Here is a 288,358-nt window from a genome sequence, read left to right as displayed (position 1 = left end):
CCTAATCAGGAATCTAATCTGCAACCTTGGGTATCAGGACAATGCTCTAACCACCTGACTACCTGGCCATAGCCCAATGTGATTTTTAAAAAATATCATATAATGAAATATATCAACATGTGGGATATCTGCATAATTCAGTGAGCCAATATTTTCCAAATGACCACATAACATGTTATAAAACCATGCACAGGTTAAAGACCCAAAGTACAAGAAAACTAATTACTTTTAATTTAACAAATTCCTAAAGTTCATTCACATTGTTTCATATTCCACATTGCAATTTACTTTTAAGAAACTACCACTTGTCAAAGACTACCATCCACAATTCTTTAAAAGCACTATAAAAACTCCTGCCATTTCCCCACTTCATATTCAAGTGAAGCCTAATTTTCTTCACATACTTCACCATCGTAACATTGAAACAAAGTGAATGCAGGCCCGGATGGCATGACTCAGTGGATGAGCATCTGGATAAGAACCAGGAGGTCATGGTTCGATTCCTGGTCAGTGCATATGCCCAGGTTGCAAACTCTATCCCGGGCAGGGGACGTGCAGGAAGCAGCCAATCAATGATTCTCTCTCTCTGACCATTGATGTTTCTATTTCTCTCTCCCTCTCCCTTCCTCTCTGAAATCAATAAAAATGTATTTTTTTAAAAAGTGAATGCAGAAAAAATGATAATCTAGCTGTCTTCTATTAATCCAGAGAAGAGATTTACAAAACTGTAAAGCAATGCCATTCTTTTATTAACTTTTTAAATACAGGGCTTCTTTTTTCATAAAAATATGTCATTTGTGCTAACGCATAGTGGGTTTATTAGTTGTTTTTAAACTGAATTAAATAGTATTTCTTAGTTTTAATTTTTAATATGGTAAAAACAGATATAACCCACAAGAACAAAAGTTATTTAGAATTCTATAAATTTAAGAGTGTAATGAGGTCCTGAAACCAAAAAGTTTGAGAAACACTGCTTTAAAGGATTGCTAAAGGTAAGAAAAAGAATTTAACAGCTGGAGAGGCATGGAAGCGAAGAGTAGTTGTTTGGACAATAACAGTTATTCTAACTTTCATCCCCACAATAAAAATAGGTATTTAGAAAAATGACACAATATTATGATTTTCTACTGCTTTAAGCACATCACTTAAAATACTCGCATTTTTTTAACTACTACCGTGGTTGGCAAACTGCGGCTCGTGAGCCACATGCGGCTCTTTGGCCCCCTGAGTGTGGCTCTTCCACAAAATACCACGGCCTGGGCGAGTCTATTTTGAAGAAGTGGCGTTAGAAGAAGTTTAAGTTTAAAAAATTTGGCTCTCAAAAGAAATTTCAATCGTTGTACTGTTGATATTTGGCTCTGCTGACTAATGAGTGTGCCGACCACTGAACTAGTACAATTGAAAATATACAAAATTCTGGTGTGTACAATTCCTTTACAGCATTAAATCAACACAAAAAGTTTTTTTAAGTAAAAATAAAGATTAAGAAAAATAAAATAAAGTTTACTTATAAAATAAGAAATTATTGAATAAAAATATTTTAAGTACTTTATGCTACAGTTTGTTAATTTTACTTGTAGGACAAGTAATGCCACACTGAGCTCTATCCTAAAAAAAAAAAAAAAAAAATCAATTAGCCATTATTACTTACTGTCCTTCAATGAGCCATGTGCACTTCGTTTTATATTTATAATTTCCAGGTCCATCTGTTACAAACCCAGAAGATCCAGTTAATCTGTAATTTAAAGAAAAAAACTTAAGTCCATCAAGATTTTATATATTAATAATATATTTTTTAATTCTCAATACAATCCAAATCAAGCAAAGTGAGATGCATACTATATAACAAGAAGAAAATAACTGCATAGTTATATTCAGATTACACAAATATAGATAAAACAAATATATACACTTAAGAAGATACAAATATACTAAAATCAACACAAATAAACAAAAAACATATCTAAATCTTTCCAGATAAGATGGGGAAAATCATACATTATACCATAAAAATGGACACAAAAACTTATTTATAAATATGAGTTGGTATTTTAAAAAATAAGATCACACAGAACTGGCTGGTGTGCTCAATGGTTAGAGTGTTGGCCAGTGCACAAAGGTTCGATTCCCAGCCCTGATAGGGGTACATGAGGGAGGCAACCAATCAATGTATCTCTCTCAAATCAGTGTTCCTCTCTCTATTTCTCTCTCACACTCCTCCCTCCACTTTTTCTAGAAAAAAAAAAAATCAATGGAAAAAATATCCTCAGGTAAGGATTGACCAAAAAAAATTTCACAGTAAGTTATATGTATTTAATACAATAACACTATAGACAGCATAACCGTAATGGGCAAACACATCAAGCCACAACTCACAACAGATCCACCATAGCCATTTAAGCTGCTGCTTCTGAAGTGGAAATCTATAACCAACCCTCTTTGAACAGTGTACATCAGCACCTGTCTTCCCACACTCGTGCCAAAGCCAGAAGTTTGGCAATATTTTGAGATCTTGCCAATATGATAGGCATATCCTACTATTTAATGTTTTGACTGGTACTAGCCCTAATGTTTGAATCTTCTCATTGCTTGTTCATTTGAGTTTCTCCCTTTGTGAATTTAGATTCCATATTCTTTTTTTTTTTAATATATTTTATTGATTTTTTTACAGAGAGGAAGAGAGAGGGATAGAGAGTTAGAAACATCGATGAGAGAGACATCGATCAGCTGCCTCCTGCACGCCCCCTACTGGGGATGTGCCTGCAACCCAGGTACATGCCCTTGACCGGAATCGAACCTGGGACCCTTCAGTCCGCAGGCTGACGCTCTATCCACTGAGCCAAACCGGTTAGGGCTAGATTCCATATTCTTTGCCTACTTTGCGACCAAATGGTCTTTTCAAATTAATATTTAGGAGCTCTTTTTATATTAAGGAGCTCCCATTTGTATGTTATATATACTATAAATATATTTTCTCACTCTCCTTTTTTCTATATACTTTGTTTCTAGTATATTGTGTTATATAGAAATTTTTATTATTTAAGAAGGATGCTATTTCCTTTCTCACTGCTGTTTCCAGGTCATTTTTCCTCCAACTTCCACCAACAATGTCAGTCTCTCTGAAACAGACACTCTTTTGGATCAGTCTCCCTCACTTCTTTAGATATCTACTGAGATCCCAATTACATCTCACCCAGTGAAGACATTAGTATCTAGTTCACTGCCTTTCACTCAACTACTTCAACATCCGAGATGTTCCATCCAAAACCCAGACTTTCCATTTCATAATTTCAACATTAAAATCTTTCTCCATCCCACTTTACTCAGTCTTCTAGGTCTTGTCATTACCAGTAATAGCAGAACCACCAAAATGTTCATTTTAGGTGTCCTGTACTCCTATACTATTACCATATGTTCTCTCTCCAGTTCATTTAGCTTTCTTCTCCCTTCCCAGTGAGTCATCAGCCCCATTGGGACCTCCAATCCACTAAACCAACTCTCCTCCATATTCATCCCCATTATCCACACATTTCATTTTCCCACTTCCCTAGTTAAGATCCCATAATCTATCACAATTATAATGCCCTGAAAATCTCTTGACTTCTTTGCCCTTCTTTCCTTTTACTACTGACACAAATGTCTCCATGTTTTACTCCCCAATATCTATTCACCCCCAAAATGTTAGTCTGAGCCAATCATGGTTTCCTGTGCCCTCTGCCAATAATTGATTGCCAAAGGGAAGCAATCCAGAGCATATAAGGCATTTCCATGATCATCAAGAACCTAATATTCTGGAGAAACCAAGATGGCGGCATAGGTAAGCACCTAAACTGCTGCCCCGCACAAAAATTTCAAAACTACAACTAAAAGACAGAACGGACACCATCCAGAACCACAGGAAAGCTGGCTGAGTGGAAATTCTAAAACTAGAAGGAAAGAGAAAAGCTCACAGAGAATTGGAGGTACGGCAAAGGGTCTTTGTGCACGCAGAGAGGAAGGGCGGCGGAGAGCCTGGCTGACTTTCTCTGGTGGGAGGGGGAAGGAAGGCCCCGACTGCACTAACCCCAGTTCCGACTGCACTGAACCCCAGTTCCGGGCGAAACCCCATGGACCCAGGCTCATACAGGGGGAGTCTGGACTGTCAGATAGAGAGAAAGGCAGGGGGAGACCAGGGGAGCCCCGGCAGGCAGGGGTCTAGAGGCACGCGCACCAGTGTGCGCAAAGACTGCGGAGGTTGCCACAGGCTTTCCCTAGCAGAAGGGAGTCGGAAACTCCTGACTGCACTGAACCCCAGTTCCAGGCGAGACCCTGGGGACCCACGCTCTTACGGGGGGTAATCTGGACTCTTGGGCGGAGGCTCGGGAGCCGGGGAAGACAGAGGTCTTAAAGGGCAGATAAAGAGCTTCACAGATAAGAAAAAGCTAAAGGAGTTCATCACCACCAAACCAGTATTATATGAAATGCTGAAAGGTATTCTTAAAGAAGAGGAAGAAGAAGAAAAGGTAAAGATAAAAATTATGAACAACAAATACATATCTATCAACAAGTGAACCTAAAAATCAAGTGAATTAAAAACCTGAGGAACAGAATAATCTGGTGAATATAACAGAATCAGGGGCATAGAAAGGGAGTGGACTGATAATTCTCATGGGGAAAGGGGTATGGGGGGGCTTCAGGAAGAGACTGGACAAAAATCATATACTTATGGATGAGTACAGTGGGTGGGAGGTAAGGGGAGAAGGTGGGGTGGGAACCGGGTGGAGGGGAGCTATGGGGGGGGGAAAAGGAGAAACAATTGTAATAATCTGAAAAAAGATTTAAAAAAAAAAAAGAACCTAATATTCTTCTATCTTGTTTTGTCATCTTCAATATGTGGCTTCCACCTCATAATCTAAGATGTTGCTCAAACTCCAGTTATTATTCCCACAGTCTACCCAGCAAGAAGGAGGAAAAGAAAACAAGGCACATATCGCCTCCAAGTCAAACATGACAATGCAACTTTACCATCAGCCAAAAGTTAGACAAATCTAAATGTAGAGGCTGAGGTATGTAGCCATGACCCCAGATTACCATGCATCCAATGAAAATCAGGACTTTCTTTACTAGAGAAATGGAGAAAGATTAGGAACGATCATTATTAGTCTTTGTCACAACATGCAACCTAATATTTAAATGTGAGGGGATGTCTGATGAAGGACTTCTGGAAAATATTTTCTGATTCTTAAAGACAGTGTGGTAGACAGAGAGATGTGCCACCTAGATCTCCCCTTCAAGGAAGACTTGTTGCCAGCTGCAGCAGGGAGTCTGGTCATCAGACAGCCTCCAGCTGCCAGTCCTTCAGGAGCTACCTTCCCAGAGCAGGTATAAAGGCTGAGCATTTCAATCCAACATGGAACTCTGACAAGCGATCCTTGCTCCAGAGCTTCCCTTGGGCAGGTTTGCATTAAAGCTCTTCTTTTGCCCAGTTCTGCTTTCAGCTCCTTCTTCTCACAGTTGTTATAACCAACTTTTACCCCAAACTCCATCTCAGCAAACGTTTCCAAGAAACCCTACAACAGACATCCAGAGACCACACTTCTCCCTCTGGACTCTGCTACAGTGGATTTTACAGCTAGAAGTACTGCAGCCTGAACACAAAGCCAACACCAAGGATGAAAAATCAAAGGAAGGCAAAGGTCCCTGAAGAGCAATACCAACCAACCACAGAGTCCACCCCAGTTTTATTGGTAATTAAATTTCCCACTGGTTACTGTTTTAGAGAGAGATCTCAGGAGAGAGAGCACACCCATTCATGCACTACCTTAATTCTTTGTTTTAGGCTCTCCTACCTCCAAAAGTTTATGGCTTTCTACTATGCTTGTTTTACTCCTAAGAGTTTCTACGGCCTTCACATGGACATGCTCAGGTGTTTGTAAATCAGCATCACTTTTAGAAAAGAAATAGGCCATTTTTATTTTAAATATTTACTTAGTATCTTTAAACATGCACATTTACATAATTTTACAGATAATCCTAATATATAAAAAGCCAGGGGCCATCACAACCGAAACAACTGGATGGACAACCGAACACAGGCCGAGTGGGGCAACAAGGCTAGCAGAGGGATTAGTAAGGGACGACCAAACAAATGAACAAGCAGGCTGTGTGGGGTGACCAGGCCGGCGGGGGGGGGGGCAGTTGGGGGTGACCAGGCCGGTGGGGGGACCTTGAGGGGCGACCAGGCTGGCAGGGTGAAGGGGGCAGCTGGGGGCGACCAGGCTGGCAGAGGGGGGAAGTTGGGGGAGACCAAGCCAGCAGAGGAGGGCAGTTGGGGGCGACCAGGCCGGTGGGGGGGTGGGGGGCAGTTAGAGGCAATCAGGCAGGCAGGTGCGCAGTTAGGAGCCAGCGGTCCCGGATTGTGAGAGGGATCCCGGATTGGAGTGGGTGCAGGGTAGGATGAGGGGGACCCCCCGCCCTGTGCACGAATTTCATGCACCGGGCCTCTAGTGAATAGATATAATCACAGGCTTTTTGGGGCAACTAAAACAATTCTTCCCTGGTTCTCCCACCTACCCCCCCACCAAGATAAACATTTAACCACTAGCAAGCATTCTTAACTATTTTTCTTCGTGCTCATGAGCCCATGATGTATGCATGGTTCTCTTACATAATTTTTTATTACAGAAATTAATTATTACAAACTTTTGTGCATCTTCGTTCTCTCACTCAACAAAACTTTGTGGGACTCTCTCCAACTATCAGGTCTAATTCATTCTTTTTCATGTAGCATAATATTCCAACCTATAGAGATATCATTTTTTTCTGCCCTTTTCCTACTAACATTCATTCTGTTTTCAATTGCTTGGCATTATATACATGCTGCAATAAATATCCCTATACATATGGCCTTTCTTGTGCTTTTATTTCTAAGAATAGAATCTTAGGAGGTTTACTGGGCCAAAAGGAATATGAATTTTAATTGTTAACCAGGCTGCCAAATTATTTTCCCAAAGGCTGTAACAATTCATATTTTCACCTGCAATATGTGAAAATATTCTATTCTCCACATTTCCTCTGTATTAGGTATTGTTTCTTTTAAATTTTACCAGTTTTTAATTTGAAATTCCCTGTGTTCTAGTGAATGACCAACAAGTGGTTATTGAAAATTTAGAAAGAGTTGAAAGGGGAAGGCCAGGAATAGCAACCTAAAATTTCAGGTCAAGTTTTATAGTATAATTAGAGTACCAGGACACTGGTACTACCTGTACCCACTTCAGCAGTAGTCACACAAAGGCATCAAATTGAAACATAAAGACATTTTGACAATATAAAAACAGAAATATAAAGAATTAATGCCTTGCTACTACCAATTTCCCAATTTGAATATATGCTGAGGGTAATTCTACAGTGAAAATGAATACAGAGAAAATAGGGAAATCCTCCATAGAAGGCAGGTTTCAAAGGAGTCATCTTATTAACTATTTCTTTCTAATTTATTTGTATTATTTCCAGACAATATGATCTGTAAAATCTCAACTTTTCTCATCTGTTCAGACTTTCTATATGACCTTGGACACTGATAAACTTTGACCAAAGTTCCATGGATATTAAAAAAAAAAAAAAAAAAAAACCAGCCCTAACCGGTTTGGCTCAGTGGATAGATCGTCGGCCTTCCGACTGAAGGGTCCCAGATTCGATTCCAGTCAAGGGCATGTACCTTGGTTGCGGGCACATCCCCAGTAGGGGGTGTGCAGGAGGCAGCTGATCAATGTTTCTCTCTCATCGATGTTTCTAACTCTCTATCCCTCTCCCTTCCTCTCTGTAAAAAATCAATAAAATACTTTTTTAAAAAAACAATAGCCTATTGTAGGAATGTGAAATACTATTTATATATGCACATATAATTAAGTTTATTGAATGCACTATTCAATTCCTTTATATTCTTAATTTTATCTACATTTAAATCTAACTCTGAGACATGTATGTTGAAATCCCATACCACAACTGCTTAACTGATGACATTTCTCCGATTAATTTTGCTTTATATATTTAGCTATTAAGCCAAACCAGCTTATGACAGTAAGATCTTCATAAATTATGCCTTTTAAAAAAATGTTTTTATTGATTTCAGAGAGAGGAAGGGAGAGGGAGAAGGGGAGGAAGATAGAAACATCAATGATGACAGAGAATCATTAATTGACACTCCCCCCATCCCCCCACTGGGGATCCAGCCAGCAACTCGGACATGTGCCCTGACCAGGAATCGAACTGTGACCTCCTGGTTCATGGGTCAACGCTCAACGACTGAGCCACACCAGCTGGGCAAATTATGCCTTTTATGATAACAATCCATTAACCTAGTTTGATGCTCAAATTCCACCTTGTCTATTATTATAATTATTAGAGTAAACATATCTTCCTGTGATTTTTCCTATGTCTGCAGGATCTATACTGATACCACCCCCCTTTGTCATTGATATAGGTAATTTTTTCTCTTTATCAATCTCTCCATCAGCTTATCAATATTAATCTTTTCTAACTATTATCTTTATCAATCCTCTATAACAGCTCACTGCTAAACAAATGCTAAACACTGGTTTTCACTTTTCACCTTTTTTCATAAAACCAAAAATCCTCTTTGGATTTCTTTGGTTAGCAAAAACAAGCACAAATGTAAGTCTTTTGTAAAATGAAATGGCAAAACATGAACTTTTGAAAAGTGGGGCATACCTATATCATTGTTAAATTTACTGAAGAAAATTGTCCCTAAGATTTAAGTCTCTTAAAACGATCACTATTCTTAAAAAAACACATGCTAAAGTATTTTTAAGGGTCAAGGGTCATGATATACTGTATATATAGCTTACTCTCAAATGGATCAAGTAAAAAAAAACTATAGGGGAGGAGGCAAGGAGAACTTGCAAATGACATTTTCATCTCTTCCTCTCTGTACTTTGTCCAACATATCTTACAGTTCACTGATTTTTCTCTTCATCTGTGTCTGAAGTTCTCAAAATCAGTTACTGTTTTTTAAATTTCCATTAATTCTTTTTTTAAATTTTCTAATTCTCTGCTGAAGTGAAATTCATCTTGTCATTTGAATTCTTAAAGATATTACTCATTTATTTCAGTCTGTTTCTAATCATTCTAATTGCTGACTCTCCTGGTGCATGTGTCTTCACTAATGTCCTTTTTCTGTTCCAAGATCCAATCCAGAATTACACTGCATTGATTTGTCATATCTTCTTAATCTCCCTGACCCTTTTTAATAACTTAAATTTTAGTTGAGATAACAGACTCACATGTAGTTATAAGAAAGTATACAGAGTGATTCCTTGTACATATTGACTAGTTTCATCAAATGGTAACATTTTTCAAAATTACAATACTCACACTGATAAATCAATCTTACTGAGATTTCACAATTTTATTTATACTCGTGTGTGTGTGTGTGTGTGTGTGTGTGTGTGTGTGTGTGTAAGTTTATACAATTTGGTTCATGTATCCACCACCACAATCAATATACTGAACAGTTTCAACAAGGATTTCTTATATTGCCCCTTTATAACCACTCAGACCTCTCTGCCACATTTCCCCTAAGCACTCCCCATCCATAACCCCTGGCAATATTTAATCTGTCAATTTTATCTTTAGCAATGTCCCTCTTTGTGACTGGTTATTTTCTCTGCTCTAAAGTCCAATTTATCAAATACTAATATAGCCAATTCCTTTTTTTTTTTTTTTAAATGTATGCATGGTATAGTTTTTCCATTCTTTTACTTTCTACCTACCTACATTGTGGAATCTGAAGTGACTTTCCTATAAACTGCATATAGTTGGGTCACATTTTTTTATCCATTCTACATTTAGATTAAAGTAATTATTATTTCATTTATGGTAATTATTGATATGTTAAGGCTTAAATCTGCTGCTCTATTACTTCTTTTATGTTTCTATGGTTCTCATTCTTCTGTTTCTCTCTTTTTGCCTTCCTATGGGGGGAGGGTATTTGAACATTTTTAAAGATTCCATCTTATTTATATTGTTTTTATCTTTTGTATAGTTTTCTTAATGGTTACCCTAGGTATCAGAATATACCTATGTAACTTATAACAACCTACTAGAATTGGTATGTTACCACTTTAAGTGGAGTGTGGAAACCTCATTTCCATTTAGGTGCTTTATCTTCACTATTTTCTAATTTTTTTTTAATTTGTTGATTTAAAGAGAAAAAGGAAGGGAAAGAGGGAAACATGGATTTTTGCTGTTCTACCCATTTATGCATTCATTGGTTGATTCTTATATGTATCCTGACCAGGATTGAACCTACAAACTTGCCCTATTGGGATTCGATAACCAACTGAGCTACCCAACCAAGGCTATCTTCACTATTTTAAATATCATATTTAGTATTAGATGGTTTTATATTTTTTTATTCAATCATCATAATCTGGAGAAACCAAGATGGCGGCATAGGTAAGCACCTAAACTGCTGCCCCGCACAAAAATTTCAAAACTACAACTAAAAGACAGAACGGACACCATCCAGAACCACAGGAAAGCTGGTTGAGTGGAAATTCTACAACTAGAAAGAAAGAGGAAAGTTGACGGAGAAGGAGCAGCAAAGAGCTGAGGTACGGAGACACGCGTGCGCAGAGAGGAAGGGCAGCGGAGTGCCTGGCTGGCTTTCTCTGGCAGGAGGGGGAGGGAAGCCCCTGACCACTGAACCCCAGTTCCGACTGCACTGAACCTCAGTTCGGGGCGAAACCCCGTGGACCCAGGCTCATACAGGGGGAGTTTGGACTGTCAGATAGAGAGAAAGGCACACAGAGACTTGGAGACGCAGGGGAGCCGCAGCGGCAGGGGTCTGGAGGCGCGAGTCCACACAAAGACTGACTGCAGAGGTTACCACAGGCTATTCCTAGCAGAAGGGAGTCGGAAGCTCCTGACTGCACTGAACCCCAGTTCCAACTGCACTGAACCGCAGTTCCAGGTGAGCCCCTGGGGACCCACGCTCTTACAGGGGAAAGCTGAACTGTAAGGCGGAAACTCGGGAACCGCGGAAGGCAGAGGTCTGGAGACTCGCGCACAAGGGCAGGGCTGACGGAAAGCCAAGACTGTCTACTCCGCCCCGAGACTCCACCCCTTCCAAGCTGAGCACAGAGGCTTTTGCAATCTGGCAAGTCTAATCCTATAAGGCTGTCTCCAGCACCGAACTTCTCCCAGCATAGACACAGCTGATCCTCACAGCCAACTGGCCTGCAGGTCAATTCCTCCCAGTGATACCACAACAATCAAGACTTAACTACAACAAGGCTGTACACACAGTCCACAAAGGGGTGCACCAAGAGTATCCACCTCAGGTTAACTGGTGAGGCCGACCCACTGGGCCATATAGGAAACCCAGCACACAAAGCTACCCTACCAACTCAGGGAAGCAGTGAAAATGCGGCGACAAAGAAACAGATCACAAACGAAAGAAATGGAGTAAAACAAATGACTGGATATAGAATTCAAAACCACGGTTATAAGGCTTTTCAAGACTATCCTAGAAAAGGCCGATAAATATAACAAGACCCTCGAAGATATAAAAAAGGACCAACTAGAAATTAAACATACACTGACTGAAATAAAAAATATTATACAGAGACCCAACAGCGGACTAGAGGAACACAAGAATCAAGTCAAAGATCTGAAATACAAAGAAGCAAAAAACACTCAACCGGAAAAGCAAAAAAAAGAAAAAGGAATCCAAAAAGTTGAAGATAGTGTAAGAAGCCTCTGGGACAACTTCAAGTGTACCAACATCAGAATTATGGGGGTGCCAGAAGAAGAGAGAGAGCAAGATACTGAAAACCTATTTGAAGAAATAATGACTGAAAACATCCCCCACCTGGTGAAAGAAATAGACTTACAAGTCCAGGAAGCGCACAGAACCCCAAACAAAAGGAATCCAAAGAGGACCACACCAAGACACATCATAATTAAAATGCCAAGAGCAAAAGACAAAGAGAGAATATGAAAAGCAGCAAGAGAAAAAAGTTAGTTACCTACAAGGGAGAATCCATACGATTGTCAGCTGATTTCTCAACAGAAACTATGCAGGCCAGACGGGAGTGGCAAGAAATTTTCAAAGTGATGAATAACAAGAACCTACAACCAAGATTACTCTACCCAGCAAAGCTATCATTCAGAATTGAAGGGCAGATAAAGAGCTTCACAGATAAGAAAAAGCTGAAGGAGTTCATCACCACCAAACCAGTATTATATGAAATGCTGAAAGGTATTCTTAAAGAAGAGGAAGAAGAAAAAGGTAAAGATAAAAATTATGAACAACAAATACATATCTATCAACAAGTGAACCTAAAAATCAAGTGAATTAAAAACCTGAGGAACAGAATAATCTGGTGAATATAATAGAAAGGGAGTGGACTGATAATTCTCAGAAAGAAAGGGGTAGGGGGTGGGTTCAGGAAGAGACTGGACAAAAATCATATACCTATGGATGAGGACAGTGGAGGGGAGGTAAGGGGAGAAGGTGGGGTGGGAACCGGGTGGAGGGGAGCTATGGGGGGAAAAAAGAGAAACAATTGTAATAATCTGAACAATAAAGATTTATTAAATTTAAAAAAAACAAAAACAAAACAAAGGTAAAAAAAAATCATCATAATCTGATTGCTAAAACTCAGGAGGAAAAAGATACCATTATTGTATGTATCGATATATCTGTTCTCTCCATTATTCCTTCTTTTCTGATGCTCCAAGATGCATTCCTTTATCATTTCTTATCTGTTTAAAGAACTTCCATTAACCATTCTTTAAGGTTAGATCTACTAGCAACAAATTTTTAGTTTTCCATCATCTGAGAATGTTTTTATTTCCTTTTAATACCTGAGGGGCAGTTTTGCTGGATACAGAATTAAAAATTGATAATTCTTTTATTTCAGCATATAGAAAATATTGTGCCACTTCCTCTGGTCCCCTGGTTTCAGATAAGGTATTTGTTATTTGAATTGACATTCCCTATAGGTAATGCACCATTTCTCTCTGGCTGCTTTCAAGACTCTCTTTGCCTTTAGTTTCTGGGCTCTGTTTTGTTCCACTGATCTATTTGTTTATTATTTCACCAGTACCATACATCCTGATCACTATACATCTATAGTAAGTGTTGAAGTCATGTCAGTCCTCCAACTTTGTTCTTCATCTTCAATATTGTGTTTCCTATTCTGGGTTTTTGCCTCTCCATATAATCTTTAGAATCAATTTATCAATATCCACAAAACAAGTTGCTGGGATTATGTTTAATTTATAGATCAAGTTGGGAAGAAACGACATCTTGACAATATTGGGTTTTCCCATCCATGAACAGGGAATATCCATTTATTCAGTTCTTTGATTTTGTTCATCAGTTTTGTTACTGTTTTTAACTATATTTGTGTTGATTTGAAAGAGGAAGGGAGAGGGAAAGAGAGATAGAAACATCAATGATGAGAATCACTGATTGACTGCCTCCTGCATGCCCCCTACTGGGGAGCCAGCCTACAACCCGGGCATGTGTCCTGATGGGAATCAAACCCGGGACCCTTCAGTCCGCAGGTCGACGCTCTCTCTATCCACTAAGCCAAACCGGTTTTAGTTTTCCGCATATAGATCTTGTTCATATTTTGTTAGACCTATACCTACGTATTTCATTTTTGGGGATGCTAATGTAAATGGTACTGTGTTTTTAATTTCAAATTCTACTTCTTCATTGCTTGTTTATAGGAATGCAATGAATTTATATATATTAACCTTGTATCTGTGCCTTGTATCTGTATTGTAGCTTGTTCTTTTGCAAATTTGGTAAATTTTCAGGCACAGTTTCTTTGAAATACTCAATTTCTCCTTTCCTTCTGGGACTGCAATTATATAAATTTTAGAACTTTTGTTCTAAAATAGAATTGAACTTCCTGGTTCATAGGTTGATACTCAACCACTGAGCCACACTGGCCGGGCCTCAGATATTATTTTTCTATTGTTTTTTCTCTGTTGTTTATATTGGGTAAATTCTATTGTTCTGTTCTCAAATTTACTGATTCTATCCTCTGTTATCCTCTATTATTGAACCCATATAGTGAGACTGATTGTGGTTTTCAATTTTAAAATTTCCATTTGGTTCTTTCTAATTTCATTACTAACAGGGTTCTAAATAATTTTATTTCATTCTCTGCTGAAATTTTTTATTTTTATTTGTTTTAAGATAATTTGTAATTGATTTTGAAGCATTTTTATGATACCTGCTTTAAAATTCTTGTCAGAAAAATTCCAATATCTAATTCATCTTGTGTTGGTTTCATTTGATTTTTTTTTCTTATTCAAGTTGCAGTTTCCTTTGCTATTGTTATGACAAGTGATTTTCTACCTCTTAAACATTTTTCTGCCCTAACCGGTTTGGCTCAGTGGATAGAGCGTCGGCCTGCGGACTGAAGGGTCCCAGGTTCGATTCCTGGGTTGCAGGCACATCCCCAGTAGGGGGCGTGCAGGAGGCAGCTGATCGATGTCTCTCTCTCATCGATGTTTCTAGCTCTCTGTCCCTCTCCCTCTCTGTAAAAAATCAATAAAATATATTTAAAAAAAAAAAAAAAAACATTTTTCTACTCTGTTAGAAGTTCCTAACATAGGGTCTTATTTAGTTTTTTATTTTAATAGGTAGTCTCCTGTTTAGTTTCAGCATGTGGATCTTGGGCTCCTTTTATGGTCTATTCATGGCAGATTAATTTCAGAGCCTTTGTGGCATTACCTGGCCTGCTTTGTTTATCCGGGTGCCACTGGGCTCCCAATGGTCCCTGCTGCTTGAGGAAGTAAAAGAAGTTTCCCCAAGTCAGGCTGCCAGGTATCTCTTGGTGGGGAAGCGGTGTGATAGCCCCAGTGTCTCTAAGTGGGAAAGGCAAGTCTTGAGCACACAGAGACAAAGAAGCTTCCCAGAACGTATTACTTACTATAGCTGAGTCCCTCTTGTCTGCCCCTGTGTCTCTGGGTACCTTCTCTGAGATGATGATCAGGCCCACAAGGCCAAAGACACTTTCCAAGACTAGGCCACTTGTAGCCGTATCCTTTTTGCAGGTAGTGCCGCCTAGTATCTTTGGGAGGGGGAGGAGAGTTGCAAGTCCTCAAGTACAAAAACACTTCTCACACTGGAATGCTTGCTGTAGCTCTTGAGTCAGTTCTGCCTGCTTGCCTTGATACCTCTCAGTGGAAAAGAGAAGTCTCAAGACCAGGGGACTTCTTCTTGGAACATATTCAGTGGGACTTCCATTTGATTCAGGGGAGGAATGAGCCCACCTGGATGCTAGTTCGGAAGGTCAGGAACTGGTTTAGGTGGCCTTCTTCTGTTCAGTGGGGGGATGCAAGATGTCCTATGACTATGTTGTACTTCCAGTTCTATGATCCCAAACCAGCTTACTTTCTTCTTACAACCTTTCAGAGTTCTCCTTTGGTTGTCTTCTGCACCAATTCCAGGATTTACACTTTTTAGACTTAATAGGAAAAATGGATCTATACCATCTCATCTGTACTGGAAGTCTCCTTATGAATCTATTTTGATTATCTGTTTTCTCTCATGATTTTCAATCAATTATTTTATCTTTATACTAGAGGCCTGGTGCACAAAATGTGTGCACAGGGGGAGAGGGGTATCCTCAGCCCAGCCTGCACCCTCTCTAATCTGGGACCCCTCAAGAGATGTCCGACTGCCCGTTTAGGCCCGATCCCACTGTTGGCTCCCAACTGCTCGCCTGCCTGCCTGCCTGATTGCCCCTAACTGCTTCTGCCTGCCAGCCTGATCACCCCCTAACCACTCCCCTGCCAGCCTGATCGATGCCTAACTGCTCCCCTGCCGGCCCGATTGCCCCTAAATGCCCTCCCCTGTCGGTCTGGTCACCCCTAACTGACCTCCCCTGCCAGCCTGGTCGCCCCCAACTGCCCTCCCCTGCTGGCCTGGTCACCCCTAACTTCCCTCCCTTGCCAGCCTGGTCGTCCCTAACTGCCCTCCCCTACCAGCCCAATTCCCCCTAACTGCCTTTCCTGCTGGCCTGGTCACCTCTAACTGCCCTCCCTTGCCAGCCTGGTCCCCCCCAACTGCCCTCCCCTGCAGGCCTGATCCCCCCCAACTGCACTCCTCTGCTGGCCTGGTTACCCCTAACTGCCCTCCCCTGCTGGCCTGAGAGCCCACAACTGCCCTCCCTTGCAGGACTGGTCCCTCTCAACTGCCCTCCCCTGCTGGCCTGATCACCCACAACTGCCCTCCCCTGCCGGCCATCTTGTGGCGGCCATCTTTTGTCCACATGGGGGCGGCCATCTTTGACTACATGGGGTTGGCCATCGTGTGTGTTGGAGTGATGGTCAATTTGCATATTACCTCTTATTGTATAGGATATCTGGTTATTTTATTGAATGCAAACTAAGTTTTATAAATATTTATTATATGTTATAAATATATACAGTGTAATTATATATGTAATATATTATCAGTGAATACATAAAAACTGTCAGATAACTTGAAATAATGGTTGATGGTGTCTTCCTCCAGAGAAGATTTATATTTGCTTCTAGCATGCAATAAATAACCTTGATCCAATCAAGGATTATGGTGATTTGGAAGCTAGGCTTTAGCCTTTGTGAGAGCTGACCTATTTTCAGTTCAGCCTTAAGCATAGGGTGTAGCCTATCCTTCAGGTTTCTCAACTAAAAGCCTGGGGTGTTTTCCAGTGCCCCTCTTTCTTTGCAGGTCCTGACTTCCAATTTTGTCCCCCAAGTCTACATGATTACCAGAAACTCTGCTCAGAATCTCAGCCTCTCTGCCACAATTTTCTGCTCAACCTCCTAGCTGCACATTTCAAACCAGCCAATCACTCCATGAGAAAAGCTGTACCAAACGTTGATCGTACCACTCTGAGCTTTCCTTCTCGCCAAAATTTTGATCTCTCAAGTCCTTGCTGTCTATCTTGCTCACTTGCCAAAGCTTTCCAACAGATTTAAAAATAAAAATATAAAACTTCCCAGATTTTCTAGTTACTTTCAACTAAAGTGTTGGCTTAAAAAAAAAAAAAAAGCTATTCTACCACTGATAGAAACAAAAATTTCCCCAGTAGCTTGTTTTATGATATGAAATATTATTGGGAATTATTATTTAGAGAACAGAATCAGGCACTAAAAGTGCTTAATGCTACCTAGGTTAGTTTCTAGAATTTTTCAGTAGAGAGAACTAGGAAACACATTTTTAAAAAAGAAAATACATCGCGAGTTCACACTTACATTTCCAACTCAAAGTTAGGATCCCAGAACTCTTACTCAACTTCTATGATTGTATCTCTTTATCACACCAAACTCTAGTGCCCCAGTCTATATATATAAAAGGCTAAGTGACCGACTGTCCATCCATCCGTCTGACCAACCAACCGGTACATATGACACGCACTGGCAATTTAAAAATAAATGCTGACTCGTACGTGCATGATACAATAAAGTTCTCACTGGCGCCAATCACACACGTGTTTTAATTTTATAATACTATGTTATATATATTATTTTGACATGTAATTTTTTGCAGTAACGTAATTACCGCACAAGTCTTTCTTCTAATTAATTTCCTTTCAATGTGCACGAATCTGTGTACCGGGCCACTAGTCCTATCTAATAAAAGAGTAATATGCAGATTGACCATCACTCCAACACACAAGATGGCTGCCCCCATGTGGACACAAGATGGCCACCACAAGATTGCAACCACAAGATGGCCAGCAGGGGAGGGCAGTTGGGAAGAACCAGGCCTGCAAGGGAGGGCAGTTGGGGGCGATCAAGCCTGCTGGGGAGGGCAGTTAGGGGTGACACGGCCGGCAGAGGAGGGAAGTTGGGGGGCGACTGGGTTTGCAGGGAAGGGCAGTTGGGGGTGACACAGGCCTGCAGGGGAGAGCAGTTGGGGGGTACCAGGCCTGCAGGGGAGGGCAGTTAGGGGTGACCAGGCCTGCAGGGGAGGGTAGTTAGGGGCAAACAGGCTGGCAGGGGAGCAGTTAGGCATCAATCAGGCTGGCAGGGGAGTGGTTAGGGGGTGATCAGGTTGGCAGGCAGAAGCGGTTAGGGGCAATCAGGCAGGCAAGCAGGCGAGCAGTTGGGAACCAGCAGTCCTGGTTTGTGAGAGGGATGTCTGACTGCCCGTTTAGGCCCGATCCCAGTGGGATCGGGCCTAAATGGGCAGTCGGACATCCCTCGAGGGTCCCAGATTGGAAAGGGTGCAGGCTGGGCTGAGGGACACCACCCCCATGCACGAATTTCATGCACCGGGCCTCTAGTCTAATATAATTATCCACTTGCTTTACCTTACACACCTCCAGAATAATAACACCAATATTACTAACAACTATATGATTACTAAAGAGTATATGGTGTCTTTTTTTTGCAGTTCTTTGTTCTTAGTGATATATCCCACTAGACATGGATAGTCAAATTACTATGTTTCAAAGTCACCTGAAATACTCTCTCTGTGCTTCAACCTCAAGCTTGATCATTTAGGTTCACTTGTTTCATTTTGCTTTTGATATTTAGACATTGCCCTTTTCTCTCATTTTAATTGATTTTTGTTTCATAATATGGTAAAGCATTTGCATGATTCTAAAACTCAATCCAGCCCTACCTGGTTTGGCTCAGTGGATAGAACATCAGCCTGCAGACTGATAGGTCCAAGGTTTGATTCCCGTCAAAGACACATGCCCAGGTTGCGGGCTTGATCCCCAGTAGGGGGCGTGCAGGAGGCAGCCAATCAGTGATTCTCTCTCATCACTGGTGCTTCTATCTCTCTCTCTCCCTCTATGAAATCAATAAAAATATATTTAATAAAAAAAAACAAATCCACAAAACAAAGTATATTAATAAGTCTAGGTTCCATCCCTGCTTCTTCCACCCCATTCCTTTCCTTAGAGAAACCATTTCTATTAGTTTTTGGGTCTATGCATATACTATACAACAATATTTGTGTATATATTTGTAGACATTATTTCTTTGAAAAATGGTAGCATACAATATCACTGTTCTGCTCCTTGATTTTTCATTCAACAACATATTCTCGAGATGACCACACAGCATATATATATAGTCCTTGTTCCTTTTTACAGCTACTCCATTTACAATACTTCATTGTGTGGACATACTATATTTTGTTTAACCAATCCTCTAGTGCTCCGGGCCTAGACTAACCTGCAAATGAATTTTTTAAAAAATAATTTAAATTCACATAAGATTTTAAATGGTCTCACTGTGATGGCCGGAAAAATAAAATGGATGGTATTCTGTCTGGCCTTTGCTATCACAGCTTAAAGCAAAGAAGTTAACTATATAAGCAAGAAACAAAATATACTAAGAAAGCCCCTACACAAACTACTGATACAGGGTGCTCAACAGGAGTAGACATTAACATCAGCCACAGAGCTTTAAAAAACACAAATGACAAATAATGGGCCCCCAATGCAAACCACTCTCTAGTGGAACTCAGCATTGCACTAGTGTCTTTAAAAGCTCATCAAATGATTCTAATACATACTCCAAATTAAGAACAAATCATCCATAACAATCTTGGAATTTCTAGGTATTAAAGTAAGTGGCTAAATTTTTGGCAAAAATACTAAAAATAATTCCACATTCCAAAGTCTCACCTTTAGTCAGAAAATTTTAATTCTAATTCCTTAAAATCAAAACCTAATGAAAAACAGTTCCCCCTGGCCGGTGGTTCAGTTGTTAGAGCGCCAGCCCACACACCGAAGGTCTCGGGTTTGATTCCCAGTCAGGGCACATACCTGGGTTGCAGTTTGATCCCCAGCTCAGTCGGGGCACCTCCTGGAGGCAACCAGTCAATGTGTCTCTCTCACATCAATGTTTCGCCCTCCATCCCTCCCTCTCTCTCTAAAAAAGCAATGGGGGGAAAAATCCTCAGGTGAGTATTAATAACAATTTTTAAAAGTTCATGGAAATTTATTCATGCTAATAAGCCCTAAAATGTAACAGATTAAGCATATTTCCTAATTATTTTTAAAATAATAAATCTATAACTATTATAAATGATACAAAATTACAACTGAGTGCTGTGCACTTTAATGTTTAGGATATCCTACTATACCCATCCATGATAATAATTAAAAATAGAAAATACACTTCCTCATTTAAAAAAAGAAAGCATCTACCTTGAAAGAGTCAATAAAGGGGACAATTCCTATGCTCAAACTCTGGGCTCTGTCCTTGGAGTTGGCCTGGATCCAGTTCTCTATGATCCCTCTATAAGTAATCCTTATCTGCATTCATGACTTCATCTATCATCTATATGCTGATAACTGCCCATGCTATATTTCCAGCACAAAGCGAGACCCATGTTTCAGATTCATATTTCCTATGCCATAAATTTAAGTCATTAGTCCCCTTCTTTTACCTCTTGCTGTTTTCACCATTTTGTCATCATCCACCCTAACTTTCAAAACTTATCAACTCTTCCTTTGCCTCACCCATTTATTCAGCCAACAAAACCACTCATTTCCCCCCTTCTTCTATCCCCTTTGCCAATGCCAATGCCTACTTAAAATTCTCCTCATCCAAGTTTGGTCTCCTGCAACAACTAAGCCCAGCTCTATGATCTGGCCAGTTCTCTACGGAGCCACCTGTCATCTTCCTCAAAGGCTAATTTGATCACATCAAAACCTTCTTGGAAACCTTTTCTTGCCTTAACACTGCATGAAAGGTCCATCACAATCCAACCCCAACTTATTTCTCCTTATTCATCTCTAGCCACTGCTCCCCAGACAAAGTAGCCCATATTGCAGCAATATCAAATGTCACTCTTCCCTCAACTCACCTGCCTGGAAGTCCCCAAGCATTAGCATATCCGGATTTCTGTTTAGACTTAACTTCCCTTCGTCCCTTCACCCTCCTTCTTATTTCCTTACCTAGTAAACTCCTAACCACTCTTTCAGATCTCAGTTCAAATTTACTTTGTAACCCTGGGAACTGTGCCCATTGTCTTTTGTACTGAGCTGAGTGTTGCTTTCTGTGTTGACTTACCATGTGGTCTGATTATCACTGACAGAGAGGAATATTTCTGCCCACTAGTCTGCCATGGTTTTCTAAAGGACATACCGCATGTACTTTTTTCTCCACTGCCTAAAACATCATGGATGCCCACGAAATATTTGCTGCCTAATGAAGTTCCAACAAAGTTTTACAGCAACAAAAAATTTTGAGCTCTTATTATAAACAAAATTTACTACAAAAAAGTCCAGAATAGCCGAAACCGGTTTGGCTCAGTGGATAGAGCGTCGGCCTGCGGACTGAGGGGTCCCGGGTTCGATTCCGGTCAAGGGCACGTACATTGGTTGCGGGCACATCCCCAGCGGGAGGTGTGCAGGAGGCAGCTGATCGATGTTTCTCTCTCGTCGATGTTTCTAGCTCTCTATCCCTCTCCCTTCCTCTCTGTAAAATATCAATAAAATATATTTTAAAAAAAAAAAGTCCAGAATAAATTCCTATAATGCATCCATGACAGTCTGGAGAGAAGGGCATTTCGGAAGCTAAAGAACTGGAGGAGGAGCCTTTGTTCAAAACACCTGAACACTGACTCTACCCTATCACCTCAGTTGCAAAGGTACCTTGTGAATGCCTAGTCTGGTTCAAGAAACAGGAGAGTTCAATAATTTAAATAAAGCCTTACTTTAAGCAGCCATATAATGATAGTTTGTATTACGTTTTTCTAAATAGCAATGAAAACTCAGAGCATAAAAGGGCAATACAGAACAAAAACTGGGAGTTCCAGAACCAACACAACTCAACCTGCAAAGAAACCAGGAGCCAAAAACCTGGCTCGGACACAAGCTATATCTGACTCTGCTCTGTGTGGTCTCTCATTTCTTCTAGGTTTCTAGACACATCCTTAGCAAATAATTTGAGATACTAAATTAATCTTATGGGGGAATACATCTTCCCATCAACTACAGCCCACCTGAAATAATAAAATAGCCCTGTTCTCCCAGGCTTAAAATGTTGGTGTAACATTAGCTTCTTCCTCTATTTTATTTCCTTCATCAAATGTATAACCAATTTATGATACAATTGCCATCAAAGACTTCCTTATATTCATTCCTTCATCTCTAATTCCACTGCTACACTCTACTCCAAGTTCAAACAATTCATAGTAGCCTTACTGCCAAAGATTTTGGCTACCTTTACAGCTTCCGTGAACTGCCCACAAAGTCTGCTTAGCATCCCACAGCCAGAACAACATTCCTAAAGGACCAATGTCACCATGTTACTACCCTTGTCAAGCGTTTACAATGACTCTGCACAGACTATGGAATGAAGTTCAAACTCCTGATCCTGACATTCTGACTACTAAGAATGTCAATCCTCCCTCTTTGACAAATCAGTTCCCATCACTGTCCCCCAAACACTCTCTGCCCATTCTCATCTCAATTGTGCTTTTACTCATACCATATTCCCCATCTCTTCCTGGAAAGCAAACCCAGCCACCCACACACATTTTCCCCTACATAATATATGCTTTTGATCTTTCTTGTGTATCCAATAACCAAAATCTCTCCTAGGCCCCTGAATATTAGACCCAAAACAGCACGAAATAGGATTCCATTCAACCAAAGACCAATCCTGTTGGCAATCAACTCATTATAACTACATTCCTTTCAAAGAATCCCTATAAATATATAGTAATGAAAGGAAAGAAAAAGCAATTAGTAAGGATAAAGAAACAGAAGCTTAAGGAAACTGACATTTAACTCCAACTCCTGCTAGCCATCTAACACCTTTTTTTTTTTTAAATATATTTTATTGATTTTTTACAGAGAGGAAGGGAGAGGGATAGAGAGTTAGAAACATCGATGAGAGAGAAACATCGATCAGCTGCCTCCTGCACACCCCCCACTGGGTATGTGCCCGCAACCACGGTACATGCCCTTGACCGGAATCGAACCTGGGACCCTTGAGTTTGCAGGCTGACGCTCTATCCACTGAGCCAAACCGGTTAGGGCCTAACACCTTTTAATTGTATATCACCTTATTAAACTTTTCAGAATTTTTTATGTTTATTTAAGAACTAGAGGCCCAGTGCCCAAAATTTGTGCGGGGGGGGTGGGGGAGGGAGCATTCCTCAGCCCACTCAGCCCAACCTGCACCCTCTCGCAATCCGGGACTGTTGGCTCCTAACCGCTTGCCTGCCTGCCTGCCTACCTGATTGCCCCTAACCCCTCTGCATGCCTGCTGATCACCCCTAACTGCTTGCTTGCCTGCTTGATTGCCCCAACCACTCGCATGCCTGCGAGATCACTCCTAACTACTCTGCCTGCCTGCCTGCCTCATCGCCCCTAACCACTCACCTGCCTGCCTCATCGCCCCTAACTGTCTCTGCCTTGGCCCCTCTGCAGCAGCTTTGTCCAGAAGGACATCTGGAATAACATCCAGAAGGTCGTTTGGCTGTCTGGTCTAATTAGCATATTATGCTTTTATTATTATAGATTTAAAGACATACACAAACTGGCTCCTACCTACAAATGGGGTGGCGGGGGGGTGGGGGGAAGAAAGAATACCAGCAGATTCTTAGCTAATATTTAGTGGTTAAATAGTCGAGATTTGATGATAGTTTGGAGGTAAAGAAAAAAGAATATGTAAGGAAAACTGCCGGAAACCGATCATTGTCCCACTAATAGATGTGGAAATGCTCAGTTATCAAGACTGCATTATAAAATTTCCAAAAGCCTCCATTAATCAAAAAAAGGGGGGATAGTGGAAAAATAGCATGTAAGGAAAAATATTCTGCAAGAAAATTACATCTAGAAAATTTTTACTTTAAAAAATTTTCATTTTCATTTATAATGCTAACAGCAAGACACCAATGAAAAACATACATGGTATCAAAATAGGCCAAAGGAAAATCTTTTGGGCAAAAAAAATAAAAAGGATCCCAAGTAAAATTTATAGAAAAGATTCCTTTATTAACTTTTGGTCCAGAATATGTTTGTATATTTTCAGAAAACAACTCCAAGACCATGTGGACTCCTGCAACAGAGAGGAATTGTGACAGGTCTGCTCCAGCCATGAAGACAAGAGGAGAAACAGTCTAGAGATGGAAGACGCTGCAGTCAGCAGCTGTGCGTCGCTGCAGGTTGCCTAGGACCAAACCAGAGAGGGTCGGACCTGCACTGCCACCATCCAGATATCATTGCTGACGTATACACATAAGGAACTGTTTGACACTGAAAGGGACTCACAACTGTTTGACATTGAAATTGGGACTCAGAACTGTTGGACATTGAAATTGGGACTCAAACATTTTTTTTTCTCTCATACGTTTATTTCTAGTCTGCAGATGCAAGATTTTCTTTTAAGGAAAGAAACGGGGGAGATGCCGGAAACCGATCATTGTCCCACTAATAGATGTGGAAATGCTCTGAAAGGTTGGAGCTAATCACTCATTGTTTAGTTGAGACATTGGTAGTTGAAGCAGCCTCCACCTGTTACTCCTATGTAAATTGCTGTTATTGGAATTTCCTGCCTAAAGGTTATGGGCGTATCCCATAGTCTCAATAAAAGGGATTGCAAGGCCAGAGCAAAAGGTAGTCCTCCCACTAGAGGTGGGCTCCTGCCTGGCCCCCCAATATTTCCAAATTAACTCTTTTCTAGTCTCTCTCTTCATTTGTGTGCGGCCTTCTCCAGAAACTGGACCCTGAGTGGGCCCTGAACCACGCGGGACGTGAAAGGGGTTCCCACAGAAAACACCCTGATTTTTGGCCTATGCTGACAAGAATGAGAATTGAACATGCTTGGAGTAAAAATCAAGAGTTCTAGTTCATAGTGTTTAGAGTCCTGGGACTAAGAACATCCTAACTAATAAAGAGGGAATATGCTAATTAACCATCACTCCGTCACAAAGATGGCTGCACCCACAGCTGAGGCCAAGTTCCCATAAGGAGCCTTAACAAGCAATCAGCAGGGACCTGAGGCTATGCCCTCCCCAGCCCCTGTGGGGCTTGACAGGGGACCTCAAGGTGAGCTTCCTGTCCTGGTGCTGGGCTAGGGGACCTCAGGCTGCTCCCCCCGTCCCAGCGCCAGGCCGGGGGACCTCAGGCCGCGCCCCCCCCAACCAGTAGGGCTTGATGGGGAACCTCAAGGTGCGCTTCCCATCCTGGTACTGGGCTAAGGGACCTCAGGCCGCGCCCCCCACCTGGTGGGGCTTGACAGGGGACCTCAAGGTGCGCTTCCCATCCTGGTGCTGGGCTAGGGGACCTCAGGCCACACCCCCCGCCCCAGCACCAAGCCAGGGGACCTGAGGCTGCGCCCCCCTGCCTGGCGGGGCTTGACAGGGGACCTCAATGTTGCACCCCCAGTGCTTGGTCAGGGGAACTCAGGCCACGCCCCCCGCCCAGGGGGGACCTGAGGCTGCACCCCCCTGCTGATGGGGCTTGACAGGGAACCTGAGGCTGTTCCCCCCTCCTGGTGCCCGGCCGGGAGGCCTGAGGCTGTCCCCCCCCCCACCTGGCGGGGCTTGATGGGGGACCTCAAGGCACGCCCCCCCACCCCAGTCTGGGATGGGGGACCTCAGGCCATGCCCCCCGTCCTGGCGCCGGGCCAGGGGACCTGAGGCTACGTTCCCTGCCCAGTGGGGCTTGACAAGGGTGGGACTAGCCAGGTCTGGATCTATCCCAATGGGGGGGGGGGGTGGCCGGGTCTGGGTCTCATGCAATTTTGAGGCGCATGTGGGTGGGCGGGGACTTAACTCTGGGTCCCGTGGTGTGCCCCAGACTCTGACAGGAGAAAGGTTTTCATATACATTTTACTAATTTTCTTTCATCTCTGACACTTCTATTATAGAGAAAGGGCAAATAGCAATATTAAATTATTTCCTCTAATTAATCCCCTTTTAATGTGCACGAATTTCGTGCACCGGGCCACTAGTCTGAATATAAAGTGTAGATAAGAAGAGGATTGGGTACAGATACACAGACAGTATGTCTTTAAGTACTCTAATTTCTAGAGGTCAGAAGAAGAAAGAGTTTGCAAATGAGCAGTCAAGTATGGAGATAAAATAGATAAGAAAAAGGAGCATGGAGTATGCAGATCAGAAATAAAGAAACAGTCACAATTTATTGGCAGCATGATTATCAATATAAAAAACAGGAGAATCCAGTTTTGTATTGATAGTCAAGCTTTCAATATCACAAAAATGTAGGACAGTTTCCTAGACAAGTTCAATATAGGAGAAAATCAATTCTGCTTTCACACCTCTGCCATCACCATGATTTTAAAGCCCAGCTAGTCACTGATCCTAAGACGATTAGACAGTTGTGATACCCTATCTCCACCAAGTGAGTCCAGCCAAGCTCTAGCCTAGACCCAGATAGGTGATTTCAGCAGAAATCAACCAAGTTGCCCAGACAACCACAGAGATTCATGAGCTAAGTATTACTTAATGTTATAATGATAACACTAATAAAAATGATAACAATAAAAATTCCATTCCTATGCATCAATTAGATTATAGTAATAGGAACAAAATTATGTGTCTAGGGTAAATCCAATAAAATTATATCAAACCATTTTGAAAAAAAGTTACAAGAATTTACTTAAAGACATAAAAGATTCTATGGCCATACCACCCTGAATGCACCCGATTGCATCTGAAGACAAAAAAGAAACCTAAATAAATGGAAATACAAAGCATGTCTGGATGGAAAGACTCTATATCACAAAAATGACAAATTTCCTCAGGCTAATCTCAATATTCCAAACAAAATCTCAACAAGGACTTTTACTGAAATTAGAGAAGCAAAGGCCTAAAAACAACTAAGACAAATTTGATGTCTTCTATGGCTACGGTGTACTTCAAATCTATAGGGGGAAAACATATTCTAATTCAGTCTCTTTTTAAAAAAATCCTCACCCAAGGACATGCTTTTATTGATTTCAGAGAGTGTAGAGAGGGAAAGAGAGGGAGAGGAAGAGAGAGAGAGAGAGAGAGAGAGTCAAACAGACAGAAACATCGATGTGAGAGTGAAACATCAATCAGTTGCCTCTTGTACACACTCAGACCAGAGATCAAACCCACAACCTGGATATGTGCCCTGACCAGAAATCGAACCTGTGAACTTTCAGTGTATGGGAGGACACTCCAATCAACTGAACCACAACGGCCAAGGCAAAAAACATATTATTCTATAAATGGGACTGGGACAACTGCTTACCAAATAAAAATAATTAAATTAGATCATTACAACAAACTATAAATTACAAGTAGATAAAAGATCAAAATGTGAAAAAGTAACAAATTTAAACATTGAGGAAGTAAGATAGAAGGATATCTTTACAACATCGGTATAGGGAGAAAAAATTTTAAATATAACACAAAAAGCACAAACCATAAAGAGTGATAAAACTGATTATATTACAATTTGAAATTCCTGTTAAAAAAACACCACAAAGAAAGTTAAAGACAAGCCATAACATATTACTGCTGGTAATGTAAACTAGTTAAATCTCTATGGAAAGTTACTTGACAATACTTAACAACATTTAAAATACACATATCCCTCTGGTAAAGCAATTTTACTTCTGAGAATTAATCCTAAAGGCAGACCCACCAGTGTGTGAAATGACATGTATATAAGATCATTCAACTCTTTTATCTAAATTAAGGCACATTCATACAATGGAATATCAAACTTCTTTTTAAAAAAAGAATATACTGGTATGAAACTATCTCCAACATAACAGTATTCAGTGAGGATGAAGAAGGTAAAACAAAATACAGGTAGTGATCAGAGTAAAAGGAAGGATAGGATACAACAAATATAATTGCTTATACTAGTATATGCAGCTAACACATTTGCAAGGCTACACAAGAACCTGGTAACAACTGACTACTCCCGGGGGAGGGAAGGAAAACTTTCCACCATATATCCTTTTGTAGCTTTTGAATGTATTACCTATTTTTTTAAAAAAGACCATATTCTACCTAATCTAATACATGCCCTTTTTTTCTGATTTAATATCTCTGAAACCAAGGTGCTTCTTAAAGAATCACTAAACCCAGGCTATTCTCAAGGGGAGCAATGAAAAGAAATTGAGCTCCACATTTTGGAAGGGGAAATATCTACTTATATTACTCAGAATTCTTCTGTAAGATTTGTCCCTTCTCATTATTTATTTATCCAATCATTTATAGGTAATTTTTCTGTTGTTGTTAACCCTCACCCAAGAATATTTTTCCCATTAATTTTTTAAAATATATTTTTATTGATTTCAGAGAGGAAGGGAGATGGAGCGAGAGACAGAAACATCAATGATGAGAGAGAATCATTGATCGGCTGCCTCCTACATGCCCCCTACTGGGGATCGAGCCTGCAACCTGTCATGTGTCCTTGACTGGAATCCAACCTGGGACCCTTCAGTCAATGCTCTATCCACTGAGCAAAACCAGCTAGGGCCCATTAATTTTTAGAAAGAGTAGAAAGAAGGGGGAGGGGAGGCAGGAGAGAGAGAAACATCAATGTGAAAGAAACATCAATGTGAAACATTGATTGGTTGCCTCCTGCATGCACTATGATCCGGAGCCAGGGATCAAACCTGCAACCCAGGTACATGCCCTTGACAGGAATCAAACCCCTGAACCTTTGGTGCATGTGCCAACACTCTAACCACTGAACAACACTGGTCAGGGCTATAGGTAAAAATGTTAAATTGTGAAATAAAATGTAAAAAGTCAATCACTAGGAGATCACTGCTGCATATATAATCCCAGAATGAATATCCAGAATATATTAAGAACTCCTATCCTAACTAATAAAGAGGGAATATGCTAATTAACCATCACTCCATCACAAAGATGGCTGCGCCCACAGCTGAGGCCAAGTTCCCATAAGGAGCCTTAACAAGCAATCAGCAGGGACCTGAGGCTACGCCCTCCCCTGCCCCTGTGGGGCTTGACAGAGGACCTCAAGGTGAGCTTCCTGTCCTGGTGCTGGGCTAGGGGACCTCAGGCTGCTCCCCCCGCCCCAGCGCCAGGCTAGGGGACCTCAGGCCGCACCCCCCGCCCCAGCACCAAGCCAGGGGACCTGAGGCTGCGCCCCCCTGCCTGGCGGGGCTTGACAGGGGACCTCAATGTTGCACCCCCATTGCTGGGTCGGGGGAACTCAGGCTGCGCCCCCCGCCCAGGGGGGACCTGAGGCTGCACCCCCCTGCTGATGGGGCTTGACAGGGGACCTGAGGCTGTTCCCCCCTCCTGGTGCCGGGCCGGGGGACTGGAGGCTGTGCCCCCCCACCTGGCGGGGCTTGATGGGGGACCTCAAGGCACGCCCCCCCACCCCAGTCTGGGATGGGGGGCCTCAAGCCATGCCCCCCGTCCTGGCGCCGGGCCAGGGGACCTGAGGCTACGTTCCCTGCCCAGTGGGGCTTGACAAGGGTGGGACTAGCCAGGTCTGGATCTATAAATGAGGGGGGGGTGGCCGGGTCTGGGTCTCACGCAATTTTGAGGCACATGTGGGTGGGCGGGGACTTAACTCTGGGTCCCGTGGTGTGCCCCAGACTCTGACAGGAGGAAGGTTTTCATATATATTTTACTAATTTTCTTTCATCTCTGACACTTCTATTATAGAGAAAGGGCAAATAGCAATATTAAATTATTTCCTCTAATTAATCCCCTTTTAATGTGCACGAATTTCGTGCACCGGGCCACTAGTAAATTAATAAAAAGGAACAAAAAATACTAATAAGCAAAGGCAAGAAAAAGCAAATAAATGTAACATCCAGATCACTGGACAGAATTCATAATCCAGGGGGGGAAATTATTACATGAGTGAATTAGAATAAAAATAAGAATTTAACCAAAAAAAGAACAACATAAAGAAGACAAAACATCTTTTTTAAATGAATGAGAATGGTTACCAAACTACTATGGAATTTGAATTCTACTCATTAAATTTTTTAAAGTAATATAATGGGCCTTTTTCAATAACTCTACACTATACCAAGAATGATATTCTTTGCAACTATGTAAATACATTTTTATAATTGTATAAATTAACTGCATGTCAACCTAAATGTATGCAAGGAAGTACATAAAATTTTTAAATTATTTGGAGGTGCTTCAAAAGTTTAAAAATCACTACTCTAGAGAAAAACCATACATGCATCCACAAATAGATATGTAAACTGTAAATTACAGCAATTTGTAACAGCACACATTAGAAAAATCTAAATGACCATCAGCAGGACAATGAATGAATTGGAATTCTGTAATGAATATAGCTAGAATCTAGTAAAACTACATTTATGAACATAAATATTAATCTTAAAAGCATTAAAAATGTATTTTGTGGTAAGAAAAGCATGCTTACTTTTTACAAAGTTTGAAAAACATGACCTGTTTTTTGGAAACAACAGTGTACTGGTATGTGTGTGTCTGCAGTAAAACTAGAAACATGCATGCAAGGGAAACAATACACATCAACTTCATCATACTACCTATCTCTGGGGAGAGGGGAAGGTAAACAGGATTAGGGAGGGGTAACACAGGAACTTTGGTTGGTATCCACAATATTCTATATTACATAATTTATATTTATATTATTATGGAGTAATAATATTACTTTGAAGAAAATTCAGCAAAGCTAGGTTGCAGGTACAAAGATATTCATTTTATTATTTTTTTATTTCTTCCACAGGCTTGATATATTTTCTATTAAAAGGAAGTTGAAGTCAGTCTACAGAGACTGAACCAGCAAATCCCTGATTGCTTTAAAGCAACCAATTACTTGGCCAGGGTTGCTCAATGTTGTTCAACCAGTGGTCCAAAAGATGTTCCAAAAGAAAAGCATAAGACACAATGTTTAAATATGAGTCATGGAAGGGCAAAAGATTAATCTCTATCTATAAATTTACCTCAATTTCAATATAACTTGTCAAATCTAATCAAAATCCAGCTTTGCAAGATTCCCTTTGCACTTCAAAAAACCCATTGTTAAAAGGGGAAAATATAGTGATAATTACAGCCAGTGTGGTCTTTTTATTCAATTTGGCGGGGGGGGGGGGGGGGGGGGGGAAACATCCACACAGGAACCATGCTATTTGCAGAGAAATGCCTACAAATTGTTGAAAACCACTATTATTTTATCATGTAGAAACAAAATACAAAAAAATTCTAAGAAATAATTTTTAAAGCACAAATGCATGAATATCAAACAAAAGGAGAGGAAATTTGTCTAATTTTATAGTAGAGTCAAATTAAATCCCTATTTTAACATACATTGATCCCAAAATTAAATGCCATTTTTTTAAATATATTTTTTATTGATTTTTTATAGAGAGGAAGGGAGAAGGATAGAGAGTTAGAAACATCGATGAGAGAGAAACATTGATCAGCCACCTCCTGCACACCTCCTACTGGGGATGTGCCCGCAACCAAGGTACATGCCCTTGACCGGAATCGAACCTGGGACCTTTCAGTCCGCAGGCTCCACTGAGCCAAACCAGTTAGGGCAAAATGCCATTTTTCATTTGTGTATAAATCATGCTTTTTCTTACACATTAATTTAAAATACATTAAACATGTACCACATTAAACAGGGAAAAGGGTAAATTTTTTATATTGTGAATGCCATTACAAATTATATTTAAAATCTATGTTATGATCTTTAAAAAATTACTTTTTTCTCTATTTAAAAGTATCTTATAAAAAACAGGATGCAGCCCTAGTTGGTGTGCTCAATGGTCAGAGTATCAGCCCATGCACCAAAGGGTCTTGGGTTCGATTCCCAGTCAAGGGCATGCATCTCGGTTGTAGATTCAATCCCTGGCCCTGATCAGGGCACCGGCAGGAGACAACCAATCGATGTGTCTCTTTCACATTGATGTTTCTTTCTCTTTCTCTTTCTCTCTTTCCCTCTCTCTCTCTCTCTCTCTCTCTCTCTCTCTCTCTCTCTCTCTCTCCCACCCACCCACCCTTTTCTACCTCCATTTCACTTTCTCTAAAAATCAATGGAGCCCTAGCTGGTGGTTTGGCTCAGTGGATAGAGCATCGGCCTGTGGACTGAAGGGTCCCAGGTTGGATTCCAGTCAAGGTCACATGCCTGGGTTGCAGGCTCGATACCCAGTAGGGGGCGTGCAGGAGGCAACCAGTCAATGATTTTCTCTCCTCTCTCTCCCTCTCCCTTCCTCTCTGAAATCAATAAAAATAAAAATAATAAAAATCAATGGAAAAAATATCCTCAGGTGAGGATTAACAACAATAAGAAAAAACACAGGATGCATTTTTTAGCCCTGGCTGGGTGGCTCAGCTGGTTGGAGCATTGCCCTATACACTGAAAGGTTTCAGGTTCCATTCCTGGTCAGGGCACATACCTAGGTTGAGGGTTTGATACCATCAGTGAGGCAACCAATCACTGTTTCTTTCTCTCACTGATGTTTCTCTTTCTCACTCTTTCCCTTCCTCTCTTTCTAAAAATCAATTAAAAATGAAAAAGAAAACATATCCTGAAAAAGAAAACATATCCTTGAGTAAGGATTAAAAAAAAAAAAAAAAAAACAGGATTCATTTTTAAAGATTACCTTTTAATTTATGAGAGTCCATAAGAGCATACATTTTTCCGAAAGAATCTATGAATCAAAAATATAGGAAACACCGGTGAAGAGAGGTGACTTTTGTGTTTCTTAACAGCATCTGATAAAATTTCAGCCCCTAATGGTTAGAAATTTATTAATAAACAAATTAGAAAATTCTTAATTAGAATGTAAAAAGGACCAAGAGGAATTAATTTTAAAATTCATTCAACTTAATGACTGTACAATGTTAATCTCAAATTCTAAAAGAATAAATTCAGCCATCACAAATTCAACCATGACTAAAATTAACTTCTATAAGTGAAAGATAGGATTCTAGGTGAGAAAACACGTAAATAAATAGAGTTGGCCCGACAGGTGTGGCTCAGCAGTAGGGCATCGACCCAGGAACCAAGAGGTTGCCAGATTTCTGGTCAAGGCACATGCCCAGATTGCGGGCTCGACCCCCCAGTAGGGGGTGTGCTGATAGATGATGTTCCTCTCTTATCAATGTTTCTATCTCTCTATCCCTCTCCCTTTCTCTCTCTCAAAAAAAAAAAAATCAATAAAAATGTATTTTAAAAAATAAATAAACAGCTAGAGTTAAAGTTCACTCAAAATATAACTTGGAAAAACAAAAAACTTAAAGAATTAAAAATTGAAAAGATAAAAATGAAAGCAGACTTTCAAGTGCTAAAAGAAAAGCAGTTAAAGGGATATGACGTCACTAAAACAAGGAGAAAGAAAAAAACAAGGCATATATAAGAAAGTCACCCTAAGGAGAAAAAATTAGAAAAAGGCTAATAGTAAAGGGCTAGTTTGAGAGAATAGGGAGAAAAAGGAAAAATGGAAGGAAGAAAGTAATAAAATGAAGGATTAGAGTAGTACATAATATACTAGTAGGAATGTGAGTCACTTTTGCCACAATGCATTTGGGAAATCACAGAAATAGGAAACAAGTTTCACAAAGGTTAGTGGCTGACAAATTTTCAGATACAATTATTCTGAAAAGTACTACAGTTTCATTTCCGTTTTAGAAACAAGATTGTGTGAAAGAGAAAACAGTATGATTTCATATTGTTCAGCCACAGTTCCAGGTAACTACTTTTATATTTAATTCTCAAGATAAAGATAACCTACAAATTTATTGAATCAGTTAATCATAGTTAGAAAAAAATGTTTACACCATAAACATACTCTGCTTTTCTCCTATATATTTCTCTGTCCTCTATACTGTAGTAAATAAAAAAAAAATATTTGCTCATCTTGGGAACCTTTTGCAGAGATAAAGTTTAAATGTCAGATATCTGCTTTTAGGCATATATTAAGATATTCATGCTCAACTTTTCTTTTTACTCAATAACCATATTTTTACCTTTTCAGATAAGTAAACTCTATCTTTCAGGAATCAACCAAAAACTTTAAATGTCTATTATGTAAGTATTTTATATAAAGTTAAGGATGCTCCCAATATAGCATAATTTCACACAATGAGCACATATTTGTTTGCTTCCTCCCATCATCCTCTCTGTTCCCCCATTACAAAATCAGGAAATGAATAACTGCCATTCAATGACTTGGCTCTACTAGACTGAAACTCAACATAGGACAATCCTCACTGTAGTAATCTCAAAGAGCCATTATATATAATGCATCCCACCTAATGGGTCCCTCACAAATCCTTGTAATGATTGAGTGAATTCCTAATAAACTGGGGATCAGCATTTTGTTACTTGATATATTTTCTAGAACATTCCCAATTTTCATCATCAATACTTAGTATTCACCAAATGGCAGGTTCTAAGAATACACAGCAATGTCACTGTTTTCACCTGCCTAGCACTGGCCCCACTTTCTGGTAATATAACATGTATTTTCCTTTCTCCTTCCTTGCTCCCCTTTCTCAGTTCATGCCATCTAATGAAGCTGAACTTCATCCTCCACTCCCAGAGCAGGTACTCAACTCAGAAGGATGCTAAGCCAGTTTGATTTAGCCTTCCTGAGAGTGAGGCTGGTAAAGAGCAGAGCAAAGTAAAGGGATGGAGAGAGTGAGACCAACCGGTCTCCTGGATCCAGCCACACATGAAGCCAACAATATCCCCATTGACTTTTCTGTCACATAAACCTGTAAATCTCACCTGACCAGCGTGGATCGGTGGGTGAGCATCGACCTATGAACCAGGAGGATGCCCAGGTTGCAGGGTCAATCCCCAGTGTACAGGAGACAGCCAATCAATGATTCCCTCACATCACCAATATTTCTATCTCTCCCTTTCCCTTCCTCTCTGAAATCCATAAAAACATATTAAAAACAAATAAACAAAAAAAAAACAGTAAATCTCTCATCTTTTTCTCTTAAGTTTGTATAAGATGGGTGTCTGTCACTAAAAGAACTTTGACAAAAATCATACCCAATACAATTTACAAACAGAATGACAACTAATGAGCCCTCAACTATAAAACTTGCTTAACAGGGCTGAGGTACAGGGCAGTGAGAACAGTCTCATCTCCAGCTGGTAGTTGGCAATCCCAGTTAAGCAGTATCAAAAAAAAACAAGCTACAACTATTGGCTATGATAACTTACGGTTCAGATCATATGCCAATCAAAATTGGAACATTGAGAGACTTGGTAGGAAAATATCAGGAATTTAGACCATGTTATCAACAGCAAAAGCATAAGGCCCAAAGTCCTTGGTATGGAAAATACAGACTTTCATGATCTGGCCCTACGTCCCTCTGCATGTTAGAAATTATTCTATATTGTAAGGGACAGGAAATTCAACACTACCTGGCATAAGAAATGTAGTACTTCACAAAACTGAAAAGTACATCTTCAGACAAGTCTTGATCCAGAGATTCAGAAAGTCGTCAGGTCTCCAACTCCACTTCTCTGACATCCTCCCTCCTCTAGGAGTTGCTCAGACCTCAGGTGGGCTCCTATCACAACAGCAATGCTACTAGCTGTAATTGTTCTGGGTTCCACATCCTCATCACATAGAGGGCAGATGACAAAGCATCTGCTTCATAAACACCCACAGAGAAGCCTCTTATTCATTCTGATTGAGTCAGCTTAGATTACTGACTACCTCAAAACAATCACTGCAGCCAGAGACTGGAATGAACTGATGGCTTAGCGAGGTCAAGGATGCACCCTGAAGCTGAAGGTTTTAGGAAAGGCAGAGGGAAAGCCATTAAAACTTTCCAGTGCATCCCTCACAAGCTATACTCTAACAACTACCTATGTTGAATTCTCTAAGTGTTGTGGTTTGAACTATGTCTCCCCACAAAAAAAAAAATATTTTGAAGTCCTAACCCTGACTACCTGTGAATGTGACCTTATGTACAAACGGTCTTTGCAGATATACTCAAGTTACTAGTAAAATGTACTCAAGCCATATATCCAATAAGACTGGAATCCTTATAAGAAGAGAAGACACACAGAGAGAATGTCATGAGAATGAAATGATAAAAGTAGACACTGAAATGATGTACCTACATGCCAAGGAATGCGCAGGATTGCTGGCAATTCCAGAAACTAAGGAAGGCAAGGAACAGATTCTCCCTTATTCAGTGAGAGTATGGCCCCGCCAAGACTTCCATTTCTGATTTCTAACCTCCAGAACTGTGCAATTAAATTTCTGTTGTTTGAAGCCACCCATTTTGTAATACTTTGTTACCACAAACCTAGGAAACTAATACCCTAATAAGTGTTTGACAGTTCATGATTCTGTCTTTGCACAAGCTCTTTGCTCCTTCTGAAATGCCCTTCTCCCCCACTATTCATGTTTCACTATTCACACTAAACTTCTCAGATCTGTCCAAAATGTCTTCTTCTCTGTATACCTTCCACCAGAGCCCTCAAAAAGTTAGTCTCTCCACCACATATTAACCCTGCACCACATCCTGCCTGTATTTTTATTATTAATTTCTGATTGCCTGTGCGCTTAGCTGTCTTTTCAGAATTATGAGCTCTCCAATGGGAAAGCAGGGCCTGATTCTTACCCACATTCATATGCTCAAGGCATGCTATCCATGAATTAAATGGGTTGATAACTCATCTCAAAAGAAGATAAACAGGTATGATTTTGGAGAATTTGCTATTATAGATTATAGAGAACTGAAGATGGGCCTTGGGGTAGAATCTACATAAGTAGAGAAGAATGCGGGGGCAAGGAGGTAGAATAGTGCTGAATTAACAAATATGCAGGAAAACTATAAAGTGGAAGAATTTGTTTAGGAAAAAAAGAAGTATATAGGGCAGTGGGAGCCTTCTGTTGACAGTCAATTTACAGTTAAGAGGAGTGAAAAAAAAAAAGAGGTTTAGATAGTGACACATATTTTCAGGGGATTATGTGACAAAGTGTAGAATGGACTCTGGAGGTGCAAGAGACCAGTCAGGGTGTAACAGAGGCAGGTTAGCAATGAGGTGAAGGACCATGCAGATGTACTCAAGTTACTAGTTACACTAGAATGGCAACAGGAGAAATGGAAAGGAACAAATTTCTAAGACTTTAGAAAAGAGAGACTAAACAGAAAGAGCAATGAATTACTTCTAAATATTGACTGTTGTTTATCTAAAGTCAGATTTGCTACTGATATAAGAAAGTGCAAAGGAAAAGACTATTATTTCAATGAGGATAAGAAGATTGGTCTTAAAAAGATTTTGACTCAGGCCGAAACCGGTTTGGCTCAGTGGATAGAGCGTCGGCCTGCGGACTGAAAGGTCCCGGGTTCGATTCCGGTCAAGGGCATGTACCTTGGTTGCGGGCACATCCTCAGTGGGAGGTGTGCAGGAGGCAGCTGATCGATGTTTCTCTCTCATCGATGTTTCTAGCTTTCTATCCCTCTCCCTTCCTTTCTGTGAAATATCAATAAAATATATTTTTTAAAAAAAAGATTTTGACTCAGGCAGGGAGGGAGAGAAAATAACAGGGACTCTTATCCAGAGATGCAGCCCAAGGACCAGGACAGTCTGTCACAATCCTGGAAACTGTGAGGAAGGTGACAAGACAGAGATTCTCACCTCCAGTTAACAGTCATCAGGTGGGACAGACAGGAGGAGGGGCAAGACGGGGAAGGGTCAAGAGCCTCTTTCCAGTGGACACTCAGGAGTCAAGGAATGTGGTCCTGGACAGCAGGACCCCTGCTGGGGACAAACCTGGATGCTCAGAGAGGAGGCATGAAAAGAATAAAGTCCCCCTTCTTTTATTTTATTGCATTTTTAAATAAAAATTGTATATATTTAAAAATAAATAATCTAAAAAAAAAAAAAGAAGATTGGTCTTACACATGGCTCATTCTGAGGTGACATTAAAACATCCCAGTAAAGATGCCCAGCAAATAGTAGAAAATAAGACAATGAAGTTTAGGAGAAACAGAAGGACAAAAGATATATGGCAGTCATATAGGCAAAAATGACTTTTGGGGGGGGCAATTTTATAACTTTATTCTAAAATCAGCAGTTAGTTCTCAACCATATTAACTGCAGATTTTTTAAAGTGGTGATGGGTACTTAGGTAACCAACATATAGAGCTTGTTTGGTGAATCTTCATCCTCATTATATTTTCTGGACAACCACACCTGAGTACAGTATGGGACATTTCTTATTCCTTTGGCCCAAACAGCTTTGTTGAGCCTGGTGTCAATGTGTACATCTAGAGTCCCGATCTCCTTCATGGTAAATTTCCCAATCTCTTTAAGCCTGAGGGGAACACTTCTTAAAACCCACTCCATGGGTGGGCTTGTGAATATTGATAGTATATTCTCTGATCACTATGTTCTACCTTGTTGATGGCAGAACGGTCCTTCTTCTACTCTCCACCCTTCTTCATGGGAGCCATTCTGCCAGGCCCAAGTTGGAAAAGAAGCTCAAGGTGTTTCTCAAAGGATTTAGGTCAGCCCTTCCAAAGAATGTTCATAAGAGGTGACTGGACTCAGAAAAAATGAGAGGCCAAATGGTACAATGGAAAACATGGGTTTGGGAATTAGACAAGGCCTGAGTTCAAACCACAATTGTTTATAAGTTGGGCAAGTAATTTCAATATAGACTCATCTATGAAATGGGAATACCTTCAATCTAAGGATTACAAGGAATAATTCCTAAAAGGTACTTAATACAACACCTGGAAAAAATGGATGCTAGACAAATGGTAACAGCTGCTGCTGTGACTACTACTAGTAGTTACTGTATATGCCAGGCACAAAACAGATCTATCTATCTATACCAGGGGTCCTCAAACTTTTTAAACAGGGGGCCAGTTCACTGTCCCTCAGACCGTTGGAGGGCCGGACTATAGTTTAAAAAAAAAACTATGAACAAATTCCTATGCACACTGTGGGTCCGGGACGAGTCGGCTGCTAAGCAGAACAGGCAGCGGCACCCGGAGGGCCGGATAAATGTCCTCGGCGGGCCGCATGTGGCCCACGGGCCGTAGTTTGAGGACCCCTGATTCTATACTAATAAAAGGGTAATATGCTAATTAAACCGGGAGACCTTCCGGAAGTACTTCTGGACAAAGCCATGGTGGCGGGGCTGAGGCAGAGGCAGTTAGGGGCAATCAGGCCAGGAGGGGAGGGCAGTCGGGGCCGAGCAGGCCGGCAGTGGGGGGCAGTTGGGGGCAAGCAGGCTGGCAGTGGGGGGCAGTTGGGGACAAGCAGGCTGGCAGGGGTGGCAGTTGGGGGCGAGCAGGCCAGCAGGGGAGGCAGTTGGGGGCGAGCAGGCCAGTAGGGTGGGGGCAGTTGGGGGCAAGCAGGCTGGCAGGGTGGGGGCAGTTGGGAGCCAGCAGGCCGGCAGAGTGGTTAGGGGTGATCAGGCAGGTGAGCGGTTAGGAGCCAGCGGTCCCGGATTACAAGAGCCCGTGGGATCGGGCCTAAACCAGCAATCAGACATCCTCCGAGGGGTCCCAGATTGGAGAGGGTGCAGGTTGGGCTGAGGGACACCCCCCGCCCCGTGCACAAATTTCATGCACCGGGCCACTAGTATCCCATATAATAAAGATGTAATATGCAAATGGTCATTACGCCGTGAAACGTAACGACTGACTGCATAGTAACCACTGGATCACGGGTCAGCAGGAGGGTGGGGCAGTGAGCTACAAGTGGGCAGCGGAGAGCTACCGGAGGGGGCAGGGCAGCAAGCTATGAGGGGGGCCGGGGGGAGCTACAGGAGGGCGGGGCAGGGGGCAGAGAGCTACTGGAGGGCGGCAGTGAGCTACTGGCGAGCTACTGGCTCACGGATTCGTGCACAGGGCTACCAATATATATATGAGACTAAGCGACCGAACAACCGGTTGATCGGTTGCTATGATGTACACTGACCACCAGGGGGCAAATGCTCAACACAGGAGCTACCCCTGGTGGTCAGTGCACTCCCATAGTGGGAGCACCACTCAGCTGACTGATGGGCACCAGACGCAGGGCTCACAGCTGGCCGCTGCAGCCTGGAGACCGCAGCAGAGCGGCAGGGAGCCTACCAACCAGCGGCAGCAGGTGGAGCAGGGCTGGGATGAGCAGGAGCAGCAGACAGCATTGGACTGCCGGTTTCAGCCTGATCCCCACAGGCCACGCCAAGGGACCTCACCAGTGCACGAATCTGTGCACCAGGCCTCTAGTATTAAATAACTGCCTACTTCTTTTCTTTTTCTTCTATAGAAGGTAACTCAACATCATGGGTAACTACAAGGCTCCAATTCACTACGTTATTTTATACTATCCTCCCAAAAGTTTTGTAGAGCAAGAACTTTAAAAAATTAAATGCATATTAATTTCATAAATGGACTTAATAGCTTTATTCTCTAACTTGATATTTATCCTCCAAAGAAATATTTCTATGGTGATGACACAAGTAGAAAAAAAAAGATCACTGAATTATACAGATTCACATAAAAATGAATGAAAGTGGTACTGCTTTAGAAATCATCCACCAAAGATTCCATAGTTATTTTTATTACAATGGCACCATTAACTTTATTCTCTGCAATTAATCATTTTTGTAGTATCTTTCATTTGGAAAAAAATATCAAGTGATATTCTAACTACAACCACACAAAAATCAAATTTTATACAACACTGTCAGAGTTGTCCTGAAGATTAAATGAAACAATGTATACGAAAATGCTTGATCAGGTCCCTGGCATTTAATATGCACTCACTGATAACTTCAGTAAAATCTAATCCTCTTATTATCCTACATTCCTTTCAATTAATGAAAGAGTCCTTATAATAGCAATTATAACATGGGATTTATAGAACTAAAAAGCTTTAAAAAAACACACCAACTTGATGCCAATACAAACCAGAAAGGTGTCCATTTTAATGTCTCTTAGTTTAACAACAAGGAGGTTTATCAGTTAAATCAAGATACATACCACTATAATCAAAACCAGTACTTCACTCTTCCCCCTAAAAATAATCCTTCAACTAAAACTTAAAAAGTTTTTTTAAAGGTCAGAGACATAAATTCCTCTACTTTCATTTCTAAAGATGCAAATGCCATAAGCCCACAAAATATAATAAAATTATCAAGACCAATGTCAAAGGAAAGGACACTGACACCAGCTCAAACTGGCTCAAATGGAGTGTCCACAATAACCAGGGGAGCTGCTTCACTCAAGTGTGACACCATCCGAGACAAGCAGTGTCAGGACTGCCTATTCCCCATAACAAGTGATTCTTCTCTAATCCTCTGGACTATGTGAACACTCAGATCTGCTCTATCTCCCTGGCAATCTCCTGCATCTATACTAATAAAAGGGTAATATGCTAATTAGACTGGGAGACCTTCTGGGAGACCAGCCAGGGAGGGCAGTTGGGGGCCATGAGGCTGGCTGAGGAGGGCAGTTGGGGGCCATGAGGCTGGCTGGGGAGGGCAGTTGGGGGCCATGAGGGTGGCAGGGGAGGGCAGTTGGGGGCGATCAGGCCAGCGGGGGGGGGGGGGGGGTTGTTGGGGGCGAGAAGGCCAGCAGGCAGAGGCGTTAGGGGCAATCAGGCAGGCAGGCAAGTGAGCGGTTAGGAGCCAGCAGTCCCGGATTGCTGGGATCGGGCCTAAACCAGCAGTCGGACATCCCCCGAGGGGTCCCAGATTGGAGGCCGGGCTGAGGGACACCCCCCCCCCCCCCGCCGCACGAATTTCGTGCACTGGCCTACTAGTATATAGATAACGCCAATGCTTACACCTGTCCTACCAGTCAGATACCCTGAAAGCATCTCAGTTTGTGCAAAATTAAACATTTCAGATCCGTTCCTCCTGTGACCCTGTGTTTCTTAATGGTATCACTATCTTCTCAATAGCCCAAGATAGAATCTAGTTTTCTTCCCCTCAGCATCCCCCCTCTTCCCAAAAGCAAATCAGTTTCAAAGAAAGACCTGTCACTTACCTCTACAATACCACTTAGGACCTATCTCATATCCTATCTCTGGTTACTGCTGTCCTGACCCACACTAACTGTTTCCACCTGGTTGTCCACCATCGCTCATGCTTAAAGTGAGTCCATCTACTCTGTACAGACTGATCTTGCTATGCATCTCCTTCCCCACACTACAGTCCCCCGCTGCCTACCATGGCATGCCAGATTTTCAGAACTTGAAAGATCTTTCCTCTGATCCAACCATTCATTCACTTGATCTTGGAAGCTCCCCAAATTCAAAATGCTCTAGCCTGGCCTTCAAGGCCATTCCTGCTTAAGGCCATTACAATTTTAAAAGCCTGTAATGTCATGAAAACAAGACCATTCCACTCTTCACAGGCTAAAAGTCAAAATTCTCAACCTAACCAACAGGGATCCACATGGCCTGGCCCCTGCCTCTCTCCCCAGTCTTGCCAGATTCCAACTCAAAGTCACTTATTCAATCGCTAAACTTACCATTCCTAACTAAGTCAGGTCCTCTCTTTGTCCCCTGCTCTTCATTTCCATGGCCTTAAGCAAAATACTAAATTGATTATTGGATAAGTCTTTTCTTTCAATTATACATTTACTTGTTAACAGCCTGTTTCCTGACTAGAATGTAAGATCCATGAAAGCAGTGACCCTGTCTACCTTGTTTTTCGTACTTCCTCACTCCTCCACATCTGAGATCAAAAGTGTTCAATAAAGCCCTGGCCAGGTGGCTCCACTGGTTGGAGCGTCGTCCCATACACCAAATGTTTCGGGTTGGATTCCAAGTCAGGGCACATACCTAGGCTGTGGGTTCCATCTCTAGTTGGGATGCATACAGGAGGCAACCGATCGATGTTGCTCACATTGATGTTTCTCTCTCTCTCACCCTTCCTCTCTCTCTCTAAAATCAATAAAAACATATCCTCCCGCCAGGATTTTTTTTTTTAAGTGTTCAGTAAACCCCTACCAACGGCATGCGGGACTCTGTAGCTCCCCTATAACTAGGGTTATTTGTGTACATATCTTTTTCTTGCTATATTCCAAACTCCTTGTGAATTAGGCCAAAGTTTGGCTAATCTATTTGTGTGCATTATCTGGAAATCCTTGCACAACTGAAGCAAATAATAGATAACTACTAATTAATTAATGAGTGATCTCTCCAAGAGGTACTGCCCTGAACCAGGCCAACTCAGAACTCCATATTCCCCAGAAATCAGGGCAAACAGGAACCTCCTTCAATGCCCTCACCGACAGACCCTCTTTCAATCTGCGGCTTCCAGGGAGCTTCAAAGGGCTCATTTCCTCACTTTCCTTTAGCCAACAATCATTGATTCTTCTATCCCAATCCTACCCTTTCCACCTCCAGCCAACAAATCACTTCCAAGGCCCTCTTTTTTCAGAGTGCCTCATCTATCCAGCAGTCGGGGAACTCATCAGGCCCTAGGGAACAAGGGCATGTTAAAACCAAGTGTTTAAGTAAGACTGGCTCTCCTTTTCACCTTTTCTTTCACACCTCGTTTATCCGAAAGAGGCCCAGTTTCAGAGACGAGCTGTGATGCATTTTGGGACCCTAAGCTTTTTTCCCAGGTGGCTCGCCGCACCCAAACCCCTTTGGGGGTACCCCCACCTCTGCCTCGAACCTTGTCATCGCCCAGTACAGGAAAACCCCAGGCCACAGACGACGATCTCCCCGGAAGCAAATGGTCCTCAAATACCGTGGGGCAGCCCTACCTCCCCATTTTCTGTCTGGCATCCACCTCGGGCCTGCAGCCGTCTCGAGCACCCCTTAGCCTCCACCTCTGGCTGGGCCCGGCCCTCCAACACCGCCTTCCACTCACCTGAAGCGGCCCCCGCAATGCTGGCACTGCTCGCCCACCCAGCCGGCGGGGCAGATGCACTGGCCGGTGCCAGGGTTGCAGCGGCCGCCGTTGACACACGGCCGGTCACACTCCTTGGCCTCGGTGGCGACCGAGCCCGAAACCACGGCCGCTGCCGCCGCGGCCTCAGCAGCCCAGGGCAACAGCAGCAGGGGCGGGAGCAGCAGCAGCAGCAGGCGCGGGAGGCGCAGCCCGGCCCCCAGCCCCGGTCCCCCAGCCCCGGTTGCGACCCGCTCGCGGAGCCGCCCGCCGTTCCTGCCCGCGAGCGCTGTCGTCGCTGCCGTCCGCCTCCTCAGCCTCGCCTCAGTCGCCGCCGCTGCCGCCACCATCTTCCCGGGGCTGAGACGGCGCCCCGAGAACACATACACACGGCTCGGCCGGCTCCGCTGCGCCTGGCCTTGCGGGGCGGGGCTGTGCGGACGGTGGCTCCGGCGGCCCATCCTGAGGGCGGAGCCAGAGCCGCGCGGCCGGCGGGGCCGGCGCGAGCACGCGTGCGTGAGTGGGCGCCCAGCCGCGGGCGGTCGGCTCCCGAGATCCTGTCCGCGCGCCTCCTACCCTGACTCTGCGGCTCCCTGAGACCCCCGCGCCCACCCCGGGCCCGGGTACGAAGGCCCCCTAGCGGGCTGGTTTCTGCGTTTCGCCCAGGAAGGCGGCCGCGGGGTAGCAGCCCTGAAGCGCCCCCTTCCCTGGCTGCCTGGGAGCCGGCCGATCTGCTGGCCAAGCCGAGCCGGGTGGAGCGCGACCCTCCCGGAGACCACGGCGCCCGTCATCGCTCTGTCCCAATTCTAACTGCGGAGTAAAAAGGGCTTAGGAGGCTGCGTCGTGGTGTGGGGCTAGGTGCTGCATTCGAGCCTCTGCTTTCTCCTCTGTAAAATAGGGATAACGAAATAACACGTGTGTTAGGAACCTAGCGCATAGACTGTGCTCAATACACGCTTAATAGACTAAACGAGTACACACACAGCCTAACCTCCTTTGATTCAGGCTGATCCAGTAGCAAACCAGACCACCCTCTGTGGAGGAAGATTGGGATTATCTTATTTCCCATTATTTGCCCTCCAATCATCCCTGAAGAGGGGGCAGCATAAAATTAGATAGGAGCACCCTCAGCCAGCGCAAGTCTGCCTGTAGACCCCTTCTTGTCAGTTTATTATTTTGATGGTCCCCCTATGAAACATGCTTCCTGGCAGTATAAACTGTGTTGTCCCTGACCTTGGAATCTGGACGACCTTTGTCTCAACCAATAGAAGAAGGTGGCAGAAGTGACCATGTGCCGGTTACAGATCTGAGCTTTAAGAGCACCTGACAATCTTGATGATGAGCTCTTGATAATTCTGAGCTGCTCCCCCTCCCCCTCTTCTACCTTGCTATAGAGAGATGATATTGAGGAAAAGTAGGGACCCAGTTATCACCAAGAACTGAGACCCCAGACAGATGAACCTGCCAGATCCATCCCAACTGAGTGACCAGCCATTGAGGGAAGAAGCCAACTGGGTTGTTCCAGGTAGCTGGGCAATTCCTCATAACCTAGGACAGATCAAGTCCTTCCTCCTTTGCCTTATCCAAAATCCTAAGAAATGATAAAGTGGCTGCTGTTTTAAGCCTCTGTGTTTTAGAGAGGTTTGTTACTCAGCAATAGATAACCAGAAGTGGAATCAGACTTTGCCTTCACTCCCCACAGCAAAACTGAACCCAGGCTGTGAACTTCCACATTATTTTACCAAACACTCATGGATAACCAAATGGTTTGCCTACACAGAAGAGCAATACAGCTGCCCTTGAGCCTTGCTTGATGCAACAAACGTTCTCTTTCTTGCTTCCTTAATCTACTCCCTCCTTTTGTTCTTTTTCCTTAGCCTCCAAATGTGCTCAAATTATCTTTTCCTTAAACAAAACAAACGAAATCTAACCTTGACCTATGAAGGGAAGTATTACTATCTTCTTTATTATTGCTGTCAAAGAGTTTCCTACATTTCCTATCTGTGTGGTATATTAAAGATAGTTGCAAATTCTTTAACACTCCTTCCATGGAGAAATGGGAACTAATCACCTCCCCCACCCCCCCCACCCCCCCCCCGCAATTCCTTGAATCTGGACTGGCCTTAGTGTTTGCTTAACCAATAGACTATGGTGGAAGTGCTGGGACTTCTGAGTCGAGGTCATACAAAGTTTTGCAGCTTCCTTCTCAGTGTCTTGGAACACTTGCTCTAGGGAAATCCAGCTGCCAGAAAAGAAGCTCAGCTACTTATTCTGAGATGCCATATTATGAGGAAGCCAACCCCAGCCTCCCAACTATTTGAGTCTTCCTAGTTGAGGCCCCAGACACTTATGAAACAGAGAAGTATCATCTCTGCTGAACCCACCACAAATTACAGATTTGAGCAAAATAAATAAGTGTACTTGTTTCAGCCACTAAGTTTTGGGACAGTTTGAGACAGCAATAGATTACTAAAATACTCTGTAACTTGCTTCCTGCAAAGACAGGAATAAGTCTTATGAGGTAAACTTAGATTAAGAATGGTGATATAATTATGTTTACATTTTTAACGTACAACTAGTCATATATATATATATATATATATATATATATATATATATATATATATAATACAAAATGGGTTCTGATCTTATTGGCCAGTTGCTCCTCATGGAAGAAGTCGCTGCAGCTCCAGAAGTATTTCTGTTGGACTCCTCATGCTTTATCACTAAGGTTTTATGGCTTTTCTACCTGAAATTCCACGCCACCTTCTTCTCTACTAGTCCTTATCAGGGTGGCCACTTCAGGTCCTAGAAACTTTAATGCCAATGGCAAAGAATTCCTAGCCTTCTATCTGGAACTGCTCTAAGTCCAGACTCTAAATAAGAGTCCTCACCAACTGCTTGGCCAACGAGGTTTGCATGCACTATGATAGTTTGAAAGTACCTCTGCCAGTTTGTGTGTGTGTGTGTGTGTGTGTGTGTGTGTGTGTGTTTTAATCCTCAAGGATATGTCTTTATTGATTTTACATACATAGAAACATTGATCAGTTTCCTCCCATACGTGCCCCAACTGGGAATTGAACCTGAACCTAGGTATGTCCCCTGACTGGAAATTCAACCCACAACCTTTTTGGTGTACAGGATGATGTTCCAACCAACTGAGTCACAGGGCTCTGTGTGTGTGTGTGCATGTGTATGTGTGTGTGTTTACTCAAGAAAAACATTCTCTCTGTTTGTGAGGCCCTTTTGCTCTCTCTGATTCTATGTAATCATTTTTTATCTCTTTGCTTGCATCGTCTCAAGGTCATGGATATGGATGGGTTTTATAATCCTTGGTTTTTACTCAGGTAGTGTCTTAGGTCAGTTTCTCTAGAAGCAGAGCCTGACACAGGGTTTGGGTGCATACTTTATTGGGAGTGCTCTCAGGAGACAGGCAATGAAGAAAGCAGGACAGAGCAGGAAAGGAAACTAAGCAAGGATGTGGCCTTATCTGGAGTTTACCTTCAGCCTGATCCTATGGAGAGCCCTGGATCATGAATGGTACCATGGAATTGATCTCACCTTGAGGAAAAAAGGCCAGCATTTTGTACACATATATCATTAGTAGCCAACACTCACAGCAGTAAAAAGGATTCGGTAAAAGAAATTTAGGAGAGGAACCAGTAGTCTACTATACAACAAATATTTATTGAGCAATAGAGAGCACAGATCAATACTGCCCTGGTAAAAACCTATCTGATCAGCTGTCTAACCTTTCCTAACCATCAACAGATCTTATACTTTTAGTCTACGCAGAACAAAGCAATTTCCTGATTATAGCGAAAGGTTCTCACGTACCGGGGAAGGCTCTATATTGTCTGTGAAAAACGCTGATCCTGAAAGTTTGAAACAAACACAACTGAGAGGATTCTAGATAGAAATGGAGCTCCACTGGGTAGCAGCTCCTATGTGAGGTGTAAGTCAACTTACAAACGTAAGATCCTAATAGTTCTTGGCAGGTTCTACAGGAAAGTGCTTAGGGATCCTTGCCCTGGGAGCACAGGGTTAGTCCCCTGAGTTGGCAGAGCTCCTGGTGACCTCCATAGACAAGCCCCACAAAAACAGGAAATAGCCTTTATAACAGCTCAAGGGACAAGACCTTGGGAAGAGATCACCAATTTAAAGGCAGAGCACTTGCTCTAACCGGTTTGACCCAGTGGATAGAATGTTGGCCTGTGGACTGAAGGGTCCTAGGTTCAATTCAGGTCAAGGGCATGTACCTGGGTTGCAGGCCCTTGTTGGGGTGCATACGTGTGGGAGGCAGCCAATATTAGACATACAAGAGACTTATGGGGGAAATGTCTATGAATGATAAAGGGGAAGGAAGCAGAAAAAGGCAGGGAGAAGATAGAGACTGGAATAAAAATTGACAGCTATGAAGAAAAGGGGGAGGAAGGATTGGTTAAGAAGAGTCTCAGACTACAGTATAGCTCTAAGAAAGGCTTGTCCAGGCCAATGAGGAGGGCTGGAACCAGAGTTGCCAGTTGGAGTAGCCTTTCATCTCACAGGAATAAGCCTGCATTAGCGGAAATGTGGTGGTAGAGTCACAGGGCTAGCAGATCATCTGCCAGTCAGTTCAACGCCCCACAGCAAGAGACCAGAACAATGCATTTTCATGGCTACTATACCTGGCAATATTCCTTTCCACCACCTCCCTGGAGATGGATGGGATGGCTTCTTAGTCGGTGTCCCCTCTAGACATCTTACCTTTCACAAGTTAGATGCACAGCCCTGGCTTGGCTGATTTGTTTGGAAGCTAGACTGGCAACTTTATACTGAATAAGCCCCAGGTTTCTTGGGTAATTCACTGGAAAAGAAAGAGGGATTCAAGGGGAAAACACTGGATTTCCTCCTATTGAGGACAGATCAGTATTCTAATTTTTGTTGTTGTTGTTAATCCTCACCAGAGGATATTTTTTCCATTGCTTTTCAGAGAGAGTGGAAGGAAGGGAGTAGAGGGAGGGAGACACACACACACACACACACACACACACACATCCACTGGTTGCCTCCCACACGCACCCCACCCAAGGGTGGGGAGTGAACCTGCCACCCTTCGGTGAGGGGGTAAGGGAGAGGGGTGGGACAGGCAGGGATGGTGCTCTAACCACTGAGCCACCAGCCAGGGCAGTGTGTTCTAATTATTTATTTTAAAAAATCTGAGTTGACCATACTATTTCCCAACTAACAATTTTGTACATTACTGATTATATAAGAAAAGAAAGTCTGGCCCTAGCTAGTTTGGCTCAGTGGATAGAGCGTCGGCCTGCGGACTGAAAGGTCCCAGGTTCGATTCCGGTCAAGGGCATGTACTTTGGTTGTGGGCACATCCCCCGTGGGGGGTGTGCAGGAGGCAACTGATCGATGTTTCTCTCTCATCGATGTTTCTAACTCTCTATCCCTCTCCCTTCCTCTCTGTAAAAAATCAATGAAATATATTTAAAAAAAAGAAAGTCTGAAACAGAAGCTAGAAAAGACCTTATAATCCAAGTTATAGTTAGCTATTGAACTAAAAGCAATGTGGTGCTTTTTAAAAATGTCCACAAATTCCTTAATATGCCCTTTAAACGTTGGAGTTTAACTCGATTCCTGGTCAGTGCTTATGCCCAGATTGCAGGCCCTTTCTGGCCCTTTCTAGAAGGCCAGTTTTATTACTCACTTCTAACAAATAGAATGTTATAGAATTATGCTATGTGACCTCTGTGGCTAGGTCAAACAAAGGATAATCTCTCTCTCTCTCTCTCTCTCTCTCTCTCTCTCTCTCTCTCTCCCTTTCTCTCTCTTTCTCCTCACTTCCTCTCTTTTCACTTGCTTTGGAGGAAGCCAGCCATCATGTAATGAAAACATTTCAGCAGCCGTGGAGAACTGCCCAAGTGGGAAGGAACTAAGGCCTCCCACTAAGAGCCAACACAAACTTGCCAGTTGTGTGTGTGTGTGTGTGTGTGTGTGTGTACCTTCTTTAGCCTCAATCAAGGATTCAGATGACATTGGCCTTGGCCAGTATCTTGACTGTGACCTCATGAAAGACCTTGAGCCTGAATTGCCTAGTAAAGCTGCCCTTGAATCTCTGACTCAATAGAAACTGTGAGAATAGCCCAGCTGGCATGGCTCAGTGGTTGAGCATGGACCTATGAACCAGGAGGTCACGGTTCGATTCCTGGTCAGTGCACATGCCCAGGTTGTAGGCTCGATTCCCAGTGTGGGGCATGCAGGATGCAGCCGATCAATGATTCTCTTTCATCATTGATGTTTCTATCTCTCTCTCCCTCTCCCTTCCTCTCTGATATCAATTTTTTTAAAAAACTGAGAATAATAGATTGTTATTGTTACAAGTCCCTAAATTTGGGAGTAATTTGTCTCATAGTAATAGATAACACAGGCAACAAGAGTTTGGAAGTCCACCTACATGCACCCAACACCATGACAGAAGATATTAATTCTGAGACAATATAGCAAACCCATGGAAGATGTCCATTTCCTTCTTTCCTACTTTGTCTCATAGACAAGCCATTTCCTCCTCAAGCTAACTTCCATCAAAGCCCACTGTCCCGGTGCCACCAGAATCACCATCTCTATTTCTAGTGCTTACCTAAGGCTCTGATACAGGCTGCTACAAGTATTGTGATCAAGCTTGTGAGGCCTACACAGAAGTCCCCATCTCATGTTGCTACCCAGCCACTGGCACCAACTCTAATTATCTGAGACGTCACTGGCAGCGACACAGCCTTCATTACTGCAAATTGGTTCTTGCATACACTTGTACTGTGACTATGGCAGGAACCCCAAGATGGGGGATGGTGGCAGGTAACCCTGTGTACAGAACCAGCTGACCTAAAGCCTGGGCTGTGACTAAAGGTGTGGCCCAGATTGCAGTGTTTACCAGGTTAAACAGGCTGAAGCCACCTCAGCATATCAAAAATGGATCAGGGCACAAGGAGCGTTTAGCTATGAACCCCAGCAAGCCAGGGCTAAGGGCATTAATTATGAACAAGCTTCATTAATTAAGGACAAAAAGAAAGCAAACCTTCAGGAAGTCCATGAGTCAGAGTCCTGGGCTTGGGACAGCTTTGAAGTCTGTGCCTGTTGCCAGTGGTATGGCCCCCACCCTCACGACTGGCATGAAGCCCTCAGGCCCCTTCTCTCATATGCATTTCAAGGGAGGCTATAGCTTTTTTTTTCACGTGGAAAGTTCCCACAGAGTTGCCAGGGCTCAGACTCTGTCTCATACTGGCAAGAAAGCTTCAACAATTTTATATTACTTTAGATGCCCCCAGAAGAAAGCCCTGTGGCAAGGATTCAAGATCAATATGGGTCTTAACCCCAGGAAGCAGGTGGAGAGTAGGAAGTAAGACCTGGAAGGGAAGAGAAGTCAATACTTATCAAGCTAGTTACTGGTGTGAGCAATCAGAACTTAATTCCACAGGAGAAATTATGGGAATTGGTATAGGATACATGCCTTAGAGGCAAGGGAGCCAGAGTATTTAGGGGTATTTATACACCAAAACCAGTCAGTTATTATGGAGGGGAGTGGTGTTAATTACTGTGGGGACCAACACAGACATGCAGATATTGGTTCATCAACCTTTGGTTTATTGGTCATCTAGGTGTGAACTGTGCATTCATATCCTTTGACCATTTTTCTTTTATTTTTAAATATATTTTTATTGATTTCAGAGAGGAAGGGGAAGGGGGAGAGAGGAGAGAGAGGAGAGAGAGAGAGAGAGAGAGAGAGAGAGAGAGAGAGAGAGAGAGAGAGAAAGAGAGAGATATCACTGATGAGAGAGAATCATTGATCCGCTACCACCTGCACGCCCCCACTGGGAACTGAGCCCGCAACCTGGGCATGTGCCCTTGACCAGATGGAACCTGGGACCCTTCAGTCCACAGGCCAACGCTCTATCCACTGAGCCAAACCAGCTGGGGCCATTTTTCTATTTTGTTGTGTACCTTTTTTTTATTGATTTGCAGGAGTTACTTATATATTCAGATACTAACATTTTCTTCATTAGATGTGTGGCAAATATTTTCCAAATTGTAGTTCATCTTTTCACTCCCTTTATGGTATAATTCAATAAGTTCTTATTATTTTTTAAGTATGTTTTTATTGATTTTAGAGAGAGGAAGGGAGAGGGGTAGAGAGATAGAAACATCAATGAGAAAGAAACATCAATCGGCTGCCTCCTGCACGCCCCCTACTGGGGATCGAGCCCAAAACTGGACATATGCCCCAACCTGAATCAAGCCTGTGACCTCTTGGTGCATGGGACCATGCTCAGCCAACTGAGCCACACCACTCAGGGTGTACTTATTTTTAATGTAGGTGAATTTAACAATCTTTTCTTTATAGTCTCTGCCTTTTGTGTCTTGTTTAAGAAATTCTTTCTGCCTTGAGGTAACTAAGATGATAATTTACTAGGCATGTTTGCTTTTTTTTATATAGTCTTTAATCCAGCTAGAAATCATTTATATGATGATGCAGTATAGGAAATCAATACTTCCTTTTTATCATGGAAAACATCAAACATATACAAAAATAGAATAATTCAATGAACCCAACACCCAGCTTCAATAATTATTAACTTATTTCAGTTGACCATTGGTGTGTAAAATATTATCCCAACTTCACAAATTAAAACTAATAAACATTTGTTATCTCACACAGTTTTTGGAGGTCAGGATTTCAGAAGTGACTTAACTGAGTGGTCCTGGCTCAGGCTCTGTCATGAGGCTGCAGTCACGCTGGGCTGCAGTCATCTGAAGCCTCACTTAACTGGGGCTAAAGGACCTGTCCCAAGGTGACTCTCGCCTATGGCTGATAAGATGTTGGCAGAAGGCATCTGTTTCTTGCCACATGGACCTTTCCATAGAGCTGCTGGAGTGTCCTCATGGCATGGTGGCTGGCTTCCCCCAGAACGAATGATCCAAAAAAGAATAAGGTGGAAGTTTGAATGGCTTTTATGATGCGGTGTTGGTAGACACACAAGATCACTTCCACCGCACTATATTCATTAGAAACAAGTCATTACATCCCACTCACAGTCCAGGGGAGGGAAATTAGGCTCCTCCAATGTGAATTTCTAAAAGGTATGCTCTGAAGAAATGTCATAACCATAATACCATTATCACACAAAAAGTTAACAATAAAACAATAATTCCTCAATATCCTGTCAGCATTCAAACTTCCTTATTCATTCTCATTCTCTCTCTCTCTCCTCTCTCTCTCTCTCTCTCTCTCTCTCTCTCTCTCTCTCTCTCTCTCTCTCTCCTCTATGCATACCTTCAGATTTTCTCAGGCTTACCTGCCTCTTAATTAAGCCACTGCTGCACACAGGTTCCCCCAGTCACCTTCTCAGGGATTCTCTTTCCTGCTGCAGGGTGGGATACTGTGGAAATCTGTTTGGCATCCAGGCATGCACAACCCAAGAGTGCCAGGGATTTAATATTCTTTGAGGCAAACTTTGACCAATAGGGATTGAGAAACAATGAACAACTACTTTTGTTATGGAGTCCAGGGGCTTGCTGCTTAGGGTGTTCTACTCAAGAACAAGATGTGGTTGACACGTAGTTTTATTTATTTGCAGCAAGTAAAGGAGACAGAGGATTCACATCCAAAGCTCTGTATCCCCGAGGGAAGGCTTAGCCATTGCTTATATATACTATTTGAATTAATTGACTTCTTTGCAGTTGCCTACACTTATCAGGTTGGGTTCCTGTCAAGCTCATCCTGTTTAAAGCTGTGTCTGCAAAATACTGTGCTACATTTTAACATTTAGCAAGCATAGCATTTAGTAAGAACCACCCAGACCTTGAGATCCTTGGTCTATCTAACACTTTCCCTTTCATCCCCAGATCAACAGTCCTAAGACACAGTATATGCAGCCTCTAAGAAGGTCTAGGCATTAAGGAATTACCCTTAATGGTGGTCAACTTGATCATGCTTCCTGTATTGGCTTTGCCCGCTTCTCTGTTTCACTTAGTGTCCCTCCGTCCTGCTCCCTGAGATTGCATTCCTCAATAGTCTTGGCAGACAGCTTTTTCGTTTTGTTTTGTTTAAATCAGGTTATGCTTTCTGGAGGACCAAGGCTAGGAAACAGATGGTTCCAAAGAAAGTGTACACTTTGCGTTTGACTTTTTGTCTTGTAGGACTCTTTGATCTATAGGTTCCATGCCCTCCCATTTCTTTTCCTTTGCAACTATTTGGTTATCATAATAAATCATATTGTTTGTTCTGAGGAGTTTACCACATTATAGATTTCCCTTATCTCTCTTATTATAGTGGTGTTTATCATGCTATCTGTTCCCTATTACTTCCTAACTGATAGTTAGATCTAGAATCTTGATCAGATTGAGCTTTGAATTTTTGGCAAGACTACTTCATGGTGATATTAATTGCATCACATCAGGAGATGCAATGTCTGTTTTTCTCTTCATGATTTTAAGATTGATAAGTTCAGGGGCAGTCATTCTAATCCATCCATTATAAACTCCCCACCAGTCTTTCACCTAATGATTTTAGCAGCCAAATTTAATTATGCCCTAGAACTGTACTGTCCAGTACAATAGCAATTAGCCACATGTGGTTATTTAAATTTAATGAAAATTGAATAAAATTAAAAATTAAATTCCTTAGTCACGCCACATTTTTTAAAAATATAGTTTTATTGATTTCAGAGAGGAAGGGAAAAAGAGATAGAGATAGAAACATCAATGATGAGAATCATTGATCAGCTGCCTCCTGCACACCCCACACTGGGGACTGAGGCAGAAACCCGGGCATGTGCAATGACCAGGAATTGAACTGTGACCTCCTGGTTCATAGGCTGACGATCAACCACTGAGCCACCCCAAGGGTGAACTTTGGCCAGTGTGAGATAAGAAACTAGAGGAACCAGTGAATAACCTTCTTTCACTTTCACCCCTCAGTGGACCATTTCAAGACGTGGTTGGTTTGCATAACTTTTTAGGAAGACTCCTGTATAACTAAGGAACCCAATATGTTTTCTTTTCTTTTCTTTTTTTAATCCTCACCCAAGGATATTTTTTAAAATATATTTTTATTGATTTCAGAGAGGAAGGGAGAAGGGATTGAGCCCACAACCCAGGCATGTGCCCTTGACTGGAATCGAACCCGGGACCCTTCAGTCCACAGGCTGATGCTTTATTCACTGAGCCAAACGGGCTAGGGCAATTTTATTTTATTTTTTTAGAGAGAGAGGAAGTGGGGGAGAGAGCGAGAGCGAGAGAGAGAGAGAGAGAGAGAGAGAGAGAGAGAGAGAGAGAGAGAGACCCCTATGTAAGAGAGATAATCATTGGCTGCCTCCTGACAGGGAATCAAACCTGCAACTTTTTGGTGTACGGGATGACACTCCAACCAACTGAGCCACCTGGCCAGGGCCAGGTATGTTTTCTTGAAGCTGCAGGGAGCCCAGTAATATACCACCTTGCATTTGCTTTGTTTCCTTCCTCTGTCTAACTTTTGTTGCTCTGGATTGTGCCTCCAGTTAAGACCCTCCTTGCTCTGTTCTCGAGGGAATCCAGGCAAAAACAATCTAGGCAAAGACAGTTTTCCAGGATCTTCTGGGTGAAGAGCTTCTGGGTGAGTTTATATACTTAATAAGCACTCCAAGATACATGGCCCTGGCATAGCTAGAGCCTTCTGGGAACATTGATATGGATTCTGGGGAAAAGCAGATATGTCTCTCTCTAAGGTTATGAGCTAAATGTCAAAATATTTTAGTAGAGCCCTGGCCAGTGTGGCTCGGTGGCTGGAGCATCAGCTGGCAAACAAAAGGATCTCGGGTTCATTTCCTAGTAAAGGGTGGGTACCTGGGTTGTAGGTTCCATCCCTGGTTGGGGTGTGTGCAGAAAACCATCCAATTGATTCTCTCTCTCTCTCTCTCTCTCTCTCTCTCTCTCTCTCTCTCTCTCACTCTTCTCTCTTCTCTCACTCTTCTCTCCCTCCCTTTCCTCCCTCCCTCCCTCCCTCCCTTCCACTCTCTCTTTAAATCAATGGAAGAAATATCCTTGGGTGAAGGTTGACAAAAAAGATAAGTAGTTTAGTAGATATATGTTTAGTATTTCTTAACATGTATTTCACTCTACTTCTGGTAACAGTGTATTGATTTTGCAGGAGGAGAGAAGAAACTACTCCTTTTCCTTATTTTTAGCTCATCTACTTTGGATGGAGCTGACTTCTCTTTGAGTCCATAGGTGGACATATAATCCACACTGACCAATCATATTCCCTTATCACAGATTGTTTGGGGTAGTCATGTGACCCAGTCAGAGCCCTCGAACTATGGGATTGTTAAAAGAGAAAAAGGCTCTTTTTCTCCCCTGGACTAAGAGCATCAAGGATGTGGAACCATTATGAGGAACCTGAATATAAAGCCAACACAGCAAAAGACAGGATACTGTGGAGGGAGTAAAATGAGTCCTACCTAGTTGACATTGTTAGAGCTCTTGGTTCACACATCACTCAGACCTTCCTACCTCAGATTACACCTCTTGGATTACACAAGCTAGTAAGTTTTCTTTTTTTGTTTAAGCCAGTTTGGGTTGGGCTTTATAACACAACGGAAACAGTTATGACAGCTGCGATGATGGCAGCTGCAGGAAAATACATTGCTGCCATGTGACAAGACCCTGGGTGACAGTGACACCTATTCACAAGAAATAAAGTATTAGAACTAAGAGATGGAGAGAGGGAATGAGAGCAAGTGATTGCTATGGGCAACATCCAAGTACCAGGATCCTGTCATTCCTGACACATATTGCACCTTTGAGTTCTCAATTATTTGAACCAACAACTTCCTTTTTTTGCTTAAAGGAGTAAAATTAAGCTTTATCACTTTCAAAGGAAAGCGTTCTGACTCACACAATACCCTCTTTTCATTTTTCCTGAATCATTTTAATTTTTCCTTATTGAGTTGAAGGCAATCTTTTTTTTCTTCAAGACAATCATTATATATTCTGAAATTGATCATTTTTGTCCATTGTTTGCTATAAATAATTTATTCTACCACGTATCTTTTCCTTTGTTTATGCTATTTCTCAGTGCTGAAAAGGCTGTGATTTTATGGGGTCTAAATAAACAAGTTTCACCTTTATCATTTTTTTATTATTAGACATGGTCCTTTTGGTTGAAAATGATGGAAACACAATACAATCTAGTTTAAATTAAAAGACAATATATTGGCTAACTTAATTGGGAGTTCTAGAGATATTTGGTTTTAAGGCTCAACTGGAATAAACTCCAACTGTCATTGGGACCATTTCTCTCTCATTCTATCAGTTCTCTGGCCTTCTTTTCCATTGAAGCTCTCTTCATCTTTTTAAAAACAGCCCGTATTCTTATACTTTATAGCTCCAAAGGAAGAAAGACTCTCCTGATGATTGGGCATAGGAATCCAAGCAGAGCCTGATGGCTATTATGAGCACTCTTAACAGATATGCATTATCTTTCCACTCCTATGTCTAGTGGCTGTATCAATCATTTCAAATTACTCAAAATGTGCTCCAGACAGATTGAAAGAGTTTTGTTATGGAAGGATGTAAGAAGGGAAAACGTGGTAAGCATTTAATAGCTACCATACTCATCTCTGTCTTTTATATTTTGTTTATGAAAACCTTTCTCTCCCCAAATTATATTTGTATTTATATATATTTACTTATATCACATATTTTTAATCCTCTCAAATTTTTTACTTTAAAATTTGTGTTTTCATTTTAGAGCTACATTTAATCTAGAATGCATTTTTATTTATGGCATGAACTAGAAATCTAAATTTTTTCCCTATGAAAAACTTATTGTCTTACAATCATACGTTGAATAATCGATCTTTTCCCCACCAGCTGGAAATGCCATATTCATTATAAATTAAATTCTACATTTATGTGGTTCTCTTTCTTGACTATACATTGCTCCATTGATCTAGTCTTCTATTCCTGCAACGATTCATGTTGCTCAAATAACAGTTAACTTTACTGGGAAGCACTGCTTTTTACTTGGTCCTAAATTTCTTCTAACAGGCACGTTTTGGGCTGTGGTTCTCTTTGATCATATCCCCATTAATCTGATTCTGTCCATTTTCTTATTTATTTAGTAATTTTAAATTGTTACAACAAAAAACAATTGAGAAATTGACCAGCCCAGATAAAAGGCAACAAATGAAAATGATTTAAAATCTTATTTCATGGATGTAAAATTTTCTCAAATCTCTCAGGGAATATTAATAATAGATTTTTACAAGTTTATTTCTGCTCCTTGTCGTTGTTGTTTCGAGTTCCTTCTTTTCTGTTTGTTTAGGTCTCTGATTTTCTTGTTAGCAACTTTCCACATTAGGTGACTCATGGCCCTCTGTTGCTATGCATATGACCTGGAGCTTATGTTTGTAGGTGGAGTGTATTGATTGGGACCTCAGGGTAACAGGATGGGCAGGTACTTGGAAGTTTCATTGGGGCACACCCCCAAATGCCAATTTCTGTAGTTATTTTTCTCTGGGCTGGTCAGTTTCTCAAGTGAAGGCTCCTCTTACCATCCGCCAGGTGGAAGGGAATGCATGTGTGAGTGGAAGAAAGTGGATAGTGGAATATATGCTTGGCTCAGAGCATGGGATGATGGCAGGGTCTCCATTCAGAATGCATACTTCATGCATTTCCCCAGTGTCCACCTCACCCTGAGTTATGCCACATCTCCCTAAGCTGAGAATTTTGGGGTCCCACCTTTCCAGATGACCAACTAGTTTTTTGTCCTGGTAGAGGAGGGCCAAGATTTTCAACTATGCCCTCTATTTCCAGCACCAACCCTCACCCTGCCATCAGAGATGTATGGTATTTCCAATCTCTGAGCCTTTCTGAGGTGCTGAAGTACAAATTGGTTTTTCTCTTATTGACTCACCCCCATCTACTTAGCAGAACTGAGAAAACTGCAAGCAACTTTAGAGCAAAATTCTGAAACAAAAAGATTGTGAGAAGTTATCAAAATTTGATTTAATTGTCAAGGAATGAACCAGCAGGTAGACACACACACAAAAAGCTGTTTTCTTTATAAACCGTGGAAAAAGGGACTCGGTGGGACTCTTTCCCCCTCCCCACGTGGGAGTCTGTACTTGTTCAATACATTTCCACCTTTACTATATAAAAAAAAAAAAAAAAGCTGTTTTGCCAGTGCTTGCAAAACAGGGGTGTGTGTGTGTGTGTGTGTGTGTGTGTGTGTGTGTGTGTGTGTGTGTGTCCAAACACAGTTAAAGCTAATGAAAGGAGTTCCAAAGACATTTGCTCGGTAAAATTCAAGAATGGTTAACTTTCTACAGGGTAATAAAATCCTTGTGTTTAACCAGGCTATAAAGCCTTAGAACCTATTGGTTTCTAAAGTTGAACTATAACTATATAGGACCATAAAATTGTCTGTGCCTTCAATAGCTGTGACTCAATTAGATACACCATGGCAATGGAATTACATTCCCCGGGACACAAGCTTCTATTTTCATTCAAACAGGTGTTTGAGGTGTTTCCTTGAGATATCAGGAATCAATCAACCATAATTTGGCCTTTTTCCAAGTGTGGAATCACTTCTCTTTCTTCCCTATGCCAGGTAACATCTAAAATATTATTGACTTCATTAGCTCAGTCTTGCCTATTATTTTTTTCCTTGTGGGTTTTGTACTTTTTTTCCTAATTTACTGTATTTTAATAAGGTCTGGGGAGGAATCCAGCATTAACTCACGAGCTCAATTACCTTTTTTCTTTTAACCATGCATTTCTTTCTACTCTCTATCTTACAGGACTTTCTTAAAATGTTTGTTAGTTTTTTGTTTGGTTGGTTTTTAAATATGTTTTTATTGATTTCAGAGAGGAAAGGAAAGGGAGAGAAAGAAACATCAATGATGAGAGAGAATCATTGATTGACTGCCTCCTGCACGCCCCCTTACTGGGGGATTGAGCCTGCAACCCTATCATGTGCCGGACTGGGAACTGAACTGTGAACTCTTGGTTCATGGGTCAATGCTTAACCACTGAGCAACACCAGCTGGACTTGTTAGTTTTTCAGTTCCCTGATGCTGCTGTAGACCTATTAGTTTCTCTGTTTCATGTCTTTTCTGGATTTCATTGGGAGTTTTCAGCAGGAATGGCAGTGTGTACTTTTCACCATCTTGATCCAGGCCTTTTCCTGATTATATCAATGTTTGATTCCAAATATCAATCTCACCTTTGGGAATGGAAATAAATGGTTCCCATTATTCAGATAAACATTGCTGTAGCATGGTAAGAATTAGTAGGTATCTTGTCTTCCAGCCTCTCTACTTCTTACTAGTCCTTCTCTATCCCTATAAGATAGATACTCACTCGATGGTCTTTTGGAAGGGCTTTACCTCTGCTTTTCAAACTTTAATGGGCATAAGTAGCACTAAGTAGCCAGTTATAATGTAGAACCCCAGACTCCACCCCCAGAAGATGGAGAAGGTTAGGGAATCTATATTTTAAAGAGGGCTCCACATAAAATCTGGGGCCATGCTGGCCTCAACTGAATAATGCAAGGATGGACTATCCTATATAATAAAGAGGTAACATGCAAATTGACCCTCACACCCTTGTGTCACAAGATGGCTGCCCCTATGTAGTCACAAGATGGCCACCCCCACTTCATCACAAGATGGCCACCACAAGATGGCAACCCCCACGTCATCACAAGATGGCTGCCCCCATGTCATCACAAGATGGCTGCCCATATCATCACAAGATGGCCACCACAAGATGGCCACCCCCACATTGTCACAAGATGGCCACTCCCATGTCATCACAAGATGGCCAGCAAGGCAGGGCAGTTGGGGGGGACCGGGCCTGCAGAGAAGGGAAGTTGGGGGTGATTGTCCCGGCAGGGGAGCAGTTAGGTGTCAATCAGGCCCGCAGGCAGAGTGGTTAGGGGCAATCAGGCAGCCAGGCAGGCGAGTTGTTAGGAGCCAGCAGTCCCGGATTGTGAGAGGGATGTCTGACTGCCGGTTTAGGCCCAATCCCACGGCAGTCAGACATCCCCTGAGGGGTCCCAGATTAGAAAGGGTGCAGGATGTGCTGAGGGACACCCCCCAGTGCACAAATTTTGTGCACCAGGCCTCTAGTAATATACTGAATAAAAAGGAATTTATCCATCTATAGTGGCATTAACACAAAACATTTTAAGGGAAATAGAAAAGAAAGTTTTTCATGGAAAAATGCCCACTAGTCAATGAAAAAGGATGATGCAAATGGAAAAAAAAATCATTTTACAAACATTCTAGTAACAGTTGATTCAGACAGGACTCTTCAATGGAAGATAAAATCATTGCAAAGAAGGGGGTTGGAAAAAGATATTCAAAAGGTCTGGAAGTATCAACCTAAGAATATTTAGTAATGACGAAAAGGAAAGATACCTTTACCCTGGAGAGATCTAGTAGTCACCATCTTTTTTTTTTTTTTTTTTAATATATTTTATTGATTTTTTACAGAGAGGAAGGGAGAGAGAGAGAGAGTTAGAAACATCGATGAGAGAGAAACATCGATCAGCTGCCTCCTGCACACCCCGCTACTAGGGATGTGCCTGCAACCAAGGTACATACCCTTGACCAGAATCGAACCTGGGACTCTTGAGTCTGCAGGCTGACGCTCTATCCACTGAGCCAAACCAGTCAGGGCTAGTAGTCACCATCTTTTTTGAAATTGATTTCAGAGAGAGGAAAAGAGAATGAGCGAGAGACAGAAACATCAGATTAGTCATGGATTGGCTGCCTTCTGCATGCCTTCTACTGCGGATCAAGCCCACAACCCTGACCGAGAATTGAACCGTGACCTCCCAGTTCATGGTTGATGCCCAACCACTGAGTCACACCAGCCAGGCTGATAGTTATCATCTTTTCTTTTTTTTTTTTTAATCCTCACCTGAGGATATTTTTCCATTGGTTTTTATTTTATTTATTTTTTATTTTTATTTTTTTAAATATATTTTATTGATTTTTTTCCAGAGAGGAAGGGAGAGGGATAGAGAGTCAGAAACATCGATGAGAGAGAAACATCGATCAGTTGCCTCCTGCACACCTTCTACTGGGGATGTGCCCACAACCAAGGTACATGCCCTTGACCGGAATTGAACCTGGGACCTTTCAGTCCGCAGGCCAATGCTCTATCGGATCCACTGGGCCAAACCGGTTAGGGCTCCATTGTTTTTAGAGAGAGTGGAAGAGAGGGAAAGACAGAGAGAAATATCGATGTGAGAGGAACACATCGATTGGTTGCTTCCTGCACATGCCCCAGGGAGGAGTCTTGACCAGAATCGAACCCCAGACCCTTCATTCCGCATGCCTATGCTCTATCCACTGAGCCAACCTGGCTTGGGTGGTAGTCATCATTTTGACCAAGGGATTACATTTAGCATAATTACTAATGTGATCAGCTGACTGATGTGACTCATTGAGATGAACACTCTATTACCTAATATTTCTACCAAAATTCTGAACAGAGATTTTTTTTAGGAAATCAAGGCCCTATGCATTATAATGTCATAGTTATTTTAAATACAAGGGCTTATTTAATAGATATGATCAATACTTTAAAACTTTCAGTTCCCTTCTACCACAGACTCCTTTGTATTCTGGAAGTGACCAGGGAGCACTCTTGTGTAGTCCTCTTAGAATCCCCCATTCTCCCTCTGCAAAGGTCACCAGTCAGGCCTCTATTGTATGAAAAGAAAGAGCTTTGTCTCTGCCCTTGCATTTCTTTTTTTTTTTTTCCTTTTTGGTATTTGTATCAGATATTAAACTGCTAAGAACAGATAATATACTTGATCTTAGTGTAGCCAAAAAGCCGAGAAGCAATCTGCCCTTTTATTTCTTGCTTGAGGCCCGATGCATGAAATTCGTGCAAGAGTAGGCCTTCCTTCCCCTGGCTGCTGGCACCAGCTTCCCTCTGGCACCTGGGACCAGGCTGGCTTCCCTCCGGCCACCGGCAGGCACCTGGGGCCTGGGCTGGCTTCCCTCGGGCCCTGGCTTTGTTAGGAAGGAAGTCCGAAAGATGTCCGGTCTAATTAGCATATTACCCTTTTATTATTATAGATATCTTTGTGAAGTGTATCTGATGCCAAGGTCACTCTGTGCTGAAATTTCTGAAATATACCTCAAGGCCACTTTCTTACATGATGGCCTTAAAGGGACAACTTTAAACTTCCAACATCTCACTAAGATTTTATGTGACAACCACTGTTTTCGCTCTCAGCCCCCCTCTCTCTAGGACTAAGAAATGGGTCCATGGGGGCTTGCCAGAGGACAGTAGCATAGTCAATATTGTCTTGCCAGACTTGCCCTCCGAGCAGAGGCTTCTCATTCCAACCACCCACCCAGTCATCCAGCTCGCTCTGGAACTCTCTCATCAGCCCACTTGACTTCTTGGAGTATTAAAACACAAGAAAGTGTTCCACAAGAGGACCCGAGACTTGTGGATGAAATAGCTGCCAAAGCGGAAGAGGGGGAGGTGAGAGATTTAGGGGGAAGCAGCTTCCCTAATCCTCACTTCTCATTGTACACCATCAGAAGCTTCCCCCGTTTCCCTGGAATCTCGAGAAACAGGCCTTTCTGCAAAGCCCTGTTCCCTATATCCAAACTGTACCCCTCCTTTTTTGTTTACACTAATGACAGCACAATAGGCACATTGTTCTCCATCTTTATTTTTTCATTTAATGATGTATTTTGAAGATCGTGATTTATCAATACCAATAGATATTCCTCATTCATCTTTCTGGCTGCATAGTGTTTTATTGCATGATTGTACCATCATTTATTTAGCCTGACTCCTATTAATGGACATTTAGACTGTTTCAATTTTATTGGTATTAACAATGTGGCAATTGGTATTACCATGAAAATCTTTTGATTCAGTGAGGATTACATTTGGCTGAAGGTAAAAGAAAATTTAACTTAAAAAATCTTAATCAAATAGGATATATTTTCTTCTCTTAGAACAGCATCAGAAGAAGGAATTTCAGTACAGGGACAGTGGCTCAATACCACTTTCAGGGAATCAGGCTCTTTGTACACTCTTTGCCTGTGTGTGTGTGTGTGTGTGTGTGTGTGTGTGTGTGTGTGTGTGTGTTCACCCTCATACTCACAAAATGGTTGCTGCTCCTCCAGGCATTGCTTCTGTATTGCAGGCCAGAAAGAAAAAAAAAAGGCAAAGGGCAAAGAGCCAAAAGACATGTTCATGGGTGCTGTTCTTAAATAATTTTCTCTGAAATCCAACCAATGTCTTTGGCTTATATTTAATTGGCCAGGACTGTGCCATGTGGCTACCCTCGCTTAAAGATGATAGGATTTTATTGAACTTATTGTCACCATTGACAAAATCAAGTTCTTTTATAAGGAAGAAAGGAAAATGGATATTGGTGGACAATTACCAGTACTTGCCACATACTTAAACATCTGAAATTTCACACATACGTGAAAAAAAATCTGGGGGATAAATTTATAGAAGGGAAATTTTCTGGGTCAAAAGGCATGGCCAATGTGTGTATTTGTGATTCTGTTAGACATTGTCAAAATGTCCTCCATAGACGTCATACCAATTTCCCCATTACCAGCAAAGGTAAGAATGAGTATCATTTTAATTTTGTTAATCTATTTTTTATTGACTTTTTTAGAGAGGGAGGAAGGAAGAGGGAAAGGGAGAAGCATCGATATGAGGGAGAAATATCGATTGGCTGCCTCCTGTATGTGCCCAGACCTGGGTCGAACCTTCAACTTTCAGTACACAAGAGGATACTCCAACCAACTGAGCCACACCAGCCAGAGTTTAGCTTTGCTATTCTTAGTGAAAATTAAATTTTAATTTGCATTTATATTGTGAAGGATGTTGAATATATATAACTGGTTTGGTTTCTTTGGAGAAATTTGACTAATAAAGTTGTCATATTACAAATATTTTTAGTTCACTGAACTCTGTGTTTCCAAAATTTATCTTATTCACTTAATTGTTGCATAATATAACATTGAATGAATAGTCCACATTTGATTCATATTTCACATTTGCTCTCCTATTGATGGATATTAAATCCACCCTCCCAAATTTTACTGTTACAAAAATGTGCCATAAACTTACTTCACCTGTCCCTATCTGAATTTCTTTAAAAGTGGAATTGTTGCACTTGGCTGGTGTGGCTCAGTGGTTGAGCGTCAACCTATAAACCAGGAGGTCACGGTTCAATTCCCGGTCAGGGTACATGCTCAAGTTTCAGGGTCAATCCCCAGTTGGGGGCGTGCAGGAGGCAGCTGATCTATGATGTTCCTCTCTCGTTGATGTTTCTCTCTATCCCTTTCCCTTCCTCTCTCTAAAAGTCAATAAAAACATATATTTTTTAAAAAAGTGGAATTGTTGGGCCCTAGATGGTGTGGTTCAGTGGTTGGAGTGTGGGCCCTATGCAGCAAAAGGTTGTGGGTTTGCCCTAACCGGTTTGGCTCAGTGGATAGAGCATCAGCCTGCAGACTGAAGGGTCCCAGGTTCGATTTTGGCCAAGGGCATGTACTTTGGTTGCCGGCACATCTCCAGTAGGGGGTGTGCAGGAGGCAGCTGATCGATGTGTTCTCTCTCATCGATGTTTCTAACTCCCTATCTCTCTCCCTTCCTCTCTGTAAAAAAATCAATAAAATAATTTTTTTTAAAAAAAGGTCGTGGGGCCGAGACCGGTTTGGCTCAGTGGATAGAGTGTCGGCCTGCGGACTGAAAGGTCCCGGGTTCGATTCCGGTCAAGGGCACGTACCTTGGTTGCGAGCACATCCCCAGTGGGGGGTGTGCAGGAGGCAGCTGATCGATGTTTCTCTCTCATCGATGTTTCTGGCTCTCTATCCCTCTCCCTTCCTCTCTGTAAAAAATCAATAAAAAATATATTAAAAAAAAAAAAAAAAAAAAGGTCGTGGGTTTGATCCTGGTCAAGAGCACGTATCTGATTGCAGGTTCCATCCCTGGCCCTGTGGGAGTCAACCAATCAATGTGTCTCTCACATCAATGTTTCTTTCTTACCCTCCCCCCGCCTCTCTCTCTCTCCTCCTCCTTCTTCCCTCCTTTCCACTCTCTCTAAAAATCATTGGAAAAAATGTCCTCAGGTGAGGCTTAACCAAAAAAAAAAAAGGAATTGCTGGCTTATAGGGACATATAACCATCTTTTACTTTACCGGATGTTACTAAATTGCTATCCAGAGTGATTATATCAACTTATACTTCCACCAGAAGTATATGAGAGTTCCCATTTTTCCATATTCTGACAACACTGCATAATTCAAGCTCTTAAACATTTTTTCCAAATTAATGGGTGTAATGGTATCTCATTATTTTAATTTTCTTTACCCTCATTATTAATGATGTGGAGAGTATTTACTTACGTTTATTGAGTTTCCTCATCTTTGAATTGACAATGTTAATTCCTTGTGCATTTTTATATTGGGTTGTTTGTCATTTTTATTACTTTACAGGATTCTCTGATCAGTAATCCTTACTGCAAATATCTTAACCCAGCGTGTGTCTTGCCCCCCAAAAAGAGTTTTGTTGAGAAATAATTCACATACCATAAGATTCACCCATTTAGAGTGTACAATTTATTGGGCTTTATAGTCACAGAATTGTGCAATCATTACTACCATCTAATTTTAGAGCATGTTCATCATCTCCAAAAGAAATCCTGTAATTATTAGCAGTCACTCTTCATTCCTCCTCCTCCCCACCCCGCCCTCCTCCAAACCTCTGGCAAAGCTAGTCCACTTTCTTTCTCTATAGGTTTGCTTATTTTGGACCTTTCATAAAAATAGAATCATGCAATAGAGTCTTCTGTGATGGCTTCTTTCACTTAGCATAGTACTTTCAAACTTTATCCATGTGACAGCATGGAAAGTTAGCTTTATTATACTATGCATTGTTTGTTTGTTTGTTTGTTTAATTGTTGACAGTATTACAGATGTCCCCCAGTTTACCCCCCTTTGCCCCTCTCCACCCAGCTCCCACCACACCCCAGGCCTTCACCACATTGCTATCTGTGTCCATGGACTATGCATATATGCATATATGATCTTTGGTTCATCTCTTCCAGTCCGTCCTCCTCTCCTCCCCTCTGAAATCTGTCAGTCTGTTCCATGTATCCCTGCCTTTTGTCTATTATGTTCATCAGTTTATTTTGTTCATTAGATTCCACACATAAGTGAGATCATGTGACAGTTGTCTTTCTCTGACTGGCTTATTTCGCTTAGCATAATAGTCTCCAGGTTCATCCATGCTATCACAAAGGGTAAGAGTTCCTTCTTTTTTATAGCCATATAGTATTCCATTGGGTAAATGTACCACAACTTTTTTAGCCACTCATCTACTGATGGCACTTGGGCTGTTTCCAGATCTTAGCTATTGTAAATAATGCTGCTCTGAACATAGGGGTGCATATTCTTTCTGGTTGGTGTTTCAGGATTCTTAGGATATATTCCAGAAGCGGGATTACTGGTTCAAATGACAGTTCCAATTTTAATTCTTTAAGGAAACTCCATACTGTTTTCCACAATGGATGCACCCCACCAACAGTGTACTAGGGTTCCCTTTACTGCACATCCTCGCCAGCACTTGTTGTTTGTTGACTTATTGATGGTAGCCATTCTGGCAGGTATGAGGAGATACCTCACTGTAGTTTTAATTTGCATCTCTCTGATGATTAGTGACGTCAAGCATTTTTTTCATATGTCTACTGGCCATTTTTGTATGTCCTCTTTGTAGAAGTGTCTATTCAGGTCCTTTGCCCACTTTTTAATTGGATTGTCTTCCTGGTGTGGAGTTGTATACTATGCATTGTTGTACATGTTTTGATTTGGTCAAATATATCAGTCTTTAGAATTCTGATTTTTCTATCTCATTTAAGAAATCCCTCCCTTTCCCTGAGTTACAAAGATGTGCTCTAATAACTTAAATTTTCTATTTTTCACATTTAAATTATCTGCTATTTATTTTGCATACTGTGTCACATAGAGATTTAATTATTTTCCACATGGGTAATCAATTGTTCAGCACTACTTACTGAATAGTCCACCAATTCCCCTACTGTTTTGTAATGCCATGTTTATTATACAACAAGGTCTCATACATGTTTAAGTCTGTTCCCCTCTCCCTATGTTCCCTTGAAAGGGCGGGGAGACTCCATGTTCCTTTTGTTCTATGTCCTCCACCTCGTGGAGTCAGGTTCCTGCCCTGGAGCCTCTTCAAGAGCCCAACCCACACTTTTGGGTTAGCCAATAGAAATGCAAGGGGAAGGTAAGCCGCACCCTGCCCCATGTGCAACCTGATCCCGACCAATCAGCAGAGACCACACTACCTCACCCCTCCTACCTCTCCCAGGCCCCCTATAAATCAGCGCGTTTGGGGGCTGACTCTCTCTCTCTCTCCACCTCGCCGCTGCGCCGGTGTGTGTGTGTGTGTGGGACTGAGCTCGAGCTAGCTCGATTAAAAGGCTCTTTGCTTTTGCATCGGACTCGGCTCCCTCGTGGTCTTTGGGAATCACGAAATCTGGGCATAACACCCTGTGCCATTATGATAGCTTTATAGTAAATCTTATTACTAACATAGCTTTATAATAAATCCCACTTTGTAAGTCAAGTTTCATCTCCTGCTCTTTTCCACAACCAACTTTGCTATTAATGACCATGGGGATCAGTTTTTTAAGTTCCATTAGAAATATCCTGTTTGTAAAGAAACAACATTTTAATGAGCATCTCAATAAACATAAAGTATATTACCTCTTATTCCATCTGTTTCATCTTGTAGTCCTCCCTTTCCCCTGCTCAGAAGTAAACCTTGAGGTAAGAATTTTTTTATCGATTTCAGAGAGGGAAAGGGGGGAAGAGAGAGAGAGAGAGAAAGAGAGAGAGAGAGAGAGAGAGGTAGGGGAGAACTCTGATCAGTTGCCTCCCATCCACGGGGACCAGGGATCGAACTCACAACCTAGGCATGTGCCCTGACCAGGAATCCAATCCACAACCTTTCGGTGTACAGGATGACACTCCAAGCAACTAAGCCACACCAGCCAGGGCAAGAACTTGAGTGCAACTACCGCCTTACTTGGGAGGTAATCCCGGGAAAAACCAGCAGGAGAGTGGGGAAGAGATTCAGGGAAGGGGAAGTAGCTGATGAAGTGAGTATTCTCCAGCAAGTTAGCACTGTGGGCTATATCTCCTGAAGAACTCTGAGAAGTGCTCTGGAACATGTGCCTCAGAGTTGTCCCAGCTGAGGAGTGGGAAGCTGGAGTATATATACAACTCCCTTCAGCCATGATTGAGGGCTTCCAGCAGTCATCAATTTCTCAGCTCTTCTAGCTTGCTGACATGGAAGGTGGGCCAGCATGCCGGGAAATGGTTAAGTGCCAAGGAGCACCAATAATGTCTGCTAAGCCACCAAAGGGTCTTTTGAAAACCCAGATGTAAGCATGTCTTTTCCCTGCCTAACGTCTTTTACTGTAGAAAAATCCAAAATTGTTGGCATGTCCTATAGGTTTCTCCACATTAGCTACCAGCTCCTTTCCCGCCTCACCCTGCCACTCCTTTCTCAGGAAGTTTAATCTCTGCCAAATTGACCCACTGTCCATCTGTTCCTTCAGAAGCAGCTGGATTACATCAAACCCTCACTTCTTTGCATTTGTTGTTTTCTCTGCCTCTAATACCCTTCCCTTATTCTCTTCCTAGAAAAATCATTCTAGAAGGCAGAGTGGTTAGCAACATGGTCATTCAAGAAAGATAGAGCTAGAATCAAAACTCAATTCTAAATTGCTTTGCTTAGTGGAAAATGCAAGATGACAGGTTGTGAAAAAGAAATAAGTAATTTGTCAAGGGAAAAAACCTGCTCTAATATTTATTTGGTCAAGTCCCTTCCTCCCTCCCTCTCTCTCTCTCCCTTTCTTTCTCCCATCCTTCCTTCCTTCTTTTTTGTTAATCCTCACCCAACACTTTACCCATTAATTTTTAGAGGGAGTGGAAGAGAGGGTAAGGAGGGAAAGAGAGACAGACAGACAAACACAGAGAGAAACATTGATGTGTGAGAGACACATCAATTGGTTGCCTTCCACACCCACCCCGACCAGGGGGCTGAGGACGGAACCTGCAACCCAGGTACATGACGACTGGGATTCCGAACCGGAGCCTCTTTGGCGAATGGACCAGCGAAACCACTGAGCCACACTGGTCAGGGCAAGGCATTTCACATTTCTGACATTCAGTTTCCTTATTTATGTAACAGAAATATACTTAATTCTTACCTTATAAAATTTTTTTTGCAGTTTCATATATACATATATATATACATATATATATATTAATAAATCTTTATTGTTCAGATTATTGCAATTGTTCTTTTTTCCCGTCATAGCTCCCCTCCGCCCGGTTCCCACTCCACCCTCTGCCCTTACGGCCCCCCCTCCCCACTGTACTCATCCATAGGTGAAAGATTTTTGTCCAGTCTCTTCCCATGCCCCCTACACCGGCTTCCCCCCAAGAATTGTCAGTCCACTTCCTTTCTATGCCCCTGATTCCATTCTATTCACCAGATTATTCTGTTCATCAGATTTTTTATTCACTTGATTTTTAGATGCACTTGTTGATAGATATGTATTTGTTGTTCATAATTTTTATCTTTACCTTTTTCTTCTTCCTCTTCTTAAGTAATACCTATCAGCATTTCATATAATACTGGTTTGGTGGTGATGAACTCCTTTAGCTTTTTCTTATCTGTGACTTTGCTGGGTAGAGTAATCTTGGTTTTAGGTTCTTGCTGGGTAGAGTAATCTTGGTTTTAGGTTCTTGCTATTCATCACTTTGAATATTTCTTGCCACTCCCATCTGGCCTGCATAGTTTCTGTTGAGAAATCAGCTGACAATCGTATGGGTGCTCCCTTGTAGGTAACTAACTGTTTTTCTCTTGCTGCTTTTAATATTCTCTCTTTGTCTTTTGCTCTTGGCATTTTAATTATGGTGTGTCTTGGTGTGGTCCTCTTTGGATTCCTTTTGTTTGGGGTTCTCTGCACTTCCTGGACTTGTAAGTCTATTTCTTTCACCAGGTGGGGGAAGTTTTCTGTCATTATTTCTTCAAATATGTTTTCAATATCTTGTTCTCTCTCTTCTTCTGGCACCCCCACCATTCGGATGTTGGTATGCTTGAAGTTGTCCCAGAGGCTCCTTACACTATCTTCAACTTTTTGGATTCTTTTTTCTTTTTTCTTTTCCGGTTGGGTGTTTTTGCTTCTTTGTATTTCAAATCTTTGACTTGATTCTTGAGATCATCTAGTCTGCTGTTGGATCTTTGTGTATTATTTTTTATTTCAGTCAGTGTATGCTTAATTTCTAGTTGGTCCTTTTTCATATCCTTGAGGGTCTCACTAAATTTATCGGTGGTTTCTAGAATATTCTTGAAAAACCTTATAACCATGGTTTTGAACTCTATATCCAGTAGTTTGCTTTCCTCCATTTTTGTCAATTGTGACCTGTTTCTTTGTCTCCGCATTTTGGCTGCTTCCCTGAGTTGATAGAGTGGCTTTGTATGCTAGGTGCCTCCCCAGTTACCTGAGGTGGACACTCTTGAGGCACCCCTTTGTGGGCTGTATGCACAGTCTTGTTGTAGCTAAGCCTTGATTGTTGTTGGTATCACTGGGAGGAATTGGCCTCCAGACCAATTGGCTGTGAGGATCAGCTGTGTCTACAATGGGAGAACTTCTGTGCTGGAGACACCCTTATGAGGCAAGACTTGCTTCAGTGGGGCTTTGGTGCTCACTGAGTCTGCCCCCTGAAGGTGTCCCTTATGGATCTGAGGAGTTGTAATCTGGATGGTCCTACTCTGACCCCTGCATACACTGGCTCTTGGATCTCTAAGGAGGTGCTAATTTAGCCTCTGCCTGAGGCCAGCCAGCAGGAGCTACGGAGAGATCTGCAGATTCCTCTTCTTTGTTTGGGTTTTGGAGGTGCCCTGATGAGGCCCAGCTGTGAAGCAATGCAAGCTGCTGTGGGGCCTTGGGCCTTCTTTTGGATGTTCTGGGTCTCTCTGACTCAGCTGCAGTGTGTTAGGTAAGTTTAGAATTCAAAGGACTAGGCCATTCATATGCAAAAGCTTCTGTGCACAGCTTGGGTGGGACGGAATTAACAGGGCGGAGCAAACAGCTATGGCTGATCCTCAGCTCTGCCCTAAGAGGCCCTCGGGTCTCAGTGTCCCTTGGTAATCACTGCAAGCACCTCTGAGAGAAAGCTGAGCTCGAGTTCTGCCCGCTGCCAGACAGTCCAATTTCTCCTCGTATGAGTCTGGGTCGCCAGAGTCTTGTCCGGAACTGGAGTTCAGAGCAGTTGGGAGCTTGTGTCTCCCTCCCGATTGAAAAACCAGCCATGTACTCAGTTGCCAGCCCTTTACTCGCGTGCGCCTCAGTACCTCTGCACTTTACTTCCGAATCTCCTCTGAGTCTCAGTGTACTTTTCTCTTCCCTTCTAATTCTAGAATTTCCACTTAGCCAGCCTTCCTGTGGTTCTGGATGATGTCCATTTTGTCTTTTAGTTGTAGTTTTGAAGTGGTTGTGGGAGGCAGCAAGTTCAGGTGTTTACCTATGCCGCCATCTTGGTTTCTCCTCTTACCTTATAGAATTATTGGAAGGCTATATTAGTTATTTATTGCTGCATAGCAAATTACCCCCCAAGTAGTGACTTCTAACAAAAAAAAAATATTATCTTAAGCCAGCCGTGGGCAAACTACGGCCCGCAGGCCGGATCTGGCCCGTTCGGCTGTTCTATCCGGCCAGCGGAGCCGAAAGAGCAGAGGGTTCTCTTGCTCTCCCCTCCGCTCCTTCACCAGCAGCAGTGTTAACATGGCAACGTCGGGAAACACGGCCGCAGCTCCTTCTTCTGAGTGGGCGGATATAAATCCGTAGAAGGAACATTCAGTAGAAGGAACAACATCTCAATCTTCCAGAGGCTCCTTGTAATGCCCGCGGACGCGTGCCCCGACATCACCCTGGGAATGCGTAGACACGTTATCGTGGTGATGTAGGGAGACACGCCCCTGGAGAGCACAGTATCAGAGCATTAGCTAAAAAGGAGACCAACAACACTGTTCCCACTGAAGTTAATGTTTTAAAGACCAAAAACCTTTCAACCCAGTCTACATTGCCATCTACATCTACGTCCCGGGCATAATTTGGAAGTTGCACTAAAGAAAATGTTTAATTTACTGTTTACACATTTTGTTCTTTTCTATTTGTTTTAGTTTTAAATTATTTTATTATATTTAAGTTTAATTTGAAAGGCTTTTGTACCTTTCCTTTGTTAGGCAATTTTATTTTGCCTTTGCCATCTTCAATATAAGGTATGTTATTGTGCTATGATTCCTCCATTTTTTGAAGTTTCAAATTATAATAATTAGTGTTTACAATCTTCTTGTTAAAATGTTTGAAATGAATAAAACTATTGAAATAATAAAAAAAAAAGACCGTACCCTTTTATGTAATGATGTTTACTTTGAATTTATATTAGTTCACACAAACACTCCATCCATGCTTTTGTTCTGGCCCTCCGGTCCAGTTTAAGAACCCATTGTGGCCCTCAAGTCAAAAAGTTTGCCCACCCCATGTCTTAAGCAGTTTCTGTGGGTCAGGAATTCAGGAGCAGCTTAGCTAATTGGTTCTAGCATAGGGTCTCTCCATGAAGCTGAAGTTAAGATGTTAGCTGGGGCTATAGTCACCTGAAGACTTGAATGGTGCTGAAAGATCTGCTTCCATGACATGATGGCACAGTCACATGACTGGCAATTTGGTGCTGGTTTTAGGCAGGTGGCCTCAGTTTCTCATCATGTGAGTCTCTTAATAGATGCTTGAGTGTCTTCCTAGAACAGCAACTGCCTTTCTCTAGAGCAGGTGATCTAAAGAAGATGCTGCATGTTCTTTTATGACCAATATTTAGAAGCCACACATTGCAACTTCTGCCATACTCTGTTGGTCGGTGGCCAGAATTTATTCAATGTGGGAGACTATACAAAGGCATGAATACGGGATCAGTGGGGCCCATCTTGGAACTCAGCTACCACAAAGGTTTACATGAAAGGTGCTGAGAACACAGTGTTTTGAAATTATAGCTTTTAATGATCACTCATCTTCTGAATCCCTTGCACAAACATCATTCTTCTGAGAAGCCTTCCAGACCACCATAGGCAATTATGAAATAGTCTTGGCAAAAAATAAAAATTGAATCTGTTCAAACTTTTGTTATTTTGCATCTTCAAGATCATAATTTGAGGCATTGAGGAAAGGGAAATCATTATCTCAGGTAAGGTCTCTTAGCTGGTCCAGATCTTCCTACCTCTCCCTGTTTCCACACACCGAAACACCATAGCCAGTTACATTTACCACTTAAATAAATGGGGAAAATTGTGTAAATAAATAAAAGTCCAAACTATTGGATACTATTCATCAGTAAAAAGGAATAAACTACATTGAATGAATCTCAATCTCAGAGTATGGCAGAAGTTGCAATGTGTGGCTTCTAAATAAACTACATGTAACAAGGGGAATGAATCTCAAAGTCATTATGCTGATTCCATTTATATAAATTTCATGAGCAGACAAAACTAATCTATGGCCATTAAAATCAAATCAGTGGTTGTCTGGGGCCAGGGTGGGGAATTTGACTGCAAAGGGACCCCAAGGAATTTTCTATGGTCATGGAAATGCTCTGTATCCTGATTGGGGACAATGATCCTGTAACTGTATACATTTGTCAAAATTCATTGAATTGTTCATTTTGTTACCCATTTTATTGCAAGGAAATTATAGTTTCATAACGAAAGATTACAGGTGAAAACTTTTAAAAGACCCTCATTGAGTGGGCTACATATAGTATCTCAGATCACCCATGAATAAATAGGTTGCCAGATTTAGCAACAAAAAAACAAGAGGACCAGTTAAATTTGAATTATATCTAATTGCTTATGCAAATGTACATAGGTGTAAAAGAAAAATAATATGGAAAATATACTAAAAAATCATTTGTTACTTATAGGAAATGTTATCAGTATCAAAATTATATACTTCCTCCTTTAATTTCATCTTTCTGACCATTTTGTTCTCCTTAATAGTTCCTTGTTTTATGGAATTTGCTAATAAAATTCCTTAAAGATACAATCTATGTTCTTTTTTTGTATCATGGCTTCTACACTGGTCACATCTAACTTATTTAGTTCTTTTGCCTATTGAACATTCATTAATGAGAAAACATGTTCAATGTTAGTTTCATGAGCCAGTATACCCAACATATACTAGGATAAAGTTAACAACTCTGAAAATGGCTCTTAAAATTTGGTTTGTTGGAGCAAATACCATCTTTCATGGTCTGTTTTGTTTTTCTGTTTTTCAGTATTATACTGATCTCTTAGTCAATAACTTTTTAAAATGTGGTCCACTGACCAAAAACAAAGAACATGTTGTCAATATTTATTCCTTCCTACTTCAGTACTATACATGGTAATTCCACTCATTCCTATGCTGGAAGAGTCTTTAGTAATATCCATGTAAAAAGGTGCCAGGGTTGCAGGTTTGATTCCTAATCAGGGCACATACAAGAGTCAACCAATGAATGCATGAATGGGTGGAACAACAAATCAATCTCCCTCTCTCTGAAAAAAAAAATCAATTAAAAAAAAGAAGTATCAAGCCAGACTGGCATGGCTCAGTGGCTCAGTGTTGACCTATGAACCAGGAGGTTACAGTTCGATTCCTAGTCAGGGCACATGCCCAGGTTGCGGGCTCCATCCCAGTGTGGGCGTGTAGGAGGCAGCCAATTGGTGATTTTCTCTCATCATTTATATTTCTTTCTCTTTCTCCCTCTTCTTTCCTCAATGAAATCAATTTTTAAAAAGTTTAAAAAGAAGAATTGAGTGGGAGAGAAACCAAGATGGCGGCATAGGTAAACACCTGAACTTGCTGCCTCCCACAACCACTTCAAAACTACAACTAAAAGACAAAACGGACATCATCCAGAACCACAGAAAGGCTGGCTGAGTGGAAATTCTACAACTAGAGGGAAAGAGAAAAGTACACTGAGACACAAAGGAGCTGCGGAAATAAAGTGCAGAGGTACTGAGGCACAAGCACAGAAAGGTCTGGCAACTGAGGACGCAGTTGTCTTTTTCAATCGGGAGGGAGACACAAGCTCCCAACTGCTCTGAACTCCAGTTCCAGGCAAGACTTTGGGGATCCAGACTCATACAGGGAGAAACTGGACTGTCTGGCAGTGGGCGGAACTCGAGCGAGGCTTTCTCTCAGGGGTGCTTGCAGTGATTACCAAGAGACACTGAGACCCAAGGGCCTCTTAGGGCAGGGCTGAGGATCAGCCATAGCTGTTTGCTCTGCCCTGTTAATTTCGCCCCACCCCAGCTGTGCACAGAGGCTTTTGCATATGAATGGCCTGGCCCTTTGAATTCTAAACTTACCTAACAAACTGCAGCTGAGTCAGAGAGACCCAGAACATCCAAAAGAAGGCCCAGGGCCCCACAGCAGCTTGCATTGCTTCACAGCTGGGCCTCATCAGGGCACCTCCAAAACCCAAACAAAGAAGAGGAATCTGCAGTTCTCTCTGTAGCTCCTGCTGGCTGGCCTCAGGCAGAGGCTAAATTAGCACCTCCTTAGAGATCCAAGAGCCAGTGTATGCAGGGGTCAGAGTAGGACCATCCAGATTACAACTCCTCAGATCCATAAGGGACACCTTCAGGGGGCAGACTCAGTGAGCACCAAAGCCCCACTGAAGCAAGTCTTGCCTCATAAGGGTGTCTCCAGCACAGAAGTTCTCCCATTGTAGACACAGCTGATCCTCACAGCCAATTGGCCTGGAGGCCAATTCCTCCCAGTGATACCAACAATCAAGGCTTAACTACTACAAGACTGTGCATAGCCCACAAACGGGTGCACCAAGAGTGTCCACCTAGGTAACTGGGGAGGCTGAGCCACTAGGCCCTATAGGACACCTAGCACACAAAGCCACTCTATCAACACAGGGAAGCAGCCAAAATGCGGATACAAAGAAACAGGTCAATGGAGGAAAGCAAATGACTGGTTTTAGAGTTCAAAACCATGGTTATAATGTTTTTCAAGAATATTCTAGAAACCACCGATAAATTTAGTGAGACCCTCGAGGATATGAAAAAGGACTAACTAGAAATTAAGCATACACTGACTGAAATAAAGAATAATATACAGAGATCCAACAGCAGACTAGAAGATCACAAGAATCAAGTCAAAGATTTAAAATACAAAGAAGCAAAAAACACTCAACCGGAAAAGCAAAAAGAAAAACGAATCCAAAAATATGAAGATAGTGTAAGGAGCCTCTGGGACAACTTCAAGCGTACCAACATCAGAATGGTGGGGGTGCCAGAAGAAGAGAGAGAACAAGATATTGAAAACCTATTTGAAGAAATAATGACAGAAAACTTCCCCCACCTGGTGAAAGAAATAGACTTACAAGTCCAGGAAGCGGACAGAACCCCAAACAAAAGGAATCCAAAGAGGACCACACCAAGACACATCATAATTAAAATGCCAAGAGCAAAAGACAAAGAGAGAATATTAAAAGTAGCAAGAGAAAAACAGTTACCTACAAGGGAGCACCCATATGATTGTAAGCTGATTTCTCAACAGAAACTATGCAGGCCAGACGGGAGTGGCAGAAATATTCAAAGTGATGAATAGCAAGAACCGAAAACCAAGATTACTCTACCCAGCAAAGCTATCATTCAGAATTGAAGGTCAGATAAAAGCTTCACAGATAAGAAAAAGCTAAAGGAGTTCATCACCGCCAAACCAGTATTATATGAAATGCTGAAAGGTATTCTTTAAGAAGAGGAAGAAGGGAGAAACCAAGATGGCGGCATAGGTAAGCACCTAAACTGCTGCCTCGCACAACAATTTCAAAACTACAACTAAAAGACAAAACGGACATCATCCAGAACCACAGGAAGGCTGGCTGAGTGGAAATTCTACAACTAGAAGGAAAGAGAAAAGCTCACAGAGAATTGGAAGTACGGCAAAGGGTCTTTGTGCGCGCAGAGAGGAAGGGCGGCTGAGAGCCTGGCTGACTTTCTCTGGCGGGAGGGGGAAGGAAGCCCCTGATTGTACTGAACCCCAGTTCTGACTGCACTGAACCCCAGTTCCGGGTGAAACCCCGTGGACCCAGGCTCATACAGGGGGAGTCTGGACTGTCAGGTAGAGAGAAAGGCACCCGGAGACTCGGAGACCCGGGGGAGACCCGGGGGAGACCTGGGGGAGCCCTGGCGGCAGGGGCCTGGAGGCACGCGCACCAGTGTGCACAAAGGCTGCGGAGGTTGCCACAGGCTTTCCCTAGTGGAAGGGAGTCGGAAGCTCCTGACTGCACTGAGCCCCAGTTCTGACTGCACTGAACCCCAGCTCCAGGCGAGCCCCTGGGGACCCACGTTCTTGCGGGGGGAATCTGGACTCTCGGGCGGAGACTTGGGAGCCAGAGAAGGCAGAGGCCTGGAGGCATGCGCGCGCAAGGGCAAGGCTGACGGAAGCCAAGACTGTCTGCTCCGCCCTGAGACTCCACCCCATCCAAGCTGAGCACAGAGGCTTTTGCAATTTGGCAAGTCTAATCCTATAAGGCTGTCTTCAGCACCGAAAAATCTCCCAGTGTAGACACAGCTGATCCTCACAGCCAACTGGCCTGCAGGTCAATTCCTCCCAGTGATACCAACAACAATCAAGACTTAACTACAACAAGGCTGTACACACAGTCCACAAAGGGGTGCACCAAGAGTATCCACCTCAGGTTAACTGGGGAGGCCGACCCACTGGGCCATATAGGAAACCCAGCACACAAAGCTACCCTACCAACTCAGGAAAGCAATGAAAATGCGGCGACAAAGAAACAAATCACAAACGAAAGAAATGGAGGAAAACAAACAACTGGATATAGAATTCAAAATCACGGTTATAAGGCTTTTCAAGAATATCCTAGAAAAGGCCGATAAATATAACGAGACCCTCAAAGATATGAAAAAGGACCAACTAGCCAAAACCAGTTTGGCTCAGTGGATAGAGCGTCGGCCTGCGGACTGAGGGGTCCCGGGTTCGATTCCGGTCAAAGGCATGTACCTTGGTTGCGGGCACATCCCCAGTGGGAGGTGTGCATGAGGCAGCTGATTGATGTTCCTCTCTAATCGATGTTTCTAGCTCTCTATCCCTCTCCCTTCCTCTCTGTAAAATATCAATAAAATATATTTAAAAAAAAGAAAAAAGAAAAAGGACCAACTAGAAATTAAACATACACTGACTGAAATAAAAAATATTATACAGAGACCCAACAACAGACTAGAGGAACACAAGAATCAAGTCAAAGAATTGAAATACAAAGAAGCAAAAAACACTCAACCGAAAAAGCAAAAAGAAAAAAAAATCCAAAAAGTTGAAGATAGTGTAAGAAGACTCTGGGACAACTTCAAGCGTACCAACATCAGAATTATGGGGGTGCCAGAAGAAGAGAGAGAGCAAGATACTGAAAACCTATTTGAAGAAATAATGACAGAAAACTTCCCCCACCTGGTGAAAGAAATAGACTTACAAGTCCAGGAAGCGGACAGAACCCCAAACAAAAGGAATCCAAAGAGGACCACACCAAGACACATCATAATTAAAATGCCAAGAGCAAAAAGACAAAGAGAGAATATTAAAAGCAGCAAGAGAAAAACAGTTAATTACCTACAAGGGAGCCCCCATACGATTGTCAGCTGATTTCTCAACAGAAACTATGCAGGCCAGAAGGGAGTGGCAAGAAATATTCAAAGTGATGAATAGCAAGAACCTAAAACCAAGATTACTCTACCCAGCAAAGCTATCATTCAGAATTGAAGGGCAGATAAAGAGCTTCACAGATAAGAAAAAGCTAAAGGAGTTCATCACCACCAAACCAGTATTATATGAAATGCTGAAAGGTATTCTTAAAGAAGAGGAAGAAGAAAAAAGTAAAGATAAAAATTATGAACAACAAATACATATCTATCAACAAGTGAACCTAAAAATCAAGTGAATTGAAAACCTGAGTAACAGAATAATCTGGTGAATATAATAGAATCAGGGGCATAGAAAGGGAGTGGACTGATAATTCTCAGGGGGAAAAGGGTATGGGGGGGTTCATGAAGAGACTGGACAAAAATCATACACCTATGGATGAGGACAGTGGGGGCTAGGTAAGGGCAGAAGGTGGGATGGAAACCGGGTGGAGGGGAGCTATGGGGGGAAAAAGGAGAAACAATTTTAATAATCTGAATAAAGGTTTATTTTAAAAATTTAAAAAATAGAGGAAGAAGAAGAAAAAGGTAAAGATAAAAGTTATGAACAACAAATACATATCTATCAACAAGAGAATCTAAAAATCAAGTGAATAAAAAATCTGATGAACAGAATAAACTGGTGAATAGAATAGAATTAGGGGCATAGAAAGGGAGTGGACTGACAATTCTCGGGGGAAGGGGGTGTAGGGGGCATGGGAAGAGACTGGACAAAAATCGTACACCTATGAATGAGGAGGCGTAAGGGCAGAGGGTGGGGTGGGAACCGGGCAGAGAGGAGCTATGGGGGGAAAAAAGAGGAACAACTATAATAATCTGAACAATAAATATTTATTTTTAAAAAACACTAAAAAAAGAAAAAGGAACTGTTGGGGAACTAGGAATTGGTCCTTTCCCCTGCAAAGCTCAAGGTAAAGAAGAATTTGGTCTAAGGAGGTTTTCTCAATTTGTAATTGTCTGAGCCACACCTCTTTTCCCCCCTGAGTGTGTGCTTCTAGGGACCTTTAATAACAAATGTAGCAAACTGCTTCATGAAATAGTAATTGGGGAATTTACAGATCTTCTGTCATGTTTGCCTCCACCGTGAAATTTAAATCAAATATATTTTCATCTTATTAAGAATAAAATATTATATTGCAATTTGAAAAAAAAAGAATTGAAATTCTTCATGAGATGAAATCCACTTTAAAAGTTAGTCAAGACAAGTGCTTTAATAATCATCCATTTCAAGTCAGAATATTTTTTTGCTCATAAGCAAATGGCCTTATTAAGAACTGCCTTAATATTTAAAGGAATAAATTTTTCTTCATTAATCATTCCTTCAATGCATTCAACAGCTTCCTTAAGCAATGGAGTTGCTTCAATAACACTGTTTTCTCTTCTTCCAATTTGCAATTACAATTAAAGAGATAATTGTAAACTATAAACAAGAAATGAATCCGTTTCCTTTAATGTATTTTAAGAGTCAATAAGAGTTTTTGAGGCCTTTTCTTTAGAATTAAAGTATGATTTCAATGCTTCAAATACACTGAGTGTTCTCTCAACTCCATTTGTTAACAGGTGGGTTTTTTGTTTGTTTTTAATCCTCACCCAAGGATATTTTCCATTGATTTTTAGAGAGAGTGGAAGAGAGAAAGATAGAGAAATATCGATGTGAGTGAAACACATTGATTGGTTGCCTCCTAAACCAGCTGTAACCAGGGCCCAAGAGAAAAGAGGGAGGTATGTGCCCTTGACTGAAATAGAACGCGGGACTCTTTGGTCCGAAGGCTGACGTTCTATCCACTGAGCCAAACTGGTTAGGGCACTAACAGGTTTTTGAAGGCAAGAGAAATGAAGGATAGTGAATGGCAACAAAATCACTTATTCAGTTTGAACAGTATAAATGCTGGTGTAAGAGAACAATTACATGACAATTACATCAAAGTCAGTAGGAAGGACATCAGATGCTCTTTGAGCAGCAATATACAGAATACAAGCAGGACAGCCAATAGTTTTCAAAGAATCATTTATGTTTTACTGCAACTTTGAATAAACAAGTCTGCACCTTATGTAAACATCTACTAACATTTGTATTATCTCCACTAAAAGCAGTACAATTTTTCTCAACTCCTAACTCAATAAGAAAGTTTCTGGTGCTGGCCGTGTAGCTCAGTTAGAGCGTCATCCCAAAACACCAAGGCTATGGATTTGATCCCCAGTCAGGACACATACAATAATCAACCAATGAACGCATAAATAAGTGGAACAACAAACTGATGTCTCTCTCTCTTTCTCTCTAAAATTAATCAATCAATTAAAAGAAAGTCTGCAAAAATTTACTCTTGTTTCTGAAGTCTCATCTGGAAGGGATTTTATTCAATATAGCCTTACAAGGGAGCTTTTTCACAAGAGTATTGCACAAGCAAAGCGAACATTTTTCTGCATTGTAATTACTTGCATCCATGGTGATACCATACAAAGATGAGCCATTTTGAGCTTTGATAATGACTGCAACAGGAAATGGAGTTATTACATTTTAAATTATTGCAGTAATTTTTTCCTGGCATTTGGAATTTTGCTTGCAAATTTGGAATTAGAAAATACTTCTGGTAGCAGTACGTTTAAAGAGTCATCTGAAGCCTGGCTGGTCACTCAGTGGTGAGTGTTGTCCTGTGCACCGAAGGGTCTTGGGTTCGATTCTCGGTCAGGGCACATACCCAGGCTGTGTGTTTAATCCTGTAGTCGGAGCTTGATATCTCTCTCTCTCTCTCTCTCTCTCTCTCTCTCTCTCTCTCTCTCCTCCCCCCCCCCCGACTCCCTTTGTCTCTCTCACGAGTTAATGAAAAACATATCCTCAGGTAAGGATTAGAAAATGGAAAAATAAAGAGTTATCTGAGCTGAAAGAATGACAATATACAGTGTGGGTAGCCATCACAGCCTCTGCTATGATTATTTTATCTTCTCATCTAAATTTCTCACCCAATGGTATTTTTCCCATTGATTTTTTAAAAATGTATTTTTTATTGATTTCAGAAAGGAAAGGAGAGGGAGAGAGAGATATGGAAACATCAATGATGAGAGAGAATCATTGATTGGCTGCCTCCTACACACCCCACACTGGGGATCAAGCACGCAACCCAGGCATGTACCCTGATCAGGAATTGAACCGAAATCTCCTGGTTCATAGGTCCACTGAGCCATACCGGCCAGGCCCCATTGATTTTTAGAGAGAGTGGGAGGGAGGGGGAGAGACACAGAGAGAGAAACATCATTGTATAGGGCCCAAAGAGCCTGCAACCGAGGCAAGTGCCCTTGACCAGAATAAAACCCAAGACCCTTCACTGGCCTAGATTGGCCAGCACTCTAACCACAGAGCAAAACTGGCTAGGGCTAAATTTCCCTCAATCAAAATTGTTTTATTGCTTACTTTGATACAAGTTCAAGAAATCACACATTTTATTCTTAGCTGTTAATAAATGCTAGTTTGTATCTGACTTTCTATCATTTTCGATATTGAATGAACACTTGCATACGGCAAATTCCAAATACAAAGAGTTTCAAAGGGACTTTTTCTCATTTAATAACTGTCCACTGTTCAGAAAATTCATCATGAAATTCACACTTGCATTTTGGCATTCTGGGTTTCAAACAAAAAAGAGGTAACAATTTTCTACAAGGTTGCTAAGGCAATTAAATGGGAAAAGAATAGTCTATTCAAGAAATGGTGCTCAGACAACTGGATAGCCACATACAAAAGAGTGAGGTTGGACTCTCACATATACCCAACATAAAATTTAAGTGAAAATGGATCAAATACCTAAATGTAAGAGCCAAAAATATTACACGCTTAGAAGAAAACGTAGGGGTAAATCCTCATGACCTTGGATTAGGCAATGGTTTCTTAAGACAGTAAAAGTGCAAGCAACTAAAGAAAAAATAGCCTAACCAGCTTGGCTCAGTGGTTGAGTGTCGACCTATGAACCAGAAGGTCATGGGTTCAATTCCCAGTCAGGGCACATGAGTTGTGGGCAGGGGGTGTACAGGAGGCAGCCAATCAATGATTCTCTCTCATCACTGATTTCTCTCTCTCTCTCTTTCCCTTCCTCTCTGAAATCAATAAAAAAATATTTTTAAAAAAGAAAAATAGAGCACTGTTTATGCCTGGTGTTCTCTAACGCTGAGATGGCAGCCAAGCACCCCCTCTCTGAAGAGTATAGGGTTGCTATTAATCACATGGCATCTTATGAGTTGCACATCAGTGATGATTATTTTTCTATGGCCTGTTATTATATTGAAGACCCAGAAGAATCTCATTTTGTCACATTATTTGAAAACCAAGCTGAGGTGAAGAGGGAACATGGACAGCAATTCCTGAGATATCTATGAGGATGTGAGAGTAAAATCTGCCTTCAGGTGATTAAAAGGCCTGAGAGATAGATAAGTGGGGGACTGGCATACAAACTCGAGTCTGCCCTGGAGTTGGAGAACAAGTTAACCAAGCTCCTGTTAGACCTGAAGACCATAGCTTCTGCCAACAATGACTCTAATATCTTATGCTTCATGGAAATGTACCTGGATGAACAGAAGAACAACACAAATTACCTGCAACACCAGCTTGTATCATAAGGAAATAGAAAATCAGGCCCAGGAGAAGGAAGACCCATTGAAAAAGCCTGCTGAAGTGTTAGGTAAATAGACCTAACATCTGAAAGCAACAAATCAAGTTTTCCCACTGTAGTAAGTCCCAAAATTAGCTACTTAAGAATCTTAATCTTCTCAATTTGTCAGAAGACTGCTTTCCTTCATTGGTGTGTGTACAAATAAATCTTCCAAAAAAAAAAAAAAAGTAAAAATAGATTTAAAATGCTGTGCTGCCCTAGCTGGTTTGGCTCAGTGCATGGAGCGTCGGCCCACAGATTGAAGGGTTTCAGGTTCGATTTTGATCAAGGGCCAAAAGTACCTGAGTTATAGGTTTGATCCCCAGGCCAGGGTGGAGCAGGAGGCAACCAATCTGCATGTCTTTCTCACACCAATGTTTCTCTCTCTGTCTCTCCCTCTCCCTTCCACTCTCTAAAGATCAATGGAAAAATATCCTTGGGTGAGGGTTAACAAAAAGAAAAAAAATTAAAATTAAAATGCTGTGCTTCAAAGGACACAGGAATCAAGAATGTGAAAAGACAACCTACAGAATGGAAGAAAATTTTGCAAAGCATATATCTGACAAGGGACTTATACCTAGAATATAAAAAGAACTATTACAACTTAATAAAAAGACAACCCCATAAAAATGGGCAATAGTTCTGAACAGATATTTCTCTAAAAGGATATACAATAATAAGTACATGAAAAATGGCTCAACAGCACTATCAGAAATGCAAACCAAAACCACGATGGAGTGAGAGCATGATGTAATATATACAGATGTCAAATTATAATGTACTAGTAGCCCATCGCGCGATTCTGCGCGCAGTAGGCCGGGAACCACAGCACACCGCCAGGAGCTGTGCTGCTTCCACGGGAGCCATGCTGCTTCTACAGGAGCCGAGCAGCTTCTGTGGGAGGCGGAAGTGAGCGAGGGCACCAGGAGGGAGCCGTGCTGCTTCCATGGGAGGCGGGCCCACCGTCTCCTCTCTGGGCCTGCCCCACTGTCCCCCAGAGGCCCTCCGCAGCTGGGGCATTGCTGTGGTGACGAAGCAAGCGTCCCGCCCCGGCCACTCCATGCCCACTGCCCAGAGACCCTCCGTCGCCATGGCGATGAAGCAAGCATTCCTCCAGGCCACTCACGCTGCCCGCTCTCAGTGGCAGCACCCCCAGGACTGGGGGACTCCGGCGAGGCTGAGGGAACTGGGCGCTGCCATCTTGTGGCTATGGGCGCCACCATCTTTGTGACGGAGTGACAGTTAATTTGCATATTACCTTTTTATTAGATAGGATACCTCAAACTTACATAAATGTTATAAACCAATGTTATCTCAATAAAAATAAAGTATAAATAAAACAAACAAAAACCCAATGAGTTACCACTCATACCCATTAGGATGGTTATAATAAAAAAGATGGATAATCAGTATTGGTGAGAATATAGAGAAACTGGAACTTGAATATGTTGCTGGTGGGAATGTAAATGGTTACAGCCATGTTGGGAAACAGTTTGGAAGTTCCTCAAAAGATTAAACACAAAGTTACCAAATGACCCAGTAATTCCACTCCTATGTTATATGCCCAAGATAACTGAAAATATATGTCCACACAAAAACTTGGATGAGAATGCTCCTAGCAGCATTCACTAAAAAACAGTAAAAAAGTGGAAACAACGCAGATGTTCATCAACTGATAAATGGGTATGAAAAAATATCCATCTACACAAAGGAATACTACGCTGCTATAAAAAATAAGGAACTTTTACCATTTGCAACAGCATGGGTGAACCTGGAGAGCATTATGCTAAGCGAAATAAGACAGTCAGATAAAGATAAATATCATATGATCTCCCTCATATGTGGGATATAATGAACAACATATACTGATGAACAAAAATAGATCCAGAGACAAAGAAACTCTGACAGTCCAACCTCAGAGAGAAGGCAGGGGAAGAGGAGATCAACCAAAGGACTTGTATGCATGCATATTAGCATAACCAATGGACATGGACACTGGGGAGGTGGCAGCTTGTCCTGGAGGGTGTGAATGGGGGAGTGTCAATCGGGGAAAAAGGAGACATATGTAATACTTTAAACAATAAAAGAAAGACATCCATGCAATGGAATATTATTCAACCTTAAAAAATGAAATTCTGGGGCAAAAAAAAGAAATTCTGGCATATGCTACATCATAAATGAAACTTGCAAAAATTATGCTAAATGAAAAAAGTCAGTCATAAAGGACCATATATTGCATGATTCTGTTATATGAAATGTTTAGAATAGACAAAGCCATATGTGGAGGGAAAGACTAGTGATTGCCCAAGGCTGGGATGGTTGGGAAGAAATGGTAGAAAACTGCTAAAAGGGAGATGAAAATGTTCTAAAAACATATCCATAGAGTTGTAAAAAAAAAAAAAGGTAATAGCAGCTGTCACAAGAATTGAAAAAGTTGTCTTTTAAAATATCTCATGGCTTCGACATTGCATTTGTCACAAGTCCAAACTCATAAATAACGGCGAAAATTGAATCTTGGAAGGGTTGCGAACCTAGAACTTGACAGGGTGGGGGAATGTTGAACTCAGTATCTGATTAAAAGAAAAAAAAAGATTCATTTCTCGTCAGTCAGCAAAAGAAAGCTGTACTTGTAAGGCACCGTCTCCCTAAACAAAACCAGCACTTATCTTATGGGTTTGGGGAAGCCTAGCGTTCAGGAATTGGCGGGTTCAGATCGGGAGAGTCCAGCAATGAACAGACTTGATGCTCCGTTAGTGTGGTCATTGTTGTAAGGTCACTGTGAGGACCCGCTAACTTTCAGAAGCTTGATCCCTGGAGTGAGGCAATTGCTGATTGGCTGGTGTGTGGAAGCGTGGAGCTGTCGATGATTGGCTAACTTTCAGAAGCTTGGGGCCCGTAATTGATTTACTAACTTTCAGAAGCTTAGTTACCGGGGGTGAAGCTGTTGACTGGCTGACGTTCAGAAGCAGAGCCACTGTAGTGAGGCTGTCGTTGATAGGTTAATTCTCAGTGTCTGTATACTGTTGTGAAGTTATCTTTAAATATCTTGTTCTTAAACTTGAGCCAAAAGTTTTTTCCTTCCTTGAATATGAAAAATAAATACTTTTAATTTCTAGTCCCTTCTTTTGGTCCTCCTTCAGTTAAACCTGCTGGAGATACCATAGGGATTGTCCAGATCTTTCACTTGCGGAGGTAGGATTTTCAGCTGGAATTCCATTTAAGTGATTTAAGTGCCAATTACCTTGGTGGAAAAACAGCTCTAATATTTTTGTAATTGCAAAAATATTAATATAGGATATTTAAGGTATCCTGACAAAGTCAGCACATGACGCAGGACAAAATCATTACGTCCTGCAGATACAGGACTCCTGGCCACACTGTCAATGAGGTATTTCCCCTGTTTTACACACAAAAAGACCGAGACTCGGTGGGATTAGGTTTCTTGATTAAGGCTCTGCAGTCGGAAACGCGTCAAGCCAAGATCTGCACAGAAAAAGATCGGGATCCTTTGTGACCTTATCCCCCTCTAAAGCCCATACCCAGCGCAAAACTGGGCCCACTACTAACCTGAGGTCGGCTAGGTGTTCGAAGGGAGGGTGTGCAATTGATCAGCAGCGGGAAACGAGCAGGCCATTTAGGAGGTGCCCAGCTCCGGGTGCTGTCCCGGGATCCCGCTGCTGCAGAGGAAAGCTTTGAAGGAAGCCGAAGCCCGCTCAACGGGGCGGGGCGCAGCGAGGCTCCACCCCCGGGCGCGCCCGTGTGCGTGGCTGCAGGCGCTGCAGAATCCCACTCTATAGTGCGGGGCCTGAAGACGCGGCAGCGTGGTACCCCTCACCCCGAGTACAGGCGACCGTAGCGACCTGCATGGACGGCTCGCAATTTAAGGAGGGCGCGGCACTGCGCCCTAGCGCCGGTTTTGCGCCCTTACGCCCGCCCGGCGCCCAGCCAGTCGCCACGCCCCCAACGCAGCTCCCAGCCCGCGTCCGACTCCGCCCCCGCCCCCGACGTGCCCCCGCGTGCCGCGCCCCCCGCCCACCCGGCACGCCCAGCCGCCCCGCCCGGCTGCAGAGGGCCTGGAGCCGCCCCGCGGGCCTGTACGACCCTCGCAGCGGCAAGGTTCTCCTTCGCTGCCGCCGCCTGCCGCCATGGACGTGTACCTCCCGCACCGGCTGGGGTTGCCCCGCGCGTGGTCTCCCGGGGGCTTCGGCCGCGGCTCGCCCTCCGTCAGGTACGTGGGACCGAGGCTGCAGAGGGCAGCCCGGCAGGGGATTGCGGGTTGTTGGGGTCCGACGACGCCTCAAAGCACGGGGTGTGGCCGGGCATGGCTTCCACGCGGATGGTTTTCCTTAAACGGCTCTCTGAGGAACGTTTCCCCAGGAACCGTGTCCTGTGTAGAGCCTCCCACAACGGCTCCCTTGTGAAGGACCCCCAGCGTGACATCTTACCCTATAGAACGTTTCCCCCAGCAGGATTTTTCTGTAGAGAATCCCCATAGTCCCTTCTCTATGGATGGGTCACTTGCCTGCCCCGTAGATTATTGCCCTCAGAAACCGCTAGAGAGACCCCCCGCCCCCCCCCCACACACACACCCCCCCACACACAATAACTCCCCTGTATAGACACCCCAAATGGGTTTCCCTAGAAACGGCTTAATGTATAATGCCCCCAAATCGGAAGTCTCCTCTAGTGCTTTTCCCCTTGACAGAGGCTTCCTTAAATAAAGAGGACCTCCCTCCCCACCCGCTACAGGCACACAAACACTGACAGCATCGTCCCTATTGCGCATTTCCTCACCTCCCCCTGCCCCAGCCTCTTCGCGACGCTCCCTCACTCCACAATGGGGAGCTCAGGTTGGGGGGAGTTGGAGGTCATTAGGGGCGCAGGAGGGAAAACTAACTGGATAGGAAAAAGAGGCTCAGGAACCCCGAAAGCGGTGGGCCCCAGGCCCCTGAGCCTAGAGACAGAACTCCGGAATGCCTCGCTTTGGGGAGGGTGATATTAGGAAGGGTCCCGCACCCTTTGGAGAAAGGAAAATCTGTTCTCGATTTCTGCTCCGTGTGCCTTTGGGCTTCTTGTGACCTTGATAGTCTGGGTATTGTTTGTGATGGAGCTGGCCTGGGACCGCCTGCGGAATGCGAAGGTTGGAATGATGGAGGGGTTGTGGCAGAGACCATTGAGAGGGAGGAAGGGAGGGAGGGGGGAGGGGGAGGGAGGGAGGGAGGGGGAGAGAGGGAGGGAGGGGGAGAGAGAGAGAGAGAGAGAGAGAGAGAGAGAGAGAGAGAGAGAGAGAGAGAGAGAGAAAGAGAAAGAAAGGGGCTTTGGCACACTGCAAAACTGCCATTAAACCAGAAGAGGGGTTTTTTGTTTGCTTTTTCTCTATTTTAGCCACTTAGCAAAGCAAATATGGTATTGTTCCCTTGAAAGGAGATTTTGAACGTAGATGTTAGAACTGCTTTTTCTATATCCTTGTTATGGTGATTACGGCATCGTATTTTTAACGGTTTGCTCACCGATCTGTTTTGTGTCTTTTTTAAATAAACCAAATTAATGGAGAGCAAGAACTAAATCTTAGAATCATGTTCCTCTCTTAACTTCCTGGCATTCCTTCCCTGCAACTAATGCGTGTTTGTTGAATGAATAAGTTGGGATGGGAGGCTAGATTCCCATGGTTGCATTTGCAAGTCCTTGTTTGCTTTTAATTTGGCAGGTGAGATTGTTTGAACTTCTACTCTGCCCTTCAATGGAATTCCTTGTGGACTTGACAGTTCCAAGTGTTTAGCTGCTTATGATAACCATCTCCAGTCCACCCTAAGGTCCTAACATTTCTGGCAGACAGTTTCACTGTTAGAAAGTATTTGAATGTTACACAGAATGAAATGGCACTTTAGAACTTGGAACAGCCCTGCTAAAGCCAGGCTCTCTGTAGACTTGGGGTTCATCCCATCATCTTAAGCGTAGGAATCTCGAGTTTTTGAGACTTTCGGGGGGGGGGGGGGCGGGGGAAAGAGCTTCCCCGTGAAATCCATCTCTAAAATAATGCTGCCTTCCCTATTTCTAAAAACATGGCAGGGTGCAGCTATTTTTAAAGTAGTGTTTTTATGCTAAAAAGATAAATGTTGGTTAACTTTACTAATCAAACTCGGAATCTTCCACTGAGTAGTTTGAGTGAAATTTGTTGGTCTCCGGACAAGGGGTAGTGCAAGGAACCCCAAGACCTGGCTGTTTCATACCTTTGATAAAAGAAATTTGATGAAGGTTCCCCTCCGTTCTCCACCTCTGCATAACTGAACATGGTTTTCTTACCCATTAAACCCTTTCCCTGATTTTTGACATTGAACATTTCTAGCACATTTGGGCTCAGCACTTTCCTGTCACCTATACTTATCTTCTTTGCTTAACTCTAACTCCTAAGTGATGACAGGGGCAGGCCTAACTGGTGAAGTTACATTCCTAAAGACCCATAGATAGTATTTTGCAAGTGTGTGGTTTAGTGGTGGTGTCTATTTTCGCAGATAAGGAATAGAAATCAGGTGTTAAAATCTTTTGCTTAGAACTAGAAGCTTTTTTTAAAGGATATAGTAGTCATTAGTGCTGTCCATGTGGACATGTGGTAACTATTGTACTTGCTTGCCCCCTTTGAAGTTGGGTTTGGGTATGGCCTTGTGAGTTCCTTTAGGTCAGTGGTCGGCAAACCACGGCTCGCAAGCCACATGTGGCTCTTTGGCCCCTTGAGTGTGGCTCTTCCACAAAATACCACGGCCTGGGCGAGTCTATTTTGAAGAAGTGGCATTAGAAGAAGTTTAAGTTTAAAAAATCTGGCTCTCAAAAGAAATTTCAATCGTTGTACTGTTGGTATTTGGCTCTGTTGACTAATGAGTTTGCTGACCACTGCTTTAGGTCAATGAAATGTGCACAGGAATGATACTATACCTTCTGGTGTGTAATTTACCACTCTCTTACCTTTAGTGATTGTTCGTACCTTAGGTGGTGGCTAGTCCAGCCGTCTGGGACCCAGAGCAAGCTTTCAGGAGACTGATGTTTGAAATGTAGAGTGAGGAAGAAGCTTTTGGAGTTGTTACTAAGTACCTATCTTGACTTGTACTAAGGAACCAGTATAAAATATGCTTTCCTGCTTCAAAATCTTTTTCTGCAGAGGGATCTGATCCTGCTCAGGATTTGTTTCATTTCACTGCCGCTTTATACAAATAATCCAACATACACTGTGCTAGGTGTTCTGGATTCAAGCAAATAAGGCAGGCCCCTACCCTTAAAGATCTCCTTTGTAAGTAGAAAGAGGCAAAACAATGAAAATTGTAATACAGGGTGGAGATAAATGAGTACTGAGGAAGAAATAGGGCTGAAGGAACAATAGTGTAAGAGGGCACAGTTGATTTGGGGCTCGATGTTGGAAGAATGAGTTGCCATTTATTAATTTGGGAACACTGGAATAAGAGCAGGTTTGTGGAGAAAATAGAGTTCAATTTTGGCCTTGTTCATTTTGAGTTTCGTAATAAATATCCAAGTGGTGATATTGGGTAGGCAGTTGGATATATAAGTCTGACATTTAAGAGAGAGATTGGGACTGGAGATACCATCCATATGCTGATGACTCCCAAATTTTTATTTTAAATCTGTGAGACTAGGCCCTGGCCAGGTAGCTCAGTTGGTTAGAGTGTCATCCCAATACATCAAAGCTGTTGGTTCAATCTCTAGTCAGGGAACATACAAGAAGCAATCAATGAATGCATAAATAAGTGGAACAACAATTGATGTTTCTCTTTCCCTTCCTCTTTCTCTCTCTAAAAAAAAATAATAATAATAATAAATACAAAAAAAAAAAGCTCTGAGACTAGATAGAGATACAAAGAGTAAATGTAGATAGAGAAGAGGACCAACATCCAAGCCCTGGGCTATCCCGTGTAGAAAAGACAAGTGTAGCAGTATCTTCCAACTTGTTAGGGAAAATGATTTTCTGCCTCCAAGATAGGAGAAGATTCTGAGACAGTGGAAAGCCAAGTGATAAATACTGATGAGGACTAAGAATAGACTATTAGATTTGGAAATGTGGAGGTTAGTGGTGACTTGGAGTGAGTTCAAGTTTATGCAGTGAGTTCAAGAGAAAATAGGAGAGAAATTGATGACAGTATAGATAGTAATAGTGATTTTGTTTCAAGGATTGTTGTAAGGGAAAGCAGAGTAATAGGGCTATGGCTGGATGGGCATGAGTGTTAGAGTCCTTTTTATTTTTAGGTGGGCAAACATTTTAATTTATAGCATGCTTGTAAGTTGATGGGAATGATGGAGTACAGAAAGAAAAACTGATGATTAAAGAGAGAGAAGGGACAATTGCAGAAGTAGGTCCTTGAATAGGTGAGAGAGAATGAGATCTAGGACATACATGAATATGTTGGCCTCAGGCTAAAGTAGTGCATGGACAGTTCATCTGTGGCAATTATATGGACACAAGTGCTGGTGCAGTGATAGCTTGGTAGTGGAAGAAAGTGGAAGTTCTCTTCTGATTACTTCTGTGTTTTTAGCTAAATAAGTAGGAAGTCTGTTGCGGAAACCCCTTTCACGTCCCGTGTGGTTCAGGGTTCAGGTTCAGGGTTCGGGTTCTGGAGGAGGCCGCACACAAATGAAAGAGATTAGAAAAGTATTAATTTGGGAATATTGGGGTCCAGGTGGAAGCCCACCTCTAGGGGGAGGACTACTTCCCGCTCTCACCTAGCTATCCCTTTTATTAAGGTTTGGGATCCACCCATAGAGGCAGGCAATTCCAATAATAGCCAATCAGCAAGGATTTACATAAGATGGACAGGTGGAAGTTGCTTCAGCTACCAATGTCTCAATCAGAGGACAATGGGCAGCTTCCGACAGTCTGTTAGCTAAAAATGAAAAGGGGGAGGTGTTGAATGAGGAGAAAGAAGGTATAGCATTCATCTAGTAGTGTGGAGAAAAATTAGTTGAATAAGGAAATATTGCCTTATTAGGATTGCCAGGCAACACCAAAAATGTACACATTTGGTGTTTGTTGTCATAATTTAAGGTGATACCCAGTTAGTGTGGTTATATGCTTTTCCTTCAGCTGTATTGAGCTGCTTGGATGTGGAGATAGTGGGAGGGAGTAGCTGAGGTAGGACAGAAGACATCATTAGAAGACAGGAGTAAAGGAACAGAGATAAAGGTAGTGGAAGGAGCATCTGTGCATATTGAGAATATCATGAATTAAGGAGGAAGTAGTAATAGCAAAACAGACCATGATCCAGAATCTAAAATCTTCAGGGAATGTGGAGATCAGAATAACCCAGAGGTTTGTAGATGTCTGTAACAAGGAGGAATAATGGGTGGTTATTGTTTGATGGCATGAAGAAATCATGCAAAATGAAATAAAATTTCTCAAAACTGAAGGACATAAGTTTCCAAATTCAAAGGACTCTCCAAGAATTCAGCACAATTAATTTAAAAATAGCCATGCCAAGGCACATCATCATGAAAATTTTTGAGCACTATAAAGACAAAAGAATATCTGCAAATTACATAGATAGATAGGGTCAGGAATTGTAGGGTTGGAAACTAGAAGATAATGGAAAAAGCAGTGCCTTCTGAAAGAAAATGGATTCCCACCCAGAATTCTGGATCTAGCCAAACTCTCAGGCAGGTGTGAGGGAAGGATACAGACATTTCACACATACATGCTCTCAAAGTTTGACCTTCCGTACAATCTTTATTGAGAAGCCATTGGAGATGTGCCCTATCTAGCAAAACAACCTGATTAAGAGGTTCTTGTGCAGGGGCTTCTTTATTCCATGTACAAGTTGGATTTCTTCCTTGTTACGGGACTCATAAGCAAGGACCATCTTTGTTACCACTGGGAATTATCAAAAGGATGGGACTTTTATTTATTTATTTTTTATATATTTATATTGATTTCAGAGAGGAAGGGAGAGGGAGAGAGAGATACAAACATCAATGATGCGAGAGAATCATTGATTGGATACCTCCTGCACACCCCCTATGGGGTATTGTTCCCGCAACCCAGCCATGTGCCCTTGACCAGAATCGGACCTAGGACCCTTCAGTCTGCAGGCCAATGCTTTATCCACCAAGCCAAACCAGCTAAGGCAGGGATGGGACTTTAAAAAAAATATGGTGGTTTTGTTTTGTTTTGTTTTATTTTGTTTGTAAGAGAGAAAGGAAAGGAGAGGGAGAGAGAGATAGAGAAACATCGATGTGAGAACGAAACATCGATTGGTTGTCCCCTGCATACACCCCAACTGGGGACCAAATCCACAACCTGGGCATATGTCTAACTAGGAAGCGAGCTGGTGACCCTTCCATGCACACATGGGACAATGCTCAACCAAACTGAGCCACACTGGCCAAGGCTGGGATGGGACTGTTTTTTATTGCCATTTCCCACAGTGCTTGCTAGTGCTTAGATCAGTGTCTGGCATACAGTCAGCACTCACTAAATATGAACTGCTATTGTTAGCAATTACGCAACACTGCTTGCAATAATTATTTATTGAATGAATAGAGAATAATTGCAGGTGAAGCTGTGGGCTATGTTAAATTTCATGGATATTCAGAAAATGAAGAACCACAATTGTGAGCTAGATGGTGAGAAGGTGGTTCATGATAGTGATGTTCTACATAAGTAAAGCCTCACAGAGGCAGGTTATCTCTTCAGATGATGTTTATTGGCCAGTTACCAATGCCCATGGTTCTCTTGGGTTTACAGATCTACAGACGTAATCATTATTGATGTAATACAGATGGTCCCTGTCTTAAGAAAACTCAAAATGCAAAGAATGACTATGATCTTGTATGTCTGAAAATGTGAAGTTTCACTGCCAGTATACTTGCTTGGATGCTGGCCACCTTTTGGTGTACAGGATAATGCTTCAACCAACTGAACTATACCGGCCAGGGCCAGATTTAGCACGCTTTTAGTAGTCAAAGAAGTGGGGGAAAGTAATTGTGGATGCTTTCTGAATGAAGACTTGAGAAACTGACTTTACAAAGAACAGATTGTTTGAGGAAATGCTCAGAGAAAGCTGGAGAAAGGAAGAAAATGGAAAATAAGATGCTATACTAGAATACACTGAACAGACTTTCAGATAGCATTTTCCAGTTGTGATGGGTAGTATTTTCTGAAGCTCTTGAATTTAGTTTCTAGAATGTCTTGTGTACCCAAATTCATGAAATATGTGTAGGCATGAATTGCAATTGGGCACGAGTTTTAACTATTTTAGGTGAGGTGGCCTATCAGTTAGGAACTACATTTTGCAGCTGGTAAAAGACACTTAACAATATTGACTTAACTTTGGCTTGTATTGTTTCTTGTAAAAGATGTCTAGAGGAGGGCCTGCTAGTCTTAGTAGAAAGTCATCAGGGAACCAGGCCTCTTCTGTGTATATATTTTGCTATTCTGAGCACGTGGGCTCCATATTCTCCATAGCTTCTCAGTCACAAAATGGCTGTAGGATCTCCAGCTGTGATATCATGTCTGACAGGCAAGAAGGGGAAAGAGAAAGGACAGCTTCCCGTTGAGTCAGTTCCTTCCCTTCCAAGAGCTCCCTCAGAAACTTCCACCTAATATGGCTTCTGCATGTCTGGTTGGTCAGCTCTAGAACAAGTGAGAATTTAGAAAGTTGTTTGGAAAATGTAATGGACTAAGGATGACATTCAAAATAGGAACAAAAACTATAAAATACATAGGAATCAACCTATTAAGGAATTTATAAGACCTCTATAAATAACAATATAAAACTTGACAGAAGGGTATAAAACAGAGAGGAATGAATGGAAAGACATATCATGTCCCTGATTGGGAGCTCAGTACTGTCCACACTCAATATGATCACAATACAAAATATCAATGGGAATTTTTATGGATCTTAACAAGTTTATGGACTTTAAACTTCATCTTAAAGAGAAAGTGCTCAATAAAAGCCACGGGATCTTTGAAACAATGATAAAAGGATGCACCTTGGCAGATACTAAAAAATAATCCATAAACTAGAAAGTTCAAGAGATGACATTTAAAGCTCCAATTATTTTTTAAGTGTACTGTTTCTGTGAACATAGGTAAACGGATCAAATAAAGATAAAAAAGATCCAACTATATATGGCAGTTTAACATATGCTAAAAGTGGCATTCCACATCAGAGGATTAAAACGGTCATCAATATATGATCTTGGGTCAATTATATTTTGAAGGGGAAATATAGTCAGATTCCTGCTTCACAAAGGTTAAAAGCAAATTCCAGAGGAGCAAAGAGCTAAATTTTTAAAATACACATACACATGTAATTAATGAAATATTGGTATTTTATTATTATACTTTTATAATACTAGTACTAAGTGGGGAAGACACAAAAGAAAGACATAAAACCCCTAAGCTTAAAAATAAAATTAAAACATTTAATTATATAAGACTTTTAAACTTCTGTCTGAAAAAGATACCATACAAAGTTTAGAAGTTTGAAGAAAATATTTGCAACATATGGCCAAAAAACAACTTTTAAAATATGATCGAATATATAAATTATTCAGGGGAAAAAGACCAAATGACCAAACAAAAATGGGTAAAGAACATGAATATGCATTCATAGAAAAATACAGATGATCAATAAACATTTGACAACTTACCTAGTGATTAGGGAGAATATAACTTAATTAACATTAGTTGAAGAGTGACAACATGGTTTGGAAAGTTGTGGGGAAACAGGTATTCTGAGAAATTGTAGGTGAGTGGGGTTTTTTCTGTTTTTTGTTTATTTATTTGTTTGTTTTTCGGTTCATTGGCTGACTATATTGACACGATACTGATTGGTTACATGTTGAAAAAAACATACAATACAAAATACAAAAAAAAGTTGGTTCCATTCCTGCCACTCCCCTCTTATCCACCCACCCTCAAATACTCATCATCGTGATTTGGTCTCAAGAGTCTAGGTGAGTGTTTTAAGGAAACAATTTGGTAAGCACTGTCAAAATTTAAAATGCAGATACCTCTTAACCCGGCAGTGTTACTTTTAAGTCTCTGCCTTCCAGAAACTTTTATACTTGTGACAAAGATTAATGTATTAAGGTTGCTCATTTTAAGAAGAATTGTTTGCTTTGTAAAATAGTACAATTTCTGAATGCTCAATCCTAGTGGCTGGGTAAATAAAAACAAAAGAATACAGTGCAATTGTTTTTAAAATGAGGTTGGGTTCTATGTACTAACTTGGAAAGATCTTAAGGTATAATGGTAAGTGAAAAGAGCATGTTTCAGAACAGCAGCATATCATGATTATGATTTTATGTAAAACAACACCCCCCCCCCCACCAAAAACTGACCTAAGTATTTTACTGTGAGAGAGTCACACCAAATTGTTCACAGTGGTTTTCCATGATAAGGTAAATCAGATTGGTACGAGAATTCACATTGTAAAATATTCAAAACACAGAGCATACATAGGAGAATATATTCGTTTTTATTGAGTTTTGAAAATCAAAAGGTTAGCATAAATTACAGAGGAAAAACAAGCAAAAATAAAATTGTCAACTTTTTTCTTCATTTCTAGGGAACCAGGATAATGAAATACAAACAAACAAGAAAATAAACGTGGCTGTGTATACAGTAACTTATAAAAGCAGTGAGCAGTGAATTAACTGTTACATATAAATCAGGAAATGGGAAGAACAGAGACAGTTGTTTAGAATTTTAAAATATCTGTGGCTAATTTTATTGTCAGGAAATCAGTGAGGTGAGGTATATCAGAAAGAAAAGGTTCAGAGTCAGGGTACCTAGTCATTCAGATTCTGGTGCTGTTAATCTTTATTTAACCTTGTGACCTTGAGCAAAACTGCTTCTGTTTAGGCTGTGGTTTCTTCATCTTGTCTCCTGTCTATTCTTAGTCTGAATCCAAGGAAAGTTAGAGATAAAGTATAGTATACAAGCAGCATATTTAACATAAACTGCATTATTGGGTCTGCTCAGTCTACTGTTATTCTAAAGGAGTTATGGGTGACCAGAGGCTGTCTACCCAGGATATGCCAACTTTGCTCAGGTAGACCTGGGAGCTAGAGGGCAGTACTATTACTGAGTGGGATTGGTGTATGTGTTGAAAATATATATTAAAAAAGGTCTGGATGAATACATAAACTCATAATGGTAACCTCTGGGGGTGAGGAACAATGAAGACTTCAGTTTTATATGTGATATTTCTTTTCATAAAAAAGTATAACAAATTAATATTTTATATGCATAATTTTAAAAGGCACTACTGTAAATTAAAGCAAATGTGCTAAAATATTAAGTCTGGGTGCTGGAAATATGGATGTGGTTTTCTTCCTATTACTTACCAGGTCTTTTTTTTAAATAGGCAAATATTTCAGTAAGTAACAAGTTTAATGGTTCAGTGACAAATAGACTATATCTGGTTAAAAATTAAATTTGGGGAGCAAGAAAATGTACAAATGAAAAGGAGACCTGAATTTAGCTTTACCCATTTGACAAGAAAGTAAGAGATACCAATGCTTCTACTTTATTTGGCCAGGATACTTGTAGAAAAGAAACTCTTTGTTTTTGTGTTCAGTATTGTCTTGGCTTTCCACAGCAGTAGTGGGGGAGCTGTTTGTTTCCTGGTCACATGAACTACTTATGCTTTTGTCACTAGCTTCTTGTAAGTTTGAAAACCAAAGAGTTCTTGGTAACCTTGGTAGCCTACTGTCCACATGGGTAGGGAAATGGGCCAAAGGACAAACTTGATGAAATATTTCTAGTGTACAGAATGATTGCAAGGTCAATCTTATATAAAACAAGAAAAAGTGAGAGGCAGGCAACCATTTCCCAGGGAAAGAAGTTTTCTTTAATCTTGGTAGACTTGCAGTTTCTGTTATGCTACTTCTAAAACCCTTAGTTACTCCACATGTTTCCCTTATCTCCAGCCCCAGATTTGTATTATAAAAATGTTCAAACAGTACAGAAAAGGTAAAAGAATAGTACAATGAATACTTGTTATACCTACCACTTAGATTCAACAATTTTTTAACATTTTGCTATATGTGCATTATTTTTATTTTCTCCCCCCCCCCCTTTTCAGATAAGTTGCAGACATCACTTTACTCCTAAGTAATCCCTCATGCAGCTGCTAAGAAAAAGCACATTCTATTTCACCATAATATCATCTCACCCAAGAAAGTTAACAGTAATTGCTTACTATCATCAAATACCTAGTCCAGTGGTCGGCAAACTCATTAGTCAACAGAGCCATATACCAACAGTACAACGATTGAAATTTCTTTTTTTTTTTTTTAACGTTTATTCAGATCTTTTGTCCATTTTTTAAAAATATATATATTTTATTGATTTTTTTACAGAGAGGAAGGGAGAGGGATAGAGAGTTAGAAACATCCATGAGAGAGTAACATCAGTCAGCTGCCTCTTGCACACCCCCTACTGGGGATGTGCCCTCAACCAAGGCACATGCCCTTGACCGGAATCGAACTCGGGACCCTTCAGTCCGCAGGCCGATGCTCTATCCACTGAGCCAAACCGGTTAGGGCTGAAATTTGTTTTGAGAGCCAATTTTTTTAAACTTGAAACTTCTTCTAACACCACTTCTTCAAAATAGACTCACCCAGGCCGTGGTACTCTGTGGAAGAGCCACACTCAAGGGGCCAAAGAGCTGCATGTGGCTCGCGAGCCGCAGTTTGCCGACCACTGACCTAGTCTACCTTCAGGTTTTCCCAGATGTCTCATGGATGTTTCACTTTTTTAAAAAAATCATATTACATTTGTCCTGGCTGGTGTGGCTCAGTTGGTAGGCATCATCCTGTGCACCAAAAAGTTGCTGGTTCCATTCCTAGTCAGGGCATATGCCTGGGTTGTAGGATCAGTCTCTGGTAGGGAGCAAGTAGGAGGCAGCCGATAGATGTTTCACTCTCACATCAATGTTTCTTCTTCTTTTTTTTCAAATTGTGAGAGTAGCTCTTTTATTTTTTTTCTCTATTGATTAAGGTATTACATATGTGTCCTTATCCCCCCATTGCACCCCCCCCCCACTCACCTCCCTGTTGTCTGTGTCCATTGGTTAGGCTTATATGCATGCATACAATTCCTTTGGTTGATCTTTCCCCCTTACCTCCATCCTCCCCTATCTTCTCTCTGAGGTTTGACAGTCTGATCGATGCTTCTCTGTTTCTCTCTTACTCTCACTCACCTTTCCTCTCTCAAAAAATCAGTATAAAATATTTTTTAAAAATCATATTACAGCCCGGCTAGTGTGGCTCAGTGGTTGAGCATTGACCTATGAACCAGAAGGTTATGGTTCGATTCTGGTCAAGGCACATGCCAGGCTTGTGGACTCAATCCCCAGTAGGGGGCGTGCAGGAGGCAGCCGATCAGTGATTTCTCATCTTTGATGTTTCTCTTTCTCCCACTTTCTTCATCTCTCTGAAATCAATAAAAACATATTTTTAAAAAACATATTACATTTCATACGTGGCATTGTATTATTATTCTTTAATCTCTTCTATATTAGAAGAGTTTTCCCTCTTTGTTATTTTTGTTTTGCATGAGATTGACTTTTTATAACTTAAAAAATTTTTAATTGTGATAAAATAAACATAAAATTTGCCATTTTAACTACTTTTTAAGTGTACAGTTTAGTGGCATTAAGTACATTCACATTGTGCTGTAATCACCACTATCCATCCACCACAAAACTGAAATTCTGTACCTATTAAAGAATAACTCCTCATTTTGTTCCCCTAGCTCCTGGCAACCACCATTCTACTTTCTGTCATTATGAATTTGACTATTCTAAGAACCTCATTAAGTGGAATCATGTCCTTTTGTGACTGGCATATTTCACTTACTATAATGTCCTCAAGGTTCATTCATGTTTTAGCATGTGCCAGAATTTCTGTCCTTTTAAAGATTTAATAATATATTGTACATATACCCCATAGTTTATTATTTTTCTGTGGATAGACACTTGCCTTGCTTCTATCCTTTGATTGTTGTGAATAATGCTACTATGAACATGGATGTACAAACATCCATGAGTCCTTGCTTTTAATTCTTTTGGCTATATGCCCAGAGTGGAATTGTTGCATCATATGATGATTCTATTTTTTATTTTTTGAGGAACCTCCATACTCTTTTTCACGGGGGCTGCACTGTTTTACATTCCCACAAAGTTTCCAATTTCTCTCCATCCTTTCTAATATTTGTTATTTTCTGAGGTTGTTTTATGTTTGTTTGTTTGTTTGTTTAGTGTGTGTGTGTTTATAGTAGCCATCTTACTTTGTGTGGGAGTAGTATCTCTTTGAGGTTTTGATTTTCATTTCCATAATGATTAGTGCTATTGAGCGTATTTTCATATGCTTAGTGGCCATTTGTATATCTTCATTGGAGAAATGTCTATTCAATTTTGAATAGGTTTTTTGTTTTTCTTGAGTTTTAGGACTTCATATATTCTGAATATTAGCCACTTATTAGGTAAATGATTTTGCAAATATTTTCTCCCATTCTTTGGGTTGCCTTTTCATTCTGTTGTGTCCTTTGGAAAACATAAATTTTTAATTTTGGTGAAATCTGATTTATATTTTTTCTTTTGTTGTCTGTGCTTTCAGTGACATAGCCAGAAATCATTGCCAAATCCAATGTCTTGAAGCTTTTCATATGTTTTTTCATATGTTTTCATATAAAAGTTTTATGGTTTTAGGTTTACATTTAGGTCTTTACTCTTCTTAAAAATATTTTTTATTGATTTTAGAGAGATGGGAAGAGAGAGGAGGAGAGAAAGAGAGAGAGAAAAACACAATGTGAGAGAAAAACATCCATCAGCTGTCTCCTGCACATCCCCTACTGGGTATTGAACCCACAACCCAGGTGTGTACCCTGATCCTGAACCAGCCACCCTTTTTTTTAAATTATTAAATCTTTATTGTTCAGATTATTACAGTTGTTCCTCTTCCCCCCTGCCCCCCATAGCTCCCCTCCACCCAGTTCTCAACCCATCCCATGCCCTTACCACCCCCCCACTGTCCTCATCCATAGGTGTATGATTTTTGTCCAGTCTCTTCCCGCATCCCTCACACCCCTTTCCCCCCAAGGATTGTCAGTCCACTCCCTTTCTATGTCCCTGGTTCTATTATATTTACCAGTTTATTCTGTTCATCAGATTTTTTATTCACTTAATTTTAGATTCACTTGTTGATAGATATGTATTTGTTCATAATTTTTATCTTTACCTTTTTCTTCTTCTTCCTCTTCTTAAAGAATACCTTTCAGCATTTTATATAATACTGATTTGGCGGTGATGAACTCCTTTAGCTTTTTCTTATCTATGAAGCTCTTTATCTGACCTTCAGTTCTGAATGATAGCTTTGCTGGGTAGAGTAATCTTGGTTATAGGGTCTTGCTATTCATCACTTTGAATATTTCTTGCCACTCCCTTCTGGCCTGCATAGTTTCTGTTGAGAAATCAGCTGACAATTGTATGGGTACGCCCTTGTAGGTAACTAACTGTTTTTCTCTTGCTGCTTTTAATATTCTCTCTTTGTCTTTTGCTCTTGGCATTTTAATTATGATGTGTCTTGGTGTGGTCCTCTTTGGATTCCTTTTGTTTGGGGTTTTGTGCGCTTCCTGGACTTGTAAGTCTATTTCTTTCACCAGGTGGGGGAAGTTTTCTGTCATTGTTTCTTCAAATAGGTTTTCAATATCTTGTTCTCTCTCTTCTTCTGGCACCTACATAATTCAGATGTTGGTACACTTGAAGTTGTCCCAGAGGCTCCTTACACTATCTTCATATTTTTGGATTCTTTTTTCTTTTTTCTTTTCTGGCTGGGTGTTTTTTGCTTCTTTGTATTTCAAATCTTTGACTTGATTCTTGCGATCCTCTAGTCCAGTGGTCGGCAAACTCATTAGTCAACAGAGCCAAATATAAACAGTACAACGATTGAAATTTCTTTTGAGAGCCAAATTTTTTAAACTTAAACTTCTTCTAATGCCACTTCTTCAAAATAGACTCGCCCAGGCCATGGTATTTTGTGGAAGAGCCACACTCAAGGGGCCAAAGAGCCGCATGTGGCTCACAGGCCATGGTTTGCCGACCACTGCTCTAGTCTGCTGTTGGATCTCTGTATATTATTCTTTATTTCAGTCAGTGTATGCTTAATTTCTAGTTGGTCCTTTTTCATATCCTCGAGGGTCTCACTAAATTTATCAGTGGTTTCTAGAAAAACCTTATAACCATGGTTTTGAATTCTATATCCAGTAGTTTGCTTTCCTCCATTTCTTTCATTTGTGACCTGTTTCTTTGTCTCCGCATTTTGGCTGCTTCCCTGTGTTGATAGAGTGGCTTTGTGTGCTAGGTGTCCTATAGGGCCTAGTGGCTCAGCCTCCCCAGTTACCTGAGGTGGACACTCTTGAGGCACCCCTTTGTGGGCTGTATGCACAGTCTTGTTGTAGTTAAGCCTTGATTGTTGTTGGTATCACTGGGAGGAATTGACCTCCAGGCCAATTGGCTGTGAGGATCAGCTGTGTCTACAGTGGTAGAACTTCTGTGCTGGAGACACCCTTATGAGGCAAGACTTGCTTCAGTGGGGCTTTGGTGCTCACTGAGTCTGCCCTTGAGTGTGTCCCTTATGGATCTGAGGAGTTGTAATCTGGATGGTCCTACTCTGACCCCTGCATACACTGGCTCTTGGATCTCCCAGGAGGTGCTAATTTAGCCTCTGCCTGAGGCCAGCCAGCAGGAGCTATGGAGAGATCTGCAGATTCCTCTTCTTTGTTTGGGGTTTGGAGGTGCCCTGATGAGGCCCAGCTGTTAAGCAATGCAAGCTGCTGTGGGGCCCTGAGCCTTCTTTTGGATGTTCTGGGTCTCTCTGACTCAGCTGCAGTTTGTTAGGTAAGTTTAGAATTCAAAGGGCCAGGCCATTCATATGCAAAAGCCTCTGTGCACAGCTGGGGTGGGGCGGAGTCTCAGGGTGGAGCAAACAGCAATGGCTTCCCCATCAGCCCTGCCCTAAGAGGCCCTCGGGTCTCAGTGTCCCTTGGTAATCACTGCAAGCACCTCTGAGAGAAAGCCGCCCTGGAGTTCCACTCGCTGCCAGACAGTCCAGTTTCTCCCCGTATGAGTCTGGGTCGCCAGAGTCTTGCCCGGAACTGGAGTTCAGAGCAGTCGGGAGCTTGTATCTCCCTGCGGATTGAAAAAACCAGCCACGTACTCAGTTGCCAGCCCTCTCCGTGCACGCGCCTCCGTACCTCTGCACTTTATTTCCGCAGCTCCTCTGAGTCTCAGTGTGCTTTTCTCTTCCCTTCTAGTTGTAGAATTTCCAGTCAGCCAACCTTCCTGTGGTTCTGGATGATGTCCGTTTTGTCTTTTAGTTGTAGTTTTGAAGTGGTTGTGGGAGGCAGCAAGTTCAGGTATTTATCTATGCCGCCGTCTTGGTTTCTCTGAACCAGCGACCTTTTGCTCTGTCACCATTTATTGAATAGGTGAATGTTCATCCAACTGGTCAGGACTCTTTATTCTATTTGAAATTAAATTTTGTATATATGGTGTAAGGTAAGGCTTCAAATTCATTATTTTGCATGTGGATATACAGTTTTCTCAAAACCGTTTTTTGAAAAAACTGTACTTTTTCAATGAATGGTCTTGGTACCCTTGTCAAAAATTGCCAGTACCACACTGCCTTTTTAAAAAAATCCTTACCTAAGGACATGTTTACTGATTTTAGAGAGAGGTGCGACACTCCAACCCACTACGCCACACCGGCCAGTGCTGCTTTGATTACTGTAGCTTTGTAGTAACTTTTGAAATCAGGAAGTGTGTCCTCCATCTTTGTCCTTTTTCAATATTGTTTTGGCTATTCTGGGTTCCTTGAGAGTTCATATGAATTTTAGGATGGATTGTTTTATTTCTGCAAAAACATCCTTGGGATTTTTTATAGAGATTGCTATAGATTTCTTTGTATAGTATTGACAGTTTAACAATATTAAGTCTTCCTATTTATGAACACATATGTATTTCCATTATTGCTATCTTCCTTAATTTTAATTTCTTTCAGAAATATATTAATGATCCAATTTCTCTGAATTGTCACCAGAATTTTGGTATTGTCATTTTTATTTTAGCTTTTCTAATAGGTGTGTAGTAATATTCTGATTTTAATTTGCATTTCCCTAATGGTTAATGTTGGTAAACATGTTTTCATGTGCCATCTCTGTGTCCTCTTTGAAGAAATGTTCCTTCATGCTTGTTTCCCATTTTCTAATTGTATATTTTTTACTGTTGAATTTTGAGAGTTCTTACTTTATGTATTCTACTGTCAGATATGTGATTTGCAAATATGTTCTCCCAATCTTAGCTTGTCTTTTATGATTTCAGAGCCGAAGGGTGAGGGAGAGAGAGATAGAAACATCAATGAAGAGAGAGAAACACCGATCGCCTGCCTTCTGCACACCCCCAACTGGGGACCGAGCCCATAACCCGGGCATGTGCCCCTGACCGTAGTCAAACCTGAGACCCTTCAGTCCACAGTCCGACGCGCTATCCACTGAGCCAAACTAGCTAGGGCTTAGCTTGCCTTTTCATTGTCTCAACAGGGTCTTTCACAAAGCAACATTTAAAATTTTGATGAAGTCTATGTATCATATTTTTCTTTTATGGTTCATATTTTTGGTATTAAGTCTAAGAAAGAACTTCATCAAACCCTGAGTCCTAAATTTTTTTTTCTAAAGATTTTATACTTTTACATTTAAAAAATTTAAATATATGATCTATTTTGAGTTAATTTTTGTGTAAAGTGTAAGGTTTAGGTTGAGGTTCATGTTTTTGTCTATGGATATCCATTTGCTCCAACATCCTTTATTGAGAAGACTATCCTTCTTTCATTGAATTGCTTTTGAAGCTTTGCCCTAAATTAGTTGGCTATATTTGTCTAGGTCTATTTACAGCTACTCTGTACTGTTCCATTGAGCTATGTGTCTGTCTCTCAACCAATACCACTCAGTCTTGATTACTTTAGCTGTCTAAGTCTTGGCATTATGTCAAGTGATTTCTCCCCCTTTGTCCCCCCCCAAAAAAAAATTGTTTTAGCTATTCTAGTTCCTTTGCCTTTTCATGTAAGTTTTAGAGTTATTTTGTCTATGTCTACAAAAAATCTGTTGGAATTTTTGATATGAGTTGTTTTAATCCTGTATATCAATTTGGAGAGAATGGACATCTACATTATGTTGAATTTTCCAATCCATGCACACATTATGTCTCTCCATGTACATAAATATTCTTTGATTTTCTTTATCAGTGTTTTGTAGTATGTAGTTTATAAGTCTTATGCATGTTTTGTTAGATTTATATTTAAATAATATTGTACTTTTAATTTTGGTTTCCATGTGTTTGTTGTTTTTATGTAGAAATACAATTGATTTTTACATAGTGATCTTGCAAACTTGTTGAACTCAGTTATGAGTTCCAGAAGTTTTTTTGTAGATTCTTTGATATTCCCTACGTCATTTTCAATTTGTATGCCTTTTATTTTTTTGCCTTATTACATTGGCTAGAATAGTTGTCGGCAAACTCATTAGTCAACAGAGCCAAATATCAACAGTACAATGATTGAAATTTCTTTTGAGAGCCAAATTTTTTAAACTTAAACTTCTTCTAACGCCAATTCTTCAAAATAGACTCGCCCAGGCCGTGGTATTTTGTGGAAGAGCCACACTCAAGGGGCCAAAGAGCCGCATGTGGCTCGCGAGCCGCGGTTAGCCAACCAAAGGGCTAGAACTTCCAATATTCTGCTGAATAGGAGTGGTGAGAGCAGACACCCTTTTCTTATTTCTCATTTTAGAGGAAAAACTTGGCTCACCATTAAGTGTAATTCAAAACTTTGCTTTGAAGGTTTTTGTAGACATACATTATCAAGTTGAGGAAACTTGTATATTCCTAGTTCTCTGAGTGTTTTTATTATAAGCTAGAAGCCCAGCGTGTGAAATCACACAGCCCCACCCACCCGCATGCGCCCCACCATGCTCGCAACCCTGCCCACCCATGCGCTCCTCGTGGTGCTCACAGCCTCGCCCACCCGCACCAGTCTTTGGTCGTTAAGGCATGAGGGCCACAGGCCTTTTATAATATAGATGGGTATTAAATTTTGTCAAATGATTTTTCTATATCAGTAATATGGTTGTGTCAGGTTTTTTTTTCTTCTTTAGCTTTTCATAATGGTGGATTAAATTGTTCAAGCTACCCATATGAACCAGCCCTGCATCCCTGGGATAAGCCCGCTCTTGGTCATGGTGTATAAAGGAAGTCCTCACTTAGCATCAATGATAGGTTCTTGGAAACTGCAACTTACAAGACTAATTTTACCATAGGTTAATTTATAAAAACAAGAGTTAAATTCCTTTGGTATATTTCTGGTCACAAAAACCACCAAACTTGCAAACAAAGGCTCAAAACACTTCTAATATTAAACATTGAAGTAAATGTGAGCTATATATACATTTAAGAAAGATTAATAAAAACAAGTAAAGTAATTAATTTGTAATCCACTTATTTCAGTCAGGGGTTGCAGGTGGCTGGGTCCTCTCCTGGCAGCTCAGGGCACAAGGCAGGGACCAATCCTGGACAAGACACCCTTGCATATCAGGGTACACTCATGCACACAACCACACCCACACCCACACTCACTCAGACTGGGACAAATTAGACACACCAATTCACCTCATGTGCACATCTTTGGGTGTAGGAGGAAACCGGAGTAGGTCCTGGAGAAAACCCACACAGACTTGGAGAGAGCATGCAAACTCCACACATATAGTGTCCCTGGCTGGGAATTGATTTTTTTTTTTCTCATCAATTTTATAACTGTGTTATTTGAGGACCTGCTGTAATTCTTTTTGTATGTTTTTGAGTTCTACTTGCTGGTAGTTTATTAAGGTTTTTACATCTATATTCATGATAGATATTGGTCTGTTGGGTTTTTTTGTTTGTTTATTTTTCTTGGTAATGCCTTTACATGGTTTTGGTATTACATGGAAGATTGTGAAGATCTTGAGTGAAGACAGTGCTAATGATCACTAAATCATGGAGTGGATGACTTGGGCCATGGGAATATCAGAAAGAATCCAGTGGAGAAAAGGTATCCGGGAAGGAAATTAGTATTGTTGGCTAGAAATATTGTTGCTTGGGTGAGTGTAGGGCAGTGTACCAGAGCAGACTCAGTGAGGGTTGGGGATGCAATCTGGTTGTCATGGACAGAACAGTTAGTGTAGTTGGCTTGTGGAAAATCTTAGTTAATAATGGATGTGATAGGGCTGGAAATATATTGACTGTAGGGAAAAATTAATTATATTAGTGTTAGGGAATTAATAATGGAGGTAGATCCTAAACCTGGAGGTGATGGGGGATTGGGAGGGAGAGCGGAGAGACCCAGTAGAAGGATCATTCTTGAGCAGGAAATTGAGCACCTCTCTCTAGCACTGCTGGTAAGGAGGAGGGGTTGGTATGGGAGCATGGGTCCTTAGAAGTGATATTAATGTCTGGGAGTGCCTCTCCTTGTACTTTGTTTAGGAGGAAAGGGATATTCCTAAGGCCAAAGGAATAATAGATCTGCACCAAAATGGGAACAAGTACTCAGTGGTGACACTTTCTACAGGTAGAGTTGTGATGGTGAATCAAAGCTTGGTTTAGATCTTTACACCAGTTTGTTTTTATCTGTTTGGTCTTCTGTGTTTGGTTTTGACCGATTGGTGAGGTCCACAGTTAGGGCAAATCAGTGTGGAAACTCTTCAGTCATCCTCAGAAATAAGTCATTGGAGGTCTTTCTGCTAAGCTGCTGAGTCCCAGTGTTGTCCAGCATTGACCATGAGAAGGCCTTTAGCTCCATCCTCCGTTGAGCCAGAGAGCCACTGACCATCAAGTTTGTAATCAGCAGTTCAGACTTAGTCCTGTGACCAATTCTGCATAATCACTTCTGGAAAATAGAAGAGAAAGGAACATTTCCCTATTCATTTTGTGGTTTTGATACCAAAACCAGACAAGGACCAGTTTCCATCCCTAGCAGTCATTCTTCCTCATGCCTTCGTTTGCTGGTACTGAGGGAGTTGATTTCTGTTCTTGTTGCAGCTGCAGCCGACTCCGCCAGGTTCAGAGCATCCTGACCCAGAGCAGCAAGTCTCGACCCGATGGGATCCTCTGCATTCTAGGTCAGTGCTTTTAATAAGGTGGGACTCAGGGCTGGGGCAAATAGGTTTCTGTTCACAGAAAGATACTGATAATAGTATCATTGTGAGATCAGCCGTGGGTTAGTGTCCCCTGCTCTTGTTCCCCTGAAATCCGTTGCTGTTTAAATGAGTTTGGGTAAGATATCAGTAAGATAAGGAGTACCTACCACAGAGCAGGCATTTTGTACATATTACCTCATTTCTCCTTACAGCAAACTTACAAGGGAGCAGTGTTGTCCCTTTTTTTTTTTTACAGAAGAGGCAACTGAGATTCTAGGAGATTAAACAGACTTGCTCAGGGCCACAGAGTGGCAAAATTATGCATTTATTTGTTCTTTAAAAATTTTTATTATGAAAATATATTATATAATTTAAAATTAAGACAATACATGAGTAATAATGAACAGAGCTGCCTAACCATCCCAGATACCCACTCCCACTCCCACTCCCCAGAGATAACATTGTCAACTGTATCATTTTTTTTTAACACAAATGGGAACATTTTATGCATATTGTTGTTAACCTAATTTTTAAAATTTTCACTTGACCATATTATCTTAGAGTTTTTTAAATATCAGATTGACTACTTGAATATGGAATACTAAAATGTTGCAGAAATTTATGTGTTTGAAGTTGGGTTTGAAATGGAGGTAAAAAGTAAACCTTCAGGACAGAACTTTATGTGAAAGTATCAGTTAGGAAACTTGTATTTTTCTCCCTTTATTTTATTTTTTTTTCCATCACCATTTATCCCCAAACCATCCTCCACCTTCACCCACTCCCACCCGCCCAATCACCACACTCCATGTCAATGAGTTTTTTCTCTTCTTTTTTTTTTCTTTTTTGCTCAATGCCTTGAGACTTGTATATTCTTTTTTTTAAAAAAAATATGTTTTTATTTATTTTGGATAGAGGAAGGGAGAAGGAGAGAGAGAGAGAAAGAGAGAGAGAGAGAGAGAGAGAGAGAGAGAGAGAGAGAGAGAGAGAAATCAGTGATGAGAGAGAATCTTTTTCTATTCCAGGATCCCATCCAAGGTACCATGTTAAATTAGTTGCCATGTCTTCTCAAGCTCCTGTTGACTGTAACAGTTTCTCAGACTTTCCTTGTTGACCTTGACAGTTTTCAGGAGTGCTAGTCAAGTAGCATGTCTCTCTAATAGGGTTTTTCTTTTTCTTATCTTTTTCATGATTAGAATGGGGTTAAGAGTTTTGGGGTGGAAGACCAGTAAAGTAACATGCCATTTTCATCACATGATATCAAGGATACATACTATCAGCATGACTTTTCACTGTTTCTGTTAGCCTTGATCACCTGGCTAAGGTAGTGTTTTCAGGTTCTGCACTATGAAATACTCTCTCCAGCTCTCCTTTCCTTCTGTACTCTTTGGAAGGAAGTCACTACGTAGGCCACTCTTAAGGAGCCAGGAGTTATGCTCCATCACCTGAGATGGGAGTATTTACATAAATTATTGAAATTCTTCTGCATGGGAGATTTGTCTCTTCTCCCACATTTATTTATTTATCCAATCATTTGTATCAGTATGGACTTGTGGATATTTATTTTATAGTTTGAGTTATAATACTCTACTACTTCCTACTTCAAGTTGTTCCAGCTTCGGCCATTTAGAGCTCTTTCAATTGGCTCCTGTGTCTGTGTCCCTCCCTTTGATACACTGCCTCCAAAGTTGTTTGTTTGTTTAGTACTTTTGTACTTTCTGGCACTCTTAGATGCTCCAGGCTTATTGTGCATATTTCCTGCTCCAGTCCTAAAATCAGCCGTTTCTCTAAGGAGCCCTGTTTTTTTTACTGGAGAATGGTATTAAAAACCAATCTGAGTGTACTAATTGCTGCTGGGATATCATTGCTTCTAGGCCCTCTCAGCTGACAGAGTAAGGAAATATATGTGTGTATATTAACTAGTGTGTATACACACATCTGTAAATGTTATGTAATCATCTGTATTTAAATTAAGTTAAATATGAATTTATATTAATGTCTTTAGCTCTGACTCATTACCATATGGATCATTCTAGTTTCCTCTTATTTATTTATTTGTTTGTTTGTTTATTTTTATTTCAGAGAGGAAAGGAGAGGGGGAGAGAGAGAGAGAAACATCAATGATGAGAGAGAATCATTGATCGGCTGCCTATTGCCAGTGTGCCCTTGACCAGAATCGAACCCAGGATCCTATGTCTGCAGGCTGACACTCTATCCACGGAGCCAAACCGGCTATGACCTCCTCTTCTATCTTATCTATAAACTTCCATTCCACCAGTGAGAAACATGACACCTACCATTTACCATCCATTTAATTCCAGTATACCTGTGTAGTAGTATCAGATTTGTTAGCCCATAATACCCTATGAGAAAAAACTTTATCAATTAGAGCACAGTGCTTACATATAGTTTCTTTTGCTTTAATTTTACATGGTCAGTCTTTTAATGTTAGCAATTTATGTGGCAATTTAGGTAACTGGAACCCTTACAAGGGGACATGCTACAACTAGGCCTATCCAATCCACTGGTTATTTTTAACTTCGTAGCCCTTTCAACTTTTGGCGTTATGTAAGCCAGGCTATTCCTGCTTTTGATTCTTTTTCACCCCTCCCTTCACTGAACTGTTGGATGGGAAAGAACAGCACTGTGCTGCTTTTATCGCAGCTGAGAAAGGAGTCCTCCCATATTAGAAGTCCTCTGACATAGGCAATCTCGAGGCCTCTCTGCTCTGAATGACTATTACTTTTCAGTGGTCTGAATGACCATTGGCAGTTCTTTTTTCCAGGCTCCAGCCATATTTTCATTCTTGGAGCTCCTTCTGCCCCAACTCCTTCTTCTTATCTCACACAGACAGCTGACTCCTGCCCTTAATACATCCCTTAGCTCTGGGCCTTCACAGATACCCAGGAACCAGGTAGTATATGTGCCTATGCGACCCACAGGTTGAGAACCGCTAGCAGGGTCGCCTAAGACGATCGGAAAACACAGATATTTACATTACGATTCAGAACAGTAGCAAAATTACAGTTATGAAGTAGCAACAAAAATAATTTTATGGTTGGGGGTTACCACATCATGAGAACTGTATTAAAGGATCGCGGCATTAGAAAGATTGAGAACCACTATGGCATTGAAAGGCAGTAGTGAAGGCAGTTGTTATTTCATTTCCTTTTTATTTATCTCTGACCCAACCCAATGGACTATAAACTTCCTGAGAGCCATTTGTAGGCCCAGCACACACTCTGATATCCAGCACAGGGCCTTAGGCCTAATAAATATTTGTGAAATTTTAGGTATGTGTGGTTCCAGTCACTTGTCCTCTTCACATCTTTGAGTTTGTTTCAAACCACCTTAATTCTCCTTTAGTTGATCCCACATGTTTTGGTAAAGGTCTTTTTGAGAAGTAATATTTTCCTGACAGCTATTCCTATTCCAACTGAAAATATTTCAAAATCTTTAACCAGCCATGACAGGACTTAAATTATATTTTCTGATTTTTTCTATCCTTAAGAATTGCTTTTTGGCAATTAACAGTTTCAATAATCTGTGCTGTTTGACAGTCTCTTGAATCCAAGTAAGGGTAATTGATGCTGAGGCCTGCTTCTTTCACAGAGAGGTGCTTAGTTTGGTTTCTGGTACAAACTGGTCTAGGTTATTGCCTTTTACTTACTCATCAGGGTTTTGCTGAACAGGGGCAAACTATTTGGGCTCATTTGCTCCCAGAGTCTGATCAGAGTCTTCTTTGCCTTGCAGGAATCGATAGCAGGTACAATGAAGGCTGTAGAGAGCTGGCAAATTATCTTCTGTTTGGTTTGTACAATCAGAATACCAGTGATTTTGAGAAAACAGGGTTTTCTGAAGAAGTTCTAGATGGTAAGTATATATTGGTAAACTCAGTGTGAAAGAGTAATAGCAATTATTTTTCTTTGGATCCTTTTTCATGGTCTTTTTATGGAAACATATTATCAAATTTATTTATTTATTTATTTTTTTCTTAGTTGTTTTCTTTTTTTTTTTTTTTTTAATATATTTTATTGATTTTTTACAGAGAGGAAGGAAGAGGGATAGATAGTCAGAAACATCGATGAGAGAGAAACATTGATCAGCTGCCTCCTGCACACCTCCTACTGGGGACGTGCCCGCAACCAAGTTACATGCCCTTGACCGGAATCGAACCTGGGACCTTTCAGTCCGCAGGCTGATGCTCTATCCACTGAGCCAAACCGGTTTTGGCCATATTATCAAATTTAAAATAGCCTGAAGCCCCAATAAATTTTTACCTTCTTATTCATAAAAAACATTGCTTCTTTGCTGGAATATGCTCTTTAGGTCACCTGCTGGATGATAAGAGACTAGCAACAAGTAGTTTTCAAGAATATGTTTACTGGGTAATTCTGCTATAGAGAAAAAAAGTAAGCATCAATGTTTGGCTTTATATCTTGACAAGATACTAGTTTTCCTCTGAATTGCCTACTGCCTCTACATGTGGGAGGTTCAGATTATGTGCATTGTCCTGTGAAAGCACTTTCAGCTGTGAGTCAAAGATGAGCCTGCAGGATACTCCTACAAGGAAGATTTCATGTGGATCTTCAGCTTAGGAACAAGGGCCCTTTGTCCTGCTCTGTCTTTGGGAATTGTTTCCTGTGTGACTTGAATTCATGACGATTTCCATGACTACAATGAAGGCTTTCTGCTTACATTCCCTTTTCCTCAGCTCTGAGACACTCACCCTGTGTTGATGTTGCCGTGGGCTGATGCCCAGGAGATATCTCTGATATCACATACTTAGCATCATGACTTGTCTGCCAGACGGGTCAGGAGACACAGGAATAGACTAATCAAATTGGACAGGAGACAGAAAGCTCTTGTGAAGCAGCTGGGGGGCGCATGAAAGCAAACATCTGATGTTGATATAATATTACTGTGAGGATCTGGTACAGTGGTTCTCAACTGGGGTTAGTTTTATCCTCCTGGAGACATTTGCCAATATTTGAAGACATTTTTAAAAATATATATTTTATTGATTTTTTACAGAGAGGAAGGGAGAGGGAGAGAGATTTAGAAACATCGATGAGAGAGAAACATCAATCAGCTGCCTCTTACATACCCCCTACTGGGGATGTGCCCGAAACCAAGATACATGCCCTTGACTGGAATCAAACCTGGGACCCTTCAGTCCGCAGGCCGACACTCTATCCACTCAGCCAAACCGGTTAGGGCTGAAGACATTTTTGATTGTCACAACTAGACTAAGTGGTTAGAGGCCAGTGATGCTACTAAACATCCTACAAGGCATAGGGCAGCCCCCCACAACAAAGAATGATCTGGTCCAAACTGTCAGTAGTGCTGAGGTTGGAAAACCCTGGTCTATATGTGAAAATCGTCTGTAGTATCTGTCTACAGAATAGGAGTATCTAATTCTTTAGTAGTGTCTATCCCTGTGGAATGATTAAAGGTTTTGTTCTTTATGGAAGTGCAGAAAGAAGCTGAAATTTTTTCTTCCATTAAATTCTTTTCCATTCAAATATAGTTTCAGATTTTTATTTTTTAAAAAAAAGTTTCCTTACACTGTACAGCATCTACTGGTTTGGAAAGACTTTATCTTGGCAGCTCATTTAAAGAGTTATAAAAAGACAGATACTCATATCAGCCACACATTTCACTGCAACCAAGATTGCTAAGGACATTGTAGTACTGAAATTAAGGAAATGGTTTAAAACCTCAAAGGTGTGCACTTTTTTTCCTTTGTTTATCCTGTCACCTGGTACAATGGGTGCTTATGAAATGAGCATTTTCTTCAAAATTAATAAATTTATCTTTTAAATTCAAGTAGTTGGAAAGCTGAGATCGCCGGATTTATGCTTCTACATTTCAGTCTCTAATTATTATATGAGAGGAAAAGAGGCCAACACGAAGGACTTATTTTAAAAAGAAACTTTTAAAATAGTTTACATCTTTATCTAATTCTCTTACCTGACTATGTACTCTATTAAATGTTGTTCACAGTGATGACATCAGCCCTAAGAAGTCCTCAGAGTGTTTAATTAGATTTAGTAGCTATTGTAATACTTCTTTTTAGTTCTTTGCTGTATCAGAGTATATTCTACACAGAAAATACCTTGGGCTCTCTAAGTGACATCAGACTCTTCCCTCCTCAGCAGGCGATGTACATGTGATTTAAGGCAGGGCGCTTTTAGAGGGCCTATGTAAGGAAAATGGGCAGATGAGAGGGGGCCCTTTCCCACCCATTGCCACCTTTGGACTCCAGGGCTTACCCAATAGTCAACAGTGAAGAAGCTGCTCCATACTGTGTTCCCTAGAACATCTGACCAGGTGTGCAGCTCAGAGTGGTTTAAAAGGCCACCAGCATGGAACTTTATTTCAAGAGGCACCTAGCAGTGGTCAGCTATGATCAGTATTAATTTGGCTCATGTTTTTGTGGATTATGGTCTGTCACACTGTATTACTGTGTTGGCATTGCCCTAAACCTTCTGCCTCAGCCACCTCCTCCAGCAACTTTCCTATGTCATCTTGTTAATGGTCTGCTCTCTGAGGAGCCATGGGATGGAGCCTCTGATTTTCTTCTGGAAGTTATGACTGCTTTCTTTCTCAGTATTCAAACTGCTTTAATAGTCCTGCCCCATTCCATGGCTCTTCTTTTAGTTTTCTGAGTTTATTTGCATTCCTGGGTTGCTTTATTTATTTGACCCACCCCTGGGTGGTTATTCCTTAAATCTGTGAGCTGCTGATCTATTTCTAGAAGCCCTGTCCACCTGCCCCTACTTCCTTCCTTCCAGCCTTTCCTGTGTATAGAGTTCACCCCTGTACACAATAACCCTTCCCAAAGCTAATAGACAATGTCCCTTGAGCCCAGTGAGCCAGCAGCCAAGAGCCTTAGACACTGACGTCTGTAGGAGAACTAGCCACTGGACATATTCGCTACTGTTTTCCTGCCTCACTTGCTTTAGGCTCTGGAGTGTCTATTTGGAATTTATCTCTGCAGTGAAGTACATAGCTGAGTTTGGTACCAGAGATTTGACTATGCAGCGCTTTTGCAAAACACCCTGAAGGATGTTCTTTTTACTTATCCTGTACCTGCATTGCCATCTCTAGAGAGCCACAGTTGTAGCAGCGTCACATGGGGACGAGGAATTCCTTGCTATCCAAACTTGACTATTCTTCAGTCATTTTGTAGTGCACTGCCAGATTAAAAATTTTTCAGTTTAGAGTTTTGTTATGTTGTCTCTGCTAAATTGTTTTAATGGTTTTACTAACTATGTGGGAAGAAATTGTCTAAAGAAAATGCCTTTAACAATCTTGTGTTTTATTAATTTTGTTTCTCTTACAGATGTAATTATATTAATTAAATCAGACAGTATCCATCTATACTGTAATCCTGTAAACTATCGCTATCTCTTACCCTGTGTGGCACATTGGAGAAATCTGCATTTGCACTGCATGACTGAAAATGAGGTAAGGAGAAAAGATAGAATAGGCACTTAGAGACACTCTTAAGAATATTCTTTCAAGAAAGTGTAGATCTGGCCCTAACCGGTTTGGCTCAGTGGATAGAGTGTCGGCCTGCAGACTGAAGGGTCCCAGGTTCGATTCCAGTCAAGGGCATGTACGTTGGTTGCGGGCACATCCCCAGTAGGGGGTGTGCAGGAGGCAGCTGATCGATGTTTCTCTCTCATCCGATGTTTCCAGCTCTCTCTCCCTCTCCCTTCCTCTCTGTAAAAAATCAATAAAAATATATTTTAAAAAAAGAAAGAAAGTGTAGATCTGGAACGGGAGTCCCTAAAAAAGTCAAATTGCAGAATGTGGAACTTCTTATATTTCATTATGCAGCTACCTTATGGATAAATTGTATGCCTGAAGGAGACAGAAGGGACTCTTCAAAATTGGGACTTAGTATAGGCTTATGAAGCTGCCTTCCTACCCTGCTTCATTACCAGCCTGCACACATTCTCTCAGGGGCTTAGTGCCTACATACTTCTCTAGGAGAATTACATAAGCTTTCTGATATTTATGTGTTTTGATTTCTTGGTATCTGTTTCTGTTTCCCTTTGGGCCCATTTCAAGGTTAGGCTGGGAATCAGATTGGGATTTGAGATTTAGGATTTCATGGAAATTGTGACCTGATATATATCAAAAATCATTTCCATAAGTATTTGGGGAATTTTTGAGGACAAGTTTTAGCTCTTCCATTTAGATCTCTGGTCCATTTTGAGTTGGTTTGCACTTGAGGGCATTGGTGTGAGGTAAGGGAATGGCAGTGTTTTTGAACAGCAAACATAAAATGTGGCTTTGGAAACACCCTCTTGGGTACAGTCTTCTATAAGTGTTACTTGAGGCAACTCTGGTAAAATGCAGAGAAAATATGGAACTTTGCATGATGTCTTATAAGAACCTGTTTTCCTTTCAACTTCCCTCTTTAGTATGAAGATGAGGAAGCTGCAGAAGAATTTAAAATTGCCAGCTTTGTGGACATGGTTCGAGACTGTAGTAGAATTGGTATTCCTTATAGCTCCCAAGGTGAGTGTGTCTGACAGTGAGCCGTTTTAACCTTGCTTGGATGGAATGTGAATCACATGTCCCTACTTCTCCTTTCATTGGAAGCATTCAGCTGGGAAACCCATTGATCTATTGTCACTAAAGTCAGAGGCTGAAGCAGAAAGGAATTTGGGAACTATGTAAGCTTGTATTCATAACCGAAGTTTCTGCAGCAGCGAAGGAGGCCACCTACAGTCTGATAGAAAAACTGTTAAGGCATTTACACAGTTGCCATCTAGTGTGTACTTCTTATTGTACATAGAGTGTAGATGTGGGGCCTCTTGGTAATAAGAAATAGTAATCGGGTAACAAAAATATGCTGACAGTGAGTCTCAAAAATGATGGGTAAAAATATAGGAAAAAAATCAAGTTTAATAGTGCTTACTAGTATATCTTATTTTACAAAAAAGCTTGCACATTGAAGATACTGTTACAAGAAAGGAAAATCTTTGATTTGGTAATTTTCCCTTGAGGAAGTTATTTGGATATGTTTCTTAAGGGAGAGAAGCCAAGTTTGGGTCTGTTAATAATTATATCCACTAACTGATGCAAGTCAGATGTAATAGGCCACTATTTATTTATTTATTTGCTTGCTTGGTTAGGAAACCAGAATGTGAAAATATACTATAGATAAATCTGAATCTATGTAACTTGTTTATGGTTTGAATTTTCCTTGGCTTTAACTTCGTATTTCTAGTGTTAATACCTAACCATTTGATCTGTTTCAATTTTATTTTGCTAGATGAGGCTGTGGTGAACTTGTGAGAAATGATGCCTGTCTAACCACATTAGATCAGGTTTAGACTGTTATATCCAGGATGGTATTTGATACATGTTGTTGTATTTGATTCCTCTAGGTCACTTGCAGATATTTGATATGTTTGTAGTGGAGAAATGGCCAATTGTACAGGCCTTTGCACTTGAGGGCATTGGAGGGGATGGATTTTTTACCATGAAATATGAGGTATGTATAAAAAGTAGTATGCTTGGTTTTTATGAAGGGCCCTTAATGTGGGTGTGCATCACTATAATACTCTGAAAAGCTGTCAGTCACCTCCCAGCAACACGAAGCAAGTTAAAAGACTTGAAATGGAAAATAGTTTCTGTTTAAGGCTAGTCCCAAACCAAGCTCCTGTGTTCTTTCTTTTTGGACTTCTCTGTCCTCCTTCCTCTCCATTCTGAGTTCACTGTTCTCCAGTCTACTCCTGTAGATTTCTAAGCTGACTCCTCTTACAGTACTTATCATCTTGTGTTATTATACATTTGTCATGTACCTCCTTTCACCAACCCAACCACCTGCCCCTGGACTCTGGACTGGAAGCTTCTTGAGAACAAAAGCAGTGTCTTTTTGTTCTTTTTGTTGTTATTTGTTTCTCAGATATTCATATAATTTGAGAACTATTTAAGAGCAAGGAAAGGGGCAGTGCAGAATTTTGTATAATTACCGTGTACTAGAGAAATAAAAGGGTTAGCTATTCTGGTAAGAACAGTACCTTTTATTTTAGTATTCTCTGTATCTAGGAGATGACCAATAAATATTTGGTAAGTGGGTTAATGAGTGAGTCTGGGAGAGGAGATCATCCAGAGTGCATATTAGGGAGGATGGCTCGGTACGTTAGTAGCGTCACCACAGGATCTGCTTGCCTCCCAAGTACCTCCCACTAAGATGACCTGCTCCCAACACAGGAAACCAGGAGAAGAAGGCATACTATTAGGGACAGAGTAAGTGGGGCCTTTGGAAGCAAGGCCCAGTGCTAATTCTTACCCTCCTCTGAGAAGTAGCAGGGTACCTAGGAAATAAATGGAGGTTTGCCTGGCAGACTCTGTAATGTGGATGAGCGTGGGCTGTAGGGAAGTGCTGAAGAGAAGCATACCACTTGACTCCACTTTTCCTGCTCTAAAACCCACAGTATTCCTACATGGACTACAACTCACAGAGCATCAGCAGGCTGTGTTGAACCTGCCCTAATAGGAAGTGATGCTCTCTAATTTAGAAGAGTAGGGGCTAGAATGGAGACAATGCCATAGGAGATAGAGAAAGTTCATATTTTTAGCAATAATGATAATATTTATTGTTAATTAATTATATAAACTGGGCGTTTATAGGGTGCCTCCTATATATCAGGCACTATCCTAACCATTTTATATGAATTGACTAATTCTTACAGTAACCCTGTGAAGTAGGTACTGTTACCATCTGTATTTTACAGAGAGGTTAAATGAACTTCCCAAAGTCACAGAGCAGCAGGGCTGGGGTTCAGTCCAGGGAGTCTGACTTCAAAGCCTGGTTTGCTGCTAGATTAGCATTGGAAAGCAGTGCACTAGGAAGCTGCATGATTCATGCAACCCAAATGAGGCAGCCCTCTGGCTCCTGCCTTAAGGTACATCACACCATGAAATCACAACCCAAAGGAGTAAAATTGCCTCCCAAAAAACCTTTACAGGGCAGTGTAGATCTTTACTGTAGGGCAGTGCTCTTCGGGGGTGGGATGTGCAGTGAGGAGGAAGGAGCATATACATCATACAGTAACAGCAGAGGAGGTGGGACACAGGAAGGGCAGGAGAGGTAAAAAAAAGTATCTTAAGATCCCTTTCTCAGATCCTGCTCTTCTCTGTAGCTGCTAACTTTCATTCTCTCAAATACTTTCCTGTGTCTCCATCTCATTCCCCACTACACCCCCCAATCACAGTTCCCCTTACCCTGTCCTTCCCAGTCCTTTAAGGTATGGAGCAGTGTTGCCTACTGATCAGCTCTGTATTATACACTCTCCTCCACTCTGATTCACATATCAAAGGCTAAGAGAAGGAGAACTACAGAAATATATATATATATATATATATATATATAACTTAATTTTTTTAACTTCTGTTTTATTGCATGGCCATATTCAGAAGGAAGTTGTTAATTCAGAGGATGTTTTATCCCTGATGTCAGCATGAGAAAGGAAGCCCAGTTCTACATAGCATTCACTTGGTATTTAGGCTGGGCCAAGCTCAGTTATGAATATAGAGAACTCTTCCTGGGAAGCAGTACAGGGAAGTTCCTCTGCTATGGCTTTCCCTGCCTCCAACCTCTTTTTTCTTATTCTCCAGCTGCTGGAACTGTGACCTGGTAATATAAATTTACATCAACTAGCTCCCCAAGGAGAGGATTCTAAGAGCAAACTTCTGAATAACGAGGGTAACCATATAGTGAGCATTTATTCACCTTTCAGTACATGAGATCTTTGTATTGAAAAGTAGAATAAGATTTATGAAAAAATTTAGCAAATACAAGAAAGAGACCATAGCATATTAGATGCAGTCCAGCATGTTTTTAAAAAAAGATTTCTCCAGAAAATAAAAATTGAGAAAAATACCTCTTCTGTATTTTTTAAGAATGGAGTTTGTAAAAAGAAATGAGATATGGTAGATAGGGCAAGCAAATTAAGGGAGATGGATGACATCCAAGGAAAGATTATAATAAGTCTCAAAATTCATTAATAGAATTAAAATTTGAATTAAAAAAAAAAGAAACCAAATCCATTACCCCACAAAAATCTAATCATTTGACTCTCTTAAAAAGCTGTTCCAGAATACAGAGGAAGAGGCCAAATAGATTAAATCAGTGGTCGGCAAACTCATTAGTCAACAGAGCCAGATACCAACAGTACAACAATTGAAATTTCTTTTGAGAGCCAAATTTTTTAAACTTAAACTTCTTCTAATGCCACTTCTTCAAAATAGACTCGCCCAGGCTGTGGTATTTTGTGGAAGAGCCACACTCAAGGGGCCAAAGAGCCGCAAGTGGCTCTCGAGCCGCAGTTTGCCAACCACTGGATTAAATCAATAATAAAGGAGAAGAGTAAATGGGGGATAAAGGATGGAAATTGGTAGTATTGAAAATCAAGGGATTAATTGAAAGTTGTTATATAATAGTTTGTGCCTCCTTCCCCACACCCTTGCCACTGTCTCCCAAGTGACAGGCAACGAGGCATTTACCAACTGCCACCTCCACCCTAGGAAAAACAAGGAACAGGGTGAGTGGGTGGGTTTCTCTAAAGAAAGTGAAAAACAAGACACACAAAAAAAGAGAGAACGCACTGGCTAGTGTAGCATTTCTTGCCTGAGAATAAAGCCCTCCACATCTTGACATTCAGAGTATAAGTGGGTAGGGATCCTGGAATAACAGCCTCCTCCCTGTCTGTTCTCCCAAAAAAAAACTTCCTGGTAGTTGACGAGCTCTGCTGAGAGCATAAAGCTTCCAGTCAGCCTTTCCATTTGAAAATACAAGCAGGCCACCAAAGATCACGAGACATTGTATTAAATACCTAAAAGAAAAAAAAGAACAAATTTTAAAAAAAGGACCAACTGAATAAGACCCCAAGATAATTTAAGATATACAGGAAACTTAAGGCACAAACTCTCCTTAGGATGCCCAGAGAAATTTAAGATTTTTTGGCAACCAAAGAACAAGTGTTTTGTTGTGTAAAGAAATGTAAGGAAAATCACTCTGGAAAATTTTAATTGATAAAATCATAGAGGACTTGGAAGGTAAAGTTAGGGAAATCTCTACAAAATGTAGATTAATACAATCAAGGAGATAGAAAATATGAGAAAAAGTTAAGACATGCAGAACTGACCCACGAAATCTGATATCCAACAAGTGTAAGTTCCAGAAAGATAGAGCAATGATATCAGAAGAGAAGAAATTTTTTTTAAAAAACAACAACAAACATTGCCCTGCAGGCATGGCTCAGTGGTTGAGGTCACAGTTCCATTCCCAGTCAGGGCACAGGCCCAGGCTGTGGGCTTGATCCCCAGTAGGGGGCATGCAGGAGGCAGCCAATCAATGATTCTCTCTCATCTTTGATGTTTATCTCTCTCTTTCTCCCTCTCCCTCTCCCTTCCTCTCTGAAAAGGGTAAAAATATATATTTTTTAAAAAGCAAGTAGTAGTATAGTATGTACCTGGCCTCCAATAAATAAAATACATACGGTATTAATATTATAAACAATAATTACTGGTATAACCAAAAATCATATTAAGGTATTAGATGATGTTAGGTTGTGTGAGTGTCTGTGTATGCGTAGAGAAAATGTATGGGTATGAGGATCATTGTAGAAAAGCTATATCTTCGCCATAAGTCAACATTTATTTTCTAAATTGGTAAATCAAGAAAATAAAAACATATGGGTGTGTGGGAAGAGAACCAAAACACTTATATGCACATATGCATAGCCCATGGACACAGACAATAGTGTGGTGAAGTCCTGGAGCGGGAGGGTGGGTGCAGGCAAAAAGGAGACATCTGTAATACTTTCAACAATAAAGATAAATTTTAAAAAATAAATGAATAAATAATTAAAATAAGGAAAGAAAAAAATAGAGATATAGGTATATCATAATAAAATATGGAGGCAACTACCAGAAGGAAATGTTGAAAGACTTAAGTGGTTGCCTCTTAGGAGTGAGGTTTGTGAAAGGTTGCAGTATGGGAGTACTATTTGATTTTTTAAAACCATGGACATATTATTTTAATTAAAATTTTATTTTAAACAAGGGCAAAAAAGTATATATATATGTGCATTTGTATGTATATATGTAAGCCCATCATTGAAGATATTTAAAAAATGTACTAAAGGCCCTAGCCAGTTTGGCTCAGTGGATAGAGCATCAGCCTATGGACTAAAGGGTCCCCAGTTCGATTCCGGTCAAGGGCACATTCACGGGTTGTGGGCTCGATCCCCAGTAGGGGGTTTGCGGAAGGCAGCCAATCAATGGTTCTGTCTCTCTCTCCCTCTCCCTTCCTCTCTGAAAGCAATAAAATAGATATATATTTTTAAAATGTACTAAAGTTTCTGAAAAGGTAGTTTTCTTGAATGGGACATCATTTATTAATATGTATACGTTCTAATGTGACTGATAAAAGTAACATTTATTATTCTAATCACTTGAGTTTTCTCAAAGATAGTCATTTCTGAATGTCAGAAAATAATTTGGATTGCCCTAATGATATTGACTATTATTTTAAATGTTTGCCCTTGTGTTGCAGTTGCAGGATGTGAGTTTGAATCTATGGAATGTCTACAGCAAAATGGATCCTATGTCTCTGGAGAGTTTGCTTTCAAAAGTAAGGAGCCAAACTGTATTTTACTTACAAATATTACTCTTATTTACTAATTTTCTTTAACTTGAAGAAATGCAGAATATATTTTAGTTTAGTTTAGTCAAAGAATTGAGCAGTTTCTTGAACTCCTTGAGGGTAGAAGGGGACCTGGAAAAGTGATACTACCTTTCTACACTGAGGAAACCTCACCTTAGGTGAGACCAAGGCCGCCGGCCTGGTCCAGGGTTTAGGTTTTCATCTAAAGACATTCTTTCTATTGGGCTGGACTTTAGGAAAACAATTGTGAGGGTGACTTTTTCTATTCTTTCTCTGGCATGAAAAGATAAAAAAGATGGGGTATGGCTTAAAGGAATAAAGGATTAAAGCACAGGTCAGCAAGCTTTTTCTATAAAAGACTAGATAATAATGTTTTAGGTTTGTGTACCCTGAGAGCAGCTGCAGATAATGCTTAAACTAATGGGTGTGACTATTACCGGGAAACTTTATTTATAAAAATATGTGGCCTGCCCACAGGCCATAATTTACGAAGTCCTGGATTAGAGAGTCAGGCATTAATTTTTCATCTGAACTTGGAAGGAAAAATTCAGGGTAGAAAGAGCAATTCACAATGGGGAGCAACAAACAAAATTAAGGAATAGATACTTTGGTTAAGCAGCTCAGTAGTGTCTCTCAGTGATCAAGGATAGATATGCATGGAAAAAGAAAGCTTATAGCCTTCAAATGAAATTAGCTATAATATCAAGGCCCTCCAAATAAAAACAACACACCAGTCTCACAAATATCAATGCCTGTATTAAGTGAAATATTAGCAAACAGAACCCAGTATCATGTTAAAAGCATGTTCTTTGCCTGGCTGGCATGGCTCAGTGGTTGAGCTTCGACCTATGAATGAGGAGGTCATGATTCGATTCCTGGTCAGGGCACATGCCTGGGTTGTGGACTCGATCCCCAGTAAGAGGCATGCAGGAGGCAGCTGATCAATGATTCTCTCTCATCATTGATGTTTCTCTCTCTCTCCCTTTCCCTTCCTCTATGAAATCAATAAATACATATTTAAAAATAAAAGCATGTTCTTTAATGAAGTAGGATTTATTAAGGGTTCAATATTTAATATCAGGAAATCTATTAATGTAATAATTGTACTAATTTTTCTTCTTGGAGCCATTTATGACCCCATAGGTGACAAAAGTCATTTGATAAAACTGAACATTCATTCTGTTAAAACATTTCTTTTTTTTTTTTTAAATATATTTTATTGATATTTTACAGAGAGGAAGGGAGAGGGATAGAGAGCTAGAAACATCGATGAGAGAGAAACATCGATCAGCTGCTTCTTGCACACCTCCCACTGGGGATGTGCCCGCAACCAAGGTACATGCCCTTGACCGGAATTGAACCTGGGACCCTTCAGTCTGCAGGCCAACGCTCTATCCACTGAGCCAAACCAGTTTTGGCTCTGTTAAAACATTTCTAATCAAATAGGACTATAAAAGAAAAATAAAACTGAACTGTTTGTTTTTTTTAAAAAAAAAAACACATAGTCATCATCATCATCAACTACCTATGGCTATCCTAATTATGGAAAAAAAGTGAAAAATGCAAAAAATTACAACATTAATCTATACTAATAAAAGGGTGATATGCTAATTAGACTGGACGTCCTTCCTGACAAAGCCGGGTCTGGGCAAAGCCGCCCGAGCCGAGCCACTGGGGGTCCCAGGTGCCTGCAGCCGGCCCAGGCAGAGCTGCCGGGGTCCCAGGTGCCTGCGGCCAGCCTGGGCTGAGCTGCCAGGGGTCCTAGGTGCCTGTGGTCGGCCAGAGGTAGGGAAGCCCGGGTCCCGGATGTGGGGGCCAAGGCAGAGGTGGTTAGGGGCAATCAGGCAGGCAGGGGAGCAGTTAGGGGTGATCAGGATGGCAGGCAGAGGGGTTCGGGGCAATCAGGCAGGTAGGCAGAGTGGTTAGGGGCAATCAGGCAGGCAGGGAGAGTGGTTAGGGGCGATCAGGCAGGCAGGCAGGCAGGTGAGTGGTTAGGAGCCAGCGGTCCTGGATTGCGAGAGGGATGTCCAACTGTCCAGCAGTCAGACATCCCCCAAGGGGTCCCAGATTGGAGAGGGTGTAGGCCAGGCTGAGGGACTCCCCTTCTGTGCACAAATTTCATGCACCGGGCCTCTAGTAGTATAATAAGAATGATAAAGTGTAACCACAGATAGAGAAGAGAGGTAAATAGTTTAGGAGTTTCTAAAAGTGTCTGAGACCCGTGCTCCCCTTGTATGCAGTGCCCTCAGTGTGAGGAAGCTTTAGGTCACACATGGGGGCTAGATATAGCATGGTAGTTTTGAGAACACTGCAAGCATCTTTGGAGTCAGTGAAAAAGGGACACTTAGTAGGACATCTTTAATTGTGACATCTTCAGTTGCAACAGTGACATACGACTAAAGAAGCAACAGTGATAATCACCATGGGCTTAATGTTAAGCCTTTTCCTGTCTTTATGATTTTCCATGAGCTTGGTATTCTTAGGTGATATCATGATGAAGTGGATGCCTGGCCAGCGTGGCTCAGTGGTCGATCTGTGAACCAGGAGGTCACAGTTGATTCCCAGTCAGGGCATATGCCCGGGTTGTGGGCTCAATCCCCTTCAAATGAAGTGTGGGGTGTGCAGGAGGCGGCCGATAAATGATTCTCTTTCATCTCTGATGTTTCTATCTCTCTCTCCTCCCCTCCTCTCTGAAATAAAATTAAAATTAAAATTAAAAGAAGTGGAAAGAAACCTTTTTAGTGTCTACTAGTGAACTTCTCATCTATCTGAAAGAGTGATGGCTCAGAGCCAGATTTAATTTTATTTAGAAGTATTGAAGTAAGATGATATGTCTTCTACCAAAATGTGACTGAGCACATTTATATCCACTACATTATACAGAGCTCTTACAAATCATTAAGAAAAATACAACAGGGAGAATTGGGGGACAGCAGGAATTGGCTATTCACAAAATAAGAAAAAAAGTGGCCAGGGTTTTCCACTCCCAATTAGGGATATGGAAAGTCAAAAGAAATCATTGCTATCACCCTAACAACCAAAAAAGCCTGAATAAGCAACAAAATAATAGTTTAAAAATAAAACCATTAGCAAGCTGAAGATCCAAAGAAAGCTGAAAGAACTGTTTCAGAAAATGTAGGGCCCTTTATGGGATGCTGTTCTGATTTCTGGTGGAGCAGCAGAAGGAAGAGGAATCCATCATAGACAGGGATAAGTAGAAATCATCTGACCTTTAAAAGAGCTGTTACAGGCCATTAACTGTATCCCATAGTGCTCAGGTAGTCACCAAAGGCGGGGGGTGGGGGGGGGGCAGGCAAGGAAGTTGAGAACCATCCCCCTTAAGGCACTTGACACTCAACTATCAGAAGAACTGAGAGCAACCCTTTGAAGGCATTCCAGGTATTTACAACGTGTAAGTAGCTACCCTCTTAAGGCTGGGGGTAAGGCAGCAAGATAGAGAAGGATCTCCTTACATAGAAAGATTCAAGGGGACTGGAGAGCTAAGAGAACTCCTTAGCAACCCCAAAAACTAGTAGCCAGTTTGTAAAGCAGGGAGTGATAGTCCAGAAAGCTTGTGGTTCAGCTACACAACACAAAGAGATTTTTAGAATCTTGGCCAGTGCTCTGAGCAAAGTTTCTACTGAAGTTCATACCCATCCTCAAAATATTTTAATTTAGTGATGAACAAAATAAAACTAAAAATGCAATAATACCCAGACCCAGGCCAATTATATATTGAATTGACTTAGATCTCTACTCTAGTGTCCTGACAAAAGAAAGTGTGTGCCCTTTCCTAGAGGTAAATATTATTTATCTTTTTTTACTGTTCTTTCATACCAAATGAGTGGCATATGATTTTTTTAAAAGTTATAAAATATGAAGAAGCAAGAAAATATGATCGGGGTCAAGAAAGGAAATACTCAATAGAAGCAGACCCAAATGTTGAAATTAACCAATGAATTTAAATAACTAATAAAAATTCCAAAGTATATGGAAGAAAAAGGAGACAACATGCATGAAGAGATGAGGAATTTAATCAGACCTGAAAACTATAAAAAGAAACACGTGGAAAAGCTAGAAATGGAAAATGCTATATCAGAAAAGAAGAATGTATAAAATTGGCTTACTAGCAGACTAGATACCAAAGAAGAAAAGTTCGGTGAACTTGAAGATAGGTCAGTAGAAAGTTTATAAACTGAAGGACAAAGAAAAAAAGAGCAAGGGAGTAGAGCATCCAGTGTCTGTCAAACAATGTCAAATGATCTAACATAGTATATTTGGAGTCCCAGAAGGAGAGTAGAGAGAAAATAGGGCAGGAAATTTGGATTGGTAATGTCCAAGAACTTTACAAATTGATGAAATGCATCAATTCATAGATCCAAGAAGCTCAGTGAATCCCAAAATAAAATAAATATGTATAAAAATGACTATAAATTTGTTCAGGGATCTCTTGTGATAAGTCTGCAAATGTTAATAAAATCCATGTCCAACAACCAAAAGAAATAAAAATGCAATTCTAGTCATTACTTGTGTCTCTAAAAATTATTTAAAAGGGCTCCAATTCACATCCATCTAATTTTTAAGAGCTATTTTTTTCTTCTCTCTTCTCTTGCTTCATAGTCTCCAAACTTCTCTAAAACCCCTTTTTCTCTCTACCATCTAAATACTTTTCTTTTTCCTATGTACTTTCCCTTTGCCAAGACCTTTAATCTTATAGCCAGAATTGGCATCTAGGCTTCGATTCTTAATGGTCAATCACTGATGGACAGAGAACCTATAGTTCCATGCTTCTTGGTCACATACCATAGAGCGAAAATGCAGACTCCTCTGAGATTTGACATAGAAACATGTTTGGTGAGAACACTAAAAGAGCAGAGTATATTTCCATCTTTGTAAAACAGTTTGTGTTTCTGTGTATTAGAAACTTCAAGTGGTAGTCTTACTGGTATTTTTATTTTACTTATTTTCATAGTCTCATTTTCATTTTATATAATTCTTTAAAGTAATTTTAAGTATTAAAATTTATCTTCTTTTCCCCCTTTGAACCACCTGAGAGCTACCACTGCCCGTGCCAGCCTAGGGCCAACATCCTTCCCCGCTGGCCAAGTGCCAAGGCACAGTAGCATGTTTCTTGGGGTTTTCAGACCTTTGCTGCTTATCTGACCTTGATATCTATCTGGGCTTGTCTGGATTTGACCTGGAAGAGTATGGGCAGATAGACTTTCCCTTCTTCATCATGAGATTCAACTGACCAGTTCCACGTACATGCACAGTATCCATTTCCAGAAATGCACGAAATAGTGTGCTGGGAAAAAGAGAAGAGTGTGTCTGGTGGAAAGCGCGCAGGCTCTGGGTATCTCTTACCTAGCTATATTTCCACTTTTGCTACTTGATAGTATTGCATACTCAAGCAGGTCACATTACTGTTCAGTGCCTCAGTCTCCTATCTACAAAGTGGTCCCAGGAGCAGTTAGGGGTGATCAGGCTGGCAGGCAGAGGGGTTAGGGGCAGCAGAATACTGTATGTATGTATGTATATATGTGATCGTTTCAAATATAATACTAATTATTTTTAGTGTGAAAACTTATTGCATCTTCCATTTCATTTATTTTATTATTGATGAAAGAGAGAAGGAAAAACCAATATGAGAGAGAAATATAAATAGGTGGCCTCCTATATGTGCCTCAACTGGAGATCGAATCCCACAACCTGGGTACCTGCCCTGACCTGGAATGGAACCTACCACCTTCTGGTATATAGGATGGCACTCCAACCAACTGAGCCACACTGGCCAGGGCTTCATCTTCCAATTTAGTCACAGCGTGGAGCTGAAAGTAGTATTTAACAGTTTATCCTACCTTATTCTGTAATTAGTGCTGACACATCCACCTCTGTCAGGGAAGTCTTCTTGGGGCAAAGTACCTGTCTTCTTATGTGTACCCCCCCCCAAAGCATACAATGTTTTTCACATAGAGAATGGCTACTGTGCAACTGTATAACTGTTCTTGTTATAGATCCGAACCAAGATAGGTGTCACCTGCCCTGGCCAGTGTGGCTCAGTTAGTTGGGCATCATCCCATGCATCGAGGGGTTGCCTGTTCGATTCCCAGTCAGGGCACATGCCTGGATTGTGGGCTCAATCCCATGTTGCACCCTCACATCGATGTTTCTCTCTCCCTCTTCCTTCCTCTCTCTCTAAAAATCAATTTTAAAATTAAAAAAAAGATAGGTGTTACCATGTAGGCCACTAAAATGGAAACATACCTTCTGAGCTTGTTTCCAAATACAATTGAAAAACAAAATAAAAGTATCCTGTATTAATAGCTATATTGGTTCTTTTTGTTTTTCTAAGCTTAATAAAGTGAAGCATTCTGTTATTACCCAAGGGTTGGACGGAGCCAAGCAAGCGAGGCACATACCTCCACTGGATTGGACAGCCTCCGATGTGGCTTCCATGAGGCTAGTAATTTGCATTATGGGTGTCTGAGAGAGAGAGAGAGAGAGCAGACAAATGTCAGAAAGTCAAGGGGGAGGTTCAAATGTTCTCAGCCAACTTGGGCTGGCTGACAGTAGAGGCAGAGAAGTCGAGAAGTATGATAGACATCTATGCAAGGCCTAGTAATAAGTACTTTATATAGGTTATTTCATTTAATTCCTGTGATATCTCTGTAAGATAGTAGTCCCCCATTACACATTTAAGGCATCTGAGGCTCAGAGAGTTAATTTCCTTGCAAGGTTGCACAGCCAGTAAGAGGGAGAGCAAAGGTTCCAGCACAGGTCTTTCTGAATTTAAACATACTCTCAGTGCTAAGTTGTAGTGGTAGCCAGGTAGAAATGGGGAGTGGATCTAGGACTAAATGAGTTGGACAGACATTGAAGGTCTTTGGTTGGTTAGAGTGCTGGAAGAATAGGGAGTGTACTTCTCTCCAGTGTCCAGGAGGCCCTGTGGGAGTAATCCAATGCCAAAGTGGGAAGACTGTTCTGGACTTAGGTAGGATCAGGGCCACTGATTAGACCTGATAGTAGTGGGTCTAGATCTTAAACAAAGCACAGAGGTAGTATGGCAAGACAGTCTGACCCAGGCAATTGTAGATTACCAGTTACAAGTATATATATGTGTATATAAAATACATATATAAAAAAATAGGATGAGAGAGTATTTCACAAAATGTTGATAATGATGTCTATACTTTATTTTCTTAGTTTTCTGTAACAAATATATATTGTGTTTTTGTAGACTTTTTATTAAAATAACACAGACTCAGAAAACAACATAAAACTAAAGTATAACCTAATAATTATTATGAAGCAATAGAAACATACTAGCTACCTCAGAAGCAATCTATCGCCTCCTTTCTCCTCCACCAAGAATAACACTGTCATGAATTTTATGGCAATCTCCTCACTTTTTTTGCAGTTTAATCATCCAAATGTACTTCCATAAATACATAGTTTAGCTTTACTTGGGTGTATATTTTAGGTTTCTTTTAATCTATAGGTTTCCTTTCCATCTCTTCATTTCTCCCCAGTCTCCTCCCCCATCTCCACTGCTAAATTTTTGTTGAAAAAAAAACAGATCATTTGTCTTGTAGCTGTTCTCATTGAGATTTTGTTGATTGCATTCCCATGATGTAATTTAACATCTTCTACACACCCTGCCCCCGTCTTCCATATTTCCTGACTATGATGATTGAATCTTGAGGCTCAGTTAATTCAGACCTGGAATTGGTCATACCTCTAGTAAATTTTGAGTGGGAAATAATATTTCAATACCACAATCTAGGTGATAGGAATACTTATTGCTCCTGGTTTGCTTGTTATTTTTAGATCTCTTCAGTGAACAGAGCTAGGAAATTCATTGTTTCTCTCTCCCTTTACCCTCTTCTACTTCCCCTCCCCATGTGCATGTATATAAATGCATATCTGATTTTTTTTTATCCTACATTATATATAAAACATTCAGAAAACAGTATCAGGCCCTAGCTGGTTTGGCTCAGTGGATAGAGTGTCGGCCTGTGGACTTAAGGGTCCCAGGTTTGATTCCTACCAAAGGCACATTCCCGGAGTTGCCAGCTCAATCCCCAGTAGGGGGCATGTGGAAGGCAGCCAATCAATGATTCTCTTTCATCATTGATGTTCCTATCTCTCTCTCTCCCCTCTCCCTTCCTCTCTGAAATCAATAAAAATATATTTTTAAAAGAAACTATCAGAACTGTCACCTACATGATTACTGAAAATAATTTTACATATATGTATATAATCTATATATAATCTACACTAATAAAAGAGAAAGATACAAATTGACCATACCGCTGCAACGCCCACCAGCCAATAAGGAGTGAGTATGCAAATTAACCCAACAAAGATGGCAGGTTAATTTGCATACACAGGCACAGAGTGAAGACTAAAGAGGCTTGGCTTCTCCGCTGCAGCTGGAGAGGAGAAGCCTCGAGGCTTGGCTTCTCCGATGCGGCCGGAGTGAAGGCCTGGGTCCTGGGTACTGGAGGAAAACCGGTGCTGGCAGCCAGGGGAAGGAAGGCCTATTGCACGAATCTTCATGCAACGGGCCTCTGGTATACATATATGTGTATACATGAATACACACATCTAAATAAAATGTAGATCATCTGAGCAGTAAGTAGTGAAGCCGCTTGAGAATGTTGTTTACATTAAGTATTCCTAGCAAAGGTCCCTTGTGCTTTATGCCTAAGTTCAGAAGTACAGTCAGTACATAGCTAATACAGAGTCCACAGGTCTGAGTAGTTGTGTATTCTCACCTGGAAGAGAAGAATGGATGAGAGCATAGATCTGTCCAGCCAGTTTTAGTACAGCAAACAGAATGCCTCCTGTGAGCAAGGCATTAGGCTGGATGCCCAGTTTACATACACTTACACTGTGAGATGGACAGTGAAGACGACTGTCCAATTTGAGTACAAATTATCAGCAACTTCAAAATAAGTACAAAGATGTTGTATCGTAAGCAAGTCATAGCTGGTGTTTTTTGGTTAACTGATGGTGCCTTAAAGAATAGCCAGAAGCATAAAGCAGTTTGTAGTGGTTGGGAACAGAAATGAAATTAGAGAGGAGACTGAAAGGCAGCTGGGATGATAGAAGAAGGAAGGCTGCACATAGAGGAGAGTCAACTGGGAAAGGTGCAGAGTTATTTATACTCCTGCGACCACTAAAAAGAGGTTGTGAGGGAGGCGAGACCCCTGGGCCACTGGCCACCTCAAGACCCACCGAACTTCTAACTAAAGTCAACTAATTTGCCCTTGAACCTTTGTTATGACCTTTTTGGCACTAGATGTACCATCCTGTAGGTGCCTCATAAATAGCTCCCTCACCCTAGCTGGGTTGGATAGAGAATCGGCCCGTGGGTTGAAGGGTCCCAGGTTTGATTCCAGTCAAGGGCACACACCTCTGTTGCAGGCTCAATCCCTGACCCCAGTCCAGGCACATGCGGGAGGCAACCAGTCTTTCTATCACATTGATGTTTCTCTCTCTTTGTCTCTCCCCGTCCCTTCCACTCTCTCTAAAACTCAATGGAAAAATATCCTCCGGTGAGAATTAACTAACTAAATAAATAAACAACTCCCTCTCTCCAACAAGGGTTGCTAAAGTAAGGCACTTGGAAAGTGTGATACTCACATCCTCCCACAACCACATTAAAATTACAGCTAAACTGCAGAATAACCATCATTCAGAACCACCTGAAATTTAGCTGAATGGAAGTCCTACAACTAAGGATTTGAATAAGAAGCCACATTGAGACTGGTAGGAGGGGTGGAGATGCAGAACAGGCTGGTCCCACACCCATGTGAAGTGGATAAATATTGGGAACGATATCTCCACTGCAGTGGTTCCGCCTGAAGAGCAAGGAATACCTGGCCTTTCTGCCCAGAGTTTCTGTGCCAGGAAGAGGAGTCCCCATAAGTTCTGGCTATCAAAACCAGTAGACCAGCAGGTATTGTGGCTGAGTGAGACAGAGGGCTGCTGGAGTCCCAGGCAGTTCCTATTAAAGGGCCCTCACAGATTTATTCCAACTCATTCTTTCTGACTTCCAGTGCTAGGGCAGCAGCTCGAAGGGCACCAGGGACATATGGGGAGGAACTGAACTGTCTGGCATCGGGGCAAGTGGAGGGGAAGCTTTCTCCACACCAGAAGTGCTGGCAGGGGCCATTGTTCCTTTTCTAAGCCATCCCCCCACAGAGCCAGCAGGCAGGTGCCATACCTGAGTCTCCACCAACCTGACATACTGGTTGGCCTGTCCTCATGATTCCCTGAGACCCCACCTCACCAACTTGCAGGCCCACCCATGCTGCTTCCAGTGGCTTTTGCATATGAATGGCCTCTTGGTTCATGCTTCAGACGTACACAAAATCTCTCAAACAAGCAGCATCTGGCCTCAATGTGCCCTGTACCACTAGCTAAGTGGCCTCAGGCCTGGCAGTAGCAGCAACTGGCTTTGGTTTGAAGTTTGGCCTCTCCTAGGCACCTCCAAGCCCTGCACAAGTAGCAGCCATCTGCAGATTGCTTTGTAGGTTATGCCGGATGACCCTAGGCAGAATATAGGCAGGCTGACCTTGGCCTGCATCTCTCAGAGCAGCGGTCACCAATCTTCCAGACTTCAACTGCTGCTCTAGAGGCCCCAGAGCCAGTACACCTGATAGACAGATTCAGACCATGTTGAAGTACCACCCACCCATCTCCATAAACGACACACTTAAGGAGGACACTCAGTGGGCACCAGAGCCCCCACTGAAGTAAGTCCTGCTCCATGGGGTGGGCCCTGCATCACAGCCAGTCCTTACAGCTGATAGACCTTGGGATAAATTACTGCTATTGATGTGCCAACAGCAACCAAGGCTCAAATACAATAGGAGAAGGGTATTCATGGCCCACATGGGGTTGGGGCAGGGGGCACACCTGGAGTGTCCAGCTTGGGTGAACCTGGAGGCTGTGCCACTGAACCCTACAGGACTTACTACATTGGGTCACTCTACCAAGCCCAGGAGATGTGGCAGCTCTACCTAGAATGCATAGAAAAAACACAGGAATTTCCCCAATTTAGGAAACAAAGAAATGTGTTCCAAATGAAAGAACAGAGCAAAACTCCAGAAAAAGAGCTAAACAAAATGGAGACAAGAAATCTATTGGATTCAGAGTTCAAAACATAGGTTATAAGGATTTTAGTGACTTGGGGAAGGAATAAATGAACTTAGAGAGAGCTTCAACAGCGTAAAAAAAAAAGGTCATGGAAACCATAAAAATAAAAATAAATGAACCAGTAAGAAATGAAGGGTACACTAACTGAAATGAAGAATAATTTATAGGGAATCAACAGAGTAGATGAAGCCAAGAAATAAAACAGTGACTTGGAATGTAAGGAAGAAAAGAAAGAAGAAAGAAAAGAGAGAGAGAGAACCCACCTAATCAGAACAGCAAAAAAAAAATTTTTTTTAATAAGAATAGTGTAAGGAGCCTATGGGACAACTTCAAGTGTACCAATATTTGCATCATGGTGGTGCTGGAAGGAGAAGAAAGCAAGAAATTGAAAACCTATTTTAAAAAATAATGACAGAAAACTTTTCTAACCTGGTGAAGGAAATAAACATACAAGTCCAGGCAGCACAGAGAGTCCCATAGAAGATGAACCCAAAGAGGCCCACTCCAACACACAAAGTTAAAATGCATAAAAGGTTAAACACAAAAGGAATCCAGCCCCAGCCAGGTAGCTCAGGTGGTTGGAGCATTGTCCTGATGTGCCGAGGTTGTGGATTTGATCCCTAGTCAGGACACACATAAGAAGCAACCAATGAATGCATAAATAAATGAAACAACTCAGTGTTTCTCTCTCTCTCTCTCTCTCTCTCTCTCTCTTCCCCTCCCCTTCTCCCCTTCTCCCTCTTTCTCTCTTTCTCTAAGTCAATAAATAACATTTTTAAAAATTATTTTTAAAAAAGAGATAATCTTAGAAGCAGCAAGAGCAAAGCAGTTAGCTATCTATAAGGGAGCTCCCTTAAGACTGTCAGCTGATTTCTCAACAGAAACTTTGCAAGCCAGAAGGGAGTGACAAGAAATATTCAAAGTGGTGGAAATCAAGGACCTACAACCAAGATTATCTACCCAGCAAAGCTATCATTTAGAATCAAAGGGCTTATGAAGAGCTTCCCAGACAAGAAAAACCAAAGGAGTTCATTACCAACAAACCTGTATTACATGAAACGTTAAAGGGTTTTCTTTAAGAAGGAGAAGGAAAAAAAAGATAAGAACAATAAAATGGCAATAGATACATATCTATCAACAATTGAATCTAAAAACAAAATAAATGAACAAGCAGAATAGAAACAGACTCATAGATACAAAGAACATTTGATGGTTGCCAGATGGAATGGGGGTTGGGGGCATGGGTGAAAAAAGTGAAAGGATTAAGAAGTACAAATTGGTAGTTACAGAATAGTCATGGGGATATAAAGTACAGGGAATACTATAGTCCATAATCCTATATATTAACCCTAATATGCAAATCAACCAAACAGCAGAACAACTGGTCGCTATGATGTGCACTGACCACCAGAAGGCAGACACTCAGTGCAGGAGCTTCCCCTGTTGGTCAGTGTGCTCCCACAGGAGGAATGCCACTCAGCCAGAAGCTGAGGGACAACCCCCCCTCCCCCAGTGCACAAATGTCATGCACTGGGCCTCTATTATTCTAATAACTATGTATGGTATCATATGGGTACAAGACTTAATTGGATTGATTACTTAGTAAGTTATGTAATGTGTAATCACTAGGGTGTGCATCAGAAACTAATATGACATTGTATGACAACTGTAATTGAAAAATAAAAAATGAATTAAAAATTTTTAAAGAATATTGAGTAGCAGAAACTTCAAGTGAACCTAGAATTGCAATCTACAATCAACTAGTTCTGAATTGGTTAAACTCTAAATTGAAATAAAGTAGTATTTCCCCACCAATTCACATCCCACAGTAACTTTATATTTAAAGCAAAAAAATGTACACATATGTCTATATATATGTATGTATGTATATATGTACATACTTTTAGTGAACTTGTTTGAATGAAAGGAATCTGTGATATTTTATATAACTAAAAATAAAATAAAAAATAAAAGCTACATTAATGAGCCTTGCTCGGATAGCTCAGTTGGTTAGAGCCTCTTCCCAATTCGCCAAGATTGCGGATTCGATCCCCAGTCAGGGCACATACAAGAATCAACCAATGAGTGTATAAGTAAGTTGAACAACAAATTGATGTTTCTCCCTCTCTCTCTCTCTCTCTAAAAATCAATAAAAAATAAGTTAATAGAAAATAAAATAAAAGTAAGGCACTTGGAGGCCATTACTATCCTTTTTAAGAACAGTTTTATTAGCCTGGCCGGTTTGGCTCAGTGGATAGAGTGTTGGCCTGTGGACTGAAAGGTCCCGGGTTCGATTCCGGTCAAGGGCATGTACCTTGGTTGCGGGCACATCCCCAGTAGAAGGTGTGCAGGAGGCAGCTGATCGATGTTTCTCTCTCATTGATGTTTCTAACTCTCTATCCCTCTCCCTTCCTCTCTGTAAAAAATCAATAAAATACATACTAAAAAAAATAAAAATAAAATAAAATATATGTGTTCCTTAAAAAAAACACACACAGTTTTATTAGAGTATAATTTATATACCAAAAAAATCACCCTTTTTATGTGTACAATTCAATAATTTTTAGTAAATGTACAAAGTTCTGCAGCTATTACCAGGATTAAATTTTAGAACATTTTCATCAACCCAAAAAGTTCCATAGTGTTCATTCCCACTCCCAGCCCATGCAAACCACAATCTACTTCCTACCTCTATAGATTTGTCTTTTGTGGGTATTTCATATAAATGGACCATATGCCAGGTGGCCAGCTGGCTTCTTTCACTTGGCATTTTTTGAGGTCCATCCAAGTGATACCATGTATCAGTGGTTTACTACCACCTCTTAAAAACAACATATTTAATTGGTCTAGTATTTGAGATCAGATGCAGCTTCATGATTCAGATTTTCTAAAGTACCTTCTTTAAATAACTAAATGCATTATCTTTTTATTTTTTCCCTAGGATTTGATGGCTTTTGAACATCAGTGGACTAGCTTCTTCGCTAATTTTGACACGGAAATTCCTTTCCTGCTGGAACTTTCTGAATCTCAGGCGGGTGAGGTATGTATGGGAAGGATCTAAGGGAAAGAAGAAATTGATTGATTTATTATTTATCTTTACTTAATTTTTTTTCCAGAATACAACACTACCAATGCTAATTTGTTTTGGTTATCATTTTCTTAAGCTTTGTCTCATGCCATAAAGAAGTTTTTAACCCCATGCCAACCTCTATATAAAAAGTTGGGGGCAGTTCTGTGCTTTTCTGTAAGTTCACTCATTTTTTAGTGTGGTGGTGCCTCTGTCAGCTAGGAATTCTATTAGGCATTAACTAATAAGCCTAGGAATAATTCTCCACCAGTGAGTAGTACATCTTTGTCAGTTGAACCTCAAAGTAACACCAAGCTTCCTTTCTTGGCAAACAGTAGTGAAGTTACTAGGTTCTGGCTAAGACTCACTCTGTGAGTAGACTGAAGTATCTAAATTAAGGACCAAGCCACAGGACTATCCCAAAATCTAGTCAACAGGAAGGAACAGAAGAGCAATCTTGAGCTTGCACTTGAGCCTACGGCGGGCTTGCACTGTAGGTCCTTAGGTTTCCTGTGCTTTATCCAGAGTTGATCTTTGTTATCATGCATTTTGAGTTTGCATCATGTTGAAAACTCACAATATATTGCTGTTATTTTGGTTTAAATACTTACTTTTTGCTCTTTTAAAATATTATTTAAAAGATTTAGCCCTGGCCAGTGTGCCCAAGTACCAAAGGGTTGTAGGTTCTATTCTCGGGCAATGGCACATACCTGGGTTGCAGGTTTGATCCCCAGCTCCTGTCAAGGACTTATGTGGGAGGCAACTGATTGATGTGTTTCTCTCACATAGTTGTTTCTCTCCCCCCGCCCCCCCGCCCTCCACACACACACATACTCCACTCTCTCTAAAAAAAAAAAAAAGGAAAAAAAGGAAAAATATCCTCAGGTGAGGATTAACAAAAACAAAAAAAGATTTAAATAATTGTAAAATCTTACTTAGTTACCCATGTAGTTACTCTTCCCAGTGCTCTTCATTCCTTTATGTAGACCCAGGTTTCCCTTTGTTCTGATTTACTTCTCCCCAAAGGATGTCCTTCAATTTTTTTTTGTGGTGTGAATCTTCTGATGAGTAATTTTTCCAGCTTTTGTATGTCTGAACAAAAATCTTTATTTCACCTTCATTTTTGAAAGATGTTTTTTTCATTTATAGAATTCTAGGTTGACCGTTTTTTTATTTTCAGCCCCTGAAAGATGTCCACTGTCTTTCTCACTTGCATTGTTTCTAATGAGAAGTCTTTCATCTTTATCTTTGTTCTTTTGGTACATAACAGATGATTTTTTTTCCTCTGGTAGCTTTTAAGATTTTCTCTTTTATTACTGGTTTTTTTAATAATTTGATTATGATATGTCTTGCTGTAATTTTCTCCATATTTCTTACACTTGTATTTTGTTGAGCTTCTTGGATCTGTGGATTTATAGTTTTCATCAAGTTTGGAAAAATTTTTTCTGTCCTCCTTTCTTTTAGAGACTCAAATACCTCTATATTAGGCCACTTGAAGTTGTCCCATCTGTCACTGATGCACTTTTCAGTTTTTTAGATTATTTTTTCTTCTCTTATTATTGGTTCTAAGAGTGAAAGATATTCAAAAAGGTCTACTCAGTGATATGTCTCTCTTTGCTTTTTACTAACTTGTTCTCATTCCTCCCTTCTTTTCATTCTTTTTCCATTCACTTTACTACCAATTGGTAACAAATCTCTTCAGTTTCTGGTGTATCTTTTCTGTATCTTGTGCAAATGATCAGATACATGTGTATTTTCTTTTTTTAAAATATATGTTTATTGATTTCAGAGAAGAAGGGAGAGAGAGAGAGAGAGAGATAGAAACATCAATGATGAGAATCATTGATCAGGTGCTTCCTGCATGCCCCCTACTGGGGATCAAGCCCACAACCCAGGTATGTGCCCTGACCAGGAACCAAACCCTGACCTCCTGATTCATAGGTCAATGCTCAAACACTGAACCACACTGGGTGGGCCAGGTGTATTTTCTTATATCCTCTTCTTTCTTTTATTGAGGTGTAGTATACTAGGTGTACCAGTTAATAATGCGAATTGTACCCAGTTAATAATGCGGATTTTTTTCAATAGATGGAGTTACACATATGTTGATATATATACGATTTGATATGTATGCTATTTTGTTGTATTGACAGCAAGCTTCAAAACTTCATATGTCAAATTTGCTGAAGGTGTTAACATCATAGATATTTTTAGGCTTAAAAATGTCGAATTTCGTGCCCAAAAAAAGAGCATTTGTGGGAAGTTTTAATTCATTACTTTATTTTGAAGAAAAAGTTATTATATACTTCGGGAAGCTTATGATGAACATGCTCCATCTCAAGATACTTGTGAACGCTGGTTTAAATGCTTTAAAAGTGATGATTTTGATGTGAAAGACAAAGAACGTCCAGGTCAACGGAAAAAGTTTGAAGACCAACAATTACAAGCATTATTGGATGAAGATGTGTGTAAAACTCAAAAACAACTTGCAGAAATATTAAACGTTGCTCAGCAATCAATTTCAGATCGTTTACAAGGAATGGGAAAGAGGTGTGCCGGAGGCGGCTGATCGATGTTTCTCTCTCATCGATGTTTCTAACTCTCTGTCCCTCTCCTTTCCTCTCTGTAAAAAAATCAATAAAATATATATTTTTTAAAAATGGGAAAGATTTTAAAGGAAGGAAAGTGGGTGCCACATTAACTATATGAAAGACAAATGGAAAACTGAAGTCATCAGTAAAATGTTGCTTCAACGGCATGAAAGAAAGTCTTTTTTGCATCAAATTAAGACTGTTGATGAAAAGTGGATTTATTTTGAGAATCCCAAATGCACAAAATCATGGGTTGATCCAGGTCAACCATCAACATCAACTGCAAGGCCAAATCACTTCGGAAAGAAGACAATGCTCTGCGTTTGGTGGGATCGGGAAGGGGTGGTGTATTACGAGCTTCTAAAACAGGTGAAACCGTTACCAACAACAAATAATCAATATGAACCACGCTTTGATTGTGAAACAACCAGAATGTGCCAAAAGACACGGCAAAGTAATTTTGCTTCATGACGACGCACCATCACACACTTCAAAACCAGTTAAAGACACGTTAAAAGATCTTTCCTTGGAAGTATTAACACACCCGCTGTATTCACCAGACCTTGCTCCTTCAGATTACCACTTGTTCCGATCAATGGCACACGCACTTTCTGAGCAGTACTTCAAAACATACCAGTAAGTGGAAAATTGGGTCTCTGAATGGTTTGCCTCAAAACAAGAAAAGTTCTATTGGGACAGTATCCACAAATTACCTGAAAGATGGGGGAAATGTGTAGCTAGTGATGGACATTACTTTGAATAAAGCACTTTTGATTTTTCTCTTGAAATTATAGTGTTTTCTTTGATTACAAAATCTGCCATTATTAACCGGTACACCTAGTATATGTAGTCAATATCCACTTTGCTTTTTTCACTTAATATATCCTGGAACTCTCTCCAGGTCAGTTCACTGAGATTTTCCTCATTCTTTGTTATAACTTGTAGTAATCCACTGTGTGGATTTATCTTAATTTATTCAACCAGTCTCATATATGGACATTTAGTTTGTTTTCGATATTTTGTTCTTGTAAATAGTAGCATAGTAAATAACTGTGCTTATGTATTTTAATGTTGTTGGAGATTTGTATACCTAGTAATGGGATTGCTAGGTCAAAAGGTAAGTGCATATGTAGTTGTGTTAGATATTGCCAAATTTCCCTTCAGAAGGATTGTACCAATTTGCATGCCCACCAGCAATACACGCAAGTGCCTGTTCCACCACAGTCTCACCAATAGAATGTGTTGTTATACTTTTTAATTTTTGACAGTCTCATAGATAAGAAATGGTATCTTGGTATTATTTTGTTAATTTTAGAGAGAGAAAGAAGGGGAGAGAGAGAGAGAGAGAAATCAATTTGTTGTTCCATTTATTTATGCATTCATTGGTTGTTTCTTTTTTTTATTGATTTTAGAGAGGAAGGGAGAGGGAGAGAGAAATAGAAATATCAATGATAAGAGAGAATTATTGACTGGCTGCCTCCCACACACCCCCCACTAGGGACTGAGCCCGCAACCTGGGCATGTGCCCCTGACTGGAATCGAACCTGGGGCTCTTCATTCCACATGCCGACGCTCTATCCACTGAGCCAAACCAGCAAGGCTGGTTGTTTCTTTTATGTTCCCCAACTGGGGTTCGAACCCTCAACCTTGGCTTATTGGGATGATGCTCTAACCAACTGAGCCACCAGGGCATCTTGGTATTATTTTAATTTGCATTTTGTTTGAAGGCCATTTTATATTTTATTTTCATGTCTTTTTCCCATTTTAACATTTTACAATATTAACTGAAATGTAGAGCATAGATTTTAGGTCTTTTGACCCTTACTTTTAAAGAGTCCTTTATATGTTTAGGTTATTAACTTTTTGTCTGTGGCATATATTTCAGATATTTCCTCAGTGTCCATCAGTTCTTTTTTTTCTTTCTTTTTTTTTTTTTTTTTGGTCATGCACACTTTTATGTTTATGTAAATTTATTAATATTTTCTTGTATTCCCTCTGGACTTTGAATCATTGTATAAGTAAAGGCTTTCATCTAAGTTTAAATAGGAATTCACCTTTTTGGGAATTGTATGGTTTAATTTTTAAACTTTAGATCCATAATTAATTTGGGATTTTTGTATGTGTGTGAATCTAATTTTACCTTTTTTTCCCAAGTGCCTACTTACTTAGAATCTCAGTTATTCAGTTCACACTAACTCTGTAACCTGGGACAACTTAATTCTGTGTCTTAGCCAACTCATCTCTAGAGAGGGGATAATGATAGAATGAACCACATAGGTTGTTATGAGAATTATTTGAGATAATACATTTAAATGCCTATCACAGTCCAGATACTAAACCCTCAGTACATTTTAAGCTATTATTATTTTAATATATAAATAGGCTTTACAAATAAGTAAGACAAATACCAAAACTCCAATTGATAAAAATATACAGAATGTAAATAACAATAAATTACCAAAGGGAAATCCAAATGTCCATTGAACATATCTGAAATATCGTACTTTATTAAAAATCAAAGAAATGTAAAATAAAACAACAGTGAGGTACCATTTTTCATTTATCAACTTGACAAATATATTTTTAAGTGGACATTTAATGGACAGTGCTTATGGTGATACCCTGAAATAGGCATAGTCATATATTGTAAGTGGAGCTGTACGTTGATAAAACTTTTTTGAAAAACAATTTGGCAATATAGTTCTGGCATTTTACCCTATAACTGAATTTCCTGATCTGCATTAAGGAAATAATCAGAAATGCAGATAAAATTTCTGCAAAGTTCTCACAGTATTATTTATTATACTAGAGGCCCGGTGCATGAAATTCATTCACAGGGGAGGGAGAGTTCCTCAGCCCGGCCTGCACCCTCTCCAATCTGAGACCCCCTCGGGGGATGTCCAACTGCCGGTTTAGGCCTGATCCCACAGGGCCTAAACCAGCAGTTGGACATCCCTCTCATAATCTGGGACCACTGGCTCCTAACCACTCGCCTGCCTGCCTGCCTGATCGCCCCTAACAGCCTCTGCCTACCTGCCTGATCAACCCCAACTGCCCTCCCCTGCTGGCCTGATCACCCCCAACTGCCCTCCCCTGCTGGCCTGATTGCCCCCAACTGCCCTCCCCTGCTGGCCTGATTGCCCCCAACTGCCCTCCCCTGCTGGCCTAATCACCCCCTAACTGCTTGCTTCCCCGTGTCGGCCTGATCTCACCCCTAACTGCTTGCTCCCCCGCACCAGCCTGATCTCACCCCTAACTGCTTGCTCCCCTGCCGGCCCGATTGCCCCTAACTGCTTGCTCCCCTGCTGGCCTGATCACCCCTAACCGCCTCTGCCTTGGCCCCCACCACCATGGCTTTGTCCAGAAGGAAGTCGGACGTCTGGAAGATGTCCAGTTGACCTGGTCTAATTAGCATATTACCCTTTTATTAGTATAGATGAGTTAGTAGCAATGTAAATTTCCAAGAATAAAAGACTATTTAATAAACTTTGGTACAGTCATATATTATATGGACGTACCATAGAAAAAAAGATTTGAAGAAAATGTACCAGAATGTTAACAGTTCTTAGAGATTTACGTGGTTTTTATTGTATTCTAAAATAAACATATATATTCGGGGAGGAGGTAGGGCAATAGATCTTAGTTAAGGAGATTAATTTTTTTTTTAATTTAGTAAATCTTTATTGTTCAGATTATTACAATTGTTTCTCCTTTTTCCCCCCATAGCTCCCCTCCACCCGGTTCCCACCCCACCCTCTGCCCTTACCTCCCCCGCACTGTCCTCATCCATAGGTGTACGATTTTTGTCCAGTCTCTTCCTGCACCCCCCATACCCGTTTCCCCCTGAGAATTATCAGTCCACTCCCTTTCTATGCCCCTGCTTCTATTATATTCACCAGTTTATTCTGTTCCTCAGATTTTTAATTCACTTGATTTTTAGGTTCACTTGTTGATAGATATGTATTTGTTGTTCATAATTTTGATCTTTACTTTTTTCTTCTTCCTCTTCTTAAAGAATACCTTTCAGCATCCTATCTAATAAAGAGGGAATATGCTAATTAACCATCACTCCATCACAAAGATGGCTGCACCCACAGCTGAGGCCAAGTTCCCATAAGGAGCCTTAACAAGCAATCAGCAGGGACCTGAAGCTACGCCCTCCCCCAACCCCGTGGGGCTTGACAGGGGACCTCAGGCCACATCCCCCACCTGGCAGGGCTTGACAGGGGACCTCAGACTGTGTCCCCCTCCCGACAGGGCTTGACAGGGGACCTCAAGGTGCGCTTCCCATCCTGGTGCTGGGCTAGGGGACCTCAGGCTGCTCCCCCCCGCCCCAGTGCCAGGCCAGGGGACTTCAGGCCATGCCCCCCACCAGGTGGGGCTTGACAGGGGACTTCAGGCCACATCCCCCACCCAGCAGGGCTTGACAGGGGACCTCAAAGTGCACTTCCCGTCCTGGTGCTGGGCTAGGGGACCTCAGGCTGCTCCCCCTGCCCCAGCACCAGGCCAGGGGACCTCAAGGTGTGCTTCCCATCCTGGTGCTGGGCTAGGGGACCTCAGGATGCTCCCCTGGCCCCAGCACCAGGCCAGGGGACCTCAGGACTCGCCCCCCACCAGGTGGGGCTTGACAGGGGACCTCAGGCCGCAACCCCGCACCCCAGCACCGAGCCAGGGGACCTGAGGCTGCGCCCCCCTGCCGATGGGGCTTGACAGGGGACCTGAGGCTGTTCCCCCCTCCCAGTGCCGGGCCGGGGGACCTGAGGTTGCAACCCGCCCCCCGCTTGGCGGGGGACCTCAGGCCATGCCACCCCCCACCCAGCGGGGCTTGACAGGGGATCTCAGGCCATGTCTCATACCTGGCAGGGCTTGACGGGGGAACTCAAGGCAAGCGCCCCCTCTCCCCCCGGTCTGGGCTGGGGGACCTCAGGCCACGCCTCCTGTCCTGGTGCCAGGCCAGGGTACCTGAGGCTATGTTCCCTGCCCGGCGGGGCTTGACAAGGGTGGGACTAGCCAGGTCTGGATCTATCCCAATGAGGGGTGGGGGGCCGGCCGGGTCTGGGTCTCATGCGATTTTGAGGCGCATGTGGGTGGGCAGGGACTTGACTCTGGGTCCCGTGATGTGCCCCAGACTCTGACAGGAGGAAGGTTTTCATATACATTTTACTAATTTTCTTTAATCTCTGACACTTCAATTATAGAGAAAGGGCAAATAGCAATATTAAATTATTTCCTCTACTTAATCCCCTTTTAATGTGCACAAATTTTGTGCACCGGGCCACTAGTTTCATAAATACTGGTTTGGTGGTGATGAACTCCTTTAGATTTTTCTTATCTGTGAAGCTCTTTATCTGACCTTCCATTCTGAATGATAACTTTGCTGGATAGAGTAATCTTGGTTGTAGGGTCTTGCTATTCATCACTTTAAATATTTCTTGCCACTCCCGTCTGGCCTGCATAGTTTCTGTTGAGAAATCAGCTGACAATCGTACGGGTGCTCCCTTGTAGGTAACTAACTGTTTTTCTCTTGCTTCTTTTAATATTCTCTCTTTGTCTTTTGCTCTTGGCATTTTAATTATGATGTGTCTTGGTGTGGTCCTCTTTGGATTCCTTTTGTTTGGGGTTCTGTCCACTTCCTGGACTTGTAAGTCTGTTTCTTTCACCAGGTGGGGGAAGTTTTCAGTAATTATTTCTTCAAATAGGTTTTCAGTATCTTGCTCTCTCTCTTCTTCTGGCACCCCCATAATTCTGATGTTGGTACGCTTGAAGTTGTCCCAGAGGCTTCTTACACTGTCTTGAATTTTTTGGATTCTTTTTTCTTTTTGCTTTTCCAGTTGAGTGTTTTTTGCTTCTTTGTATTTCAAATCTTTGACTTGATTCTTGTGTTCCTCTAGTCTGCTGTTGGGTCTCTGATTAATATTTTTTATTTCAGTCAGTGTATGTTTAATTTCTAGTTGGTCCTTTTTCATATCTTCGAGGGTCTCACTAAATTTATCAGCCTTTTCTAGGATATTCTTGAAAAGCCTTATAACTGTGGTTTTGAATTCTATATCCAGTCGTTTGTTTTCCTACATTTCTTTCGTTTGTGATCTGTTTCTTTGTCTCTGCATTTTAATTGCTTCCCTGAGTTGGTAGAGTAGTTTTGTGTGCTAGGTTTCCTATATGGCCCAGTGGGTCGGCCTCCCCAGTTAACCTGAGGTGGATACTCTTGGTGCACCCCTTTGTGGACTGTGTGTACAGCCTTGTTGTAGTTAAGTCTTAATTGTTGTTGCTATCACTGGGAGGAATTGACCTCCAGGCCAGTTAGCTGTGAGGATCAGCTGTGTCTACGCTGGGAGAAGTTTGGTGCTGGAGACAGCCTTATAGGATTAGACTTGCCAAATTGCAAAAGCCTCTGTGCTCATCTTGGATGGGGTGGAGTCTCAGGGCGGAGCAAACAGTCTTGGCTTCCTGTCAGCCCTGCCCTTGCGTGCGCGCCTCCAGACCTCTGCTTTCCGTGGCTCCCCTGAGTTTCCGCTTGACAGTCTAGATTCCCCCCGTAAGAGCATGGGTCCCCAGGGGCTCGCCTGGAACTGGGGTTCAGTGCAGTTGGAACTGGGGTTCAGTGCAGTCAGGAGCTTCCGACTCCCTTCCGCTAGGGAATGCCTGCAGCAACCTCCGCATTCAGTCTTCTCTGCGAGCACTCGTGCGCGCCTCCAGACCCGTGCCTGCCGTGGCTCCCCGGGGTCTCCGAGTCTCCCTGTGCCTTTCTCTCTACCTGACAGTCCAGACTCCCCCTGTATGAGCCTGGGCCCACGGGGTTTCGCCCGGAACTGGGGTTCAGTGCAGTCGGAACTGGTGTTAGTGCAGTCGGGGGCTTCCTTCCCCCTCCCACCAGAGAAAGTCAGCCAGGCACTCAGCCACCCTTCCTCTCTGCGCACGTGTCTCCGTACTTCAGCCCTTTGCTGCTCCTCTGATTCTCCGTGAGCTTTTCTCTTTTCTTCTAGTTGTAGACTTTCCACTCAGCCAGCCTTCTGGTGGTTCTGGATGATGTCCGTTCTGTCTTTTAGTTGTAGTTTTGAAATTGTTGTGCGAGGCAGCAGTTTAGGTGCTTACCTATGCCGCCATCTTGGTTTCTCTCAAGGAGATTAAATTTTTGAGCCCACATATCAATTTTTGATTAGTGTTAAACCTAGCACTATGCACAGCATCTGTCGGTGTACTTCTTAAGTTCCTTGGATTCTTCCTCATTGCTGATTTTCAGTTCATTAGAATTAACATATATTCTTTTATTGACAATATAGGGAAATTTTTTAAATTAAAAAAACGATTTTCATGTGATTAGTAACTTAGACCATAGATGGTGGTTGTTCCAATTTCCTTTTAGTTGTTTAAAAACTATAAAATTTGACAAGAATTTATTTTCTTTACCTTTCTTTTTCTTTCCTTTTCTTTTGCAGCCTCTTATCATTTTTCCTTTGCTTTTTTTTTTGCTACCTGTCCCCAAAATTCATTTTACTATCCACCACATATGTCCTTCCATGTTTTTATGATAATCTGAAAACATACATCTCTCTCCACACACCCCCACACACAAACTATGTGTATATATATTTATACATACTAGTACATACAAGTATACATGAGAGGTTTTGTGATTGTTTTATAAGATTATGATCTTAATATGTACAATGTTGGCTTCTTTTTTAGCCATTCAGAAGTTATTTCAGTCATGGAATGATCTCTAGCCATATAACTGAAAACAGGTAAGGTTCTTGGGGAAGAGAGGTGAATGGTAATAGAAAAAATGGGGTTGACAAAGGAGGGTGGAGGTGGAGGAGCATCTGAGTCTAGAAGCTAGAATTATGAAAATATGGGTTGACTTTAGTCATCACAGGGTAAGAAATCCATGCTCTGTAAAATTGTTTCACTGCTTTTGCATTTTTTAAAATGATTTCAGAGAAGAAGGGAGAGATGGAGAGAGAGATAGAAATATCAATAACATCAATTGGCTGCTTCCTGCCTGCCCTCTACTGGGGATCGAGCCTGTAACCCGGGCATTTGCCCTGACTGGGAATTGAACCTTGACCTCTTGGTTCTTGGGTCAACACTCAACCACTGAGCCACACCAGCCTGGCAGTATTTTTTAAAATATAGTTGTATTGTGAACTAGCTTTTAGAACATTGTAGCTTGCTGAAACCTAAAGAAAGGAATTTTTTATTCCATCCCAGCCCAGGAAAGCTAGAGGAAGCAGAATGTGCAAGGGCTGGGCATTGGCTTATGGGGAATAAGAGGGATCATCCAGTCATAAAGGTCCTGCTCCGGGAAAACATGGGAGCTGTAAGGATACATATGCATTTGTTTTCTTTGATGTGTTTCCTTCAGCACCACTCTTGTCACGATAATCAGGAGTGGGTAGTTCCTCGGATGGATAAAGGAGAATTGATCTTTCCTCTCTTTTCTTCTCCAATTCCAATCCAGTCTGATAGTGAGACAAATTACCCTGGCTGGGATTCAGTCATCTTTTTCTGCCCAATGTGTCACTTAGCTTGAATTAAGCTTCAGAAGAAAAATCAGTTATGTTTACTTTTAAGAGCCCCTGTTTGCCTGAAGCTTAAGGAAGTATTTTTAAGAGTAATGAAAAGAAATGCAAAGAATTTTCCACATGCTATATACTAAGAGCAATTTAAGGAAAGCTTAGAGGATAGAGGAAACTTTCAATCTGTTTTAGTTGTTATGACAAAAATACCATAAACTGGGTGGCTTATACACAAACAAAAACACATGTATTTCTCACAGTCAAAGGCTGGGACGTCTTTGATCATGGTGCTGGCAGATTCAGTGTCTGGTGAGGGCCCACTTTCTCATAGATGGCTATTGTTTATCTGTAACCTCACATGGTAGAAAAGGCTAGGGATCTCTCTGGAACCTCTTTTATAAGAGCCTCTTCTATAATCCCTTTAATGAGGGATCCATTCTTAGGAGCTAATTACCTCCCCTAGGTCCTACCTCCTAGTACCATCACTTTTCGGGTGAGAATTTTAACATATGAATTTATGGGAACACAAACATTTGGCCCATAGCAGAGCTATGTTTAAAAAATATCCTTTAGTCATTGAATGTTTATTGAGAACATATGAATAATAAGTAAGAGATACATGGTTAAAAAATAAAACAGACTGGTCTCTGCCCTCATAGAATGTATCGTGTGGTAGAGAAAGAAGACATTAAACAAGCAACCTCACAAAGAAATATATAATTACAGCCCTGGCTGGTTTGACTCAGTGGATAGAGCAGCGGCCTGCGGACTGAAGAGTCCTGGGTTTGATTCCGGTCAAGGGTATATGCCCAGGTTGTGGGCTCGATCCCCAGTAGGGAGCAGACAGGAGGCAGCCGATCAATGATTCTCTCTCATTATTGATGTTTCTATCTCTTTCTCACTCTTCTTTCCTCTCTGAAATCAGTAAAAATATTTTTTAAAGGGAAAGTAGAACAAGCAGAAAATAAAAACCTGGCTTGGGTTTAGTTATGTCCCTCAATGACTAATTCGAATGTGTCAGTAGGAGGAGTCTGTGACATCTGGCATCCCTTCCCAGCCAGCAAGGAGCATTAGGTGGATGATAACTGACCACTTTGCTGGGACTGCATGATGCCACTTAGAAAAGCCCGAGAATTTACTCACTGGGAACGTGCCCAAGCCAGGAGTCTCTTTTCTAATCACATGTTTTTAATTTGCCACTCTAGCCCTAATAGACAACCATTTGTTCTCTTTGGTAATCACTCCACACGAGAAAACCTGAATGCTGGCAGCTTTAACTTCCCTTCTGAAGGGCACCTGGTACGCAACACTGGTCCCAGTGGGAGCTTTGCCAAACACATGGTGAGTGGCTTGACTGCCTGGTGCTTAATTGGATAAAAGGAACATTTTATGTGAGTGGGTTGATTTAACCTTGAATGTGAAGTTGGAGTGAAAAGAAGTGATTTGAAGCTATCTATATATATATATAAAAAGCCAGCCACCAGATGCTGTAACAACCAGAATGACTGGTCACTATGATGCCACTGTGGCCAGTGAACAGGCCCGATCTGGGGGTGGGGCCAGCCAGCCAACTCCCTCGGCCCCTCCCCTCAGCCGCCCCACCCCTGATTGGCCTCTCCCACACTGATTGGCCCGCAGCCCCGCCCCCCAGCCGGCCCCACCCCTGATTGCCCCCCTACCCCTATAATAGGGGGTGGGGCCAGCCAGCCAACCTCCTGCAACCCCTCCCCTCAATTGGCCCTACCCCAAATTGGCCCCCCACCCCTTTCATGAGCAGGGCCAGCCGGCCAACTGCCTGTGGCCTCTCCTCCCAGCAAGCTCCACCTCCAATGGGCCCCACCACCCCTATCGACCCACAGCCCTCCCCCTAGCCAGCTCCGCCCCCAGTTGCCCACACACACACCAATCGGGGGTGGGGCTGGCAGGCCAACCTCCCACTGCTGCTCCCCAGACTATTGACCTGTGATCCGCCCCCCACACACCCCAATCGGGGGCAGGGCCCACTGGCCAATTGCCCATGGCTCCTCCCCCCAGCCAGCCTGGCCCTGATCAGCCCCAATGGAGTGGGCTAGCCGGCCAACCTCCCACTGTCTCCTCCTCCCAACAGGCCCGGCCCCGATCCGCTCCAATTGGGGCCGGGTTGGACAGACCCCACCCATGCACGAATTTGTGTACTAGGCCTCTAGTTTTTATATAAGTACTAATTATTATTTGAAAGCATCATATTTAATTGTTAAATATTTGAAGCAAAAAGGTTAAAAAATACTTTCACAAACCCAACTCTTTAAATTGTAAGAATAGTATCATCAATAGAATAAAAATTGCCCTAACCGGTTTGGCTCAGTGGATAGAGCGTTGGCCTGTGGACTCAAGGGTCCCAGGTTCGATTCTGGTCAAGGGTGTGTACCCTGGTTGCGGGCACATCCCCAGTAGGCGGTGTGCAAGAGGCAGCTGATCGATGTTTCTCTCTCATTGATTTTTCTAACTCTCTGTCCCTCTCCCTTCCTCTCTGTAAAAAAATCAATAAAATATATTTTAAAATATAGAATAAAAATTTTTAATTTCCTTGAAAATACCCAGTCATTCCAAGCCCAAGTTTATGTCTTAACTGTTACATTTCAGGGCATAACCCTTGAGGATCACAGCCCTTTTATTGAGGGTGTCAGGGAGCAGATTTTTGCCTTTGATGGTTATTGTCAGCTACATTCTTTTAAGGGAAGTAGACTGAAATGTGAGACTCTAATGATTATAAATCTGTGCTATTGTAATGGAATTTTAAGTATTTTTAGAATGTTTTTGACAATCAAGAAAGCTGGGAAGTAGGCACTATTATTTTTAAATTGGAGTTTGGAGAACATGAGACCCAATTACCTCTGGACTGAGACTCCAGATATGTCTCCAAGCCAGTAGGGGATATAAGGCTACATGAATGGGCATGCTCTCAGGATCTTGCTGCTTTGTAAAGGGTGGGTGCGCACTGTCTAAGGAGGAGTTCTTATGGAAACCCAAAGACAACAGGGAAGAAAAATACAATGACACTAGAGGAATTTAAAGCCCCTGGCAACTGCAGCTACAGAAAACATTAAACACAACAACCCAACTCCCTGTCAGATCAACATGAATCCTTACATTAAAGCCTATTTACCTCAGTTCCTGCTACCTGATAGTCTGGCCATTTTTTCTTCTTTTTTTTTTTTAAGTTGTGAATTCATTAGCATTGCGGGCTGACTGAGTACCCAATAGCCACCTCACAATATAGCTAAGGTTAAAAAAAAAACCACACACACAAGGTACCTTTGGAAAAACAACTTTTAAAGGTGATCTTTTACCCTATGCCTTTAAAAAAATAATAAATCAGCAGTTGATCAAATAAAAATGATTTCCATTGACTAATACACTTTTTGTTTCTCTAGTCATACATACCTAAATCCCTACTCCTTTTTTACTTTTACTTTTTTCTGACATCCAGGTGGTACAGTGCGTCTCACCAAAGGGACCCCTTGCTTGTTCAAGGACATACTTTTTTGGAGCTACTCATGTTCCTTACTTGGGTAAGTCCCTATAAGTCTTCTCATCAACTTAATGAATAGTTCCTCCCATGAACCAGAAGTGGACTCATGATTTACTGCTTTGCTTATAAGCTCATGATGCCCAATTTGTAGCCCTCCAAACTCCCTCTCTGATTGCAATTGGAGGGTTGATGTGCTTACCACATTTCTCGCAGTATGTATTTCAGGAGAAAAAACGATTGGCTCAACATATATTAGGTCTAACCAGGTGTAAGACCAGGTGCTTAGTGTCAGAGGGAAGGCAAAGATGAGTAAGTCCTAGTTGGAGGTGTGGGCTGCATTGGGAGTTTGGATGACTCAGCCAGGTGCCCGCCCAGCACTTTTTATGAGGAAAGTGCAAAAAGGCCATGGAGGAAAGATACCCAGGAACTAAGAACATTGACAGGAGCAAGGGCTCCATGTTGTGGGTCCATCCAGAAAGCTGATTAGGGCTGCTCATCTTGCTGGGGTAACCAGAAGCTGTAGACATCCAAAGAGACAATGAGAAGAACCTCTAGAACAGTGGTTCCCAACGTGGGGCACATGCCCCACAGGGGGGCAATTTGATTTTTAAGGGGGGCAATTCAAGGATGAGTTATTAACAGTGAATTTTTTGCATTTCTTATGGTTCTAGGGGCTCATATACAGTATATAAATATATATTGTGACATATATTGTGGAATTTCAGTTCTCTATTATATGTTTGGAACTTTATTTGCTGTTTTTTCATATCATTTTATATTATTACTGGAGACCTGGTGCATGAAATTTGTGCACGGGAGGGGGGGTCCCTCAGCCCAGTCTGCACCCTTTCCAAACTGGGACCCCTTGATTGGGCCTAAATGGGCGGTCGGACATCCCTCTCACAATCTAGGACTGCTGGCTCCCAACCGCTCGCCTGCCTCTGCCTGATTGCCCCTAACCGCTTCTGCCTGCCAGCCTAATCACCCCCTAACCACTCCCCTGCCAGCCTGATCGATGCCTAACTGCTCCCTGGCCGGGCCAATTGCCCCTAACTGCCCTCCTTTGCCGTCCTGGTCACCCCTAACTGCCCTCCCCTGCCAGTCTGATCACCCCTAACTGTCCTCCCCTGCAGGCTTGGTCGTCCCCAACTGCCCTCCCCTGCTGGCCTGGTCACCCCTAACTACCCTCCCCTGCTGGCCTGGTCACCCCTAACTGCCCTCCCTTGCCAGCCTTGTTACCCCTAACTGCCCTCCCCTGCCAGCCTGATCGCCCCCTACTGCCCTCCCCTGCAGGCCTGGTCCCCCCAACTGCCCTCCCCTACAGTCCTGGTTGCCCCCAACTGCCCTCCCCTGCAGGCCTGCCCCCCCCCCCCAATTGCCCTCCCCTGCAGTCCTGTTCCCCCACAACTGCCCTCCCTTGCTGACCTGGTCTCCCCCAACTGCCCTCTTTTGCTGGCCCAGTCGCCCCTAAATGCCCTCCCTGCTTGCCTGATTGCCCACAACTGCACTCCCCTGCAGGCCTGGTCCCCCCCAACTGCCCTCCCCTGCAGGCCTGGGTCCCCCCCAACTTCCCTCCTTTGCTTGCCTGGTCTCCCCCAACTGCCCTCCTCTGCTTCCCTGGTCACCCCTAACTGCCCATAACTGCCCTCACCTGCAGGCCATCTTGTGGCGGCCATCTTGTGTCCACATGGGGGCAGCCATCTTTGACCACATGGGGGTGGCCATCTTGTATCTTGGAGTGATGGTCAGTTTGCATATCGCTCTTTTATTAGATAGGATTATTTTTTAAACAATTCCTTAATGATTTCTTCCTTAGTACTTCAACTGTCCTTTCATTCTTTTATTTTTCTCTTTCATGGATGCCATTTTCTTTGGAAGCTTGTTTAGACCAAGTTAATCGCCTTTTAGGCTTCATCCACGAGAATAGGAGTTCACTTTTTGAATAATAAGAATTATATGTCATGGGGGGCATCAGGATTTTAGACATGCTTAGGTGCGGCATGGCCAAAAAAAGGTTGGGAACCACTGCTCTAGAATGAATGAGGATCTCAGCACTGCTCCACTGTACATCAGAAACCGAGTTTTCTCCTGGATGTTGTTACATGAGCCAGAAAACTCTGAAAGAAGCATGAATTAGGTCCGATAATTAAGGAAATTAATAGGCAGAACTGAACCTGCTTACTTATACCTCCTAGTTTTAAAAAATTAAAATGAAAGCAAAAACATTTCCTGAGCCTAAGATTCTATGTCGTCTTTGGGATTTAGTAGTGATACTGATTGGGTTGTCAAAGTCATTGTCAGGGGTGAAGCACAGGAGGATACTGAGAGAAGCCAGGTTTCGTCATCGTTTGTGCTCGTACAATATTTAACTTAAAGGGGGGAAAAGTAGTTCTTGACATCTCCTTTGAATTAAATTAAGAAATTCTAGCTTCCTTGTAAAGTGTTTGCATCTCCTGTGATCTTATCACATTCTTATTAGATCCTCTTTCACAGGTGATGACAACATGCTGCCCAAGAAAACTGAACAAATGTAAGTCTTCATTTCTATTTTTATTTTTTATTTTTCAAAGTTGAGTTACTCAGAAGTTGGACTATCCTGTCTACCTCCTTTTGAGATAGCAGTGGGTAGGACATCTGCTTTATGAGGTGAGCAGAGCTGTGTAATTTCACTGGAGGTTCCCAGCCCCTATCAGCTGGGAGTGCAGGCTGGAGACCCTGCCAACTTTGCCATCTGCTACTGCTTTCCAAAACTTAGAGGCTTCCTACCTGCACATCCATGCATTTAAATGGCATAACTCTTCTTAATATGTTTTCTACATAGTGCATTTTTTATTGGGGCTTTCCTAAAAATAAAACATCCTGAACCCATTGGGAGAATCTATATGAAACCCCCTCTGGTCTGAGATGTGTTTACTCTGGGTTTGACACTCAGACTTACGAAACAGAATTCAGGTCTGAAATCAGGCTGTGCAGCCTTAGAAAGGTCCTAATGTTGACTTCTCTCCCCGCACGTACAATAGGAAATCAAAAACGGGAAATTAACTCATAATTCTTGAATTAGTCTACTTGGGCTGCCATAACAAAATATCACAGATTGGATGGCTTAAACAGCTAGAACTTTTTTTTTCACAATTCTGGAGGCTGGAAGTCCAAGATCCAGGTGCCAACTGTGTTGGTTTCTGGTGAAGCCTCTCTCCTTGAGTTGCTTTCTCACGTGGCCTTTCCTCTGTGCTCATGTGAAGAGAGAGAAAGATCTAGTGTCTCTTCTTCTTTTTAGAAGGTAATATAATCACACTACAGAAAATTTGGAAAAAATAAAATAAGATCCTCCATAATTTTTCCTTTTTGCCACTACACAATAGTATCTTAATGTATCTTTTTCTGGATTTTTAAAAAATTATACATTTAGGTTTTGTGTAGTAGTAATTATGGTGTTTGTGCATTTTTTTTATGTGGGGGGGTTTCTTCACTTTATCAACAAGTCAACCACATTCTGATGGGTTGGTGGGTATGTATAGTCTTGCATTGTACCTGCTTGTGCTTCTGTGCCAGCTATACTTAGCTATTGCACTGGGTCCTCATTCTGGACCCTTAGACATTTCGCCTAATCCATATCCATTGGTGCCCAGCTTCATGGACTGGTATTGAGGGGTGCTTGGGCACACATCAGGGGACTGGTGGAATTTGGGCCTTGTGGCGTCCCAGTAATGGCAACAGCAGCATGATCCAGGCACAGAGCAGGCCCTTCCCTTGTCATGGGTCTCAGACCTCCCATCCAGGCCCTGTTAGTAGCTCAGTGGCTTTGTATTGAGCTCTTGTCTGAGGGCCAAACGGGGAGGCCTGATCAATGTTAGTACTGAATGATGTTTGAATCAAGCTGGTTTGGGGAGGGAGGAAGGTTATCTTTATATACCTTTGGTGTTGGCCTCTATAAAGCTTCATCCTTAGTGTTGAGGTGTGGAGGGTTCTGTTTTTACCTAGAAGTGGCCAAGTTCATTGGCAGTATCCCTACTGGGCCCCTTCCTACCAGGACATACCCCTCTGATGTCACTTTGCCACAGTCTTCAGTATATGATTCTTGGAGCCGTCACTTTGTTATGTGTACTTTTTCTGTCCCTTTTCCTTCTACCCAACTCAAATCTCTTACCTACAATGCGGAGGCGTGGTGAGGGAACCATGGAGGAAATGGGCAGTGTGAGGTGGCACGGGGGAAAGCACCAGGCTGAGAGCAGACCTGAGTCTGCGTCTGCCATTAACTTTCTGTGTCCTTGGACAACTTATTTCACCTCCAGAGGCCTACTTGCTGCTTCTGTAAGATGAGAGCGTTAGGCCAGATCATGTCTGTGTTCATTCCTCCTTTCAAACTCCTGTCGCCTTTCTTTACCTGTTTCAAAGGCTTAAAAATAGACATATTCTTAGGGGAGGCCTTGTCACTTCTTTGCTAGCCACCTCCCTTGCCTTTCAGGGCCTGGTGGATGAGCCTTTTTTCTCTGTAATTATCCTAATGAGATTCTGGGTCTCCTTCCTCTGAAGCAGTGGCTCTCAACTAGGAACAATTTAACTGTATCACTCCCACCAGCCCCCCGCCCCACCAGGACGTTTGGCAGTGTCTAGAGAATTATCTGTCCCAAAATGCTGAGATTGGGGACATTGGTAGCAGTCCAAGTCTGGCAGTGATTTTGGGAAGTGAGAAATCAAAGAAAGAGCAAGATTGGTGAGGAAGTGCTTTAGGTGGGAAATGCTCCCCCTCAGAAGCATTCTGTACTCTAGATCAGGTAAGCTGCCTAGAAAGTGGTCTGTATCTGTTCATTTGAATTTAAGTGGAGCTCCTCTTCTCCCCAGAGCAATCTCTCTTGCCCCCTGAGGTCTCCCACCCTGAGGTTCCAGTAGCAGCCAGCCTTTAGCAGTCCTGGGGAGAGGAGATGCAGGTGTGGTGCAATTGGTCCCTGGAAAAGCAGCAAGTCTGGATCATGACACTGAAGGGATTCAGGGTCCTTGGGCGGCTGCTCCTGCACGTGGAGGGGTCCTGGAGCCCACATACTTTTCTTCTGTTGGATTACAAACAGGGAAGGTTGGTGTTTTGAGCAAAATTAATGAGAGCTGGCTTCTCTTATAATTTAACAGAGAAAAGTATAAATCAGATGGGGCACATGGCTTTTAAAAGGTTTAGAAATCAGTGGGTTCCTATTTTTCACTTCTCATTCTATTTAAAAATCAGTCACATAGGGAATGTCATTTTTGTGCATGAAGCTTTTGATAAAACCTTGTAATGCTGTAGTTAACCCATATTTTTTTGTTTTAAAAGTAGGCTCTTGTCACAGGTATATGCTGCTGTTATTGAGGCTGTTTTGGCTGGCATTGCATGTTATGCTAAAACTTCCAGTCTAACAAAGGTAATTTAAGTACCATATTTCTCTTTCCATAGAAGTTATTTTAATGTAAAACTTCCTATCCATCTGGGTGGGAGTTGTTTAGTTTGTTTTTGGACTTTGTAGTACTTGGTTTTGTGTGAGCTTGGGCCTCTGTGGAGCTGGCACCAGACAGAGACGCATTTAAAGTGCTGAGCTTGTGCTGCCTGTACTGCCTGTGACCAAGCTGCCCTTGTCATGAATGACAACTAATCACTTCTTTGTAGATATCTGGTTGTGTTAAAGAAAAAACGTTCTATAGCGTATTTTTTTACCTAATAGTTTTTTAAAAGTTTAAATACATATATCTCATTCTTCTGTGAATTTTAATAACATTAGGTAAGTTTATTTTGAGCTACATAGTTTAATTTCCTATAATTCAGTGTAACTGAAGATTAGAAAATCTGACTTGCCTTTCCTAGACAAGCACATGTGCTCTCGTGCTCTGACCGTTATCTTCCTTGCTGTTTTGCGGTTAACCTGCCCTGCTGAGTTGGATTCCTATATCTGACCCAGTCAGGAGATGAGAAGAGTCGGCTTGATGCCTCCCCATGCCAATAGGACCTTTCCTGAAGGAAGCCATTTGACATTGGAAAGGTTGTGTATGATGTAGATAGCAGAGAGACTGTAGCATAGTCACCAGGTCCTTGCCATCTCCCTCCTCAGTCAACTTGAATCCCTCGTACTGACTTGGGTTTGGTGCAGACCTCAGTTCTCACACCTTTGTTTTTTAACTAATCTCTTGTAACTCTAAGTATTTGAATCTTCTTAGCGTTGGGTAGAATCTCTGAGGGCAGGCGTCCCTCCCCTAGGGCCAGGGGAGAGGGAAGGAAAAAAGCACATTTCCAGACCTCACAATGGCACCATCTCAGCTGATTACAACTCCCCAGGAGATCAGGTTCCAGTGCCCACCTGCCTGAATGAAGTGTTTCCTGTGAACCCAGCCTGAAGAAAGCTGACACCAGTTCCCCTTAACATGGTGTTTCACTTTAATCTATTGATGTATACAAAGGAGTCACGTAGAGGGGAGGGGCACAGCGTTGTCCTGGCCAAATGTTAGAAGAGCTCTTTCTTTCAGTGATGTGTGTGTTTTCCTGCTGTGAAAGCTAATTGTTTCTGGTTTTTATTGGTTTTATAGGCCAAGGAAGTAGCTGAGCAGACCATGGGATCTGAGTTAGATTCCTTTGAGTTGATGCAGTTTAAGGCAGCCCTACGGTAAGCAATGGCTGATACTTTCTATAAGGAATTTTTTTTTTAATGTCTGTTTTATAAAGACCCAGAGGAGTGATCAGAGCTTTGAGAGGCCAAGGAGCTAAAGAAGGAGGAATTGTATGAGAAAGCATGTCCTGACACTGGAATAGGAGGCAGATCAGTACTGGAACTATTGGAGACATGGCAAACCTAGTTCAGAGGTTAGAAAGGTAAAGCTGGGAACAGGAGTGGTGAATTACGTTAGGGTCAGGGGTCCTGGGCATGTGAAGACACTCACTGCTTTATCTGCCTCTCAGATGTAGAAACCCTGAGCCTGGCTGTATCCCAGGATCTAGACCAGGGGTGGGTAAACTTTTTGACTCGAGGGCCACAATGGGTTCTTAAACTGGACCGGAGGGCCGGAACAAAAGCATGGATGGAGTGTTTGTGTGAACTAATATAAATTCAAAGCAAAGGAGCAGAGGGGAGAGCAAGAGAACCGGATAGAATAGCCAGATCCAGCCCGCGGGCCGTAGTTTGCCCAAGGCTGATCTAGACACTCTGGGAATTTGGCTTCCTTGGCAGTCTTCCATCACACATCTCCTGACACATCACAGTGGATCTATGTGTAGCTCAGTCAACTTAACCCACTGTCCCATATGAGGACCACTTTTTTTTATAAGCTTTTTTTATTGATTTTGAGAGAGAAAAAAGGAGAGGGAGATACATCAGTCAGCTGCCTCCCGGAGCTGGCTGTGGTCAACTGAGACCCTGTACCCTGAGTGCTTCCTACCAGGGATCGAGTCCACAACCCAGGCAGGTACCCTGACTGGGAATTGAACCAGCAATCTTTTGGTATATGGGAAAATAGCCAACCACTGAGCCACCTGCTCAGTTGCCTCACATTTTCTTAATCTAGAGCCCTGGGTAGTGAGAAGGAACATTTAGAAAGGTAAGTCAGTCAATTGATCTGACAAGAAAAATCCCATTTCTGCACTTCCAGGAGTGGAAGAAAGAACCACTTGGTGCAAGGTTTTAGGCTTATTCAGGTCTCCTTTTCTCTGGGTCCTCTGAGTCTTGTAACTGGCTATGAGAGGGAAGGGAGAAGGGAAGTTTGTTTCCTTAAGGCCTTGCACTGGCCTGGACTGTTTTTCCCTGGTAGCCTAAGTTTGAGGAAGCTCATTTGCTTTCCAGCTGTGTGGCCTTGGACAAAATAGGGAGCTCTGTGCATCCGTTTCCTCATCTTCTCACCTTGTGGAGTGATTGGGTGTGTGCATTTTAGCTGCTGTTGCAGTGGAGTCTTCTCTGTATCATCACCGTGGCTGACATAGTCATTCCATTCCTCCTTTCCTCGGGGCCTTGCCTGGATCACTCAGCCTTTCCAGGGCAGGCCACCTCTCAATCCCTAGGCCTGAGTGTGCCACTCCAGCTGGAGAAGGAACAAAGAGAGAACACCAGGCAGTGGGAGGAGCGTCTTCCAGGGCCAGTCCTCTTAGAGCCCTACTCCCTTTCTCTCCACAAGGTCATTTCACCAAGTACCTCAAACTGCATCAGGTTCAAGGGCACTCAGTGAAATGCAAATCATCTCCTGAGAGGAACATGGGACCTGGCCTCTGCTCAGACACCAAGCAGGGATGGCATCTTGACCCAAAAGTGGTGAATGAGGAGGAGGTTCAGCATGGCAGGAGCCCTCGGGTCAGTAGAAGGTCACTCCCAGACTGCAGTGGGCAACAGTCCTGTCACATGGTTCTCTCCTGCTCTGTCCAAGACAGCCCTGAGAATCTGCACAGAGGCAGGGCCATGACAGGAGTTAGATGCTGGCCCCACACTTGGCCAGTGTGCTGGGAGGGCCCTGCACAGGTGCACTGCAGCAGCAGGTGTCTGGGGAGGGCTCCAGTCCAGGGGTCAGCAAGAGCCTCCTGACTTTTGTTTTGTTTTGTTTTGTTTTGTTTTGTTTTGTGTCTACAGCTCCAAGATGGCTTTTCATATACATGCTGTGAATAATCAGGGAAGGTAAGTATATGTGGTGCATCCATATTTGGGCAAGTTTTAGAAGCAAAAAGAGAAGAAAGGCTAACTTGTGACTGCTGATGTGGGTTGTCTTCTCTCAGTTCTCCAGGGTTGGGCCCGGAGCTGGCTGTGGTCAACTGAGACCCTGTACCCTGAGTGCTTCCTACTGAAACACTGAGGGATGGAGGCTGGGGATGTACCCATTTCTCTCCAAGTGGCCTACATTCTAATTGTGCATACATGTAACCCAGTGTTTTTGAAAATCCCTGAGAGAAATCTGGGTCTGTAGGTTGCTGCTAAGTTAAAAAAAAAAAAAAGAGCATTGAAAATGTTCAGTGTCTCTCCCATTTCTTTCCTTTTCTAGAATCGTGCCTCTGGACAGTGAAGATAGCTTATACTTTGTGAAGACGGTAAGAGATATCTAACAGGTCAGCTGGCCGGGAATGGCCTATAGAGGGACATCTACAAGGGGTGAGGTAGAAGTGGGTGGGAGTCTTAGGCAGCCCATCCCTTCCCTGAGGAAACTGTTCTATTCTCACAACTGTTCCAGCTGCCATAGTGGTGAGGCTGTGCTTTCTGAGGGTACCCAGGCAGCTGTGCCAGGCCCACCACATCCACCCTCCCATACCTAGGTTCCCTCGGGTCCAGAATCTGATCTAGGGGCTAAGACTTCCTAAGGTTCGAAAGGCTTCCTCCAATTGGCTGAGATTGTTCTGCCCTCATGTGGAAATCTGAGCTGAGAACAAGCCTGCCTCAACATTGACCGAGGAGTTTTCATTGGCTTCAAACTGTTCCAATGCCTGTGTTAATACCCTTAACGGGGGCCTGTGAAATGAAACAAGAACAAACAAAAAACCAGGGTCCTGACTCTCTAGAGAAGTGAGGTAGTCAGAGCAGAGCTTTCCTGCCCCTGTGCTGGGGGCACACTGATAGGCCAGGGGAATGGTTTAAAGATACAAAAATATTGGTCCTTGGCTGGGCTGCTGTGGCCTAGGGGAGCCAAAGTTTCTAGACTAGTTGCTCCCAGGCACAGTCTAAGTCCTCCATTTACCCCAGTACATCCTGATGAGAAGATTGGCTAGCAATTTATGAGCGGATGGTGAACATGCAGCCAAGATTCTGGTTGTAATATATATGGGCACAAGTTATACCTTGAGTCTGTTTTACAGCTACTGCTTGAACCTTAATTCCAATGAGCTTTTTGGTCACCTGGAACTAGTGGGCAGCTGTAGATGAATTTATGTAAATGCATGCCTACCACCATAACCAGGAGAAACACAGTAGTGTTATCTCATCTACAGAGAGTAGTACAACAAGGGTAATTTTTTAAAGTTGCTAGTAATTTCTGTTTTTATAGTGTAGCTGCTCCTTTGTACATGTCAACATTTTATGTCAATGTTCTTTTAGAACTAATTGAGACTTTTTCATGACATCATCAGGATGCTGGGAAATGCTTTCTGATATTTGGGTGGTAGTACTTTATCTCCTTGCTAGACTTTAAATTCCATGACTTCTCTCTTAGACTTGTGCAGTGCTCTGGAAGGTGCTTTGCACAGAAACAGGTGGTTAGAAGTCCAGTAGAATCATACTGTTAAGTTCAGTATGCTTTCCGCAGCAGCTAATGAAATAGGAAAGAAGAGATGGGAAGTTGGTGCTTTCCATCCAACTCCTGTCCTTCCTTCCAGGCTGGAAGGAAGTTCTGACTCCTCTCCAAACTTTCCTATTGATTCTTCCTATAAGTGCTGTATTTCTATATTGCTTATAGTTTGTGCTACATATATCAGGGAATAATTCTGTATGAACATATGATGTCTTTTGTATAAGAATGCTCTTGTCTCTCTAACTATACATTATAACGTTTCCTGAAGATAGGGACCGTGTTTTACATCTTTTTCTCTCCACACGCCACGTGTTTCAAAGTACATAGTGTCTAATAAATACTACATTATTCTTTTATTAATTTATTTTTGTTTTTTAAATTTTGTTACATGTATTCTTTATAATGTTCTCTCTCCCCTTCCTCAATACCAGAAACCAAATATGAAAGAGAGGGATGAGGAATCCACAGGATTTGTCATCCTGATTGATCTGGAACCCAAAGAAGTGAGGTTCCGCCCTGGCTGGTTTGGCTCAGTGGTCAGAGCATCAGCCTGTGGAATGATGGGTCCCAGGTTTGATTCCAGTCAAGGGCACATGCCTGGGTTGCGGGCTTGATCCCCATTAGGGGACGTGCAGGAGGCAGCCAATCGGTGATTCTGTCTCATCATTGATGTTTCTATCTCTCTTTTCCTCTCCCTTCCTCTCTGAAATCAATAAAGATATATTTTTAAAAAAAAAGAAGAAGAAGTGAGGTTCCATTGTCACCTAAGAGGGACCATGTAGCCCAGGAAGTTTCTGTGTCTTCAAATGTTCAAAGTTCTTTGAAACAGATTTAGGTAAACCTTCTCACTGTGAAGCCTAATCAGAAAGTTAACTAAAATATAAAAGCCTACCTGTCCCTTATGTACATCCTTTTATCATGACAACATAAAAAATGAGGACTCTGGTTTTAATTGAGGTTTTCTTCTTTCCAACTCTTCAGCCGTCTTTTTTTTTTTATTTTAAAGTCTAGGAATTCCTTCAAGACCCCTCAGTCTTTTGTCTCTGTCCTGAGGATGGAACAGGGTCCCAGGCTAGCACTACAATGTGTGAAATGGACTCTGGCTTCAGGAGCTCTGCACCTGGCTGTTCAACCACGTCAGGCCATGAGGGGACTATTTCATGTCCTTCACCATTGTCATGATCATCCAGACCCTGGCTCATACCATTTTCTGCATTTCTGCTAGATTCCCCCCAGAATTGTTCCATTTTCACTAGTTTTAAGTGGTATTTGGAGCTTTGTTACCAGCCGTTCAGGAGCTTCTCTGAGTTGCTCCAGTGTTTGTTTGTTTTTTTCCAGCCTACTGAAGCCTCTATTTTTATTTGTCTTCCCGTAAAAGCTTGAATGGCTGTCTTTTTGTTTTCTGGGCTCCGAAGGTCGCATTTGCAGGTGTTGACATCTACCCCAAAATATCCATGAAGACATGTATAAATACCAAATGAATGACCTTCCAGACCTGTTCAGAACTTGAACTTATACCAAAGAAGGAATTGATAAAGGTGTAGACGTGCTGGGATCTTATGAGTTTGTGAGTGTACAGAAGCCTACCAGAAACACTTCCAACTCTAAACGGCTGGGGACTAGTCACAGTTAAGAAGGAAGGCTGTGCCCTAGCCAGTTTATTCAGTGGATAGAGCGTTGGCCTACAGGCTGACGGGTCCTGGGTTCAATTCCAGTCAAGGGCACATGCCTGGATTGCAGGCTCGATCCCTAGTAGGGGGTATGCAGGAGGCAGCCAGTCAGTGATTCTCTCTCATCATTGATGTTTCTATCTCTCCCTCTCCCTCTCTGAAATCAATAAAAATATTTTTTTTAAAAAAAAAGAAAGAAGGGCTGTTATTTTGCCTCTTAAGGAGGATAAGCAATGTGAGGGAATTTATAGAAACATAAAAATACTCTTCTAACCCTAGGGTGTCTCTGATCAAGAAGCAATTGGCCCTGCCCAGTGTGGCTCAGTTGGTTAAGTGTAGTCCCATGCACCAAAAGGTTACTGGTTCAATTCCCAGTAGGGAACATGCAGGAGGTAACTGGTCTGTGTTTCTCTCCCTCTCCCTTTCTCCCTCTCTAAAAATCAATTAAAAATCTTTAAAAGAAGAAGCAGCAGCAATTGCAGGGAAGCCTGTGTTTTAAGTCATCTCCCAGTTCTGAGACGTATTTCCAGATAACTTGAGTTTTTCTTAGAAACTCTCCAGTTTTCTTTTGAAATGTACCTGAAAGCAGTATTTTGTGGTCTGTTTCTTATGGGTCTCTCCCTGAAGGTTTAAGACTGACAACTGGTATAACTCTATTTTCTAATTTGATGCAGGCTTGTATGACTGTCTATGACATTCCTGACTTGCTGGGAGGAAGGGGGAGCTTAGGATCTGTGGTCTTCTCAGAATCATTTTTGACATCTCAGATCTTGGTTAAAGAAAAGGGTAAGTGTATATGGTCTCTGGAAAGCAGAGCTTGAGCTTTTGGTGGGGGGGAAAGTAAACCATAAGTGAAGTCAAAAGACCAACAATAAACTAGTGAAATATTAGAATATTTATGATCAACAAAGGGTATATATATTCCAATTTATGAAGCACTCTTATGAATTAATAGGAAAAAGACAAGCTATCCAATGGTAGATAGACAAAAAATGTGAACAGATCACAGAAATGGAAAACAAAACAGATATATATATATTATCTTTACATATATGTATATATGAATATGTACAGTCTTACTAGTAGTCAAGAAAAAGCAGTTTGAAACAATAATTAGATTCCTTTTATTACCCATTATGTTGACAAAAAATTCTAGAAAATTATAATATCCAGGGCTGGTAGGATGAGCCTGATAATGTTTTGTTTGATTTTTAATATGTACACACCTGTACTACCTTGATAAAAATTAAAAGTATAGATAAAAAGGACTAATTTCTAGAATTCTTCATTTAAATGTGTCTCTCTATTTGTTGTAAAAACTAACAGAGTTAATCACATGGGGGAACTTTTCATTATTCCCCCACCACCACCACCACCCTCTGATGAGGAAGTTTTCATTTCCTGAGGGCATCAAACTCATCCTGAGAAGGGGAAGGGTGTAGTTATCTGGGGACTGCAAGGTGGGCTCAGGTGGTAGGCAGTAACCTGCCATGTCTGTGATCTTCCTACAGATGGCACTGTTAACACAGAAACCAGCTTCATAGTCCTGACAGCCGCCATACCCAGATTCTGCTCCTGGCTGGTTAGTGTCATTCATCAGGTGAAGTTGGACGTAAATGGGGAGAAATCTGGGAGAGCATTTGAGGAAGAGCCTTTTCCTTGGGTCTTGTCAGATCCTAAACTAGCTGCTTTCAGGAATGGAAGCTTTTTATCTCAGCTTTCTCTTTATACAAACGAATCTAGTTTCTTGAACTCTCATAATCTTGGAAAAGTTCTAAAAGGAAGGAACTACAAAGTTATCTGGGTCCCTATTAAATTTGGAGAAAGAAGAAATTAATATCCCCATTTTACAGATAAGGAGACTGAGGCTTAGAAATTGACCACCTTGTCCAGGGTCACACAAATAGTGAAGAGTGGATTATGTGGCTCCCTTCTGTGGTTAGAATGTTTGCTACTGAATTTGTATAGCAGTGTCTATGTGTGAAAAGTTCCCATTTTCATTTGTGGGACTTGCTCTAAAACACTAGTGCCTTGGAATAAAGACAGCAGTAAGTCTGGTAATAATCTAAATGAGTACCCATTTTAGAAGCTCTTTATATCCTGTTACTATAATTCTGACATGGATGGAGAAGAGCAAGAGTTAATCTCAATATGAATGTGTTTAAATGTGAACACACTCAAAATACCTTAATATGTTCTCTTCATCCCTAATAATAGTGTTTTTCTCTGAAGTGAAGTGTAAGTGGAGACTAACATATGCTCTCCATATATCATAGGCTCATTTAGCTGAACCTCAGGTCCCAGTGAGAGAGCCCATCATGACCTTGGGCTCTGAGCTTTGATGACCAGCAGCCAACTCTGCCAGTGGTCAGGATCTGAGAGACTGGATTTAGTGGAGGGACTGCTCAGTCAGTCTCCTGGAAATATTCCAACCCACGGGTGTAATGGGGGGGTGAGGGACACGTAGCAGAGTTTTTCCTTTGAAGTAGTATTTTAAAATCTATACTCCTTTTTGGCACAGGTAGAAGATAATGAAGTAAAATTGTCTGAGAAAACCCAGCAAGCAGTGAAGGTAAGTAACCTTCTTATTCTTAATGTTAACACTGTATCAAAATAAAATGTAAACAATTTATATAAAGATAACTTAAAATGTCTCATTTTAAGGGTAATCTAAAGGATCTGAATCTCTTTGTCTCAATTCCTGTTTGCATTCTTCCCAGCAGAGTTCTAGAAATAACCATTTTATGGGGTACACGATTAGAAGGATTCTTTCTGCCATTTAGACTTCGCAGTGTTTTTGTTTGTTTTGTTTTTAATCTTCCAGTACTATTAAAAGCAGATCTCAGATTGACATATGGAGCTGAAAGGTCAATCTTTAGGCCAAGAAGAGCTGACTTTGGTAGAGATGAATCTATTGCAATATAAACAGGCATTGCAAAGCTTTGGTGCCTGGACTCAGAGAGGACCTTGCATTGTTTTTATCAGCACAAGTAAAAGGATTCCAGCAACATGACAAAGATCTGGGCAAAGCCAAAGATGGTGGAATAAGTTGGGTATATTTGAAACTGACTTGGCAACTTTTGTAGACAAACTTGGGTAAGAGTTTTGATTCTATGAATCTTGATGCTATGACTCACCTGTTCTTTGTGTTTGTTTGTTTTTAAAGGGAGATGAGTGTTTCCTGGGAACTTTTCTAACAGGAGGAGAAGGAGCATATCTTTATTCCAGCAATGCACAGTCTTGGCCTGAGGAAGGTGAGCTATGTCTTGGTCCCTCTTTTGCAGGTATCGGCATGGATGTTATGATTCATAATACCTCTGATATTTGAAAAGACTTACTAGTAATGGTGTAGAAGTGTTTTCTTACAGCTTTTCTTCTTTGATCCATCCATTTTGCAGATGAAGAAACTTGTGCTGGGAAGGGCTGGCCCCAGAACTGTACTTGGTCCTCTTGTTGCTAGCTGAAGGTTGCCCTCAGAATGGGCTAGAGGAGCAACATGTCCAGAAATAGAATCTGTGGACATAAACAAAATCTGGATGAGTTTTCTATGTGTAACAAATTACCACAAATTTAATAGCTTAAAACAGCACACATTTATTATCTCACAGTTACATAGGTCAGAAGTCCAGGTGGACTTGGCTAGATTCATGTTTGGGGTCTCATAAGGCTAAAGTCAAGGCATCAGCCAAACTAGGCTCTTATCTGGAGGCACTGGGGAAGAACCTGCATCCAAGCTCATCCAGATTACTGGCAGAATCCAGTTCCTTTGGGTTGTAGGATTGAGGTCCCATTATATTGTTGGCTGTGAGCTAGGACCACTCTTAGTTCCTCCTCCCCATGCTCCTTGACCTGTGATTTCTTCATCTCAGCAACAGAGAACCTCCCTTACATTGTTGAATTTCTCTCAAACTTTCATCTCTCAATTCCTCTTCTGTTACCAGCCAGAGAAAACTCTGCTTATTAAGGGCTCTTGTGATTAGAGGAGGCCCACTCAGATCATCTTTACCCTTAAATTTCTTCCTTACCACAGTCTACCCTCTGCCTCTACACTTCATGTCTCTTCCACATGAAAAATATATTCACTCCTGCCTAAGGCCTCGTCCCATTTTGGTAACAGTTCAAAGTCCTAAATCTCACCAGCTCAAAAGTCTAAAATCTCTTCATCAAGATTATCTAAATCAGGCAACCATGCACACAAACAGCCAAGCCTTACAAAGCAACCCCGGGCACCCCTTCCATGTGCGAACAGCCGAGCCTTACGCAGTAACCCCAGGTGCCACATCTTCATGAGAACAGCCAAGCCTTATGCAGTAACCCAGGGTGCCCCATCCACACACAAACAGCCAAGCCTTACACAGCAACCCGGGATGCCACGATTGTGCTAGCTTCCACCAAGCCCAATGCAGCAACCCCGGGTGCCACAACCAAGTGTGAGCAGCCAAGCCCTATGCAGCAACACTGGGTGCCTCACACAGCAACCCCAGGCACCACAACTATGCGCAAATTGCCACCAAGCCCGATGCATTGACCCTGTGCCTGGTGACCATGCAACCTGCCGCCAAGCCTGCCACTGCATTCATAGACCCAGTGCAACTCGACACCTAGATCCTTCAGTGAGAGCAAAAATAGGGAGACAAAGAAACAACCCCCAAAGGAAAGAAAAGGAGGAATCACCAGAAAAGGAACTAAATGAAATGGAGGCATGCAATTTATCAGAAAAAGAATTCAGAATAAGGGTAATACAGTTCATAAACCGGATGGATGAGAAAATCAACAACTTATGTAAGAATCAAGAGGAAATAAAGAGTGATATAGCTACAATAAAAAACACTATGGAAGGTTTCAACAGATTAAAAGAAGCAGAGGACCGAATTAGTGAATTAGAAGACAGGGCACCAAAATACATCCAATCTGAACTGCAATTGGAGAAAGAAAATTAAAAGGCAGGAGGAGAGCCTAAGGGAGCTTTGGACAACATGAAACAAAGCAACATATGTATAATAGGGGTGCCAGAATGACAAAAAGAAGAACAAGGGTTAAAAAACCTACTTGAAGAAATGTCAGAAAACTTCCCTGATTTGGGGAAGAAGAAAGTCACACAAGTACAGAGAGTCCCAAACGAGATGAACCAAAAAAGACCCATACCAAGACACATCATAATTATGATGGTAAATGTTAATGACAAAGAGAGAATCTTAAAGGCTGCAAGAAAGAGACAGAGAGTTGCCTACAAGGGATCTCCCATTAGATTATCAAATGATTTATCAACAGAAATATATCAGGCTAGAAAGGAATGGAAGGAAGTATATAGTGTGATGCAGGGCAGGGGACTGAGTCTAAGAATACTCTATCCAGCAAGGCTATCATTCAAAATTGAAGGGGAAAAAGAATTTTTAAAAAAAAGAGTATCTAAATCATCTCTGTCTAGCACCAAGCACCTCACACATCCTTTCTATGTCCAGCGTCGCCAGCCTCTAGGAGTGAACCCTTTCGTCGCATCCTCAGCAGGACCAGATGGACAACCAACACATCCCTCTATGAGGCTCTATGGTGTAATCCATTGATTACCACTCCTGAACATACTAGTAATTCCTCTCCATCTGTGGACTTGTGAAATTAGAGACAAGTTACCTGCCCCGGCCCTCCCAACACACTAGATGGGATTGGCATATGATAACAGTTACAGACATTCTGGTTCAGAAAGGGGGGAATTTGAAGATAAAAAGGAGTCACCAGCCCAAGGCAGTTTTGAAATTCTGCTAGACAAATTCCAGTTCCTGAATTAGTTTTCAAGGCCTGGAAAAAGTCCTCCAGGAATTTTAACTCTGCCCTCTGGGCCCTTGGTTCCACCCTCCTAAACTCTTAGTTTTGCCCTCTGGGCTAGTGGCTACACCTCTGTCATCCTCTCTCTCTCTCTCTCTCTCTCTCTCTCTCTCTCTCTCTCTCTCTCTTTGTTTTTTTGTTTGTCATCCTTCCTTTTTCATGAAGATGACACTTTGTAACTGAGTATTTTTTGAGTCTGGTTCTTACCAGTAGAATTTTGGGGATCTAACTACCTCATTTCATACTCTACCTTTCTGGCAATGTTTCTGCTTATATAAAATTCTCAAAAACCTTGTAGATCTTTCATGGATTTTATGGGGATTCATGCTCCTTTTTGGTTTCCTCAAAATAATATTTTTTAATGTGTTTTGTTCTTTCCCTGTTAGATATAGCCATTTTGGGGAAGAAGAGTTGTGACTTAATCTATAAATTTCTCAACCTCCACTAAGCAAATGCTCTTTCTGGGTAATTTGTTCTTGAAAATAATTCTTTCTGGTGGCAGATATCTCTCCCTGTCCTCAGATCAGTGGTTCAGCTCCTGCTCCTCCATTAACATAGAAGACAAAGCACAGGGAGTACTGGTGCTCCACAAAATGCCGGGGTGATAGGGATAGCATGTGTTACTGTGCCTGTGCTGCAGCCCCTGCATTTCTGCTCCATCCAGCAGCAGAAGACTGCAGAGTCCGGGACATTTGTTGAGGCAGGGCAAGTGTGATAGTGCTGTCAGCCTTGGGCAAGATTGCAGTGTCATAAAGGCAGGTTGTGGTCACAACACAGAGGTGTTTGTGTTTTCTCATAGTTGAGCCAATGATAATATTTGGCAAGGATATTTGCCAAATTAGTTTGAACCATCTTAGCAAAGGGCCTTGTATAAAAATAATCTTACATTGTATTGAGTTATCCAGCAAGATTCGGTGTATCCTAAGGTCTCTACACAAGAATAAAGGGCACAGCCAGGGGTTTCTGGAGCCTTGTTAGGCACACTCTTTTGAGAGCTTAGATTTTTTCATACTTTCTTAGTTCCTGAGGGAAATGTAGTTTAAATTCGGAGATAGTTTCATGAGGAGGAAAATTCAGTAGGAACAGAGAATTTAAACAGGAGTCTCCTCTGGCTGTGTGTGAATGTTTCACCATATTGGGATTCAGGTCAATGTTGTGAGGCTTGAAGTGTATACCAGTTTGGGCTCTCTTAAGGAAAAATAACAAAATGGTTAGGGGCTCTTCTCAGGGCCTTGGAAGGGGGCTTGAGCAGGTGAGGGGTCTTGAAGCTTAGGTGTCATTAGTGTCTTGGCAAATCTGCCTCTGTTTGAGACTATGATGAGTTTGAAAATTATATGTTTCCATTATCTGAAGGCACTTACGAGGATGTTCAGCATGTACTACCTTGATTGCTCTTTATATCCTGAGCCCTGTTGAAGGTGAAAACTTGTCTAATGTCAGGTAGTCTAGGTCTAAATCCCTTCTCTTCAAATGCTTCCAGCTCTGGAACCTTTTCCCTTCCCTGGCTAGTAACTTCTGCTGTCACGAGACGTCTTGTTATTCAGCTTCCTGTTCATTCAAGTCCTTCATGTGCCCTTCTCGTCCCCACCCTGCTGACCTTGGTCAGGCAGGCTGCCCAGTATCTAATCCTCATGAGCCCACTTTGGAGGTTTACAACATATGCCTATATCCCTAAACAATGTCTTATTTTTCAGTAATACAAATAGAATCATACTGTGTGTGTTCTGGAACTTGCTTCTTTTCCTCAATATTCTGTTCCTGAAATTTGTTCAGATTGTGTATGTAGCCATATAGTTCATTCACTTTCATGGCTCCATAGCATTTTTTTGTATGGAAATGTGCTATTTATCCTTTTGACTCTTGATGTGCATTTGGGGTTTTTATAGGGTTTTGCTCTTGGAGACAGCACTGTCATGAGCATTTTTGTATATGTCTCCTGGTGTACATAGCACCAGGAAGGTGCCTTACAACCTATCTTTCTTGCTGTATTGTTAACAAAATTTAACTGAGTATGTGTAAAGATCTACTTGGCTCTATTAAACAATTCATTAATTGGGTAGCATTCCATCTAGCAACTAGAATGGTGCTATGATGATTTGTATAAAATAAAAGGTTTTCATAGGCAGAAAGAGGATGAGACTAAAAGTTAAAAAGAGTGGGTTATTTTAAGTGGACACATTCCCTTAGCAGAAGGTCTTATCAGGCAGATTACCTCACTAGTGTTGATCAGAAATTCCAGACTGGCTTCAAATTCCACTTTTGGGAGAGACTGAAACTACAATTAGGTTAGTTATTAAATGAATAGAGGCCTGGTGCACAAATTTGTGCATGGGTGGGGTCTGGCTGGCCTGCCCCGATGGGGTCCCATGGGGCCAAGCTGGCAGGGGTAGGGGCCACAAGCAGTTGGCCAGCCAGCCTTGCTCCCGATCAGGGTGTTGGGGGCCAATTGGGGGTGGGGCTGACTGGCGGGGAGGGGCCGATCAGGGCCCTGATCAGGCTGGTTGGCTGCCGTAGTGTGCATCATAGCCACCGGTCATTCTGGTCATTCCACCGTTCCAGTTGCTGGGCTTTTATATATATAGACTAGTAGCCTGGTGCACAAAATTCGTGCACGGAGGGTGGTTTTCCTCAGCCCAGCCTGCACCCTCTCCAATCGTGGACCCCTTGGGGGAAATCCAACTGCTGGTTTAGGCCCATCCCTCTCGCAATCTGGGACCGCTGGCTCCTAACCGCTCACCTGCCTGCCTGCGTGATCACCCCTAACTGCCTCTGCCTGCCTGCCTGATTGCCCCTAACCCCTATGCCTGCCTGCGTGATCACCCCTAACCTCTCTGCCTGCCTGCGTGATCACCCCTAACTGCCTCTGCCTGCCTGCCTGATTGCCCCTAACTGCCCTCCCCTGCCAGCCTGATCTCGCCCCAACGGCTCTCTCCTGCCGGCCTGATCTCGCCCCCAACTGCCCTCCCCTGCCAGCCTGATCTCGCCCCCAATGGCCCTCCCCTGCCAGCCTGATCTCGCCCCCAACTGCCCTCCCCTGCCTTGTTATATGTTGGTCTTCCCTGAATATTTGCCACTTTGATTGCTATCAGTTTTGACATCCCAAGTATAAAATTTTCTGTGTTTTGCCCAAATAAAGTCAACCCTCCCAGGAGGCCTGCCTTTCTCCCTCATAAGACTACAGGGCTGGAGGGGAGATCATGTGAATAACCCCATAATAAAACATCACAGATGCCCACTGTTTGCACCAAGCTTCTGTAGAATTTTTCAAATAATGCTTCTCAGTTTTATTGTACAACTTTGGTTCATTTCCTAGGCCTTAAATCAGGGGTCCTCAAACTTTTTAAACAGAGGGCCAGTTCACTGTCCCTCAGACCGTTGGAGGGCCGGACTATAGTTTTTAAAAAAAACTATGAACAAATTCCTGTGCGCACTGCGGGCCCAGGACAAGTCGGCTGCTAAGCGGGACAGGCAGCGGCACCTGGTGGGCCAGATAAATGTCCTTGGCGGGCCACAGGTGGCCCGCGGGCCGTAGTTTGAGGACTCCTGCCTTAAATAGTTGTGGAGTTTTGTTGCTGCTTCCATTTCAGGTGCCCCACCCCTTGGGGCATTTGAAATATATTCTCACTTGGTAAAGAATCCTAGGTTGACAGTTTCTTTCTTTTTGTACTCCACTCTATTTTCGTCTTGCTTGCATTGTTTCTAAGCAGAAATCTGCCATCCTTATCTTTGTTCCTTGCTGCATAAAGTGTATTTTTCACTCCAGATTTTCTTTCTATCATAGATTTTAAGCAATTTGATTTTTATGTGGTGCAGTTTTGGTGTGGTTTTCTTCATGTTGCTTGTGCTTGGGATTCATTTAGCTTCTTATTGATAGGTTTATAGTTTTCTCAAATTTGGAAGTGTTTTGGCCATTATTTCTTTAGTCCCCTCCCCTTCTAGGACCTCAGTTACATATATTGGCTGCCTAATGTTGTCTAACAGCTCCCTGATTTCTGTACTCTTATTTTAATCGTCTTTCTCCTTTTTTTTATTTTGCATAGTTCCTATGTTTATGTATTTTAATTTACTAACCTTCTCCATTGTTGTTATGCTTATTAAATTAACATTTGTTAAGTGAAGCACAGGGTGCTAGATGGTGAGCCAAGTTCAACAAAAGATTAAGAAATTGAAGTAGAGAGTTTTCTTTTTTTAAATATATTTTTATTGATTTCAGAGGGAAAGGGAGAGGGAGAGATAGAAACATCAATGATGAGAGAATCATTGATCAGCTGCCTTCTGCACGCCCCCTACTGGGGATCGAACTCGGGACCCTTCAGTCCACAGGCTGATGCTCTATCCACTGAGCCAAACCAGCCAGGGCAAGAAGTTTAATACAGTACTCACAGGTTCTAGAGGAAGCACAGGGCATGCCTTGCAGGGGCCACACAGGGAGGGCAAGGCAGGGTGCAGGCAGAGAGAGAGACAGGACCTGGGCACATGGCTTTATTAGGATCCATGGGTGGAGTGCTTTGGGATTCCCAGAGTAAGGCCAGATTTGTCCAATTCAAATTTGAAAGACTGGGTTCTTAGTAAGCTCCACAGGGTTCTTATCTAAAGTGCACGGGAGGAGGCTCTAGGAGGGGGGAGACTTTTGATCACTAGAGCTCTTGGGGAAATCACATCAAGAACTTACATTTGTTTGTGACTCTGCGGGCTATTATCTAGGGCATGCGCTTGCATAAGGGGGCTATTGTCCGTTAGAGGGCCCTGTAGGCCACTTAGCTAAACAAAATGGATGCTGAGGCAGCAGTACTATGGAGTAGCTTAGACAGTTAGACACCTAACTCTCAACAGTTATCTAATGTCCTTTACCTCATCCAATGCATTTTTCTTTTCAGATATGTACTTTTTATCTCTAGGAGTCTGACTTAGATATTTTTTTTACATCTTTTATGCCTCAAGTTAACATGGTTCAGTCTTCTAGCTTTTTGAACATATGGCATATAGTTTTAATAATTGTTTTAATCTGTTTTTCTTCCAGTTCTATCATCTAAGTAGGCCTTGCTTTTAAGCTTTGTTAGGCAGGAAGCAAAGCAGCGTTTAAATTAGGGCTAATTTTACCCCACTACTGAGGCAAAATCCTTCTGAGTACTCTACCTGATGTCCCTGTGAAGTATGAGGTTTTCCACTGGGCTGGTGGGAATGGGCAGAAAATTCAGTGCAAGGTACGGGTTGTCGTTCATTGTTTTACACAGCAATATCCAGTTTTTCCAGGACCATTTGTTGAAAAGACTCCTTTCTCTTTTGAGTTGCCTTTGCGCCTTTGTTTAATATTACTTGACCTCAGTGGCTGGTTGATGCTCAGGCTGTTCCTTCATGCTCCCTATAGTGCTCTAGAGATTTTAGAGTGTTTTCTTCCACTGGACAGAGATTGCTCAGCAATGAGGGACAGGGGCTCTGGTCCCATTGACATGTGGGGCAACTGACACATTCTGAGAACTCTAGTGGCCAAACTGAGTTTCGCCTTCCTGTGATGGGAAGGCCCAGGCAGTGGTCATCTGCTATCTGCTGCCTTCATTCTGCACCCTCTCATGTCTTCCCTGTGCCCACATTAAGCTGTCGAGGGATACTTTAAAAGAGAATGTTCTCTGGAGTGCTGAACATGAATAAATTATATAGCAGTGGACACAAGTAGGTTTACAGTTGTGAGTACATGAAACAGAGTTTATTCTTGTATTATTTATTAATTACTGCATTATTTTCCATATGAACAACTGTAAACCTACTTGTGCCCACCCCTGTACAGCTGTGTAGTACTGTACCTATAATCTGGCTGACTTAGGAACAGGATGTTAAGAAAAGTAAGCAAGTCACAGAAGGACAGGTGTTAGGGTTTTGTTGTTGTTTGGGTTCTTTTTGTTAAACCATGTGTTTATATTTCACACACCTTCACACACAGAGAATGAAAATTACTCAGCCATTACATCATAATATTTCCCTGGCAGTGATAAATGTTCTCTCTTCACACAGGTTAGACCGTAAGTGGATTTTTATTTGTACAGTCAGTTGTCCGAAGGAGGAAAAGCCAAATTCTTCATTGGCACTTGGTGCCTTTGTTTGCCCTGAGAGCTCCTCCTTCTTCTGTTGGACTCTGGGAATGCAGAGGTCAATCAAAGGCAGAACCATGCTGCATCCCAGCTGCCTCTGAGTAGTGAGGAGGAACATTCTCTCACTTGGGTTTCAGACTCACAGTGGAGAAGGAATGACAGAACCCATCCATCCAGGGCACCAGGGACAAGACGAGGAGCCAGGAAGATCTCATCAGGAGTTGGCTACTCTGGTCACTGAGAAACCCCTACAAAGGCATGTCCTTTCAGACCATAATCTGACAGCCACAAAGCCAGAGCAGATACCAGAGTGGTATTACAAAAAGTGGATTAGGATCTAAGAGACCAACCAGGGCACTGGCACTGGGCCACCCAGTGAGTCGCTTCAGTTATCTCATGTGTGCCCTGAGAATAACGACAAGGCTACTGCTCCCAGAGCCAGCGCGTAGCTGCACCAGTACTAAAACCAGTTCTTGTTTACAGAGTCTCTGCCCTGGCCCAGGAGCCATACTGAGTGCTTTTTCAGCGCTGTCTTGTGAATTTCTGTCTTCCTCTTTTCCATTTTGTTTTGAGGCTTCAGAGTCTAGAGGGAGAAGAAATGCTGGAGATGACCTGCCTGATCTACCTCTTTCCCTATCTTTCCAGTGAGTACTTGGAATGTGCAAATTCTTGTATCTCTGCTCTTTTCTGGAAGCTTTGGGAGGATTTTGAGGTTTGTCCAGGGGTGAGTGGTACTGGACTTGTTTCTGAGAAACTTCACATTAGAAGTACACAGGTGGAAGGTTTGCCCAGGATCTGGAAGGGTACAGATACTAAGCAGTAAGTAGGGGAGCAGTTTCTATCTCCTGATGCCTTTTGATTCTTTTCTCTGTAAGAGGTAGGTAGAGACATCTTGTGGTTGGAATTAGTGTTGTTGTGGTGTTCGGAGAGTGTTGAGGGTCTTGAGTGGGTGAGTTGGTGGAAGGGGTTGGGAAACAGCAGTGGATGGACTGTTGGGAAAGCAGAGAAGGCCCAATCAGGTTAGCCACACATGGTCTTTGGAAGAGCAAAAGTGAAGGGAAAAGGGTTCAGAGAACCAAAGTGCATTGGCATCAGACAAAACTGTGCTTTGTATACTGGCTCCACCATCAAGTAGTTCTGTGACTTTTGGGGAAATCTCTCTAAACTTAAGTTTCCCCATCAATCCTATAAGAATTATTTCTCTCATAATTGTTGTGAAGATGGAAAACTATAATGCATATGACATGCTTGGTATGTAGTAAAGTAAAATCTGTTTCTGTCCCTTCCCCTGACAAAACAGAGATTAAAAGCAGATCCTTTCCAGGGGATCTGCCTTGGATGTTAATGAAAGGAAACTCAGAAATTTCTGAGCAATAGGGGAAAATAGAAGGACTGGAAGCTTTAAAGGCTCAGTGACATCAGAAGATGAGGTTTTAGGAGTGAGAATAACTAAAGGGATAATGGGATGCTAATTTCAGAGAGTAGGCTATAGATCTGAAAATTCCAGGGGTTAAGATGTTCTGGGTGCTGCTTTATTGCTGTGGAGTTGGGAGTGAGGAACAGTGAGACCAGAACGTGGTGTGAGCCATCCCCTGATCTCTCAGAAGGAATGGGAGTGTTGACTTTGGAAGAGAAGACTGTGAGCACATTCAAAGGCAGTTGGAAATGTTGGGGGATGATTAGGTGGGCAGTACATGTGAGCAGTGAAGGAAATGAAAGTATTGTGCCAGCATGGAGGGGAAAGGTCTGGGAGCAGCAGTGAGGAACCTTGGCATTGGTGCAGGAAGCGGCTGGGGCATGGGTAGGCACTTCTCAAGAGGACCCTAGGGCAAGGCTGTGTGCAGAGAAGGCCAGTCTTTACTTGTTAGAGGTGGGAGGCTTACAAGGCTTGAACCTGGATGCCTTGAAGTGGGCTAGCTAGTCTCTGGCAGCTGCTGCCCAGATGGTAAGGTTGCATTAATTCTCTCTGGCTGATCATCTTATTCTTTCGTTGATATGCAGGCTCCAAACCTTCCTCTTTTACCTAAAAACTGTCTCCATCTTCTCCACTTCTCCCCATTCCCATTAACATGCATACAGAAACACACACACTCATCAGGCCTCTCTGCCCTGAAACCCTACCTCCTCAGGATGCCTTCAAAACTTAAAGTTTTGCCCGGCCAGCATAGCTCCGTGGTTGAGTGTCCACCTATAAACTAGGAGGTCACAGTTCGATTCCTGGTCAGAGCATATGGCCGGGTTGCAGGCTCAATCCTCAGTGTGGGGCGTGCAGGCAGCCAATCCATGATTCTCTCTCATCATTGATGTTTCTATTTCTCCCTCTCCCTTCCTCTCTGAAATCAATAAAAATATATATTTTTTAAAAAAACACAAGCAAAGAAACAAAAAAAACTTTAAGTCTCCAAATTCCTCACGTTGGCCTTTGCTCTTGTCATTACAACTTCCAGAGTTGTGAGGCTACTTTCCAAGAGCTACAGCTCAAGGAATCACTAAGATATAAATGACAGTGTTCCCAAGCCTGTGCCTTGAACTCCAAGAAGTACTTTCACTTTTCTCTACATGTGAAGACGGGGAAAGAAAGGCAGTTATAGGAACAGAAGGATCCAGCTTGGACCAGCTCCAGAAAACAACTTCACCCAACTTCTTACGGGTATTCTGAGTGCTTCATTTGGGTCTCAAAGCAAGCTCAGGCCCAGCCTTAACACTTGTCATCTTTCTGTGTCATCATCCGCTTAGAGCCCATTCTGAGCTTTCTGAATGACCTTGGCCATCCCAGAAACAGCAGTTCTCCTTAGATCTGAATCCTTGTACTTAAGAACCTACATCCACTGTCCACATCTCACCTATTTTGCTTTTGTGAATAACACAACAGCAGGCCTCCAGTGTCTGCGAACCAAGTTATTGCCTAACTCAAATCTTCCTTTGCTAGAAACAGACCCTTAGGCTCCCTTCACTAATCCTTCACTGAGACCCTGGTGCTCCTTTTTGGGCCTTAAGTGAGGCATGTGGTCTCTTCAGAGCTGAACCAGCTTCTGCCAAAATAGGAGAAAGGGGCACCTATAAACTCAGTAATGGAGCAGACATACTGAGTCTTTTTTTAGTGTGTTTCCTTGGAAGACAACCGTATGTAAATGTGAATTTTGCCTCTCCCCATCAGCTGATAAATTATTCACTTGGTTTTTTTCTAATTTTCATGCAGAGATTGCATCTAATGACTCATTTATCTCTGAGATTCTAAGAGGGTACATGGGCTTCTCCAGAGCACAGGGCTCAGAATAAAAATCATATAACTGAAGCAATACAGACACTGTTCTGTGGTTACGACTCTCATACCTACAAGAAGGACATTGGAATCTGGCCCCCAGGATCTAGCCCTCCAGCTCTGACCAGCTCTGTTTTCCTTCCAGGGAAATTGTACTTCTTCTCTAGTGGCCTTCTGTTTTCTCACCGTCATCATGGAAGCATCATCATTTCCAAGGATCACATGAATTCCATTTCATTCTATGATGGGGTAGGTATTTTACTAGTCTGTGGCTTTCGTGTTCAGAAAGATACCCCACTTCTTTTTTTTTTTAATATATTTTATTGATTTTCTATAGAGAGGAAGGGAGAGGGATAGAGAGTTAGAAACATCGATGAGAGAGAAACATCGATTAGCTGCCTCTTGCACACCCCTTACTGGGGATGTGCCCGCAACCAAGGTACATGCCCTTGACCGGAATCGAACCTGGGACCTTTCAGTCCACAGGCCGACGCTCTATCCACTGAGCCAAACCGGTTAGGGCAAGATAACCCACTTCTGAGGGAAAAACCAAATAACTCCTTGTCCTCGCTCTACCTCCATGGGTCAGGATGTCAGGAATCAGCACTGCCTTTAAGACAGGCAGGCAGGGAGACCATGGAGAGGCCTGCCCACTCTCAGGGCCCTGAGCCTCATCAACCTTGCTGCTCTGTAAAAGGCTTAGCTACAAGGGACTTCTGGTCAGGTGGGCCAGCAGCTACCCATGGGTAATTAACTCATCCCAAAGAGGATGAGAAGGTAGGCTAAAGAAGGCCTCCAATGGCCCCTACCAGATGGCCTCCTGCCCAGGAACACAAAGCTTACCCATCTAAGAGCTGCTTCCTGCCCAGCCGGCATAGCTCAGTGGTTGAGCGTGGACCTATGAACCAGGAGGTCACAGTTTGATTCCCAGGCACATGCCCAGTTGCAGGCTTGATCCCCAGTAGGGGGCATGCAAAAGGCAATGGATCAGTGATTCTCCCTCATCATTGATGTTTTTATCTCTCTCTTCCTCTACCTTCCTCTCTGAAATCAATAAAAATATATTTTTAAAAAGTACCCTAGAATGAATTTTGAGATGACATTTTTAGAAAAACAAAACAAAACAAAAAACCTTTGTGCTTCCTATATCCTGTATACCTGGGTATTGGAAAGCACATCTATTATTGTACCCCCCCCCCCCCGCAGTAAACCACATAATGTGAAAATCATTTCACTAAAATTTATTTTATGTGTCTGATAGTAGTTGTGAGGGCTGGTATCATGCAAATAGCTTTTCTCATTGATGCTCCCTCTTTTTTCTCTTAGGATTCCACCAGTGTTGTTGCTGTCCTTCTGGTACACTTCAGAAGCTCATTACTTCCTCATCTCCCAGTTCATTTCCATGGTTCAAGCAATTTTATGATGATTGCCCTTTTCCCCAAATCAAAGATCTACCAAGCATTTTACCCAGAGGTAACATCAGTCATTAGTGAGCAAAAAAACTGCTTTTCCCCCTAGCAGTTAGGTGGTAAGGCAGTGAAGTGATGAGAGGGAGTGTTGGGAAGGCTGGTTGGGGTGGCTGCTTCTAATCCCTTTGGGTTCTGGAGTGGTGCCTTGACATTGAGAGGTGAGAACTTAAAGGAACTGAACAAAAGGCTTTTTAGCTTCTAAGAAAAATCTTCCTGTCTCTTTAAATCCTAATTAGACTGATTTTCCCTTTAGCTACTTGGTTGAATTGTTGGGTCCTACCTACTGGATTAGAACTCTCTGCCCCACCCCAAGTTCTCCCTCCCCATGGTTCAGAGCCCTGCCCTTGTGAATGGTCCCACCTGGCAGGCTGCATATTATAGGCACTCAGCACAGATTGCATGAGTGAGGAAGCTTACTGAGAATTGTACAACCCACTTAGATACTAAGAAATAGCCAAAATCAAACAGATGGCCAGCCTTATGATGGTGGAGATGCTTGTAAAGGTGTGATTGGAGCAGCTTATGAGAGGACAGTGTCTCTCCCCCAGGACAGATTCGCAGAACATGGAGGAGACAAGAGCTGGCCTTGGCTGCAGATGGTGTCTCAGGCCAGTCTGTGTCTCCCTCTTACTGCCTGCTGTCCTTCCTACCTCCTTGTGCTTGTCCTTTCAACCTGGAGCATGGAGGAAGCCCTTTAGATTCTCTTCAGCCATACCTTTGCTTCCAGACGGGAGCTGCTTGAACCACTCCTTCTGTCTGGCCCTATCACGAGGGAAGGACATGCCCCTTCTGCCAGAACATGCTACCCAACACCTTCTTTTGTGTTTCCTGGTCTCTGAAGGAGCAGAATCCCTGGGAGAGGAACCCAGAAAGAAATTCAAGTTTTGAAAAATACAGAACAAAATTGCTTCAGGTCTTTATTTTTGAAACAAACTTGTTTGTTATGATGGTCTGTCTCCGTACTGACAGCCTAGATTTTCAACAACCATCAAATCCCCATGTGGGTTCCATATCCTGTTGTTGGGTTTCAAGTGTTCTTTGCTCAAATTCTGTTTTGTTTAGGTCTTCTCCCTCTGGCAACAGCAGGCTAACTCAGGGCTGTCTTTAAAAGTGATCCAGGAAGATGGATTATCTGTGGAACAAAAGAGATTGTAAGTGGCTGCCTTCAGTGTTTATGCTTGCTTCCTAAGCTGTGCATGTCTGTTCTCTCTGCAGGATGACTTGCGTTATGTAACACAGGGGTCTTGGCTTCTAAAAGGGCCGACACAGTCACGTCAGTGCTGCCAACTTGCAGGTAGCAAGAGCCCTTGGGGAAATAGAAGTCAAGAAAGTTGAAATCCACCAAGAATCAGAAACCCATTGTATTACCAAGGGTTTCAGGCCAGCCTTCCTATGCAGGCACACCAGTCACATTTTATTTTAAGTCAGCAAGATGCTTGTTTTGGAAGTGTTGACTCTGTCACAGGACTCTGGCTTGAAAGCATCAGAACAAGTTATGTAAAGTATGTGCATCATAGGGATTAATATATTTTTATTGATTTCAAAAAGGAAGGGAGGATGGAGGAGCTTCCGCCGTCGGGGCAGAAGTGTGGGTCCCCGTCTGGGTTCCCATCCCAGTCCCGCCAAGGCGTCGACTACGGTAGGAGGGAGGAGGTGTTGGACGCGCTGGCTCTTCGCTGCTTTACATTGCAGCCTTATCTCAGCTCAAAATGAACTATATGCCCGGCACCGCCAGCCTCATCGAGGACATCGACAAAAAGCACTTGGTCCTGCTGCGAGATGGAAGGACACTTATAGGCTTTTTGAGAAGCATTGACCAATTTGCTAATTTAGAGCTACATCAGACTGTGGAGCGTATTCATGTGGGCAAAAAATCCGGTGATACTCCTCGAGGGATTTTTGTGGTCAGAGGAGAAAATGTGGTCCTACTAGGAGAAATAGACTTGGAAAAGGAGAGTGACACACCCTTGCAGCAAGTGTCCATTAAAGAAATCCTAGAACAAAGGGTAGAACAGCAGACCAAGCTGGAAAATGAGAAGCTGAAAGTTCAGGCTCTTAAAGATCAAGGTCTCTCCATTCCTCGAGCAGACACTCTTTTTTTTTTTTTTTTTTTTTTTAATATATTTTATTGATTTTTTACAGAGAGGAAGGGAGAGGGATAGAGAGCTAGAAACATCGATGAGAGAGAAACATCTATCAGCTGCCTCCTGCACACCCCCTACTGGGGATGTGCCCGCAACTAAGGTACGTGCCCCTGACCGGAATCGAACCCGGGACCCTTCAGTCCACAGGCCGACGCTCTATCCATTGAGCCAAACCGGTTTCGGCGAGCAGACACTCTTGATGAGTATTAAGTCTTTTGCTCCGAGGCTTTTGCTCTTGGGAAGCAGGGGCTCTCACTGAATGAAAATGACGTTCTGGTCACCTCACACATTTGATTAGAGACTGTAGAATTTTGAAAAGTTTTTCTTTTGGATTCTTTCACATATGCAACATGAAGGAATCATGTGGCTTTTTTTCCCTTTTTATGAACAAAATCATTGTCTAAAGAAATAGCTGGATGGACTCCTTTCACACATCACTATGGAGCCAGCAACTACTTTTCTATGTTGCTCTTCTCATCCCAAATTAGAGTTTACAGGGGACAGTCTTCATTTGCTTGTAAATAAAATATGAATCTCAAAGTTGTCATGTTAATAAAAAAAAAAACAAAAGGAAGGGAGAAGGAGAGAGAGATAGAAACAGCAATGATGAGAGAGAATCATTGATCGGCTGCCTCCTGCATGCCCCACTCTGGGTATTAAGCCTGAAACCTGGCCGGGAATCAAACCATGACCTCCTGGTTCATAGGTCGATGCTCAACCACTGAGCCACACCAGCTGGGCTAATTTGTGAGTTTTTGATATTCCAGACACTCCAGGGCACAGAAGCTCTTCAATGTCCTGAGCCATGCTGCCAGGGAGAAACGAAGTCCTCTAAAGCTGCTCTCCGCCAAACTCCCAGAGCTGGACTGGTGAGCTGTGATTTTCTGTTTTTAAATGTTTAATATTCTGGCTTTGAAATGTCAGAAACCTCAGTGTTGGTCCTTTTTAAGCTTTTTTCTTCATAGCTTCTCAGGGATCATTGTAAATGTTAGTAGTGACACACCATATACAATTTTATTCTTTAGAGAGAATCTCTATAAGGTTTCTTTTTCATCATTTAAATAAGGAGTTTCTCATGTGGATGGGCACAGTAAGGCAAGGCTGGTGATGCTAACACAAGAGCATTATCTTGCTTTTCTAGGTTTCTCCAGCATTTCGCCATCAGCAGCGTTAGTCAGGAGCCTGTGATGAGGGCCCATCTCCCTGTCCTGCTGCAGCAAACTGAAATCAACCCTACTCACCGATTAGAAAATGACAAGGTACAGCAGCTCACCAAATCTGCTGGGAGTTCATGGGAAGAGAACCCTGATAGCCTGTCCTTGATCTTCTGTATCAGTTAACAAGAGTAGCTCAGGCGGAGTCCCTTTTATAGGCCTCTTCACCTCTTTGGATACTGATGTAATGATGCACATGAAACCCGCTCTATGCAATGTGTACAGGCATCTACATTAACCCCAGCCAAGCCTATGGCAGCAATGAAACTCTGGCACCTTGCCGGGCCCTCCCCTTCCTTCTCCAGGCTTTTCAAACTCTTGCTCAGTGCTCTCATGCGGTCAGCTCTTTCTGGTTGTGACAAGGACTTACCTGGCAGTGGGTGACACATTGAGCTTAATGAGGGGATGGGCCTTGTTAGTTGGGCCTTGCTGGCATCACTAAGGTAAGCCGATACTGTATAAACATCCCAGAGTGGATTTTAATCTGCTCCCACCTCACACTCCCTTCCTCTTAACCCCTCCCACCATTTCTTTGGAGCCATATGTCTTTATATGCTCAAAGAGGGCATTTCACAGACTTTCTGTGATAATCTAGAAGACGCTCAGCTACAAAAGAAAATAGAACCAGTAAGCAATTAGAAGCCTCATTTTTCCCTTAGGCAAGAGTTTAAAAATGAAAATGCCTACTTGTTATATTTTGTTTAAAGGTGCTGGAGGCCCTGGCCGGGTACTTAGTTGGTTAGTGTTGTCCGGATACACCAAGCTTGCCGGTTTGATCCCCAGTCAGGGCACATACAAGAAGCAACCATTGAATACATAAATAAGTGGAACAACAATGTTTCTCTCTCTCTCTAAAAATCAATAAAAAATATTTTAAAAGGTGCCGTAGGACTGTCCTTAAAATAAGAAGGTGTCTGGCTATAAGCATGTGTGCTGTGATTTGAGAGGCTGAGGCCTGGGCACTGAGAAAGGGAAATTTGGTTGGGAGGAGGACAAACAAAAATTCAGTTACATGGAATACTCCCCACAGGGGCAGAGAGGGATACAAAGTAGGGGCCTGGTCAGAGGGGAGGTGGGAGAGTTTCTGCTTCCCAAAAAGAGGAGGGATCCATTGCCATCTCTCTGCTGCCCAGTGAGTGCCACCACGCTGAGCTTTAGTGTAAGTTATTTGTGACCAGGCCTGTCCAAGTGAGTCTTGTGTATTGTGATAAAGCACATACTTAAAGAGGCCCTTGCCACACTATGTCACTTTTTCCTTTCCTCCCCTGCTTGACCCTTCTTTGTAGTGAATTTCTTTGAGTTGCTTTATAATGTCTGCCTGCAGAGGGCCCCATTTTCTTATGGTTGTGTATTAAAGTTGGGACAGTCCAGCCTGGGTCCTCTTCTCCCCATCAAAATTCAAAGGACAAAAGGCCACCACCAGCCTCTGCTTCAGGGAATTCAGCTCCTCCTCATGCTGGGCAACTTTAATGTGCAAGCATGTCACAGAACCCTACATGTGGATGTTTTACTCTCCAGCGGTCAGTCTGAGCATAGCAAAGAGAAGTGGAACCGGCTCTGAGCTGAGTTGGAAGCTGACAACCTGCATCCCAAGCCAGTTTTTAATGCCTAGTATCCTACAATGTATTCTCCTTGCAGCACTCAGGACCTCACCCCACTAATCATTTTTATTACGGTAAAATATATGTTAAAAAAAACAAAAAAAAACAAAAAAAAAACAAAAAAAAAAAACCTCAGAGGAAAAAAAAGACTCAAAAATGCTTCCTACACCAGTTTGTTTCCTCAGCTCAGGCTACGCAGCTTGGAGGGCAGGGCAGCCAGACAAAAACATCTACAGTGCCACTGGTCTCCTTGGCTGAGATTACTACACCATTTGAGCCTATGGCATTTTGGTCCCAGACCTCCTTTCTGCCTAGTATTTTTCATTGTATTTTAATTGATCTAATCACAGTGTGCTCTGTGGAAATTGTACTACTAATACAAAATTTAAAAAGTGTTTGCTATGTGCCAGACAATGTTCTAAGCACTTTACATATATTAACTCTAATCATCACACCTACCTCGAAAGGTAGGTTCTATTGTTAGCCCAAGTTCATCACAAAGCTAGTGAGTGCTGGTGCTGAAGTTCAAACTCACAGGACCTGGCTCCAGCAGTCTGTTCTCTCACACAATACTGCCTCCCAAATGAATCACAAACCCACATGGCTTTTCTTTCACGTAGGTCATTATCAGCATTGTAACTGGCCTCCCGGGATGTCATGCTAGCGAGCTCTGTGCTTTTCTGGTCACTCTGCATAAGGAATATGGCAGGTTAGTATGGCTGCCACCTTTGCTTTGGGGAAAGGGAAACCTTGGACATGTACTGACCTTGGTGTAACTGGTATCAGCACAGTAGTCATCATCCATCCATTCATTTGACACATTTGTACTGAGCACTTTCTGTATGCCAGGCACTGCTCTAAGTGTGGAGGAGAAATGAACAAAACAGACACGAAAATCTCTGCCCTCATGGAATTTACATTCTCCTTTGGGAAGACAATTAACCAGATAAGGAAAATCGTGTATTAGCTAGTGAAAAGTACGATGGAGAAAATAAAGCAGAGAAGCCTGTAGGGATTACTGGGCTGGGAGTTTGGGGGTGGGAGCAGGGATTCCAGCTTTAAAGGGGAGACCTCACTAAGAAGGTGATGTTTGAGCAAAGGCCTGAGAAAGTGAGGGAATGAACCCTGGGTATCTGGAAGAGAACTGTAATAGCCGGACCAGCACAGGCGAAGGCCTGGGAGTGTGCCTTGTCAGCAAGGCAATTCAGGGCCAGGGTGGTTAAAACTTGGGACTGCGTTAGTTCATGTGCAGCTGGGACATGTTGGCTCAGGTGAAACTGGGAAACCATTCATCCATCACTTCCACCTGGCTGGCAGGTTACTAAACAACCCTTGCTCACTGAACTGGGCATTTAGTATCTAGTCAGTCTACCTCAAAGTAAGGCATCCTGCCAGAGGCTGTAGGGATTGAGAAGACTGCAGTGGCCCAGAGGTTTGGGAATTTTCGGTGGGAGGTTGTGGAGGCTGGAGAGACAAGTTTTAGAGAGATGTGAGGGAGATATTGGACCTCCTTTATGTAAGTACTAAGTAGTTAACCAGTTTCTCCCTCATTTCCATTGCTTTTGTTCTGCAATCAGTCTAAATTCTTCACTCTGCACATTTCTTATTCTCAGCAAGCATTTTTTTTTAATATATTTTTACAGAGAGGAAGGGAGAGGGATAGAGAGCTAGAAACATCGATGAGAGAGAAACATCGATCAGCTGCCTCCTGCACACCTCCCACTGGGGATGTGCCCGCAGCCAAGGTACATGCCCTTGACCGGAATCGAACCCGGGACCCTTCAGTCCGCAGGCCGACGCTCTATCCACTGAGCCAAACCAGTTTCGGCTCTCAGCAAGCATTTTACTGTGCACCTGACTGAAGCCATTGTATTGAATGGTCCTTAGGAAGTGACTGCCTGGTCAGGAGTCTTTCTCAGCTCTGAAGTCTATTGGCCTTTTTCCCTGTGGCAAGGAGTTTCCTGTCATAAGCTCCAGTGGCAGTGGTGTCAAGATAGGGGGCTCTGCACCCAGGCAGTACCCTCTACCTATTTCTTGGTGCCAGGATTGCTCTCTCCTGTACAGATGGATTCACTGGGCAGAATGTCTGACATTTGAATCCACGACTGAGCTGCCGGGCCAGGCCTTCAGTTGGTGCCCACAGTGAGATCACACTTGCCATTTCCAGGTGGATGGTGTACCGCCAAGTCATGGATGGCTCTGAGTGTTTTCATGCTGCCCATTTCCAGAAGTACCTTTCCAGTGCCCTGGAGGCCCAGCGGAACCGCTCTGCCCGCCAGTCAGCCTACATCCGCAAGAAGACCAGATTGTTGGTGGTGTTACAAGGGTGAGCACTGGGAGTCTGGGGACAGTGGGGTAGGTGGTGACCTTGCCACTGCTGTTACTTAATGTGTAGCTCACCTAGGGCACAGAACAAACTCCACATGTGTATGAGCAGGGTCTGCGCTACACAGAGAGGCCTTAAATGAGCAAGGACTCCTGTTGCCATCCTGTGGCCTAAGAGTGGCTGGTGTAGCTTACAAACACAAGTTTTAGGTTTGACTTTAACATCATAATATTGCCAAAAGGTAGGAATTAGGGAGGTTTTCTAGGTAAGTTTCTTTGATAATTCTTATAACAATAGTGATCCCTAAGCCTCTTCCTTCACTGTTTAGGCAAGGGAGCTTCACCTGTTTCAGCCCTCCCTCATATGGAGTGGAGAGACAGCCCCCACACTCTGCAGTCTCCAGCCCCACCATCCTGAGGATGGCTGGTCCAGGAGGGTTTCTTGAGACTGTCGGTGAAGAGCTTGATTAGTCCAGCTGAACAAGGAGCTCCCTGAGAAGACAGGTTCAAAGTGTGTACCACTGCTCCCAGCTCCCTGGCTGCAAGGAGCTTCCCTTGACCTCTTGCAAGGCCTTCAAGGAAGGATCCCCATGCAGGTCTATCACCCCCTTAGAGGAGACTGTGCCGAAATGCAGGCCGTACTCTTTATTGGTGTCACTGTAGTTGGTGATAAAGACTCTTATGGCAGTTCTCATAAACTGCTTTTGTGCTATGCTGGTTTTTGTGCTTGTAATAATGATTATTTGCAATTGGCTAATTGTTTCCAGTAAAGAATAGGCCCAGATAATAGTGAGAGTTGGAGGAAAGCCAGGTCAGTGGTCCTGAGCAGGAAATGGGCAAGGCTGTGCACCCCATCAGGCATCATTCCTCTTCCTCATGCCTGTTCTCACCCTGCCCTGGGCTTCCCTTCTGTCAGCGCCTTTGTGGGCTGAGGTTGTGGAAGCCACAGAGCAAGTGTCTGAGTTTAAAACCACTTGTTTTCTTCTGGTTTTTTTCCATTGCTTTTAATGGTCAAAATAATAGATTGGCCCCTGTCAGAGTTGAGAGTCAGTGGGGTATGGACCTGGAGTCAAATTTGTCAATTTAACATTGTGCGGCTGAGGTAATTTTCCATCTTCTGTCACTTCATAGACCATCGTTGATTCCTTGTCTCTGATTGTGCAAGTCTGCAAAAGTGTCAGCTGTGCTGGCTGCTCTCTACTGCAGTGACAGTGCATGGCCAGCCCATTCTTGTCCTCTCAGACACAGCCTTTGCCCAGTCACAGCCCTGGGATGCTAGGGACCTCAGATTTCCTAACAGACTCAAGCCAGGATACCAGCTAAATGCTGTGTCTCTCACTAAGACACTGTCCTTGCAGGCTGGGCCTATTCTCTTGAGGCTCAGCAGGGAACTTGTGGCAGCCTCCTTTGTGAATGTCCATCTCCTTGGGGCTGGACCTCCGAGCCCAGCATTGAGACTGCTGGTGAAGGGTGACCCCAAAGGCTTCTCAAATCGAGAATGTATTCCTTTAATGTTACTTTAATCTTCATTTATAGGATTCTTTGGGGTAAACCTGTGGTTGGGGCTGAGTTTTATTTTGCCCCTAGAGTGGCCTGGTACCATTTGACTTACTGCAGCACTGGGGGCAGTGGTGTTGAGCTTTGACATCAAGTGGAGCTATTAGTTGTTACTATAAAAATTAATGTATTTTGAAATTATGAAATTTTTAATGGAGGACAGAACAGTGGTTGTCAGGAGTTAGAGATGAGAGTGGGAGGACAGAAGGGAGGTGTGTGTGGTTATAAAAGGGATCCTTATGGTGGTGAAGCTGTTCAGTATCTTGACTATGGTCGTGAATATAGGAACCTACACAGGTGACAGAATTCTATGGAACGACATACATATAACACACAAATAAGTAAAACTGGATAAATCTAAATTTTAAAAATTAATTTTAAGGAATTTGTTTATACTTTGGAAGGTTGTAAAATCATTCTTTAAATTATCTACATTTAAAACTAAGTATCTCAGAGGCAAAGAAGCATTGAACAGACTGTCAAAACTACAGCGGGAAGGCAGAGGAGGTTTTGAGGGGGGTGCTGTAAGAGATCAACTGAAGGACTTGTACGCATGCATATAAGCATAACCAATGGATAAAAGACACTGGGGGCGGGCAGGTAAAGGCATGTACTGGGGGGAAGGGGAGGCTGGGGGGAGGTCAATGGGGAAAAAAAAAGAGACATATGTACTACTATTTGTAATACTTCAAACAATTAAAAAAATAAATTAATTTAAAAAACTATCTCAAAAATTAATTAATTAATTAACTAATTAACTAATTACATAAATAAAACTAAGTATCTCTCTAAAAACAAAAATTGAATTGTGCCCCGTCGGTGTGGCTCAGTGGTTGAGAGTTGACCTATGAACCAGGAGGTCACGGGTTAGATTCCTGGTCAGAGCACACGCCCTGGTTGCGGGCTCAATCCCCAGTAGGGGGTGTGCAGGAGGCAGCCAATCATTGATTATCTCTCATCATTGATGTTTCTATCTCTCCCTCTCCCTTCCTCTCTGAAATCAATTTTAAAAATGTATTTTTTAAAATTGAATTAATGTAAAACATGTTCCCAAATTCTAGGCTTAAATTGCAAACATAAAACAGAGCCCAAAGGACACTTGAATGGAATATCTGTTATTTCAAAGGAAAGAAAGTTCAAGTCCTGCTGGGGTTTTATTTTGGTTTTGGTTTTATTTTTAATAAAGGTAGTACAGACAAAAAAAGAGGCAAACATGAAGAACCAGTTTTTTGCCTTCATCATGCATTCAGGCAGTTTAGCCAAAGTGGCCGGATGCAGTCTGACAGCTGAAGTGGCCTGCTCCTTCGGTGGTGAGGACTGCCTCCTTCTGTTTGGAGGCCATGCCCAGGGGCTGGGGAGCGAGGAAGGGTCTAGCAGAACCCCTCAATAAGTAGCGTGAATGACACTTAGGGCTTCCTCTCTTGCCACAGGGGCTCTTGGCTGCAGTGCGAGATGCATCATGTAGATGCGCTGGCCTCACCAAGGAGCCTGGGGCCTGTTTCTACTCTAACCTTTTTCATTAAAATAAATGAAGGTTAATGGAATGCTCTGACAACCTGGGAATTCCCCAGTCACCCTCTCTAAGGGTAAACCTATTGTGTTAGAATGACCAAAATCTGCAGGACTGGCTTGTAAATCTTTTTTTTTTTTTAAATAGTTCATTGATTCATAGAAAGAGAGGAAGGGAGAGGGAGAGAGGGAAAGAGAAACATAGATGTGAGAGAGAAACATCCATCAGCTGCTTCCAGCATTGCCTTGATCCCATTTGTGCCCTGACCTGGAATCAAACCAGCAACCTTTCGGTGCATGGGACAACACCCAACCAACTGAGCCACACCTGCCACAGCTGTAAATCTTTTTCAGTTCTTTTTTACCCTAAGAAATGAGAGCCAAGCCCTAGCTGGCTTGGCTGAGTGGATAGAGTGCTGGCCTGAAGACTGAAGGGTCCCAGGTTCAATTCTGGTCAAGAGCATATGCCCAAGTCCTGGGCTCCATCCCCAGTAGGTGGCGTGCAGGAGGCAGCCAATCAATGATTCTCTCTCATCATTGATGTTTCTATCTCTCTCTCCCTTTCCCTTCCTCTCTGAAATCAATAAAAATATATTTTTTTAAAAAAAGAAATGAGAGTTTCTATAGGCTCCTACCAAATATGGAAATTTAAAAAGCTCCAAAGACTCTTATTTTTTTAGAATCAGGGAAAAAGCTCATGCTGAGGAGCAAGGCAGGGACACTTAACCATGGGAGTTATATCTATTAAACATGACCACAAAGAGATTTGAGGCAGTGTGCAAGCATCAGTCCTGCTCACCATGTGTGCGTAAGGGCCTGGCAGTGTGGGCAATGCGGGGGTCTCTCCTGGCATCCAGGCCCACTCAGACACTGCAGAACCAGTGGAGAGAACTCCACATGGTTGTACACAGGCACGGGGAGAAACTTTCAAAAAAAGCCAGTGAGCCATGGCTGGGTAGCTCAGTGTGTTAAAGCACTGTCCCGATACACCAAGGTTGCAGGTTCAATCTCCGGTCAGGGCACATATAAGAATCAATCAATGAATGCATAAATAAGTGGAACAACTCCTCTCCTCTCATCACCTTCCCTCTTCTCTCTTCCTCTCTCTCTCTTTCTCTCACCTCCCAACCTCCCTTCCTCTTTCCTCCTAAAAATTAAAAATGAAAAGTCAGTGAGCAGCCCAGCCAGTGTAGCTCATTTGGTTGAGCACTGTCCCATGCACCAGGAGGTCGCCAATTCAATTCCTGGTCAAGGTACATGCCTGGGTTGTAGGCTCAATCCTGGTAGGGGACAAGCAGGGGTAGCTGATAGATGTTTCACTCTCACATCAGTGTTTCTCTCTCACTCTTCTCTCTCTAAAAATCAATTAAAAAATCTTTTTTAAAAATCATATTACAGCCGAAACCGGTTTGGCTCAGTGGATAGAGCGTCGGCCTGCGGACTCAAGGGTCCCGGGTTCGATTCCGGTCAAGGGCATGTACCTTGGTTGCGGGCACATCCCCAGTGGGAGGTGTGCAGGAGGCAGCTGATCGATGTTTCTCTCTCATTGATGTTTCTAGCTCTCTATCCCTTTCCCTTCCTCTCTGTGAAATATCAATAAAATATATTTTTTTAAAAAAATCATATTACAGCCCGGCCAATATGGCTCAGTGGTTGAGCATTGATCTATGAAGCAGGAGGTCACGGTTCAATTGTTGTGGGCTCGATCCCCAGTAGGAGGCGTGCCGGAGGCAGCTGATCAATGATTCTCATCATGAATGTTTCTCTTTCTCCCTCTCCCTTCCTCTCTCTGAAATCAATAAAAACATATTTTTAAAAAAATTTAAGAAAGAGGAAGAAAAGCTGATGATCAGAGGGCTCACTCTAAAGGTTCTCTGGCTACCAGGTCCTCATCGGGGAATTCTAGAAGCTAGCACACTCTGTTCTTTACTAAAGCACTGAGGCAGACCTGGGGGGAGTGCTAAAATTGTAATCTGGCCCTAACCGGTTTGGCTCAGTGGATAGAGTGTCAGCCTGCGGACTGAAGGGGCCCGGGTTCAATTCCAGTCAAGGGCATGTACCTTGGTTGCGGGCACATCCCCAGTGGTGGGTGTGCAGGAGGCAGCTGATCAATGTTTCTCTCTCATCAATGTTTCTAACTCTCTATCCCTCTCCCTTCCTCTCTGTAAAAAATCAATAAAATATATTTTAAAAAATAAATAAAATAAAATAAAATTGTAATCTGGGATAGAGCCAAGTGCTGTTTTACAGATGAGTTGTTTGTAGTGACTCAGAAAATGGCTCAGGCAGGCTGTACCTATCCTGCCAGCCACCACAACTGCCCTCCCAAGGGCCCAGGATAAGACTCAGGCCCATATGATCAGCAAGCCTGCCCATCAGCTTTGCCTCCCCTCCATTGAAACTGACCTTTTGGTCATAGGCTGGGCCAGTCAGGAAATGTTCTCCACAAAGTGAAGAGAGCAGGTTCCCTCTTGGAGTGGCCATGTGTCTACCTGATGTTGAATGTCCACTCATTCATCTACCCTGCTTTAGACACCATAGATTACAGCACTCAAAAACCACCTTTCATCTTAACTGCAGAGTCAGACTATACTATCTAATAAAGAGGGAATATGCTAATAGACCCTCATGTCGTCGCAAAAATGGCAGTACCCACAGCCAATAAGGAGGGAATATGCTAATTGACTGCCACGCCCTCAAAGATGGCGGCACCCACAGCCACAAGATGGCGGCTCCCAGTCCCCTCAGCCCCACTGGGGTGGCAGACGTGCGGGTCAATTAGTGCGCCTGCCTCCAGAGTCCCCCAGTCCCCTCAGCCCCCCAGCTGCCCAGGGCCAGTCGAGGTGCAGGCAAGCCTCGGATGGCGGCTGCCCAGCAGCCCAGAGCCACCCGAGGCTCAGGTAACCAGGGCCAGCCCAGAGCCACCCGAGGCTCAGGTAACCAGGGCCAGCCGAGGCTTGCACTGCCGGCAGTGGCAGCAGCAGAGGTGTGATGGGGCGTCGCCTTCCCCTGATCACTAGGTTGCCTCCCACCTCTGAGGGCTCCCAGACTGTGAGAGGGGGCAGGCCGGGCTGAGGGACCGCCCCCCCCCCCCCCCCCCCCCCCGCTCCAGTGCATGAATTTTCATGCACCAGGACTCTAGTAGACAAATAAATGAGAAAATACAGAGTATGTAGCTGATGTTCAGTGCTTTGGAGAAGAATTAGAGCAAGAGCAGGTTGTGCCAGAGAGGGGGTTGCTGTTATCACATAGGCTGTATAAAGTCAGAGGGCACCTCCCTCACAAGAGAGTGAGAGTGAGAGTGAGAGTGAGAGTGAGAGTGAGAGTGAGAGTGAGAGAGTAAGCCCTGCAGGCATCTGAGCAAAGCACATCACATGAGGGGATAGTGAGTGCATGGTGGAAGTATGCCTGGAATATTCAGGGAACAACCAGAAGGCCAAAGTTGCTGATTCAGGTAAGGAAAGGAATAGCAGGTGAAACTCTTTTATGAAGTATGGGGGACAGGTCTTAGAGGGCTATTGGGCCATTGTAAGAGCTTTTGCTTTCACATTGCGTGGGTTGGAAGCACTCAGTAGCTTAGCACAATGAGATTAGTACCATCTCTCTGGTTTCTGTGTTGAAGACAGTTTAGAGAGAGGCAAGGACAGAAGCAGGGAGCCATTGAAGTAGCTGTGGGGGTGATCTAGGCAAGAGATAGCATTTGGACCCAGTAGTAGCATGGGAATATGAGCAGTAATGTCATTCTAGTTATGTTCTGAAGATTGAGAAAAAATAGCCCTAGCTGGTTTGGCTTAGTGGATAGAGCATCAGCCTGCAGACTGAAAGTTCCCGGGTTCATTTCCGGTCAAGGGCACATGCCTGGGTTGCAGGCTCAATCCCCAGTAGGGGGTGTGCAGGAGGCAGCCGATCAATGAATCTCTCTCATCATTTATGTTTCTATCTCTCTCTCCCTCTCCCTTCCTCTATATCAGTGGTTCTCAACCTTTCTAATGCCACGACCCTTTAATACAGTTCCACATGTTGTGGTGACCCCCAACCATAAAATTATTTTCGTTGCTACTTCATAACTGTAATCTTGCTACTGTTATGAATCGTAATGTAAATATCTGTGTTTTCTGATGGTCTTAGGTGACCCTGCTAGCGATTCTCAACCTGTGGGTCACGACAGGTTGCTGTAGAGCCTAAGACCATCAGAAAACACAGATATTTACATTACGATTCATTAACAGTAGCAAGATTACAGTTATGAAGTAGCAACGAAAATAATTTTATGGTTGGGGGTCACCACAACATGAGGAACTGTATTAAAGGGTCGCGGAATTAGAAAAGTTGAGAACCACTGCTCTATATCAATAAAAATATATATATATTTTTTTAAGTAAAAAGATTGAGAAAAAAATGGAGTCAAGATGACCCCAGACAAATCTTTTGGCCCAGCAGCTGAAGGAGTGTTCTTCTCTGCTGAGAAGGACAAGGCCTTGGGAGGAGCAGGTGTGGGGGAATTGGGTCATGAACATATTAAGTTCTAAGTGAAAATGTCAATTTGACTCTGCACATCTGGAGTTTGGAGGGAGTTCCAGGCAGGAGATACAAATGCAAGGGTATTTGACACGCGTCTCCCAAACTGGAGAGGTACCTGATGAACCCCCTTTTCTCTCTTGCCTACATGTTCTGTGAGGTAGAAGGAGAGGAAAGAGCTATTTTAAGAAAAATAAACCAATGCAGAAGCTCCTAACTTGATCAGAAAACAGGCCTAAGAACACCAAGTCCCACCCTCAGAACCCCATAGTCACTTTTGCAGACTTACCTTTACCCTGGGGTTTGGGGATTGAACTTCTACCCACACTTGCACAGTTATGAGGACTAATGGAACTCGGGAATGCAGAAACACTGTGGATTCCAGTGGCTCCAAATCATGAAGTGGGGTGACTCCAAGAACCCAATCAAAGGCTGCTCCTCTTGATCCTCCTTCCACTCTTGCTCAAGCCACTTGGCATTCTCCTTTTTCCCCCCCGACACCCCAATCAGTTAACTAACCATTCCCTTTTTTTCCTCAGCTACACAGATGTTATTGATGTTGTCCAGGCCCTGCAGACCCATCCAGACTCAAATGTCAAGTCTTCCTTCACCATTGGTGCCATCACAGTGTGTGTGGAGCCCCTGAGCTGCTACATGGAGCACAGGTACACTCCTAAGACCACCTCCAGCCCACAGGACATGGTGTGTTTAGTGTACAGAAAGCAACACACTAGAAGGAGACACATCTTCATGTGTTTGTCTTTTGGAACACATCAGTTTACCTTATATACAATAAATGCTCAGTTGTTACTGGATTAGTGCCCGGTTCTAAAAGATCCCTTTGGACTGGCAACCTCTCTTCACCTTTCTTTGTGTGCTAAAGAGGCAGTGGAACTGGGAGAAGCATCTCCCAGAAAGAAATGCCCAGGGCAGCCTTTTCTTCTGTCTTTACTGCATAGGAGGGGCCTGTGTCCCAAGGCCCTTGGAATTTCTCAAAGATACTTTTTCATATGGTAAAGCCATCTTAAAGCCATTTTACCTCAGTTAATGACACTCATTCTCACTACCAAACGGGGAACTTTTTTTTCTTCTAACTTTGGAAGTAATATAAGAACAGCAAAGAAAATTGAGTTATAATTTGTCCATAATCTCACTAATTCAATGTAACTATTACAATATTTGTGAATTCCTTTCTGATCTTTTTTTTAAATTCTTTATTGTTTAAAGTATTACATATAGTATTACATATGTCTCCTTTTTCCCCCATTGGCCTCTCCTCAGCCTCCCCCACACCCCATCACATGCCCTCACCCACCTAGTGTCTATGCCCATGGGTTATGCTTATATGCATGCATACAAGTCCTTTGGTTGATCTCTTACCCCCCACCCTACCCCCACCCTCCCTTCCCTCTGAAGTTTGATGGTCTGTTTGATGCTTCTCTGTCTCTGGATTATTTTTGTTCATCAGTTTATGTTGTTCATTATATTCCACAAATGAGTGATATTTATCTTTCTCAACTGGCTTATTTCGCTTAGCATAATGCTCTCCAGGTCCATCCATGCTGTTGCAAATGGTAAGAGTTCTTACTTTTTTACAGCAGCATAGTATTCCATTGTGTAGATGTACCACAGTTTTTTAATCCACTCATCTGCTGATGGGTACTTAGGCTGTTTCCAAATCTTAGCTATTGTAAATTGTGCTGCTATGAACATAGGGGTGCATATGTCCTTTCTGATAGGTGTTTCCGATTTCTTGGGATATATTCCTAGAAGTGGGATTACTGGGTTGAATGGGGTTTTTAATTTTTTGAGGAAACTCCATGCTGTTTTCCACAGTGGCTGCACCAGTCTGCATTCCCACCAGCAGTGTACAAGGGTTCCTTTTTCTCCACATCCTCTCCAGCACTTGTCGTTTGTCGATTTGTTGATGATAGCCATCCTGACAGATATCTCATTGTCTTTTTGATTTGCATCTCTCAGATGACTAGTGACTTTGAGCATGTTTTCATATGTTTCTTGGCCTTCTCTATGTCCACTTTCAAAAAGTCTCTATTTAAGTCCTTTGCCCATTTTTTGATTGGATTGTCTATCTTCCTTTGGTTAAGATGTATGAGTTCCCTATAAATTTTGGAGATTAGGCTCTTATTGGATACTAGAGGCCTGTTTCACAAAGATACATGCAATAGGCCTTCCTTCCCCTGGCATCCGGGACCCAGGCCTTCGCTCTGGCCACTGCCTTCTGTCTTTGCTCCGGCCAGAGCCTTCAGTCTTCGCTCCAGCCAGAGCACTGCTCCTGTAGCTCCCTCCACCCCCCGACCTTCCCCTCATAGCAGGCATCCCACCCCACCTGCCGCTCTGCACCTGCATGTGTGCTGCCCAGAGGCCCGGAGCAGCTGGGGGGCAGGGCCACTTCCATCTTTGACTGGTTAATTTGCATACTCACTCCTGATTGGCTGGTGGGTGTCACAAAGTGACAGTCAGTTTGCATGTTTCTCTTTTATTAGTGTAGATAACATTGGCAAATATGTTCTTCCATGCAGTGGGCTTTCTTGTTGTTTTGTAGGTTTTTATTTTGATGTAGTCCCATCTGTTTATTTTCTCCTTAGTTTCCATTGCCCTAGGAGCTGTATGCCAGGACCATTCTAATCATTGAAGGGGCAGCAAAGAACAAGTTAACCCAGGTCTTTACTTTTTTGTGGATATGCACATGAGAATTTTGGGACACATGTTTTGGGGTAGATTAGATCAGTATCATTTATTGATTGACTAAAATTTTATATAAATCAGGTACTTGGTTGGAACTTGAGAAAATGCATGATACCATACCTACATAAGACTTAGGAGTATATTATAACCACAGCTGTTATTCAGAGGAAGAGCTGGTCAGCAACCACTATAGTATACGCATTATTTCAGTGTTTGTTGGTGCAGAACTTGTCTACTATGTTTAAGACTCCTAAGCCAGGCACTCTTTAATATTACAGTTTAGTAGGGAGGATGAGTGAGCCAACATTTATTTTGCTCTGTCCGGCACTGTGATGCTTTACCCCTCTTAATTCTCTAAATCCTCCTTTAAGGTAGGCTTCATTGTCATGTTTTACCATGAGAGAGCCACTCAGAAAAATTAAGTAATTTTCCAAATGCCAGAGCAATGACATGTACGTAATTAATCATGATATAGAGTAGGAAGTGCCATAATAAAAGATAAGTTGTATAATACAATTTTATACAAATTATAAAGAAGCAGTGAAAACTCCTATTTGAATTAGAAAGAAAGCCAGAGTATGAATTTGAAGGACCGGGATCCCAAAGATGCCAAGATATGAGAAATTGTATTCTAGTTTCAGGGAATCGTATGTATGTGCAAGTCCGTGTGTTCTGAATATTTTCTTTGCAGATGCTTAAAGGGAGCAGCTTGATGACCCCAGGCCCTCTCAGATCCCTTAAGGGGGAACTCTGCTCAACCTTATCTAAAATGCCTAGCTATGAGAAGCAAGCAGGGTGCTAAGAAGGGCCTTTCAGGGCATGTACTCTCAGGTCACAAGCACTTGATGGGGACAGACACTTTCTAACAATATATTTGCTGTAGGGGAGGAGGGCGTTCAGTGAACAGTGAGTACAGGGAAGTCAGTGAGTTCTGTTCTTGGGAGACTCTGGTGTGGATGTTCCAGGGCTCTTGACCTTGCTCAGAGCACATAGGGGGTTCCTTCTTGGAATTCTTCAGACCCCATGAGGTAGTCAGGCAAGAGCAGCCCAAAAAATGGTATTCATCCAGCTCACTCACCCACCAAATTCGGTTCCAAATGATGTGTGCCTGGCTGTTTTTAGAAATCAAATAGAAGAATGAAGACTTGCCACCACCAAGGAAAATCCCTCCAGTGTTTTGAACAGCATTAATACCTGCCACATAGACCAGAAACAGTTCAGAAGTGTGGCTTCAGTAAGCATCCCACTTGCAGGGAAAGAAAACAGGAGCTCTGTGGTGCCAAGCAGACCTGGGTCCCTGCATCAGCCTTCCCACTTATTAGCTTCATGTGCAGCCTTGGGCAAAGTGCTTAGACTGCTTAGTCATCCTACACCCATTCTTCTCATCTTTTAACGGGGTGGCTGTAAGACAGAACAAGATTGTATATGTGAACTGCTTGCATAAGGCCCAGCCCCATAGTAAGATAAAAGGCAGCTATTCTCATTAGTGTTACTGTTCTTCCCTGAGAAGAGCACTGTGATGTTTTAGGAGTTTTAAAGCACTGAGAGTATGGGATTTTCTCTGGGGCTTCCTACAGAGCTCCAGTTATTAACTAACTCACACTTTGGATCAGTCACCCGCACCTGCTTCAGTTGTGGTCCAGTCCGTTTCCTGTTTTTCATTCACTATTAGAGGTCAGAATGGGATTAAAGGGGAAACAGGATTCTAGTGCGCACATGAAGGAAACATGGCAACTTTGGTACTGAAAGCCCCTGTTAGAGTTAGGTGAATGTAATTTTTCTCATCTTCCTTGAATTTCCCCTTTATGAAGACAGTATCTTTAAAAAAAAAAAAAAAGCCAGCTCTTTTTCTGTTTCCTATAGTCTAGAGACTGTCCGTGCTCAGGTAGGCATCCCCTCTTCAGCATTCCACCAAGAGTTGGCCACGTAGGGACTTTTCCTGGTTTAAGGAACCCTGTTTTGGTTCAAAGCTGTGAAAACCTCTTGCATAGCCATGGCTGTCCTAATGCTCAGTGCATCCTGTCGCTTGCCCCTCAAGTAAATCATCATAGGTATCAGTGATATGCTCATTTTTGTGGGAAATAATGACAACTCCGACATTATGGTTTTAAAATATTTCTTTTTCCTTCCTAGATTTCTCTTTCCAAAATGTCTTGACCAGTGTTCACAAGGTAAGCAATGGGCTTTACTCCTGTTTGCATGACTTTCCGATTCTGTTTAGATGCAACAGACTTTTCTTCATGCTCCTACCTACCATTCTAAAATCTAAAACAAAAAAATTGGTACAGAGAAAACTTGGACATCTTTTATTTTTGTATTTGATCAGCAGATTTCTTCCAGAGTTTGTCTCTTAATGATGACACATTGCCATGGTAACACCTCTCCTGAGCTGGGCTTAAATCTGCCCTTGTGCTGAAACCGGTTTGGCTCAGTGGATAGAGCGTCGGCCTGCGGACTGGGGGGTCCCGGGTTCGATTCTGGTCAGGGGCATGTACCTTGGTTGTGGGCACATCCCCAGTGGGAGGTGTGCAGGAGGCAGCTGATCGATGTTTCTCTCTCATCAATGTTTCTAGCTCTCTATCCCTCTCCCTTCCTCTCTGTAAAAAATCAATAAAATATATTTTAAAAAAAAATCTGCCCTTGCCTTCCATTCTAACTAATACCTATTGAATAGGTATTCCTAGCCACTGGAACATTAAGATCTTGCATTTCTCCTGTCCCATGAGTGCAGAGTGTGGCCCGATAGAACCTTCTCCCTTAATATTCCCCCTACATACACTGGAATTTTCCATACCTGCTTCGTGGCATTTAGAAAAATCCACCCATCTGTAGATTACACTCAACTTTGCATTGTCTTACTGTCTGGAACCCTAGAAGCAGCACTTTTTTGTCATATTAGCTATGGTGCCTGGAGACCCAGAATAAATTCTAAGTTTCCTGCAGTGGTGATAAAATGCTCATTGTTGTCAGAAGACCTGGGCTCTGGGCTTTCTGAGCCAGCCCAGCAAGTAGATATCAGACAGAGAAAAACTCGGTGTCCCCAGCAGAGTTTTGCCCTGCTGAGCCCACTGCCAGTCCACAGGGAGCGGAGACAGCAGAGCATACCAGAGAACCAGAGATGTTGTCCTGGGAAACAGCTGAGCTGGGTGCTGCACAGGGCAGGAGGTCGGGTCACTGGCGGGAGGAATGTGCAGTCGGACTGCTGCACCAGGAGTCTCAAGTCCTGCCTCCAGAGGCCCCTGTGGCTTTACAGGCATTGCACCCCAGAAACTGAGTGGAATGGAGGTAGATACTCAGAGTATCTACCCCAGGTAGAGATTAAGGAGATTTTATGGAAGTTGGGTCAGTGGGATATGATGATAGGTTACATATGGGACATGAGTTAGAAAACGGAGATATCTTAGATGACTCCTAGGTTTCTAGCTTGAGAGATTAGGAAGGTTGGTGGTGCCTGTCCTTGAAATAGAAAGCACAGGAAAAAACAAAGGACTGGAAGATAACCAAGGAGAGCGTCTGGTCCTCAGATACATGTTTGGTAGTCAGCATCAAAGCCACGGGTGTGGGCTGTAGTCAGCTCCTGTCCACCACATTATTGCCATCCTAGTGTCCTTGGCGCTTGACACTTTCTCTCTCAGTGCCCCTCTGCTTTTTTTGCACATAAAGCACAGATGGTTGGCAAAGGGCAAGTGCTTTGTCTTCACTGTTCATGAGCCTGAGCAATATTACAGGACAAATTGCATTCTCTCTGGCACTTAGTAGGAATATTTCAATATAACTGTCTCCTAATTCAGTGTTCAAAGGCAACTTGTGTCAAATTCTGTGCTTGTATAAGGCTAGGGATGCGATCAGATATGGGGGTCACATATGCTGTTTTTTGAACTCCAGGGGGGCTTGTGCAGTGACAGTGCCTTGATAAATATCTTCCCCTCGCATCTGGGCCCAGGGAACCCTGTGGACTGGTCTGGCCTGGCTCACCATGGGCATGAGCTGCCTGGCGGGGGGCCCGGGGGGTGGGGGGAGAGGAGATAAAAGGCAAGGTCAGTTGACTCATGAACAATACAGGTTTGAACTGTGCAGATCTGCTTATATGCAGATTTTTCAATAAATACTGTAAATGTATTTTCTCTATGATTTTTTAATAACATTTTATTTTCTCTGGCTTATAAGAATACAGTATATAATACATATAACATACAAAATATATGTTAACTGTTTGTTAACAGTAGGCTATTAGTAGTTCAGTTTTGGGGTAGTCAAAAGTTATATGTAGCCTAGCCCGTGTGCCTCAGTGGTTAAACGTCAGCCTATGATCCAGGAGGTCATGGTTCAATTCTTAGGCCACATGCCCGGATTGCAGGCTTGATCCCCAGTTGTGGGCATGTGGGAGGCAGCTGATCGATAATTCTCTCTCATCACTGATGTTTCTCTTTGTCTCCCTCTCGTTCCTCTCTCTGAAATCGATTTTTTAAAATTATATGCAGACTTCATTTTACTATAATGCCCCTAACCCCGAAGTTGTTTAGGGTCAACTGTATTTTTCTCCTCGGTGATTTAGTGGCTCCCTTGGAGGTGGGACCTGACACCAGTAGACAAACACTTCATGTCCCAAGGAAGCATATTGCTTCCCTTTGCTCCTTTTAGTGAGTCAGGCTCCCTGATTCATTGCTTTTATAGCAAAGGATTATTTATAATGAGAAAAGGACTGTAGTGTAGTCCCAAGATGATGTGTATTACAGAAATTAAGGATTAGGAAATAATCTCAGTGCTTAAAAAGCTAGCAGGGCCAATTATAATGTTGCCTTGAATGCAGAGTGACACATTTTACTAACATGCACTGCTCTTAGAAGTATCTATAGATAGTTAAAAGAGGCGAACTTTGTTTTCTTCAGGGCTACTGAAAGTCTTTCGCCCAGACTAGGATGGTCAGATAGACCTCAGAGGTGTCTGGGCACTGTTGGGAATGGGCCAGACTGGTGAGACCTTGGCCAAATCTGGGTATTCACTCCTTGGTACAAACAGAAGGAAGCTCCTGAACCAAGCAAAATGAAAACACCCATTGTGGCCTCTTCACCCTGAGCTCCAGATAACTGCTGCACCTGCTGCACAGATGGCATTTCCTCTTGACAGGTGGCAGTTTGCATAGCTGGCCTAAGGAATGCTAGGCATAATCCTTTTGCTTGTTTCCCTATAAAGCAAAGCCCCTTTTCTATATCCAGTTCTTGACCTAGAATTCCAAGCCCACAGGGTTTGCCTATGATGGTACTTGTGAGGCAGACAGTACTTCGGGCAGAATACCTCTCACCTTTTCCTGGACAGGCCAGGCCTGTTTGTGACCCTGGTAGTATACACTGCTTAGGTTGGCATGTTTGCACTAGTCTGACTCCAGTTTCTTTGGCCCAAGAAGATACTAGACAGAATCCTAAGGCCTTTATTAGCCTTTACTGAGCCTTTCCTGGCTCCTCACTGCAAGACCCACCACAGCTATTCTCATCTTCTACCCCTGGGAATCTGACAGGCCTCTTGCAGCATCCGGCTTCTGTATCTGCCATCTCCGGAATGTGCTGAGCCTTCTAGAACCCTGCCTGCTTCCCACTGTGCCACATTCTGAGCCTGGCCTCCTCACCTTGCCTCACTCTGTTTCCAGAGGCCCCAGTCACTTCCTGTGGCTGAACCAGTGCATGGGGTTCTGGCATTAGCTCACCAGGCTGTCCTTCCTGTCTCCCCTGCAGCCTCCAGAGTGACCTTCCTAAATGGGAAAGGGAGCACAGGCACCACCAGTGTCACCTTCATTAGCAGGCTTCCCTGACACTCTGGCTGAAGATGGTGCATCTTTTTCTTTTCTTTTTATTGAATGTATTGGGGTGACACAGGTTAACAAAATTATATAGGTTGAAGATGCTCCATCTTAATGTTAAAGCTTCTGAACAGAAAGGGCATGCAAGGAACCTTTTAAAATGGAATAAACAAAATGCTAACATATTCTCCATTTGAATTTCTAATCATATGCTGTTACCAAAACTAGGTCTTACATGGAGACCTTAACAATAGAGGTGTTTTGGGTTTTTTTAATCCTCACTCAAGGATATTTTTCCATTGATTTTTAGAGAGAGTGGAAAAGAGAGAGAAAGACAGAGAGAAATATTGATGTGAGAAAACACATCGATTGGTTGCCTCCTCTATGAGCCCTGTCCAGGGCCCGGGCCAGGGAGGAGCATGCAACCGAGGTACATGCCCTTGACCGGAATCGAACCCGGGACCCTTCAGTCTGTAGGCTGACACTCTATCCACTGAGTGAAACAGGCTAGGGCAGCAGTAGAGGTTTTGAGTGTGTTAGAAGCTTATTTAAAAATGTGATTCTGGCCCTAGCCGGTTGCTCAGTGGTTAGAGCGTCAGCCTGTGGACCAAAGGGTCTTGGGTCGATTCCCAGTCAAGGACACATGCCTTGGTTGCAGGTTCCCCAGCCCTGGTCAGGGCATGTAGAGCATGTGGGAGGCAACCAATCAATGTGTCTCTCTCATATCTATGTTTCTCTCTTTCTCTCTCTCTATCTCTCATTCTCTCTCTCTCTCTCTCTCTCTCTCTCTCTCTCTCTCTCTCTCTCTTTCCCTCCTCCCTCCTTTCCACTCTCTCTAGAAATCAATGGAAAAAATATCCTCTGGTGAGGGTTTTTTATTTAATGTGATTCTGTATATTCCTATATACTTGTAGATGCATAGACTGTCTGAGGAAGCCTACTCAAAACTGGTTATCAGTGCTTGCCTCTGGGGAAGGGCTCAGGGTGCAGAGGAAGGAGGAAGAAACTGTGTACTGAATACCTTTTTGTACTTTGAGTTTTATACCAAAAATATGTATGTACCTAGCCGTAGAAACCTTTTCAGATGGCTGTCTGATGAATGGGATTTGCTTAGAGTTTTATGTAGGATATATTTCGGCATGTGAGTGCCCATACCATAGCTGCTATGGCAGCTGCCTTCGGAGGTTAAGTGGCATGTATCTTTTCTTTTCTTTTTTTTATAATATATTTGTATTTATTTCAGAGAGGGAGAGGGAGAAAAAGATAGAAACATCAGTGATAAGACGGAATCATTAATCATTGATCGGCTGCCTCCTTCACACCCCACACTGGGGATTGAGCCTGCAACCCAGGCATGTGACCTCCTGGTTCATGGGTTGATGCTCAATCACTGAGCCACACCTGCCGGGAAAATCTTCTTAGTTATAGAATTAACAATAACACCTGTGATAATTCTATTACAAAGTGGAATATAAATGTTGAAAATCTTAAAAACCTATAAATGAAATTATATCTAACAAAAAATTAGGAGGACAACAGGAGATAAAACTCTCTTTACATCTTCCAATGGGGGAGATCAATAAAGTTTTAAGTTGTTAAATCAAGTTATAAAGAGTTATACACTTTAAAGATATATAAAAGTATCCATTGCAGTGGTTCTCAACCTTTCTAATGCCGCGACCCTTTAATACATTTCCTCATGTTGTGGTGACCCCCAACCATAAAATTATTTTCGTTGTTACTTCATAACTGTAATTTTGCTACTGTTAATGAATCGTAATGTAAATATCTGTGTTTTCCGATGGTCTTAGGCGACCCTGCTGCTGTAGAGCCTAAGACCATCGGAAAACACAGATATTTACATTACGATTCATTAACAGTAGCAAAATTACAGTTATGAAGTAACAACGAAAATAATTTTATGGTTGGGGGTCACCACAACATGAGGAACTGTATTAAAGGGTCGTGGCATTAGAAAGGTTGAGAACCACTGCATTAGAGGAACTAAAATTACTTTTTGTTTTTGGGGGTTTTTTTGTTAATCCTCACCTGAGGATATTTTTTCATTGATTTTAGATGGAGTAGATTTTTTTAAAAAATTTTTATTGATTTCAGAAAGGGAAAGAGATATATAAACATCAGTGATGAAAGAGAATCATTGATTGGCTGCCTCCTGCACACACCCTTCTGGAGATCAAGCCCACCACCCAGGCATGTGCCCTGACTGGGAATTGAACCCACAATCCTTTGGTCTATAGGTTGACTTTCTAACCTGAACACACTGGCCAGGGCAGGAACTGAAATTACTAATGTAATCAGCCAGAATACGATGGTGGAGAAATGGGAAGAATTTAAGTATATACCAGCTTCCGCATCTGTCATATTAGAAAGTCAGTAGACACTGTCTAAACGTGACATTATAAGAAATAGTGATTTAGATCTCTTATTTTTAAAAGTTAGAATCACTATCATAAGAACTAAAAGATTGTAATCCCACCACTTATCAAAGAATGCAAAGGCTATCCTGCTAAAGGTTAAACAATCTAATACAAACAAGGTGACAGAACCAAAGTGTCATAACTATAAATGGGATAAACATGCAAAAGGAAAAATATCTCAGATTAAACCAAAAACAAAATCCAGTTATGCAGTGCTTTATAAAGAGAAGCATCTAAAACTTAGTAAGGGTGATGATAAAATATTGGGCAAAGACCTAACAGACAAATGCAAACAAAAAGAAAGAAGGCAATATTATTAATGGCAAGTTTGAATTGGCCAAAAAAATTGAGAAGTCTAAAAGAGCAATTTGTAATGATTAATGATACCATCTACTACTTGTTGTGAATATTTCTATACCAAATCAAAAGAAAGCATATATCCTAGGTTACTACATTACTAAACAAGAAATAACATTTTAAAATAATAAATTAAGCATTCAAAATAAGAAGTTAGGGGGGAAAAAAACACACAAAAAACAAGAGGGGACTCTTTCCTCCTCCCCACATGGGAGTCTGTGCTGTGAGATTCTTTCCCTTCCCCACATGGGAGTCTGTACTTGTTCTTCAATAAATCTCCACCTTTGCTATAAAAGAAAAAAGAACAAATTTTAAGCTATCTTATAATAAAAACATTGAATCTATCAAAGAGATCCAGCTAGTGTGTTAAGCAATACTGTGGAGGTGCAATCAGCAAAATTCAGACTGGAAAAAATTTACAGGATATAATTTTTCAACAATAAATTTCAAGGAAATCAGGAGAAACTATAGATTGAAAGGGAATTATGAGATGTATCAATGAATATAACATGTGGACTTTAGCTCCTGGTTCAAAAAGTTAAGTTAACTCTAAGAAAACATTCATGATATAGAAACTTGAGCTCAGATCATACTTTTCATATTTAAAAAATTATTGTTAATCATTTTTTAAAGAGTTCTTATCTTATGGAGATATATACTGAAATATTTTGGATGGAATAATAGGATATCTGGAATTGGCTTCAGAATCGCACAGTGCAGGAGCAGGGGAAAAAAGAAAAGACAGGGGCATGGTATGGAAGGAATACAATTAGCCAAGTGTTGATAATGCTTGACGCCTGGTGATAAGCACATGGAAGCTCATTGCACTGCTTTATCTATTTTTGTATATATTTGAAATTTTCACAGTATTAAAAAGTGAATAAAGTGGTTGAATAAAAAATGCAAATGTTCTTTACAGCAGAAATGGTTTATATGCTATGATCATAACTACATAAAAATAGGAGTGAGTATGGAAAAGATATAATTTTATTGGCATGGTGGAATGTGGTAACTTTCCTGATTTCCAAATTCTCTTTGGTGTTACGGATTTTACTTCTGTATTTTCACAGAAAGGTTTGGAGTGATCATGGCCTACCCCACAACCTGTCATTACATGTGCTCCTCTTTCTTATTGTATCATTATGTGAATATCTATGTTAGTACTTATCTTGCAATTGTGGGTTTATGTGTGTGACTCCTTCTCGGCTGTACACTTTGAGAATCTACTGGTTAGCACCTGATACATGGTTAGTGCCTGGTAAATGTGGTCTGAACTGCTGAAGGTCATTGGCACCCGTTTCTGATGAGGTTAAGTACAGGGGATGCAGAAAGGGCCCCCCGACGAAGCTCAGGGTATCAGCTGGAAAGCAGAATTAAGAAGATAGGAGGGCCCGGCAAGTGTGGCTCAGTAGTTGAGCTTCAACCCATGCACCAAGAGGTCAGTTTGATTCCTGGTCAGGGCACATGCCTGGGTTGCAGGCTCGATCCCCAGTAGGGAGCGTGCAGGAAGCAGCTCATTGATGTTTCTATCTCTCTCCCTTCTCCTTCTCCCTCCCTCTCTCTCTCTCAAAATCAATAAAAAACATTTTGTTTTGTTTTTTTAAATATATTTTATTGATTTTTTACAGAGAGTAAGGGGGAGAGAGAGAGTTAGAAACATTGATGAGAGAGAAACATCGATCAGCTGCCTCCCGCACACCCCCTACCGGGGATGTGCCCGCAACCAAGGTACATGCCCCTGACCAGAATCGAGCCTGGGACCCTTGAGTCCGAAGGCCGATGCTCTATCCACTGAGCCAAACCGGTTAGGGCAATAAAAAACATTTTGAAAAAGAAGATAGGAGATTAGGAAGTAAGGCAGCTACAGTGTTGAGGCCATGCACTCCAAGAGGTGGCGGAAAAGGTAACAATGATGGCTGTGTCTCTGGGTGTTGGGGGTCCGGGGTGTCTATACAAGGTGCTACTGGAAGGGACAATCAGGGGAGGTTAGCAAGGGCCCATGTTGGTGTGAGCCCTCAGCCCATCAAGACTCTGAAGGCTGAACTGTTCTTGGTTTTCTTGCCAGGCCTGGTGAGTAATGTGGTGTTCACCAGTCACACCATGGAGCAGAGGCACCCTCTCCTTGTTCAGCTGCAGAGCCTCATCAGGGCTGCTAATCCTACCGCAGCCTTCATTCTTGCAGAAAATGGGATTGTCACCAGGTAAATTTATCCCGTTCCCTTCACCCCACAGACCAGGCACCTTCTCAGATGCAGCAGCTACCCTCTGGTAATGCACCACAGGGTCCTGAGCAGTTATAGAAGTGCTTGATGCTGCGTAAATCACCAGAAGGACACTATGTGTCAGTATCCTGTCCTGTTTTGAGATATTTTATTTTAATGCATTCACATTTTCATTCATTAAGGAATGGAAGTCAAGAATTTCTCAAGTTTCTGTGTTAACATGTAAGAAAAATTACATAGAGGACATAGAAGAAATTATCTTTTTACTTCATGGACTTGGGTCCAGATTACAAACTAAAAATAGATCATTGGTGACTTTGTATGTGTGTGTACGAAAGCATCTGATTATATAGCAGTTTCGTTTGCTCAGTAAGGACACTAAAAGGTATGTACTTTTTATATAGTTTTGACTTTTTTAAAATATATTTTTATTGACTTCAGAGAGGAAGGAAGAAGGAGAAAGGAATAGAAACATCAGTGATGAGAGAGAATCACTGATCTGATTGGCTGCCTCATGCATGCCCCCAACTGGGAATCAAGCCCCCAATCCAGGCATATGCCCTGGCCAGGAATCGAACTGCGACCTCCTGGTTCATAGATTGACGCTCAACCACTGAGCCACACTGGCTGGGCTAGTTTTCACGTTTTAAAAATTGATTTAAGGGAGGGAGAGAGAGAAACATTGATTTGTTCTACTTATGCATTCATTGATTGATTCTTGTATGTGCCCTGATCTGGAGATTGAACCCTCAACCTTGGCATATCAGGACAATGCTCTAACCAACTGAGCTACCCAGCCAGGGCTAGTTTTGACTTTTGAGCAATGCAAATATTTTACATATTCAAAAATTAAATGAAACCAACAAAGAAGAAAAAATCTAAATACAAACAAAAAAGTGAAACCATCTGCAATCACACACACACAAAATAATTCAGGTAACTTTTGAGCATAATCCTCTATTGGTATCCTGATTCCAAACAACATCACTGAATAGAGAAGGGAGATTATAAATATGGCCCTAGCCAGTTTTGCTCAGTGGTTGGAGCTTTGGCCCATGGACTGAAAGGTCCCAGGTTCAATTCCAGTCAAGGGTACAACCTTGGTTGCAGGCTCAATCCCTGGCTGGGTCAGAGCATGTACAGGAGGCAACCAGTCGATGTGTCTCTCTCACATCAATGTTTCTCTGTGTGTCACTCTTCCTCCCTTCCATTCTGTCTAGAAATCAATGGGGGGAAAATATCCTCCAATACGATTAATAATAAATGTGAAATGGGAAAGGTGAGGGAAAACCCTGTAAATGTTGGATTTGAATTTGGGGGAACTCGGTATAAATTTATTATTTTTAAAAAGGTATATTTACGAGCTTTTCCATTGAAAGGGACCAGAAATACTAATCCCACAATAAATACCCCTACTTCTAGATCTTGGTTTCTATGTGCCGATCCACTGTCAGGTATCAGGACTCCTTGGAGAATTGGCTGATTGCAGGTCTAGGGCAGGTACATTTTATGCCAAAAAAGCAAAGATTTGTGTAGATATGTCAAAAGGATATGGGAACTATCTTAACAAGCTGTCACTAGCCAAATTGGGACAACTTGAGCATGAGAAAGAATAATGATAATAATGGATTATAGCACATAGAATAAAGTGAGTCTGTGTGATACTAAAAAAATGAAGAGGGGCAGGATACTAAATCTCTTTTAAAAGGCAAATGCTAACAAATAAATAAGGATTTCTAGAACTAGAAAGTCACCATCTTGTAACCTTTGGTATAATAACTTGGTTTAGGCAAAAATCATCAATGGATGCTCAGTAGTTGACAGATGGTTGAGGAAAAGGATATTCACTAGCCTCAGAGTATCACTCCACAGACTACTTACTACTTACAAAGACAGAAAGTACCTTCACAGTGGGAGGAAGGTGTCTTGTAGTCATGACATTAACCAAATGATTCAACTTAGCAAGGCCACTAATGGAACAAATTGGCATGATGTGCCTCCGTCCTATGATGCTATGGGAAGGACACATCACCTGGGTATTAATCTTGCCTAAAATATTCACCTGAATCTAATCATGAGGAAACAACCAGACAAATCGAAGTCATGGGACACAAGACAGCTGGCATATCTTCAAAAAGGTTAATGTCATGAGAAACAAACACATAAAAGTTGGAGGAATTGTTTCAGATTAAAGGAAAATAAAGATTATAATTTTGATGGGTGATCCTTGATTGGATCCTGGGTCTCCCTACCCCCCAGAAAGGGAAAATTTGAAAATGGATGTATATTAAATCAATACTACTTAAGCTTTAATGTGCATATGAATCTCTTGAGGATTATTAAAATGAGGGTTCTGATTCAGTGGGTCTGGAATGGGGCCTGAGATTCTGCATTTCTAATGAGCTCCCAGGTAATACCAGTGCTGCTGGTCCACCGTATTAAATTCCTCAGGCGTGATAATCGTATTGTGGTTCTGTAAGAGAATGTCCTTGTTCTTAGGTGATGCATACTGAAATACTTAAGGGTGAAATAACAGGAAAAAAAATGCATGCATTTGTTGCATATATGTGGGGGGGGACGGTGGAGAAAGAAAGCAAATGTGCAGGTTAAGATTGATAGTCCTAATTAATCTGTGGGGTTTTTTTTCTGTATGTTTTCAAAGGAATGAAGACATTGAGCTGATTCTGTCAGAAAACAGTTTTTCAAGTCCTCAGATGCTACGATCTCGATATTTAATGTACCCTGGCTGGCAAGTATCATCATTGAAAAGTAGCTAAGATTTATTTGTAAACCCAATGTTATTTATTTACAGCATGAGAGAGAGAGAGAATACCAGGTGTGCTATACAAGGGTGTCCATGGCAGCTGGAAGGACCTGCCATGTCCCAACAGCAGCTGGCTTTTCCAGGAGCCCAGTGCTCCCCATCTTGGGCTCCAAATTGGGAGCCTTGCTGCATGCTGAGGAAAAGGATAGATATGGAATAAAGTGGGTATTTATTCCTGTGGGCACCAGGCACAATAGTGTCCTGTGTTTCCTCTGGCCTCTAGTGAGGGTGAGGTTGCTGACACAGAACCAAGGAGTTGTAACCTTCCCAGGTGAGAGAGTCACTCCTGAGAATAATCAGTCCTCTAGGGTTCCTTCCTGACAGGTGAGTTCCCTGCCGATGGGGCCCAGAAGATGTTTCTTCTGTCCTGGCAGCCTCCCAGCCTGTAACCTTCTCCTCCAGAGGGGAGAAGAGAAGGAAAGAGACTACAAGGAGCATTGTAATCATACTAATACCCAGCAGCTCAGGAGCACTTACACACATTGTTCTAAGACTGCACACTCAGGTATGGTAACCACTAGCCACCTTTGACTATTTAATAAAATGTAAATGAATAAAAATTTAGTCTTTTAGTCATACCATACTTGATTTGAGTCACATCATACTTATACAGTAGGTAAGTGGATCATCCCTTTTTCCTGAACAAGACAGTTATATCTTAGATAGAAAGAAAGAGATGGAGCTTCTGAGGTGAAACCCTCCTCTGGTGGCTGCAGATGCGGGGCCTTTTGCTGCCCACACCTATGGGCCTGGGCCTGAGACTTCTATCCGCACCTGGTGCCTAGGGAATCACCCTTCCTCCAGTCCATCTGACTCATTCTGGGCACGTGAACCGAGCTCCGGATACAGTTTCCTGGAGGCAGACTGATCCAGGAAAGAGCTGAGTATGAGGAGCTCATTAGGTTCTGTGAGTGTGGAGTCTGAAACCTTCCCTTGATCAGGAAAACCAATCATTGTAGATAATCAGCGATGGAGGGGCCTTAAAATCACCCTTCAGGGAAGGTGGGGAAGGGTGGGTAGGTGGGAGGTGATCAACCAAATAACTTGTATGCATATATGCATAAGCCATGGACATAGACAATAGGATGGTGAAGGGGGGGATGGAGGGGATCAGTGGGTGGGGAGAAGGAACATATGTAATACTTTCAACAAGGAAGATTTTTTTTTTAAATCACCCTTCAGGCTCTCCCTTCTGAATTCCTTCCTTGGATTCAGATAACTTAGTCATTTAACGAGATGGCAGCCATCAGACTCCTACTCATCCCTGGACATTACTCCCCTCCCTCCTTGGGTCAGGGCCATCACCTCCTAGTGAATGGACTTCAGTTCCAGGATGTGCTCATTCTGTGCTGTGAAGATTCTTTTTTTTTTTTTTTTAAATATATTTTATTGGTATTTTTACAGAGAGGAAGGGAGAGGGATAGAAAGCTAGAAACATCGATGAGAGAGAAACATCGATCAGCTGCCTCCTGCATACCCCCCACTGGGGATGTGCCCGCAGCCAAGGTACATGCCCTTGACCGGAATCGAACCCGGGACCCTTCAGTCCGCAGGCCGACACTCTATCCACTGAGCCAAACCGGTTTCGCCTCTGCTGTGAAGATTCTTAACCATTCCCCTTCACGGCCCTCTGTTCTCCTTGGCCCCGCCCCCACCTCCCTGGTTGAAGGGCGTGTTTCTAGCCTGGGAGGAAACTTTTCCCTCTTCCTTCATCCCCCTCCAAATTAAGGATTCTGGCTCTGAGCACAGAAGCCAGAGTAACTCATGGTCTCCAAATGGCTGTCTGGGTTGGGGGAGAGAAAAAAGACCATGGCAGTGTTGCAAAAATGTTATGCTACTACCCAACTTTAAGAAATCACAAAGAATAAGATACTTTCAACAATATAAAATTCAAAACTACAGTTGCTATTTTAAAACCAAGGAAACTAATAAGAAAATACAGCCCAGCGGGTATGGCTCATCAACCTATGAACCAGGAGATCACGGTTCAATAACCAGGTTATGGGCTTGGTCCCAAATAGGGCACGTGCAGAAGGCAGCTAATCGATGATTCTTTCTCATCATTGATGTTTCTATCTCTCTCTCCCTCTCTCTGAAATCAATAAAATCATATTTTTTTAAAAGAAGAAGAAAATACAATAGTCTGGAGGAAAATGATTGCTTCAAATGTGACAGAGGGTTAATATAATATTTGAGAAACTTGTTAGGCTAGTTAAGAAAAATAGTCCACTCCATATAGATGTGGACAATTCACTGAGGATCAGATACAGATGGTAACCGTGATAGCAATTCTATGTCAGTAATATTCAAAATGTAAAATGATGCCTCACTATTATTTTGATTGATACTATTACATTTAACCAAAAATATCTATAGTAACCATTGCTGGGGAATTCTTGTGAAACTGGAATGCTCACCTACTGCCAGGGGCAGTATAAATTATTACCCATGAGATGGTTACACCTTCTTCTGGACTGATTTCAATCATGGGGATTCATCTGAAGGAAATAATACAAAAGAAGAAATGACAGTTCCATTACTTTGGAAGCTAGTTGATGGGAGTTTATTATACTACCTTCTACCTTTGCATGTGTTTGAAGTTTTCCATAATAAAAAGTTAAATTTTTTAAATGCTCTGAATATGGCCATGTTCTGAATGAGTCTGTGGCAACATTACTCAAAACTGAGAAAATAGTGCAGAGCTGCCTCCGCCCTTTATTTCCTTCTGGAGAGAGTGTACACACCAAATATACAGTCTGTTAAGCTACCCTCAGCAATGATGGAGCATAGTCGGAGCCCTTGAAAGAATGGGTGTGGCCGAAACCGGTTTGGCTCAGTGGATAGAGCGTCGGCCTGCGGACTGAAGGGTCCTGGGTTTGATTCCGGTCAAGGGCATGTACCTTGGTTGCGGGCACATCCCCGGTGGGGCGTGTGCAGGAGGCAGCTGATCGATGTTTCTCTCTCATCGATGTTTCTAGCTCTCTATCCCTCTCCCTTCCTCTCTGTAAAATATCAATAAAATATATTTTTTTAAAAAATGGGTGTGGTCCTGAGGAAGAGCTCTAAGGGTACCAGGAAGGACCCCCGGTCTCAGGTGGGACACTGGCAGGCTTCAAAGGCTGAAGGGGTCTTTGATGTCAAGAAACTACTAGTCTAAAGAGGTAAACCATTCTTCCCAACCTCAAGGTGAAAGAAACATATACATTTAAACAAAGGTATTATACACAAAATTGTATACAAGTAAGAGAGAATTCAAATATTACAGGATAAATAATATGTAGTTCATTCCAAAGTATTATATAATACTGTTGTACTTACAATTTTTTAAATCTTTTAAGGTATGAAGGTAAATTTGATGCTGGATCAGTCTTTCCATTAATGGTTCAGATCTGTGTATGGTTTGGTCGTCCCTTGGAGAAGACTCGCTTTGTAGCCAAATGTAAAGGTAAGCCCTGGCTGGGACATGTCCCGGACCCCAGTAAAAGAACGCCAAGAGTTGTCCCTGTTTCCTGGCACCATTTTAGTTTTCTCTATGCTGTCTCTTCGTCTTTCCATTTGAGTCTGAAAACAGGCAGAGGGATTTGAGAATGCAGGAATCCGCCACCTCTGGAGCCACTGGGGAGGAATGGGTGGGGATAGAATCCATGAACACAAGACCCTAGAGTAAGATCCCTTCCTAGTCCCTAACTGTCCCAGCGCTGCCACTCTGAACTTGGCCTCTGCCCCCAGGTGGGTAACAATCCTGTCCTCTTCCTCCACCAGCAATTCAGTCTTCCATCAAGCCAAGTCCTTTCTCTGGAAACATCTACCACATCCTGGGCAAAGTGAAGTTTTCAGGTAACTGGGGGGTTGGATTTGGGAGCCCTGCACTATGGAGTTCTGAGCCTCCACTGGTGCTCTGCAGACTCTCTCCAAAACCCTCCCCTCTGGGCCTTATACCATTAGACTCTTCCAATCACCCCTCTCTGCCAAGGGCCTACCTTCCTTCAGGTCCTTCTGCTCCACAGTGGAGGATCTGTCCTCCTTCCCCTGGATGGCCTGCCCAGGGCCTCTCCTCACAGCTCCTGGACTTCCTTGACTTCCTTGTTCCAGAGACTCAAACCATCATCCATGGTTTCTTTCTAGACCAGGGGTGGGCGAACTTTTTGACTCGAGGGCCACATGGGTTCTTAAACTGGACCGGAGGGCCGGAACAAAAGCATGGATGGAGTGTTTGTGTGAACTAATATAAATTCAAAGTAAAGGAGCGGAGGGGAGAGCAAGAGAACCGGATAGAACAGCCAGATCCGGCCCGCGGGCTGTAGTTTGCCCACGGCTGTATCTAGACCTATCACCTTTCTAGAGCTACCCCAACACTGAGATCTCCACCTTCTGATCCGTGTCTGTCAAAGTCACTTGCCTTCTCCCTTCTGTTCAGTGGGCCCTATTTATCAGCCTTAGACATCTGGAGCCCTCCAAACCTGAAGTCTGTCTATCCTGGGCTGGCGTCAGAGAAGGCCTCAAAAAGAGGAGTTGCTCAACTCAACATTGAGGAAGGGGAGACTGTTCCAGAGAAAAGGCACAGCATGTGCTGTGGACCTGAGGCAAAAACAGCACGCTTCAGGAACCAAAAAGGGTTTACTGTGGCTGGGGCTTAGGGGGAGGCAGGGATTGTGTCTGTTAGGTTGTCTAACTAGCAGGTGTTAGCTACATACCAAGAAGCAAGAGGTCAGGCTGCATAGCAAGGCCACTGAGGACCCACGTAATGTGTGTCTCTGTGTTCTTCCATTCTTGGTGTCAGCTTGTCCTCAGGTACCCACTCCTATGGTTGCCAGGTAGTGCTGTAGGTCTAGTGTCAAATCCAGACACAACATCCAGCCGATGGAGATGCTGGCTCTTCCTGTGGTATCTTTATCAGTGCAGACACCCTTGCTGAAGTGCCTCCTCCCAGTTCTTCAGCAGACTTCTCCCCTTGGCCAGGATTGAGTTGCTATGCCTTCCAGGATCCAGGACCCATGGGGAATTGGTATTGGAGGAAGAGAGGTCTGCTGGACAGGCAACCATCAGTGTCTGCTACAGGGAACCATTGAGAGTTGTAAGCATGGAACTATCTGGGTCTTCAGATGGAAGAATTAGACAACGTAACCTTTAAAAAGGAATCTTCCATGGTCTTTAACCTGTACCATTGGCCTAATTTATATTACTGAATTTGAAACTTTGGCCCTCTCTTCAAGCCCCTTGCTCAAGCCCACTTCCCTCAGGTGCCAACAGACAACCCCCCACCTGCTTCAGGGGTCTTAGTGCCTTTGTCTTCCCTCTCCCCCATCATCAGCTCCTTTTCTTTCTTTATACCTACTTTTGACCCCTTTCTTGTTCAAGGTTAACCTCTGTTGTTCTGGATCCCTTTCTCATCCTGCCTTTTAGAGGTACCTTGATCTTTTCTCATGTCTCCTGTCAGTCATAGCCCAGCTTCTCAGCCTGTAAACCTTGTCCCCTCTTTTCTCTTCCCATTCAGGTGACCCTTCCACAGCACTTGTACTTTGGACACACCCTCCTCCCTTGGCCTCTCAGGCCTCTGTTGAGACCCGCCCCTCCAGAAGGGGGCCTTTCTCTTATAGTCCCCTTCTGGGTTGTATCCACCTGATCACTTGATCAACCAACCTACTCTGCCCTCTCTTACTTCATCCTTTCTAACTTGCCACTAATCATGTCAATTCTCCCTCCTGTACATGTCTCATGAGTCTGTCCTCAACCATAGACCCTGTGTCAGTCTTAGTGTAGCCTTATTTTTGGGGGGTATTGTCTCAGGGACTGACATGTGTTCTTGCAGACTCTGAGAAGACCATGGAGGTCTGCCACAACACTTTGGCCAATTCCTTGAGCATCGTGCCTGTATTGGAGGGACCCACACCACCACCCAACTCTCGAGGCACACCTCAAGACAGCAGCGGGCAACAGGAGTGTTACCTCGTGTTCATCGGCTGCTCCCTGAAGGAAGAAAGTGTCAAGGACTGGCTACGGCAGTCTGCTAAGCAGGTAGTGTTTGAAGCCCAGACAGACTTGGCACAGATGTGGCTAGCACACCTCAGAGCTGCTGCTGGCCTTGAGGCAAAAGTCCCTTCACAGTCTCCCTGGTGCCTCCCCATTCCCCACCACTCAGGCTCAGCCAGCACTTTCAGGGACACTTAGAGAGTGGAAGGCAGCCACTCAGACAAACTCAAGGCAGACTTGTTCTCAGACATTTCCAATTCTGCTTCCACAAGCAGACTGGAGTTACTAAGTGGCCTAACTAGGGCCTGGGTGAAACCTACTTGTTCCATGTGGACCCTGTGTCATACTGATGTTCCAAACTCAAAATGTCATTTCTTAGCTGAAACGAATTCAAAATTCTCCAGTGTTCTGAGCCCAGAATCACCTGTTCTTAAGCTTTCCCTCTAGAAAGGAATTAACAACAAAGATATGGGTAGAGCCTTTTGCAAATCAAGACTCACTGGATAGCAGTGAGCCTGGGGCCCTGGAGACAGGTGCCAGGGAAGAGGAGGCTTCCTGTAAATGCACACAAGCATCTTTAGCCCAAACACACACACACACACACACACACACACACACACACACACACACACACACACACAGTGGAGTTATGGAGTTAAAATCCTTCAATACACTGCAAGCTTTGGGTGCTAAGCCTCTTAGCACAGCCTTGGGGGGTTAGCTCATCCTAGAACTCTGGAGATAAAATTGCCTGGGGCCCAGGGCCTTTGTAGATGCTCAGTGGAAACCTGTCTTTTATATTGAGGAATGGCTGCCTGTGGCTGTGTCTTTCTCAACCTACCTGGATAAATTTGATGATGCTTTACTATGGGACCTCATCCCTTTGTCTGCATGTCTGTCACCGGTGGGCCTTAGGGATGAGAATCTGCAGAGGCAGGAACATGCCTATTTGCAAAAGCACTGGTCTCTCCTCTGCCACTATCCCCCGGCACACAAAGCTCTGGAGTGGTCTTCTTGAGGGGCAGACAGGCAGGATATTGTGTTCAGGTCATGACAGTGCTTGCTTTCCCCTCCACTGGGGTCTTAGTCATATAACTGGCCCCTTGAGCCCTCACCTGCCCAGGTACTCCATCAGCTCTGTTGGGACCTGACCCCTCCCTCCATCTCTGCACAGAAGCCTCAGAGGAAAGCCCTGAAGACCAGGGGGATGCTGACCCAGCAGGAGATCAGGAACATCCATGTGAGTACCCTGCCCTAGGGGCTTAAGGCCTGTCCATATCCCAAAGCTGTCCTTCCAAGCTGTGTAGCTTCATCCTTTGGGATTTTCTGGTGTCACCTGGGCATGAGATCTAGGAAAAGGTGAAGCCCTGTTTTGTCACCCTGTTCAAACAGCTGAAGAAGTTATTCTCTCCTTCCCATCCCCTTGGTCTACATAAACCAGCAAGGGCCCAGGAAAAACTGTCTAGATCCTGAAGCTGCTTATGAGTAATGTGTGAATCCTGAGGCCAGGACAAGAGGGCCCTTGATGAGCCCTCTTGACCTGCAGGCTGACTCCCAGCCTCTGCCCCAGTTCCTACCTCCACAGGAGCCTTTTCCTGACAGGTTTGGAGGCAAAGACTAAAAGGAACACAGGCCCCAACATGAGCCACATTACCAGTCCCAGTAATGTGCAGGTGGGCAGGAGAGTGCTCTGGGACTCCAGGAGCCCCTGCTTTGGACTTGAGGAGAGCCCCTTCATATCCAGGCCCAACAGGACCTGGGCAACCCTGGGTGCTCCTAGGAAGGACACCGTGGGCACCTCAGAAGACAGACCTTCAACAAGGATGAGTGCAAGTAGTTTACTTTGGAAATGATTCTAGGAGACACGAGTAGGGAAATGGGAAAGTAACAGAGAGAAGGAAGGGGAGACAGCCAACAACGGGTATGTTATCTAACCAGGACCACTGGACAACCAGAGTCTTCTCACTAGGGACACCCGGAGTGCCTCCCTATGAGCCTGGAGACCTCCAGCCTGAGAGCTGCTGTGGGGAGGTGTTTATTTCCCAACACACAGCCTCCATGGAGTGGGCTATCTTGCTAGGATAGTAGGTTTGTTTTTGTTTTTAATGAATGAGTGAACGATAGAAAGTGGTCAGATAATTCTAACAGGACTCTTTTTTTCCCTGTAGGTTAAACGCCACCTGGACCCCCTACCTGCAGGCTACTTTTATAATGGCACCCAGTTTGTCAATTTCTTTGGTGACAAGACTGATTTTCACCCACGTATCCTTGGAATCTGGGGCTGGGGGTGTGTGGAAGTTCATCTATAAGGAAAGTGTCTGCTAGAGGCAAGGCAGCCCCGCACTGGAGCAGGCTGGGTTCTGAGAGCAGCAAATCATAGAGGCGGACTTCATTTTGGCCTCTTAAAGTCAATTGAATTTCTCCTTCATTCAGTGCTTGCTGATATAATCCTGTAGGTTGTAGTTTAAATGCAGCTGTGGTGACATCCTCAGTTCTGTGGTCATCCAGGTCACAATTTACATGTTGGAGATGGGGCCTGCTTACAGTAGTTAATCTGTGAAAAGGTAGATAGGGTGCTGCTGTGTGCTAATGAAAGCTGAAGGGCACAGGTCTAAGACCTCATGAAGGACCCTGCGCCAACCCCTGCCACATTCTTTGTGACTTTGGTGCTGCCAGTATATAAAAGCCCATCAGGTACTTTCTATGCAGGCACTTACTACCTCAGAGTCCCCCCGCCTCCACCTGCCCACAGATCCCTCTGGGCCAGGGCAGGCTTTTTTGTCCTCCACACTCATGGCTCTCTTCCTTAATGAGCTGCCAGTCATGGACCAGTTCATGAATGACTATGTGGAAGAAGCCAACCGGGAAATTGAAAAGTATAACCGAGAGCTGGAGCAGCAGGAATATCACGATCTCTTCGAGCAGAGGCCTTAGAGGAAGGCTGCAGAATGTCCACTCAAGATGGACAGAACAGGGTGTATTAGCCTCAGTTCCTCCAGAGGCCCCTCCCAAAGAGGGGCTGTCTTTGTTCTCCTTGGCCTTTGTGTGCTGGCTTGAGTGCATGTTGTCTTTATTCTCTTTGCAGCGCTGAAGAGCATCATCTGCACCACTGATTTGGGGGGAGGGGTCCTCATGGAGCATGAGCAGACAAGGACTGCAGTGTGTGTGGATGGCAGTCCAGGATCTCTAGGTCTCTCACAGTATCTCCTTTGGGCTGTTGAAGCACTGTGTGAGGGTGAGGGGAAGCATTTGGAGTGCACAGAGTAGCTGCTAGGATGCAGAAGGAACCCTAGCTACCCAAATTGGAACCACCCTTGGGGAGGGCCAGGCCACCACAGACCTCAGGCCTCAAGACAGTGCCCCAGAAGAGCCTTATCCCAGTGCCTGCCTTCCTGGTCAGGCTCCTCCCATTGAGGGAGCTGGCCCTGCTGGCCCTGGGCCAGTCCTGGGGGAACAGCACAAGCTCTGCCCCAGCCCAACCCAGAGTCAGCTTAGGCTGAGATCAATAGCTGTTCTAAGATGAGGGGCTTGTCCTTACAGACTAAACTGGAAGGCGACCTGCTTTTCAGAGTGTGCGGCTTTGAACTGACACAAGCAGTCCCCCTCAGGATGGGCTTTGAGTCCCCTTATGGTATCACTCCAGTTTGCCTCATTCAGGGACCAGAGCAAACCTGCTGCTGAAGGCTCCCTGACAATGCTTTGCCTCACTGTTGAGGGGAGAATCCTGCAACTGCTCAGTTTTAGGTCCTGATCATTTTTTGGGGTGTCACTGAATGGGGTTCAGTCCCCAGCACCCAACCCTCCCCTCAGCCTCGCCAGGGAAGGTCTGGATTTCGGCCACAAACTTCAGGAAATTGGTGCCCTCAAGCATTGTTCCTGGCCCTGGATTTTTTGGGCTCCTGAGGACCAGGAATTTCAAAGAATTCCAATGTCCAAATTAGAATTCCTTCCAGTGGCTTTGTTTTCAGTGGACCATAAAGCAGAGGGGAATTACAGGTATGTCCCATGCTGACCTCCAGAACTAGTGTGGAAGAAAGGGAGGTAGGTCCCAGGCACTGGTATTAGATGATGTCTGTTAGGACTTCAGCACCTCAGCTGCCTAGGCTGTAAATGCTTTCTGATTTCATGTTGTTGTTTTTGCATGCCTTAGGAACAAGCACATAGGCGAAACCAGCAAAGTTTCCAGTAATGTAGTGGGGTTTTTGAGAAAGACCCCTGGTGCAGAGGAGAGTCAGAAAGGATGGAGCACATGTGGTCTGTGTGCCTGGTCACACAGAGGCCTGCATGCAAGTACTAAAGCAATTGTATGGGCTTGTCGGTACCACGTACCTGTATTAGGAAAAAACAATTTGTATTTGAAGCCAAACGAACAATACTCCAGTACTACTGAGTAAGAAATCTTGCATGAAGAAAGGCTTCTGAAAAGACTCATGTTCTCCAGTCCCAGCTCCCAAAGCTGCTGGTGACAAGGCCCCAGGTGTGGAGCCCAAGTCTGGGAGCCCCTAATGTCTGGCTGGCCAGTGTTTGGGGTTCACAGTGGACTTGCCTCTGCTCCAGAATCAATAACATAGATATTAAGTGCAATTGATTAAATAAGCAATGAGTTACTTGTAGCTTCCTTTAGCTCTACCGAGCTCTTTTTAAAAACTCAAACTTGAGCAGCCTTAGAAAAGGGGTGGGTGGGGTGGGTGGGACCATTTCCTCCAGGTGGGTTGCTGTGAAGTTTTAAATGAAAGCTCCAGATCTTGGAACTCGAGCCATTTCCTGGCTGCTGCACAAAAGAGTTTTTAAAGAGGGGTCGGAACCCGCCCATAGCAGCGGGTCTTCCCACTGCGTGGGGCTGTACTTACGTGGTGGTCTTGGTTTCTGACCATTGTCCGTAGAAATGCTCTCTCACCAACTTGCCCCTCTTAGAGGGAAAACTGTGATTACCTCAACCAGAATATGAAACTGTGATTGAAAAAAGTCAAAACGTTAACTTTAAAAGCCAAACGGCAAAACTGGCTAAGGCCTCCTTAGACACTCCTCAGCCTGCTCAGGAGTGTGAAGGGGCACATAGGTGAAAGGGCATTTCACTCCTTGGGGCGCACTCTCTGTGCCCTGATGAAGAGGCACACGAGCAGTGTGAGCTCTTTGAGGACTGAGGCCAGGAGGGCGCATCCTCCCTGCACTGCCTCTTCCAGAACCTGCGGGCCTCTGGGTTCCGACTGTGAATATCCACGTGATTCCTCCAGGTGGAGGGTGGGGGCTTGGCTGCCTGGTGAGGAAGGGCCATGACACTGTGTTTTAGATTTTGACCTTAGAAGTGGATACTAAGGACCCAGCAAAGACATCGGTGAGGGTTCCTAGGAACAGGCAGAAGTCCTCCAGGGGCTGACATGCTTTTTGCCAACTTTCCTGTTAGCAGCTTCAGTTTTATATCACCCAGAGTGAGTGTGATACTGTTGAAATCGCTGAAGTTATGGGTCATTTTACGTTTTGATGTGGGATATTTTATTTTATTTTATTTTATTTTATTTTATTTGGAGGGAGGAGGCAGAAATTGGAGAAAAGGGATTACCCTAGGAAGGGGCAGCTGGCAAGGAGTTACGTTGGCTCCCCGAAGCCCTGGGGCTCTCCGACCTCAGGCCGGCACACAAGGCCCTGCAGGTCACAAGAAAAAGTTCCCTCCTAAATTCAGTTAGGGTTCTGGAGAATTTTTGCACAGTAATAAGCTCTGAGTTGCTCTTCAGGCTTCTCGAAAGGGAAAAGTTAACTCAAAGATTGTAAACTATTAAGTATTCATGCCAGCATGTTGCTGACCTAGTTGGATAGTTGTACCTCAAAAGTAGGTGAGAAATGGCTTCCTCATTGTCTTAGGTTGTCAAATACTAATGACAGAAGAAGAGCTCACTTACGTGCCAAAATTCACTTTTATAGCTTTTCAGTGCTTTAATATTTGTAACTTAAATTTTACACTCATTTACAAACACTACTGTAACTTCAGTGAAACTGAATTGTGTGATTGAAGCTTTTTGCTCATTATAGTATTTATTACACTACTTAATTCAGTAAATATATTAAAGTAGCCTTCAATTTATTTTTATATTATTTTACATGTTTTTACCTGCAGTTGTGTATCTGAATTGACCTTGGTAACAGATGTAATGCTAAGGACCAATAAACTGTCACTGAACAAGCAAGGCCTCCCTTTGTTGCCTCTCCCTGTAGACCCAGTCCCAAGGTGTCCTGGAGTGGGGCTGAGGAAATGGCCCACAACCTGCGACTGGGTACTTTCCCCTCTGCTTAAACAGGAAGCCTCTTTGCTGCCCCCCATCCCCTTCCCCAGACCTCAGAGTGGCCTTCAGAATAAAATTCTATGTGGAGAAACCACCCTGGCTTGGGTGTGGGCACTCCCAGGGTCTCAGAGAAAAGCTATCCCACGCTTACAGGTCCCTATGAGTCATCGTATCCACAGGTGCCCCCACCCTCATCTCCAACAGCTCAGCAGGGCTGTGGCTTCTGTGGATGCTAGGCTGCGGCAGGAACCATTGCTTCAGAGACCAGTCAGCTCGTTTAATCCCAGAGCTCTGCGAGGCGGCCACTCCGCCTTACAAGTGGGGGCAGCCCAAGGCATGAAGGGTGCAGTACCTGTCCCAGGTGGCCGAGCCACTGTCCTTGCCTGCCTTGGATTGCAGACACCCTCCCTGGGCTCCTAGTGGCATGGGCCTTGGAACCACGTTCTAAGGCAGAGGACGCAAAGCCCCGGAACTCCAGAGCAGCGACTTACCAGTGTGCGCAAGAATTTTTAAAACATGCAATCGCTGACTGTTTAGTCAGGGGCACTGACCTCTTTTTTTCTTTTTCTTCTTATTTATTTTTTGTTGTTTTATTTATTTTTTCTTTATTTTCTTTTTGGCACTGACCTCTTTTCCCTTAGATTGTCAAATAAAAAAATGGCAAGCCCTGGCTGCGTGGGTCAGTTGCTTAGAGCAGTGGTCATTAAACTCATTAGTCAACAGAGCCAAATATCAACAGTACAACGATTGAAATTTCTTTTGAGAGCCAAATTTTTTAAACTTAAACTTCTTCTTACACCACGTCTTCAAAATAGACTCGCCCAGGCCATGGTATTTTGTGGAAGAGCCACACTCAAGGGGCCAAAGAGCTACATGTGGCTCGCGAGCTGCGGTTTGCCCACCACTGGCTTAGAGCATCATCCTGACAAGCCAAGGTTGCGGCTGTGATCCCTGGACAGGGCACATACAAGAATCAACCAATGGCACAGCCAACGTGGCTCAGTGGTTGAGATGACCTATGAACCAGGAGGTCACCCTTCAATTCCTGGGCACATGCCCGGGTTGTGGGATTTATCCCCAGTGTGGGATGTGCAGGAGGCAGCTGATCAACAATTCTCTCTCATCATTGATGTTTCTATCTCTCTTTTCCTCTTCCTCTCTGAAATCAATAAAAATATATTTTTAAAAAATTAACCAATGAATGCATGAATAAGGGTAACAACAAATTTATGTTTCTCTTTTTCAAAATCAAATTTTTAAAAAATGACAACAGCCAGCACAATAGCCTTCCAGTGTGAATGGGTCAAAATTATACCTTTTTTGGGGTCAGATTAGCAAAAAAATATATTTTTTGGTGTGCTGCAGAATTTTAGAAATTAGTTTATGTGTGCCATGAGATGAAAAAGGTTGAAAATCACTGCTCTAGAGGAACGAAACCCAAATGCCCAACTTTCCCCTTGCAGGCCCAGACCCCATCTGCCCAGCGGTCTCCTGCCTGTGGTCAGGACAGGCGCTTCCCTCCACAGGAGGCCTGGAGGGGCTGCCAACAGGGGCAACAACCACACCCCCACCAGGTGGGGAGGAGAGGCCTCTGCCTTTCCCAGAAAAAAGCCTACCAGGGTGGGGCATCGCCTTGAGGCTGCCTGTCCACAGAGACCATGCTTCCTGTCCCATCCTGCACACTGGGGCCTCCGGACAAGGCAAGTGCCCCAGTGGGAAGGCCTAGAAGCTGGCCCACAGGGAAGGGTGCAGCCACCCCTGGATGGAAGGGTGGTGGTCTTGGGTTTGGAGATTCTATGCAATCAATTAGTCACATACAACCAAATACAAAACTGCCTGAGAGGAGCTAAGAGAATTGTGGGAGGAAGTTGGCAGCTGTATAATGCACCCCACAACCCATTTCCTCAGAGCCTCCAGCCTCCCACCTACAGGGCCAGGTTTGAACCTTGGAGCGTCTGTGCTTGTGCTTCTCAGAAACCACCAGGAGTTGGGAATTACCCCCCAAAAATATTGCCAGGGAGGTAAGGGGAGACAGTAAATGGGAAAGGGCTCCTGGGAACCAGAAAGGGAGCCTGCCTTCACCCTGGAGCCCACGGGGGATTACTGGGCATGTTGACAGAGGGAGTCCCTGAGTCAAGGCATCCAGGTGGGGTAGACATGTGGAAAGTGAAATTTGGAGCAGAGGGCCTCAGGTGAAGCTGCTGAAAATCACAGGGCTCTCTGAGGAGCTTGGAGAAATACCGACATGTTCATTGCTATCGTACAATCTAGGGAAGAGTCATGCCTAAAGAAAATGACCACATGCCCCGCTTCTGATCCATGACGGAAAGGGAATGGCTTGGTTCCTGTAAGAGGAGTCCAGGGTAGTACCAGCTTCAAGTTCAGTTGGGCCCAGGCACTCAGATCCCATCAGAACGCTCACCATCCACGTTCTCCCCTGCAATAAGCTTCCTCTATGCCACCAGCAGCCTAACACTCCAAAGGGAAGACCCAACCTCCCTCTCCAGGGTCAGCTCCAAAGTCTGGAGTCCCATTCCCATCCCTGAACCAGTCACAGTGGTCAGGAGTATTCTGATGGGCCTGGCATTGTTTCACTGTGCATTTCCAAGACTTACCTCCCCCCAACACACCACCTCGACCCACACACACACCAGGCTCACTGGGGAGCTGAGTTCCCCAAAGAAGAGCTTGCTCCCCAAACCAGCATTACACATCATCCTACAGGCCACCCCTGAGCTTTTCCGTTGAAATCAGAATCCTACTTGATTTTTAAAATTTTGCTTTCTGCTAGGTTTTTTATTTTTTTTTATTTTTATTTTTTTTTTTAGTACAAGTGATAGCAAGCACAAAGTTATTCCATTGTGGTGGTGATCTTTAACCAAGGGGAAAAAAAACTTTTAATTAAAAACATTCTGTCCACTAAGACCATTTCCCCCTGCAGACCGAGAAACGGCCACCATTATTTGGCTCTATAGTGCCCCAGCACACCCAGGGACACCAGTGTTCCATAGCAGTCAGTTTAAGAATCCTTGTATTCCTCAATAAAATAAAAATCACATAATGTGGGGGGTGGACTGCTGCCCCACATTGGTGAGGGTCAGAAGTGGACCAGCTAGAGAATGATTTTGAAGGAACAATTGACAAGACAAAATGACTAATAAGACAAGAGTGAAGAGGGCGACCTTAAGGTAGAAGTGGAAAAAGCCAAAGTGGAAAAAACCCCAATACTGAAACAATTCCAGAAACTTTTTGTTTCATCCTCCAAAAACTTGAAGAAAAATACATTTGTTTATTCACAAATTATTACTGTTTTTCCCAGGCCTCTGCATTGCTAAATTGACCAGCCAAAATAACTTTGGGGGGGGGGGGATTGCATCAGGGTCAATAAATTTTATGTCAAACTAATAAATGACTATAAATCTGTAAAAAAATGCTAATCAAATAAAGTGTGAACTTATTTCCATTTTATCCTACAATTATTACTGCTTTTCCCATACCAATACAGAAGTTTATTTTTTTTTTCTCTCATGGCTTCAAATACTTAAGAAACTTTATATCTTACCCTGAAATTTCATGCCTGGATGAATGTACAAATAATAACAAAATAAGGACAACAGGAAGAGGAAAGATGGTTAGATAACCAAAAATTCATGGAAATTTCTAGCTAAAACAATTCCATTTCAACCTCATTGTTTTATAGATAAAAATTATCATAGACTCAAAAAGAACTGAGGGTGTTACCCTGTGCCTTCCTGCTAACTTTCCCTACCCAGTGCATCCAGCTTCCTGCAAGGAGCTGGATGCAGCTCGCGGGAAGGATGGTCTGAAGTAAGTGGTGCTGAAAGCAGCGTCAGCCCTGAATGGTGGGCTTGAGGCAGGACCTTGGGCAGCCCCTTGACATAGGGGACCTGTGAGAATGAGAGCCAGGGATGTGGAGGACATGGGGTACACAGAATGGCCAAGGAGGGCAAGGATGGCCAGGAGGGTAATATTCCGCCCAAACTCTTATAAGGCTTCAGGTGTGGGTGATGAGATTCAAATAAAATAGGGCCTGGGGTTAGATGAGGGTGGGGAGTCAGCCCTGTGGCTTTTATCCTCGGGTTCTCTGCACCCCTCAGCATGTTCTGAGGGGCTTGCTGTAATGTAGACTTCTGGTGTCTTCAGAGGACCTATCAATGAAAATCCTGGGCCCAGACTGCGGATCTGAATTTCAGCAAGCTCTTGGTGGACAGGACTCTGATGTGATACACCTCTGCCTTGGAGGGTCTTGCTAGGAAAAGCCATGAGGCATCAACATACACAGTGGGATAGTACGTGGTTATCTCCTGTGGCCGCTGGAGAAGGGTGGGCAAAAGTAGGTCAGTGTTGGGTGGTGTCTGTTCTCTAGGAGGTTCTTGGCTGAGTTGCTGGGCTGTGGAACTGGACCCCAGGTCAGAAGACAGAAGGCATAGACAGAGACAGGTGAGGACAGTGGAGCAGTCCTGGAACCTCCTGCCCAACAATCTGCTGGCCAGATAGAATCATTGAGCATAGAGCCATTAGAACTCTGTCCAGTGCTAGGTTCTGACTGTGAGTATAGATGGGAGTAGGGCATGGGACTCAGAGGATGTTGTCCTGATGGGAGCAGGTCCTTGGTGGCTTCTTGCCCTCCTAGCTGCCCTTATGGAGCCTGGTTCTTTCTCTCAGAAGGAGTAGATGGCAACTGGGAGAGGGCTTAATGCTGTGTTAGTTGGGTACCAAAGGGTCTTTCTCCCACTCACCAATAGGGTCTTCAGATGTTCCTCAGGAGAGAGGGGTGGGGAGGGGAGGCCAGTGGAGGCCACGTTCCCTCTCCCAACCCCCACCAGCATCACCAGAGGGACAATGTGGGAACAGCATGGGCTGCCTGCTCTGGGCAGCAGGAGCCCCAAGAAGCTTGTAAAACTGAGTGACTCCAGGGAAAGCTGATGGCTGCAAGATGTGGGAAGCCACATTTGACAAGGATCCAAGGAAGGCACAGACAGAGGGAAGGAGCAGACAGGAAGTGGAAATAAAAGGACTTGGTAATGGCTGTGGAGGCCAGGGTGCGAAGAAGGAGCCAGAGGGAATCAGGAGTATCTGGCTGGAAAACCCAAGCGGGAATGGAGGATGAAGAGGTCATCTGGAGGGCTTCATTGGCTTGAAAGCCTCCAAGACACATGGAGACATCGATCACGCGTTCAATACGTCATAGGCTTATTGAGCACCTACTATACTAGGAGCTTCACTGTGAAAGACGAACACACAGCCCCACTCTCAGAGAGCTCCAGTCTAGCCAAGGGGATGGGGCCCAGGCAGTAGAGTAAGAATGAATGAGGCAGTCCTTTAGTAAGGGGCCATGCGGGTCTGTGATAGAGGGCACAGGCACCTACTTCAGGTGGTGTGACCCTGGAAGCCTCTCTGAGAGCAGAAGGATGAAATGAGCTGTGGTAAGAGCTGTGCACATGCCTTTCAGGCACCACACTATCAAGGCCTCCAGGCAAGTGGGCTGGTTGTATTGAAGGGACAGCCAGCAGCCACTGTGGCTGGAGTGGCACTCCCCTGGGAGCAGGAGGTATAGTATGAGGTGAGGAATAGGCAGGGGCCTTACCCCATCCCCTACTCCCCTAGGCCACAACAGGGAGTTTTGGGTTGCTTTTCTTTTTTTTAAATACATTTTTTTTTATATTTTATTGATATTTTACAGAGAGGAAGGGAGAGGGATAGAGAATTAGAAACATCGATGAGAGAGAAACATCGATCAGCTGCCTCCTGCACACCTCCCACTGGGGATGTGCCCGCAACAAAGGTACGTGCCCTTGACCGGAATCGAACCTGGGACCTCTCAGTCCGCAGGCCGACGCTCTATCCACTGAGCCAAACCGGTTTCGGCTGGGTTGCTTTTCTAAGTGCCATGAGAAGCCATTGAAAGTGGAGAATGAATTATGGGTTGGGGGCAAGTTAGAAGACCAGATGATGGACCAGGGTGGAGGTGCAAGTGGGCAGAACTGTGCTTTATTTCTAAGGTAAACCCAACAAAACTTGCTCATGGATCAGATGTGGATGAATTGTTGTGACTCCCAGGTCCAGAGCTCCTGGGTGAATGGTGGACTCAAGAGCTCTATTTTGCATGAATTTTCCTTCCTTCTTTCTTTTATTTTTAAATATATTTTTATTGATTTCAGAGAGGAAGGGAGAGGGAGAGATAGAAACATCAACAATGAGAGAAAATCATTGATGGGCTGCCTCCCGCACACCCCCTACTGGGGATCGAGCCCAAACCCAGGCATATGTCTCGGACCGGAATTGAACCCGGATCCTCAGTCCTCAGGCCAATGCTCTATTTGCTGAGCCAAACCAGTCAGGGCTATTTTGCATGAATTTCATTTGAATTGCCTATTAGCCATCCAGGTTGGGGGGTGGGGAGTAAATAGACTGTAGCATGTTGAAGTCAGGAGCTCCCTGATTGTCAGCTGTGGCTGGTTGAGAGCCATGGATTCAGGGAAAGATTGGCATAGGCCAACCCCTAGGGCCAGGTCAGAGGAGGTGGGAGGGGAAGTAAATGTTGCAAGAAAAAGGAGGTACTCATGGTGCTGGGTGCTGCTGGAGGGGGGAAGGGCTGGCAAGAAAGCTGAGGCAGGGTGACCTTGACAAGAATTTCAGTGGAGTGATGAGGACAAAAGACGGGTGTGAGTGGGTCAAAGGGAAGTAGGGAGAGGGTGTGGAGACAGAGGAGTAGAGATAAGGAGAAAAATGCTCTGAAGCGCAGCTGAGGAACTGGGTGGTATCTGGAGCAAGGAGTTCAAGGAAGTGTTTTGTTTTTTGTTTTTTAATGAGATACTACAGAATCACTTCTCACTTCAGACTAAAATCTACAGGCATCAGCAGCACAAGGGGAAAAGTGAGTGGAACGCCATTACGTGGCTTATGGAACCCAGCACTCATGGTTTTTTTCACAACTCACTGAAGTCTGAGACCCCAAGGGAGGGAATGAGAGGAGTGTGTGTGCTTATGTCTGGGTTCCGAAAATACCTGTCTGTGTAAGGACACAGTGGGGCACAGGTAGGGAGACCTCAGCCTCTGATCCACAGACAGAGGGCTGGTGGTGGGTGGGAGGACTAAAGGAAACAGCTTCTCACATTGCAGCAGGGGCAGAGCACCTGAGGCTGCGGTGGGTAAGAGGGTCAGTGCTAGTTCCTCTGAGAGTCAGCCACTGGGAGAGGCCTTGGCTGTGGGCTCCTGTTTCCTCAGATGAGGGCGGAGGAGGCTACAGTAAGAATGAGGCTGCCCCTCCAATCCAGATTGGCTTCCTGGAACAATTGGGTTGGAAGGTCTAGGTGTTGGACCTCCAGGGAGCTGCTGGTGACACAGGGACACTGATGCAGAACGTAGGCATTGCCCCAGAGAGGCTGGGGGCAAAACAGGTGACTTTTCAAGGGTCCAGCCCCGGAACACACACATCCCCAATCCAGCCTTGTTCCCTAGACCAGTGGTCGGCAAACTCATTAGTCAACAGAGCCAAATTCCAACGGTACAACGATTGAAATTTCTTTTGAGAGCCAAATTTTTTAAACTTAAACTTCTTCTAACGCCACTTCTTCAAAATAGACTCGCCCAGGCCGTGGTATTTTGTGGAAGAGCCACACTCAAGGGGTCAAAGAGCCGCATGTGGCTCGCGAGCTGCAGTTTGCCGACCACTGCCCTAGGCAGTCAGCCTCTCTGTTCAGTTCCCCCTCAACCTCCATCTCTCACCCCTTGACTCCAAAGTCCAAGCCAAGAGCTGTGGCGTTTAGCTAGAGGATGGAGTAGAAGGGTACCCAGGATGACTCCGTTTCTCCTCCCAGGTCCTGCTCACCCCAAAGAAGTAGGCAGCTATCTTCCTCAGAATCTACTGCAGTAGTAGGGAGCAGGGTGCTCACGGCCATTTCCACCCTGAAGCCCTGATGTGCTTCCTGTCTTGCTGGGACATGAACGGGGTCAGTCTCATTCACCATGTCTTTGCATGGGGCTCCCCCAACACTCCAAGAGCCCTCGGAGGCTGCAGGAGAGCCACTCGCAGAGGTGGGCTCGCCCTCTGCTTGTGGGGCCAGCCATCCCCCATGCCTACAGAACAGAAGCTCAGGACTCCATCCCAACAGGTGGTGAGGGCAGGAGTCGCTGCTAGTCCTTGGGTTGGCGGCAAGGGTGGAGGGGATCTGGGGTTAACACTTAGGAGATCCTGGGTCAATCCAGGGCCCAACGGTTGTGGAATCATTTGCTGAGAAGGCCAGGTCAAGGTTCGTCCCATGGGCTGGATTGACCCACCCTGTCGCAGATCGTGCCCGCGGGCCCGCGCGCGCCACCCCCTCCCTACACAGGCGCGCGCGCGCACACACACTCACTGCCTCCCTCTACTAACAAATGAGGAGCCCGAGAAGGTGCGTCCAGGGCCGGGATCCCGCCAGTCCAATAAGGAAAACTGGGCGGCGGGGCCATCTTGGGAAGGAAAGAAGCCAAGAGCCAAGACCCTGACCCAAGAGAAAGCCGAGGGCGCGTCGACGCCGGAGGCGAAACCCTGAGGCGCCCTGCGAGCAAACCCGACGCCGCAGAGTCGGGAGGGTAGCCGGCTCGGCGGGCCTGGACATAGCCCAGCGAAGGCGAGTCCGCCCGTCTAGTTAGTCCAGGCGCGCTTCCTGGAGGAGGAGGAGGAAGGTTTACCGCCCGAGCAACTGGGCAGAATGGAGGGGGCGGAGCCGGCGGCGGGCCGGGCCCAGCGGAGGCCCCCTGCCGAGAAGAGGGGGCGGCGGCCAACAGCACGCTTAAAGCCGGTGCGGAGGAAACCCTTCCTCGACCTGCTGCAGTGGCTTGACTCCGTGGGTCCCTGGGCCCAACCAGTTTCTTCGGAGAGGCCTGGGCGCGCGCGCGGGCTCGAAGAAGCCGTGTCTACACGTCTGGCTTAGTCGCCACGCGCTTCGGGGAGGAGCCGGTCCGGAGCTGACAGGGCGCGGGTGAGGGAGCGAGGCGGGCGGATGGGACCCAGTCCCGGGCCGCACGGCCTCCCGCGCCGGGGCGGGGCGTCTGAGCGGCATTAGGACCCAGGCGCGACGCGGGGATGTGCCCCCAGCTCCCTCCGGTGTCCCGCCCGAGACGCCAAGTTTGAGGTGCCGGAGCCCGGGGTAAGGATCCCGGGTGTGCGTGCATGTGTGCAGCCGTCCGGCAGCCGATCGCCAGGACCGTCGCCGTGGCCACCAGGCGTGTGTTCCATTTCCAGCCTTGCGGTGGGTGCCTGAGCCGGCGGGCACGACGGCGAGGCCGTCCGCTCTCCGCAGCGAAGGCGTGCTAGGCGGGCACTCGGAGCCGTCGGGGCCCTGGGGCATCGCGGGTGACACCTCTGCAAGGGCCCTGGGGCATCGTGGGCGTCAGGGTCGTGGGGACTTTCCAGCCGGAGGGAGCGTCCGGGGGTGAGTTCGGTTTCGAGGGAGTGAGTGGCCTGGAGGGTAGAGAGGTGGTGGAGAGAGGCCCAGGGTAGACGCTGAGCACTGAATTAATGCTCTACATCGCCGTTTTGAGAGTCTTAAATTTTGGAATAAATGACGTGGCCCGTGAAGGGCTGGGGGGCTTGGAAGTGGGCGGGCAGAGCTGGGGGTCCCTAGCACCCGAGCGCCGGGCTTTCAGCACGCTGCTGCCTCCGAAGGCCTCACTTTACGTTCTGCGCGGGTCTGCCTATTGGTAGTGGTCCCTGGGCCTCTGACTGACGTGACTCGGACACCTGGAGTTTGTACGACGTTTATTTGCACGTGGGCGCCCGAGATGGGAGTAGGGTGTGCACCACCGCCACCTTCCTGACCTCGTCCTCCCTTCCTCTGCCCAGTTCGCGCCCTGCTTGCCTGTCGGCAACTGCCTCCTACCCCCGACCCCCAGGGTCTCCGAGCCTAGAGGCGCTTTCCACTCGTGCACGCGATCCTTTCTGTGGCTTCCTTCCTCGCACAGCGCGGCACGAACAGCCGGGACCATCCGGGGCCCGGCGTGAGGAGCGCGCACAGCTCCCCCTTCCATCCCCCTTGAGGACCAACGGCTCCGCCTCCCAGGAGGCCCGGGACGTGGGTGGTGGCGCCAGGGGAGGAGGCCGTTGCCCCTTCGGTTTCATGTGGCACGGGCGCGTGAAGTTGGGGGGCTGCACGTGTGATGGGTGTTGATGGCCGAGAGGGGGGTGGGGGGCTTCCCAGCCCAGGGGAAAGAGTCCAAGAAGAGCAATATGCCCGCAGTAGAGCTCGATCCCAAGTATTGGGCTTGGCAGCGAAGGAAAAGCCTAAGAAGTGGGCCGGATAATACAGTGAGGGTGGAGGATACCTCCTTCCGCCAGCTCAGGTCCTCCCTCCACCAGTCCAGGAGGCTGAGGGATTCTGCAACCAGTGAATCCTTCCCTGTCTCACAGGGTACTGTTAATTACTCTTAGAGAAAACATGCTGAGAACATCTCTGCCTTCTCACCCCGGGCAGTCCCTAGCAGATAGGCTAAACAGGCGTGACTTCCTCGGGCCCCTCCTTCCTACTGTCCTTTGCTCCTTTTTCTCTGAGGTTGGCCTGGGTTGGGTCCCTGGGAAGGTAAGAAGAAATCAGCAGAGTTGGTGTGGGGTGGAGAGCAGATGGCCACTGGAGACTGTCCATAGCTGGTCGTTGGAGCTGGTAACAGTTCTTGGCTTTCCTTGCAGAAAACTCTTCCGTCATGTCGCAGAATGGATACCTTGAGGATGCAGGTGAGTACACTCAGGAATGGGTGTGTGCCTAGAGAGAACTCCTTGATCCAAAGTATCTGGGAGTGCTAGTCCAACTACCTGGGTGTCATGGCATTGGCCACCTCTCTGTGGTCCTTTACTGGTGCTGGGATGCCTTTGGACTCTGCCCTGAAGGAGTTTGTGGTGTGGTTAGAGAGGCAGCTGAAACCGCCTGGACAGGGTCAGATCTCTGGTGGTGTTGTGGTCCTGTGGTCCTGGGAGGGCAGGCTGCTCTCTCTCCTGGTATAGCCCATCTAGTGATGTCCCATGGTTCACTTTTACAATGCTCTGGTTATCTAACCAGCCTTAGGCCAAGGATTTAGATGGCCTACATTCCTCAGTCCCTGCCCAGCCCTGTGAGGGAGAGGCTGCCATTGTCCCTCCAGAGAAATGTGACTCTGCTTCTGTGTTCCCTGCTAGCTCCAGTCTAACTTTCCTGTCCCGTGTCTCTGAGATGGCTCTGTGCTGTCTCTCCTGTGCCCAGACCCAGGAACTGGCAGGGCCATCAGAGAGGTGTCTGGTGCGACAATGCTTGGACAGACTGGTGATGTGCTCTTACCAAGGGTCTGTAGGGCACGACAACTGCATGTGCCAGGCTGCTAGCAGGCGAGTTAGGCATGAGGCTGGGCTAAGGATGGAGGAGGGAACTTTGCAGGGACCTGGTAGTGTCAGCTGGGGAGGTCCTGGGGAGAAGGGGGCAGTGTGAGGGACAGCACGGGAATAATGGATGCTTTGGGTGACAGGGGAAGCTGGAGCAGGTTGGGACTGAGAACCAGGTTGTCAAAGCAAAGGAAGCTTGGAATTGGGGAGGAATGAGTTTTTCGTGGACATGAGATCCATGATAAAAGTCAGAAGGACACTTTTTTTTAAATTTTTTTTAGTAGGACAACTTTTGACCTAATAGCTTTGCTCTGGGATCTAGGTGCAGAGCAGACTTCAGGCTACGGTTCACCAGTCCATGGGGGCCTTGACAGGGGAAGCCTAGCACCTCCTGTCCAGGCTCAGCACAGGACAACGTGGGGGACAGGGCCTGGGTTGTGCAGAGGAAACCAGCACTGCCTGGCAGGTGTAGGCATGCTGCTGACCCTGCCCTGTCCCTGCACAGGTGTTAGGCATTGGTAGGGTCTGAGCCACAAGGGTCCTTTTCCTGGGATCACCCACAAGTGGTGAGCCAAAGGGACCCATAGTCAGTAAGAGGTGCCAGCTGGGCCAAGAGTGAGGCAGCGCCCTAGGACTTGCCAGAGAAGGGTTCTATGAGCCTTGAAGAAGGCTCTCTGGGCCTTCTACTCAGAGGGCAAGAGCTGGCATGGCTGGGGTGCTGGCCAACTGGCCTGAGGCATGAGAGATCAAGGTGGGGAGTGGGATTGGATCTGAAGGGCCAGGGGTCAGGACATGGGTAGCAGGTCTATCTCAGACAGTGATCCCAGAGGCTGTGGGGAGCCCCAGCAGGGCTTGGGGAAGATGAGGACATTTGCATCTCGCCAGGAAATCTTCCCATAGGAGGGAGCCCGTGTTGTGGGGCAGTTGCAGAAACTGAGAGGCAGACCAAGGGTTCTGTGCTCTGGGAGTCCCAAGGTGCCACAGCATGCCCCTCTCCCACCATGGGATGAGGCTGAGATGAGGCCTCTTCTGCAAGTCCCATCCCCTGTCAGTCCTCTGCTCTATTTCTCAGGCTCTCCTGCTTCCTGGGTCTTGTATGATGTCTGGACTATGTCTCTCAGCCTTGATGGCTTGCCCCCAGGCCCTACCTGGGAGGAGGTGCCTTAAGACCCTGTACCAATGATGTGGGGAAGGAGAGGTCTGGATACTGCAGTGGCTCTGGCTTCCCTTGGATCCCATCTGGGTAGCCAGGCAGGTCTGGGTCCTGTAACCTGGATGCTCTAGGAGGTCGGGGGTTAGGCAGTCATAACTGTGTCATTACACCATGTTCCTGGCTCAAAGTTTGTAGAATGAACATATTTTTTTTCTGGTTGAAGGATATGGGTCAGAACAGTGCAAGGCCCCGGTTCCTGTAACTGAAAAATGTTGGTTGAAGGTTGTTGGGTGGGGCTGCCAGCCATCTGCCTTACTCTGAGGGGGGCGGGGCCAAGACTATATACTCTATCCACTTGGGCCTGAGGCTGCCTTCCTGGCCTACGTGAGGCCTCCCCGACAACTCACTGAGAGTGCACCAAGTGGGACAGCCCATGACAACAGCTCCTTGGTCATGAAGTCCCTTTTGAGGTGTAGCGCTGACGGCCAGGCCCTCTTGGGGTGTCTTTTTCTTGGTGGTGGTTGGGTCTCCAGGCTACCTCAAGTGTGACACAGATGATGCCTCTGAAACCCATGAGGAGAGCCTGGCAGAAGAGGCCTTCAACACCGTCAACTCCTCCATTGTGTCTGGCGAGAGCATCCGTTTCTTTGTCAACGTCAACCTCGAGGTGCAGCCCACCCAGGCTGGTATGGTGGTTGTAGCAGGGATAGACTGCGGGGAGGGCAGGGGACTGGAGACTGGGCAGGTAGGCTCCAGTCCACCAAGAGAGACCCGAAGAGGTGGGTTGGTGCCATGAGCCATCTCCCTTTTTTCTAGCGGAGAGTGACTTGCCTGGTGGCTGTGGGCTTCTCCACACCTCTCGCAAGGTGAGTGGCCCATCTGCAGGACAGGAGACATTGGGTCCTGGGCCACTAGTCGGGGCTGGAGGTGGCTGCTCCCTTGAGATAGCTCACGCTGCTCCCCTCTCACACTACACAGGGAACTTACACTAGCCCAGAGCTCATCTGGTAGGGCCTTCCCTTCTGAAAGGGGATGTTGGTCCTGGTGGGAAGGGGCAGCCAGGGAGGGGCCACCATGGAGGAGAGGCCAGGTAGTGCGGCAGGTCTCACTCATGGGCCTGTGTGGGGTCCCCACAGTACCTGAAGTTAAAAAACTTCGAGGAAGAGATCCGAGCGCACCGAGACCTAGATGGCTTCCTGGCACGGTCCAGCATCATCCTGAACGAGACAGCCACCTCGCTGGATGAGGTGCTGCGGGCCATGGTGCTCCGCATAGTCTACAACCCCCACACCATTGAGCCTGACTGCAACTTGGACATGCTTATGGCCATGCTCTTCACTGATGCTGGGGCTCCCATGGAGGGTAAAGGTAAGGTCCATCTCCCATCCTTGGCAGGGAGGTCAGGGAGGTGGGCCAGCTGACCTCCTATCCCCCTACACCCTGTCCTCAGTTCACCTGCTGTCAGATATCATCCAAGGAGTCACTTCCACAGTCACAGGGGTACAATACCAGCAGTCATGGCTCTGCATCATGTGAGTTGCCAGCCCACCACATTGGGCCTCCCTACATATCACCGTGGAGCCAGGTATCCCATGTCCCTGTAGAGGCTGGCCAACCCAGTTTAGGGGGAGAGGGTGTGAGCATTCCCATCCCATTTGGTCATCTTTCTTATCCTTAACAGAAGTCACTGGGGGTCCAAGTTAGGTACTCTGGGTGGGATCCCCCGACCAGCAGTGGCAACTGAGTGCCCTTCCCTGTCCCTGCCAGCTGCACCTCCAAGTCCCTACATAGGCGGCACGTGTGCATCAGCCGCCTGGTTCGCCCGCAGAACTGGGGGGAAAATTCCTGTGAGGTGCGGTTCGTCGTCCTGGTGCTGGCCCCACCCAAGATGGTGAGGAGGGATCTTGGGGTGGATTCCTTTCTTGGGGAGGAAGGTTCCAGGCTACCTGGCTGTCTTCTTGGGGGCATCTCTTCCATGTGCTGGAGTACCCCACAGTCCTGGCATCTGAAGGTCTCATTCCACCCTGTTCCTTCATCTCGGCCTTCCTGGGTTTCTCTGTAGCATCTTGCTAGGTCCTCATCAAGCCCTAACTTCCTCCAGAGATTGCCCAAAAGGTTGTATTTCCTTCCTGACTGAAAAGAGGTTTTTTTTAAATTATTCAAACATAGGGTCCTTTTCTTTGGCTTCCCCAACCTTTCTAGTTGGTTGACAATGACTTGCAGATGTGATTCCCCCATTTCCCACCCCCAGAAAAGCACCAAGACTGCGATGGAGGTGGGGCGTACCTTTGCCACCATGTTCTTGGACATCACCTTCCGCCAGAAACTCCTGAAGACCCACACAGAGGAAGAATTCAAGGAGGCCCTAGTACATCAGAGACAACTGCTCACCATGATGGGCCAGGGTCCAAACCCCACCACATTGAGCTACAGCAGAAACTCCAGCTTCCAGAAATCCCAGCATGTACGGGGTCAAGGTGGGCTTGGGTGGGGGTTGCAGAGCATGGGCGCAGAGCTAATAGGCACCCCGCTATAGCCCCTGCAGCACAACGATTTTTTCCCTGTGGGGAAGGGCATCCGTGAGGACTTCGCCCGCAGATTCGCCGTGTACTCACTGGACTTCACTGATGGTATGTGCTCTGCGGTCCCCCGAAGCTTGGCCTGTGTGGCTCAGACCATAGGACAACACATATACCTGTCCAGCATCCCCAACACTCTCTCTGTCCTGTCCTAGGCATTATCGGGAAAAACAGGACTGTGGGCAAGTACATCACCACTACCCTGTTCCTCTACTTCGCCTGCCTCCTGCCCACAATTGCTTTTGGGACCCTCAATGATGAGAACACCAAAGGGGCCATCGGTAAGGGACCGGAGGTCAGTGGAGGGTGCTGCGAGGGGGGGCCCAGGGTGTGGTGCCCGCCTGACCACTCCACTTCCTCAGGTGTGCAGAAGAGCATGGCTGGGCAGAGCATTGGAGGCCTCTTGTATGCACTCTTCTCTGGGCAGCCGTTGGTGGTGCTGCTGACAACTGCGCCTCTGGCCCTCTACACTCACGGTGCAGTGAGAGTTGTGGTAGGGAGATGGTGCCCGTGGTCCCTGGCCCTGGCCAAGTTCTGACCGCCCACCCCTGTCCTGCTGCCTGCAGTGATCCGTGGCATCTGTGATGACTACAGTCTGGACTTCAACACCTTCTATGCATGGACAGGCCTGTGGAACAGTTTCTTCCTTGCAGTTTATGCCCTCTTCAACCTCAGCCTGATCATGAGTCTTTTCAAGAGGTGACAGGGCCTTCCCTGAACTGCTGGGGCCTTTGAACTGGAGGGAGACCAAGGCCAGGGATCTGGTCAGCCAATGCCAGCCTCTGAGGTCCTATAACCCTAAAGGGGATGGGGCTCCCCCAAGGGGAAAAGCCTGGAACTGGTCCTCTTCATGGCAGTAGGAGGTGCGGGGGGGGGGGGGGGGGGGGGCGGTGGTCACACTGAGGCTCAGGGAAGCTTTCCCCCACAACAACTTACCACCATCTTATGAGGCATATCATCCCCTGGCAGGTCAACAGAAGATATCATTGCCTTGTTCATTTCCATCACATTTGTGCTGGATGCTGTCAAGGGCATGATCAAAAGTGAGTATTTACCTAATGACCACTTGCTGCAGAGGGATCTGAGTTAAGATGGGGGATTATAGGCTGTGGCCAGGGCAGTCAAGCAGCATGAAAGCTAAGGTTGTTCTTGTGCTCCAGGATGCTCTGGGGAGCAGCAGCCTCATGTGCTAGAGGGTGACAGGGCTGCTCCAGGCAGGGTCAGAGGCACTGGGCCATGCAAGATGCACTATCAGGGCAGAGGGACAGCGGCAAAGGGTGGGAGTAGTGGGTGGATGTGCAAGGCGATGGAGCCAGCTTCCCCTCACTCCTCCCAGATGCCCCTTCTCCCTTCAAGGCCCCTCCATCCCACATCTAGGAGGAATCTGGGCCCCCATCTCCCAGAACCCAGATGGCTGAGCCCTTTTGGCCTATATCCATAGTCTTCCAGAAGTACTACCATGGCGACCAACATGGGAATCGCAACTTAGGTCACAATTCCCTGGTTAGCCTGCTGGACCTAGGCACCAGCCTCAACACCAGCTTCCACACTGCCCTCAACACCAGCCTCCTGGCCAGCCCAGTGGAACTGAACCCAGAGAGCAGCCAATTAACTGAGCAACCGAACCGGGACACTGCCGTGCTCAGCCTCCTTATCATGCTGGGCACGCTCTGGCTGGGCTACACCCTCTACCAGCTCAAGAAGAGGTGAGGGGGGCCTAGAGGTAAGGGGAAGGAGACACAGCCCCTGGACCAGGCTGATACACCCTCCTCTGTCCCCAGCCCCTACCTGCACCCCCACATGCGGGAGATCCTGTCAGACTGTGCCCTGCCCATCGCTGTGCTCACCTTCTCCCTCATTGGCTCCTATGGCTTCAAGAAAATTAAGAGTGAGTTGGGACGGGACCGGCGTGCGGGTGGGGTGGGGTGCCTCCATGGAGTTGTAGGCTGGAGCAGGGTCTATATCTTGCTGCAGTGAGCAAGTTCCGCTACAACCCCCGTGAGAGCCTGTTTAAGATGGCTGAGATGCACTCGCAGTCCCTGGGAGCCATCTGCAGTGCCATGGGCCTTGGCTTCCTGCTCTCTATGCTCTTCTTCATCGAGCAGAACCTGGTGGCTGCCTTAGCTAACTCACCAGAGAACAGGTTCAAAGGACTGGGAAGGGAGGGCTGAGCAGGGTGCCCCCCTCCAAGGAGCCAACAGGGGCTCTATCCGATACATGTTCCTGCCTTTCTGCTGCAGGCTAATGAAGGGCACAGCTTACCACTGGGACCTCCTGCTCATCGCCATCATCAACACGGGGCTGTCTCTGTTTGGCATGCCCTGGATCCACGCTGCCTACCCCCACTCCCCATTGCACGTGCGGGCACTGGCTCTGGTGGAGCAGCGTGTGGAGAGTGGGCATGTCTATGAGACGTGAGTGTGACAATGGCCTCTTGAGGCCTGAGGCAAGAATCACATGGGCCCTAAGGTGGATAGCCGTGGGAGGGATGTGGCCCTGAAGTGCCCTAGCCTGAGAGCCGTAAGTGACCCAAGGTGGGGCATGGCCCCCTTGGACTGGGGCTGGAGGTGATGCGGTGCTCTGGGACCACACAGGATCATGAACGTTAAGGAGACGCGGCTGACCAGCCTGGGCGCCAGCATCCTGGTGGGCCTCTCCCTCCTGCTGCTGCCCGTCCCGCTGCAGTGGATCCCTAAGCCTGTGCTCTACGGCCTCTTCCTCTACATTGCTCTCACCTCCATCGACGCCAACCAGCTCTTTGAGCGTTTGGTCCTACTGCTCAAGGACCAGGTGAGCATCTGGCCCTGAGCGAGGGATGTGGGTGGGAGGTACAGCAACATCAGACCTCTCCACACCTGGTTCCCTACCACCCACAGGCCTCATACCCACCCACCCATTATATCAGGAAGGTGCCTCAGAGGAAGATACACTACTTCACGGGCCTGCAGGTCCTGCAGCTGCTGCTGCTCTGTGCCTTTGGCATGAGCCCCCTGCCCTACATGAAGATGATCTTCCCCCTCATCATGATTACCATGATCCCCATCCGGTACGGGAGGGTGGGCAGAGGGCAGGTGGGACCAGCTGGGTGGAAGAGTGGGGCTGCTAAGACGGGCCTCTCTGCCTTCTCCTTGATTCAATCTTCATCTTTCTGCCTACTCCCTCCCCTCCTCAGCTACAAACTGCTGCCCCTAATCATTGAAGCCAAATACTTGGACGCCATGGATGCTGATCACTGAGCTGCTGACTGGCAGGCCCTGGCCACACCCTGTTGGTTGGTCCCTCCTGGTCTTCCTAGCCCAGCTGTGACTTTTTGTGGGGAGGTATGGGTGTCTTGGAGTGCTGCTCTATGCTGCCCCCCTCGCAGCTGTCCCAAAGGCCTAGGGCGTGTGTGCATTGTGGGGGTTCGATGGAGTGTGCCTGCACTTCCCATTGCCTTTTGCTTTGGGTCAAAACACTGCTCAGGACAGCTTCTGCCCAGGGTGGGACTAAGTAAGATGGATTTTCTTTTGATAAAAGAGTCAGATGCCTGAAAGAGAAACCATTTCCTTGATTGTATAAGGAATTTGCTGTATGCATATTAGAGAATAAAGCTCCTGTTTCTATGCTGCTATGTGCTGTCTCACCCCTGTAGCCTGTCCCAGCCTCTGAAGGTCATCTGAGTGCCGTGGGGAAGGGGCATAAAAGGAATCCATGTGTGTAGAGTGGCATTTGTGTGGTGTCACAGTGAATGTTGGCCCAACAGGGAAATGTGGAAGATCCAGGCGGCCTTTGTGCTGCCAGGAACCTACAGGGGAAGTGTCTGGGAACAGAATGTGTGAGGATCCTGAGGAGAGGGCTTGGGGCCAGTAAAGAGCATGGCTGGCGTGGGGAGATTAGCGGGGCTGATAGCAAAGGGCTCTGGCTCTCGGAGACAGTTGCAGAGCAGTCTGATCGGAGACTGAAAACAGGCGAATAGGTCAGATTGGCAGTTTTGAACTATCCGGTCTGCTGGGTAGATTCTAGAATTTAAAAGTAGGGGAGGTAGGGTCGGGGAGGGGCTGCATCCTGTACCAGGGCATTGCTGGTGGGGATGAAGGGAAGTAGAAGAAACCACATGGTGTGGATTGGTCTGATGGAGGGGAGAAGGTACCATGTTTCTGGCTTGGTCATTTGGTGGTTGGCCAGGACCCATGACAGTGGCAGCAGGCAGGGGGAAACAGGGACCACAGGTCTAAGGCTCAGGGGAGCGCCCCTGTACATACCTGGGAGCAGCAGCAGTTTAGGCAGAGCACTGTCTCACAGACACCCCATCATATCACCTTTTAGGACTGACTTGATAAATACACCATAGACCAAAGGAGCAGATGAGAAGACATCTGCTACATCTAAAACTAAAAAGGAACTAAGATCTAGATATACAAAGAATTATTGGAAACCAACATAAGACGGTGACTCTGACAGAAGAGGCAAAGGCTGTGAACAGTGAAAGGGGGGCCCAAAATGTTAACAGGAATGGCCATAGATGCTCAAACATCTCAGGAATGTGAGGAATGCAACCCAGCAGTGAGATGGCACCTTCCGCTTGGTAGAAATCAGATGTATGGATGATTGAGTGGGAGATGGGGTGGGGGCTTGTGCACTGAAAGGGGGGATGGAGACTGAGGCACAACCAAGACACCTCACCCTCCAACTGAGCAATGCTGTTTGTGGGAAATGAGTAGCTCAAGTTAAAAGAAGGGGGACAGAAAGTGTACTGTGTGCTAGGACAACTCTGGGGAAGGAGCTGAGTAACATATAGGGATGCCTTGCCCCAAGCAAGTTGCATATACCTGCCCCACACATGTGGTACATAAGCCTTTGTAGCCCCCTCCCCAGTAGCCTGGGTATCCCCTGAGTTCGGGGGGGGGGGGGGGAGAGTCATGTCCAGAATTACCAAGTGAGGAGCAGGCAGGCCCCCAGCATCCCACATCATAAATATATATATATATAATGTTTTGTTTTTTTTTTCAGAGAGGGAAAGAGATAGAAACATCAATGATGACAGAATCATTGATTGGCTGCCTCCTGCATGCCCCACTGGGGATTGAGCCCACAACCCCAGGCAGGTGCCCTTGACCAGAATCAAACCCAGGACCTTTCAGTCCACAGGCACTCTATCCACTGAGCCAAACCAGCTAGGGCTATATGTATATTTTTTAAATGAGTCTGGAATTATAATCATAATTTGAGCTGTTCTGATGTATAACCCCACAAAGCAAAAGCACTAGACTTCCCACACAGCCCACTCCAACCCAGCAAAAACCATGGAGATGAGCTGGGCATTGGCTCACTTGATGGGTGGGTGAACAGCATGGATTGGGCATGGAAAAGGTCAGCCCTTGATTTGAGACTTCAGAACGAAAGGAAAGATGTAACACTCCAGCTAGCAAGGGCATGCGAACACCCTGGACACAGTGCTGCCCTTGTCCCACCAACACCCCTTCCCCCTCCATTTAAAAGGTTTCCGGCTCCTGCCAAAAGGGATTCAGGAGACAGACACCTGCCTGGGGCAAATTTCAAAGCAGATACATCCAGTTTATTTTGGAGTGCCTTCCAGAATTTTTACTTGTCGCATTTAAAACACACTAAGAATTTCTTCCCTAAACCCTCAATTCTGTCAAGGCCCATATAATACCTGAGGTCCTTTTGGGTCCTGAGGCTGTAGGAGAGACCAATGGTGTCCCTTGCCCAAAGCTCCTCCAAACAGCCAAACAGTGCTCCTCTAGACTGGTGAGGCTGGTCTGGTGGGGCTGTCAAATCTCAACACCCCAGGAAGTGGTAACCCTGAAGGACATACTTAGGGGGTGCCTGCCTGATGGAGGTTTCAGGCTAGCCCTCCCCAGATTCCCAGTGAGCATGCTCATCATCATTCTTAGAAGTCAGGCCGCCAAAGTATTCCTGTAGCTCGCGCAGGGCCCGGAAGCGATGGGAGATGGCATTCTTCTCAGCTTTGGACATCTCTGCGTACCTAAGGGGCGACAGCAGCAGCTCAGAGAACAGGGAGCCCAGATCAGGGAGGGTATAGATCCAGCCTCCCTCCCCCCAGTCAATTCCAGAGCCCAAATCTCAAGGATTCCCCAGGAAAGGGTAGCAGCTACTTTCTTAAAAATCGAAACGTTTTATGGGAGTGGGATAGGGGGGCAATGGGAAGATATGTACACATGTAATACCTTAATCAATAAAAAAAAAATTAAAACAAAAATCGAAACATTTTAAATTCCCCTATAGGTAGAAACCCATATTGATGGTTGTGGAAGGATATTAAACTTGCTCCAGTGTGTCCAAAAGTGATTAAGGGAAGCTGGGGACAAGGGGATGAGCTGCATGTTTGATCAGCTTTGTCATTTATTGACAGGAAGCAGTGGGGCCTGACAGCAAACACAGCAGTCTCCTCTAGCACACTGCGGGGGGAGGGCAGGCGAGCCAGCCACTGGCCTGTCCTCCATGCCAGGACTCCAGTGAGGTGGTCATCCCACACCCCGATGGTGGGCTTCAGATCTATGCTGTCCAGTATTGGCCACTAGCCACGAGTGGCCATTTAAATTTGAACCAATTACAACTGAATAAAAAAGATTTTGGTTCCTCAGGCACTCTAGCCACAGTTTAAATGCTCCACAGCCACTTATGGCTAACTGCTACTGGATTGGGCCGTGCAGATGTACAACACTTCTGTCACCAAAGAGCATTCTCAGACAGTGCTCTTTCATGTTGTCCTCAGCCCTGTCTGGCCACTGTGAGACTTTGGGCCAAGCTCCCTAAGGGCCCCTTCAGCCTGGAAAACCCGACTCCGATAATGGCCAATGTGTCCCATGTAAATAAAGGAGGAAATTGGTATGAAATACTGAGAACACTCAGCACCAAGGGGGTTTAATGTGATGCCCTACAACAGTGTTAACATTTTTCCAAACTAGATAGAGGGAGTCAGAAGATCACCCCCAAAACTCATGTATATACGACAAGCCAAGGTCAGAGAGGGGAAGCCACTGAAGTCACACAGCTGCTCTGCTGTGAGCTGGAGCCCGAGCCCAGGTCTCCCAGCTACACCTGGCTGCCTCCCCCACCGTGGACTGGGCCACCCAGATTCCTTGCATCCACCCCAGCAGAGCTGCCTTCAGCTGGAATGGCAGTCTCAGAGCCTGACTCTGTCCATATCCGCGTGCCTGCACACTTGGGTGGAGCATTGACCCAACACAGACCATGGCTAGCCTGACCCCAAGAAAAAACTGGGCTCCTTACGTTTGCTCGTATCCATCAGGTTGAAAGCAGGGGTCCCAGCCAAAGTCCCGGCAGCCTCGAGGTACCACAATCCGGCCCTGCCAGAGGAAAGGGGGACAAGCATGTCATTGGGTTTGGAGGAGATACAATAGGAGGAAAGCAGTAGCCAGTCTGAGTTTAGTTAGGGATTTGGTTACTAAAAATATATGGTTTCAATGGGCCCACATTGCCTGCAAATGTTTGCTAAACACATAAATAAAATGCAGTTCTCCCCTCACATGTATTGCATTTCTCAAAATGCAGGGAGGAACCATGTACTTGATATCCCTGGAGACACCCTCCCTCTCTACAGCTTTGCCAAATGGTGACCTATTGAAGAGAGTCAACTGTGAAAACCTGACAGAAAACACTTTCTCCTAATAGGAGATTAAGGTCCCTAGAATTTGCAGATAAGCCCTATGCCTGCTACTATTACTGCATTTCTCAAAATGCAAGACAGGCTCTAACAATTAAGTGAAATAACATGATAGAAATTACTTAGCACAATGTTCAACATAAAAATGAGGTCAACTGCCTGGCTGGTGTGGCTCAGTGGTTGAGCCAGTCTGGGCACATGCCTGGTTGTGGGCTCAATCCCCAGTAGGAGGCTTGCAGGAGACAGCCAATTTACGATTCTCTCTCATCATTGATGTTTCTATCTCTCCCTCTCTGAAATCAATAAAAATATATTAAAATGGGAAGAACCAAGATGGCGACATAGGTGAACACTGGTACTTGCCAACTCCCACAACCACATCAAAATTACAACTAAAATACAGAACAACCATCATTCAGAACCACCTGAAATCTGGCTGAATGGAAGTCCTACAACTAGAGAAGTAAAGAAGAAAGCGCATTGAGACTGGCAGGAGGCCAGAGACATTGAACAGGCTGGTCCAATACCCACGTGTGGTGTTTCTTTAATCAGGAGGGATATTTCCAAGGCCTCCTGTGAGAAGCAAGGTGTCCCAGCCCCACAGCAGACCCCCAGCCCAGGGTTCCAGGGCTGGGAAGAGAAGTCCCCATAACTTTAGGCTATAAAACTAGCGGGTCCCTAGCCGGTTTGGCTCAGTGGATAGAGCGCTGGCCTGTGGACTGAAGGGTCCGGGTTCCATTCCGGTCAAGGGCACATGCCGGGTTGTGAGCTCAGTCTCCAGTAGAGGGCGTGCAGGAGGCAGCCAATCAATGATTCTCTCATCATTGATGTTTCTATTTCTCTCTCTCCCTCTCTGATATCAATAAAAATATATTAAAAAAAAAAACCACACAAAAAACTACCGGGGATTGTGGCTGAGTGACACAGAGACTGCTGGAGTCCCAGGTGTTCCTCTTAAAGGGCCTGCACAAGAACTTATATGGTCCTGACCTCCAGTGCTGGATGGCAGCTTTGGGGGAGTCCAGGGACATACAGGGAGAAACTGGACTGTCTGGCATCGGGACAAGAACTCGAGGGTGAGTTCTCCTCGACAGGGGTGTTCACAGGAGTCATTGTTCCTGTGCTGAGACCTCCCCCATTGCAAAGCTGCCTGGCAGCCATATCTGAGTTTCCATCAGCATGGTCCACACTGTTCATTCCCCCTGGTGAATCTCTGAGAACCCGGCCTATCCAATTTTCAGCCCCACCCAAGCTGTTTGCAGCTGCTTTTCCATATGAATGGCCTGTACTGGCTCAGTTTCAGACATTGCTAAAACTCTCTTAAATAAGCAGCAGCTGGAGTCAGCGTGCCCCAAACCTATCAAGAAAAGGTCCAAGACCCAGCACTAGCACCAGCCTGCCTTGCCTCACAGCTTGTCCTCACCTGGGCACTTCCTAGCCCAAAGGTCGGCAAACTCATTAGTCAACAGAGCCAAATATCAACGTACAACGATTGAAATTTCTTTTAGAGCCAAATTTTTTAAACTTAAACTTCTTCTAATGCCACTTCTTCAAAACAGACTCGCCCAGGCCGTGGTATTTTGTGGAAGAGCCACACTCAAGGGGCCAAAGAGCCGCATGTGGCTCGCGAGCCGCGGTTTGCCGACCACCGTCCTAGCCCAATACAAATAGCAGCCATCTATAGATTTCTCTGTAGCTCCTGCCAGGTGACCCCAGGCAGTGGCTGACTTTGCAACAACCAGGAGGCCTCAGAGCCAGTGACCCAGTGGACAGCTTCAGACCATACCAGATTACAACTCTACATATCCACAAGTGACACACTCAAGGGGCAGACTCAGTGAGCACCAAAGCCCCACTGAAGCACGTCCTGGTCCATAGGGGTGTCTCCTGCATAGCAGCTCTTCTATTATAGACGCAGCTGGTCCTCACAGCCAATTGGCCTGGAGCAAATTCCTCCCAGTGACGCCAATTCCTTCTCGTGATGCCTATCAAGGCTCAACTACAACAAGACTGTGCACACAGCCCACACAGGGGCGCACCTATAGTGCCCAGCTCAGGTGACGGTGGAGGCTGAGTCACTGGGCCCTAAAGGACACCTATTACACAAGGCCACTCTACCAATTCCAGGAGACATAACAGCTCTACCTAATACATAGAAACAAACACAGGGAAGCAGCCAAAATGTGGAGACAAAGAAACATGTTACAAATGAAAGAAATGAAAGCAAGCAAGCTACTAGATACAGAGTTCAAAGCAATGGTTATAAGATTACTCAAGGATCTTAATGAGAGCTTCAAGGGACTTAATGAGATCTTCAAGGGACTTAGTGAAACTTCCAAGGATTTTAGTAAAAATGTCAAAGACATGAAAGACCAGTCAGGCCCTAGCTGGTTTGGCTCAGTGGATAGAGTGTTGTTGGCCTGTGGACCAAAGGGCCGCAGGTTCGATTCTGGTCAAGGGCATGTATCTCGGTTGCAAGCTCCTCCCCAACCCGGGCCCTGGTCAGGACATGTGCAGGAGGCAGCCCATCAATGTGTTTCTCTCACATTGATGTTTCTCTGTCTTCCCCTCTCTCTTCCACTCTCGCTCAAAATCAATGGAAAAATATCCTTGGGTGAGCATAAAAAATAAAAAAAAAGTCAGAAATTAAACATACACTAACTGAAATAAAGAATAATTTATAGAGATTCAAAAGTAGAATAGAGTGTTCCGAGAATCAAATCAACAATTTGAAATATGAGGAAGCAAAAAACATCCAATCAGAAGAGCAAGAGAAAAAAAGATTCCAAAAATATGAAGATAGTGTAAGGAGCCTCTAGGAAAACTTTAAGTATACCAACATCTGCATTATGGGGGTGCCAGAAGAAAAAGAGAAAGCAAGCAATAAATTGAAAAACTATTTGAAAACTTCCCTAACCTGGTAAAAGAAATAGACTTACAAGTCCAGGAAGCACAGAGCCCCAAACAAGAGGAACCCAAAAAGGCCCACACCAAGATACATCATAATTAAAATGCCAAAAGTTAAAGACAAAGAAAAAATCTTAAAAGCAGTAAGAGAAGAGCAGTTAGGTACCTACAAGGGAGCGCCCATAAGACTGTCAGCTGATTTCTTAACAGAAAGTTTGTGGCCAGAAGGGCGTGGCAAGAAATATTCATAAAGTGATGGATAGTAAGGACCTATAACAAGATTACTCTACCCAGCAAAGCTATCATTTAGAACTGAAGGTCAGATAGCTTCACAGACAAGAAAAAGCTAAAGGAGTTCATAAGCACCAAACTAGTACTACATGAAATATTGAAGGGTATTCTTTAAGAAGAGGAAGAAGAAAAAGATTAAAAATCTGAACAATAAAATGGCAATACATATCAACAACCGAATTTAAAAATAAACGAACAAGAAATCTAACGAACAAAACAAACTGATGAATAAAATAGAATCAAAGGCATGGAAAGACTAACAGTCTCAGAGGGAAGGGGAGGAAGGGTGGGAAGAGATTAAACAAAGATCTTATGTGCATGTACTAGTATACATTACCGATGGACACAGACAATAGGGTGATGAAGGCCTGAGGTGGGGTGGGAACCGGGTGGAGGGAGGCAATGGCGGGGGGGGGGGGGGGAGGAAGAGGGACATCTGTAATACTCTCAAAAATAAAGATTTAAAAAATGATAAAAAGAAAAAATTAAAAATGAGCTCAATACTGGCTGTAATAAGCGAATTCCAACAGAGAAATGTTACAAAGAGAACAAATTATAGCCCAGTGTCACAAAATGTCATGTTGCTGTAGAAGCAATAAAAGAAAAAAGTAATTTAAAAACTATAAGAGAGGTAGTAGAGGATGGGGATTAGCCACATAAATGACAAGTTATTTAGACCAAAGGCAAGTTCTGCTCCTGCTAGCAGGGAGACTGAGGCAGTTACTAAACTACTCTGAACCATACCCAAGTAACACGTTTTATGAACATCTGCAGTAAGGCAGGCAGTGTTGTCAGCACTGGGGTTACAGCAGGCCTTGCCTTGCCCTCACAGAATGGATCTTAAGCAAAACGGGCATCAAACTAGTAAACAAATTACCAAATGCCAAGTGGCTTAAAGGGAACAGGGAGCTGGACTCAAGAACAGGATAGAATGACTTGGGAAGGCCTCAGGGATAGAGCAAGAACATTCCAGGCGGCCCTGGCCGGTGTGGCTCACTTGGTTGGAGTGTTGTCTCATAGACTGAAAGGTCGAGGGTTCAATTTCTGGTCAGGGCACACAACCAGGTTATGGGTTCCATCTCTGGTTGGGGTGAGTACAGGAGGCAACCAGTAGATGTTTCTGTCACATTAATGTTTCTCTCTCTCCTTCTTCCCCTCTCTTTGAAATTATTTTAAAAAAGAACATTCTAGGCGGAGAACATTCCAGGCTGATGCCAAGGCCCTCAGATAGGGAAGGGCTTGGCATATGCATTGCTGAAAGGACAATGTGATTAGGTTCAGAGAGCTCAGGTAAGAACATGAAGAAACAGGGCCACCCTGGGTAAAGTGGGGATTGGGAAGCAACAAAGTGCATGAAGCAGCCAAAGCTGGGGAGACAATAGGGAATGGTGGGGACAGCAGTGACCTGGCCTTATCAGCAGGGCCTGTGGTTGTTCAAAGTTCTGATTTTTGAGAGAGAACATTCCCGTGTTCATAGCAGCATTATTCACAGTAGCCAAAATGTGGAAGTAATAAATGCTCATCAACTGATAAATGGATAAAGAAAATATGGCATATACATACAATGGAGTATTATTCAGCCTTAAAAACAAATTCATGCTACAACATGGATGATCCTTAAAGACATTATCATAAATAAGCCAGTCACAAAAACATAAATACTATAGCATTCACTTATATAAGGTGTCTAAAGTTGTCCAACTCTTAGAAACTGATGACAGGGGCTAGGGAGGGGGGAAAGGGAGAGTTGCTAGAGATCCGTTGCACAAGTGTGCATATAGTTAACACTACTGTACACTTAAAATGGTGAAGATGCTAATTTTTATGTGTTGTTGTTTTTTTAATATATTTTATTGATATTTTACAGAGAGGAAGGGAGAGGGATAGAGAGCTAGAAACATCGATGAGAGAGAAACATCGATCAGCTGCCTCCTGCACACCTCCCACCGGGGATGTGCCCGCAACCAAGGTACATGCCCTTGACCGGAATTGAACCCGGGACCCTTCAGTCCGCAGGCCGACGCTCTATCCACTGAGCCAAACCGGTTTCGGCTGTTATGTGTTTTTTACCACACACAAATATAACCAGGTAGGGCAATACACCTCTGTGGTCAACCCCTGGTGGAGATTCTGGGATAGCGCTTCGTGGGCTACAGTGGGACTCTTGGATTTTATCCTGAGCAGAAGAGAGAAAGCAGAGGAGTGAATCCCCACAATGTGGGAATATACTGGGGGGGGTGGGTTGGGGTGGGGAGAGGAGATGCATGCAGCCAGCTCAGAGGGTAGTGTGGGCCCTGTGAGAAGTTGCTGAACCTCACAGGTAGGCATGAGATGCTGAAGGGCAGCTGGGGAAGGAGTAAGTTGGAGGAAGATTCTATATGAACATAAAAAGTTAGAAAGCCTGTGTGATATTCAAGTAGTTGGATAAGGAGATTGGAACTTGGAGAAGTCTGGGATGTAGATGTAGCTCTGGGAGTTGTCTTCTTCAGTTTCTGCATTTGCTTCTTGGGAGGGCATATAGTGCAGAGCTCTGGGTACACAGGGCCTCAAGAGTTGTGAGCCATTATGCATTCCCCTCAAACAGCAGCCTCAGGGGTCACACAGATTGAATTGACAGCATTTCTCCTGATGGTGCCCAGGGGCAGATCTGGGCAAAGTCCTGGGAACTAACTCTGGCCTGGATGCCCTCCCACTACCTTCCAGCAGAAGACACTGGGCCAAGAGCTAGAGGCTCAGCGCCCTCTGGTGGCATATTGAGGAACCAGCATGGGTACGCACCGAGGTCCGGCCCCTGAAGAGGCGCACGGGCTCACTTGCGTTGCCAGTGCTGAATGCGAATGTACAGAGTGCATAGGCCGACTTGTCCTCGAACCCCGCCAGGAGCTGGTGGAGACCTGTGGACAGGTGCAGTGAGGGCTTAGCTCAGTCTGTGCCGGCCAACGCCCACTCCCCACCCTGAGGCCCCAGGTTGGGGGACATATGCCAAACTGGGGGTTTTATACATGTCATCAGATAGGCTTTGTGGTGATAAACCTGGAAGTTGAGTCATGGGGAGATGGGGTTCATTATTCTGTTCTACTATTATATATGCTTAAATGCTCATTAATATGAAGTGTTTTTAGCAGCACCTAAAGAGGGAACATTTTGGCCTGCAACTGTAGGTGACAGGGTGTGCAATGCTGGGGCCCAGGAGGGGACCCGAACCCCAAGGCCAGGCCCTGGCAAAGGCAAGGACTGGCAAGCAGTCAGTAGGGCCAGTCCTCTTACCCCCAAATCAACTGCAGTCCCTTTGTCCCTCAAATTCACAGCTCCACTCCTTCCACTTTTCCATCCACTCCTTCCATATCTCAGCACTCCCTACAGTCAGGTGTGCAGGGAAAGTATGAGCTGCAGGTTATAGATGGGGAAACTGAGGTGAACAGAAGAGATCCATGGTGGGGCTGAACCTGAGATTCCTGATTACTAGTGGGGCCCTCCCCTAGACTACCTCGGGATTCTCAATTCCCAACAGATCTAAAGGAAGAAATAAAGGGAATAATACCTTCAGGCTTTAATTTCTCCAGAAACCACTTTCTGCAAGACAAACAAAGGTGAGTCAGACACCAGCAGATGGATCTTTGGACCACCTTCTTCTCTGGGTTGCAACCCCCCAGGGATTAGAGCCCTGTGACAGCCAAGCAATTCACATGATAAAGAATGTCTCGGCCCTAACCGGTTTGGCTCAGTGGATAAAGCGTCGGCCTGCGGACTGAAGGGTCCCAGGTTCGATTCCGATCAAGGGCATGTACCTTGGTTGCGGGCACATCCCCAGTGGGAGGTGTGCAGGAGGCAGCTGATCGGTGTTTCTCTCTCATCGATGTTTCTAACTCTCTATCCCTCTCCCTTCCTCTCTGTAAAACAATCAATAAAATATATTAAAAAAAAAAAAAAGAATGTCTCGCCCTGGGCAGTGTGGCTCAGTTGGTTGGGCATCATCCAGTGTACCTAAAGGTTGCAAGTTCAATTCCCAGTCAGGGCACACAACCAAGTTAAGGGCTCAGTCCCCAGTAGGGGGCATGCTGGAGGCAGCCAGTCCATGTTTCGCTCTCACACTGATGTTTCTCTCTCCCTCTCGCTTCTTCTCTAAGAAGCAATTTAAAAAACAATTTAAAACAAACAAACAAAAAGAATGTCTCAACTCAAAATGAAGACAAGTCATCCAATAGGAAAAAGGAAATGGATGTAAACAGGCAATGCATAGAAGAATCAATAATTCAATGAAGGCCTCAAGTTGAGTGATAATTAGGCAAATGTAAATTAAAACTGCATGTGATAACACTTCATACTCCCCACATTGCAAAATATGGAGCAATGCATACTATAAGTGTATACAGGTGCTACTGCCTTGGCAAACATATTGGCAATCTAAATGTTAAATATATACATATCCAAGACCTAGTAGCACCACTGGTATGCATTTGCCCCCTAACCACAGAGAGGGGTATTCAAATTGGGGTATTTGTACCCTAGAGATACAACAAGACCTTCTAAGGGGGTGCAGGGCATTGGATAGGAAATCCATTTTCAGATCTTGACTTTCTTGTTTTCTCTTTCCTGAAATTGATCTATCCAGGAATGTACATCTTCAACAGATGGGTTCCCCTTGCCCATCTCCACTTACACAATCACATTCTCACACTTTACAAAAGAAAGGCATGCCTTTCCCCATCCCTAATCCTTCCTCAGGACAATCTGAAATATTGGTGTTGATGCCAAGACAGTGAATGATCTGTGATATCAGGTAACCAATCATTTCCAAATTCAGATGGTTTTGGGAGCAGGGCCCTATGAGGGGGACCACTCACATGTAGGGGCCAGGGAGGCCCCCAAGGGCGTTGAAGCACAGACAGGTATCCTCCACCAGTACAGGCCCCTGCACCTGCAGCACAAGGAAATACAGCCCTGAGACCTGCTACCAGCAACAGTCCCTGCTGCAGCCCTGAATTCCCAGGCCATCCAAGCTGGAGCCAGGCCCACAGCTGGTTGGAATCTGCAGCAACAGGATATAGAGGTCCGTCCACCTGCTACCAGGATTAGCCCTTGGCTAATCTCTTATATTCATTTTAGAGATAGGGACACCAAAAGCCCTGGCAGGCTGTAAAGCCTGCTCCAGGCACAGTAAGAGAAAAGGTGGGATTCATAGTCAGGCAGCCTGACCCTTCAGGAAGTGCTCTTTCTCAGTTCTACAGAGATAAGTGAGTACAGGGATGGATGGATGTGGAGAGATTTTGGGGCTGGAATGTATGTATCTGAAAGTTAGAGAGAATTATGTGTGTAAGTGGTGGTCTGGGGAGATACTATACAGTCAAGGTTGAGAAAGACAGTATTCCAGGGCCAACATGAACTAACCCCAGAACAGCTAGGCCTGGGCAGATCCTTGAGTTATACCAAATTGTGCCCATGCTATTGTTCTCCATTCATCCCCAACAGGCACAGGCCCCAGGAGCCACCAGGACAAGAGAAGTGAGTAGAGCACACATGTGGAGCAAGCACCTGGCGAGCTGCCTCCTGACACTTCTGTATGGAAATCTCGTCAGGCTCTCCCTGGTACTCTGGCACTTATGAGGAAAAAGACATACAGAGTCAGGTCACCAGCAGACAGAGAAATCAAACTATCTTTTAAAAATAAAACAAAACAGAGACATACGGTCAATTTTCTTTGCCACCAAAGTACATGGAAACTTGTCTCCTAGAATCTGAATGACCTGTTGCAAAATGAAAGAACATTTATCACCATTTGTTAACGATTCCCCATAATACACAAGTTCTCATCCACCATTCTAATCAGGTAACTCTCCTGTCAGTACCCTAAAGCTTATTAATCAGGCCCATGAGCCTCACCCCAGCCTTCAGGGTCCACCCCAGCAGGTCAGCTCCCTCATCTCCACAATCTCCTACTTCAGGTCTCCCATGCTAACTGCCCATCCAGAACACCCACTTCCCTTCTTAATGCTCCCAGAAACCCTATTTTTTAATTAACTTATTTTTTATTGAATGTATTGGGGTGACATTGGTTAAAAAATACTTTATTTTTAATAACACCTGCCTGAAATTTAGCATCTTTTAATTGTGAATATAGAAAACCAAAATAGTATTAGCAGTTCCTGTGACCTTCTCTCCCTCCCTCCGTTGATTTTTAAAGAAAATGGAAGGAAGATAGGGAGGGAGGGGGAGGCGAAAGATCATTGTGAGAGAAACATATTGACTGGTTGCCTCCTGAGCCCTGACCTGAGGCAGGAATCAAACCTGAAACCCAAGTATGTGCCCTTGATCGGGAATAGAACCCATGATCCTTCAGTGTGTAGGTCGATGCTCCAACCACTGAACCACACCGGCCAGGGCACCTGTGACCTTTAAACCTTTAAATCCCAAATGTCAACCTGGCAGGTGTGGCTCAGTTGCTTGGGTGTCCTCCCAGGCACCAAAAGGTTGCTGAGGTTGCAGGTTTGATCCCTGGTGGGGGTATGCAGGAGACAGCCATCACAATGAAGTTTTTTGTTTTTCTTTGTTGTTTTGTTTGTTGTTGTTTTTTTCAAAAAGTCATAGATGTCGCCATATTCTCTCCCATTCAGTTATAGGAGATATCTCAAAATATCATTTACAATCACATTTTAAAATTTTAATTTTAACAAAATTTATTGATTTTTAGAGAGAGAAAGAGCGAGAGAAATTTGTTGTTCTACTTATTTACGCATTCACTGGTTGATTCTTTATGTGCCCTGACTGGGGACAAACCCCCAACCTTGTCGTATCAGGATGACATTCTAACCAACTGCACTACTCAGCTAGGATCATTACTGAGGACCACATTCCGGGACCGTGGTAGGACTCGGAGGGCCCAGTTGGGATGTCTGCCCCACGCCCTGTCACCTTCGAATCAGCAGCGCGGCCTGGATCAGCTCCAGAAGGGTGTCGGGATCCCGCTTTGAAGTCTAGCTCAATAAGTGACCTTCGGGACAGGTGCCAAGGACCCCGCCACTCCTCTGAGCTCACAAGCCCTGTGTCCCCGGCCGCCCCACTTCGCGCGGTCCAACCCGTTCCACCCGCTCCGTCCAACCCATCCCTGCGGGTCCGACGCTCCACACCCCCTGCGCGACTCTCCCGCGTGCTTCCTCCTCCCGGAATCCAGTTCTCCGCCCCGTCCCAGCCGCCTCCTGGCCGGCCTCCCACACCCTCCTAGCACCTCCTCCAACTTCTTGGCGTTCCCCGTGACAAACACGAGCTCCTTCCCGGCCAAGGAGGCCGCCATAGTGAGTCTCAGCTATCTCGCGGTCCCACCGGAAGCCCCTCTACCGCGGGTTGCAGGCACTTCCGGCCGGCGGCGGAAGTGGGCGGCCAGGCAGCCAGCTTAGCGATCCCGGGTAAGGCAACCTCGGTATTCCGTTGCGTGCATCTGGCAGCGGCGACAGCCTAACCAACTTGCAGAGGGAAGGCAGCGCTGGGCACCTGAGCCCTCGCTCAGACCCCGGGGAGAAGAGTGCCGTTTTTCCGGATGAGCAGCCTCGGGCGCCGCGCGCTGGGAGGAACGTGGCGCGGCCACCCTGCTCCCCCGTGCAACGGTCTTCCTGAGTGGAGGTTGAGTGCTCCGAGATCTGTCTCTCCCAACGAGCGACGCTATCAGCAGGGACCGAAAGATACCATTCCAACAATCGGCCCTCCGCCGCTATCACCCTTCTCTGGAACTTGAGCACCAAGCGAAGCAAAGAACTCCGTCCTTCCTACCCCGAATTCATCAACCCTTCTCAATACTCACGTCTCGGCTAGATCTTTGCATCCTGAACACAGCAAAGAATAGACCCACCTGGGCGACAGACCTACTGCTGACCCCCGCATTGGGCAAGTCACCTGTCTCCCTCCTCCAGAGACTCAGCAAGGGCAGATGTAGGGCCAGCTCTACTCATGGTGAGGCAACTTCTGTCAAAGGAGTGTCAGTACCCTGGAGGTCGATCAGTGCCTGGATGAGTTATTTTGCTTAATGTTAATGACCTCTGACAATCTCGAATTATTTTTTATTTTAGGTCCCAGAATTTGTCCTTAGGGAATATTTAAACTTCCATGCTCTCTGAAAACTTTGCTCAATGATCATAAAGTTAGTATTGCACTAAAATACATTACTGTGTTCTGGGGCAGTTCCTGGAGTTTCTGAGTCAGTACTATTTCCACAATGTGATTTGTGAAGCTCCATGGAATTGATCTGGAAAGTAGTGGGTTATATTCAGGAAGTGGGTAGCCCTCCCTCTGTGTCATCTATCTGCCTTCTTCATGAAGTCATAGAGGTTTCCCTGATCGAAGCTGACCTCCTGGCTGTTGAAAACTTAGGCTCAGAGGAGCTTGCCAGGCCCCGGGCACAGACACCTTGTGTACTACAGACAAGAACAATGTGCTGTGTCAGTGCAAGGACCCTGGGAGTGCTGGAGGCTGAGAGAACCACCTTGTCTGGGGAGGCTGATCAGTCACAGCACGCTGTAGGAGCTCACAAAGGGTTAACAGCAGGGACTATTGTGAGGGGATATTCGCTTTAGATAGACCTCACTCTAAATCTGAAGGCTTTGGAGCTCAAGAGCTTGGGGAGAGGGAGGAGGTATGTGAATACAAAAATTGTATACAAAAGTTTGTGTATGTGTGATCTTTAGTCAGACTCTTGGTTGCAAGGGTCAGAAAACCGGCTTAGGCAAAACAAAACAAAAAAGAAATGTATTGATTGGTTCACTTAACTGATACGTCTACCTATAAAGAGACAGTCAAAGTGCTTAGTTGCTCTGAACAGAAAGGAAGGAGAGCCCTGGCCAGGTAGCTCAGTTGGTAAGTGTTGTCCTGATAAGCCAAGGTTGTGGGTCCAATCCCTGGTCAGGGCACATAAAAGAAACAACCAATAAATCAATAAATTTTAAAAAGAAAAAGAATGGAAAGATAATCTGTCAATCATTCACTCATTATGCTAGAATTACAATGTGTGAATTTTTACCCCCTTTAACAAGGAATATGACTGGAAATCTCATTAGAATTTGCACTCTTCTCGATTGGGGAAATCCAGTTAAGCAAAGAAGGACAATTCTTGCCCTCAAAAAAGCTTGTCAGGTCCTATCAATTCTACCTCTGAAATAGTTCTGGAATCAGTCCCCTCCTTTTCACCCCCTAATGCTACTGTCATGAGTCCAATGCTGTTGTGAACCAGGAAGATAGCTCTCCCTGCCACTTTCCACCCCTCCTGTCTGCCCACAAATCTTAAGAGACATGATTGGGGTCCAGGACTCTGAGAACCTGAGAACTGCAAATGAAAGCTATAAACATATCTAGTTGAGGCAACAAGGAAGGGTTATCTCTACTGACAGTTTGTTGTTTTGCCCTTCCAGGCAACTTCTGAGCACATGCAAATTATGAAAATTTTTAGTCTTAATTTTTACTTTTTAATAAAACTTTTTATTGTGGAAAATTTCACACTTATACAAAAATGTCAAACTTACAAAACAGAAGGAAAATGCAGTATAATGAGCCCCTATATACCCATCACCCAACTTTAACAATTGTCGACATTAGCTTTTTAAAAAATATATATTTTTATTGATTTCAGAGAGGAAGGGAGAGATAGAAAAAGCAATGATGAATCATTGATCAGCTGCCTCCTTCACGCCCCCTACTGGGGATCGAGCCTGGAAATCGAATCCAACTTTGACCTCCTGATTCATAGGCACTCAACCACTGAGCCATGCCAGCTGGGCAACATTAGCTATTTTTATTAAATCTCTCCTGCCCATTTCGGCTTGTTTAAATTTTAATTTTAAAATGTAAATTATGAAATATTCCAAACTTACAGAACATAATAAAATTGATGCTCAAGATTCCACCATTCCAATTTAATAATGTGGTATTGTTTAGTACTTTTAAGACATACATAGCCCTGGCTGGCATTGTTCAGTGTTTAGAGACTTGGCCTGTGTACTGAGTTCTCAATTCCTGGTCAAAGGCATATACCCGTGTTGCAGGTCGGGTTCCCTGCTCTCCCCCGTTCCCAGCAGAGTCATGTGGGAGGCATCCAATTGATATGTCTCTGTCACATTGGTGTTTCTCTCTCTCTGTATTTTCCCTCCCCCGCCTCCGTCTTCCACTCTCTCTAAAGAAAAAAATCAATGGAAAAAATATCCTCACTCCTCAGGTGAGGATTAAAAAAAACATACATAAATGTTGTAACACTGCAGATAACCATTTGCAATAATTTCCACTTATCGGAAGTTAACATGTCATACTTTTTCAAATCTACCACCACCAACAACGCATACACACCATTGGTCCTGGGATCTTTATGTTATCACACACACAAAAGGCTTCATACTCTATATTTTATATATATATTTTTTTAATATTTTATTGATTTTTTACAGAGAGGAAGGGAGAGGGATAGAGAGCTAGAAACATCGATGAGAGAGACATCGATCAGCTGCCTCCTACACACCTCCCACTGGGGATGTGCCCGCAACCAAGGCACGTGCCCTTGACCGGAATCGAACCTGGGACCTTTCAGTCCGCAGGCCGACGCTCTATCCACTGAGCCAAACCGGTTTCGGCAAGGCTTCATACTCTAATAACAAATTCCCAGTAGTTATTTGCTTTCTAAAAAATCTCGAGATTACATCCTGTCCCTAGTTTTTTGGAATAAGCACCTTTAATACAGGAGCTAAGATAGGAGAGAAGAGGATTTATTTGTCTTCTTAGGCCTTGATTTTCTTTTTTAAAAATTATATTTTATTGATTTCTTACAGAGAGGAAGGGAGAGGAATAGAGAGTTAGAAACATCGATGAGAAACATCAACCAGCTGCCTCCTGCACACCTCTTACTGGGGATATGCCCGCAACCAAGGTACATGCCCTTGACCAGAATCGAACCTGAGAACTCTCCGCAGGCTGACGCTTTATTCACTGAGCCAAACTGGTCAGGGCAGGCCTTGATTTTCTTCAGCTAGAACTCCAGCTCCTTGCCCTTGAGCACATAACCATCTGCTCAGCCTCGCTGGTCTGGTCTTGAAGCGATGCATGCAAGAAACTTGCCCTGTCTGGCTGGGCATGGCTCGTGGTTGACCATCAGCCTATGAACCAGGTTCAATTCCCGGTCAGGGCACATGCCCGAGTTGCAGGTTCAATCCCTGGTAGGGAGCACAGGAGGCAGCTGATCAATTATTCTCTCTCATCATTAATGTTTCTATCTCTCCCTCTCTGAAATCAATATATATATGAAGTTTGCCCTCCTGGAACTGCTCCTCTAGAAGGCTACTGATTTTGGCATTCCCTTTCCCTTCATCATCATATTTCTTCTGACTTTTTGTTGTTGTTGTTAATCCTCACCCGAGGATATTTGTCCATTGATTTTTAGGGAGAGTAGAAGAGCGAGGGAAAGACAAAGAGAAACATCCATGTGAGAGAAACACATCAATTGGTTGCCTCCCACAGGAGCCCGGACCAGGGCCTGAGCCAAACTGGCTAGGGCTTAACTTTTGATTTGTTTGTTTGTTTGTTTGTTTAAAATCTCTTCCTCCTCACAAGAGAGCTTGGCCCCCTTCTTGCAGCCCAGGGGGCAGTGCATAGTGGGACTAGTACCACTGTCAGTAGGATGTGCTGTCAACAAGCATGATGCAGTTCTTTACTGGAGTCTTGGTACAGACCAGTTTGTTGTTGGGTGCATTGTAGACAACATCAATAATCCTTGTTTTGTGTGCAGAACACTCTGAGCCCCAGGAGAAGTTGCCCATGCCCAGCTGCCCAGCTTCAAGGCATGGTACCTCTTATTTCCTCCCCCACACACAGACTGTATGTATGCAGAGGGGTGGGGGGCAGGGGGGTAAATCTTAGTGTTGGCGGATGTCCCAGCTCATATTTTCACTTCTTGTGGTAGGGATTTCTCTTGTGCCCAGTCTTGTGGCACTTATGCCAGTTGTCCTGAGAGATGGCTTGGTGCCACTGGAAAGAGCCTGTCCCCAGTTGTGTTTTTTTCCTTAAATCTTTAAACAATGTGTGGATTTTGAGAAAGAAAAAGGAAGGGGGAAAGAGAGAAGGAGAAACATCGATTTGTTGTTCCACTTATTTATTCATTCATTAGTTGATTCTTATATGTGCTCTGGCCAGGGATTGAACCCACAACATTGGTGTATTGGGTCAATGTTCTGAGTTATCAGGCCAGAGCCCCCAGGGTTTTTTTTTAAACAACTTTATCAAGGTATAACTTGTCCCATTTTCTCTATAAATTGTTAAGAATTAAAGGGGAATTTAAATTCCCTGTGGGTGTTTAATTTCCAAGAGCTCACCATGGAAAACTGCAACATTAATTTTTGTACAACCCAATAAAGCTAATTTTATTTTAAAATTGGTCTAAAATTGGAAGGTCTGAGTACAAAAGTATATCATTATTTAAATGGAAGATTTGGTCTCTCCCCCTCACCTTTTCAACGAAATCAAATGTTACAGGTACAGGCACAGTTCTGCCTTTAATCTCATCCATCTTCTTCCCTCCCCAAAGGTAATCACTGAAGTTCGTATGTATTATTCCTAAATATGTTTTGTACTTTTTCCACATAGTATGTTTCCATAAACACTATATGGTATTGTTTAGTGCTTTAAAAACATATATTAATGTTAACACACTGCACATTACGTTTGCAATAATTTCCACTTAATCTTTTTTTATGCCCCCAAAAGTCATTTTATCTATCATCTATCTATCTATCGATCTATCGATCTATCGATCTATCTTACTGTGGTATATAACCCATGAGAATAATAATAACCAGCATTTTGGGAGCCCTTATGAAATACGAGGTACTACAAGCATCTTTTCAAAATTCACCTTCTATCTCTATATATAAAAGCCTAAGCGACTGGTCAACTGGTTGCTATGACATGCACTGACCACCAGGGGGCAGACGCTCAACACAGGAGCTGCCCCTTGGTGGTCAGTGCACTCCCACAGCCAAACTCCTGCTGTCCCTCCCCGGGGCTGGCTGACCCCCATTGGGACTGGGCGAGATGCCCAGATTGACCCCCATCACCAGCCAGGCCCAGGAACCCCACACGTACATGAATTTGTGCACCAGCCCTCTAGTTTTAAAATAAAAACGTATGGTCTCTTGGTGAATCCTGCGGCTTGGGCGGGACCAGAGTGGTGGGCGGAGTCTAGGATGGGAAGGGGCGGGGCATGTGAGCGTTGGGCGGGGCCTGGGAGATCCCGGGCTGCTGGGTGGACGCGCTAACCCCGCACAGGAAGCCGTTGACATGGTGGCCCCCGTGGTGTACCTGGTGGCGGCGGCTCTGCTGGTCGGCCTTATCTTCTTCCTCACTCGCAGACAAGGCGGCGCGGCAGCAGGTAGGAGATGTCGCCGCGCCAGGGCCGGTGGGGCCGCGTTTCCGGCCTCCTGAGCCTTGGTAATCCGTCGCGCCGCGGCTCTTGCGCATGCGTCTGCACGCCGGCGGGGCGGCCGCAGCGCCCGCCCGGCGTCAGGCTGCTCCTGCGCTAACGTAGACGTACGCGATCCGCTGGGAACCGCAGTGCTGGAACCCGCGGTCGGGTTAGCAGCGTCCTACACGGTTCTCCCGGCCCCAGGCACTCCAGATCTACTGACCCAGAGGGGTTGGGCCCTGGCGGACAGCACTGCCATCTCTCATTGGGGCGATCCCCCTCTGCGCCCGTAGTTGAGGCCGCAGGAGTTTCCTCCAAAGCTGGCTCCGGAGTGGATGCCAAGAAGTGGGCACCTGAGTGTTTTCTGCCTACCCACCAGCTGGAGAGAACACGAGGCAACTCAAAGAACTGCCTGAAGCTCTCTCTTTTTCCTCTCAAAAAGACACCCATGCACCCTCCTCCCTGTTCTGCACTCCGATCCGAAGATCATGTCCAGGGCATAGAACAGATACATCCTTCATTCCTCACCCCACCCCTTGTCCGCATATGGCTTTGTGTATAATGTCTCTCCCCTTCTCTGGCCCACAAGCCACTCGGAGCACCTGCATGCTCCAATGGCAGGGGAGAGAAGCTGAGGTAAGGCAGATAGCCAACAAATCTTCCTGGAAGGAAAGACAGGCCCCAAGTGGGCTCTCTGGTTGAGATGCCAGATAAAACCATGGCGTTTAGGTGGTATTATGCAAGAAATAAATGCAGTCCTGCAAGGGACATTCGGGTGAAGTCTGGATGGGTCAAGGTGGGCTTCCTGGAGGAGGTAGAGCTTCAGCTCCATCTTGCTCCATCAGGGTGGTAATCTGATGGGCCAGCTGGAAAGGTGGGGCCTTGAGGGGAAAGATGTTAACACAGGCAAGAGGCAAAGGGTGATCTTGCTCATAGACCAAGGTGTGGATCTGGGTTGTAAATGTCTCAATGGTCTGAAAAGTTGGGGTTTGTGCTCTGGGTATTAGGAGCCTGGAGGAAGCTGAGTTGAGGGGGGATGAGACTTTTGGGATGTTGCTCCCCAGCCATCAGGTGGGTTGGGGTGCCGACAGCATTATGGTTCCTCTCTTCCTACAGCCGGCCAAGAGCCACTGCACAATGGAGAAGAGCCAGTAACAGCAGGCCGAGTGGTCCAGCCCGAGGAGCAGAGGGCTGGGGCTAGACCCCGGCGCCGCAGGGACCTGGGCAGCCGCCTGCAGGCCCAGCGTCAAGCCCAACGGGTGGCCAGGTTGGAGGTGGATGAGAATGAGGATGAGGCTGTCATCCCAGGTGAGTGGGGCCATAGCCTGTAGGGGAAGGGAACTGGTTCAGGGGAAAAGAGGACTCCAAAAGCTGGGTAGAAGGATAAGGTGTGGAGCCAGTGTGGGATGGAATGTGGGTAGGAGGATAGGGTGTGGAGCCATAGGATGAAATGTGGCCAGACTTGGACTTGGCCTTCAGTCCTAGGGACCAAAAGTTCTGGATCCTGACCCTTATTTTTTTGGGCTGACCCCCTCTTCCTTCACCTTGGTTCTCAGTGTCCAAGCAGGAGGGCAGGGATCTTTAGATTGACCACAAGAGTTTCTCAGTCCATTCCTTATATTCCAGCAGCCTTCCTGGTGTGGGCATATTCATTCCCGGAGGGCCTCACCCCAGAGCCGGAGTTCCTGGCTAAGAGCTTCTGCAGTTCCTGGAGTAGAGTCACCCATAACCTGAGAAGAGTTTGAGGACAGAGATATTCTTTTGACAAGAGCCTCTATATCCCTGGTGCTGGGAGACCAACAGAGAGCCCTTAGGATTATGTAAAAGAATATCCCTTTCCAGTGCTCCATAGCTGGCTTGAGACTGAGGAGGAAGCATTTGGGGCTTTTGCCCTTGTACCTTTGGAAATTAGCCCCTTGAGTGCAAAAAAGAGGCCTTCTGTTGCACCATTCCTCCTGTCTCAGACTTGGGAGTCAAACATCCTTGCTATCAGGAATCAGCAAGTCTTTAACTTTTAGGGCCTTTGGGGTAATCCTGGGGTTTGGGCTGTCTTTTTGCATTGGATCTGGTGAGTCAAAGGGATAAATAACCCTGGCCAGGGGCTGAGCCCAGAACCCTCAGTAGTTCCTGACTACAGTGAAGATGATTTGAGATTTGAGATGGGAGGGAGAGGGGGATGGGGATAAATTTCCCCTGGGACATCCTTCCCTGGAGCTTTGGCTCAGAGACAGAAAACAGAACTGCAAGCCCAGACAGTCCTGCCTGTGATTTGCAGGCATTCAAATATTGGAACCTGGTGCCTCCCTCTATGGCTATGCAGCAACTAAAGTTATCTCTTCCCTTGCCCTCTGGTCCCCACACCCTACCACCACCCCTAATACACGTACTAGTACACCCGGAGTTTAAATTTCTGCATTCATGGCAGATGCCTCTGGAGGGCAGAGCTGGGCTAGTGACTTGCAGGTGGGTGAAGGTACCAGGGACAAGGGGTTGGGTGGATCCATCATCCTCTCTAGCCAGGACCTAAAGTGTCTCTAACCACACTTAGCCCATGAGGAAGAAGACAGTGAGAAGCCAGTGGAAACTCACCTGTCAGGGAAAATTGGAGCCAAGAAACTACGGAAACTGGAGGAGAAACAAGCACGAAAAGCCCAGCGAGAGGCAAGCAGGAGGGGTGGGGTGCAGCTCTGGGAAGTGGGAAAGGGCCCTGCCTTCCCTGTTCCCTATGGTGAACCCTTCCTTTGAGGATCTTTGCATGCTGGGCTGGTGTTTGCTGCTTGCCTGGTTTTGTCTCCTGCAGCCTTGGTCTGTGGCCTGGTCCAGGCATTGCCTGCCCTGGCCTGTTTGGGAGGTGGGCAACCTCTAGCCAGGGGTGGGGATGTGCCCCTATGAAGACCTCTCTCCAGGCAGAGGAAGCTGAGCGTGAGGAGCGGAAACGCCTTGAGTCCCAGCGTGAGGCAGAGTGGAAGAAGGAGGAGGAGCGGCTTCGGCTGGAAGAGAAACAGAAGGTGAGGCCGACCCCAGATCCTGACTCTGACACCTGACTAGGCAGCCTTGTTTCCCATGCAGCTCCCCAACTCCTCCAACCCAGAAGATAGGCCATAGACCAGGTGCAGGGGCAGGCCTGGGTTTACTTGGCCCTGGGTTCTAGGTGCCGTCTGTGTAAAGGTACTGCTGAAAAGCAGAGCCTGAGATGGGAATTTTCATGCCTGTGTTGTATCGATCATATCTGGAATACTTGAAGAACATTCAGGTGGTGAGAGTGGCTAGAGCAGGGTAAGCAAGGAGAGGGGTCAAAGAGGTAAAGGTGGGGGGATCTAGATCCTGAGGGCCTTGAGGCTGTTACAGGTCACTGTGAGAGATGGTGGACCCTGCCTGAGCCAGGTCCTGTTTAGGGCCTGGCATAGAAGAGATGCTCAGGGATGGGGGCCACAGCAATAAAGGTTGTTAATGACCACTTGTTTGCCAGATGCTTTCTTTTTCTGAGAACCAGGTACCCAAGAAAGAGAATATCACAAAGATGTGCTGTGATATAGGGTAAGAGCCAGGGCTGCCCCAGCTGGGAAGACCCCATAGCTTTGTGCCTTCAGGTTCTGACTGGCCTCATTGTTCAGGATGGCAGAAAGCCTGGCTGTGGGTGCTGTAGTGAAGGGACCAGAACACAGCAGAGGGAGGCATTAGCAGAGAGGGCTTTTCACCTTTCTAAGTATTGACTCTGGCTAATGCACCTTCAATATCCTGGGGCTCTTCTCTCCCTCACTCAGTTTCCCCTGTTATTGACATCTTATCTATTGTGGCCTATTTCCCACAACTAATATGGATATATTATTATTAACTAAACCTCACACATTATTCAGATTTTATTCGTTTTCCCCCCAGTGTCTTTTCTCGTTTCCAGGATCACATCCAAAATACCACATTACACTTAGTTGTCATATCTTCTTAGGCTCTTCTGGATTGTGACAATTTCTCAGACTTTTCTTGCTATATATATATATTTCTTTATTGATTTCAGAGAGGAAGGGAGAAGGAGAGAGAGATAGAAACATCAATGGTGAGAGAGAATCATTGATCGGCTGCCTCCTGCACATCCCACACTGGGGATCAATCCCACAACCTGGACATGTGCCCTTGGCCGGAATCGAACCTGGGACCCTTCAGTCCGCAGGCTGATGCTCTATCCAGGGGTCCTCAAACTTTTTAAACAGGGGGCCAGTTCACTGTCCCTCAGACCGTTGGAGGGCCGGACTATAGTTTAAAAAAAAAACAAACTATGAACAAATTCCTATGTGCACTGCAGGCCCGGGACGAGTCGGCTGCTAAGCAGGACAGGCAGTGGCACCCGGCGGGCCGGATAAATGTCCTCGGTGGGCCTCATGTGGCCCACGGGCCATAGTTTGAGGACCCCTGCGTATCCACTGAGCCAAGCCGGCTAGGGCAGACTTTCCTTGCTTTTGATTAACTTGATTGTTTGAAGAGTGCTGGGAAAGTATTTTGTACAGTGTTCCTCAATTTGCATTGGCTGATGTTTTTCTCATGGTTAGACGGAGGTTATGGGTTTCTGGCAGTAAGACCACAGGCGAAGTGCCATCTTCAACACAACATATCAGTGGTACATGTTATCAACTTGACGAGTCACTAGTGATGTTAACCTAGATCACCTGGCTGGGGTTTTGTCAAATTTCTCCACTGTAGCCCAGCCGCTGTATCTCAGTAGATGAGCGTTGACCCATGAACCAAGAGGTCACTGGTTCAATTCCTGGTCACGATCCCCAGTAGGGGGTGTGCAGGAGGCAGCCAATCAATGATGCTTCTCTCTCATCGATGTTTCTATCCCTCTCTCCCTCTCCCTTGCTCTCTCTCTAAAAACCAATAAAAACATTTTTTAAAAAAGAAAGCTCTTAGGAAGAGTTAGAATTTAAGAAACAAAATTTCTCCACTTTCCTTCTCATACTTCTTCATAAACAAGTCACTGTGCACAGGCCACCCTTAAGGGGTGGGGATTTATGCCCAGCCTCATTTAGAGAGCATCTACAAAAAGTATTAGGAGTGCTTGCTTTGGCAGCACATATACTACTAGTAAAATTGGAATGATACAGAGAAGATTAGGAAGGATGACACGCAAATTCGTGAAGCATTCCATATTTTTTTTTAAATAAATCTTTATTCAGATTATTACAATTGTTTCTCCTTTTTCCCCCCACACTGTCCTCATCCATTGGTGTATGATTTTTTTTTTTAATATATTTTATTGATTTTTTACAGAGAGGAAGGGAGAGGGATAGAGAGTTAGAAACATCGATGAGAGAGAAACATCGATCAGCTGCCTCCTGCACACCTCCCACTGGGGATGTGCCTGCAACCAAGGTACATCCCCTTGACCGGAATCGAACCCGGGACCCTTCAGTCCGCAGGCCGACGCTCTATCCACTGAGCCAAACCGGTTTCGGCTGGTGTATGATTTTTGTCCAGTCTCTTCCTGAACCCCCCATACCCCTTTCCCCCTGAGAATTATCAGTCCACTCCCTTTCTATGCCCCTGATTCTATTATATTCACCAGATTATTCTGTTCCTCAGGTTTTTAATTCACTTGATTTTTAGGTTCACTTGTTCATAGATATGTATTTGTTGTTCATAATTTTTCTCTTTACTTTTTTCTTCCTCTTCTTTAAGAATACCTTTCAGCATTTCATATAATACTGGTTTGGTGGTGATGAACTCCTTCAGCTTTTTCTTATCTGTGAAGCTCTTTATCTGCCCTTCAATTCTGAATGATAGCTTTGCTGGGTAGAGTAATCTTGGTTGTAGGTTCTTGCTATTCATCACATTGAAAATTTCTTGCCACTCCCGTCTGGCCTGCATAGTTTCTGTTGAGAAATCAGCTGACAGTCGTATGGGTGCTCCATTGTAGATAATTAACTGTTTTTCTCTTGCTGCTTTTAATATTCTCTCTTTGTCTTTTGCTCTTGGCATTTTAATTATGATGTGTCTTGGTGTGGTCCTCTTTGGATTCCTTTTGTTTGGGGTTCTGTGCGCTTCCTGGACTTGTAAGTCTATTTCTTTCACCAGGTGGGGGAAGTTTTCTGTCATTATTTCTTCCAATAGGTTTTCAGTATCTTGCTCTCTCTCTTCTTTTGGCACCCCCATAATTCTGATGTTGGTACGCTTGAAGTTGTCCCAGAGTCTTCTTACACTATCTTCAACTTTTTGGGTGTTGTTTTTTTTTTCTTTTTGCTTTTTCAGTTGAGTGTTTTTTGCTTCTTTGTATTTCAATTCTTTGACTTGATTCTTGTGTTCTTCTAGTCTGTTTTTGGGTCTCTGTATAATATTTTTTATTTCAGTCAGTGTATGTTTAATTTCTAGTTGGTCCTTTTTCATATCTTCGAGGGTCTCGTTATATTTATCGGCCTTTTCTAGGATATTCTTGAAAAGCCTTATAACCGTGGTTTTGAATTCTATATCCAGTCGTTTGTTTTCCTCCATTTCTTTCGTTTGTGATCTGTTTCTTTGACGCCGCATTTTCACTGCTTCCCTGAGTTGGTAGGGTAAATTTGTGTGCTAGGTTTCCTATATGGCCCAGTGGGTCGGCCTCCCCAGTTAACCTGAAGTGGACACTCTTGGTGCACCCCTTTGTGGACTGTGCGTACAGCCTTGTTGTAGTTAAGTCTTGATTGTTGTTGGTATCACTGGGAGGAATTGACCTCCAGGCCAGTTGGCTGTAAGGATCAGCTGTGTCTATGCTGGGAGAAGTTCGGTGCTGGAGACAGCCTTATAGGATTAGACTTGCCAAATTGCAATAGCCTCTGTGCTCAGCTTGGATGGGGTGGAGTCTCAGGGCGGAGCAGACAGTCTTGGCTTCCTGTCAGCCTTGCCCTTGCACGCACTCGTAGACCTCTGCCTTCCCCAGCTCCCGAGTCTCCGCCCGAGAGTCCAGACTCCCCCCACAAGAGCGTGGGTCCCCAGGGGCTCGCCTGGAACTGGGGTTCACTGCAGTCAGAACTGGGGCTCAGTGCAGTCAGGAGCCTCTGACTCCCTTCCACTAGGGAAAGCCTGTGGCAACCTCCGCTTCCTTTGTGCGCACTGGCACGCGCGCGCCTTCAGACCTCTGCCTTCCCTGGCTCCTGAGTCTCCGCCCAAGAGTCCAGACTCCCCCCACAAGAGCGTGGGTCCCCAGGGGCTCGCCTGGAACTGGGGTTCAGTGCAGTCAGAACTGGGGCCCAGTGCAGTCAGGAGCCTCTGACTCCCTTCCACTAGGGAAAGCCTGTGGCAACCTCTGCAGCCTTTGTGCGCACTGGCACGCGTGCTCCTTCAGACCTCTGCCTTCCCGGCTCCTGAGTCTCCGCCCGAGAGTCCAGACTCCCCCTGTAAGAGCGTGGGTCCCCAGAGGCTCGCCCGGAACTGGGGTTCAGTCCAGTCAGAACTGAGGTTCAGTGTGGTCGGGGGCTTCCTTCCCCCTTCCGCCAGAGAAAGTCAGCCAGGCTCTCAGCCGCCCTTCCTCTCTGCGTGCACAAAGACCCTTTGCTGTACCTCCAATTCTCTGTGAGCTTTTCTCTTTCCTTCTAGTTGTAGAATTTTCACTCAGCCAGCTTTCCTGTGGTTCTGGATGGTGTCCGTTCTGTCTTTTAGTCGTAGTTTTGAAATTGTTGTGCGAGGCAGCAGTTTAGGTGCTTACCTATGCCGCCATCTTGGTTTCTCCAGCATTCCATATTTTTTTAAAAAGTATTTGGAATTCTTTTGTAAGGGAGATTTATGTTTTCTTCTCTGTTTATATACTCAACTGTTTATTTTTACCTACATGGACTTATGACAACTTATTTTGTACTTTGTCTTGTAATCCAATACTATTTTATCTATTTTATTGCTGCGATTGTTCCAGTGTTGGCCATTCTTTCAGTTGGCTGCTGTATACCTTTGACATACTCTCATTGTTTTCTTACTTTTGGCACTGCAAGGTGCTCCAGGCTCATCAGGATATTTCCTGTCCCCGCTTGAGCTTTGTGTTTTGAAAAGATCTTTCTGAGAGGTCTAGGAAATGGATTAGGTTGTGGGGAGGTTGTTGTACTAGGTGATGGTGGTGATGGTGATGATGGATGGACTGAGATGCTTTCTGGAAGTTAAGTGGAGATGGGACCTCATTTCTGACTGGGGCCACTGGCCAGAGGGCTGTGTGACTCACTGAGCCAGGGACTCAGGAGGAGGATCAGACGTGTGGGGAATAGATCACAGGGTCCTTCTAGAACATAATTCAATTTGAGGTACTTGTGTGACAGCCCAATGAGTGTGTCATGTGGGCAGTCATGTGCTTGGGAGTAGAGATTTGGGCAGGGATACAACTGTGGCAGCCACTGGCACGAAAATGGTTATTGGGCATGGAGAAAGAATGGAAAAGGGAGGAGGCGGAAAGAATGGCCCGAGGAGCAGGAGGGAGTACAGGAGAGGTGGGATCTGGAAGCCAAGGGAAGAGAGAGGGCGTGGTCAACTCTGCCCAATACCACTGAGAAGACAGGCCTGGGAGGCTGATGGTTGTCCATTGGGTTTGGTGGGATTAAGAGCATGGGCGAGATGGTAGCAGGAGTTGTTTCAGAGGAGCTGGGTACACAGAAGCCAGATAGAGTGGGCCGGAGTGTGAATGGATGGTGAGGATATGAAGCCTTAGGAGTTTGTTTGCATATGACAGGAAAGAGAGGGAGAGGGTGATGGGAGAATATTGTGGGAGGGGTCATGGAACTATGAGAAGAGGGGCCTCTGCCTTCTGTTCAACATGGGGGCCAGAGGGATCGGGGTCTTGAAGGAGCTCTGTCCCTAAGAAAGGGCTGAGCTGTATGACTGGTGCCCTGTGGGGGCAGCAAGGACCAGAACAGGAATGGGGTGGGCACCTGTGCCCAAATACCTGACTCTTGCCCACTCTGTGTCCACAGGAGGAGGAGGAGAGGAAAGCCCGGGAGGAGCAGGCCCAGCGGGAGCATGAGGAGTACCTGAAACTGAAGGAGGCCTTCGTGGTGGAGGAGGAGGGCGTGGGCGAGACCATGACTGAGGAACAGGTGAGCCTGCCACTCCTTCGAAACCCTCCACCCACCAAGGCAGGCCTGTGGCAGACCCAAGGCTGGCCATCGCATCCCAGACACCCTGCTGCTCCTCACCTGCCTCCTCAGTTAGGCAGTGAGAGATGGGTGGGCATGATGACCAGCAGGCTCTAGCAGCAAGAGGCCTTGTCCTCAGGAGAGGTGGTGCTTCCAAAACCCTCATTGTGGGAGGCTGTGCTGCTGGCGAAGGTGGGTGGCACATGCAGGTGGTTGGGCGGGCACACAAGCAAGCACACAGGCAGGTGGCACTCAGGTGGGCAGGTGGGTAAGCTCCTGCAGCCTCTGCAAGGGCGACACTCACTCTGGTTTCTCTGCTCCTTTAGTCCCACAGCTTCCTGACAGAGTTCATCAACTACATTAAGGTAAGAAGCCAAAGAGCAGAGCATGGTGTCAGCTTCCTGCCGTGTGTGTGTGTGTGTGTGTGTGTGTGTGTGTGTGTGTGAGAGAGAGAGAGAGAGAGAGAGAGAGAGAGAGAGAGATGTGTGTTCTCAAGGCCTAGACGGAGCCGATCCAAGTGGGGGCTGTAGGAGTTTCAAGCTCATGCAAGTGTGGGCAGTAGGGCCGAAAGGGGCTGAGCTGCCAGGGTCATGGCCAGGAGTGTCTCTTCTCTGACCCCGAAGGTGGAGAAGGACCTGGGTCTGTGTGGGAGGCATGAGCCTTTGATCGCTTCCTCACACTCAGGGTTTGACAGTTTCCCTGCTCAGTGAGTCACTGTATACTCAAGTTTCTTTATGTGTGTTTTCTGTCAGTTCTGTCACCCAGAGTCTCCACTGACTTGAAACAAGCATCCCTGCCATGTGTGCCTGACCTGGAACTTGGGTCTTGGGGTGGGGGTGAAAATGATGCTGCTTCCTTTGGAATTTAGGGCAGGGTGGCCGGTATGTCCCCTTCTATGCACAGGCCACCCAGGTGCTGCTCTGGGTTGCATAAGCATAAGCACTGTCCTGCTCTGCTTTGCTGCTAAGCAACTTCTCTCCCACGAAGGATGCGAGAGGTTTTCAAGAGCAGCTCAGAGAAGCAGAGGCGGCTGAGGGATGGAGTACAGAGGGAGCGGGGGTGGGGGTGGGACTTGGGGGTGCCAAGGAACCAGGGCTTGCATAATCCTCCCCCACCTCCTGAAAGAGAGCAGGGTTTAGATGCCTCCCAGCAGCTGGGGGCTGGGGTTTCCCAAGAAGAAGAAAGCTCCCTCAGGGTGTGCCCATTCCCCTCTGATGGAGCCCATTGTCCATACTGGCACACGTGAGGGCTGCAGCCTGGGCAGGACATCTCTCACACTTCCCTGCTGCCGTTTGGAGCTTTCTGTCCCCATCTACCCAGTGGGCAGCACCGTGGCCCTGTGTCCTTCCTCCAGGAAGCCCTCTGTCAGCTTTAGTTCGCCCTATCCTCTACAGAGACCTGAGAAAAGGCCCAGGCAGTTCCAGCGCTCACTTTCCATGGCTCCAGAGGAACCATCTTCTGGTGGATCTCCAAACTCTTCTGGACCTTAGAGGTCTTTGCAGCCTGTGCTGATTGTCCCAGAGATTCTGTCTGCAGGGAAAAGGAGGCCTTTCAAAATCTAGCCCTCCCATCCTACCCTCCTGGCTCCAAGGGGTGAGCTCTGTTCTCTTAGTGTTTCAGAACTGGTGGCACATTATTGTGCCAGCATAGTTATGTGAGGCATAGTTCTGACTCGTTTTTGTCAATCGGTCCACTCTCCTTTCTGATCAGGGCTAGGTTTTTTGTTGGTTTATTTTTCCAAGCTGATTTTTGGCCCCAGCACCACAGGGGTCACCTGGGGTGACTTTGTGTTCCCACTTTGAGCTGCCTCTGAGAACCCAGTACGCACCCCCTGCTTTGTAGGTAGAGGCCAGCTGGCCAGGTCACCTTGTGCTTGCCCGTTCCCTGTCCAACTGCCGCTCGCTTGCCTTCCTGCTTGCACATTCAGTTTGGCATTTAGAACAGTCACATGCCATCTCAGCCCGGGAGGTGTCACTGTGTCACTCCTCCCCCAGCTCATTTGCTATGAAAGAATCACGGAAACATACAAGGCTGCCTTCTCTAGCATCATATGCTGTCTGTTTGTGGGGGAGGCAGGGGCAGATGCATGTGTAGGACCCAGCAGTGGACTCTCAGCTGCACACCCCCGATCCCACCCAGAACTAAAGGCTCTGCTGAGGGTTTGAGGGAAGCATGTGGAACATGGCTGTGGTGTGGAAAGTACTGAGAATGTTAGCAAGAGTTATTTTAAGGGCCCAGTTCCTCAGATGGTCTGAAGAGGATGGTGAGAAGAAGTGTGAGGATCTCCGGGCATAGCAGGGATAAGCAAAGGCAAGGTGGGAATGAGCCATACTGCCTCTACTGAGACCCCTGCTTGTTGTGCCTTTTTAAAATATATATATATTTTTTCTTATTTTTATTGATTTCAGAGAGGAAGGGTGAGGGAGAGATAGAAACATCAATGATGACAGAGAATCATTGATTGGCTGCCTCTTGCACACCTCCTACTGGGGATCGAGCCCGTAACCCAGGCATGTGCCCTTGACCGGAATCGAACCCGGGACCCTTCAGTCCAGAGGCTGATGCTCTATCCACTGAGCCAAACCAGCCAGGGCTTTTTTGCGCCCTTTTATCTGCTTGTTTGCGCCCTTTTATCTGCTCTCTCCTTGTCTAGATTCTGTGTGTGTGTGTGTGTGTGTGTGTGTGTGCGCGCGTGTGACCAGATTCTTGCCTGTCTCCCCTGTCCGTCTGTAAGTTCAATGTTTTGGTCACCATTGTATTTCCCACACCTTCTCAGTCCTGGCAGGTCCTCAGCAAATAATCCTGGAGATAGTTTTTTGTGTTTTTTTTTTAATATATATTTTATTGATTTTTTACAAAGAGAAAGGGAGAGGGAGAGAGTTAGAAACATCAATGAGAGAGAAACATTAATCAGCTGCCTCCTGCACACCCCCTACTGGGGATGTGCCCGCAACCAAGGTACATGCCCTTAACCGGAATCGAACCTGGGCCCCCGCAGGCCGACGCTCTACCCACTGAGCCAAACCGGTTAGGGCCTGGAGATAGTTTTTAAAATAGCTTTTGGTTGGGTCTGGCTGGTTGGCTCAGTTGGTTGAACATCGTCCCATGCACTGATCCATTGCAGTTAGGGCACATACCTGGGTTGCAGGCTCGATTCCCAGTAGGGGGCTTGCAAAAGGCAGCCAATCGATGTTTCTATCTCTCTCTCTCCCTCTCCCTTCCTCTCTCTCTAAAATCAATAAAAACGTATTTTTTAAAAATTAAAATTGTTTTTGGTGACTGTCACTCCATCCCTTCATCTTATGGTGCTTCCCCTTCCAACCTGTCTGTGATGTTAAAAAAGATACAGCTGGCTACCAGAGAAAGTGGCAGCTGTGCTTGACTCCCCACATGTGTGTGTGTCTCAGTTTGGTGCCCAGCCCAGGATGAAGCCTGTGGGCCAGGTGGTAGTTTAGGCAGATACCTCTCCAAAAGCAGGGGAAAGGTAGAGTGTATGAGTGTGTGTGTCTCGGTGTACACATGGTTGGGAGAGTGTGTGAGTGAGTGTGTGAGGTGATTAAGGCTCTTCCACAGGAATCTACTAGTATTCAGTTACCCAGGCACCCAAAGCAGATCAGATCAGAATGCAAACCTCAGTTTGTATTGAGGGGGATTTGCCCACTTAGCCTCCCTCCTTTTACTCTTTCTCTTTGTAGCAGTCCAAGGTTGTGCTCTTGGAAGACCTGGCTTCCCAGGTGGGCCTGCGGACTCAGGTAAGCCCTGGAAGATGGCCTGCTGTGTGGAGTGTGGCTGTCAGAGGGGGCCTGCCCTAAAGATGGAGAGTCTTGTTGCCCCTTCTACCCTGCCCCAACCAGGAGGGAGTAGAGAGGAGGACTCTCTTGGCACCCCAAGAATCCTGCGGGGGTTTTGGTGTGTGTGTGTTTTGTTTTGGTTTTTTTGCATTTTCAAATATATTTTTATCTTATGAATGAGGAGTCACATTCTCTTTAAATATCCAAGAGGCATTTTTCCAAGCTAGAACCCTGCCTTTCTGCTAGATGGAAGAAAAGGCAGAGGAGAAAAGAATAAAGTCCTATCACTCCAGCAGCCCCTGTAACTGAAGCAGCCCAAGTCTAGTTACCTTGACAACTCTTGCAAACAGGCTATACCAGCCTTCATGGCCAAATGTCACCACTGCTCCTCTCCTGGTTGGAAAAGTGCCTCTCTTGGGGTCCTGCAGGGCCCCAGCCTCTTCTTCCCTGATACCCTCCAGAGGAGAAGCAGAGTCACATTGGATGGTGGAGCAGCCATGAGAGTGGGGAGGAAGAGATTTGGCTGTGGTGGCAGAGAGGTTGCAGGTGCCTTTTCTGGGGATGGCAGCACCCGTCTCTACTCTGAGAATTGTTCTCCTCACAGGACACCATAAACCGCATTCAGGACCTGCTGGCTGAGGGGACTCTGACAGGTGAGAGGATGAGAATCAATCACTGCAGGCCTTGGCTTTGGGGAGTGTCTAACCACAGAGGGCTCCAGATACTTGTTGTAGAGGCAGAATCATAACCGAGGGTGGGGGGAACGGTGTGCAATGATGGACACTGAGCAGGGGACACTGTTAGAAGGAGGACGTGCCACCCAGGGATGGCTCAGGGTACCAGGACAGGCAAGGAAGCCTGATTTGACACCTAGCCAGGATTGGATGCATCCAGGAAAGGATGGAGCAGGTAGGCAGGCCTGGAGGGCTCAGAGCCAGTTGTGAAGGGGTGGGAGGGCATCTCAGGCCAGATGAGGAGGGCCCAGAAGGCTCAGCCCCACAACCTGTGTGTCCCCACAGGTGTGATTGACGACCGGGGCAAGTTCATCTACATAACCCCAGAGGAACTGGCTGCTGTGGCTAACTTCATCCGACAGCGGGGCCGGGTGTCCATCACTGAGCTTGCTCAGGCCAGCAACTCCCTCATTGCCTGGGGCCAGGAGCCCCCTGCCCAGGCCCCAGCCTGACCTAAACCTTCCCTCTTGGACTCAGAGCTGGCATGGCCTACCTGACCATACATCTTTATCCCTCTCCACCATCCTGGGGCAGTGATGGAGTGTGACTAGGCAGTTCTAGATTAAAGGCATGTGAGCACTGCTGAGCTTGGTGTGGCTTCGTGTGGCAGAAGGCCTGGCCTGGGATCCCAAATGAGCAGGTGAAATCTAAGCCTCAGAAAGTACCTGAGGATTGAGAGTGGGAGAGAGGGTGGAGTGTCCTATGGAAGCAAATGGAAGTTCTTTTTTTTATCAAGCATCCATTCATTCAAAAAACACACAAAAAACTTAGTATTTATTGTGTTCCTTTGTATTCTGCAAGCCAAGCTCCCAAGGTCTGGAGGAGATCTTTCTGTTCTTCCTTCATCCTTCCAAGAGCAAAAGTGAAAAACCTCTTGGGCCACGTCTCCCCTAACTGAGGAGGGAGGTCTCACCATCCTCCTATATAATAAAAGCCTAATATGCAGATCTACCGAATGGCGGAACAACCGGTCGCTATGATGCACACTGACCACCAGGGAGCAGACACTCAACACAGGAGCTGTCCCCTGGTGGTCAGTCAGCTCCCACAGGGGGAGTGCCACTCAGCCAGGCTCACGGCTGGCAAGCGCAGTGGTGGTGGCGGGAGCCTCTCCCACCTCTGCAGCAGCGCTAAGGATGTCCGACTGACAGCTGGGAGTGGGCCTAAGCCAGCCATGGGCAAACTACGGCCCGCAGGCTGGATCCGGCCTGTTCGACTGTTCTATCCGGCCCGTGGAGCCGAAAGAGCGGAGGGTTCTCTTGCTCTCCCCTCCGCTCCTTTACTTTGAATTTATATTAGTTCACACAAACACTCCATCCATGCTTTTGTTCTGGCCCTCCGGTCCAGTTTAAGAACCCATTGTGGCCCTTGAGTCAAAAAGTTTGCCCACCCCTGGCCTAAGCCATCAGCCCACCCCTGAGGGCTCCCAGACTGCGCGAGGGTGCAGGCAGGGCTGAGGGATGCGCCTCCCCCACCCCTAGTTTTTTATATGGATTCAGGAGCCCTGAGGAAGGCTGAGCCCAGCTGGTGTGGCTCAGTGGTGGAGCATGGACCCATGAACCAGGAGGTCATGATTTGATTTCTGGTCAGGGCACATGCCCAGATTGCCAGCTTGGTCCCCAGTGGGGGCATGCAGGAGGCAGCTGATCAATGATTCTCTCCCATCATTGATGTTTCTTTCTCTCCCCCTCTCCCTTCCTCTCTCTGAAATCAATAAAAACATTAAAAAAAAAAAAAAAAGGAAGGAAGCCTGAGAGCCCTTAGGAAGAGAAGTAATAAGCTGTGCCAAGGAAAGATTCCTAAGGAACATTAGCCTTTAAGAGGGAGGTCAGGGAGGGTGAGAGGCAGGGCCAGTTTCTTGTAGGTCAGGTGGAGGGAAGAGGAGGACCTGCTTGAGCTGGATAGAATTGTGCCATGGAGGGGCATTGCCTCATAGAGCACATCACATGAATTCAGCTCTACATATTTGACAAGTCTAAATGGTGTGGTGATTCCACCCACTAGTGGATATGAGGACCATATGCTCTGGAGTGGGTGTAAGATGGGAGATGTGTGTCTCCTGTAGGGTCAGTCACTCTAGTTCCTGTGGACTATTCATAGCATGAGTATCCTGCTGTGCTGAGGGTGAGGCATGTGTTTAAATGTGTATTCCTTATGCAAGGTGGCCCCTGAACATAAACCACCTACTTCCTCTGATGCCTGGTGGTGGAGGAGGCAGCTTTGTGTTCCAGTCTAAAAGGAAATTTTATGTGGATGGTGATGGGGAGACAGAACATCAGGTTCCAGGGTGGAGCGTTCCTGAGGGCTTGTCAGGGGTGATTTAGACTCATTTGGTATCATAAGCATTAGCTGTAGAACCTAAATTCCAAGTAAAGTGTGACTTTGCTACTTCTGTTAGCAAATGGCACTTGGAGTCACCCGGAGCTAGGCATCACATGCGTTGTTTGGAAGGCCATCTGGGAGCCCACAGTAGGATGGGGGCAGGAACAGATGATGCCCCAGCCAACTGAGCTACCTGGCCAGCGTGGCCCCTCTTTTATAGTGAGATTATTTTCCTTACATCAGGAAATCTTGACTGTTGATTACAACCAATCAGATAAGTTTTGATTTTTTTAATTTCCAAGTTATAAAATGCTTGTTATGCTTGTTCTGGGTACCTAGTCTTCATAACCCAGCCCCATGGTTGGCAAACTGCGGCTCGCGAGCCACATGCGGCTCTTTGGCCCCTTGAGTGTGGCTCTTCCACAAAATACCACGGCCTGGGCGAGTCTATTTTGAAGAATTGGCATTAGAAGAAGTTTAAGTTTAAAAAATTGGGCTCTCAAAAGAAATTTCAATCGTTGTACTGTTGATATTTGGCTCTGTTGACTAATGAGTTTGCCGACCACTGCCACTTGCTCCCAGTAGAGTCTAGTCCAGTTCAGTTTGGTTCTATCACAACTTCTCTTTTTGATGCACCTTCAAGGCCTGTTATTGACAAGCCTGTGATTGGAGAGCCATATAATGCAACTTGTCTTTTCGAAAAATGGTTATTTACAAGATTGGCCATGAGTTGAAAAATTATTAAAGCTGAGTAATGGGTACATAGAGGTTATTCTCATCAATTTTTTAAAAAATATTTTATTGATTTTTTACAGAGAGGAAGGGAAAGGGATACAGAGTTAGAAACATCGCAACCAAGGTACATGCCCTAGACCGGAATTGAACCCGGGACCCCTCAGTCCACAGGCAGACGCTTTATCCACTGAGCCAAACCAGTTAGGGCTCTCATCTATTTTTATACATGTTTAAAATTTCCCATAACAAAAAGCTTAAAATTAAAAACAATGAGCCCTGGATGGCTTCATATATCCTGAATCAAGCTGAACCTCAGAAAAGGAGCACATGAGACCACCAGTAGTCACTCCATTCACCCAACAATTTTTTTTAAAAAAAATTGATTTTAGAGAAGAAGGGAGAAAGAGAGAAACATCAGTTTGTTGTTCCAGTTATTAATGCATTCATTGGTTGCTTCTTGTATGTGCCCTGAGCAGGGATTGAACCCACAACCTTGGTGTATCTGGACGATGCTCTAACCAACTGAGCTACCTGGCCATGGCCCACCCAACAATTGAGTGACTCTCCCAGTTGCCACAGTGGCTCCAGTGCAGGATCCATGTTGGACCTTTGTAATAAAAAAGTATTTAAACATTCAAAATGTGTTTAAAAAACAACAACACTAGCAATCTATGCAGAGCCTAATGAATGCAAGGCAGGATGCTAAACACTCCAGAGAGCTACAGTGAGCAAAATATAGCCCCATCCATAGTGGGGATGGAGACAGTGGTATTAATCTAACAGGGAGAGCACCAATCACCCAGCCAGCAGGTGCATTGCCAAATGCTGTAGTATTCACAAGATGAGGTCTTCAGGTTGAGGAGAGGATAGGTTCAGAGAATGTAAAGGCTGTTGACTCACTGAGAGGCATGGTGTGTTGGGTGGAGGAAAGGAAAAGACGGGGCAGGGAGAGATAGGGTGGAAAGGGAGTTTGCCATCTGGCTGGGAAGGATGTTGAATGCTGAACCCAGAGACTTGGGCTATATTTGGGGGATTGTTTATTTATTGCTTTGAATTAGTAACTCATTTATTTTTTGAACATATTTTTTACTGATTTCAGAGAGGAAAGGAGAGGGAGAGATAGAAACATCAATGATGAAAGAGAATCATTGATCGGCTGCCTCCTGCACTCCCCGCCCCCCCGCCCCCCCCCCCCCCCCCCCCCCCCCCGCACTGGAATCGAGCCTGAAACCCAGGCATGTGCCCTGATGGGGGAATCAAACCATGATCTCCTGGTTCATAGGTTGACACTTAACCACTGAGCAACACCAGCAGACAGTAACTCATTTCTTAAACCTTATTTGCAATCATTGTATCCCACAAATCATCATTACTTCATCACTTCCTCCCTGCACACCTTGTACTGTTTGCAAGTACCACCACCAGCCGTCACAAGTGCATGTTCCAGACACCTCCAGTCCCAAGACCCAAAATTGGAGATTATAAAGCTGTGTTTTTCAGACTTTTTTGACAATATCTCTTAGTAAGAAATCCATTGTACATTAAGGACTCAATATATATGTGTGCCTACATACAGATAACTGAAGCAGAGCTTTACAATAGTCCACTTACCATAATTTGATACATGATGATATTTGCTTCTCTGTTCTGTCTTATTGCTGATCGTGGCTGAATTGATTTTATAACCCACTAACAGATCTTAGCCTACAGTTTGAAACTCAGGGTTCTAAGGAACCTGTTCCTTTCATATTGAGGACAAGGCCAAGGATCAGTATCTGGGTGAGGAGTTGTGCATCATATATAACTTGATAATCACAGAGTTGTACCAAAAGCAATTTGGATTATAGTAGTAATGCTTAAAAATAGTTTTACTTGGTTTATTCTGATACCATACATAATTTTTAGCTGGTTAACACATTATTTAATTACTTGTTACAGCAAAATGTATAAAGGGAACCTTATAAGAGAACCTACAGAATACCAATACTGTCAAGTTAAACTTACTTAAATATAACCTTTTGCCTATAATCTGGTTTTAGTCATTTTAACTTTCATATATGTTTTTACAATTTGACTTAGATATCTAACATGAAACAAAAGAATTTCATCATAATAATAATACCAAAACTAAAACTAATAATGTTCCAACTGTATCCTGAGTAACTGAGATTTTTATTTGTTTTTAGAGAGAGACAAAGAGGAGAGGGGAGAGAGAGAAAGAAACAACGATTTATCGTTCCACTTATTTATACATTCATTGGTTGATTCTTGTATATGCCCTGACTGGGGATCGAACCCACAACCTTGGTGTATTGGACGATGCTCTAACCAACTGAGCTACTCAGCCAGGCCTTTACTTTAACTATTTCTAATCAACAAGGTAAGTCAAGTCGTCGTGTTGTTGAGCTAAACCCCACAGTTCACTTAATAGGATAGTGTTGGGACACATGCTTGATGTCTAGTTGGGCAGTTGTCTTAATGCCTTTTTCATTTATGCATATTGCCTCATACCAAATGGACCATAGTGACAAATATGAATAGATGAGAAATTATTGAACATATAATCTATTATTGTTGGGAAATTCTATTTTTTCACATCGCAGCTACTGTCGCTGCTGGTGATAGCACCTCAGAAGAGGAAAAGTGGGCAAATAGTAAGTGAAGGACATGAGAAGTTCAGACCCCCAAAGGCAGGTAATAAAAGTTTCATTTAGCCATCACCATATCTATCTGCAATGATAATGTAAAAAGTTTCCAAAGAAGGCTTGCTGCTGGGCAAATTTACTGCAGTTTTTACAGAAATTAAATTTGGTAACCTTTTTGGAGCTTGCACATTCCCATAAAATTGGTTAAAGATTTGGGCATGACCATAATTTTCATGATGCAATAATCATTTTATTATTATTCTGCTTAGGGCTTTAAGAAGGACCCACATGCTTCACAAATAGATGTAGATACATAAAACTCACTTAGGATGGTGGGTGGAGTGATGGCTTGTATTCCTTTTTACTTAGTTTCTTAATATCTTTCAATGAGGTTTACACTGTATAAGTAACAGATAAGTCTCTTAGTATTTATATGAAGCATCAACTATGTAAAAACAGAAAAGAAAAATGTTACAGAAGGACCCTGGGGAACAAAAAAACATAAACCATCTATCTTAGGTAAGATGTGCAATTTAGTAAAGAACAGTGGTAAAAAGGATAATACAATCTAATATACTTTTTTATTTTTTCTTTAACTTTTTTCATGGTGTGTGTGGGGTGTGTGTGTGTGTGTGTGTAAACATCAGCTAATCAGCTTATAAAAGACACTAGCATACGTGGATCATAAATGTGTCCGTTAGTTTTATATTGGTTTAGATAACCTTCAAAACCTTTACTGGTTATTCCCAGGAACGTTTGCCCAATTCCAGAGGTTTTTATTTCCTCACTATAGGCCCGATGCACAAAATTTGTGCATGGGGCTCGGCCCTCACAGCCCTGGCTTCATCCGGAAGGAGGTCTGGGAGGTCGTTCAGCTGTCCGGTCTAATTAGCACATTATGCTTTTATTATAGATAAAGTAAGCACAGCTGTAAAAAGCTTTAGCATGGATTAAAGTACCTTGTCTGCCCTCTAATTTGGTGTTCGGAGGTCACTGGAATTGCCTAGTCATCCCAGAGAAGAAGCCCCAAGCCCCCTTCTGGATAACTTGGGTTGATTCTAAAGGATCACAATAGTCTGCTAATTTGATTTTGATTTGCATTAGACAGAGATTTTGCAGTTTCATTCATCATTCAGCAAATAAATGTTGAGTGTCTATTTTATGCTTGCATTAGTTTTCTATTGTTGCTGTAACAGATTCCCACAGATTAAATGGTATAAAACAACACAAATTTATTATCTTATAGTTCTGTAGGTTAAAAGTCCAACGTGGGTCTTACTGATCTAAAATCAAGGTGGGGCTATGTTCCTTTTGGGAGTTTTCCTTTTTAAAAAAAATATGTTTATTGATTTCAGAGAGGAAGGGAGAGGGAGAGAGAGATAAAAACATCAGTGATGAGAGAGAATCATTGATTGGCTGCCTCCTGCATGCCCCCTACTGGGGATCAAGCCAGCAACCCTGGCATGTGCCTTTGACTGGAATGGAACCCAGGACCCTTCAGTCCACAGGCCGATGCTCTATCCACTGAGCCAAACCGGCTAGGGCGGGAGCTATTTTCCATCTTTAGGAGGCTACCACATTCTTTGGCTAATGGCCCCCTTCCTTCATCTGTAAAGCCATCTATGTTGCATCTCTCTAACAAATCTTCCATAACCAGATCTCCTCCCTCTCTTCTGCCTCTCTCTTACACTTTTAAGGACCCTGTGATTACTTTGGCTCTCCTAGATAATCCAGGATAATCTCCCTGTTTTAAGGTTATCTGATTAGAAGCTTTATTCTATCTACAACCTCAATTCTTCTTTGCCATATAATATAACATAGTCACAGGTTCTGGGGATTAGGACTTGGATATCTTTGGGGCCTTTATTCTGCTTACCAGATGGGGATATGAAATTTTTAAAAAGAATCCTGCCTAGGAGGGAAACCAAGATGGCGGCATAGGTAAACACCTGAACTTGCCGCCTCGCACAACAACTTCAAAACTACAACTAAAAGACAAAACGGACATCATCCAGAACCATAGGAAGACTGGCTGAGTAGAAATTCTACAACTAGAAGGGAAGAGAAAAGCACACTGAGACTCAGAGGAGCTGTGGAAGTAAAGGCAGAGGTACGGAGGCGCGTGCGCAGAGAGGGCTGGCAACTGAGTACATGGCTGGCTTTCTCAAGCCGGAGGGAGACACAAGCTCCTGACAGCTCTGAACTCCAGTTCCGGGCGAGACTCTGGGAACCCAGACTCATCCGGGGAGAAACTGGACTGTCTGGCAGCGAGTGGAACTCGAGGGCGGCTTTCTCTCAGAGGTGCTTGCAGCGATTACCATGGGACACTGAGACCCAGGGGCCTCTTAGGGCAGGGCTGATGAGAAGCCATGGCTGTTTGCTCCACCCTGAGACTCCGCCCCATCCAAGCTGTGCACAGAGGCTTTTACATATGAATGGCCTGGTCCTTTGACATCTAAACTTACCTATCAAACTGCAGCTGAGTCAGAGAGACCCAGAACATCCAAAAGAAGGCCCAAGGCCCCATAGCAGCTTGCATTGCTTCACAGCTGGGCCTCATCTGGGCACCTCCAAAACCCAAACAAAGAAGAGGAATCTGCAGATCTCTCCGTAGCTCCTGCTGGGTGGCCTCAGGCAGAGGCTAAATTAGCACCTCCTGGGAGATCCAAGATCCAGTGTACCCAGGGGTCACAGTAGGACCATCCAGATTACAACTCCTCAGATCCATAAGGGACACACTCAAGGGCAGACTCAGTGAGCACCAAAGCCCCACTGAAGTAAGTCTTGCCTCATAAGGGTGTCTCCAGCACAGAAGTTCTCCCATCGTAGACACAGCTGATCCATTGCTTTTTCAGAGAGAGGGAGGGAGGGAGGGAGAGGGAAAGAGAGAGACTGATTGCCTCCCACAATGCCCCAACCGGGGGCAGGGAGTGAACCCGAAACCCAGGTATGTGCCCGTGACCAGGAATCTAAGACCCTTCAGTGCTGGGGCTGACACTCTCAGCCAGGGCATCCATGTCATTCTTTTACATAGCTTTCTATTGTTACATTGCATTGAATGTATTGTGATTCATTTAATCAATGTTCTATTAATAGATTGATGTATTTAATTTTTTTCTCAAACTATAAGTGAACATTTATTTAGAGAATCATAGAAGTAGAAGAAATTTGTAGACAAAATGGGCTTAGCAAAGAGGTTGTAGAGGCCAATGAAGGGCTCTTGGAGCTTAGAAGTGAAGAAGGTAAAGGTGATGGACCTGAGGGGAGGGAGAGGGAAAAGGTGCTGGCATGTTCCTGGGAGAGAGGGTGGGAGGAAGAGCTCAGGCTGGGTCCTCCTTCTAAGGGTTTTAAGGGTGGAGATTTTAGTGGAGGTCCTAGAGGTAGATCTCAATAGAATATTCAGTAGCTTTCTAGTTGTGTCCTTTCAGGGTTGGGGTCTCCACTGATTGATTGGTGAGGGTCATTATTCAATGCAGCTGGTCCTGAGGTCAGCCATGGTGTAGCTTGTTTGGTTTTGCTGTTTTTCTGGGCCTGGAGCTGAAATACAACTGAGGCCTAGATGTTGTCTCTAGCGTAATTTTTGTTGATGTTGCTATTACAATCAGTACATCAGTGACTTCATATATTTGTTATATTACTTGCGATAGCATTTCTCTTCATAAATGGAATTGCTGGATCCAAGAACATACACATTTCACATTTTTATGTTACCATTGTCCTTCCAAAAGTTTGTACCAATTTATACTAAAAAACACTGAGTTCCTGTTTCACTACCCCATCACCAACATGGGATAGCATCAGTCTTTTTTAAAATATATATATATTTAGCTGGTTTTGCTCAGTGGCTAGAGCCTCGGCCTGCAGACTAAAGGTTCCAGGGTTCAATTCCGATCAAGGGCATATGCCTGGGTTGCGGACTCAATCCCCCGTAGGGAGCGTGCAAGAGGGAGCTGATCCAATTATTCTCAGCATTGATGTTTCTATCTCTCCTCTCTGAAATCAATAAAAATATATTTAAATATATACTTAATTGATTCTCAGAAAGAGGAAGGGAGAGGGAGGGAGAGAAACATTGATGAGAGAAACAACATTGATCGGCTACCTCCTGCACGGCTCCCCGCTGGGGATGGAGCCAGAAACCCAGGCATGTACCCTGGCCAGGAATCAAACTAGAGACCTGTGCATGGGTTGACGCTCAACCACTGAACCACACCGGCCAGGCTGTCCCCAGTCTTTAATTTTTGTCAGTCTAATAGACTCTTGTTTCTTATTTTTTGTTTTCCCAGCTTTATTGAGAGGATAGATGTTTTAATTGCCTCCCCCTTTATTCCATTGGTGAGGGAGAGATTCCTACCCTAGGTTTATGGGGATGACAAGATACAATATCTGACACTGGACAGGTGAGTTTGACAGCAGTTTATTAGTTATATATCCTCACAGCTCAAGGGAGGAGGACATTACAAGCCATACATGGCCACACAGGTGGATCTCTTGGGACTATAGTGAACAACCAGAGGATGTGGGGGGCAGGCTTTGTAGCAGTAAGAAGGTGAGGTGACACCTGGTTCCTGCAGGGAAGGCTATTGTCTTGTTTGTATAATTC

At 44.1% G+C, this 288,358-nt stretch overlaps 6 protein-coding genes and 1 pseudogene across 12 annotated transcripts in view; 4 read left to right on the top strand and 3 right to left on the bottom strand.

Annotated features, from left to right (window-relative positions):
• Window positions 1-44,250, bottom strand: part of ATRN (attractin) — a 166,821-nt gene extending 122,571 nt beyond the window's left edge. For both annotated transcript variants that reach the window (XM_080685822.1, XM_080685823.1), the window contains exons 1-2: window positions 43,801-44,250; window positions 1,652-1,735 (exon numbers count right to left, since the gene is read on the bottom strand). In XM_080685822.1, the coding sequence (XP_080541948.1) occupies window positions 1,652-1,735; window positions 43,801-44,168 (452 nt within the window). In that variant the 5' untranslated portion in view covers window positions 44,169-44,250. The remainder of the gene's footprint in view (window positions 1-1,651; window positions 1,736-43,800) is intronic.
• A 44,141-nt stretch (window positions 44,251-88,391) lies between these two features.
• Window positions 88,392-225,000, top strand: DNAAF9 (dynein axonemal assembly factor 9). Of its 3 annotated transcripts, none has more exons than XM_080685377.1 (37): window positions 88,392-88,575; window positions 109,481-109,560; window positions 113,329-113,448; window positions 116,924-117,048; window positions 118,014-118,110; window positions 118,986-119,092; window positions 124,163-124,240; window positions 138,381-138,479; window positions 148,784-148,839; window positions 150,819-150,954; window positions 153,083-153,164; window positions 155,618-155,654; window positions 158,433-158,517; window positions 159,671-159,747; window positions 161,692-161,736; window positions 162,098-162,143; window positions 165,678-165,789; window positions 166,515-166,585; window positions 167,525-167,575; window positions 168,170-168,257; window positions 180,320-180,423; window positions 181,501-181,647; window positions 182,706-182,794; window positions 184,555-184,656; window positions 184,929-185,046; window positions 187,223-187,311; window positions 188,770-188,928; window positions 197,051-197,176; window positions 201,351-201,388; window positions 209,872-210,007; window positions 212,691-212,777; window positions 216,191-216,297; window positions 216,615-216,689; window positions 218,662-218,867; window positions 219,997-220,062; window positions 220,991-221,084; window positions 221,644-225,000. In XM_080685377.1, the coding sequence occupies exons 1-37, from the start codon at window positions 88,493-88,495 to the stop codon at window positions 221,754-221,756; spliced, it is 3,531 nt and encodes a 1,176-aa protein (XP_080541503.1). In that variant the 5' UTR covers window positions 88,392-88,492; the 3' UTR covers window positions 221,757-225,000. The 3 variants fall into 3 exon arrangements, with proteins under 3 accessions (XP_080541503.1, XP_080541502.1, XP_080541504.1); XM_080685376.1 differs by having other exon boundaries at window positions 158,430-158,517; XM_080685378.1 differs by lacking the exon at window positions 88,392-88,575 and adding an exon at window positions 89,456-89,487 and having other exon boundaries at window positions 158,430-158,517.
• On the top strand, window positions 183,216-183,775 carry LOC308255831 (U6 snRNA-associated Sm-like protein LSm1; the record flags this gene model as incomplete). The annotated part of the gene is made up of 1 exon (XM_080683753.1): window positions 183,216-183,775. The coding sequence occupies exon 1, from the start codon at window positions 183,353-183,355 to the stop codon at window positions 183,773-183,775; it is 423 nt and encodes a 140-aa protein (XP_080539879.1). The 5' UTR covers window positions 183,216-183,352.
• Window positions 225,001-235,787: 10,787 nt separating the features above from the next.
• On the top strand, window positions 235,788-243,791 carry SLC4A11 (solute carrier family 4 member 11). The gene is made up of 19 exons (XM_080683905.1): window positions 235,788-235,832; window positions 238,137-238,289; window positions 238,420-238,469; window positions 238,740-238,971; window positions 239,054-239,135; window positions 239,371-239,494; window positions 239,855-240,067; window positions 240,140-240,233; window positions 240,338-240,463; window positions 240,545-240,658; window positions 240,749-240,881; window positions 241,152-241,225; window positions 241,624-241,888; window positions 241,964-242,070; window positions 242,157-242,325; window positions 242,423-242,596; window positions 242,777-242,972; window positions 243,059-243,228; window positions 243,355-243,791. The coding sequence occupies exons 1-19, from the start codon at window positions 235,802-235,804 to the stop codon at window positions 243,416-243,418; spliced, it is 2,571 nt and encodes an 856-aa protein (XP_080540031.1). The 5' UTR covers window positions 235,788-235,801; the 3' UTR covers window positions 243,419-243,791.
• Window positions 243,792-245,714: 1,923 nt separating this feature from the next.
• Window positions 245,715-258,952, bottom strand: ITPA (inosine triphosphatase). 2 transcript variants are annotated; one of them, XM_080686213.1, is made up of 8 exons: window positions 258,821-258,952; window positions 256,715-256,772; window positions 256,561-256,625; window positions 255,873-255,946; window positions 254,570-254,601; window positions 253,807-253,922; window positions 247,437-247,513; window positions 245,715-246,168 (listed from the first exon to the last, which is right to left on the bottom strand). In XM_080686213.1, exons 1-8 carry the CDS (start codon window positions 258,839-258,841, stop codon window positions 246,030-246,032), a joined length of 582 nt encoding a protein of 193 aa, XP_080542339.1. In that variant the 5' UTR covers window positions 258,842-258,952; the 3' UTR covers window positions 245,715-246,029. The 2 variants fall into 2 exon arrangements, with proteins under 2 accessions (XP_080542339.1, XP_080542338.1); XM_080686212.1 differs by lacking the exon at window positions 258,821-258,952 and adding an exon at window positions 258,251-258,539.
• Window positions 258,953-262,232: 3,280 nt separating this feature from the next.
• LOC308256578 (small ribosomal subunit protein eS8-like) lies at window positions 262,233-263,554 on the bottom strand (annotated as a pseudogene). Its single transcript has 3 exons — window positions 263,495-263,554; window positions 262,571-263,016; window positions 262,233-262,373 (listed from the first exon to the last, which is right to left on the bottom strand). The product of its transcript is annotated as a small ribosomal subunit protein eS8-like (transcript).
• A 679-nt stretch (window positions 263,555-264,233) lies between these two features.
• On the top strand, window positions 264,234-278,639 carry DDRGK1 (DDRGK domain containing 1). Of its 2 annotated transcripts, none has more exons than XM_080686210.1 (9): window positions 264,234-264,415; window positions 265,565-265,756; window positions 266,997-267,109; window positions 267,355-267,456; window positions 273,367-273,489; window positions 273,855-273,893; window positions 277,224-277,280; window positions 277,781-277,972; window positions 278,339-278,639. In XM_080686210.1, the coding sequence occupies exons 1-8, from the start codon at window positions 264,325-264,327 to the stop codon at window positions 277,931-277,933; spliced, it is 870 nt and encodes a 289-aa protein (XP_080542336.1). In that variant the 5' UTR covers window positions 264,234-264,324; the 3' UTR covers window positions 277,934-277,972; window positions 278,339-278,639. The 2 variants fall into 2 exon arrangements, with proteins under 2 accessions (XP_080542336.1, XP_080542337.1); XM_080686211.1 differs by having other exon boundaries at window positions 264,310-264,415; window positions 277,924-277,972.
• Window positions 278,640-288,358: the final 9,719 nt, after the last annotated feature.

Source organism: Plecotus auritus, assembly GCF_963455305.1.
Source record: "Plecotus auritus genome assembly, chromosome: 8".
Classification (NCBI taxonomy): Eukaryota; Metazoa; Chordata; class Mammalia; order Chiroptera; family Vespertilionidae; genus Plecotus; species Plecotus auritus.
The sequence above is the reverse complement of the archived record's forward strand: the minus strand, read 5'-3'. Positions and strand labels throughout refer to the sequence as shown.

Bases quoted from the DNA above. Each gene is read 5' to 3' on its own strand.
- SLC4A11 (XM_080683905.1), top strand. From the start codon at position 235,802: ATGTCGCAGAATGGATACCTTGAGGATGCAG. The intron at 240,234-240,337 runs GTATGTGCTCTG...GTCCTGTCCTAG, and splicing joins CTCACTGGACTTCACTGATG to GCATTATCGGGAAAAACAGG. The intron at 242,597-242,776 runs GTGAGTGTGACA...GGGACCACACAG, and splicing joins AGTGGGCATGTCTATGAGAC to GATCATGAACGTTAAGGAGA.
- DNAAF9 (XM_080685376.1), top strand. From the start codon at position 88,493: ATGGACGTGTACCTCCCGCACCGGCTGGGGTTGCCCCGCGCGTGGTCT. The intron at 166,586-167,524 runs GTTAGTGTCATT...TTTTTGGCACAG, and splicing joins CCAGATTCTGCTCCTGGCTG to GTAGAAGATAATGAAGTAAA. The intron at 185,047-187,222 runs GTACAGCAGCTC...TCTTTCACGTAG, and splicing joins ACCGATTAGAAAATGACAAG to GTCATTATCAGCATTGTAAC.
- DDRGK1 (XM_080686211.1), top strand. From the start codon at position 264,325: ATGGTGGCCCCCGTGGTGTACCTGGTGGCGGCGGCTCTGCTGGTCGGC. The intron at 267,457-273,366 runs GTGAGGCCGACC...CTGTGTCCACAG, and splicing joins GGCTGGAAGAGAAACAGAAG to GAGGAGGAGGAGAGGAAAGC. The intron at 277,281-277,923 runs GTAAGCCCTGGA...TTCTCCTCACAG, and splicing joins AGGTGGGCCTGCGGACTCAG to GACACCATAAACCGCATTCA.
- ITPA (XM_080686212.1), bottom strand. From the start codon at position 258,316: ATGGCGGCCTCCTTGGCCGGGAAGGAGCTCGTGTTTGTCACGGGGAAC. The intron at 247,514-253,806 runs GTGCGTACCCAT...TTCCTCTGGCAG, and splicing joins TCTTCAGGGGCCGGACCTCG to GGCCGGATTGTGGTACCTCG. The intron at 246,169-247,436 runs GTAAGGAGCCCA...GTCGCCCCTTAG, and splicing joins CCTGATGGATACGAGCAAAC to GTACGCAGAGATGTCCAAAG.